This window comes from Canis lupus, chromosome 8, assembly GCF_003254725.2.
Source record: "Canis lupus dingo isolate Sandy chromosome 8, ASM325472v2, whole genome shotgun sequence".
Classification (NCBI taxonomy): domain Eukaryota; kingdom Metazoa; phylum Chordata; class Mammalia; order Carnivora; family Canidae; genus Canis; species Canis lupus.
The window spans coordinates 26,277,124-26,520,916 of record NC_064250.1 but is presented as its reverse complement, the minus strand read 5'-3'; the positions used below and the strand labels follow the sequence as shown (position 1 = coordinate 26,520,916).

The 243,793-nt window shown below is 38.5% G+C and overlaps 10 protein-coding genes and 1 non-coding gene across 32 annotated transcripts; 6 read left to right on the top strand and 5 right to left on the bottom strand.

Annotated features, from left to right (window-relative positions):
* Positions 1-2,378: 2,378 nt before the first annotated feature.
* On the bottom strand, positions 2,379-6,402 carry ARF6 (ADP ribosylation factor 6). Its single transcript, XM_025442868.3, has 2 exons — positions 6,261-6,402; positions 2,379-6,160 (listed from the first exon to the last, which is right to left on the bottom strand). Exon 2 carries the CDS (start codon positions 5,672-5,674, stop codon positions 5,147-5,149), a length of 528 nt encoding a protein of 175 aa, XP_025298653.1. The 5' UTR covers positions 5,675-6,160; positions 6,261-6,402; the 3' UTR covers positions 2,379-5,146.
* Positions 6,403-40,347: 33,945 nt separating this feature from the next.
* NEMF (nuclear export mediator factor) lies at positions 40,348-87,762 on the top strand. Of its 2 annotated transcripts, none has more exons than XM_025444061.3 (33): positions 40,348-40,506; positions 41,347-41,415; positions 41,555-41,657; positions 44,511-44,636; positions 50,703-50,851; positions 51,828-51,895; positions 53,076-53,162; positions 54,700-54,773; positions 56,111-56,181; positions 56,260-56,335; positions 56,694-56,756; positions 58,173-58,250; positions 58,394-58,602; positions 59,089-59,280; positions 59,589-59,652; positions 61,695-61,783; positions 67,484-67,587; positions 68,986-69,048; positions 74,215-74,327; positions 75,747-75,804; positions 76,240-76,298; positions 76,384-76,504; positions 77,881-78,160; positions 79,120-79,162; positions 79,309-79,358; positions 80,954-81,107; positions 82,021-82,098; positions 82,437-82,634; positions 83,893-83,925; positions 84,750-84,850; positions 84,937-84,980; positions 85,062-85,141; positions 85,419-87,762. In XM_025444061.3, the coding sequence occupies exons 1-33, from the start codon at positions 40,448-40,450 to the stop codon at positions 85,494-85,496; spliced, it is 3,234 nt and encodes a 1,077-aa protein (XP_025299846.1). In that variant the 5' UTR covers positions 40,348-40,447; the 3' UTR covers positions 85,497-87,762. The 2 variants fall into 2 exon arrangements, with proteins under 2 accessions (XP_025299846.1, XP_025299845.1); XM_025444060.3 differs by having other exon boundaries at positions 83,890-83,925.
* KLHDC2 (kelch domain containing 2) lies at positions 86,695-97,918 on the bottom strand. 3 transcript variants are annotated; one of them, XM_025444062.3, is made up of 13 exons: positions 97,462-97,918; positions 94,986-95,065; positions 93,116-93,233; positions 91,179-91,294; positions 90,781-90,862; positions 90,551-90,634; positions 89,980-90,060; positions 89,845-89,903; positions 89,165-89,274; positions 88,697-88,769; positions 87,378-87,465; positions 87,226-87,278; positions 86,695-87,004 (listed from the first exon to the last, which is right to left on the bottom strand). In XM_025444062.3, the coding sequence occupies exons 1-13, from the start codon at positions 97,612-97,614 to the stop codon at positions 86,881-86,883; spliced, it is 1,221 nt and encodes a 406-aa protein (XP_025299847.1). In that variant the 5' UTR covers positions 97,615-97,918; the 3' UTR covers positions 86,695-86,880. The 3 variants fall into 3 exon arrangements, with proteins under 3 accessions (XP_025299847.1, XP_025299848.1, XP_025299849.1); XM_025444063.3 differs by lacking the exon at positions 97,462-97,918 and adding an exon at positions 96,951-97,164; XM_025444064.2 differs by lacking the exon at positions 97,462-97,918 and adding an exon at positions 96,803-96,936.
* Positions 97,919-103,013: 5,095 nt separating this feature from the next.
* KLHDC1 (kelch domain containing 1) lies at positions 103,014-145,545 on the bottom strand. 4 transcript variants are annotated; one of them, XM_025443273.3, is made up of 13 exons: positions 145,411-145,545; positions 131,737-131,807; positions 131,155-131,272; positions 130,613-130,731; positions 126,879-126,957; positions 125,092-125,175; positions 122,322-122,405; positions 121,628-121,686; positions 119,137-119,249; positions 117,658-117,730; positions 112,794-112,878; positions 110,750-110,802; positions 103,014-104,614 (listed from the first exon to the last, which is right to left on the bottom strand). In XM_025443273.3, the coding sequence occupies exons 1-13, from the start codon at positions 145,504-145,506 to the stop codon at positions 104,428-104,430; spliced, it is 1,221 nt and encodes a 406-aa protein (XP_025299058.1). In that variant the 5' UTR covers positions 145,507-145,545; the 3' UTR covers positions 103,014-104,427. The 4 variants fall into 4 exon arrangements, with proteins under 4 accessions (XP_025299058.1, XP_025299059.1, XP_025299062.1 ...); XM_049113144.1 differs by lacking the exon at positions 103,014-104,614 and adding an exon at positions 108,985-109,332; XM_025443274.3 differs by lacking the exon at positions 122,322-122,405.
* Positions 145,546-145,555: 10 nt separating this feature from the next.
* On the top strand, positions 145,556-187,110 carry POLE2 (DNA polymerase epsilon 2, accessory subunit). Of its 10 annotated transcripts, none has more exons than XM_049113142.1 (20): positions 155,970-155,991; positions 160,775-160,875; positions 162,265-162,340; positions 164,524-164,628; positions 164,776-164,869; positions 167,832-167,906; positions 170,657-170,764; positions 171,351-171,434; positions 172,040-172,096; positions 172,523-172,571; positions 173,184-173,256; positions 175,937-176,109; positions 176,793-176,882; positions 177,057-177,111; positions 177,871-177,930; positions 178,019-178,096; positions 179,763-179,871; positions 180,913-181,089; positions 183,177-183,244; positions 186,987-187,110. In XM_049113142.1, exons 3-20 carry the CDS (start codon positions 162,276-162,278, stop codon positions 187,003-187,005), a joined length of 1,539 nt encoding a protein of 512 aa, XP_048969099.1. In that variant the 5' UTR covers positions 155,970-155,991; positions 160,775-160,875; positions 162,265-162,275; the 3' UTR covers positions 187,006-187,110. The 10 variants fall into 10 exon arrangements, with proteins under 10 accessions (XP_025299056.1, XP_048969099.1, XP_025299051.1 ...); XM_025443266.3 differs by lacking the exon at positions 155,970-155,991 and adding an exon at positions 156,233-156,333 and having other exon boundaries at positions 164,551-164,628; XM_035720114.2 differs by lacking the exon at positions 155,970-155,991 and adding an exon at positions 156,233-156,333 and having other exon boundaries at positions 177,874-177,930.
* Positions 183,769-183,934, top strand: LOC112658218 (U1 spliceosomal RNA). The gene has a single exon (XR_003135609.1). It is a non-coding gene; the product is annotated as a U1 spliceosomal RNA (small nuclear RNA).
* Positions 187,111-191,233: 4,123 nt separating the features above from the next.
* Positions 191,234-202,289, top strand: DNAAF2 (dynein axonemal assembly factor 2). The gene is made up of 3 exons (XM_025443264.3): positions 191,234-196,805; positions 200,058-200,201; positions 201,450-202,289. The coding sequence occupies exons 1-3, from the start codon at positions 194,964-194,966 to the stop codon at positions 201,948-201,950; spliced, it is 2,487 nt and encodes an 828-aa protein (XP_025299049.3). The 5' UTR covers positions 191,234-194,963; the 3' UTR covers positions 201,951-202,289.
* A 1,318-nt stretch (positions 202,290-203,607) lies between these two features.
* Positions 203,608-206,419, bottom strand: MGAT2 (alpha-1,6-mannosyl-glycoprotein 2-beta-N-acetylglucosaminyltransferase). Its single transcript, XM_025443272.3, has one exon. It carries the CDS (start codon positions 205,886-205,888, stop codon positions 204,548-204,550), a length of 1,341 nt encoding a protein of 446 aa, XP_025299057.1. The 5' UTR covers positions 205,889-206,419; the 3' UTR covers positions 203,608-204,547.
* A 29-nt stretch (positions 206,420-206,448) lies between these two features.
* Positions 206,449-207,681, top strand: RPL36AL (ribosomal protein L36a like). 2 transcript variants are annotated; one of them, XM_025443279.3, is made up of 2 exons: positions 206,449-206,583; positions 207,247-207,681. In XM_025443279.3, exon 2 carries the CDS (start codon positions 207,278-207,280, stop codon positions 207,596-207,598), a length of 321 nt encoding a protein of 106 aa, XP_025299064.1. In that variant the 5' UTR covers positions 206,449-206,583; positions 207,247-207,277; the 3' UTR covers positions 207,599-207,681. The 2 variants fall into 2 exon arrangements, with proteins under 2 accessions (XP_025299064.1, XP_025299063.1); XM_025443278.3 differs by lacking the exon at positions 206,449-206,583 and adding an exon at positions 206,858-207,147.
* Positions 207,682-209,673: 1,992 nt separating this feature from the next.
* LRR1 (leucine rich repeat protein 1) lies at positions 209,674-221,725 on the bottom strand. Of its 6 annotated transcripts, none has more exons than XM_025443076.3 (5): positions 221,324-221,699; positions 220,018-220,210; positions 217,524-217,622; positions 214,125-214,846; positions 209,674-211,296 (listed from the first exon to the last, which is right to left on the bottom strand). In XM_025443076.3, exons 2-5 carry the CDS (start codon positions 220,099-220,101, stop codon positions 211,056-211,058), a joined length of 1,146 nt encoding a protein of 381 aa, XP_025298861.1. In that variant the 5' UTR covers positions 220,102-220,210; positions 221,324-221,699; the 3' UTR covers positions 209,674-211,055. The 6 variants fall into 6 exon arrangements, with proteins under 6 accessions (XP_025298861.1, XP_025298860.1, XP_025298863.1 ...); XM_025443075.3 differs by lacking the exon at positions 221,324-221,699 and adding an exon at positions 221,184-221,320; XM_025443078.3 differs by lacking the exon at positions 221,324-221,699 and adding an exon at positions 221,184-221,320 and having other exon boundaries at positions 220,018-220,158.
* Positions 221,726-227,403: 5,678 nt separating this feature from the next.
* Positions 227,404-229,483, top strand: RPS29 (ribosomal protein S29). Its single transcript, XM_025443081.2, has 3 exons — positions 227,404-227,614; positions 227,848-227,947; positions 229,350-229,483. Exons 1-3 carry the CDS (start codon positions 227,553-227,555, stop codon positions 229,356-229,358), a joined length of 171 nt encoding a protein of 56 aa, XP_025298866.1. The 5' UTR covers positions 227,404-227,552; the 3' UTR covers positions 229,359-229,483.
* The last annotated feature ends 14,310 nt before the right edge of the window (positions 229,484-243,793 follow it).

Sequence of the window (243,793 nt, the reverse complement as noted above, 5' to 3'; positions counted from 1 at the left end):
TTGATTACAGTAATACTAACTGAATAAAAGTCAGTTCAATGAGGTTAGCTGAACCTATTCCAAACTAATCTAGGTTATCTGGAGGAAAAGGCACTTGTACAGAGAAACACATTTAACTTATATCCAAAAATCAGTAAAACTACCATAAAGATAAGGGAAATAATTTTAATGAAATGATTCACAAGATCTTAAAGAATGTTAACATTCAACCTGAAAAACTACTGACTTCACACATTTAAACATATTTAGGGGGGGAAAAATCCGTTAAACTACTCAATAACAAGTCTCAAGGATCACTAAATGTTCAAATGTGGTAAATTGTATGAGCCACTGTTACCTAAAGTTTTGATAAAACATTTATTAACCATGGTCTTTACTTTGGTTTGTTGGATTTCCTATATATTTTGGTAATATTTTAGCAACTGTGCCTTAGACTTGGGGTCAGCAAATGTTTCTCATAAAGGGCCAGATAGTAAATATTTTAGGTTTTCCAGGCTAAATACTGTGTCACATAATCACATTTGTATTTTCATAGTCTTTAAAAACGTAAGCACCATTCTTAGCTCATTCCTTATAAGAACAAGTCATAGCCAGATTTGCCCTAGGCCACCTGCCCCACCCCTGCTTTACACTAATATATATAGTTGTTGTTCCTATGTCACTTCCACTGATATTTTTCAAGTATTTGCTCAAATGTCACTTTCTCAGTAAGTCCTCTGAAGATATTCCTACCTGTCCATATATATATATATAACATAGTATGTAATATAGTACATCACCTAACATATCTTTATTCATCATCTGATCTTTGTCGTTCTCTTCCCCCCTCATCCCCACCAGCATAAATTCCATGAAGGCAGACCTTTTTTTCTTCACTGATGGATCACCTATACCTAGAATAGTGCAAGGTGTATCTTTAGGCTCTCAATAAATAAATCTATTCTTGCAGTTATAAAACAAACACTATGGAAGAGCTATATATCTAAATGAAATAATGTAACAAGTGGTAAAGTATTTAAGGACAAGGCTGACAAATACTTTCCTTTTAAAATTGTTTCAAGTAGTCATAAAACATTTTAAAGAGAAAAAAAATGTTCAAAATTAAAGCATTTTCTTACTGTCCCACAAAGTGGTTTTTCTTACAGACTAATTCCCAGGAAGGTTATTATTACTTTAGCTTATTTAATAACAAATTTCAATTGCCATTCCTAAACCTCTCTACAGACTTGTTCCACCTCTGTGATCTCACTTGTATGTATTCCTTGTCTATGAAACTCACTAATCTAGTTTGGCAACTTTAAAAGTTTAGCAAATCAGGGAAAAGTTACTTTACCTCTTCTGCAGCTCCATGTCCCACCATTACTTTTTATAAATTTCCTAATATTGTGATCTTTCCTACTTTGTCTACCATTCAGTATAAACAAGAAGCTATATTCTATCAAATGTTCTGCTCCAAATACTTTCTGCTCAGTGATTAGTCAGACTTAAAAGTTTTTTAACTGCTATGTATGTTTTACAATTTTTACCTATAAGAGACAGTATTTACCTTACCACACCCTGACATATACTGAGAATATAACTGGGAATTTAGGAAGGTACTGAGGATATAACTGGGAATTTAGGAAGCTCCACCATCATTTAAATTATAACTACTGTATTTATAAACATATGAAAAACATAAAAACCCACTAAAGAGTAAAATATCTTCTCCTATCACTGATAAATTGGTACTTGATTGCCATTAGCAAATCACGGTACTAAATATATATGAACATCAATATGGGGGTTAAATCCTATTAGAGAACACACTAAGACATTCTAAAATCAAGTTGCAAAAATTGCTGATTCAAGGGGGAATGCTTATAAAAAAGGGAACATGTTTTTAAAAACCCTTTTATCCAACAAAGTATTCTTCAACTATTTTGTTTTCTAAGTGGCTACAATTCTGTCATTCTTATGAGACAAGCAACTGGCTTTTAGAAGACAAACTTTAAAATTGCCAAGTCAATTGTCAAGGGTTAAGACAACTCTGTGGGCCAATTTTTTAGAGACAAAATTCTATTCCTAAAAACAGTAAGGTTTGTGATTTTGGAAAAATGGTACGATAGAAACTATTTAGAACCTTAGTTTTTAAAAATTATTTTCAACTGCTTTTGTGTCCTAAGTTATCATAAAATCAGATTAAGCTTGGTGGAACTAAATCAGTACAAAGACTTCTTATACACCCAGGACTGTAAGAACCAAATTCTTTTTTGTTCTTATAAAAGCTTGGTGACTCCCAAATCGAGTCACTTTATACCATACATCCCTGGAGAATAACGGCCCAACACACATGTCCCACTTAATCTAGTCCAAACGAGTAACATAACGTGAGAAACTGCACTGTGTAATTCCTTTATTTTCTGCATATTAGTGCTTTACCAACACTACAACCATAAAGAACACAATTCCAAGTACTGTACTTTTTTAGTTTGGGGAGATCACAAGTCTACAGACTCATTTACTTATATTAGACAAGATTAACCTCATTCAAAACTTACTGCAGTTTATAAATTCACATAAACACAGAAATTGATGCAATTAAACAAAAACTTCAGGATCTTATTTTTTAAATTCCTAGATTATAACTTTTTCTGCAGGCTACAATTACCTGCCCCATGACCACCAATGGTTATGGTTCAATTTAACTACATCAATTACCAACCTTGTATATCCTTAAAGAAAATGTAAATGAATATTACAAATTCTTACCAAAAGTTTAGGGTTTTCCAAATTTCAAATATTTGCTCCCCCCACCCCCCTTCAGTTAGACATTTCAAATAAACTAAAAATAACCACATCTCACCTGCAACATTCAATAGCAATCACTTGATGTATAAAATTTTAACTATGCTCCCAGTTATTTTAAAACACAAAAAAATGGCTGCCTATCAATCTGTCACAAGTTAGAAATACTACATTTAGGAATTAAGATGAGGGTTTCAAGTTTCCTCCAGTTTAGGCATTTATACCTTTGTGCTTGTCTTGTCTAAAGATGTTACTATAGCATTGATATTTGTATAACCCATGTTTATGTACCTTAAAATGCAATCATTTAAAACACTAAGAATTAGATTTATGGTGGAGCTTTGGGAAATTTAAAAGCAACTAAAATGTTCTCGGATGGGTCTGTCAGCTTCATTTCTAGAAATACTTCTAAAGCAAAACTGAGAACTCTATACCTTAGTTGCATTTTGTATTAAAAAATCCCTCTGCACCATCAGGAGCCTACAACATAGCACCTTTTCTCATCTGCTTTAAGTAAAATGTGTCAGAGTTTTACTTTCAATAGTTAACTTTTTATACCTTATGCTTCTCATACATCTTTGGTAAAAGCTCCATTATACAATATGGCCAAAGCACGAAGGACCAATACTGTCCAACTATGTACCATGATATCCCGCTCCATTTTAGTTTTCAGACACCCTCCTGAACAAAACCCACTCCACCTTTTCCTGTATACTGCCTTTGCAGTCTACATTTCTTAAATTCCCTACGTTTAATTCCTTGAGGATCTCTAAAATTAATCCTTAAGGCTATATGAGAACCAGATGCTGCTCACAATTCTGTATCAAGCATTAACATTTGGTTCAAGGTATCATCATAGTGGTCTCGATAAGCTAGTTACGGGTCCTAACAAGCTAAGCAAGTAATCTTGCTAGGATCTGGATATCACCAGTGAGCACACTGCTTACCCTTGAAGAAAAATAAGTTTACATTCATTGTCATCTGTAGGTTCTTTCTTCATCCTACTTCCCCTTTAATGGTCATTTCTCAAGTCTACACATCATTCATTCATCACATTTCCTTCCTTAAAGGAGATAGTGTATTAATGAACCAACAGGAGATCTATTTGTATGAGTTAATCCTACAATCAAACAGAATTAAATACCTTTTTTATAAAACATCTTTTCCAGTGTTCTAATTAATGGAGATGTGGATCACTCAATTATAAAAAAACTTCTATCTTCAGCTTAATCAGTTGCTCTAATGTGAAAACAGGAATGTGTATTCTTTCAACTAGGTAGAAAATGTGTATAATTTGAATTGTTAAACGCTTTTATTAATGAACAAAGTAAACATTCTAGTAACTTTTAAAGTATTGGTCTTAGACATTTGAAATGTGGTAAAAGTATATATTCCAGTTTTGCCCCAATGTCACTGAAAATATCTACAGATATCTCATCTGTGTGTGGCCTACACCATTATTGCTCCATTTTCTGGAAAGAGTCTACTTTTAAAGTTAAAAAAGAGGGAAACACAGCAAAGTTGCTAACTTTTGCAGTGAAAAAAAATCTGTTGACGGGTTACACTTTCATCTTTTTATGCAGTGTAAGTTAGCTATGTAATAAGGAACTTGCGTTTTAGCCCTACTCATGCATGATGTATGTTTCAGAACTTAATAGCTGACATTTCAAAGAACTTCTTACATTACCTGTTTAACATACTGATGTGCAACTGGAACATATTACAATGATATTACTCATTATTTGCCACTGTAGGCTAAGTTTACTATACTGGTCTTAGATATAAAAGGTCACATTTGAAATTACTAAGTTAAAGGTAAAACTCATAAGGGAGGAGTAAAGGCCTTAAATATAAAAGACAAACGGCAGTTTGATTAAGCAATAATTTTCAGTTTACTAGATGAAACAGACTTGCAACATAGTCTGCATGAATGCAAAATAAGCCATCTACAGCAAGTGATAAGGAAACTGGGCAAAAAGGAAAAAAGCATACATTGCAAAAAAGATTCTCTCGAAATAAAAAAATCAACCCATTATTATAAAGGACTTTACCAAAAACTGCTATATTTCCCCCATCCCATTTGCTGGAAGTCAGTAAGAGCATCTAGCACTTTGTGGTCATGTCAAATGTCAGATCGGAGCATCCTAATGCAAAGCAAAAAAAAAAAGGGGGGGGGGAGAAAGAGAAACAAAAAAGGAAACCCCTAAACCCCCCCCCCCCTCCCCAACCGTAGAACAGTAACTCCAGAGTTCAAATTCAAAAGAAGAGAAAGTGGCAATTGAAAGAGGTGATGGTGGCGATAATCCTATGAATGGGTTTCTGATTTCTCTCCTTCCGGGGGATAGGTGGAGAATGCTCATTAGGATTTGTAGTTAGAGGTTAACCATGTGAGCCCCTCATAGAGTCCATCCCCTGAGGTGGCACAGGAGGGCTGCACATACCAGTTCCTGTCCCGAATCCGGGTCAGGCCCAGTTTCTCCTGGATCTCGTGGGGTTTCATGGCATCAGGCAGGTCCTGTTTGTTGGCGAAGATGAGGATTATGGCGTCCCTCATCTCCCGGTCATTGATAATGCGGTGCAGCTCCTGGCGGGCCTCGTCGATGCGGTCGCGGTCGGCGCAGTCCACTACGAAGATCAGACCCTGGGTCCCGGTGTAGTAATGCCGCCAGAGCGGCCGGATCTTGTCCTGGCCGCCCACATCCCATACGTTGAACTTGACGTTTTTGTAAGTCACGGTCTCCACGTTGAAACCCACTGTGGGAATGGTGGTCACCGACTGGCCCAGCTTCAACTTGTACAGGATTGTTGTCTTGCCGGCCGCGTCCAGGCCCAACATGAGGATCCGCATTTCCTTGTTCCCGAAGATCTTGGATAGCACCTTCCCCATCGCGTCGGAGGAGCCGGGGCCGGGGGCATTCAGGTGTCCCGGGTCCCCTCAGCCAACTACGCCGCAGCCGCCGCGAAACCGAAACGAAGCCTCCCGGCCGCGAGGGCGCCCGTGCGGCCTGCGTGGGAGTTGCCTCCTCGGGGCAGAGGCCCAGGCTCGCCACTCACTCGGGCATCACCGACCGCACAACTTGATTCCTCCAGCCGCCGCCGCCGCCGGGGCCCTGAGTCTGCGCCGGGAGAGCCGCCGCCCTGCTGAGGCGCGGCCCGGCCCGGAACTGCCCTTCCCCCCGCAAGCGCCGCGCTAGCGCCGCCGCGGTTCCCGCTCCTCCGCCTTCTCTTCACTCGGCCGCGGGAGGTCGAAGCCCTCCGGCCCACCCGCCGGTCCACGAGCACCGGGCTCACCACCGACCCAGGCCACCCGAGAGTCAGCGCGGCTCCGGCGCCTCGTCAGGTCATTGATCCTCGCCGGAATCCGGTGCGCCGCCTGCAGAGACACAGAGAGGAAGAAGGGAGTTACTGCCGGCAGGCCAGAAGGGAGCGGAGGCCCAGGTGACTCGTCCTTCCAGCTCAGTTCGCGAGGTTACCTCAAGCCGCCGCCCTGAGCGCGGGCTCCCTCTGGCCTCCACCGCCTCCTCCCAGCTCTGCCGCTGCCGCCGCCGCCGCCGCCGGAAAAGGCGCCGAAGAAACCGCCTCACTTCCCCTCCCGATCACGCAGGCGCAGCAAGGCCGACCGTTCGGTGAGAGCGAGCTCTGTAAGGAGCGCGGCCCGCGCGCCCAGCGTCATGGGCGCCACGCGCGAGGGGGCGGGGCTACGGCGGCCTGGAGGCCTCGCGGCTGCGGTCAGGCCCCAGACCCGCGAAACTCGGACTCTGACCCGTGCCCGCCTGGCGCTGTACGCGGACTTTCTGCGTCCCTGTGGCGCGCTCTCGCCTCCCCCAGCCCTCTCGAACCAGAGCAGCAAATCCACTGGGGAGCTCCCGAGGGCGGGGCCCGCGGCCAGCCCTCTCCCGCGGTGAAAGCCTCCCCCAGGCTGCTTCCGGACGTCGGTGCCCGCCAGGTGCTCAGCGAGTTCCCTTGGGCCCGCCCCAGCCTCCGCGCGTCCTCAGTCACCCGGGAAAGCCCTATATGCTGTTTGTACCTCTCCCAGCCCCTCCTTGGCCTCCCTCATCCCGCGTGTTCTGTGCATTTCCTGAAAGACACGTGGGAGGCCCGCGTTTGGTGTGGAGTCGGCCAAGCAGTGCGGCGCTTCTACCAGGCTTGGGTTTGCCAGGAAACCCCGCTTTTCGGTGTTCGAGCCCTGTCTTTACACATCTCTTCGGGACCAGACCCTGTTACTTAAAAATGACAGTGTTAACCAGAGTTCCAGTCCCTTGCTGCGTTTTCAACTTTTTAAGGTGATAACTTTTCATACTTAAGTTAGTGTGTTGAGCAGTAACTTAACCACCTAGCTTTTCTTTAAGAATCCTAGACGAGGGGATCCCTGGGCGGCCCAGCGCTTTAGCGCCTGCCTTCAGCCCAGGGCGTGACCCTGGAGACCCGGGATCGAGTCCCGCATTGCGCTCCCTGCGTGGAGCCTGCTTCTCCCTCTGCCTGGGTCTCTGCCTCTCTCTCTCTCTCTCTCTCTCTCTCTCGAACGAACGAACGAACGAACGAACAAATAAATAAAATATTTTTTTTAAATCCCAGACAATAATAATCTTAGCATAGGGTTTAGAGTCAGAAAGCCTGACTACTTTTGTGACCTGGATCTAAGGCATTTAACCTTGCTAAGTTTGTTATCTCATGTGTAAACCGAGTGTAGTGCCGACCTTGCTCTGTGTACTCCGTTTCAGAGTAAATAACAAAATGTTTGTGGAAGACTTTCGGAAACTTTTTTGTAGCAAATAGTTAGAGATCGAGTTAGACTTAAAGTAAGGCGAAGCCTAAAATAAAGGAACCAAGGGGAGGAAAAACAGGAAATAGGGTTTGTTATTTTTTAAGGAAGATGCTATAGAAGCATATGATAACATACTTGTTTCATAATATAAGAATATTTGATAATGGTAGATGGGTCAGGTGATAACCTTATAAGCTTCAGCTGAAATAAACTTACTGGAGTTGTTAATATTCTGACTGATCCAAGTTTACTTTCCATCTGCCTTGATCCATCTTACTTTCCACTGTCATAAAACTGAAGGAAGGATTTTGGAGTGAGAAGATTAGGGTTCAAAGTGTTGCCTGTCCGTTTTATGGCTGTGAATCCTTAGGCCTCAACCTTCCTAATCTTCATTTTCTTTATCTGTAAAATCAGACGAAGGATAATATCACTCATAAAAAAAATAGTCACCATTTGTTGTTTGTAATGGCAAACACTGTACTAAATATTTTAAATCTATTTTTAATCCTCACAGCAATCATATGAAGTAATTTTGAGCATTAACATTTTACATATCAATAGAGAGGTTAAGGTGTTTTTTGAGGGTCACAGAGCTGAGATTAAATCATAAATGTGCAGCTCCTCCTCTTAGCCCCCTAATGATGGTATCTCCCTGACTACCTCACACAGTGGTTTGGAATCTCAAAGTGGTTTATAAAGTGCCATAGTACTTATTATTGTATTTGAGGTAGGAATTTTTTTTATATGTGGCATATAGAGGTATTATATTTTGTTGCATTCCAACATAACCAACATAACAGTTTTCTCAGAGCAGATTCCAGTTTTTCCAAGTAGATGGAGATTGATCTGCTGGGCTTGGATTTATTTTTCAGTGGAAGGAGTAATATAATGAAAAACAGAAGCAGCTGGAAGCACCTAACAGCGTCTACCTGGCACTGATACTGTGTTAGGTCTAAAAAGTTTATTTTTGAAAGCCATCCTCTGTTTATATTCCCCCAGAATGCAGGCTTCATAGAGGCAGAGACTTGTCAATGTAAGTTACATCATTATTTGAATGAATGAATGCCACTTATACTACAAATAAGATCAAACGGAAAAGGAAAGGGACATACTAATTTTGTCTGGGGTTAGAATATTGGATATCTAGAGTGTTTCATCATACAATAAATTATTTTAAGTAATAATCATAAAACAAAATAATTGCCAGAAACTTAAAATACAGATAGTGAAAAAATTTAACTTTGTATATAGTCATAGCAGTTGAGAAGTAAGTGAATTTCAATAAAACCAAAATGTCTGTAAAAAGTAACAGTTTAGGCAACTACTAAATCATACCACTGATCATTTTTTTGATTTCTTGAAAGTTCATTCAAAATTGATAAATTTAAAAATATTTCCATTCTGTGAAATACTTTACAGATAAACTAAATTTTGCATTTATGAAACAAAATACTATATTTCTCAGTGTACCCTGTTTCACTGTTTTATGCTTCAAACACAAATGAAAGCTCCAAAACTATATAAAAATTATATTAAAAATCTCTGCTTTTTAACTTAAAGCCCATAAATAAAAAGATTTCTCCAACATGAAACCAGGCTCCCTTTTAGAAAACACCATAATTTCCAATCTGCTGAACAGCCACATATATTATCTTCTGATATTCCTGACTGAAATTCTATGTTATAGGAAAAATATTTACTTTAAAAAATGGCTTAGGGCAGCCCCGGTGGCTCAGAGGTTTAGTGCTGCCTTTGGTCCAGGGTGGGATCGAGTCCCACATCAGGCTCCCTGCCTGAAGCCTGCTTCTCCTTCTGCCTCTCTCTCTCTCTCTCTCTCTTTCTCTCTCTCTGTCTCTCATGTATAAATAAATAAAAAATCTTAAAAAAAAAAAAAAAAGGCTTAGATGCAGCCCTGGTGGCTCAGCGGTTTAGCACCGCCTTCAGCCCAGGGCCTGATCCTGAAGTCCCAGAATCGAGTCCCACATCCAGTTCCCAGCATGGAGCCTGCTTCTCCCTCTGTGTCTCTGCCTCTCTCTGTGTGTGTCTCTCACGAATAAATAAATAAAATATTCTAAAAAAATGGCTTAGCTTTTTGCTCTTAAAATGAAATGAACAAGTCTTTAACAATAGCACCTCATTCTGTTTACCCCTATTTCTAAATTCCTAAAGCTCTTATTCATTTTGTATGACTATGTCATATATTTCTTTTTATCCCATGCTGTGCTAAGGACAATTTTTTTTTTTAAGACTATTTGAGAGAGAGTGAGCGAGAGAACACAGAGGGAGCAACAGAGGCAGAGAAGCAGGCTCCCCACTGACCAGAGAGCCTGGTGCGGGACTCATCCCAGGACTCGAAGATCATCTCCCAAAGCTGAAGGTAGATGCTTAACCAACTGAGCCACCCAGGCGCCCCACTAAGTACAGTTCTGACCATGTGGGAAGAAAGGTGGTCAATCTATATACCTGTTTAAGGAAGGTACCATCCCTTGTTTATGGCTTCATTTTGAGCCCTTAGTCTACTTAGCCAGCATGGAGCTCTATCTAGTTGAAAGAAGCCTAGAGCCCCAGGAAACCTATTAGCAGTAGAAATAAAAAGGAAATAAGAAACTATTATAAAGTATATCGTTAGAAAATTTTCTAATCTTTTCCAACTGAAACACTGAGGTGGGAGAATTAGCCCTCCCCTGGTATTATACCTATTTGTTTATAAGCTCTCTAAGAAAGTTTTCATGTTCTTTTCATTTTTGAATCCTTAGTTCCTAGCACACCTTAGGGCATGTAGTAAAGTAGCAAATATTTTTTGATGATAATACAGTGAAGATGGAGACTCAAAAATAAAACTAAAAAAATCAAATTAAGACAATGGAAACACAATTTTAATTTGTAAATATTCTTGGTAACTTTAATGAATTCCAATATTTAAAAATATTTAAAGGGACACCATGAACCAAATTAATCATTCACTCCCTTGTCCTCTTTCTGTGTCAGATAAGGAACCACTTTCTAGATCGTCTGTTTAACCATAAAAAAAAGAAAGTCATATCCCAATCAAGACCTTAATAATTACTTTAATTATGCCTGAGAATGAAGACTTCATTTTTAGCAATATTAAAAGTGGGAATGATAAAACTAAAAACAAATTGAATTATAGTTGACATTTTAGCAAATTGTTTAATAGGGCTTCGGACCATAAACATAAACAGAGGCAACATAGTCTAGTGGCACAAGTGAATATAAAAAGCTAAATGACATCCTTAAATTACTCCCAACATTTTGTGATTAGGTTTGGGTAAGTTATTCATCCTCAGTGATCATTTTTTTCTATTCCTGCAATGGAGAAATCTCTCTTTTTTAAATATTTTATTTATTCATTCATGAGAGACACAGAGAGAGGCAGAGACATAGGCAGAGGGAGAAGCAGGCTCCCCGTGGAGAGCCCAATGTGGGACTCAATCCCGGGACCTGGGATCAGGTCCTGAGCCAGAGGCAGACACAACCGCTGAGCCACCCAGGCATCCCTGGAGAAATCTCTTTTAATTGACTAGGGCAGTATATAGTATTCTTTACAATTCGAAAAGCTGAGACACTGAGAGGATAAGCTACTTTCTTAAGATCAATAAAATGGTACAAAAGAGATTCAAATTAAGATTTTTTAAAAAATCCAACCTGTTGTTTTTTTCTCCATCGTAACAAATGATTGTGTGAACTCAGTAAATGACTAGATAATGGTGTTCAGCCCTGGCTACACATTAAAATCACCTGGGGCATTTTAAAACCACATAAATGCTTGGGCCCCAACCCAGATCAATTAAGTTAAAATATCTAGGGTAGAAGTTCTACCCACCAGTATTTTTTTAAGGCCTCCCTGAATGATTCTAATGTAGCTAAAATTAAGAACCACTGAACTAATTGCTAACTTCCCTTCATGTTAAAAAGTCTATGAATTCTGAACTCTACTAATTTTATTATTCTCTTCCCCAAAATACATACCTCCACACACAATTTCTTGCATAGTTTAGTGCAATAATACCTTAATCACTGGGATAACTTACCAAGACAATAGACCTGTCAGACAAAGGCATAAATCTTTCTGAGATTCTTGTAAAAAAGTATTTTAAAAACATACTATAATTATAACTAAGTTTATTGAATTATTAATAGAACCACTATCCACTAGTCAATGCCATTCAATGAAAAGAATAAGATGGAATACTTGGCAACTATAGCATGATCAAACTTGTAAGCTTTAGATTAAAACTTGTCTGTGGATACTTGCCATATAGCTGCCCAGTATGCAAATACCTCTCCTATTTGATGTAATCCCAAAGTAGGTAGAAGGAAAGATGAAGGTGGGCAAATAGACATATTCCTTTTCCTATTTCCCCAGTAGCTAAGATTTAGGTAAATGAACTGGGCTCAGCCAATTAATTCATCAATGTCCTATACAGGCTTTGAATTTTGAGAGATTCAAAATTACAGAGTTACTAGGACAAGTACCCAATCACAAGATCTGATTAAGTTAGTAATTTTCCCATTAGGTGATCATTTGGAAATGGAGTCAGACAAGTAGAATTCTAGAATCATTTCCAACCTTCTAAAATTACGTTCCTTCTCATGAAATTACATGGATGTATCATTTTTATTTTTTTTTATATTTTATTTATTCATTCATTCATGAGAGACAGAGAGAGAGAAAGGCAGAGACACAGGCAGAGAAAGGAGAACGCGCGCTCCATGCAAGGAGTGCAATGCGAGACTCGATTCTGGGACTCTGGGATCACACCCTCGCCTAAAGGCAGACACTCAACTGCTGAGCCACCCAGTTGTCCCGGATGTATCTTTTTTTAAAAAGATTTTATTTATTTATTCATGAGAGACACAGAGAGAGAGAGAAGCAGGCTCCATGCAGGCAGCGCAATGCAGGACTCGATCCCGGGTCTCCAGGATCACACCCTGGGCCAAAGGCAGGCACTAAACCGCTGAGCCACCCAGGGATCCGCAGATGTATCATTTTTATATAAACCATTTGAATCACTATAATTGTTGGAATGGGAAACATTTCATATCCTGGTGATAACCGTAACATTTGCTGTTTAAAAAGAAGCATATAATGTCAGAAATTTGGTTTTTAACATTAGAAAAGTATTTTTAAGCTAAAACAAGATTATTCTCTCTAAACTGACAAGACTGCAATATTGATTTTCTGAAAAAGAATTTTGTTTTTTAAGAACAGAGAAGCTAAAGCATTAAGACTGCTTAATTAACTGAATCCTGCAAGCTTTGTAATTAAGTAATAAAACAATTTGTGTGTAATGTTTACAGTAAGAGTTGTCGGGCTCTGTACTATCAGTTGCTCAGATATGTTGTTATTACATAGCTGTGTGTTGGTGTGGATAGTGTGCTCTTCAGGAAGATATTCAAGGCACACCAAAAAATGGAGGGCTAAAATTAACCTTGTTCTGTCTATATAGTCATTCCAGCTTTAAATCTCTTAATTTATAGGTTCTGTTTTTTGCTTTATCTTGTTTTGTTTCTGTTTTGTTTCCTCCTGTGGTTAGAGATATATGAAGGAAATGGCATGTAAACACAATACTGACTTCTGATTGATGAATGAGTCATAATGGCACTAAACAAAAAGATTTACTAATTTAAAACATTATTCAGTCTTAGCTCTTTATATTACTTTTCTTTCCCCCTCTCGCATAGTATTCTGTATTTGAATACTACTTCCTGACTTACTGGTAGGGAATTCGCTTCCCAAGGAGATCCTTCTAATGGCCAAGTTGATGGTAAAAGCAAGGTAAAAGAACTTTCCATGTTACAGAACCCAGAGAAAAGAATGAATCTTCCAAATCTCAAGAAAAGGTAGTAAGCCAGTAAATTTAAAAATGATTATGGATTAGAAACTGAATAAATAAAATGATTATAAATGCCACACAGTGTTGCTTCAAAGACAGAGAATAAAAGAATAAATTTAAAAGTGAGTGAGAAAGAAGCAGCAGCAAGATGGGAAGAGAGAAAAAAAGGAAGGATTAAAGGAAAAAAGGAGATAATTGTATTGAAAAATAGAGTTTGGCAATCTTGTAAACTGATACCTTAACCTAATCCAAAACCTAGCTTGGGGTTGGAAAGGAAAGATTCCATAGAAGAGCATAACCAGGTAGATTTATGTGAGATTTCTTCCTCCATAACCTTTTTTTACTTTGCTTTATGCACATGTAACATGTGTACCAAGAACAAACAAGGGAGCAGCTTTTGCTGTTGAGTACCTTTGGACCGTCAGTATACAATTATATGTAGTAGGTCCTACTCCAAAATACAATTTTTGAGCATAGTGTCCAAGATTTGTAAGTGTGGAAATAGTTGTAAAACCCTAGGTAAATATTACACTATAACCAGTTTAACACTGGCTTAGTTGGGCAAAATTTATGGGCTTGTTTCCATTTCAAGTAGGAAAGATTAATGTTCCAATAACTTAGAAGATACCTACTGAATTATATGTCCACAGTAATAGAAAACATAAACCTACTGAGCCAAAATCTGGCTTCAGGGGTAACATTACAATTTCACACACTGGAGTCTGTGTTGCTAGGACGCTCTCTGGTGAACTAGGGCAACAGTTACTCTGCTCTCTTCATTGTGGTAGGAAGATCAGCTACCCTGTGTACTGACTTCCTAAGCTAATTATTGCTGAAAAAGAAATGTTCTAAAGTCTTTAAAGTAGTTTCTAGGGACGCCTGGGTGGCTCAGCGGTTGAGCCTCTGCCTTCAGCAGCTCAGGGTGTGATCCTGGGGTCTGGGGATAGAGTCCCACATCGGGCTCCCTGTGAGGAGCCTGCTTTCCCTCTGCCTGTGTCTCTGCCTCTTCTCTCTGTGTGTATCTCTCATAAATAAATAAATAAAATCTTGTAAAAAAATACTTATAAAAAAATAAAGTAGTTTCTAATGTTGGACTTCATTTTTAAATGTAAACATGGGTCTTTCTGCTGTTTATTCTATCTTTTTGACATTATAAGTTGTGAATTCAATGTGCTTACCCAGCAGTAACATTGATTATATAAGAAGGTTAAGCTGGGACATAATAACAATTTTGATCTGGACACATTCTTAACAGTATATCAAAGATTGTAGCAGTAGAACAAGTCACCCAATATATTTGACACTTTTAGGATGTCTCTGGAAACAACTACCTTCCATCCATAGGAATACAGGAGTAGATTCCTGGCATCATGTGACTGCTCAACACACACATGTCTGGTCATACCAATTGGACCACAGGTACACTCATTATTTTAATTGGCTAATCAGATTCTCATTCCTGAGAATTTAAAATCATATTTGAAGGAAGGCCATATTAGTGTGTCTTTTCCCAGTGGATCTGTATCCTACTAAGTAGGATACTAAATAGTATTTTATTTTGAGTACTGGGTGGCAGACAGAAGTTAGTCTTCAGGGAGAAAATAAAAAACAGAGGTACAGAAAGGAGAAGAGACAGATTATTTCCTAGGCTCTATCCACAGTTCCAGGCCCTTCTTGGGGTCTGTCTGCATACCAACCTTTGAGTTTCATGAGACATCTTGTGTCTTTATATAAAATTACTTTTCTTTTTGTTAAAGCAAGCTCCAATGGGCTACTGTTACTTACAAATAAAAATGCTAACTTTACAAAATATGACAATATAAAATAGTATGCAAGCAAAACAAAATTTTAACAAAGTAAATGTATCAAAGACACAGACTTTAATGCTTTATGGAGAATTATATATGATATATTAATACCTAATACATAATAATTAAATACATTACTGTTAAAAAATAAAACCACCATTAGAATTAGGCTGTGGGGGACACCTGGGTGGCTCAGTGGTTTAGCACCTGCCTTCGGCCCAGGGCATGATCCTAGAGTCCCTGGATTGAATCTCGTGTCGGGCTCCCTGCGTGGGGCCTGTTTCTCCCTCTGCTTGTGTCTCTGCCTCTCTCTCTCTCTGTCTCTCATGAATAAATAAATAAAATCTTTAAAAAAAAAGGGGGGGGGACACCTTGGTGGCTCAGTGGTTGAGCATTTGCCTTCGGCTCAGGGCATGATCCCAGGGTCCTGGGATGGAGTCCCACGTTGGGCTCCCCACAGGGAGCCTGCTTCTCCCTCTGCCTATGCCTCTGCCTCTCTCTAGTCTCTCATGAATGAATAAATAAAATCTTAAAAAAAAAAAAAAAAAAAGGTCCTAACAAAAGAATGCTCTCTTTAGCCAAAGGATTTTGAAAGGAACAACCTAGCAAGATGAAAACTTCAGGAAATAACCACCATACTCCAGCCAAAGAAAAAGCTGTGACCCCATATTCACCCATGGTGGCAAATGCTGGGTAGTAGCTTAGATTTCCACCCTTGCTGGACTCTTTTTTTTTTTTTTTAAGATTTATTTTTTGGGATGCCTGGATGGCTCTGTGGTTGAGCATCTGCCTTCCGCTCAAGGCATGATCCCAGGACCTAGGATCAAGTCCTGCATCAGGCACCCCATAGGGAGCCTGCTTTTTCCTCTGCCTATGTCTCTGCCTCTCTTGCTCTCTGTGTCCCTCACGAATAAATAAAATCTTAAAAAAAAAGATTTATGTATTTATTTGAGAGACCATGTGTGTGCAAGCAGGGAGAGAAGTAGAGGGAGAGGGAGAGAGAGAATCTTCAAGCAGACTCTCTGCTGAGCATGGAGCCTGACATGAGGTTTGATCCCAGAACTCCAAGATCATGACATGAGCCGAAATCAACTGACTGAGCCACCCAGGTGACCCTCCACCTTTGCTGAACTCTGAGTGAGTTTCTCCTCACTAGGTGGAATAGGAAATAGGGGCTTTCATCCCTACCAGGTGGAAACAAACCTTACCCAAACACTTGGTGTCAATGGACACTGCATGAAAGCCTAGACTTTCACCTCCATTGACAATTAGGAGGTATCCCTCCCCCTCTCTGCTGGGGTAATGTCAGAAAAGGCCTATTGGAGAGTCAGTTATTTTCAGTGTAAGAAGTCTCACCCCTTCTCCCACCATTACCCCACTTCTCCCCAACATTCCTCATCCCTTGTGGTATGGTATTAGTGAAAACCATGTGGAGAGCTGTAATGAGGTATTCCTACTCCTTCCAAATGAAGCCTAGTGGGGAGCCAGTTCCCCCCACCCACTGACCCAGCAGTAACAAGGAGCCTCCCCTTGTTGTCAACAAAGGCTCAGTAAAGAACCTGAGCTTCTGCTTCTACCTGGTAGTAATTAGTTGGTGCTCCACTGTTCCTGTTGGAGAAGTGTTAGAGGAAACCAGCTAAAACAGAAAGTTAAATAAGGTCCAGAGTTTTATAATGTCTAAAATATTCAGATCTCAACCAAAATTCACTAATCATACCAGATATGAGACTGAATGAGAAGAGACAGTTAATAAATGCCAACACCAGTATGACAAAGATGTTAGAATTATCTGACAAAGATTTTATAGCAGCCATCATAACATTGCTTCTATGAGCAATTGTGAACTTGAAACAACTGAAAAAATAGAGTCTCATCAAAGAAATAGGAAGTCTCAGCAAATATATAGAAGACATAAAGAAAAACAAAATGGAAATTTTAGAACCGAAAATAAAAAGCTCAATGGCTGGGCTCAACAGCAGAATAACAAGGATGGAGGAAGAAGTTAGTGGACTAGAAGATATAGCAGTTGAAATTACCCAATCTGAATAACAGAAAATAGAGAAAAGAAAGAAAGAAAGAAAGAAAGAAAGAAAGAAGAAAGAAAGAAAGAAAGAAAGAAAGAAAGAAAAAACCAGTAAGAAGAGCCTCAGAGACCTGTGGAACTGTAACAAAACTTCTAATGTTCATATCCCTGGAGTCTCAGGAGAGGAGAGAAAAGGTAGGGCTGAAAAAGTCCCCTAATATGTAATGGATAGCCACTTCCCAAATTTGGCAAAAAAACATAAACCTACATAGTTCAGAAGCTGAATGAACTTCCAAATAGGATAAATGTACTCTAAGGATACAAACATCAAAACACATTATAGTCAAACTTCTAAAAACTGAAGGCAAAAACATCTTGAAAACAACCAGAGAAAAACAGCCCTTTACTTACAAGGGAAAAAAAACAATTTAAACAATAGTGGATTTCTTAACAGAAAACAAAGAGTCCAAGAGTAAGTAACATAACATTTTTTAAGTGCTGAAAGAAAAAAACTGTCAACTCAGAATCCTATATCCAGTAAAATATTTTCTGGGAAATCAAGACATTCTCAGATGAAAGAAAACTAAGAGAATTTCACCATAAGACCTAGACTAAAAAATGCCCAACAGAAGTTGGAAGTTCTCTAAACAGAAAGGAAAGAATTTTTTTTAAAGATTTCATTTATTTATTCAGAGAGGCAGAGACATAGGCAGAGGGAGCAGCAGGCTTCCCACAGGGAGCCCGATGTAGGACCTGAGCCAAGGGCAGACGCTCAACTACTGAACCACCCAGGTGCCCCAGAAAGAATTTTTTTTAAAGGAACTTTGGAACATCAGGAGAGAAGAAAGAATGTAGTAAGCAAAAATATAGGTAAATGCAATAGAGTTTCCTTCTTCAATTTTCTGAATTACATTGATAATTGCATCAAAATTTTATAATATTATCTGATGTGGTTCTAAATGTATATAGAGGAAATATATTAAAGACCATTGTATAAGCAAGCAACAAAAATATATGAAGCAAAAACTGATAGAACTGGAAGGGTCAATAGATAAATATACAATTATAGATTGTAGATGTATAATTGGAAATTTCAATACCTCTCAACAGTTTATAGAACAAACTAGTTGGAAAGTCAGCAAGGATATAGAAAAATTCAACAGTGGCATCAACCAACAGGATATAATTGGCATTTATAGAATATTTTTTAAAAAAAGAATATTTCCCATAACAATACAGAATACACATTCTTACCAAGTACCCATGGAACATACACTAAAATAGATCATAAAATAGATCATGGACCATAAAACAAATCTCAGCAATTTTTTTTTAAGTTTTCAAATTTATTTCAGTAATCTCTACACCCCATGTGGGGCTCAACTCATGACCCTGAGATTAAAGGTCACATGTTTTTCCAACTCAACCAGCCAGGCATCCCAAATCTCAGCAGATGTTAAAGAATGAAATCATACTAAGTATGTTCTCCAACTACAATGGAATCAAACTAGGAATTTATAACAGAAAAGTAACAGGAAAATCTCTAAATGCTTGGAAACTAAGTAACACACTTCCAAATAATCCATGATCAAAGAGGAAGTCTCGAGGGAGAGAAAAATACATTGAAATGAATGAAAATGAAAATGTAACATTATCAAAATTTGGGGGACCAGCTAACACAGTGCTGAGAAGGAAATTTATCACACTAAAATGCATACCTTAGAATAAGAGGGAAAGTCACAAATCAATAATCCATGTTACCATCTCAAAAAGCTAGAAAAAGAACAAAATAAGTCCAAAGCAACAGAAGGAGGAAATACTAAAGAGCAGAAATCAACAAAATTGAGAACAGAAAAATAATAGAGAAGATCAGTGAAACAAAGAAGCTGGTTCCTTGGAAACATTGATTAAAATGATTAAAATGACAATCTTAGGGCACCTGGGTGGCTCAATCAGTTAAGCAAGCATCTGCATCTTGATCTCAACTCAGGTTTTGATCTCAGGGTCATGAGTTCAAGCCCAGCGTGGAGCCTGCTTTAAAAAAAAAGAAAAGTGACAACCTCTAGCAAGACTGACAAAAAAAAGAAGACACAAATTACCAATATCAGAAATGAACCATGAGATATCACTATAGACCCTGCAGGTAACAAAATGATAATAATACAATGCTACAAACAACTCTACACATATACATTTGACAACTTTTTTTTTTAAGATTTATTTATTTATTCATCATAGAAACACACACACAGAGAGAGAGAGAGAGAGAGAGGCAGAGACACAGGCAGAGGGAGAAGCAGGCTTCATGCAGGGAGCCTGACGCGGAACTCGATCCCGGGACTCCAGGATCATGCCCTGGGCCAAAGGCAGGTGCTAAACTGCTGAGCCACCCAGGGATCCCATACATTTGACAACTTAAGTGAAAGACAAATTCTTTTTTTTTTTTTTAAGGTTTATTTATTTATTTATTCATGAGAGACCTAGACATAGGCAGAGGGAGAAGCAGGCTCCCTACAGGAAGTCCAATGTGGACTCGATCCCAGGACCCCAGGGTCATGACCTGAGTCAAAGGCAGAAGCTCAACCGCTGAGCCACCCAGGCGTCCCAGGATGCAAAATCTTAAAACAATGTTAGATAAAATCCAACTATATATATGTATTTTTTTAAATCATACACCAAACATGTACCATACACCATGACCAGGTGGAGTTTATTCAGAGATGCAAGGCTGTCTCAGTATTTGAAAAGTCAATGTAATCCATCATATTAGCAGGCTAAAGAAGAAAGTGCACAATTATACTTATCAATGCAGAAGAGGTATTTGTCAAAATTCAGCACCTATTTGCGGTTAATGCCCTAAAAAACAAGGATCAATTTCCCCAAGTTGCTTTCTATCTCTATGCATTTGCTTTTTCTAGGTATTTCATATAGGTGGAGTCATACAATATTTGTCTTTTTGTGTCTGGCTCATTTTACTTAGCATAATGGTTTTTTTTTTTTTAATGGGGATTTTTCTGTGTGTTTTTTAAGATTTTATTTATTTCTTTGGGTGGGCAGCACAAGTTGAGGGGGAAAGCAGAGGGAGAGAGAGAAGCAGACTCCCCACTGAGCAGGGTGCCAGACATGGGACTCCATCTCTGGACTCTGAGATCATGACCTGAGCTGAAGGCAGACACTTAACCAACTGAGCCACCCAGGGGCCCTGGGCCTTACTATTTTAATAAAAATTGTCATTAGAGGGTAAATCACTCTTCTAGTTTATATTATAATTATGTCAATGCATAGGAGTATTAACATTAGTTTTGATAATGATAAATCATACCTCAGTATTTGTATGTTTGCCTTGATTATACCCTTTTAGTAATATACAATATAGTTTATCCATACATCATAGTGACTATAAATTATCTCCACTAAGAGAATGTTGCAACTCATGTGTAATGGTTTTGTCTTTTCCTTCTTTCCTGCCACATGCCAGGCCTAGCCCTTCTTGGGAAATGAGCTATGCCATAAAATGAATTATAGTTCTGTCATTGTACAGTGAGAGGGTTCATTTGAACAAGCACAGGCAGCCTGTGCCTTCAGTATTCTCTGTAAAAAGAGATACTTTCAGGGTACATTAGCCCTAAAAGCACTCCCTGAGGAAATCATGAATCACTTTGATTGTAAATCATCGTATACAGAAACCAGAGTGTAATCTGATATATTTTTAAGTATTAATGATGTGAATTGTGGTAACAATGTATTTATAAAGTATCCCCTAGCAAGCATGCCTGGTACTATATATTCAACCATTACATCATAAAATCTCAGTAAGTAATACTGAAAAGTTGTCTGAGCCACTCAGAGAAAAGCTTGAAATCTCCCCCTCCAAAATGAAAGTGAAAATAGGTTGAACCTTAGGAGGCCTCAATGTTACTCCACCGATTCATGATAAGGGGAGGAGATCTAGGGAAGATTTTACCCTCCTCACTACCTCCACGTAGGAAAAGCCATAGAATTTTTATATTCGTCATACTTGGAGCCAACAGTCATGTGAAATTAGACACTTTTCCAGTCATTCCTCTCAGAAATTATGCCCTTTCCTCAGGGTCCAAGGTGAATAAACATAAGCCTATGTATTAGACTATTTGTTTCATGTCAAGCAGATTCATTGTTTCCCTGTTTACACTTTTATTCTCAAAACTAACCTTTATCCCCAATATTAACTAATGGTTAACACTTCAGGACACCTAACACATAGCAGGTGCTCAATAAATATTTGTTGGATGAGAGTGATTTAAGCAAAGAATGTTATCTTGATCCTCTCTCACCTTAGTCAGTGAAAGCTGTATGCAATTTAAAGTATTTTGCTACCAAAAGCAAGGCTGTTCCCATATATTAACCTGGGCAAATAATTAATCTTGAGAATAGAAAGTCACAAAAAAGTAAGTCAATTTGTGTATTATTCTGGTCTGAGGTGACATTAGTTTAAGTCTAAGGAGTCCCCAAACAAAGGAAGCACTCTTTTAAACGTTATCTGATGAATGTGAAACATTCTAGTGGATTCTAACACTTTAAAAAGGAATAAATTAAATGCAGCAAAAAGCTTTTGCCACACTGGTGTAAAGAGATAGAATCAATATTTGCGGCTAAGTGTTAAATATCAGGATTTTAATGTGTGAAGTTTTGGTTTGGGGATGTGATTTATTCAACGTCAAATCAGAATCAATGTAATAAACAGCCATGCTCTGATGTTCTAAAGTTCTAAGTTCTAAAATGTTAACGTATTCCCTCAGAACTGTCAGATGAAAGTCAAAATGATTTCAAGTTACAGAAAATACCCCCCCCCCCCACACACACACACATTTAACTTCTATTTATAGGCCCAGCTGCATGACACTGGGTAATTCTGGTATTTTTAAACCTGCCACAAGAAATGAATTTCTGGATCAATGAGATACTGTGTATTAACCATATTAAAGGCTCTTCTTCCATGTAAGGCATGGCCAAGAAGTAAACGTTTACTCTGTCAAAATGCTAATTCTGGTTAATGCATTGTTCGCTTATTAAATACAGTAGAATCAGGGTTAGCCCACAGGGGCATGTCTGTGAAATGCAAATAACCTAGCGTGATGAAAATCCTGCTGGCAGCAACAAGTGATCCCCCTGCGGTGGGCGGCGGCGAACAGACTGTGTCAAAGGGCGGGAGGATGCAGCCCTGTTCTGCACCACGAGCTGGACGGAGGTCAGGGTGAGTACTTTGTCGGCCTCGCCCCCTGGCGGCCCCGCTCCCTTCCCCTTTCCGGCCGTGCCTCTCTTCCCCGGGGTGACCCCGCCTCTCGCCTCCCTTTCCTCCCCTGGGCGTTCCCACCCGCGTCAGGTGCCGCCCCCTGGTCGCCCCCTTCCCTCCCCTCCCCTGCCCTTCTCGCGTCTGGCTCGTTACTGGAGGCCCCGCCTTTCCGAGGGTGGCCCCGCCTCTCCCCACCCAAGTTCCTCGCCTGTTCTGCGCTCTCGGAGTGGAGTGGCGGTCCTGGCAGGCAACAGTCTCCAGCCCGCACTAGATTCTCGCTCTGTGACCTCTGAGTCGTTCTTTCTTCTGCCGCAGGGAGCCTCCTCTTCGGATGTCCTCTCCAGAGCCCCTGCAGTCCCGGCCAGCCTCAGCCTTGTCTGGTGCTCTTGCCTGATGGATGCCGAGGAAGCAAGCTCAGACCCAGCTTTTCTCCCAGACCTGGGCAGAAAGCCTCTTCGTCTGAGCCCATGCTCTTCGTCGTTTAGTGTTCCAGAAGGCTTAATGTATAAAGGTCATGTGCAACATGGAATGGATTTTTTCAGACAGAGTGAGACATACCATTTAGGATGAGTGTAGTAGTATCTATTCTAATGTTTAGGCCCCTCAATATTAACTGCCATTCAGGTTACGGTTTGAAGAAACAAAACCTTATATAGCCAAACATGACCTAATTTACTGAACTAATAAAAAGTAAACAACCTAAGGGCGCCTGGCTCTTCAGAAAAGCACGGACTCCTGTCTCAGAGTGGTGAACTGGAGACTCATTTTGGATGTATGGATTACTTAGATAAAAATAAACTTCTAAAAAATGCACACACACACACAGGTTTAAAAAACCTAGATATAAATAGTGGCCAGGACGTGGAGAAGAGGAAACCCATATTGCACTGTTAGTGGGAATATAACTGGTTTAGCCACTATGGAAAACAGAATGGAGGTTCCTAAAAAAAATTCAAAATAGAACTACTATGTCGGGGTGCCTGGTGGCTCAGCAGCTAAGCATCTGCCTTCCACTCAGGATGTGATCCTGGAGTCCTGGGATTGAGTCTCAGGATCGAGTCCCACATTGAGTCCCACATCAGGCTCCCTGTATGGAACCTGTTTCTCCCTCTGCCTATGTCTCTGCCTCTCTCTGTGTCTTTCATGAATTAATAAATAAAATCTAGAAAAAAAAAAAGAACTATTATGTGATCCAGCAATCCCACTTCTGGATGTATATCCAAAGGAAACAAAACCATTATCTGGAAAAGATATTTGTATTTCCATGTTCATTGCAGCATTATTTATAATAGTGAAGGTATGGAAACAACCTAAGGTATCCATCAATGAATGAATAAAGAAAAAAATATGTATTGTATATATGTATGTATGTATATAATTTGATGGGATATTACTCATCCTTTAAAAAGAAGGAAATCTTGTTTGTGACATGGATGAAACTGGAAGATATATGCTAAGTGGAATGAGCTAGATAGAAAAAAATACTGCATGGTATCACTTATATGTCAGACCTTTTTTTTTTTTTAATATGGAGTTGCTCTTTATTTATGATAGTCACAGAGAGAGGGGCAGAGACATAGGCAGAGGGAGAAGCAGGCTCCATGCACTGGGAGCCCGACGTGGGATTCAATCCTGAGTCTCCAGGATCACACCCTGGGCCAAAGACAGGCGCTAAACCGCTGCGCCACCCAGGGATCCTGTATGTCAGACCTTTTTAAAAAAAAGTCAAACTCATAAAAAATAAGTGGTTGGCAGGGGCTGGGAGGTGGAGGAAATAGAGGTTGGTAAAGGGTACAAACTTTTAGTTATAAGATGAGAAAAGTCTGTGATCTAATGTCTAATACGGTGACTATAGTTGACAACACTGTATTGTACAATTAAAATTTGCTAAGAGAACTTAAATGTTCTTACTGAAGAGAGAAAAAAGTAAATATGTGAGGTGATAGATGTGTTAACTCTATGGAAGGAATCCTTTCACAATATATATGTATATCAAATCATCATGTTGTACACATTAAATAGCTTATAATTTTATTTGTAAATTACACCTCAATAAAGCTAGAAGAAGAAGTCGCAGAGCCTAAACAAAAAAAAAAAGCAAACATTGATTTGAGCTTGTGAATAACTGACTTAGCATTGGATATTATGCATATCACTAATTCATAAAACAATGCAGGTAAAGTGTATAGAATGATGAGTTGCTTAGTGTAATCGACAGGAGCTCAGTTTAAATCATCATAAGGTATGCATCAAATTGAGAGGCTCATGCTGCTACTAAAAGTATAGTGACAAAGAAAAACAACATAGAAGTTTTTACAACATAATTATGATAAAAATGGATATGAATGTAGAGAGTGTAGAGAGTGTAGGAGGACACAGGACTCAAACTAGAAAACCAGACTCTTCTTATAGGAGGTTGAGTCTGATTTATCCAATTAGGGTGAGCTGTAGATTCCTGTAGCTCTTTTGGTTCCTGACCTTTCTGAGTTCTGGTTAGTCAGGGGTTTCCTCTGTGAGCTTGCCTATATAGTTTAGAGTACTGAGTATGCTACAATAAATAACTTGAGACCCTCCCCCCACAAATACAGCAGTTTAAATGAAACAGAACTTTATTTCTCCTGTAACAGTCCAGAGGTAGGAGTGGCCAGGGCTGGCAGGGTGGCTCAGCTCCATTAAGTAATTAAATGGACTCGGTTTTTTTCTTCTTGAAGCTCTGGTATAGCCTGGGATATCTTCATTTGCATAGTCAAAGCCGGGGCACTGCTGTGGGTTTGCCCTAGCGCCATCTAGCTCTAGGGAAGGGCAAAAGCAGAGGTAGAGGACAAAGGATTTATTTTTAAGCAAGTGATGCAGAAGCTGCACCTATCACTTTCACTCATATTCCATTGGTGAGAACTTGGACACACTTGATTGTAAGAGAAACTGGGAAATGTGGTCTCTGACTTGGACAGCAAGGGCAAAAGGAGATGTAGCTAAACTTAAATTTCCTTACAACTCGCAGCCCATTGACAAATGGGCTTGATACAGGCAGAGCATGACATTCCTCCAGGAACTCCCAACCATCTTAAATATTAACGCTTTGCTGGTGGCAAAAAAGCAACCTTAGCTTGACAATAGCTAGGCCTCTGGGATCCTGTAAGTGTTCTTTAACAAATGAAAATCCCTTTGGAAACTTCCTTTGCTTCTACCCTCCACTCCCACTTAAAAGTATATAACCAATCCCTCCTCACAATCCCAGGGCAGCTCTTTCTGCCTATGGATCCATGTCCCGTGCTTTAATAAAACTGCCATTTTTGCATCACAACCATTTCAAGAATTCTTTCTTGACCATTTGCTCTTGGACCCCACATCAAATCATGTCTGTCTCTGGGTGGGGCTTGATCTGCCCAACTAAAAATTTATTAGTGTAGTAAAAGGTGAGAACAGACTCAGACAACTACCATTCTGCCACATCTGCCCCACTTTCTTCCAATCAGTTTTCTTTTTTTTAATTTATTTTTAATTTTTAATTTAATTTATTTAAATATTTAATTTATTTTTAAATTAAATTTATTTTTAAATTTTATTTATTTATCAATGAGAGAGAGAGAGAGAGGCAGAGACACAGGCAGAGGGAAAAGCAGGCTCCATGCAGGGAGCCTGATGACTCCAGGATCACGCCCCAGGCCAAAGGCAGGCGCCAAACCATTGAGCCACCCAGGGATCCCCAGTTCTTTCTTAAGAGGAGTTCCTTTACTTCAGTTTACACATAGCCCTTATTTCTGGCAATTGAAGTATCCTAACTGATGTCTCATTCTTTAAGCCCTAGTTCAAATGATACTGTGGAGGCCGAGAAAAATTAAGGCCATTCCACCTCAAGTTTAGCATTAGCACAAGTACAGCCATCTTAGGCCCCTGGGAATAAGAGCTGAACTTTACAGCAAAAACTGCAGAATGCCCTCGGCAGAGAATCCCATATCAGATCTTAAGAAACTCCCCCACCCTTTCCCCCATATTGGAATGGAAAAAATTTTCCTCCACCCCTTCTGAAAATCCCCTAGACCAGCCCATAAAAAAAAACCAGCTGTAACCCACTTCAGGGTCCAAGCCCCTGCTCTGCTGTGTGGAGTATACTTGGACCGAAGCTCAAGCTTGTAAATAAACCCTCGTGTGTTTGCATCGGTGTCGGCTCCTTGGTGGTTTCTCAGATATGTAATCTTGAGCACAACAGATACCTTCTCAAGGAGTCTGACCTGTCTGCTTTTTGTAAAGTATGTCGCTCCCCCATTCCTGCCATCACTGTTTTTCTCTCAGCACTTTGTTTATTGAATGGCACTTATCACAGCATATACATATTGCTGTGTTTTTGTTTGTCCCCCCCAAATGTCTCTCTCATCTAGCACACAGCTTGTCATTGGATAGGTAAGAAAGAAATAGCTGGTGGTAAATGGATGAAACAGTGGTCAAGGATGACTGAGAGAGTTCTGAAATGTCCAACTAAATATATTGGTAAAGAATGGGAAATTGGGTGGGCAAGTTTATAGGTAGGGATCAGAAGATGGTTAGGTTTGCTTGTACAAGTTCAAAGTGATTTCAAGTTCAATTTTGAGTGATTTCAAGATGATATCCAGTAGACTCCTAAAAATATGGCTTTAGAGTTGTGGAAAGAGCACCAGATTAGAGCTATAGATTTGAGAGCCTTGAGAATTGATGAGATCACTTATGAAGAGCATGGCGAGAAAATAAGGTTTAGAAGAGACCTACAAGGAACAGCCACATTTGTAGAGTTGGCAGAGGAGAGACTGGCAAAGCTTGGGAGGACCTATCAGAGACTGTCGACAAGAACCAGGGAGAAGAAAATTTCAGGGAGGAGGTAGTGGTCACAAATGATCAGATGAGGGGGTGATAAATTATATCACATAGGTCTTAAAGAGTCCCTTAGATGTGCGAGTTAGGACCTTAGATATGAAAGTCTTAGTAGAATAGTTTTAGTGGGTCAGTGGACTGTGGACTGACGACAGAATGTTAGAAAGTGAATGTAGTATTTGTAGAACAAGCTTTCAAGAAAAGCAGCCATGCAAACAAAACACATTTCATTTGGAAAGAGAGGCAAGGTTAAAGGAGAGTTAAGATAAAAGAAAGCATCTCTTTAAACAAGTAAGAGAAAGAGATAGGATGGACGTGGAAATGATAAATTTTTACCCACTGGATTTGAGATAGGAAGCTACGAGAGTTGCCCTTCCTTGAATATGTAAGCACAAATTTAGAGGAGGGAGTAACAAGGACTTGCTAGAGTTTTTCTGATGGCCTTGATTTATCTATGAAGGAGGGAGCAAAGTTATGTGATGCAACAGAGGAGGTGGAGGGGGCAGTTTGGACTATGTTCTAGGAGAAAAGAGATGGGGACGGGACAGATAAAAGGTCTGGTGGTTGCAGATCCGCTATGGCTGGAAATCCTTGCTCCCTTCTTCCTCCTACCCCCTCCTAACCCAAACTTGTCCCAAAAAAAGACTCCAGGCTGCCAAATCCTAATCCTTGCGCCCACCTACCTACCTAGATAGATTTTCCTACAGTAACCAGCAACGAATATGCGGAGGCTACGAAAGTAGACCACTCCCTCAAGCTTCATTTCAATAGTGAAAACTGAGTGGGCCTGCGATGTTTTTGCAGACCCCCAACCCCCTGGCTACTAAAGGTTATATACCTGGTACGATAAAGGCACCTGCCTGCTGGACCAAGGAGACTTTTAGGGTCAGATGGCTCCCTCCTAAGTAACTTCCCCCCCAAAGTTGCAGCACGTTACTGAAGCGTGGTTTAATACAAGAACACCGCGTTCGGAGCAAAACTCGCAGAGCCGAGGCCGGAACAGCGAAAACGGCTTTCCCCGGCTCAGAGCCCAGGGGAGCCGGCCCGCAGCTCGCCCCCGAAGCCGTCCCCGGGCCTCGCCTCCGCAGCGCCTCGCATCGGGCGCCTCCCCCGGCGAGAGCCGCAGCCCCGCCCTCGCTCCGCCCCCAGGGCGCGTCATCGCGGCTCAGCCTCTAGTAGCTCCTCGCCGGCCCTCCGAGCGCCGGGCGCGGTGGCGCGCGCCTGTAGTCCCAGCTACTCGGGAGGCTGAGGCAGGAGGATCGCTTGAGCCCAGGAGTTCTGGGCTGCAGTGCGCTATGCCGATCGGGTGTCCGCACTAAGTTCGGCATCAATATGGTGACCTCCCGGGAGCGGGGGACCACCAGGTTGCCTAAGGAGGGGTGAACCGGCCCAGGTCGGAAACGGAGCAGGTCAAAACTCCCGTGCTGATCAGTAGTGGGATCGCGCCTGTGAATAGCCACTGCACTCCAGCCTGGGCAACATAGCGAGACCCCGTCTCTTTTGCCTCTCCCGGATGTAGAGATAGAGGAGCCTCCCTGCAGCCTTCACACAAAAACGCCACGTTTGCCCACATCTTTTATGTACTCACTCGGGAGCCTACTCATAGTGCACTAACAGTAGGTGAGATATAACTGATCTCTTCCTGGGTCTCCCCCCTGCTGTGTTTGCCTATTTTGCGCCTCCTTTGGGGTCAAAGCTGACCGGGAGCCAGGATATTCGGCGTTTAGAAGCCGCCTCACCACTGACCCCTACCGGGCCATCCTCGAAACTCCCCTGCGAAGGGCTGTTATCACCCTCGCAGCCAACAGGGGCTGCTCGTTTAGCGCCTGGTGGAGATGGCCGCGTTCTCCCCGCGGCACCCGGCGCGCTGCTCCGTGACCGCTGCTTCCCCCGACCTTTCCTCCCCACCTCCTGCCGGGAAATGTTACCTTCTTTCACTACTGTCAGGTCAAGGTTTTTGCTTTCAAATGTTGCCGAAGAAGGATCTGGCAAATGAGTCTTGCACCCCAGTGCTTGCGCTCCACTTGTTAACCCAACAGGGCTGAGCATCCGACGGGGTACCCTCTTTGAAGGGGCAAAACAATACTTATGAGGCGCCCACACGCCTTTGTGAGAGCAGAGGTGAGGGGCCAGGGTGACAGAAGGCCGTCACCTACCCTCCCCCTGGATTCTTGGATTGCCAACAGCCAACGTTAGGGATGGGATGGGATGGGATGGGATGGATGGGATGGGATGGGATGGGATGGGATGGGGCGCAGGAAATTCAGAGCACCCAGTGCACGGCTGAGTCTTGAACCCAATTTGGCAGAGAGCAAGACCTGAGCGCCCCCGACCGAGCCGCATCAAGTCTCGTGTCCTTATCTCATTTTTAAAAGGAAATAAATGAACACGGTATGAAAGAGTAGAATGTTTCAAATTGTCAGAAGTTCTTGGTTGTCTGTGACCGTGATCTCACCTTGATTTAAGAACTATTTTAGAGGATTCCCTTTTAAATTCAGACACTGGAGGGGCAACAGAGGTTGATCAAATATTCATATCGATCTTAACATTAATCTGATTATCTATTGAGAGTTTCAAGACCCTAAGCACTAAGCACAGATTTTACCACTTGTAAAATGACAAGGAAAGGGGGCAAAATAGTAAGCTTTTCATAAAGCTAACTGTATTCAGTTTCTTTGAGGTGATTCATTCCGTTTGAACACAGGTAACTCAAAAAAGGCCCTTCTCTGATGATTCTGGGTCCGCCTTCCACAGCTGCATGGAATAAGTCCTATTCTGATTCTTCAGGACAAAGTTTAAAGAATTTGAAAGTCACCTCCAAATCAATACATTTCCACTAAATGGAAATACACGAAGATAGTTTTTTACTTTTTTAATCTTTACCCCCCTCCACTCAGAAAATAGGAGGGAAATACTTTAGGCATCTCTCCCCCTGCCCCCTTCACTACATAGATTCCTGACTATGGCCCAGAATGACTTAGCTGTGACTCTAAGGACTGCATTTCAATTGCCACCTCCACTAGCTTTGGGGTTTCAGTTTCTATTATGCTTCAATCTTTTCCACCACTTCTAGGAGAACTTCTCAACTTCTTTCTGGAACTGAGGTGTGGTAGGCAGAATAATGACCCCTCGAAATATCAGAAAGGGAGACAGAACATAAGATACTCCTAACTCTGGGAAACGAACAAGGGGGTGATGGAAAGGGAGGTGGGCCGGGGGTGGGGGTGACTGGGTGATGGGCACTGAGGGGGGCACTTGATGGGATGAGCACTGGGTGTAATGCTATATGTTGGCAAATTGAACACCAATAAAATAAATAAATAAATAAATAAATAAATAAATAAATAAATAAATAAATAAAATAATGACCCCTCCCCAAAGATGTACACATCCTACTATGTGGAACCTATGATGTGTTACTTTACATGGTAAAAGAAATTTTACATATATGAGTAAACTAAGGATCTGGAGATGGGGAGATTATCCTGGAATATCCCAGTGGCTCCAATGTAACCAACCAAGGAGTGTAGGCAGCCTCTGGAAGCTGGAAAAAGCAAGGAAGCCAATTCTCCCCTAGAGCCTCCAGAAATAATGCAGCCCTGCTGACCCATGTGGGACTTCTGACCTTCAGAACTGTATGATAATAAACATGTGTTGCTTAAACCACTGAATCTGTGGTAATTTGTTTCAGTAGCAATAGAAAACACATGAAAATACATGAGACCTATCAAGGTTAGTCTGTATCTGAAAAACTCCCATGAGGTCAGAAAGGAATCATTCCAGTAACTGCCTTCTTTAGTTTACTTGTACTTTTTTCCAGAACTTTTTCATCTTAAACAAGTTTTTAGGGTTTATATTTTTCTTGTATGTGTTTCTTTAAACCATAACATTTTGAAAATTCATCCTTTCATTCATCTATCTACCCATTTAAGAAAATGTTTTAAGTGCCAAATATTTACCAAATCATGTATTGATGCTAGGTAAGCAGAAACAATATAGACAAGTCTTTGCCTTTATAGAGCTTCAGGTCTAGTTGAGAATGAGGAGACTATCTTTTTAAAATGAGCCATGTAAATTGTTTTAGTGTTCTCATGACGTTCTGCCAACCATATTTATTTCATTAGCTTCCTGCATGCCTAAAATCTCCAATTCCAAAAACTCTCTCCTGTGTTAAGGCAAGTTACAAATTCACTTTGGCATTTACTCAACACCATTAGACAATGTCAATTTCAACCAGCCACTGATAATGGGTTATACTTTTCAATTTCCTACACTATCCATGAAAGAAGTTCAGTATATCATGAAGTTGACCATACTTTTTTTCTTAAGACTTCGTGTTGGGCACCTGAGTGGTTCAGTCAGTTGGGATTCTGCCTTCAGGTTGAGTCATGATCCTGGGGTCCTGGTGTCCAGCCCTGCATTGGACATCCTGCTCAGCAAGGACTTGACTTCTCTCTCTACCTCTCTGCCTGCTGCTCTCCCTGCTTGTGCTCTCTCTCTCTCTGTCAAATAAATAAATAAATGATCTTTGAAAAAAAAGACTTTGTGTTAATGGTGTAATATTTTTGACATTCAGTAACTTTAAAATTTTATGTGTTCAAACCTAGTAGTCTTGTCCTTTATGGTTTTTGCTTTTAGTGTTTATTTTGAAGGGTCTCACCCATCTCAAGAACATGTAAATAGTCATATTAATGTTTATAACTCTTTTATTTTTAAAGTACACATGTTGCTGATTTTAAAATACTATAATCTCTCCAAAGCAATAATTTCCTGTTCCTAACGCTACTTTTTTTTTGGTTTATATTCCTGGTGCAAGGTGCTGACAGCAGAAGGAGCAGTACAGGAGTTCCTGGGTGGCTCAGTTGGTTAATATTTGCCTTCACCTCAGGTCATGATCCCAAGATCCTGGGATAAAGCCCTGCATCAGGATCCCTGCTCAGTGAGGGGTCTGCTTCTCACTCTGTCCCTTCTCCCTGCTTATATTCTCTCTAAGAAAGAAAGAAAGAAAAAAAGAAAGAAAGAAAGAAAGAGAAAGAAATTAAAGTACAGACATAATTCTCAAAAAATTGTAGTTTGCTGTGACCTGTCTGGTGACTCCCTAAAGGATCAGTTGAAGAATTTGTCTTTGTTTTGACTAACAAGGCTTTTCCAGGGTTGGGAAGCCTTCACAGGCAGTAATTGCTGAAAGCAGTTAAAGGCAAATGTATAGTTCCTGCCAGCTGGGACAAGAGATAATAGTCAGGTCAAGACATAGATCAAAAAGGCTAGGAAGAAAGAAGCTGAGAAAGGAGATAATAAGAGGAATATAGACTATGAAAGCTCTCCTACATTCCAGGAAATCTAGAAGGTCACACACATTTCCAGGTCAGAAATGTATGCTCAGAAGAGACCTGAGAAGACTAAGCTCTCACCTCTGGCTGACCTTCAGGCTCAGAACAAGAAGGAAATGAAGGCTAAGGCAGGGTCCTAAACTGCCATGCTAAATGTTGAAGTGCCTCAACATAGCCCACTCTGCAAAATCAGAGAGAATTATTTCAGTTGTTTGGTTGGTTGGTTGGTACAAGCATTTAAGGAAATCTCTATCAAACCATTAGCGGCAGATTGTTCTAGTGGAATAGAGACATCAGGGGACACTAACAACAAATAAAGATTTTACAAAATTAGTACACAGAGAAAGAATTCTGGAAAGATGGTAGAGTAGGTAGCACCAGGAATCTGTCTCTCTACCCAGCTCAGAGCCCAGTAAAGCAGGACAGCAACTCACCCCCAAAGACATCACTCTAGACAATAATTGCAGAATTGCAGATGACAGCTCGCAGAATCTGTCTGGGATACCTGTTTTGGAATTCTGAGTCCACTGAATGTCTGCAAATTCCAGAAAAAGTCTTGTATGGTAAATTGTGGTTAACTTTTGTCAATTTCAGCTCTGAGCCCCAAAGCAGGCAGATAGGTACATGTTCCTGAAGCAGCTTGTACATAGCTTTTGGCTGTCAGATTGGGCAAAAAAAAATCCTATTTTCCAAATATTGAGTGTCTATGCTCTAATTAATGACTACAACTTCTGGTCACAGAGGTGCAAAGAGGCAGGTGGCCATTGTGGCTGCAGCTCACACTAGTGTTGGAAGCCACTGCTAACTTCCAGGGGATTAAAAGGGTCAGTACCCTTTTATTCCTGTCTCATTTTTTTTTTCTTTTTCTTCTTTTGAGAGACAGATATCAAAGACTAGGACATTCAAAAGCATATATGAGGAAAATTAGAAATTTCTACTTCAAAGGACTTGAATAGACATTTATCCAAAAAAGATATTCAAATGGCCAATAAGCACATGAAAGGCTGCTCAACATCATTGATCATTAGAGAAATGGAAACTAATACCACAATAAGATATCACTTCATATCCATTATAATGGCATATATGTATTTGAAAAAAAACAACAGAAAATAAGAATGACAATCCTTAGTGACAATCTAGAGAAATTAGAATACTTGTGCACTCTTGGTGGGAATGTAAGACAGTATCGCCATTATGGACAACAGTACGGTGGTTCTTCAAAACATTAAAAATCGAACTACCATATAATCCAGCAATTCTACTGGCTATATATTCAAAAGAATTTACAACATGGTCTTGAAGAGATACTTGTACACCCACTTTCATAGCAACATTATGCACAACAGCTAAAATGTAGCAACTCAAGTGTCCATTGATAGATGAATGGATAAGCAAAATGTGGCATATATATACAATGGAATATTATTCAGTCTTAAAATGGAAGGAAATTCTAACATGCTACAGCATGGACGAATCGAAAGCACTATGCTAAGTATAATAAACCCATCACAAAAGACAAATATTGTATGATTTCAATTATATGAGGTACTTATAGTAGTCAGAAATGAAGTGACAGTAGATTGCAAGTTTCTAGGGGCTGGGGACAGTGGAAATTGGGAGTTAGTTATTGTTTAATGTGTATAGAGCTTCAGCTTTACAAGACAAAAAGAGCTATGGTGTTGAATGGTGGTGATGATTTATAACATTATATATTTAATATAAAATGTACTTAATGCAAAATGTATTTTAATACCACTGAATGGTACCCTTAAAATAATTAAGAGGGTAAATTTTCTATAGAGTATGTTTTACCATAATAAAAAAGTGCAAAAAAAAAAGTTCAGAAAAAAAACCTCAGGGGTGCCTGTGTGGCTCAGTCAGTTAGGTGTCTGCCTTTGATTCAGGTCATGATCTTAGGGTCCTAGTATCAAGCCCTAAGTCAGGCTCCTTGCCCGGCAGGGAATCTGCTTCTCCCACTCTCCACTCAGGCTCTCTCTGTCTCTCTCAAATAAATAAATAAAATCTTTAAAAAAACAACAACCCTGAAGTGTTTAGTTCACTATACAAACAACAACTACAATAATACAAACATTTGACCAAATATGTAGGCACAGTGGCCCAGGTAAGTTGACATATAAAATCAACTATCACAAGTCCATTGCTTGTCAACTAGATACTCACATACTTCTTCTTAAATCATACTTAATTTCTAAATAAAGGCAATAACAAGGTCATACTTCTGCCTAACATGATATAACTATCCTGTGTGCAACTAAAAATGCACTACATTTCCCCCAAAAAAGAATGCAAAGTTGTCGGGTGATGATTGCTCTTCTCCTTGATATCTCATAATTTGAATACTATGATATAAAATTAACAATCCTTAAACGCTATGATATAAAATCATTACATCTTATGTTATATAAAAAAGAAATAAGAAAGGGACATAAACAAATATATTTCCTTGATATATATATATAGCAAGACACACACAAATATACATACAAAATAAGGAAGAAATAATGACAATTACAGTTCTTGTTTCTGTAACTGATTATGTGGTTGTAAGTGGTATTTATAACTAGCTTCTCCTACCTCAGCTAATGGTCATGGTCCTTTAACTGATCCTTTAACATGGTCCATACCCAAACCTTCTTTCCTGAAGGGTTTAAGCCATTAGTAGTCTTGTCGGGATCATATTGTTGTAGTTCTCTATTGACTTATTAATCTCAGAGCGTGGTAATGCTAAGAGATTCTCTAAGGGATCTATTATGTTCCAGACACACTCTTCCTTACTTCCATTGTGGAGTAGCAAATTTCTGCCCAGTAGTCAGGACCAATCACCCCAGTAAGCATAAGAACTTCCTTCTTGCCTATTGATTTAGAGATATGAGGAGCCCAAAGTGACTAGGCACCTGTCTAAACTTTCAGTTTAATGGAATCATTATTGTATCTCAAAACTGCAGCTTTTTGGATCCCTCTATAAATGTACCTGAGGAGTACACACAAATGAGGAATATGCTGTCTCCTAAAAAAAAAAAAAAAAAAAAAAAAAAGTCCACTAGGCATTGTGGGCTCTTCTTTGTTGTAAGGGGGACCATATGCAACAACTTATCTTTCACATTAAAAGGGATATCTTGACATATCCCGTGTCACTGGATTTCCTAGAAATTTCACTGAGGTAGATCTCTCGAATTTTTTGTCAGATTTATTTCCTCCCTCTGACACAAATGTCTTACCAATAAGTCTACAGTAGTTTCTACTTCTTGTTTACTAGCTTCGGTCAGCATAATGTCATCAATGTGATGAAACAGTGTGATATCTTGTAGAAGGGAAAGGCAACCAAAATCCCTGTGAACTAAATTATTACATAGGGCTAGAGAGTTGATACCCCTGAAAAAGGATAGTAAAAGTGTATTGATACCCTTTTCAGCTGAAAGAAAACTGGTGTGGGTGGCTTTATTAACAAAGATGGAGATCAATAAACAACAAACATTGCTAGATCAATACCTGCATATCAGGTACGAGGGGGTATGTTGATTTGCTCAAGCAATGAAACTATGTCTGGTATAGCAACTCCAACTGAAGTCACCATTTGGTCTAATATACAGTAATCCACTGTCATTCTCTAAGATCTGTCTTCTGCAGAGACCAAATAGCCAAGTTCAATGGAACATGGGGGGAATTACCACCACTGCATCTTTCAAGTCCTTGATCGTGGCACTAATTTTTTTTAAAGATTTATTTATTTATTTTAGAGGGGGAGGTACAGGGAAGAGAATCCTCAAGGAGGCTCTGCCTTCAATGCAGAACCCAGTGGGGGGCTTGATCCCAGGACCCATGAGATCATGGCCTGAGTGGAAACCAAGAGTCCGTTACCCAACAGACTGAGTCACTTGGCTGTCCCCTGGTAACACTAATCTTTGCAACCCCTCCAGGAGTGTGGTATTGTGTTTGGTTTATTATTTCCCTAGATAGAATCCGTTTTAGTGGCTTGACCTCTCCCACCATAATAGCCTCACTCCATAGGCCAGAGAACCTGTGTGGGGATTCTGAAAGCTGCTGAGTATGTCTATTCCAATCATACATTCCAGCATTGGGAAAATAACTACAAGATGAGTTTGGAGGGGCGTCTGGGTGGCTTAGTTGTTTAAGCTTCCAACTTTTGGTATCAGCCCAGGTCTCTGGTCATGGGATTGAACCCTGTGTCCAGCTCTGTGCTCAGTGCAGAGTCTGTCCCTCTCCCTACCCCCTCCCTCCCTTCAAATAATAACAACAACAAAATAAAATGGGTTTGGAGATATCCTGGGACCACTGTGAGGCAGATCTGAGCTAAAACTCCATTTATCACCTAACTTCCATAAGCCCCTACTTTGACTGGCAGATCAACATGACATTTTGGGTCTTTTGTAATTAGTGTCAGGTCAGAGTCAGTGTCCAGCAACCTGCTAAAGGGATTTTTAAAAATTTTTATGATTTACCGATCATTTCCTTTTTCCCCAAAGCACAGTTACCCTGGTAAAAGGCCATTGGTCCCTTTGGGGAAGACTAAGAGAAAGATTAACAGTATAAATATTTGGAAGTGGATTAGGGTTCTTCCTCAAGGAGACATGGTCTCCCTTTCATTCAAGGGGCTCCTGGTCTGTAAACTGGCTCAAGTCTGGAAATTGATTGAAGGGCTACGACTCTGTTTTTATGATTTAAGTTAGATTTTTCTTCACTTGAGCTAGAACTCTTCTTGTACAAATTAAGTGAGAATTTAGTGGGCTTCCCATATATTTTTTCTTCTAGGAACACCATGATAAAGAGCCAGCATCACAGGTCTCCAGAAGTCAGACTATTTGATTGCTATTTTGACTCTGCTGCCCATTATGGTAACAATACCCAGTTTGCCTTTAGTGATGGATGGAGTACTGCCATTTGGACCCTGCCACTTCACCATCCAATTATTCTCATTGCATTTAGGTTTCTCAATTCAGTGGCAGCAGTTCCCATTGTAAGTTCTGGCCTACAGAGAGATGATTGCAGAGCCCTTCAAGGATGCTGAGGCTCCCTTCACAAATTTATTTCTCACTGTTTTGGTGAAAAGTGTGTCCACTGGAAACTTCCAGGGTGGGTGAGTAGGTCTTAAATGACAAATACACCCCAATTTTATGGAACTAGACAGTGGAGATGGTTGCACAACACTGTAAATATTTTAAGAGTTATGGAAGTGTATACTCTAAAATGGTTAAGATGGTGAATTTTATGTCATGTGAATTTACCTCAATATTTTAAAAAAATCTCAAAAACTACATATAGAATATTTCTATGAGTTGAAGAGAAAATAAGGTTAATTATATCTTATTTTGAATGAAACTACATTGGTTCCTAGTGATCACCACTTCATCTTCTAGCAATCAATCAACTTTCAATTATGGGCCATAGGTCACTTTCATCTTGGTAGTTAAAAATCCAGATATCTTGAGCCAAAGTTAATAAATTTACTCTGGGTGTGGTGCCCAGGAATTTGCTTTAATTATCTCTACAGTAATTACTGAGTGCACACTAAAGTTTGAGAATCATAATTCTAGGTGCCTGTAAGTCACTCCTTAATAATTTTCTCTAAATTTTTGGTTGTGGGATGCCTGGGTGGCTCAGCAGTTGAGCGTCTGCCTTTGGCTCAGGGCATGATCCTGGACTCCCGGGATTGATCCCATATTGGGCTCCCTGCATAGAGCCTGCTTCTCCCTCTGCCTGTGTCTCTGCCTCTCTCTGTGTGTCTCTCATGAATAAATAAATGAAATATTAAAAAATAAATTTTTGGTTGTGCCAAATGTTAATAGTACCTGTCTGTGGTTTCAAATAGTCACTTTTCTCTTCGAAAATCAGAAGATGATTTGCTCACCTCCTGTTGCTTCTTATTTTCCCAGAAGTCCTCAAGTAACCCTGTCTCAGAATTTTCTCAAAATAGAGAAATGATCGAATTCAGTAGTAAATCATCCAGTTCTCTGGTAATTTTCATACTTATCTTGATCTACCTTTCCCCTTAGGTATTTTCTTGCATTTTCTTTCTGATGCCCACTTTCCTTGACAAAGCAGAAGTAATGTATGAGTTAGTTGATAGGCAGCCGTACACTGTAGAACTTAAATCACTATTCCTGCTGCTATTCCTTTGGCCTAGTGCCCTAAGTTGGGAGTTTTACTATGAGTATTTCAGGTTTTGTTTTTAAGGAAACGCCTGAGTGTTGTCCTTTTCAATGTGGAGTTTTACTCGGATGCTTTTATGGAAGATATTTAGGCAATATTTTGGGAATGCCTTCAGGGCTAACATAATAACCTTAGTACTGTTTATGTCCGATGGAACCTCTTTTTTTTTTTTTTTTTTTTTTGCAGTTAGGACCACAGATAGCTGTCTCCCACTTTCCTAAACTCTCAAAATGGTTTATTTTACATTTTGAGCTATTCTGCATGGTTCACTGTGCCCTACGATGCAGCAATGAATGCTGTCTGCCCTGTGTCCTATAGCAGCCCCCACCTTAGCATCTACAAACAGTCGCCTTCTGCTGGTGGGAATTCTGACGACTCGCCGCCGGCAGCCTGGAGAATCCTCCCAAGCTCCGGATCCTCGCCGGACGCGGTGGCGCGCGCCTGTAGTCCCAGCTACTCGGGAGGCTGAGGCAGGAGGATCGCTTGAGCCCAGGAGTTCTGGGCTGCAGTGCGCTATGCCGATCGGGTGTCCGCACTAAGTTCGGCATCAATATGGTGACCTCCCGGGAGCGGGGGACCACCAGGTTGCCTAAGGAGGGGTGAACCGGCCCAGGTCGGAAACGGAGCAGGTCAAAACTCCCGTGCTGATCAGTAGTGGGATCGCGCCTGTGAATAGCCACTGCACTCCAGCCTGGGCAACATAGCGAGACCCCGTCTCTTTTGAGTTCTCACCTTGAAAGTATCCTTTCTTCCCATAGTATATATTGAACACAACGAAAAGGGGCATACTTCTATTCTTGCACGGCAGGTTTCCTATTTCCTATTACCCGCCCCCCCCCCCCCCCATGGTGGGGCAGTCTTCTCTTATTCTGTCCTACTTTTTGATTATCTAGCGAAACACCTGAATATTCAGGTTGCCAAGAGTTGATGGAGTTCCTATTGTATGCCAGGTACTACGCTGAGGCAAGGGATGCCATGATCAAGGTCAGATGAGAATCCTACTAAACATCGCAAAATACTCCTCTGAGAGCGGGGCCCATCAAAACAGGAACTCCTTTTTGAGCGTTGCTTCACCTTTATTGCTGAGGGTACTTGTAGGGCGAATGAAACAGTTCCGCTTCGTCACATTTCAAAATCTGCTCGTCCAAGTTAACCGAGTGGAGAGGGGTTCTTACTCTTGCACACCGAGCCCTACCGCCCATGCAGGGGAAATCCTCCCAGGACGCGCCTCATAAATTTTTACCACCAGCAGGGGTCGCTAGGGAGTCGGTCTTGAATCCCGGAACGCAAGAGGGAAAGGGTAGCCTGTCAGCTTTTCAGGAAGAAATGCAGTTTCAAGAGAATAGTTTGGATCTATTGCGAATTGTTTTGGTATAACGAAAAGTCTGATGACGGCGACTTGATAGTTCAAAGCTTTGGAAAAGTGACGCAAACACGTTCGCCTCGAGGAATATTGGGTCTTCTGCGCGGCCGTAGATGTCGGCCAAGTGCGCCTGCGCGTTAGAGTAGCGGCGTTGAGTCAGGCAGTCCGTGGAGAAAACTGCGGTAGCGACCCTCAGACCTCGCCATGAAGACTCGTTTTAGCACCATTGACCTCCGCGCGATACTCGCGGAGCTGAATGCCAGGTACTGAGCGGTAGGGGACCAGGCTCGTGCGGGGGATGCAGAAGCCAGAGGCCGGTGCCCCAAGGTTGAAGAAAGACCAGCCTGATGTTTCCCCTTCATCCCCCCAGCGCTCTTCTGCGGACCTGGCCATAGGCCTGGGTGGGCGAGTGCGGGACATCCTTCCCGTGGCCCTCAGGACACCTGGGGGAGCCCAGCGGCCGCGTGCCCCACACCCTGCTCTCGCGGGCTGCTTGTCTCACCAGGTCTCGTGTCAGGCTTTGGCGGGGCCCTCACCGAGCGCTTGCCTTGTTGGCCCGAGTTGCCCGGGTCTGGCAGCAAACGTTGAGTAGAACACGAGACACCGGGTGGACGCCGGGATGCTCCAGTAGTCTTTTGCCTCGGGGGGTTTCCAGGCCGGAGGCCTGATTTCTTTGACACTCTTCCTTACTTCTGGGAGAGGGAATACCTGCATTTTAGCTGCAAGTAACAGATTCTAGTCTGGTTTCTATTAAGCAGTGTGAATTTTGCCATTTTTGCCATTTTGCCTTTTTTTTTTTTTTTTCTTTTGTAATAAAGTGTATTGGACTTTTTCTATGTTTCCTTAAATATTGGGTCATTTCAAGGACGAAGGGCATTGCATGGTTTTCCTAGGGCTCGTATACAACGTTAGTTCTTAAAAAGTTAAAATTAAGTTTTGGGTGGAATGCCTGATGGCCTTCAGACTGATGATCCCAGGTTGACTCCATATCCTTAGAGTTGAAGATCCCCCCCCCCTTCGAAGGCTCTGCTTCCGCCTGCCGCTTTAAATTCTGTGAAGTTTTGTATTTCAAATGTTGTTACATGTTTCCTTTTTCTTCGCAGCTTAATAGGAATGAGAGTAAACAATGTTTATGATGTGGATAATAAGACCTATCTTATTCGTCTTCAAAAGTAAGAGCATTTTACAGGCTTGTTTTACCTTTGGTAATTAAATATGAGATTATTAATTTTTTTTTACTTGCACTTTTAGTCTGTTTTACTGAGCGTTGACAAATGCCCTAAAGAAAAATTTAACTTTTTTCTTCTACAGGCCAGACTTTAAAGCTACACTTTTACTTGAATCTGGCATACGAATTCACACAACAGAATTTGAGTGGCCTAAGAATATGATGCCCTCTAGTTTTGCCATGAAGGTAACTTTAAGTTATACTTGAAGCTAAATTTTAAGGCCCTGATATTGGTCACTAACGATTTAAGTTTTAAAATGTTTGGTTTTCCTTCACTGACTGTTATGAATAAAGTAGAGATAAAATAGAGTAGTTGATAGATAATGGGATGAATACAGTAGCTGTTTATTGACTTCTCCCTGTTACCCTTCACACCCCATTGTGCTCCAAATCTTTCTGTTCCCACAGTCACTACTCTAGTTTAAGCTTTTATAACATTCCCTTACAGTTCCTTAATTACAGTGTATTTCTTGTTATCAAAACAATTGTGTTAGGCCAAGGTGAATTTTTCTAAAGCCTTACTTTCATCATTTTCTCACCTTTTTATGATTCTCTAATTTCTGAATCCATATCCTATATCCTGTTATTCTTGGCTTTCCATGATATGCCCCACCCCCTCCTTCCTACTTTTCTGCAGCTCACCTTTGAGCTACTGATCTGTATTTTGTTGAAATACTCAGTGATGTTAGTTTGTTACCAGTCATATCTTTACTTTTCACTTCTCTCTTTGCTTTTGTTTTTTCTATTAAAACTGAGATTCTGCATTTGTGGACGTGTTACCTATCCATTTGTTGACATAACAGATACTCTAAAAGATTATGTGGTACAGAGGAAAGACATTAGAATCAAATATACCTAACTTTGAATTAATGATTTTGCCGCTAAATAATTTGATAACCCTGAAAAGTTACTTAACCTCTTGAAACTTAGTTTATTTAAATGTAAAATGTGGATAATACCTCCCTCATGGGGTTATTGGTGAGGATTAATTGAAGTAACATGTAAAGCACCTAACACAATGCCTGACACATATTAGGGCTCCATATGTATTAATTTCCTTCTTCCTCTCCTCCTCACTTTCCTTCAGAAATTTATTTGTTTTGGCATTGTGTTATTTCATTAGAGGCTTTACAGAGAAGAATCTTATCCCCAGCAACTTAGAATCTGTTTTGGATTACAAGTTAGGTAAGTGTTTCCCAAATCACAAGGCCTGTCACAAAATTATCAAACTCTTAAAAGTTTAATATACTTAATAATAACCCCAAATGGTTCTTTTGGGAATTATCCTTAATAATGGTGACACTTGGTGTTTGTATAGCACTTTTCAAAATAAGTGGATAATGTTTATTTTAAGTTGTTTAATATATCTGTGAATATGAAGAACAGTTATTTTAGTTTTACAGATCATGTAACAGATGATAAGTTTTATGATACTGGGGTAAAAATCCCCAAATCAGGCTACACCAATAGGAAGCTAAACACTCTAAAAAGAGAATTTTATGAGTTAGGTGTATATATTAATCTGAATGTATAGAGAGATGCTCTCCAATGGAGCAAAAAATGTTAAACAGATTATAAATAATTTAAAATAAAGAACTGCTACTGTTATATGGCACAGTCATGCTCAGTTTGTGGTAAGTCACAGAGATTGTTCCTCATTCTCATATTTGGGGATGCCAGTTAATGCTTTATGGCACTGACAGTTTTCATCAAATTGGTAATAGGGAAATAAAATAAGCACAACATATGTGCTGTATGCCCATCTGTGCTCATGATAAATACTCTTCCCTTTTCTCCATTCCATGGTGTGAATTTCTAGTTCCTTTCAAGTATGCCTTTTATCTCCATTTTGAACTTTTTCTTGAATAAAAATACTACTAGGGAACTCTGGAAGGATTGCGATTTTCCCCTGGGGAGTTAAAAAAAATAGCCCTATAGGTAGGTCACTGTTTAAATCAAAATCATTATAGACCACTCATAAGTCAGAACTATTGAATATAGGAAAGGGAGACTGTTAGTAGTTTGAAAATTGTTATTATATCTGCCTGAATATATAAGTACATAAAATGAGAATTTTAGTCAATTTAACCTATCAAATCTGGAGGAGTCTTGGTTGTGAAAGAGATGGCATTCTAAGAGTGATTGTGTATTTCTTTTTTTTAAAAGGTGACTTTATATTAACTTCTCTGTAAAATTTGTCTTGAATTTAAGTCTTGAAAGCATTCTGTCTTACTGGTTGTGACTAAGAGCTCTTTCAAACTCAAGAATTAGAAACAATTGGAAGATTTTTAGGCACTACAGAGTAGTCTTGTTTTTGACCCATGTTATACTTAAATATTTGTACTAAAGGGTGTACATAGACTGAAGTATCAAGTACCAAGTAATTTGTATTTGGATATAAAAATGTTAATTTTAGTTTGCTAATAAGAACATCATAACTAGGGATAAGAAGAATGAGATTTGATAAGGAATGAGAGTTAATACATTTGGATTTGAGCTAGGTTGATCAAAAGCTTTGGAGACAGTACCAGAAAAATTCTGTCTCGGTTGTATTACTAAATTTGTGGGAATAGAAGGTAATTGGGTGTTATAGGGAACTAACTTATAGAATACCAATAAGCTCATAGTTCAGAATTTGTATTTGAAATGGAAGATTAGTGGAAACCACCAATTAATTTTGAACACAAAGGAAATTGGAGATACTTAAAAGATGGGACTAGAAAGAGGCTTAAAAAAAAGGTTATAGTTTTGAGTGAGGTCATAGGGTAAGAAAAAGGGACTTACTGGTATAAATAACAAAGTAAATTTCTCTATAGGTATGTTATTGTCTTAAAAAAGTATAAAATACCATTTCAGAGTTAGCAGTCAGTCCTCTCAATAAAGTGTTTTTCCTTTGATTATCATCCACAAGCTTTTGTTTACTACTTTTTAAGTGTTATTCTTGATGGTAATAAAAAGAGGAAAATTATTTACAAACCACTATCAAATGATTAGGAATTCACTTTTACATAAATACCTTTTTCTTCTGTTTTTTACTAGTGCCGAAAACATTTGAAGAGTCGGCGATTGGTCAGTGCAAAACAGCTTGGTGTGGATAGAATTGTAGATTTTCAGTTTGGAAGTGATGAAGCTGCTTATCACTTAATCATTGAGCTCTATGATAGGGTAAGTAAATTTTGGAGATGAGATGACGGATAATTTATCTTTAAGTATTTGTGTAATAGTGTACTGTAAAACATGGACAGGGAACGTTCTATCCTTTCCCTGCAGGCAACAGCAGCTGCAGCCCATTTGAAATGGGTAGTCTCAGGTAGTGGTCAATTAAAATTTGTATGATAACCTCTTTTAAAAGTTTTTTAAAAAACTTTTTTGTTTTGAAATGATTATAGATTCATAGGAAGTTGCAAAGAGAGAGGTCAGTGTCCCTCAGTTGTTACATTTTACATAATTATAGTACAATATCAAAATCAGGAAATTGATTTTGGTACAATGTATGCATCTAGTTCTGTGCATTTTCCCACCTTTGTAGATTCATGTAACCACCACTGCAATTAAGTTGTAGGATTTTCCATTACCACAGAGATCTTCTTGGTGATACACCTTTATATTACCTATCCACCCCTCTTCCTCCCACCATCCCTACCTCTTGACACTGCCAACCTGTTCTGTCTCTATAATTTTGTCATTGTATTGAGTCTTCAACAAAGAGTCAGTTACAGAACCTTGGTGGAAAGGACATATCAGATACTTTTAAATAGGAGTTGATCGTCCCCTGTGATGCAGCTTGTGGTCCGTTTTTATAAAGCCTGTGAGCTTAAGAATGGTTTTTCTGTTTTAAAAGGGCTCTTTAAAAAAAATGCAGCTGAGACCATATGTGGCCACAAATGCTAAAATATTTATTGTCTTACCTTTTACAGAGTTAGCTTTGTAGAAAAGTTTGCTGACCCTGCTCTAATATAATAGACTCATATTATTTGAGCTAATACTGCTTAGGTAAATGCCAAAATGTATCAGGGGACTAATTTAGCATTTATAAGACTTACTTTAATCTAGGAGCAGATGCTTTCATGAAAATCAAGTGCCAACCTGTGATCTAGGATGATCAGAATTAATCACAAGGGATTTAATAAACTGGAGAGAATCTAAGTGTGGTTAATTTTTTTTTTCAGAATATTGTTGGTGTTTTTTTATGATGAATGTTTTATGGTAGTGTATGATAAAGCCATTTACCTTTCTCTTGATCTTTAGTAGTCTATACTACTGCAAATGGAAGTGATATATTCTTTAAATGGTAACTTGCTATCATTGATCCCTTAGAATTTAGGAACAAATATCTTTTACTGAGTTTTTTTTGTTTGTTTGATTTTTTTACTATTAATGGCAATGTGTATATTTACATAGGTTTGATAAGAATTTGTCCTTTCTTTTACCAAGATAAAATTAGACAAATTGATTGTGCAACTAAAGTCAAACTTTGGTTATCATATTTGAGAATAAGTCTCATTTAAGTAGGATGACAAGCTCATCATTAAGGAACAAAGGTTATGTTTTGTATGCAGAAGCAATGTCCACAAATTCCCCTTGAGAAACTGGTTTTCTACCTATTTTGTATCCTAGCCTGTTGGTAGTAAGGAAGGTTACATCTGTAGGTTTTAATAACTTTAAAGAGGAATTTAGGGATCCCTGGGTGGCGCAGCAGTTTAGCGCCTGCCTTTGGCCCAGGGCGCGATCCTGGAGACCCGGGATCGAATCCCGCGTCAGGCTCCCGGTGCATGGAGCCTGCTTCTCCCTCTGCCTATGTCTCTGCCTCCCTCTCTCTCTGTGTGACTATCATAAATAAATAAAAATTAAAAAAAAATAAAAAATAAAGAGGAATTTACCTGTTTTATAGGTATGCTACAGACACAATGAATAGTGATTTTTTTGTTTGTTTGTTTGTTTCATTTGGTTTCATAGCTTTGAATTAGAAGCAAAGACTAATTTTCTTTTGGGAAAACAGAAACTTTCAAAAATAAAATCCCAGATTTCTTGTGAATTCTCCAGGTAGCAGTACTTATGGCTTTAGTAATTGCTTCATACCTTGTGGCTCTAGATTTGCTGACTATAGTACAAGGAGATTTGTTTATGTTAATTAACATTTCTTGCTGTACCTATGTAAATAAATCAGGCCAAGATGCAGTAGCTTATGTGTGTATACATTTGTCATCAGTAATTTTAGATGTTACACTCATGAAAGGGAACTGTAAAAATATATATATATATATATCAAAATTTGGAAAGAGGCAAAAGGGACAAAATGTCATTTTAGTATCCTGCCAACTGCTATCTAACAGGTACTCCAGGGGATTATTTTTTATTTTAAGGATGTATATCTCTTTGATTTGCTATTTACTATTGATTAGGTTTTTTAACTCTAGAAAGGTAGATTTTTAACTTGTAGAAAACTGAGAGCAATACAAATAATTCTTGCCTCGTACAATGAAAATAGTTGCATTCAGTAGAGATTAAAATTGTATCTGTCCAGAGAAAAGATATCTCCAAAGGTTAGTCTTATCTTACTGCCCTGAATTGGCAATCTTATACAATCATTCTCTCAGTCACTCTAAATATTTCACTTATTTCATTTCTCTTACAACCAATTTTACCATCTAGTTGGTTTTCTTATGAAATTTTTTACAGTTACAAAAATAGTATATTGTCTTGTGTCAACCATTGTTTCTATTGAAATCAATGTCAGCTCTTTTGAAGGTAATCTGGCCTTTTTATCTAGATGCTTTAAATTTTTTTCTCTTCCTGTTTGGTTTTCAGTTTTGCTGTGGTGTGCCCAGTTGAGTTTTTATTTGTAATTATCTTTTGGGAGTTAATAGTGCTTCTAGAACTGAGTTGATGTTTTTCATCAGTTTTGGGAAATTCAGCCATATTTTCTTTGACCTATCTTCCTATTCACTAATTTTATTGCTATCAGACAAGAATCATTTGGAATTGCTTTCAGTGTCTGTTTTTATAGTCTATTGTTTCTTTTGATTTTAATTATATTGTCTCCTCACATGCCTAATTATTGTATTGTGTGCCAAGCATTGAGTAGGAAAAACAATAATTATATTGTAAGATCTGGAATGATGTTGTCTTCCTTTAAAGAAAATTGCTTTTGACAAGTGGTTAAGGGTACAAATAACCCCAGATCACTTCACTCTAATCAAGCATTGAATTGGTTAGAAGCTGGGCCTCGAAAAACTGGTATATTTCTGGTTTGCCTCATCCCCTGTGATGTAGCCTTTATTACTCACTATTCAGAGCTAGACTTCCCTCCCTTCCCAACTCACCTTTCACTTGGACTCTGAACTCTAGTTTTTATTCCCCTTAGTTGTCCTGTAAGTCTATCAAAATTTATGCTCAGCTTCTCAGCCCATCAGCTGCTTCTTAACTCTTAGACAAATGATCCTAGGGGAAAATTAGCCCCAAGTGTGGGACTCATCTTTCTGAGTTTTCTTCTCCTAGGTTTTGGTTCTGTTTACTGTTTTGCTTGCATTTTTTTTTCTTAAAAGATGAGTTTTGTATATTTTGTCCAGTTTTTCTATTTCTCAGTAGGACAGTGGTTGGAATTACCTAGACTACCATTTAAATTAAACATGTTTATATAAGTAGTACATTAATACATTTTCAGTATACACAGAAGTACATAGAATTAAAATGGAGGGTCTTACCACTCCTAGCCTAAATCATTTCCTCATCTCAAGGTAACCACTGTTATGATTGTTGTTCTCTTTATGATCTCTTTCCCTCTCCTCACCATCATCCAAAAAAACCCTTTTCTTTTCATTTGGAGGGGAAAATCTCTAGAATGTAACTAATTGCAGGCATGCTTAGGTTTTCTTCAGTACGCATGCATTCTAAGTTTAATCTTATACCAGATATGGGCCTTTGCGTTTTTTTTTTTTTTTAAGATTTATTTATTTGAGAGAGAAAATGCATGCGGGTGGAAGTTGGGTGGATGGGAGAGGGGCAGAGGGAGAGAGAGAATCCCAAGCAGACTCTACTACCTGAGCCAGAGCCAGATGCAGGAATGACCTGAGATCAAGACCTGAGCTGAAATGAAAAGTCACGCACTTAACCAACTAAGCCACCCAGGCACCCCTTTTCTTTTTCAATTTAATTTAGACCTAGATGATACTTAAAATTTTTTTCCATATGATGACTTTGTGTATCTTTAGTATGATTTTTTAAAAATCTAAACAGCCTTTTTATTTTGTAATAATTTTAGATTTATAATAGATTTAGATTTTGTGATTTTAGGTTTATAGAAAAGTTGCAAAGATAATACAGAAAGTTCTTGTATATCATTCATTTAGTTTATAGGAACATTAACATCTCACATCTTATATAATCACAGTCCATGTGTCAAAACCAAGAAATTAACATTGACACATTACTATTAAACTGTAGACTCTTCAGATTTCACCAGTTTTTCTAGTACTAATCCCTTTTCTGTTCTGGGATTCAATCCAGGATACCCCATTGCATTTAGGGCCTTTCTATTTTGAAGGGTTTGAGCAATTGGCATGCATACTGTGAGATTTCAGACATCCAGTTATTGATGAGTTGGAAATAGATATTAAGGATTTTGTACATGGGAATATGTGCTTGGGAATTTTCAGTAGTCACTGTGGCATCTAAGAGAGGTAGGCTTACAGTGGATCTTGAAGATTGCTCTCTTCTCTCTTTATACCAGGGTTTGATTTCCCAGCCTTCAGGTCTGGAATTTTGATGTATTGGTGTATCTAGAGCAGATCAGACCTTAGGTAAAGGGGTGATTGCTGCTCAAATTCATTTAAGAAAGTCAGTTTATTGAGATGCCCAGGTGGCTCAGTGGTTGAGCGTCTGTCTTTGGCTCAGGGCACGATCCCAGGGTCCTGGGATCAAGTCCCACATTGGGTTCCCCACAGGGAAACTGCTTCTCCCTCTGCCTGTGTCTTTGCCTATCTCTCTCTCTGTATCTCTAATGAATAAATAAATAAAATCTTGAAAGTTTATTAATTTGTAATAAAGTTCCAGTAAAGAGACTCTGGAGAAAGTAAGTTAAGATCAGAAAATAGTTTGTTAAGTATATCAGAGTTAAACACAGTATTTCCCAAAGTATGTTTCTTAGATACCACCTGCCATAGCTAATAGGTGTACCTAGAAATATGGGTCCCATAACCATTAAAGTTTGAGGACCTTTGAGAATAAAGTAAGATTTTTAAAAAATTCTTTAACTCTAGGACTTATCAGTACCTTTATTTATTTATATTTTAAGATTTTTAAACATCTCCTAGAGATGGAGATTTGTGATTTAAAATTTACAACTTACTTGATCACAGAATTCTTTTTTTATGGGGTTAGGGGAAACCATTTTACAGAATAGTTTTGGGAAACTTGATCTAAGGAAAAAAACACTTCAGGGAAGTAACTGCTTTACTGGAATTTTCCAGATGTTCTTGATATCTGCACATTTTAATTTAACAAACATTTACTGAGCACCTTCTTTGTGTCAGGCTCTGTGGCCAGGTCTGTTTTCCAAATCACATATTCCTGAACTAGATGCTATATGGACAGTTTTCCAAAGCTCCCGGCTTTCTTTCTCCAGTTAACTTTTGTGTTAAGTTAAATGCATGAATACTTTGAAGTCAGAACTTTTAGCAGTAGGTATTACTCTTTCAACACCTGATAACTTCTGGTTATCTGTATCTCTAATCAAGGTGAATGGTGACCCCATCTACTGAAGCCACTTATCTTGCAACTTATCATCCCCAACCTGAGTTTGGGGCTACTTTCACTGTCTTTTTTTTTTTTTTTTTTTTTCTTCATAAAAATGAAAATCCATTTCAAATTTCTTTCGGTTAGTGAAAACAGGTACTAGTGTAGGTCTTTTATGAAAAAGAAGATTTGAAAACTGGGGGATAATTGTATTGTGCTTCTATGAGTGACTTTTATAGAACCATTAGACAATGAGTTTAAAGTTGGTTTATATTCCTTCATTATGTTTCAAATCTGGGGTCCTTTATTTGCTCATCTTATTTCAGAGTCTGTGCTGGGCAAATGCGAAGAGCAGTGTTTAGATGTGACTCAAATGGGTTTTGTTCATAACTTCATTTTTGTAGCCTTAAGTTTTTAAGAGACTACATTTTCTCACTTTTTAAGAAGTTTCAAGAATGATTTGGGAAAAGCAATAAGTCATATTTTATTCTATTACAGGGAAACATTGTTCTTACAGATTATGAGTACCTAATTTTGAATATCCTAAGATTTCGAACTGATGAGTCAGATGATGTTAAATTTGCTGTTCGTGAACGCTATCCAGTTGATCATGCTAGAGCTGCTGAGCCTTTGCTTACCTTGGAAAGGTAACATATTTGTTTATAAGTTCACTTCATATTGTATTAGAAGATAAAATAGGTCATATGTCGATATGAAAGAACTGTAACAGAATATTTTATTTACTGGCATACAGTAACTAAATTTGGACTGCTTGAACTACATAAATGTGCATGTAATCAGTTAAGCTTCATTTGCAAGTAGCAAAAGTATATCTTTTTAATCTAAGTCTGGTGTTAATTCAGATGTTTATGATTTCTTGGTAAAGTGAGGGGACTTACTAGCTCTTCTGTGAGAAGACAGCTATCTTGGGCAGAGTGCAAATGGAAATGGTTTAGCTAGGAAAAGGGAATACTGTGGGATAAGGTGCTAATTGTAGTTGTACTCTTTTAGCTGGAAGGTTTTGCTGGCTAATAGCTATAGCAGAGGTTCTGAAAATGTAGCATGCATCACGTTCACCTGGAAGGCTTGATAAAACATAGATTGCTGCTCCTGGTTCCAGAATCTGATTCAGCAGATATGGTATAGGCCCAGGAATTTACATTTCTACCAAGTTCTCAGGTTATGTTGATGCTGCTGATCTGGGGACCAGAGTGGCCCACAGCATTGTTAAGAATTCTTATTAGATGCATAGTTAAGTAAAACCGTTCCAAGTATTAAGATATATCACCAGGCCCTATAGACGTTTACCTGTTACATAAAGACATCACTTTCCTGTCATAGATGAGCATGATGACAAGCAATATGACTTAGTTGAGAAAGTATTGATTTTTCTTAGAATACTTGGTTTTGGGTGCCACTCTGCTGCTAGGAACCTATTACCCTTGGATAAATTACTTTTACAACCCATTTTCTTACATACAAAGTGAAGTTATCCCTCTTGTATTTTAGAGTATAGTGATGATCAGGCAATTTGATGCATATGAAAGTATTGTGAATATGAATTTTGCTGTAAGATTTGTTAAATATAAGTTAGTAAGAGGTGTGTCAATTTTGTTTTCACAGATTGACTGAAATAATAGCCAGTGCACCTAAGGGCGAACTACTGAAGAGAGTTCTTAACCCATTACTTCGTGAGTAATCCTAAATAGAGCAGTGAAGTGTTTGCAAGAAAATGTAGTTTTCAGGAATATATTTAAATCTTTTATAACTCAGGAGAATATTAGAACAACTTGATAATATAGAAAAGAGTTGAAGATTATCTTTTGAGTAAGTAAGAGTTTATTTTTAAGGAAAGAGAAAGTTGTTATACCACATAAAGTTTGACCTTTATCCAATAACTTATTTAAGAGCAATACAGTTATGTAAACAAATAGTATGTTATCTATCACTTTAGTGCCACTGTAGTATTCTGAGAATTTTTTTTTTCACTTGAATCTTTGGTTTAATAACCATTTAGAATTTGTTTGTTTGTTTTTTAACTGGTGGGTTTTGGGGCATCCCAGAATCTGCCAGGTACTTTTGATCAGGATAAAGATAATCCAATAAACTTGAGAAATCATCATTCATCCCTGTAAAGAATCTTGAGAGGACATACGAGCAGGGAGATATCCTCAATTACTGAGCATTAGGGAGTTACTTATCCTCTCCTGAAATTCGAAGGCATTAAAAAATTATCTTTACAACTTTCCAACTATTAGTATAGCACAGATAAATTTGTAAGTTTGGACTTTTTTTTTTTTTTTTTAATTTTTTTATTTATTTATGATAGTCACAGAGAGAGAGAGAGAGAGGCAGAGACACAGGCAGAGGGAGAAGCAGGCTCCATGCACCGGGAGCCTGATGTGGGATTCGATCCCGGGTCTCCAGGATCGCGCCCTGGGCCAAAGGCAGGCGCCAAACCGCTACGCCACCCAGGGATCCCAAGTTTGGACTTTTTAATAATATACTCTATTAACATGGTGTGTTGCATTAACCAGTTTTTGAAGGTTAAAACAATCCTTCATTTCTGATTTATAGTCCATTATATGTGGCTCAATTCCATTAAATTTCTATAACTTATACACGGACTTCTACAATTGTATTGTAGCCTTTAAAAAACCTTAAATTTTTATAAGTACTTGAATTGTTATTTCTAATATCATTTCAAAATAAGTAAACTAAAAAAAAATAAAATCTTAAAAAGCAAAATAAGTAAATTGTTTTCACTGGCTTCTGTTAGTAGATATTCATACTGGGATATATATTTTGGATGTATTTTGAATGTTAAATTTTATAGTAAATACTAAAAAATGAAACCTTCTGCTTTTATAGCCTATGGACCAGCTCTCATTGAACACTGTCTTATAGAAAATGGATTCTCTGGCAATGTCAAAGTGGATGAAAAATTTGAAAGCAAAGGTATGCCTGCACGCTACAAGATTTGTCCACTTTCATTTATTTCCTTTATTAAGGACTATGAAAATTAATTCTGGGAAAATAATAAAAGTGAGCAGGTAGTTGTAAACTTAAAAACATTGACCTATGAATGTTCTATCCATATGGTATTCTTGGCTTCCTGCTCTAATGTGGCACTTTTTTCTTTTTTTTAATTTTTAAAAGATTTTATTTATTCAAGAGAGTGGACATGAGCTAGGGGTAGGGCAGAGGCAGAGGGAGAAGCAGACTCCCCGCTGAGCAGGGAGCCCATGTGAGACTTGACCCCAGGGTCTTGATCCCAGGGTTCTGGGATCATTACCTGTGCTAAAGGCAGATGCTTAACCAACTGAACCACCCAGGCACCCCTCCAATGTGGCATATGATCCCTAGTAATTCACAGTTCAGTCTCTACCTTATTACCTATCAATCTTAGAATATTCTCTCTTCCTCTCTCTAAATATTTGAGGTGGTTACCAAACTTGATAGTCTCTGGTATAGGCTTGAAGGAGTTGAATTATTCACCTTCTGACTAGGAAGTTGGAGTGCTTTTAGAAATAGCGATATTCATGCATTTTAATTCTGTAAGAACTGTAGGGTAGATTTATGATGCTTTTGTAATTACTTAAGAGAACCTAACTAAATTGCCAGATTAAGATAATAAAAAATTAGAGGAAATATAAGGGAAATGGAAGACTTAGTCTTTGACAAATTTATCTGCAGATTCTCATGTAAAATTCTAAAGAAATCATTCTTCATGTTTATATTTTAGGATTATATATAATTTACGGTTTAGGGAGAGTAATTTTTATGCTATAAATGTTTTTACGTTTAAAAATACAACTTAAAAAATAAAAATAAAAATGTAACTTAAATGTTGTAGTGAGTGATTTAGTATTTGAAATACTAATTTAGTGCAGTCCTGATCAAATGCCAACAGGTGGTATTGTCTTTGCGATTGTAGTGTTTTGTTTCAAATCTGATATTCTTATGGAATAAAAGCAAGTGAAAATATTCAGAAAAGTCTGGAAAAGAATGGTAATGATGGAGAATATAACCCTTTAATAGTTAAAATATATTAAGGGAATATAGTGTATGAACAAAGTACCTTTAAGATCATGAGAAGAAAAATAACATGAGAGTAAAATGTTACTGAGATCACAAGCTGGCCAAAAAAGATTCTTTTTTTTTTTTTTTTTTATTCATGAGAGACACAGAGAGAAAGGCAGAGACATAGGCAGAGGGAGAAGCAGGCTCCCCGTGGGGAACCTGATGTGGGACTCGATCCCAGGACCCTGGGATCAGGACCTGAGCCAAAGGCAGATGCTCAACCACCAAGCCACCCAGGCGCCCCCCAAAAATATTCTTACTTACGTGTACTGATTATAAACTTGAAATAACTATATCTAATTTTCTTGAACATTTTTTACCGTTTCATCAGCACTTTTCTGTTTTCTACATGGTTGTTTAATAGTAGTTGACACTTGATTGACACTCCTTTTTCCCATTTTTATTCTATTAGATATTGAAAAAGTGCTTGTCTGTCTGCAGAAAGCAGAAGACTATATGAAAACAACATCCAACTTCAGTGGAAAGGTAGCACCACATTTACTTATTGTATATTGCTATGGTTTTATTTATTTAAATTTTCAGAATTTGAAGTTCATTTAAGGATTACTACATGTAAGTTTTTTGTTGTAATTTGGAAATTCAACATCGGTGATATTGTAGGTAATTTAATTTTTTTAATTGGTGTGGGGTTTATAATTTTTCCTCTGTTTTTTTTTTTGAAAGTACCAGTCATATCATTATTGGTACACCAGGAGAGTTGAGGGATTTGAAAATCTATCCTCTTAGGGTGATTTTTAGATGGAGAAGCACATTTTAATTTACTAGCACTTTTTTAAAGGGTGATTTTCAGATAGAGAAGCGCGTTTTAATTTACTAGCACTTTTTTAAAAGTTGGTGATTTACATCACTCTATTTTTAAATTTTTTTTCAGTTTTTAAAAAAATTTAAATTAGCCAACATAGAACATCATTAGTTTCAGAGGTAGTTTAGTGATTCATCAGTTGCATATAACACCCAGTGCTCATTACATCACATGCCCTCCTTAAAGCCTGTCACCTAGGTACCCCATCCCCACACACACCTCCCCTCCAGCAACCTTCAGTTTCTTTCCCATAGTTAAGTTTAAGTCTCTCATGGTTTGCTCTCTCTCATTTCTTCCCATTCTTTTATATCACTCTAATAGGTAAACATCCTCTGTATCTCATATTTTCTTTTTCTTCCCTGTTTGAAGTATAACTTTATTTATAACAGAAGTTCAGAAAAAGTTATGATTACTTAAATTCAGTGCAAATATACCTGCCCCATTTGTTAAATGAGTGAAAATTTCCTACTTTCTCATACTTTCTTTTTCTTCCCTGTTCGAAGTATAACTTTATTTATAACAGAAGTTCAGAAAAAGTTATGATTACTTAAATTCAGTGCAAATATACCTGCCCCATTTTTTAAATGAGTGAAAGTTTCCTACCAAGTGAATCTAAGACTTTTTCTGCTGGAAGTAAAGTGCTTTTGTTTTTTTTAAGTTGAAGAACATCTAAAAATGGAAAGAAAAAAGCATAGTGCACCTGTATAGTCTCACCACTTTATTAAATCACTAGTTTTCATTTTCTTTATTCCTTATTTTTTCTTGTCCATATGAAAAAAACAGTATTCTTTAATAATACTTAGCCTAGAAGTGTCATTTGAGAATTGATACAATCAATAAACAAATGCAGTAGATTATTTAAACCTGGAATACTTTTATAAGTTAAATTAATAAGATTTGTATCGGTCATGGAGAGTAAATCTGTTAACTATGAAGCGAAAGAGTTTTATTTTATTGATTGATTGATTTAAGAAAGAGTTTTAATATTGGATTTTTGTAGGGATACATCATTCAGAAAAGAGAAGTAAAACCAAGCTTGGAAGTAGATAAACCAACTGAAGACATACTCACGTAAGCATGTAGGCATGAGTCAATTTGCTTTGGATGTTTTTTATTGTTCTTGAATGATATAATAAATATGTTTTGCAGGTATGAGGAATTTCATCCTTTCTTGTTTTCTCAACATTCACAATGTCCATATATAGAATTTGAATCATTTGACAAGGTGGGTTTTCCAGTTCTGCATTTTGACCAGTTAGCATGTATGAGGTATTAAATTAATACTAACTTGCTTTGATTGATAATTTGAAAATATTTTTGTTTTACAATCAGTGAATCTGAGCATTAAAGATTAATGCATTTTATTTTAAGATGAAGAGTCAAAGATTTGACTTAATTTGATTCTGGCTGTTTAGCTATATAATACATTTACTAAGAATCTGTTCAAGTTCTTTGAGTAGTATTATAAAACAAAATGGACTCTAAAATTCTGTGTGTGTAAGTTGAAGTAAAGACCACATTTTTGTTGTTGTTTTTTTAAACTAGTTACTATCTTTTTCTTTTTTTTCTTTTTTTAAAATAAGGCTGTGGATGAATTTTATTCCAAGATAGAAGGTCAGAAAATAGATTTAAAAGCTTTACAACAGGTATGGTATTGCTAAAAGCATTTATATTAAAACAACTAGCCTTAGTGTGGTTTGCTGTGTAGATGATGCTTTCATTATAGGGATGGGCAGCCTTTCAGAATTAGTATGGGAATGCCATTATCCCTTGGTTTATTGATAAAGGTCCAGGAGAGGTCTCATTGTTCAAAAGGATTCCCTCATTTGTTCCATCAGTATGTTAGATACTCTCTAAAATGGAAAATACAGTGGGAAGATAAGGCCTGGTACTTTTTCCCTAGTGTTTGTGCTATTACAGGAACCCAAAGTTTCTGAGACTTTGCTGTTAAGGGAATATTGTTCCAAGGAGATTTTTAAATAGGCCAACAGAGAGGGAAATGTTCTCTCTGTACAAATAATCATATTTGTTTATAATTAAACTGCTTCTTCTTTTCAAGTGGGCTTTCCACCTCCACAGGAGAGTTGAGTATGCACTGTTTCCCCAGCACATATGACCATGCTTTTGGAGCACTGCTGTAGAACACTTTCAGAAATTAGCCACAGTCACTATTAATTTGAAGGGGATTTGATTTTTCAAAAAATATTAATTAAGTTTTAAAATATGTGTGAAAGAATTTGAAATTATGTGAATCCCTGCCCCGTGTTGTAAAAAATTAACAGCACAATTTCAAAGCAGATGGGTTGGATGAATTAAATAGTGTGACTGCCACATGGTGGCAGCACATGAACTAGTAAACAGATATTTAGTGGGAACATTGAATTGCATGTTTTTATGTGCATCAGAATATCTATGAATTATTTTAGTGATCACTGTGCGTTCTTTTAATAGTCATCATTCTTATAATTCAGATCTTTTAAATATTACATCTAGCATTTAGTCATTAATTGATGATGCTATTACTAATGTTAGAAAATTTGCTCCAAATCAATAACCTTGAAGGTATAAATGATATATGATAAAATGCTATATAGAAGGTAAATTACCATGAGCCTTTGTGGGTTTAATTTAGAAAAAAGAGTATTCTGTAGAAATGATGCTGAGAAAATTAAAAGCAGCAATAAAATAAAAAGCTATTTTGGTAATTTATGTTAAGAATGCATTTCCCCAAAAGCACTTTTATGTGATAGGAAGACAAGGTCTTGAATTCTGCCTGCTTGAATAATGCAAGGACATTAGGGGCATATATTGCATAGGATGTAACCTGTAATCAAAATACCTTCCTGTATAGGGAATGAGAGGTAGGTAGTCGGGAGAGGTAATTTGAGAGCATGAAACACTTTGGGGTAGGACAGACCTGGGAGGCTGACTATGGGAACCTTAGCTAGTGAGGTGATAACATTGAGAGGGTTGAAGTGGAAGTGGGGTAGTGACATAAGAGAGAAAAGTTCCAAGAGGCAGGAGAAATCTAATTTTCAAAAAATCTGTTTTGCCTACAAAAGGAAAAACAAGCATTGAAGAAATTAGATAATGTCCGGAAGGATCATGAAAACCGATTAGAAGCTCTTCAACAGGCTCAGGTATTATGTTTAGCATTTTCAAATTTCAAAAATGGTAACTTTAAATATAACACTACGTGTTAACTAAGTGGAATTAAAATAAAGACTAAAAAAATGGTAACTTTAACTGGCATTATAGTAAACATTTTTGTTTATTTCTTAAGGAAATAGACAAACTTAAAGGAGAGCTCATAGAAATGAACCTACAGATAGTTGACAGAGCCATTCAGGTTGTTCGAAGTGCTTTAGCCAACCAGATAGATTGGACAGAAATCGGATTAATTGTGAAAGAAGCCCAGGCTCAAGGAGACCCTGTTGCAAATGCAATTAAAGAATTAAAACTGCAAACAAATCATGTTACAATGCTACTAAGGTAAGTTTGATTCTTAGTTAAGCAATTTATGTTTGTTTTTATTTTGTTATTTAATTGTCAACTGTATTCATTTAAAACTTTTTCTTTTTTATTTGGAAATTTATCCTCAAGATACAGGAAAAAATAATTTACATTAAATAATGCAACTGTTGATTTAATTTCTTTAAGATTTTATTTATTTAGAGAGAGAGTGCAAGCACTGGCATGAGTGCACATGGGGCAGGTGGGGGCAGAGTGGGAGAAAGAGAGAAGATCCCAAGCAGGCTCCATGCTGAGTGTGGACCCCAACATGGGCCTCGATCTCATGACCCTAAGATCATGACCTGAACCAGAAACAAGAGTTGGACACTTAACTGTGCCACCCAGGTGCCCCATAATAATGCACCTATTTAAATACAGTAAACAATCTATGATGTCACTGAGGAAAAAATTGAAAAAATGTGATGTCATTGACATTAGTGAAATACTATTGAATATTTTTAATAGAAATCCATACTTGTTATCAGAGGAGGAAGATGACGATGTTGATGGTGACATCAGTGTTGAGAAAAATGAAACCGAACTACCAAAAGGAAAAAAGAAAAAGCAAAAGAATAAACAGCTGCAGAAGCCTCAGAAAAATAGGCCATTACTTGTTGATGTTGATCTCAGCTTGTCAGCATATGCCAATGCCAAAAAGTAAGTGTTAAATTTAAGTATGAATTGTAGGTAAAATATTACCTGCAATAAACCAATTAAAATATTAAAGATAATATTTGTGTGTTTGGGTGTAATATATACATATTACGTATATATGTGCTTTTGGGTGAAAACACCTTTTAAATCTTTTTGTAGTACATTATACAACTTTGTTTTCATAGAGAACATAAAATTGCATCATGCACAAAATTTGTTCCATATGATTTGAGAATCTAAAATTAGAAATAACATAAGAAAGCTAAAGAATAAAGATTTTACTTAAAATTAAGAGAAACATATTTTTTTAGATACTATGATCACAAGAGGTATGCTGCTAAGAAAACACAAAAGACTGTTGAAGCTGCTGAAAAGGTACTTAATATTTCTTAGAGTGAATGTGAATTGTTTTTCTTTGCTTTCACTTAATGGCCTTAATTATTTCTTCTGTTTAAGTGAGGTTTTCTAATTCAGATATATCTTTCAAATTTAATTTTGCTTTAAATATATGTGTGCCAGTATTTATTTTCTTCCCCAAACCTCCTTCCCAATCTTGCCTGTCTCAGTAAATAGCACCTTCCTTTTTCCCTTTGCTTGGGTTAAAAATGTTGGGCTCATCCTAGACTCTACCCTCTTAAACCATTTCCAGTCCATCATCAGCATATCATAGCTTTCCTATAGAGTATAACCAGAATCTGGCCACTACTCATTAGTTGAGGCCCCCATCATCTCTGTTTACATGGATTGTAACAGTGGCTTCTTCCTGGGTCTCTCTCCTTCTACCCTTTTCCCCCTGCAGTCTGTTCTTCATGCAGCAGCCTTAATGATCCTTTTAAATAAAAAATGAGGTTATTTCTTTCTGTTCAAAATCCAGTTGCTTCCCATCTTACTCAAGCATCTGACTCTTGGTTTTGGCTCAGGTCATGATCTCAGGGTCATGAGATCGAGCCCTGTGTTGAGAGCTCCACGCTCAGCACAGAGTCTGCTTGGGTTTCTCTCCCTCTCCTTCTGCTCCCCACCCCCACCTGCCATCTCTCACAAATAAATCTTAAAAAAAGAGAGAGTGAGTTCAAAGCCCTTCTCTTGCCCTATAAGGTCCTACATGATCCACTCCCCTCCCATCTAATCACCTGCATTCCTCTTGCTATACTCTTTCCAGCTACACTGCGATCTTAGCTGTTCCAGCAACAGGGACCTGTGGTGCCTCCTCAGGGCATTTGTGCTTTTGCTGCTCTTTCTACTGAGATTGTTCTTCCCTCAAAATTTCCATGGTTTGATCCCTCCATTCATTGGCCTATCTACTAAAATAAGACTTTACAAGAGAAGCCTTTCTTGACCACTCTTACCGAAAATAGTACTACCCTCAGGCACTCTCTTTGCTTTATTTTTCTTCTTAAAAAATACCCTTTCCAACATGTTTTTCTGTCTTCTCTCTAGAATGTAGATTGTATGAAAGTAGGATCTTTGTTTTGTTTATTGCTTTGTCCCAGCCCCTAGAATTATTTCCTGGGACATAGTAACATATAATATCTGTTAAATAAGTGACCTTTATGACTTGGGCCTCTGTCTGCCTCTCCATCCTCGTTTCTTGACATTTTTCCTTGTTGTGATCACTACTTTATGATCAAGGTGTCCTTTTCTTTTTGCTTATAGGGCTCTTCTTCCTGTTTTTGTCTTGATAATTCCATTACCCTTCTGACTTCAGCCTAAATGTCATTTCCTCAGAAATACCTTCTTTGACCATAAAGTTATAAATTAGGTTATCTTTGTATACTCTCACAGCATCCATAGATACACTTAACATACATTTATTTGAATTAATATATTTTATATTTATATCTTCTCCTAGACCCCTTGGTGGAGTGGGGGTGAGAACTTTGTCTTGTTCACTTGTGTGTCCCAGCATCTAGTCCAGAACCTATTATGTGATAGATACTCAGTATCTGGTAAACAGATGATACTTTCTGTAATTTGTAGGTCTTAAGAAAATATTTTATGTGGTAAATCTTTGACTTAAATTATTTTAATATTTAAGGCAAAAATCTTTTCTTCATTAATTTCATGTGGGTATGGAGTATGTGTGTAATTGGTGCAATTTTGTGACATTTAAAAAATGATTTCTTGCCCTACCATTTACTTGTTACTTTATATTTTACTTTTTTAGAGAGAACGTGTACACTCCTGTGCCCACGGGGTTGGGGGGAGGTGGGGCAGAGAGAAAGGGAGAAAGAATATTAAGCAAGCTCCATGCTCAGCGTCGAGCCCAATGTGGGGCTTCATCTCACGACCCCTGAGATCATGACCTGAGCTGAAATTGAGAGTCAGATGCTTAACCAACTGAACCACCCATGTGGCCCTTCATGTTATTTAAATATGATCTTAACAAATTATTTAAAAACTTTTCTTCTTATGAATAGGCATTTAAATCAGCAGAAAAGAAAACAAAGCAAACCTTAAAAGAAGTCCAAACAGTTACCTCTATTCAGAAAGCAAGAAAAGTGTATTGGTAAGTGTTATACCTTTTAAAAATAGTTTTTAAAGATTTTATTTACTTATTTGAGAGAGAGAGCGTGAGAGACAGCATGAGCTGGGGGAGAGGCAGAGACTCCCTGATGAGCAGGGAGCTCCATGCAGTCAATGCCAGGACCCCAGGATCATGACCTGAGCTGAAGGCAGTTGCTTAACAGACTGAGCCACGCAGGAGCCCCTAGAAATAGTTTTTTGTTTTTATTAAAATTATACATGTACATTGTTTAGAAAATCCACACTTCTATAAAGCTTGTTACAAACACCAGTAGCCCTTAAATATTTTAGCCCTACTCTTATTGCCTTCTCTCCATAGAAACTATTTTTTAGCTCTTTTAGCTAATTACTTTTGGTATATACCTCCCTTTCTCTTACTAATATGTTTATATTGCTGCTGCTTAATTTTTTTATTTTATAATCTATTAATGACTTCCCACTGTGCAAGGTGAAGATTTTATTCTTTCCACTTGTGCTCCATTACACACATATATACCACTTAGCCTCTCAACAAAAGTATAGCATAATTTGTCACAGTTGATATTCAGCATTAATATTATATTAATATTTTAATTAGTTTCTTTTCCTTCCCTGCTTAACTTTTTGTCTTCCCTAAAGGTGATAATTGTCATTTCATTTACCCTCCTCTTCCAAGTGCGTTCAGACACATTGGAATTCAATCAGTTTCATCTTGCAGAAGTCTCTCCTGAGCTTTTTGACCTACTTTGTTCTAGATCAGTTACTCTTAACATCTTAAGATCTCCTTTTATTCTTATCCCAGAAGTTCTTTTTACCCTCTCTGTGTTGGATTCTCTGTCCCTGGATCTCATACTTCCTTTTCCTTTCTCTGCTCTAGAGGCTGCATGAGAAGGTGTATATAAGATGTAAAGTTTTTGAGGTCCTCAATATATAAAAAATTATTTTTATATGTATTTTTACATTTTTTCCCTTATGCCTAATTGGCTGGCTGGGTATAGAATTCTAGTTTAAAAGTCTTTTCTTCAGACTTTGAAAGTCATTGTTCATTGTATTAACTTTCAGATTTGATCTCCAAAAGTCTGATGTCATTTTGATAGTTTTTATTTTATTGAAAATTTGTTTCTGCCTTTCTCTAAACCTGTAGATCTGTGAGGATGTTTTAATCTATTATGCTGGATATTCTGTGAGTCTTTTTAATTTGGAAACCTGTAGTTCTGAGAAATTTTCTTATAAATATTTCTTAGCTCTCTGTGGATTGTGTTTTTCTTTTTGGTTTTCTTTTTTTCTTTTTCTTTTGGAAGTCTTATTTATTAAATATGAGACCCGTTGAATGGTCCTCCAGTTTTCTTGCATTTTCTGTTTTTCAGCTCTTTATGTTCTATATCCTGAGAGATTTCTTTATCTTGCAGTTCTTCCCCTGAATTTTTACATGTTTTATTCCTTGCTATCATGTTTTTAATTTTCATCTATTTTTGGTTTTTTATTAATTTCCTGTTCCACTTTCTTTATACTAAGAATAGTTTTGATGTATTAATTTTATTTAAAAGTATTCTTTTCTCGTAGGTCTTCTCTAAGGTTTTTGGGTTTTGATTCTGTTTTGTTTTATTTGTTGAGTTTGTCTTCAGTTTTTGTTTTTGTTTAATTTTTATTTATTTATGATAGTCACACAGGGAGAGAGAGAGAGGCAGAGACATAGGCGGAGGGAGAAGCAGGCTCCATGCACCGGGAGCCCGATGTGGGATTCGATCCCGGCTCTCCAGGATTGCACCCTGGGCCAAAGGCAGGCGCTAAACCGCTGCGCCACCTAGGGATCCCTGTCTTCAGTTTTTGTAAAAGACTTTTATTAATGTCTGATAATCCTGAATTGTCTGTTCTACGTTTTATTGTAGAGTATAAAATGATTATTGGAAGTTCTCTGTGGGTAGTTGGGCTTATAAAATGATGTACATGGGCCATTTTATATGGAACTATTAATGTCTTTAGCTTTTTGACTCTTCAGCTGGTCTCGTTCTTCAGGAAACATTTTTTTCCCCCTGCTTGGAAAGTGAAGACCTGGCTATAATTTTGGAAGCCCAGTGAGAATAATAGACTGGGGAGGCTTAGTATCCAGTAATTCATACATGTGTACTTTAATTGCCTTATTTTACATGTTACCTCTACTTATAACTGCTACTTTTCCCTTAACTTCTGGCCTTCTGTTAGGATGTGGAAGAGGGAGCAGCTTACTACTATGTTCAGAACTAAAAAGATCTAGGGAGGTAACTGCTTCTTGATCTGATTTTCGACCAGTTCTCCTGTTTTTAACCCCATCTTAAACTATTTCTAGCAGCATGTTGTGCTGCTATTTTAAGCTTTTTATGGGTTACACAGTGGAGATTGATTTGTTTCTTGGCTTTTTCCTTTGTCAGCCTAGATTTCAGCTTCTTGACTTCCTTCACTTGTCCATTGATTTTTCTATTTCTTAAAATGTTCTTGCATTTTTCTTCTTTCTTTTTCCTTTCTTTCTTTTCCTCACATTTCTGTTGAGGAGTAGGATTTTCATTCCTCATAATGTTCTTCATAGGTACTGGTCTCAATAAAACAGATTGGGAAGTGTTCCTTTATCAGTTGTTCGTGGGTATTTGACAAAATTCCACCTCTGAAGCTAACTAGTCTTGAAGTTTTCTTTATGGGCAACTTTTTCACTATACATTCAAATTCTTTAGTAGATACAAGGACAACTCAGATTGTCTAATTTTGGTTGATAGTATTTCCTAAGACTTTGTCTATTTCTAAAGTTTGGAATACTGGCATAAAGTTTTAATATTCCTCTTAACTTTTTAACACCCGTAACATCTTTAATATCCCCTCCCTTTTCATTTATGTATGTATGTATTTATTTATTTTAAAGATTTTATTTATTCATGAGAGACACAAGAGAGAGAGAGAGGCAGAAACATAGGCAGAGGGAGAAGCAGGCTCCCCACAGTGAGCCCCATGCGGGACTCAATCCCAGGACCCTGAGATCACAGCTTGAGCCAAAGGCTCAACCATTGAGCCACCCAGGCTCCCCTCCCCTTTCATTTATGATAGTTGTCATTGTGCCATCTCTTTTTCTTGATGAGTCTGACCAGAGGATTTTCACTTGTGTTAATCTTTCAAGAACCAGTTTTGACTGTTGATCTCCTATGTTATGTATGTGCTCTCTATTTTATTTTCCTTTTTCTACTTTTCACCGAAATTCATTTGCATTTCCCTTTCTGATTTCTTAAGGTGGAAACTTAGTGCATTGATTTTTTTTTCTCCCAGCCTCTTTTCTTTTCTAATATGTATTTCAGGGAGTAAATTTCCTTCTAAGCCTGGCTTTAACTATATCTAAAAAGTTTTGTGGGACACCTGGGTGGCTCAGTGGTTGAACATCTACCTTCAGCTCAGGGTGTAATTCCAGGGTCTGGGATGAAGACCCACATCAGGTTCCTTGCAGGGAGCCTGTTCTCCCTCTGCCTATGTCTCTGCCTCTTTTTCTGTGACTCTCCTGAATAAATAAATAAAAATCCTTAAAAAATAAAAATAAAAAGTTTTATTATGTTGTAATTTCATTATCTTTCATGTGATTTCTTCACCTGTGTGTTATTTAGAATTGTGTTTATTAATTTCCAAACCTACGGAGCTTTTCTGGTTCCATTTTTGTCATTGATTTCTAACTTAATTTACATAATGTTCAGAGATGACATTCTGAGTTAACCTTTTAACATTTGTTATTGAAACTTCCATTATGGTCCAGCATATTTGTGGTCCACTTTATTTACAAATATTTCATATGTTGAAGAGAGTGCTGTTCTATAGTCATTGAGTGCATTTCTCTAAATATCAATTAGGTCAGATCTGTTAATCATGTTCAAATCTTTGGCATCTTTAATTTTTTTATATGATTATTTTCTCAATTACTGAGAGTTGTGTTAAGAATCACATAGTTGTAAAAAAAAAAAAAGAATCACATAGTTGTGCATTTGTCTGTTTCTCATTTTACTTCCACTAATTTTTGTCTTATTTATGAGGTGATAAAAATATAGACCTGTTATCTTTCTGTTGAATTGAGCCTTTTTATTAACTGGAATCATATGTTCTTTTAGCTTGTAATTTCTTTTTCCCTTCTATGTGAAGTATTAAAAAGTAAATCAACTTTCTTTTGGTTAGTGTTTGCATAATGTATCTTTTCCATCATTGTATTTCAATCTTTTTATATTCTTATATTTTAAAGGAGTATGTATATCATTTTCCAGTCTGACACCCTGCATTTTACATGGAGAATCGACTACATTTACATTTAACACGATTTCTGATATATTTGGGTTTAAATCTATCCATTTTACTATTTGCTTTCTATTTGTCGTATTTGTTCTTTACTCTTTTTTGCCTTTTTGCCTTTTGATTTTTTTTTTCCTGTTATTTATATGCTCCTTTACTAGGATGATTACAAAAGACATCCGTATGTTTCTCATTTTCTGTCCTTGTGGCTTTGTGTCATTTTAGAAACCTCTTTACCATCAATAGGAAATTGTTAAATAAGTATAGTACATCCATTCAGTATTGAAGACTTTTTTTTAAGATTGTATTTTTAAGTAATCTCTACACCCAAAGTAAGGTTCGAACCCACAACCCTGAGATAAAGAGTCACATGCTCCACCAACTGAGCCAACCAGGTGCCCCAAGAAGACATTTTTAAGTAAAAACAAAGCAATTTTCAGAATAGTGTGTGTTGTGTCTAAAAGAAAAGGTTTAGGATAGGCATTTTATTTTAGCCTTTGTATATGTAAAGAAACTTCAGAGAGGAATACACAGAAAGCTGAGAACAATGGATTCCTGTTTAGTAGTGGTAATGGGAAGTGAAAGGGGATTCAGGATCTCTGACTATACCTTTACATAATTTTAAAAATTTCTGAACCATGTATATGTATTAATAAAAAATCAGATTAGGAAACAGGAATAATTTTGGGAGATATCAAAGAGTTTAGTTTAATGCCTATGCTTGATTTGTCATTTTTAACCAGAAGTTTTTAAATTGTATATTTCATAAATATTATCTTGATAGTCATGTGTAATATAGGAAATATTTCTGTTCATCTCTATTTTATGTCTTTTTCTAAATGTCATAGTAATATACACTCTTTAGTTTTTATCATGATGGTACATATTACTCATGAAAACCCAAATTACTTTGTCCTTGAGAAAAGTTGTAACTTTATACTTCCAAAGGTAATTTTTGCTCTATAAAAAAAAAGTGTAAAGAATATCATATATGTAAACATTCAATTGAAAACAAAATGGGGAAACTTCTTTCTTATCAATAGCCCCAAAACGTAGCCAGTACCCTGCTGAAAGAAAGCTAAACTTAGGGACCATATGACATTTTATGCTTTTGCTTTGTGTAATTCATTGTTGTATTATCCTTGAATTTAAGAAGGATCTGTATGAGCGTGAGATAAGGAGAGAACATACTTTTCTTAATCATTGAATTTAGTTACTTCTAAAGAATATCCTAGGGCAATTTGTATTACAAGAGTTCAGTAAAATTCAATTTGATGCTTTAAGAAATTAAACCATCAGTTTGTCTTAATACATGCAGGTAGAATAGCTTCACTGGGTTTATTTGTTTGCAAAAGGATGTGAATTCAGGTGACTATAAAGGAAAAGAATATTAACTTTTTTTCTTTGAATTTGGTAGGTTTGAGAAATTTCTGTGGTTCATTAGCTCAGAGAACTATCTAATAATAGGTGGACGAGATCAACAACAAAATGAAATAATTGTGAAAAGATACTTGACAACAGGTAAGTAAGATTAAAATTTTAAAGAATTTTCTTATAAGTAATTGGATCGGTTATCTCAATATGACATAGGGATTTTCATCTTATACTCCTTTGACAGTTTTAATTGGTAGAAAGAGTTTCATCTTGATGGTTTATGGTTTGTTGAATTTGTGCTTTGACGCTTAATTCTCATTTTAAGTGAACAGTCCTAAAGTAGTACTGTTGAACTAATCTGTGGTATTAGACTTTTGAGTCTCTGCTACATTAACAAAATAGCTTTCAATCTTCCAAAGTCATTGTACCTAAAATTTTAAAGGCTTAATTTTTTAGTGCTGCTGAAGTTTTAAACTTTTTTTTTTTTTTTTTTTTTTTTTCACATTTAGAAATAGGACCTAAGCCCTTTGGTGTAAGACTTCTCATTTATTTTTGTTTGCTGATACCTCATTGTGGTTGAACCCTCAGTGTGGGTATCTGAAATCAATAGTCAGAGCTAATTTGAATCCGCTGAACATCCCAAACCAGGAAGGAAGCAACAGGTATCCAGTTATTACATGGTGCTCAGAGCTTGGTCTCCTGTCTTCTATAGCACTGTTTATTGTGAGCTGAGCCTTTCTTGGAGTAGTATGAGTTTTTCTCTTTTTTGAGTTTCAAACCCCATACAAACTGTCATGGCAAGCAGTGGCTGCTCATTTTACCTGTTAGGAATCATGTACTTTACTTTTCCCTTAAAAAAAGAGGAAAGATCTCACTTCTGCATTTTTTTGTTCATTAGGTTATTCTTTGGTATTACACACTTAGAATATAACTCGAAGCTCTCATTGTGGCTTACAAGCCTCTTGGCTTCTTTTCTAGCCTAATTTCTTAACAGTCTTCCCTTCTGACTGCTTCTCTTCATACATGTCAAACATCCCTGGTCCTCAGGACCTTTACATTTTCTAGGATGACTCCTCTGTTCCATGTGTCTTTCACCCTCCAGCAGAAAGGCCTAGACTGGCTTACATGGTAACTCAGCAAGTTTGAGAGAAAGAGAAGAAGCACACAGGACTATTAAGACCTAGACTGAGGGGATCCCTGGGTGGCGCAACTGGCACTTGGTCACAGCTGCTACGTTGTGGCCAAGGCAGGTCATGGTGCAGGCTCAGATTCAGTGGATGGGAAAATGACTCCACCTCTTGAAGAGAAGCTTCAGGCTCATAGAACAAAGAAGTGTGGATAACAAGGAAGAGAGGAACTGACCATTTTTGTAATCTACCATATTAGCATGGCTTTCTTATACAGAAGCCTGTAAGAGCTCTCCTAGGGGTAGAAAATGGACTTTCACTTATGCCTTCTTATACTCTTTGGATTTTGAACCCATAAAATCCATTAAAAAAAAGAAAGAAACATGGCTTAAAGCATTATTTCTCATTTGTCTTTAAGGGGACATTTATGTACATGCTGATCTTCATGGAGCTACTAGCTGTGTAATTAAGAATCCAACAGGTAATATATTTCTCTTTATTATTCAGAACTTTAATTCCTTAATTTAAAATATTTTTAGTATAAGATAAAAATTGTTAATAAAGGACAATTTATAATGATAAAAGGGTCAATTCATCAATAAGATATAACTATTATAAACATATATGCAACCAACAATAGAGCCCTAGAAGTAGCCATGAAACAAAATCTGATCGAATTGAAGGGAGAAATAGTTCAACAGTAATAATTCAAGACTTTGATACTTAACTTTTAATCATGGATAGAATAACTAGATACAAGATCAACAAGGAAATAGAAGATTCAAACAACACTGTAGATTAACTAGACCTAACACATATCACCGGTATCCTTCCCTAACAAAAATAGACTTACTCATTCTTCTCAAGTGCATCTGGTGTGTTTTCTAGGCTAGACCAGGTAATAGTTTATAAGACAAGTCTTAATAAATTTAAAGCTACTGAAATCACACAAAGTAAGCTTTCTGACCATAATGGAGTGCATTTAGAAACCACTAATAAATTTCAAAAATTAAAAAAAAAAAATCACAGATATATGGAAATGTTAAATGTTAAAGTGGCTTCTTTAACTGAAGAAGGAACTTTTCCCTGTGATAAAAATTAGATCTGTAGTCTATATCTGGAGCATTTATTAAATATCTTTGGAAGTCGCATTTGCTAAAGAGAAAAAGGATTGTGAGGGCATGCTATACATATAGTTGTATTGCGACAAATTAAATGACCTAGATGAGACAGGTTCATTCCTAGAAAGAAACAAACTACCAAAACTGACTCAAGGATAAATAGAAAATCGAAACAAACCTATAACAAGTAAAGAGATTGAAAGAGTAATAATAAAAAAACAACAAATCCAAAACAAAAAACTTGCTCACAAAGAAAATTCTAGGCCCAGATAGCTTCACTGGTGAATTCTACCAAACTTTTAAAGAAGATTGAACACAAATCCTTCACAAACTCTTCCAAAAAATAGAAGAGATGGGAAAACTTCCTAATTCATTCTATAAGGCCAGTTTTACTCTAATAACAAAACCAGACAAAGACATCACAAGAATTGAAAACTATAGACCAATATTACTTATGAATAGACACAAAAATCCTCCACAAAATATTAGAAAGCCAAATCCAGCAGTATATTAAAAGGATTGTACACCATGACAAAGTGGGATTTATCCCAGGAATGCAAGGTTAGTTTAATATATGAAAATTAATCAATATAATAGAGCGCATTAATAGAGTAAAGGACAAAAATCACATGATCATCTCAACTGACGCAGAAAAGGCCTTTGGCAAAAATCCAGCATCCATTTGTGATATAGAAGGGATCTTTCTCAATTTGGTAAAGAGCATTTATGAAAAACCCACAGCTGTTATCAAACTTAATAGTGAAAGACTGAAAACTTTCCCCTTAAAGTCAGGAACAAGATAAACATGTCTGTTGTTGTCATTTCTTTTCAACCTTTTATGGAGGTTCTAAATAGGCCGTTAGGCAATAAAAAGAAATAAAATATATCTACATTGGTAAAGAACAAGTAAAACTATCTCCATTTGCAGGTGACTTGATCTTATATATTTAAAACCTCAAGAAACCCACCAAAAATTATTAGTTAATAAACAAGTTTAGAATGTTTGGGATACAAGGTCAACATATAAAAGTCAGTTGTATTTCTTTTTTTTTTTTTAATTTATTTGAGAGAGGGAGAGTGTGCACACACATGAGTGGGAGGAGGAGCAGAGTGAGAGAATCTTCAAGCAGAGTCCCTGCTGAGTACAGAGCTGAATGGAGGGCTTGATTTCACAACCCAGGAGATTATGATCTGAGCCAGAACCAAGAGTTAGATGCTTAACCAACTGAGACACATAGGTGCCTCAAGTCAACTGTATTTCTGTACACTCACAGTGAACAGTACTAATGTAAACTAATAAAACATTCATTTATAATAGCATTAAAAAGAATAAAATACTTAAATTTACCAAAAAGAAATGTAAGACCTATACTCCAAACAAAAAACATCACTGAAAGAAATTTTAAAAGACTTAAATAAATGGAAAGACTTTTAGTATTTATGGAAGTTTTAATGTTGTTCTAATGGCAGTACTTCCCATATTAATCTATAGGTTTGATGTAATTTCTCTCAAAATTCCAGATACTTTTTTTTTTTTTTTTTTTTTTGCAGAGATGGATAAGTTGATCCTAAAACTCACACAGAAATGCAAAGGACCTATGTTGACCAAATCATTTTTAAAAATGAAGAACTAAACAAAAATAAAAATTTTTAAAAATGAAGAACAAAATTATAGGACTTATACTTCCTGATTTCAAAACCTACAAAGCAATAGTGATAAAGACAATGAAGTATTGTTATGAGGAGGGACAAATAGATCACTGAAGAGAATTGAGTTTCCTCTTTTATAGTCTGTTGACTTTGAACAAGTATATGAAAACCATTCAATGGGGATAGAATAATGTTATCAACAAATGGTGCTTGGACTACTAATATCCATGTACTAAAGAATAAAGTTAGACCCCTGCTTCACATCATTTATGAAAATTAACTCAAATGCATCAAAAACCTAAACTTAAAAACTAAAATTATAAAACTGTTAGAAGAAAATAAGGCATACATTTCATAATGAATCATGAAATCATTTCTTAGACATCAAAAGCATAAACAACCAAAGAAAAACAAGTAAATTGGACTTAACATTAAAAGCTTTTCTTCAAAGGACACTATCAAGAAAATGAAAAGACTACCCACAGAATGAGAGAAAATATTGGCAAATCATTTATCTGTTAAAAAACCAGTATCCAAAGAACTCTTAAGTCTGAACAATAGAAGGAAAAAAGACAAAAACAATTTAAAAATGACAAAGGGTTCAAATAGATGTTTCTCCAAAGATATAAGAATGGCTAATAAGCGCATGGTAAGATCTTCAGCATCATTCGTTAGGGAAATGCAAATAAAAATCACAATGAGATACAACTTCATACCCAATAGAATAGTTATAATGAAAAAATATACAAAACAAGTGTTGCTAAGAATGTAGAGATGGAACCCTTGTATACTGCTGGTAGAAATGGAAAATGATGCAGCTGCTATAGAATAAATAGAGTTTGGTGTTTCCTCAAAAAGTTGAACATAGAATTTACCATGTGACCTAGCAATTCCACTCCTAGGTTGGTTTTTGTTTTGTTTTAAGATTTTCTTTATTTATTCATGAGAGACATAGAGAGGCAAAGACACTAGCAGAGGGAGAATGGAATATCATTCAGTCTTAAAAAAGAGATGAAGTACAGATAATTGCTCTAACAAGTAAGAAGCCAGACACACATGATTTTGTTGATATGAAATTCCAAAGTAGGCAAATCCATAGAGACTGAGTATATTTGTGGTTATCAGGGGCTGGAAAAGTGGGGAATGACTATTAAAAGATACAGGATTTCTTTGAGGGATAAAAATGTTCCGGAGTTAGTGGTAATGGTTATATAGCTTTATGAATATACTAAAAACCACTGGATTATATACTTTAAATAGGTGAATTTTATGGTGTGTAAATTATATATCCCAATTAAAAGATATTTGAAATCTAACTATAGAGGGTTCATCTGGGTAGCTCAGCGGTTGAGCATCATCTGCCTTCGGCTCAGGTTGTAATCCCGGGGTCTGGGATCAAGTCCTGCATCGGGCTCCTCATGGGAAGCCTGCTTCTCCCTGTGTCTTTCATGAATAAATAAATAAAATGTTTTTAAAAAAGGGAAATCTAACTGTAGGGATATATTATTAATGTGCTTTTCATTTTGACAATTTAGGTGATCTTTAGTAATTCTGGAAGTCTTCAAACTTTGAATAGATTTCTCTAAACTATTCTTTCTGGAATGAAGTTAGAGTTATTGATGTAATAAGTGAGAGGGTCTTTCTTCTCTGACTTATTCACTTAGACTATTTAGAAGCCTGCTTTGTAAATATATTATTGTTGTCGGTTTATTTTTTTTATCTAATTTTATTTTAATGCTAGTATGGCTAACATACAGTGTTATGTAGGTTTCAGGTGTACAATTAGTGATTCAACAGTTCTGTGTATTATTCAGTGCTCATTAACATAAGTGTACTCTTATCCTCTTCACCTATTTCACCCGTCCCTATACCCAACTCCCCTCTGGTAACCATGTTTGTTCTCTATAGTTAAGAGTCTGTTTTGGGTTTGTCTCCCTTTTTTCCTTTGTTCGTTTGTCTCTTAAATTCCATGTCTGAGTAAAATCATATGGTATTTGTATTTCTCTGGCTTATTTTGCTTAGCATTATATTTTCTAGATCCATCCATGTTCTTGCAAATGGCAAGATTTCACTTTTTCGTAACTGAATAATATTCCATTATGTATATACACATGACATCTTTGTCCATTCATCTGTTGATGGACACTTGGGCTGCTTCCATAATTTGACTATTATAAATAATGCTACAAGAAACCTGGGGGGCATATATCCTTCTGAATTAGTGTTTTCATTTTCTTTGGGTAAATACCTAGTGGTATGATTACTAGTTCATAGGTTAGTTTTATTTTTAGTTTTTTTGAGGGACCTCCCTACTGTTTCCCACAGTAGCTGTACTAGTTTGCATTCCCACCAACAATGCGGAGGAGTTCTTTTTCTCCACATCCTCACCAACACTTATTTCTTGTGGTTTTGATTTTAGCCATTCTAACAGGTGTGAGTGGTACTTCATTGTGGTTTGGTTTACATTTCCCTGATGGTGAATGATGTTGTAAACACATTGTTAATAAAAAAAAATAGTAACTGGGCAGCCCAGGTGGTTCAGTGGTTTAGCACCGCCTTCAGCCCAGGGCCTGATCCTGGAGACCCAGGATCGAGTCCCACGTCAGGCTCCCTGCATGGAGCCTGCTTCTCCCTATGCCTGTGTCTCTGCCTCTCTCTCTCTCTCTGTTTCTCATGAATAAATAAATAAAAAATCTTTTAAAAAATAAAATTAAAAATAATAAAATTAAAAAATAGTAACTATGTAATACTGAAATTAAAATGTATCAGTGTTCAAATTGTAAGAGGATCAGATCTGTCATGCTGCATGTGATTTTCATATCTTGCTCTGTAGGAAGTCTATACTTAGGTACTGAAGCATTGTAATGTTTTCACAGGCGAACCCATTCCCCCTCGGACCTTGACAGAAGCAGGCACAATGGCACTTTGCTACAGTGCTGCTTGGGATGCACGAGTCATCACCAGTGCTTGGTGGGTGTACCATCATCAGGTAATAAGGGCTGTCGTCCTTTTTCTTAATTTATTAAGAGCTGTTGTGTACTGGGTACCTGGGTGGCTTAGTAGGTTAAGCGTCTGACTCTTGATCTCTGCACAGATCTCAGAGTTGTGGGTTCAGGCCCCACATTGGGCTCCCAAAAAATAAGAAATAGAAGAGCTATTGTGTACAAAATTTTGAGGATATAGATGTGAACAAGGCAAAGTACCTACTTTGATTGAGCTAACATTTTGATGGTGGAGAAAAATACCTTCTGGTAACAAGCACTGTAAAATTTTTTCTTTAAAGCAGAGTAGGCAGTAGAGAGTGATAGGGGCTACTATTTTGAATGAAGTATCACAAGAGGCCTTTCTAGGAAGGTAAGATTTGAGCAGATACCTAAATGAAGAGAGCGAATAATTCATGCAGTTACACAAGATGACCTGACCAGTGTTCCAATTATGACTGGCATACTGAAAAGATCTTTCTCCTCTTCATCTTTGTTGGAATTTTCTGATCTCTCTTTAACCCTTCCTGGAAAATAGCTATATCCGGTGTTTTTTTTATTCACTTGGTTTTAGTAATTATCCTTCTTTGTGGTTAATGCTATTTTACTTGATGACAATTCACTCCACACTTCACTCCTTTTACAAGGCCCTAAAGCTATGCAGCAAGATAAAGAATTCAATACATTATCCTCCCTTAGGTTCATTTTACATCTATTTATATGCATTATTTTCTGCTGTGCTGTGATAATGTATTTTCAGGAAATTAATATCATTTCTGAGATTATATTTTTTGCCTCAGTACTATTATAAATGTGGTTTTAATTCTTTTATTGAATAGGTTTTTTAAGAGTGAAATTAGTGTGCTTTTACTCCATCCAGTAACTATAACAAAGGTACTCTCAGATTTGGGAGTTTCACAGATAACATAAAATATTAAATATTTCACAGATAACATTAAATATTAATATTTGGCAATTATCTTATTTTGCCAAATTAGAATATATTTTTAAAAATCTACTGTCTTCTTTATTTTCTAAAATGGAAGATTATTTACTGCCCCCAAAAATAGTATCTCAGGAAAGGATTTTATTTAATAGATATAGTTTTAGAAAATATAGCTTTATGATATAAGCTTATTAAACTACGCTTCTTTTTCTCATTACATCTCAAACCAGAGGAAACGTGTGGACAAATCCTGACTCTAATCCATTGCATTTGAAAACTTTTGGTGTAGTGTATCCATTATTTCTTTTGTTACTGCCAAAGGTATACCTGCCTTTGAAAAGATATTTCAGCATTGAGAATTTCTACTAAATTACAAACTTTTTAAGAGACAGTGCTGTTTATTTGAATATGATTTGACTTTCTTAAATGAAAATAACATATTTCTTAAGACAGTAGTATAATGTGGTGTTGTATTCTTCAGGTGTCTAAAACAGCACCAACTGGAGAATATTTGACAACAGGAAGCTTCATGATAAGAGGTAACGGCTTGTTGGTAGATTATGGAGACATTACTAATATTTTCAAGAATGGAAGCTATTCTGATTTCATATATGAAATAAGGAATCTTTTGCACTTCTGTGGCAAATTTATCATTTGTCATGTCTTCTCCATATGTATTTTTCTTGATGAGAATGTTCTTTCACATACAGTTATAAGGGTAAGAATGTATAGCATGACCTTTTTTCTAAAAATAGATTATATTCAGGGCTTGATTAACCTAAAGATGAGAGCAAATATTCATATTTTTGCTTGTTTAATTCCTGTTCCTATACATAGTGCCAAATTCTGTGAATGGGAAATGTTCCTTCATTACAGAGAAATGACAAAATAATATAACCACTGGTGTCAGATAATTTACAAGCATAAAATGGAAAAAATGAATTTTTAACATTTCTGTTTATTATCTTTTATAGGAAAAAAGAATTTCCTTCCTCCCTCATATCTAATGATGGGGTTTAGTTTCCTCTTTAAGGTATTCTTCAGCTTCTTGTTATTTTTTTCTGATTTTCATTAGTCTTCTCTAAAGTTCCATCAGTGAAAAAGAACTATTTCCATAGGTAGACGAGTCTTGCGTTTGGAGACATCGGGGTGAACGAAAAGTCAGAGTGCAGGATGAAGACATGGAAACACTGGCAAGTTGCACAAGTGAACTCATATCGGAAGAAATGGAACAACTAGGTAGTTTACAGATTTTAATAAAGTAGCTTATAGTGTTTCCTTTTGTCTAGTTTATCTTCTAAATTTTTTAAAGATTTTTTTTATTATTTATTCATGATAGTCATAGAGAGAGGAGAGAGAGGCAGAGACACACAGGCAGAGGGAGAAGCGGGCTCCATGCCGGGAGCCTGATGTGGGACTCGATCCCGGGACTCTGGGATCGCGCCCTGGGCCAAAGCAAAGGCAGGCGCTAAACCGCTGAGCCACCCAGGGATCCCCTATCTTCTAAATTTTTAAAAGATTGTATCTACTTTGGGGTAATTGAAATTTGAAAACAACACTTGCTGTCAGTTTTACTGAATATTGTTTTCGGAAGTGTCAAATGAATTATAAAGTACTTAATTGGATCTGTAACTAATGTACTATATAAGCATATATAGTAAAACCTTGGTATTTAATGGGTCAAATGTAAATGTGTTCAGCAGAAATAGACTCAGGTTTTTACAAATCAGCATTTAATTTTAGATTTAAGAATTAGAAGTGATACAAAGATGAGTTTATAACAAGTGTAATTTCTCATATGAGAATTTTCCTTGATTTAATAATATACTTGGTTTAAGTGGAAAGGAACTGTGGTTGCTGGAATAAATTTACCCACCTACCTAAAAGAACTAGGGAAAGTATGCCCTCTATATTATTTTTACAGTTATTTTCCTGGAGGTCATTGCTTTTTAGGACTAATACTGCATTATTTCATTTATGACTACTGTTGCATTACCAGACTTTTTTTATTATTATTATTTTTACCATGTTCCCAATACTGTACAAAGTTCTCTATTTACATTATTTTTAATGGAATTCTCACAACCATTTTTGTCAGATAGTGATGGCATCTACTTTTATAGGTGAGGCAGCTAGGTATATTATTACTACTAAAAAGGGTTTCTTTTGCAAAAATGTGAATACCTTCTGTGTGCCAGTTATATTACATGTATTGTCTCGTTTCACTATACATGTGCAAGTTACAATAACAGCAGAACTTATGGAATTAATTCTCTTGTCCTCCTTTTTGGAAATACCTAACCAAGACAAGTTAAAGTTTTCATTGTAGCAGTGGTTGCAATGTCCAAGAAATTTATTGTGGTAAAGTATCTTGGAGAGCATTTATTCCAAAAAGTTTATGATACAAAAGTATCCTTTTGTCTGAGTACTCTTTGAGGATGATCAGCTATGTGTGTGTGTGTATGTGTGTGTGTGTTTCTGTGAAAGAGAGAGAGAGAGAGAGTGATCTTTTGGAGAAACAGAGTCAACAGAATGTTTTTTGGAAGTTTTCAAGATAATCATCTAGCTTTGTTAACAGTGGTATTGTTCTGACTTTCTTTTCAATACTTCTACAGATGGAGGTGACAGTAGCAGTGAGGAAGATAAAGAGGAATCACATGAAACTCCTGTGGAAGTGGAACTCATGACTCAGGTTGACCAAGAGGATATTACTATTCAGAGTGGTGGAGATGAACTAAATGATGAACTAATTCAGGAAGAAAGCTCTGAAGATGAAGGAGAATCTGAAGATGTGGTAAAAGATCAGGAACCTCTTGGTGAAATGAAGGATGAAGGGGAAGAAACATTAAATTATCCTGATACTACCATTGACTTGTCCCACCTTCAATCCCAAAGGTAATTAAAAACTATCATTTTATAGCTGGTAGTGATGGAAGAATTAATCCTTCCAAAATAATACCAAAATTGACTTTAATACTTTCACTCTCTGTAGTTCTACAGTCTTATTATCTTTTCACCATTTTATGGGAGGGGCAGGTAGATCTCTCTAAAGAAATTTCCAGGACCCACGGTAGAAAAATATAGTAAACATAAAAGTGTTAAACATAAAACATAAAAGTAAACATAAAAGTGGGGGCACTTGGGTGGCTCAGTGGTTGAGCGTCTGCCTTTGGCTCAGGTTGTGATCCTGGGGTCCCAAGATCGAGTCCCACATCAGGCTCCCTGCAGGGAACCTGCTTTTCCCTCTGCCTATGTCTCTGCCTCTCTTTGTGTGTCTCTCATGAATAAATAAATAAAATCTTTAAAAACAAACAAAAACATAAAAGTGGCCAAAGTAGGTCAAAACAGAAATAAGTACATGACTCTAAATGCCAATAATGTAAGAGAGGCAATTCCACTAAAAAAATTTAAGTGTTTTAATCTTTAAAGTCTTACCAATCACCAAGTAAACAATATCATATTTTTAAAAGCTTTATCACTGGAATAGTTAAAAATAGCTTAGGAGTCAGACCAGAATTGAGTCTTAGGGTGTCCTTGGGCAAGTCACTCTGTGTCTGAGCTTCAGTTTCTTTCTCTGTGAAAATGGAATGTTAACCCCCTTCATAGGGTTTTGGTGAAGATTATACATATATAAAGCACCTGGCAGTGTCTGGCACATAGGTGTTTAGTACATGTCCACTATTTAAGGATCTGTTTAAAAGTATGAGGTGAGCAATATGATTTTTAAAGATTTTATCAGTATTTGAAAATTTGTAGATTGCCAATTAAGTAATTAAGGATATGTTATGGCAATGTGGACTTTGTAAATGAGTCCCTTTTACAGGCTAGTAGATGTCTCTTTCTGTTTTTCATAGGTCCCTCCAGAAATTGGCTTCAAAAGAGGAATCTTCTAATATGGTAAGCTATTTTCAAAGTTTTGTGAAGAACATCATGTCTTTCTCAATGAATCATTTTCTGCTTTTAATTTTACTTTCTGAAAAATTAATAGTAGTGATGTTATTGTTTGTATTTGCTTGTGTTTTTTTTTGTTTTAATTTTAATAGAGTGACAGTAAATTACAGAGCCGGAGACATTTGTCGGCCAAGGAAAGAAGGTAAACATATTTGTGTTATCTAACTGGAAAGCATGTAAATTTTTTTTTTGTTTTTTTTGGTTAGTGATGATTCAGTTATGACAGATGACTTGGCTGTTCTAAAGACCTCCCTTATTAAAATTACCAATATTTAGCATAAATCTTGTTTAGTTCTTAAAATTCAACTCTAATAGGTTTTTCTGTTTTAGGACCCTAGTCTGTCACTACAGTCAATGAGATAGGTCAAGTAACATGAGACAGACCATTTGTTAGATAAATAAGTGCATTAGGGATTGCAGTACATTAAGTAGGCTGGTTCTAGGATAATATTGGCAGGAATAAACAGAATACTTGAAAAAAAATAGGAGAATACTTTTTACTATAACATAGCAGGCCTCAGGAGGCAAGCATAAAGGCAGAAGCCGAAGGAAAGGGACAAGTGAGACAACCAGTAAAGGATAAAATAGGCTATAAAGCTAGTAAAGGAGTCTAGGAAGAAACTCTAGAGTGGAATGGACAATAAACCCTTTTATTTGAGAAAGATCGTCATTAAACATTTTCAGCAAACTCTCTAAGGACATGGCATTGTGCTAGATACTGAATATACAAAGATGTAAGATACAATAAAGTCTGTGCTTTTTAAAGGAGTTTTTGAGTCCTGGATTTAGGAAAGAGCCAAACAGAAGGAATACAGTAGTTCAGGAGTAAGAAATTGCTGTGATTTCAGGTGTTTTGAGAAATACCATCAGAAGTATACTTTATAGATCTATTAGGACTTAGGTCAATGAAGATAAGGTCAAAGGTTCCAAGGAGAATTAGCATGAACAAAGCAGGGCAGGGATTTGGAAGTAATATGCATAGTGTTTGGGGGAAATGAAAAGTAGAATGAGGTGAAAGGAACAAAAAGTTCATGTTCGTGAACTGGTAAATGTTAAGATTGGGAAAGTGAACTTGGACCAAAAGTGGAGAAGTGATTAGAATGATAATCTAAGTATTTTAGGACTTCATCCTGAAAGTGATGTGAGGAGCACTTTTAGAAGAATTTTAAATGGGAACCTAAGATAGGTAAACAATTAAGGAAGATAAATCTAGATGTTCATGTAGAACAGTTTCTGGGGAAATACAGGAGGAAGGTCTGGGTAATAAGTGATGAGGACCAGGGCTAGGGCAGTGGCACTGAGAATAGAAGAGACTGCACATAAAATATACCACCCACCATAATAGGGTTTCCCCCTCCTCCTTAATCTGTGTATCTTTATCCATTTATTTATTCAGCTAACCTCTCAACATTTTATTGAATACCTAAGATCTGCCAAGGCCATGCTGATACAAAGACTACAAATCCCAGTGCCTGGCCATCAAGGTGTCGAGGCTACTGAGTAAGGATAAGTCAGGTGTTGACAGAATGTTAAGCCTGGATGACAGAAAAAATGATAAATCCATGTGAGAAGAGTTTGCAGCTTTTACCTATATGCTGATTTGTGCTTTTACACTGTAGCCTGGTGATTATGAAGTTAAGCAGAAGCCATGATCTTTTACATATTGTACATGTTCCCCTTATCATGTAATATTTTAGGGCACTAAGAATTAGATGTTCCCATTTCATTTCTATTTAGGGAAATGAAGAAGAAAAAGCTTCCAAGTGACTCAGGGGATTTAGAAGTGATAGAGGGAAAGGACAAAGAAAAAGAAAATACTCTACACATTGATACTCATCAGAACACAAGCAAAAGTATCCCAGCTGTGCAGCCAATGAAACGAGGACAAAAGGTAATAAAACTTCAAGGTGAACTGTTAAGTTAGTACTCTTTAGTTCACAAATGAAGCTGTGAGGTTCTTAATTTTTTAAAGTGAAACAAAAGATGTAGACAAAAAAATAATCCTATGTGGAACATAGAGATCAGTGTTGTGTCCCTTTAAGATCATCTAGATAGAAGCTCTCATTTTACATAGAAGAGGAATTAGAAGTATAGATTTTTAGAAGTCTGAATTATCAGTCATTTATAGTTAGGAGTTCTTGTGTCCTGTTTAAAGAAATCTTCAAGTTTATAAATTCGTTACCTGGGCCCCAGCTAAGATTAATAAAGACAAAAATCTTTGGAGGTGAGGCCTAGAGGTCTATAGTTTTAAAAATTACTAGGTAATTTGGATGTGTAGCTCACCAGTTTAGTTGACAAAATGCAAAGTCTTAAAAGCCTTTGTCCAGCTTAGCTTTTGCTGTCTTGTTTCCTGTTTTTCCTCTATATATAGATCCTGACTTCAACCAAACACAGGGACTTGCTGTTACTATGCTGTCCTGTCTTTACCTTACAATCCTGTTTTTCCTATATTCCCTGATAGTATAAAATTTACTTATTTTAAGACTTTCAAGTTGTACTTTATTTCTTCCCCACAGTTCTTGCTTAAGCTGAATGAAATCTCTGCATTATCTTCGAAATGTTTGCATTTAGAGTATGTTACGTTAATTTATCCTTATTCTTACAGGTGTCTTCTTTTTCTAAATTGGTATTTAGAATTTGGTAAATTCTTTGAGGCTGAGGATTATGGTTTATTCATCATTTTAGTTTCCATATTGTTTATTATAATGGTACCATCTCAGTAAGCATAGAAGTACTTTTTCTTTACAAACGTTTGTTGCTTTTAACTGCTGATTTTTTCCAATGAAAATCTTTTGATTTTGTAGAGTAAGATGAAAAAAATGAAGGAAAAATATAAAGACCAAGATGAAGAAGAACGCGAACTCATCATGAAATTGCTAGGGGTAAGCAACATCTAAAAAAATCTTTTGCTTTTTTTTTTTTTTTTTTAAGATTTTTTTCATTTATTCACGAGAGAGACATAGAGAGAGGCAGAGACACAGGCAGAGGGAGAAGCAGGCTCCATGCAGGGAGCCTCATGTGGGACTGATCCCAGAACTCCAGGATCACACCCTGGGCTGAAGGCAGGTGCCAAACCACTGAACCACCCAGGGATCCCCTTCTTTTGCTTTTTGAGGGGCATCCAGACTATTGTCTATTATATGCTAGGATTTAATACATTTTTGTTAAAATATTGACAATATTGGACATGTTGACATCATTTTACCTTTATGAATTAAAGTCTGCAGGTTCAAACAAAGAAGAAAAAGGGAAGAAGGGGAAGAAAGGAAAAACAAAGGATGAACCTGTGAAGAAACAGCCCCAGAAACCTAGAGGTGGACCAAGGGCTTCAGACAGCATAAAGAAAGAAACTCCTTCCCTTGAGGTTGTAACTCATGAGTTACAAGACTTGGCTGTAGATGATCCACACGATGACAAGGTAGGGCTACCACACATATGTATGTAGGCTTTTGTTTCATTAATTAGGGTTCCCAAGACATGAGGCTTACAGTGCTAAAAGCAGGACAAGTGGTAACCTTATTGTTAATGGAAGGTCATCTTAGAAATACAACCTAAAAGACTAAATTTCCAGGATAGAAGTGTAAAAATGGCTGTGTTCATAGATGGTAAGTTTTTTACAAGCCTTTAGAAAATAATTTTATGGAGAGGTTTTATTTGATTCTAGTGGGAACTTAGTTATAAGACAATTCAGATTGTCTTAAAAATGAGTAGAAAGTAAATTTGCACTTCTCTAGAGTTTTCTATAGGAATATGTGCCTGTATTATGTTATATAAGGGCCTATTCAGTTCAAGTGCCCTTGTTGAAAAACCAGCGAGAAGTTAGCATTTATCCAGTTAAGATAGTTGCCTAATTATTGTATCAACTGAATACAACAAACACAGCTCTTAGTATATCATCTTGAAATCCAGAGGATTTATTCATAAAATTGGAAAAAAATTGGCCTTACCTGTATTTGTATTTATAGCAGTTAAAGCTTTGGTTAGAATCCGGTGCTGGCAGAGATACAGGCAGAGAGAAAAGCAGGCCCCATGCAGGGAGCCCAATGTGGGACTCGATCCAGGACTCCAGGATCACACCCTGAGCCAAAGGCAGATGCTCAACCCCTGAGCCATCCAGGCATCCCTGATCCTCAAATTTTTATACTATTCTCATATCTGTGATTTATTCTATAAATAGACTCAGATATTGAGGTGTTATGAATCATACATTAAAAATCTATTTAGAGATAATCTAAGAAGAGCAAACAAAAGTAAACTTACCTTAATATGTGAAAAATTTATCCTAGAACTATTGAACAGAGACTAAAAAATAAAAGTTCTATTTACCAGGATTCTCCACTTTCCTTTGGCAAACATATCAAATTTAGCTGTCATTTTAAATTATCATTTTACATTGAAAATCGCTGTTTTAATTTCCCTATTTTAGCATGTATACCATATGAAAGCTTTAGTTTTTAAACTTCAAATAAGTGCTTTTTCTCTTTGAATGGCATTATTCTCTCAAGTAGTAGATGCACAAATTAATTCAGAGTTTTGGGACACTGAAGAACACAGTTTTAGGGTCCATAACCTGTTGGTTAGATGTGATAGTCTTATTTTTTTTCTCCTCATAGTTTTTAATCATGTGGAATTTCAATTTATGTTATAGCTGACTTTTAAATTTTTGTTTCAAGCAGGAAGAGCAAGATCTGGATCAACAGGGTAATGAGGTATGATTTTGTGCTGGGGGTCCCTACTATGACACTGACTACAGTCTTAGGTCTCAGAATATTTGATATACAATTTCTAACTACCTAAGACTTCTAAAACAAGATTACAGGCTCTGGAGTCCAACATTCTCGGTTTGAATCCCAACTTTGCTACATCTAACTGCAACCGTGAAGCATTATTTTTTTGTGCTTCTGTTTCCTCATTGAGGAGTGAGGATGATTGGACCCTACCAGGAGAGTGTTGTTTTGAGAATGTACATAAAGCATTTAGAAAAGTCCATGGCACATAGTAAACACTACTTCAGCACCAAGCATCTTGTCTGAGTTGTATTCATGTTGCTAAGCTAATCTTGTAGGCAGCCCACCGAAGGGCAACTGTAAGAAGATACTTCCTTAAGAATAGGCAGATGTCTAGGGGAGGAGAGGCCTAGAAAATCCCCCTCATTGAGAACTGCTGGTCTAGCCAAAGTATCAGTCCCATTTCCAGGCAATGGAAATGTATTTGTGGTCATTATTGTACACCATTTTAATCCATAGTAGTTTTCTGCAATGAGAAATATCCATTTTTTTTCTCCCTTTTCTTAAATGTATTTACAAAGATCATTTTTGAAAATCATTTTTATTTCTCATTATGCTGTACAAAATTATAGCAGTAAGGAATATAAACACCATTGGTCTTAAACTCTTTAGAGCTATAAATATAAAGCAGAGCTGAAAACTATATAGGTCTATCAGAAAAAGATAAAAATATGTTGAGATATTAGATTTTTCCTTTTTTAGGACTGGTATGAATTTTCTGACTGTTTTTGTTTTCCCTTTTTTAGGAAAATCTCTTTGACTCTTTGACAGGGCAGCCACATCCTGAAGATGTATTACTGTTTGCCATTCCAATATGTGCCCCTTACACCACCATGACAAACTATAAGTAAGTCATCTATAGTTTACAAAACCATTCATAAGTCACTATTGTGTCAAGTTTTGTTCAGTAACACATGCAATTCCTCTTTAAAGATACAAAGTGAAACTTACTCCTGGAGTTCAGAAAAAGGGAAAAGGTATTTAAAATTCTTCTGAATTATGATTTTGAACATTTTTTTTACTGGACAGAAGTAGATTCTTCTATTTTCTATTTACAGCTGCAAAAACAGCTTTGAATAGTTTCATGCATTCCAAAGAAGCAACAGCAAGAGAAAAAGACTTATTTCGCAGTGTAAAGGTAAAGTATTTCTCTGGAAGTCTGTAGATCGGTGGTGTAGTTAAAAATGTTAGCAGTTGCAACTTTATACTTTCAGTTCTTTATTCAGTAGATGCATGCTGCAGCTATTATTTTGGTAGAAAATGTCTTACTAGAAGCAAGTGTAAAACAATTAAAATCATTTCAGTTGAAAATTTTGGAAATGCCTTTCTTTTGACAAGAGAGGACACAAACTGTCATAAAAGATACATGACCACTATATAGAATGTGAAAATATTCAGCAATTCTCTTTTTTTAGGACACGGATTTATCAAGAAACATTCCTGGCAAAGTCAAAGTGTCTGCACCCAATCTTCTGAATGTAAAAAGGAAATAGCCGAAATGAAATCCTAAAATATTTGAGAAGAGCCAATTTTATAGCCTTTTGGAAGTTCAGAGATGAAAACACCATGTAACAAGACTTCCGCATTTAAAAATGAACTAAACATTGCCTTGCTATATTCGCCAAAAGGACTTCTTCCCCCCAACCCCCCTCTGGTTTTTTAGAGAGGAAACACTATGATAGGATTTCCTAAAATATTTGTGGACAGTTAAATGCTAATTGTATACATCTGTAGTTATTCTCCTACATTTTCTTGAACTTTGGGAGGTTAATACTAAGTTTTCATTTCATGTTGTAAAGAAACTGAACAGTGAAGTGGCTCAATTGCTTAGACTGTTGACTTGGTAGTCTACCGTATATAACGTCTAATATATCTCTTATGGGCCAGTCACAAGGTTTTTTTTTCTTTTCCCCAGTGTGGTGGGGTTGGGGGGTAGACGTTTAGGATTAAGTCTTGGAAAGCTTCTGCCTTTACTTATACTTGTCAAAAATATATTAGACCAGATTTAAAATACACATAATTCAGCCTAAGAAAGAACACCTAGAAAAAATTGGTATTGATCATTTCCATGCATTTATACTTCACTTTCATACTGGTTTCTTCTGTGTAATCTCATTCAGTTCTGTATCATTTTATTTTCTACCTCTAGTAATTATCAGCATGTTACAGAGTATCTTAACCTAAGATATCATAAGTGCACTTTTTCAGGCTTATCACTAAAGACTCCTGACCCAGCTCCTCCTCTTCTATCTCCTAACAGAATGGAGAATAAGTCATACATCAAATTCCATTCTTTTAAAATTTTTACTTCTTAAATGATTAGACGGTAGCTACCTACAGTCAATATGACCACTTGCCCTGCCCCTGTACCAAAGCATTAAGGTCAAAGTACTGAAGCTGGTGGTCCTTCCAAACTTAGTCCTATTGAGAATATTTTTCCATTTAAATGTAAAAAAAAAAAGAAAACTTTGTAATACAGCCTAGTGTTGTAAATACAATAGATTACTCTTGCCACTTAAACTATTAACTTAAAAAGATAACGTCACCATTTTGATAGTGGTAGGAATAATTAGTATAATGTTTCTACAGCTATATATCTGAAGTTACTAAAAAGGAAATATAATAATAACCATTCTTTAGGGTAAAAAGCCCAAATATTAGTTTTCTTTTGCTTTAACAGAAGACAGTTACTGGTGTTAAATACATTTATTGTAAACTTTAGACACAAAAATAGGTTCTCTAGGCCATTCACATGCACATTAAAACCAAAAAGCTGCAAACTACAACAATGCATATGATTATACAAACAATGCCACTCTCTGATGTTTACAGAATTGCTGTCCATGCAAGGTGATCAGAGGCATTATCTACGAAGCCTTAAGATCCAGAAGTGTTGTTACTACCAAACCTCTGATTAACACTGTGAAGTAAGTGTTTTGGAAGGCAGTTCCACGAGTTGGCTAACATTTCTTTAAAGCAAATGACTGCTTCTAAGCTTAGCCTGAAAGTAGAGGAGAAAAATAATTTGTTTTACTGTTTAGAAGCACATTAACTTGAAGAATTATAACCCCCCCCAAAAAAAAAAACAAACCCACTTTCTTTAAAGGTTTTAATAGGAACTGGTTAGTTATATCAATGAAAGCTTGTTATTGCCCTTATCTATAAACCTGGTTTTTCAAAAGGATTAATTTAAAATGAAGTACCTAGTAAAAAGTTACTTACCTTACAAGAGATTTTGGTTGAACTGAAAATATAAGTATTTCGTTACTGTGTGCCTGAAAAATAGAGAAGAACACATTAAAAAGTAAGTACTCCACAAGTAAGTTTCAGAAATATTATAAAGTGTCCTTTAACATAAGGTGTAGTATACTTACAGCTCTGTGATGGACAAGAAGGTTGTTGGCGCACCCACCAAAAACAATTACTTCTCCTTCGTCACTGGCACAAGCTGTATGCCATAATCTATGTTTAAAATGAAAGCTTGAGTTTGAAGTTACCCAAACACCAAATTGATAATTTATACTAAAGAACCAGAATGATGAAATAAAGACTAGAGATCTTTAGTATAGACCAGAAACATGTTGAGAAGCAATTATCTTAAATAGCAAAAGCTAGGGGGGGGGCAAAAAAAAAAATCAATGTCTGTTTTATCTGGATGTTATCATTTTATCTCTCTGGTCCAGTCCTAATTTATGCAATGAGGGGTTTGAACTGGATCTGTTCTCTAGGTCTTTGTTAGCAATAAAAAAAAAAATCTTATGGGAGATGTGTGGTATATGCCCTCTCGATCTTCTTTTCATAGTAGGGCCAGTTGACCTTATACAAAACATCTGAAGAATGCTGAATCTGCCTGAGATACTCAAAGTATCAGGCCTGGTAATTCTATGGGAAAAACTTTTGTGCCAAATGAAGCCTTTGTGCATAAGTGTACTTAAATTAGAAGCTTGGGGGAAAAAATGCAGGCTGACCTACTTAAATGTGCTGAATACCAGTTGTGACTATATCATATCCTTTAGCAATTTTTGTAACAATTCTTTTTGAGATTAACAAAAAACTTTTTTGGGGTGGTGGTGGTGATTTGACTTAATATTTATTATACAGCACTACTGCAAATCTAATAGAAAGTTCTTGATTTAAGGTTTTGGAATTCTCTCCTTTCCAGTTACTTTTTTTTTTTTTTTTTAAGATTTATTTGAGAGAGAAAGAGCACATGAGTAGGGGGAGAAGATGATGAAGAGGGAGAGGCAGATTCCCCGTTGAGAGGGAGCCCAAGGAGGGGCTCCATCCCATGAACCCTGGCATCATGACTTGAGCTGAAGGTAGACACTTAAGACAGCCACCTAGGTGTCCCTCCAGTTATTTTAAATGACAAACCTAGAAGCAGTTCAATTCACTTGAGTAAAGACCTTGATTATAAATTTTAACTACATCAATTTTACGATAAAAGCTGCAGCAAAAGTCAAAGTCCAGCTCTGCTTTTTATGCACAGTGACAGGAAAGAAAGCATTCAATAATAGGATAACATTGGTTTTCTTTTCTTTCAAGAGGTATGATGTGAAACCTTAGTGAATGCTAGGATTTTTGTAAGAATGACAGATTTAATGCAGCCACAATTTCCTCTCATTACCAGTACTGTACATCTTTATGGCCCTCAATTATTCAGTACAGGAATTATTTTTTAAATAGTTCATACCTTGGTTTTTCAGTATAGGGATGATTAAACTGTATCCATTCATTTTTACTGATGCAGTAAGTCCAGGCATCACCTGATTGAAGCAAAAAAAGAAGAGCCATGAAATGAAGTATGTTATTTTGTCGATAGGACACTGATACTTAAAGGGCACAGCTTTAGCAAGAGAAGTAATAAATGAGACCGTGAGTACAAACAGGAAGTATATATCCTTTTTTTTTTTTTTCTCTGCAATTAACCAAGTAAGCCCTTTGCCTGTTACAGCCCTTCAGTAGGGCTTTTAAGGGTTATACTGAACAGAATGGATATCCTAGTATAAAAACAATTAGAGGTTATGGAATCAAAATTAATAGCAAACCTTCCAACCAACCCTACAGCGCTCTGATACATCTAAAAGAGACTGATTTTTTTCTAGCTATATATCACATATGAATGATATATAATGATTTCTTACATTTTTTTAAAACTTACTTAGTGGCTGTTTATCAGTGGTAAATCCTCCAAAGAGAAAGAGATGATCTGAAGAAACTGGTGTTAGTGAGTGCCACGATCGGCCAACTGGGCATATGCCTTGTGGAATTCTTTTAAAAAAAAAAAAAAAAAAAAAAAAAAAACAGCTAGGTTACAATATCTGTGTTTATTTATTTATTTATTTTAAGATTTATTTATTCATTTATTCATGAAAGACAGAGGGAGAAGCAGGCTCCATGCCGGGAGCCCGACGCGGGACCCCGATCCCAGAACCCCAGGACTGCACCCCGGGCCAAAAGCAGTCACAAAACTGCTGAGCCACCCAGGGATCCCCAATATCTGTGTTTAAAAGTAACTACTGTTGAATACAGAAAAATGCTGAAGAAGTTTTAAAGTTCATATAGAATTATGAAAAAGACTTTAAATTTAAAAAAACTTCTTGGTATTAATAGCTACAAGCTTTAGAACTATGTTCTTAGAAGACCTTTCAACAAACACTTGAGCACAAGCTGGGTGCCAGATACAGTTCTGGAAACAGGCAATTTAAAAAAAAAACAAAAAACCTTTAGGGATCTAGTCATCATATTTAAATTCTCAGTTATAGAAAATTTAAGCAAATACATTATATACTGATAACAGAATAAAAAAAAACTAACAAAAATTATCTAAGTGATACATACAATTCATTCCACTCCCATGTATCCAGATTAAGATAGTGAAGATCATTCATTCTGGCATCCTGAAAAAGGGTAATTTTAAGTAATTATCCTTTGAATGACTCAAAAGCAAGTCCTTGAAACTGTTCATACACTTACTCGGTATCTGCCTCCAAACACAAAGCCTTTGTTTCCAACAGTTGCACAGGCATGGGCAGCACGAGGTGAAGGTGCTTTACCCTACAGAAGTCATAAAAGCAATCTTTTAAAATAAATACCAGAGTCATCTCTGGGTATGGGATGAGGACATGCAAGACACCTGAGCTTTTAAGCTAAAGTGTGCAGATGTCTAGTCAACAGCAATACTAAAACTGGGAACTATAATTTTATGTTTTTTAGGTGTATTACTGAATGTACTAGTTAATACAATGCTTGTTTTATTTTTATCTTTTAAAATAAAAGGTAGCGCATTTTGTGACACCTGTGTCAAAGAATAATCCAGTGCTAGGTCATTTATTTAGTTACAAACAGTAACACTTAACATCTATTAGATAACAGATGCTGGGTTAGTCCATACATTGTTTCTGAGGTATGGACTCCTTAGAGAATAATGACAGCAATGGATCTTCTCTCACCAGAAAAATGAGTGATCTATCAGTTTTAACCACCTCCCAACTACCCTTCTCCAAGGAGCCTTGCTTTAATAATTCAGTATTCTTCAGTAACTCACAGTAGTGATAGGCTGACTCCAGATAAATGTTTCAGTGTCTAAAATATGTACATGATCATTCCATCCTCTTGGGTGACTGGAATTCTACAGAAAATTAAGAATCTGGGTTATTTTACAAATGTCTGTATAGCTTTGTCTGGTTTATGAATAAGCCAAAATGAACAAGACTAGCAAATATGTTATTTTCAATATACCAAGAAGGCCATATACAAATACAAAACCTAACTTACCCAAAAAGATGTTTCATCAAATTCAAAAGTTCCCAATACTTTATCTTCAGGTAAATAGCCATAACCTCCAAAAAATATTAACCTGTTTGACAAAAAAAAGACAAGACACTAAAAATTCAAACATCCACAGGTTAGGAAGATACAAGTTTTCCTTTTGTTATGCTACAAATTGAGAAGGCATACCTGAATATATGAAAGTATTTACTCACATAGTAATGGCTACTGTGGCTAATTATGTCTTAGGTGCAATGGTAAGTGCTTTGATGTATTAATTCACTTAACCCTCATATGGACCCTAGAAGGTATGTTCTAAGGTTACAGTGGTTATTATCTAAGGGTACTTGAATGGCAAACCACTTTGTACATAAAAACCCAAACGTGTGGGGCTGCTAACTTACTTGTTTTTATATACCCAGACACCAAGTTTGTCCTTTGATGATGGAGGAATTCCTTGGCAGTCAATCCTTTCCCACTGTAATACTCTGTCAGTAGACCTTGAATCCAGCATGTAGAACTGTCAGAAGCAGTGATTTCAGTTAGATTTGGTTATGTTAAAGAAATTCAACTTTGGCATTTAATTTTATTGTGATTTAATGATAATAGGAATGTCATTTAATTCAGTTCTCCTAAAAGTGTAATTATAGACTTAACTGGTCTGAGTCTACATAGGTAATTTACATTCTGGCATAAATTCCTTAAGTCACTAGGCACCCTGTTCAGCTCATTTTTTTCCAACAGCCACATTTTTTTGATGAAGGAATAGAAGTGTGTGGATTTTCATTCTGTACCTTACATGGGCACTTGGAGTTGTACTGATCTAATTTATGGGTATGGCATTACCAAAAAAAAAAAAAAAAATGAACTTCGCAATTTCACCTTCAAATTTAACAAACAGATCTTAAGTGCCTACTTAATCTTTTTAAGATTTATCCTTAGCTGCTACAGTTAAGTACTGGTCTTTCAAAGGGTTCTCATTCAGGTACTTGAATAAATCTGACCATTATATATACCGTTTTACTTCTCTTAAGACTCCTAGGCTTCCATTTGATCAAACTTAAAATAACCAAAGCTAGCTGTTTGATATAGCAACTACTCCCATTCTTCTGTCCAGCCCTAAAGCCACAGCTGCTTTCCCAAGCTGCTTCATGTCGCTTCGAAGTATCTTTCTCCTCCTTGGCTCTGAAAAACAACACATGGCTCCACTACAGCAAGACCTCAAAATCTTTTAGGCACAGAACCCTTCAAACAAAATCTTAAGCAAAAGCTTAACCAAAGTGGAGCTACACTTGTTAAAGTGGAGGCAGGACAGGTGGTCTGGACCCTGCCCAATTATGCTCCTCTCATAGGTGGCCCAAGGCATGCCAAAGAAATCCCTAGAGCTCCTAGAAGTACAGTTTGAAATTATGTCAGCCATATGCTCCATCCACACCAAACCACTTGGCATTTCCACGAATAAGACATATTTGCTTATACCTCTGCCTCTTGATACTTGTATCTTGGCTACCCCTTCCAATTATGATTCAATTCACCCTCTTTGGTGAAGACTTTCCTTATTCTGTTCCTCCATCCTGCCAAACACAATGTCAAGGATTCTTTTTCAGATTTAAAAATATTTACTGAGCTATTATACTATGAGCCAGCTCTATGTATCTAGTTATATGCTACTGAAATTGTCTACTTCTTATGTTGTGTCCCTTTTAGAATGTGAGTTCCCAGAGGCAGGGACTGTATCATTCATCTCTTTGTCTCCAATGTCTAACCAAGTGCTTAGCGTTTAAGGTGTTAAGTTGGTAAATAAATTTATGAGTATCCCTAAATCATATGCACCTTCCTGACTGACATTTGCGTCTTACTGGCTTGAGAGAACAACTTATCTTTTTTTCCTATTTGGAAAAAAAAAAACAATGTCTGAACAACAGTATCTTATGTGCCATATTATAGGAATATCAGTATATAAAATGTCAGTATTAATTCATCCTTATAGTTGAGTGGTGGTCTGTTAATTTTTACCCTGTCCCTCGTGATTACATCTTGTTTTCATTTGGTTTACTAATATTTCTCTAACACCCCTGGGTTCTAAGAGACCAAGCAGTTGCAGAGAGCACAAAGCAAAACCACTTAGAAAATTTCTGCACACAAGTTATCAACCAAAGTTGATTTTACCAAAGGCCTACATAAATATAGACTGGTAGACAAATACTAAAATGCACATACACACCATTATCACATACATATATTTTTTAACTGGGACAGGAGTACGGGGTAACCTTAGAAATCTGAAGTTGTCTGAAAAAGAGTAAAATTGCCTTAAACCATAATCCTTAGAAACACTAACCTTATTTGTATTGCCTCTTGAATGGTGTCCTCCAAACAAGTAAAGCACCCTGTCTACACACACAGCACAGCTTCCTGACATGGAAGGAGGAACATCTCCTTCTGTGTTAATTTTTTTCCTGGGGGCAAAAAAAAACTCTGAATGTAAATGTTTCCCAAAAGGGAAGAAATGTAAAGGTTATTCATTTTTCTTCTATTCCCACAATAAAGGGAAAAAATAAAATAGACTGGCCAGCTAGATAACCTCTGGGGTCTCATCTAGCTCTAAAATTAATCCACAGAATGTGGTTTCTCCTCTTCACCGGTTACCCAGGCAGGGCCAGCTGGTGCTGCACACAGGCAGGAAAGAAGTTCTGAAGCCTCAGTGTTGTGTGATCCTAGGAGCATACCATTTTGTGTTTCTCAAACTGCTCTTTATTGACCTAATCAGTGGCTATTTTGTTTTTGGTTTTATGGGGCCAGGAACCCAAAAGGAAAGGAGTCATACCACTACTGACAGCTTAATTCAGTAAGTGTTTTTATTCAGTCACCTTTTAGTCATTCAAATGAATTGGATTCACACCTTAGGTAAAACTACAAGATATCTGGTACTTAACGGTAGGCCACATTCTCTTTATATATGCTAAACTTTAAGTTTTAGTAGGCTTATTTTTACAAATCTTGGGACTGAATGTTCTAAAAATCTAGAATTCCCCTATTAAAGAAATACTGTAAGTTTCCAATTCTTTTTTAAAAAAGAGCAAACAGCTCAGATCAAAACTGATTTGCTATGTACAGAAATATCTTGACTTTTTAGTTGAACTTTCCTTTTTTTAAAGATTTTATTTATTTATTCATGAGAGACACAGAGAGAGGCAGAGACAGGCAGATGGAAAAGCAGGCTCCCCGCACAGAGCTCGATGTAGGACTCTTGATCCCAGACCTCAGGATCACACCCTGAGCCAAAGGCAGACGCTCAACCACTCAGCCACCCAGGCGTCCTTTAGTTGAACTCTTAAATCAGGTGGGACCACTACTCTCCTTGTTCTGTGATCTAGAATGTGCAAAATATGCAAAATGCAGAGTTTTTCAAAGCGAACCATGGAGACTACTTTATAAACCCCCAAGCATGCTAACCCAGCATTTTGAAAACCACATTAATTCTGCCAAGAACATACTCTTTTGAGTTCCACTGTTTAGGAGACTGGCAAAAGGTCTTTTCAGAACATCCCCAGGTGTATGGAAGGCAAATTTTGGTTAATTTGTTTTTAAAAAAAACCCTATTTTAAAGAGATATGCACTGTAATTTTTGTTAGAGCTCATTAGAATACCACCTTTATTTCTAGCAGATAAAATCTAGAAATTCTTTTCTCATTTACCATATAACAGAAAATATAAACATCTTGAAAAAAAATTATACAGAGAACTTTTACTGTATTTCCATTTCAGGATGAAGCCTCTACTTCTTTAATATTACAGCGATACTTTACAGAGCCCTGAATAGAAGTTTCTTCAAAGGTCATGAAAGTACTGAGTAATTACGGAACTACTGCAGACTTGTTAATGTATCTAAGCTTAGCAGCTAAACTGAACTAGAACATTGTTTTTAGCTTTGCATTTTCTGTTAAGATATTTTTATTATATTAGAAAGGGCTTTACAGAGTTTAAGATTTATTTTAGAGAGAGCATGGGTGGAGGAGAGAATCTTAAAACAGACTCCCTCCAGAGCATGGAGCCCGACTTGGGGCTCCATCTCACAACCCTGAGATCATGAGCTGAGCTGAAACCAATAGTTAGATGCTTAACTGACCGAGTCACCCACCAGGTACCCCCAGAGTTTATCTGCAATCTTATTTGAACTTTTTAGAATCCCTCATAATATCCACAGTTACCATCTTCCAGTCTCCATGTTGTAGATCCATAGTTCTTCTCTAGGCAGATAAAAGTCATATAATCCTCTGACTTGATTACTCTAAGAATAAAAAAAAAAAGCAAATATAAAAATAATTGGCATTCTAAAGAGGCACTATGTGTTTTTTCCCCATCTTGAGATACTAATGAGAGTTAATGAGAAGTAGGTCTTACAATTCAGGTCTATCAAATGGACAATCTTCCCTGTCCCATACTCAAGGTAATGCTTAGACAACCTGACATTTAACTCAAGTTTTTGATACAGCAGTTGTGATGATGCAGGAAGTTCAGAGATCTCCAGAAAAATCTCTAAGGCCACTTGATCCTGAACAGACCATGCACCAACTTTCAGTGGCATGACTTCAGGAGCGCTTCCCTGACACGTCTACTGTGTAAGTGCCTGGCCCACACTAACACGATGTCGTTTTCTAGCCATTTTCTCCTGTCATCCATCCATCCTCTACCAAGAAACAGCAGGGGCAATTAAGTCCATATGCAAAACTAAGTTCCCCGTTCTGCTCTATTTCCCTTCAGGTAATAATTCTTAACAGAGCGAGCCTACCACATGCCAGAACTAGCTGAGCACTTTCAGTGGATTATTTTATTTAATCCTCTCAACAACCCTAAAAAGCAGTTGCTATTACAAGAGAATAGGTTTTTTTTAGAGAGGTAATAATTTGGCCAGGGTTACTTTGCAAGTAACAGTGGAATCAGGATTCTACCCTCCTTTCCCTGAATTTGCAACTTCAGTCACAGCCCGACCTCTCCAGCCTTTGAACCTTGCTGGTCACTTTTTGAACAACGTCAACAACAGAAGTTCATGGAGAATGGATGTCAGAATGGAATAAGCCTGTGTAACAAGTGTTATACAGGAAGAGGGGAGGTGGCCACGTAAACATTTTCTAGTCCACCACTTATAAAGGCTGGAAGCAAGACAGCAGCTGACCCAGAGCAGACCAGCCTCACTTGAAGGGGAAAATGGACGACTGTGTAGGAAGCTCAGGTTTATTGCCATCAATACAATCTGCAAGGGCTTCTCGGGGTGCTAGCCAAAATACTGAGAACAGCCTGTTTTGCAACCACTAACTCACTTCACTGATCATACCTCCCTAAGTCCTAGACATCCAGGCCCTCAAAAAATCACCATCAAAAATATTCCTGACCACACTCCTTCTCCCCCTCCCCAACATAAAGTTCCATTCCCTCAATGCTGCTGATTTTTACAAACAGAATTATGAATAAGCAGTTTAGACCAAAATGTGATTGACTAACAGGTTAATGTCTCCAATGGAATTATTTATATTTTAATAAGCGTTTCTACACACCAGCCAGCCCTTTCTTCCTACCAAGTAAGTACCCTCCTCTAAACACCTGTTCATTGGAGCCTGAGGAAAATATTAGAGATTAATTAGAACTGGCCAAAAATGAACAAACAAAAAACCCCATGCTCTGTGGTTAAACTAAATGAGCTCGTCAGGACAGCCACAACAGTTTCTTCCATCTGCCCTTTTTGGACAGTCATCAGCTATGATCAGGTCAATTGCGCCAGAAGCAAAAATCTATGACCAGAGTCACAAAGTAAGTCCTCAAAGGCACAGATGTAGTGGACCAAATTTCAAGCACCTGGGGGTGGGGAGATAAACTTTAAAACCTAAAGGGACAAAAAAGTATTTTTGGAAGGAATGGATCAGAGCCACCTCAGCAAATGAAAGGTGCCAATTCTAGAATGTGGAGCGTTACTGGGACGCTCTAATAGCAAAAGGGCAGGAAAACTAGTAAACAAGGTTTAAATAGACACCTGGGTAGGATTCCCCAGCCCGGGAACAAGGAATGCAGCTGGCTCGAGGACGGGAACTAATCACACGGCTTATGATTGGAGGTCAAAGAGCTGACTTGGTAGTTACACTTGATACTGCTGGTTTTTTGGTTACTGGTGGAGGCTTTACCGTTAATTTTCTGCAAAACGTCAACCCTTTCTCAGCTGAAACCAAAAGGAAACCAGCCCTGAAGTGCTCCGATCAGGGCGCCGGCCCTCCGCACAGGTGCAGCTAGGACTCCTGATGAGGCGGGAAGGCTGCAGAAGGCGCTCCCGGGGCGCCGGGTCACCCCATAACCGGGCCACGGCGTCCGAGGGCCCTGGGCTCCCAAGGGGCCTGATGAACGGTTACGAGTGACATCACGCGACGTCACCTCTCTCTCTCGGACACACACGCACACCGCAACCTTTTAAAATAAAACCCGTCCCGGAGTCGAAGCCGCCCAGCGCGCCCTCCCCTCAGTAACGCTCCGGCTCCCCTCAGCGGCGGGTCCGCGGCGGGCGCGGGGCGGGGGGGCGGGGGGGCGGGGGCAGCCCGGAGCGTCGGGACCGGCTGGGGCTGCTGAGGAGACTCCCGCCCGCCAGCAAAGGCGCCGCGGGGGCAGCCGAGCGACGCCCGCCGCGGCCGGCCGCCCACTGACCTTGTAGCCGCCCCAGACGAACATGTGGCGCCCGTCGCCGACGGCTACGTGGCCGCTGCGCTCGGCGGGGCAGGCGAGCTCCATGGACTCATAGCTCTCGTAGGCTGGCCCCGGCAAGTCGTCCGCCCGCAGCTCCTCGTTGCCATCAGCCATCTTGAGGCTGCACTTCTGTTCACCAACAATCCTCACACCCGCGAGGGCAGGAGAGACAAAGGAAAAGGAGAGAAATGCACGGCGGCGAGAGGCGAGCAGAAGGCGGCGGCGAAGGGCCCGGCGGTAAGGCCGCCGCTGGCCGCCCGCGCCCTCCCAGCCCCTCCTCAGCGAGGACAGCGTCTCCGCCGCCTGGGCTGCGCCGCGGGGTCGGGCCGGGGGCGGCGGCGGGGCCCCGCCGGGAGCAGGGCGGAAGGGGGTCCACTTGCGGCCGGCCGGGACTGGCTTCCAGCGCGCGCGCCCCGCCTCCAGCTCGCCTCTCGCCGCCCGCCGCCGCCGGCCCTTGTTTACGCCACGGTCGGAACCGCCCGTTCCGCTGACGCCGCCTGCCGGGCTCCGGAAGCGCGGCCGGCGCTCAGCGCCCCCAGCGCCGGGTCCTCCCGCCGCCGCCGCCGCCGCCGCCCGCCCCCGCCCCCGCCCCCGCCCCCGCCCCCGCCGCCGCCGCCGCCGCCCACCCCCGCCCCCGCCGGCCGCGAGACAGAGTGCGGTCCGGCTGCCAGCACGCTCCGACCGCCTGGCCTGCGGGCGCCCAAGGAGGGGAGGATCGTGGCCACATTCTCGCGGAAAATTATAATTTTTTTTTTTTTTTAAACTGAGAATTCCTCCTCGGTGATTGAGGAATGTTCTCAGAGGGTTCACGGTCCGGAAAGGGGTAGGGACGTTGCTCAGTAGTCTCTGGTCTCAGAGGCAGAAAGACGTCTCTGCCCCGTCTTCCCGGGGCCTCGAGGCGCGGCGCCGGGCCTCCGCCGGCTGCCAGGCCGCCTGCTCGCGCGCGGGCGCTGCGGGCTCCCCGCCCGGTGCCGCCCGGTGCCGCCCGGTGCCGCCCGGCGCCTGCAGAGCGGTCCCTGGCGCCTCCGCTCGGTGAGCTCTTCCGCTTCAGCAGGGACCTGAGCGCGGCGAGCTTCCCCCGGTCTGGAAAACCGTACTCGAAAGTACTTCAGAAACCCTCACCGCCCGCCCGTAAGAGAGGCTGGCAAATAGTTTTTATATTTTATAGGATACATTTCAACTAGGTCAGAAAATTAGGAATTATTGTCATCTAAACTTGAATTCCTCACCTGTAAAATAGGGTTGGGCCAGAATACATCTTAAATCCCTAACGCAATGGTGTCTCTGTACTTGGACGTGTTTGCTGAGAGGAGTCCGCTTTGTTATCTGGCCTCTTCCCCATCTTCATGCTGGGGCCGCTGCTTGGGAGGAATACTTGGAACAGTAACAAAGGCTTTCCGGGCTCAAATTTTCATAGCCCGAAAATTTCCTCCCTTAGTTCCTTCCTTTCATTTTCTTCCCTAGTCACTGCCTGTATGTTTATGATTTTTCAAGATTTGTAGGATGGGTGAAAGCAGTGCTTAGGTGGAAATTTACAGCGCTGAATTGCATATATTAGAAAAGAAGAAAGAGGGCAGCCCGGGTGGCCCAGCGGTTTGGCGCCTGCCTTCGGCCCAGGGCATGATCCTGGAGTCGCGGGATCGAGTCCCACTTCGGGCTTCTAGCATGGAGCCTGCTTCTCCCTCTGCCTGTGTCTCTGCCTCTGTGTGTGTGTGTGTGTGTGTGTGTGTGTGTGTGTGTGTGTGTCTCATGAGTAAATAAAATCTTAAAAAAAAAAAAAATCTAAAATCAGTCATCTAAGTGTTCATCTTAGGAAACCAAAGAAGAGGGATCCCTGGGTGGCGCAGCGGTTTGGCGCCTGCCTTTGGCCCAGGGCGCGATCCTGGAGACCCGGGATCGAATCCCACGTCAGGCTCCCGGTGCATGGAGCCTGCTTCTCCCTCTGCCTATGTCTCTGCCTCTCTCTCTCTCTCTGTGACTATCATAAATAAATAAATAAATAAATAAAGGAAACCAAAGAAGAGCAAATTAAATCCAAGTGGAAGAAAAGAATAATAAAAATTTAGAGCTGGGACGCCCGGGTGGCTCAGAGGTTGAGTGCCTGCCTTCCGCCCAGGGTGTGATCCTGGAGGCCGGGGGTCAAGTCCCACATGGGATCCCTGAATGGAACCTGCCTCTGTGTGTGTGTCTCTCATGAATAAAGAAAATCTTTAAAAAAAAAATTACAGCCATATCAGTGAAATTGAAAACAAGAAATAAGGAGCACCTGGATGGCTCAGTGGTTGAGCGTCTGCCTTTGACTCTGGTAGTGATCCCAGAGTTCTGGGCTCGAGTCCTGGGATGGAGTCTCGCATGAAGTCCCACATCAGGCTCCCTGGGGGAGCCTGCTTCTCCCTCTGCCTATGTCTCTACCTCTCTGTGTCTCTCATGAATAAACCAAACAGACAAACAAACAAACAGAAAAAGAACAGAAAACAAGAAATTAGCAAAAAAAACTAAAAGCTGGTTCTTTGAAAAGATCAATAAAATCAATAAACCTCTAAGCCAGGCTAAGGAAAAAAGAGAAAGGACACAAATTACTAATGATGTCAGAAATGAAATAGGGGACAGCACTACAGATTCCATAACATTAAAAGGAATATTATGAACAACTCTGCCCCTATATTTGATAACCTAGATGAAATGGACCAATTCCTTGAAAGACACAATCTGCCAAAACTCACATAAGAATTAGACAACTTGAGGGGCACATGGGTGGTCCAGTGAGTTAAGCGCCTGCCTTCAGCTTACTCAGGTCATGATGATCCCAGGGTCCTAGCCCTGATTGGGGATCGCTGCTCAAGAGGGGGTCTGCTTCCCCTCAGCCCCTCACCCTGCTCATTCCGTGTCTCTCTCTCTCTCTCTCAAAATATTTTTAAAATTTTTTAAAAGAATTATACGCCATGACCAAGTAAAACTTATCCTTAGTATACAAGACTGTTCAACATTCAAAAAGCAGCTAATGGAATCTACCATATCAAAAGGCTAAAAAAAAAAAATCAAATGATCATATCAATAGAAGCAGAAAAATTATATAACACCTATTCAGGATAAAAACTCTCAGCAAGTGGAAAGGGGCACCAGGGTGGGTCATCTGGTTGGGCATCCAACTCCTGGTTTCAGCTCTGGTCATGGTCTCTGGGTCCTGAGATCGAACTCCATGTTGGGCTCTGTGCTCTGTGCAGAGTCTGCTTGCCCCTCTTCCTCTACTCCTCCCCTATTCATGCTCTTCCCTCTCAGATAAAAATAAATAAATAAGTAAATAAAATAAATAAGTAAATAAAATCTTTTAAAAAATTTCAAAAAAAAAAAAAATTTCAGCAAACTAGGGAGTACAGAGGAACTTCTTCAACTTGATAAAGAATATCCAGACAATGGAATTTTATTCCGTGCTGAAAAGAAGTGATTTATCTTTTTAAGCCATGAAAACATACCGAGGAAACTTAAATGCTTCTAACTACTGAAATATACCGGCCTGGAGAGGCTACATACTCCATCATTCCAAGTATATGACTTATGGAAAAGGCAAAACTATGGAGTAACAAGATCAATGGTTGCCAGGGGTTAGTGGGGTGGGGGAAATGAATGAACAGAGCACAGATGATTTTTAGGAGACTGAAACTATTTTTTTTTTTTTTTTTTTTTTTTTTTTTTTTTTTTTTTTTTAAGACTGAAACTATTTTATATGCTCCTATAATGGTAGATACATATTGTTACACATCTATCTAAACCCATAGGATAAATGCCATCAAGAGTGAATCTTAATGTAAACTCTGGACTTTAGGTGTGTCTTAGTGTGACTGCTATAACAAAATACCACAGACTGGATGGTTTGAATGACAGACATTTATTTCTCCCAGTTCTGGAGCCTGGAAAGTCCAAGATCAAGGTGCTGGCAGATTTAAGTGGGGACCCCCTTCCTGGCTTGCGGATGGCTGCCTTTTCATTGCACCCTGACGTGGCAGGTGAGAGAGCGAATGAGCTCTGGTCTCTGCCTCTTCTTATAAGGACAATAATCCCATCGTGGGGTTGTTACCCTCATGACCTCATCTAAACCTAATTACCTCCCAAATACTCCACCTCCAAATACTACTACATTGATTGAGGATCAGGGTTTCAATATATGAATTTGGGGGGAACAGAAACATTCAGTCTGTAACAGGATGATAAAAAATGTTCTTGCTGTTCCCACACTGGACTGTATGATAGCCTCAACAACTTGAAATGCCAATACAATCACATTAATAAAATGAAAAACAGGCATGTGTGTGTGACTGTGTGCGCATGTGCACGCACACACGCACAAAGCAGGGAGGGAGTATTACATGTTTCTCAAAGTTGCTTTTCTTTTGAAGTGTTCTAATGTCAAAAAATATTTGTCAGTGTGTACTATCCTGAAAATTATTCTCTTAGTTTCTATTATTTCTTTCTCACACACACATACAATATAAATAACTGTATTAGTGAAAGCATCACTTTAGTGCCTAGACAGAAGGTATAAAGTTCTTTGGATATGCTTCTAGCCAAAGGCTAATCACTTTTTACGTGTGCAAAGATGTGATTTGGAAAAAAATGTACCCTAACTGTGATGTGTTACTGACTATATCGTACTAAAAATGATAATACTCAAAAGAATTCTTCCTGGCAACGGGAAGAATATATTGAGAATAACCATAATAAAGATGGCCAGAAATCTTTTTCCTTGAGAACCAGACTGGAAACCTATTCTGTGAACCATCTGAAAAAGACTGTCAACCCTTGTAGAGTCATTTTTCAAACAGAGCACCTGTGAGGGGAGCTCGGAGAGAAAGTTATGGGGCTATTACTGTCTTGGGTTCCTCTGTACTGTGGAGGTCAGCAGGTCAGCAGCACAAAAATTGACAGCAAACCATCAGCTGATGGGAAGTGAGGAATTAATACTATTTGGCTTTGAGACTTCAACACAGGCTTTGCAGACTCCAAGAATTTCTAATAGCAGACAAGCCAAGCTCGGTTTAATCCAACTTTTGGAGCTTAAAGGTAAAGATCAGAATTTCCTGCCACTCCAACCATGGGGCTACTGCTCAGGACATACAGGTTCCTGAGGCAGCACGGTGTATTAAGTCAAAAGTTTTGTGTGCCACAGATCACAGATTTCTGTTGAAGCCTAAATGATAGTGTATTTTGAGGAGGCTACTCCCAACTTTTCACATTCTAAGTAAACCATTTAAAATCAGAAGCACTTTTCTAAGAGGCTAGGGAAAGTGTTCACATAATCTAGAATTTAAATTCACATAATTCACATTTTAAAAGATGTTCATTTCCTTCAATGTCATCTATCACTGTCCAATAGGTTTTGATATTTTTTCCCTTAAAAATGCTGATAACAGAAATTCATGTAATAATTACTTCTAAGATGTATATTACCTGTGAGATTCATTTTCTATATCTGTTAATCAGCCTAAACGTAGTAAAAAATAAAACTTACACTGAAATATTATTTGCACAATCAACTCTAATGACTGGTTCACACTAACAAAACTAGGAAAATAGTATATATGGTTCATATAATAAATAAAATGTAAGCACAAAGTATTTCAATACATAAATAGAAGCTTTACACATCCAAAATACAGTACATATATAAAATATACCTGTAAAATTTAATGACCTAGTATAAGCTACTATATTATAAATTACATATATTTTTCAATATAGAAATATATTCTCTCTAACATTTTAAATTTTAGAGATAACCTGAATGGTGGTATTATGGAGAATAATTTCATATACTGAACTTTTAAATAATTCATTGTTATTAATAATTCAGTGGAAGGGTATAACCGATAATATGAGTAATTTCTTAATTATGGCAAAAGTACTAGTTTAAGGAATATAAAGATAAATACAGTGTGCCATTTCCGTAGAGGCAGTTAATACTGACCATCAGTGGGAGGAGAACATATTTCCAGGTTCGTGGGTCTTGAGTACCAGCTCTGTAGAGTGGTGTGGGCCAAATAGCAGGGTTTCTATACAGGCAAATTACTAGGTTATCATCCCATTTCATTACTTACAAAAACTGCTTTAGAAGCACTCTTCCAAAGCAAAAGTATTTTTTAATGTGTCTGAAAAGTTAATACATCTACTGCTTCTCAATATTTCAAAGCCTGTATGATAAGCAAACCTCCACTTTAGACACTTTAAAACATGGTCTTTATATATATATATATATATATATATATATATATATATATATATATAAATTTGGACAAACTAATAACTTAGGAGTAATGGACAATTGAAGACATGTATTCCGCTCCTTAAATAAAGGTGAGGAAAAGTTACGACGATGCTTAACAAGATTTTGCTAGGTAAGTGCAGAAGGGTAGGAGGCCGGTACTAAACACACATCAGTGTTTGCCAATTTTATCATTTTGCCCAGCTGGATCAGTTATTTAAGGAGAAGTTTTATAAATAACTGGGTTATTTAATGAGAAGCTTTAATTTTAAAGTGGCTTGAGAACATCCATTCTTCCTGAAAGTTGATGTATAATGCTTTTATCTATTATTATGTTGGGGGATTTCTAAAGTCCTTGGGTTAATTTCTTATTCTCCTCAAATTCATGTAAACTTTCCAGTAAAGAGTACACAGTGAGTTAAAATCTCTTACAACTGTTCTTACTTTCAGAAAGTATATTTCTTCCCGCAGCTTATTAGGAAATTAGTTTACAAATATAAATATAATCTTCCATTAACATCTAATTCCCATATATTCATGACATATAATCACTTTAACATAGCATTTTTGTTTCAATTTTTATCTTCTAAATAAAGCCTCCAATTTGGGGGGTAAATATACAGTCTGATTAAAATGTTTACACATATTAAATATATAGAGTATATGACAATTTAATTGCTAATGATCCACTGATACTTATTTTCTGTTTCTTCTTTTTGGGCTCTTTGTTCTTCTCGGTGATTAGCTGCAGTCCAAAATGTTATTTTTTTGAGTACTTGTTGCAGAAGTTTAGGAGGTAATAAAGATATCTGACTTTCTAAAATTATAGCATTTTTGCCAATGCAGTCAAGGCATGACCTGTAAATAAAACATAATAGAATTATTGGTTTTTGAACCTGAATCATAAAATATTTACAGGTAAGTATTCTTAATAAAAATCATCATAAAATGTTTAAATGGTAATGTATTTCCTCTGTATTGTTTGGAACATGATAGGATACATGTTCTTCCCAGAGCACCACAATAATTATATATTTTTATAGCATGGAGCATATATAGCATAGCATATTGTGACCAAAATCCAGTGGAAACAAAAATTACAACTCACCATGCACCACACAAAATGTTATTTTTCTTTTTCTTTTTTTTAGATTCTTTTTTTAAAATTTTTATTTATTTATGATAGTCACAGAGAGGGGGGAGAGAGAGAGAGAGAGAGAGAGAGAGAGAGAGAGAGAGAGAGAGAGAGAGGCAGAGACACAGGCAGAGGAAGAAGCAGGCTCCATGCACCGGGAGCCAGACGTGGGATTTGATCCCGGGTCTCCAGGATCGCGCCCTGGGCCAAAGACAGGCGTCAAACCGCTGCGCCACCGAGGGATCCCCTATTTTTCTATTTTTAAAAAAAGATTGTATTTATTTATTCAGGAGAGACACAGAGAGACAGGCAGAGACAGAAGCAGGCTCTCTGCAGGGAGCCCAATGCGGGACTTGATCCCAAGGCAGATGCTCAACTACTGAGCCACCTGGGAAGGCTCGTGTTATTTAAGCAGAAAAAATTCAGACTTGATTTCAAAGCAGGTTAGTCTATCTTTTTTCGTTTATCCTTCCAGTCCAAAAACTACTTAATCTTCTTGAGAACTTTTTCTTCCATTGCCCCAAGATGAAGTATCTAACATCCATTTTTATGCCATATGGTCCGGTCCTCCCCATTCCCGTGCTGTAACTCAGTGCACTGGCACCCTTGACTTACACTGACCCAGAGACAGCAGGTCTGAAGAGAGGAATGGAGCAGCAATAAAGGAAGAGTCAATGAGAGACCACTTGAGGTTCTCCGCTTTCCCCTCTGTTCATTTTTCCCCTTTGAGTCTCCTGGAGACTAGTGTCCTTCCAAATACAATTCCCTTTTTTTCTTCAGCTACTTTGAAGAGGATTTTGGATTTTAAAACCAAAAGAAAATTGATTAAGAACTATCAAAAGAGGGGATCCCTGGGTGGCTCAGCGGTTTGGCGCCTGCCTTCCGCCCAGGGCGCGATCCTGGAGTCCCGGGATCAAGTCCCACGTCGGGCTCCCGGTGTATGGAGCCTGCTTCTCCCTCCTCCTGGGTCTCTGCCTCTCTCTCTCTCTGTCTCTCTGTCTCTCTCTCTCTGTCTCTCTCTCTCTCTATGTCTATCATAAATAAATAAATCTTAAAAAAAAAAAAAAAACTATCAAAAGAGGGGATTCCTGGGTGGCTCAGCGGTTTAGCGCCGCCTTCAGCCCAGGGCCTTATCCTAGAGACCCAGGATCAAGTCCCACGTCGGGCTCCCAGCATGGAGCCTGCTTCTCCCTCTGCCTCTCTCTCCTGTGTCTCTCATGAATAAGTAAATAAAATCTTAAAAAAAAAAAAAAAAACTATCAGAGCATCTGTTTGAACGGATAAACTTTAAACAATAAATCTTTTTAAAAAGGTTTAAAGATAGATTCACTTGATTCTGTCATTAACTTCCATTGTCATTTTTACAAATACACTCTAGATATTTGCATCTTCTTCCATACTTTCATGAAGCCTTTTCTCTGTACTCTGGGAAGTCTAAGGAAGGAGAATGAAAATGTTCTACATAGATAGGGGAGAAGTACAAGCAAATGACACGAATCTTACACTTGATGTCAACTTCACTCTGCTGCCCTGGTAGCACGATAGCTCCTGTGCCCCTTCCACATGGGGGAAGGAAGAGTCAGATGGGGAGATGGACTCTGTTGTTACTATTCATTCACTGATTCAACAAATACTTATTCGTGTGCACTATTTAGGAGGAAGCAGCCCAATATTGAGAAAACTTCCATTTCAACCCCTTTTTAAAAAGCTTTTATTTATTTGAGAGAGAGAAGGAAGGGCGGAAGACCGGACTCCTCGCTGAGCCGGGAGCCGAACGTGGGGCTCGATCCCAGAACACGGAGATCTTGACGAGCTGAAGACAGGGCTTAACCGACTGAACCAGCCAGGCGCCCTTTATATTCCCTTTGTTGCATCGAAATTCGCTCAGCCTTAAAACACTGTGTGCACCTTCCCAGAAGCGCCACACTAGGGGCAAAGGGCGCTGCCACGAAGCCGGCCGTCGGCCTCGGCCCCAACCTCAGACCCAAGCCCGTCCTGTGTGGCCTATCGGTGTCCGTCGTTTGTGTGGGGGGCAGCGCCCCATCCCATCCCGGTTCCCCTCCCTGACGGCGCGGCCGGGTGGGGAGCGCGGCCCTGAGGCTCCGGGGCTGCCGTCACTTCGCCGGCTCCCCCCCCCTCCCCTTCCCCCGTCCTTGATTCCGCGTCTGCCCTTGAGAGCCGCACTCTGCAGCTCCACCCCCGAAAGCTTCCCGTGCACACGCCCCTCCTGGACCGTGGCCTCGCGTCCGGGCCCACGCGCACTCGCTTCCCGGTTCTCCAGCCACAACGGCCCCTCCAGCCTCAGCTTCCTCTCCTGCCCAGCCCGGGCCGTCTGCGCTTCATTCTCTTCCAGCAACTCTACCCCCCTTGGCCGCCGTCCTTCTCCGACCCCCGGTGGACCGGGCCACCTGGCTGCTCGGAGCCGCCGCAGAAAGGCCTGCTGGGCAGACGGGCCGTCCCTGCCCCCTTCTCCTTGGTCTCAGCCCTCCACCCCCTCCCCAGTGCTCAGCTGTGCTACACAGCCCTCGTCTCTATCTTCTCGAAGCCACTGAGGCAGTGATTTCCGATCTTCAACCCTCGCAGTTCATATCCTCACATCTCCTCTTTCTCCCCCCCCATGACCTCACTACCAAGTAAGACTTGCTCAGCGCCCTCTCCCTGTACCCCTCCCAGCCAACAAATTCCTCTGCCTTTATATCCCTACTTCCGACTTTCCCATTATTTTAAAGTATTCTTCTCAACAACTAATTCAGTTACCTGTTCACTAAAATCCACCTCAAGATCCTGCTCTGACAATTTTTCCTTTGTTTTCTTGTTTCCAAAACCTGGTAGCAGCTTCTCAGCATATAAACCATTACCTTTCAACAGCTTGAGGATTAGGGGCACCACGGCTCCCCATGCAGTAGAAAATCCACACCTAACTTTTGACTCCCCCAAAACGTAATTACTAATGGTCTACTGTGGACTGGAAACTTTACCCATAACATAGTCCATAAACATACATTTTGTATGTTGTGTATTATATACCATATTATTACAGTAAAGTGCACTGGAAAAGAGAAATTCTATTAAGAAAATCCTAGTGAAGAGAAAATACATTTACAGTGCTGTGTGGATTTATCGGGGAAAACCTGCATATCAGTGAAACTGTGCAGTTCAAATCGGTGCTGTTAAAGGGTCAACTGTATCCTTACTTTTCCTGTGGTTTCAGTGCTGCTCCCCAGAAATTATCCATGGCACTTTGCAATCCAGATATTCTGTGACCTCTTTCCAGCAACTAGTCTCTCCATCTTCAGTTCTCTCCTCCCTCCATTTTGCATTCCCATTATCTCCTGATTCGTCTTTCATTATCTTGTGCTTCTTTAACTCCTCAGATGTTATGAGTTCCTAGCGCTCAGTTGTTGGCTTCATCCTTGCTCTCAAAACTCCAATCTATACTCCAGTGATCCTTTTTTTTTTTTTTTTTTTTTAAGTAGGCTCTATATCCCAGCTGGAGTGTTGATTCCAACATGGGGCTTGCACTCATGACCCTGAGCTCAAGATCTGAGCTGAGATCTAGAGTTGGATGCTTAACCAACTAAGCCACCCAGGAGCCCCTAACTATGATTCTTAAATCTTTATGTCTAGCCCAGACATCTCTCCATATATTTGACTAGTTAATGAATAGCTCCATTAAAGACACTGTAAGTACTTCAACTTCAAAAGGCCCCAAACCAAATTCATCTTTCTATGCCGTCCCACCTTCAAACTCACTTCCTTCTTTTTCTTTTTTTAATATAGGTTTTTGGTTTTTTTTTTTTTAAGATTATTTATTTATTTATTCATGAGAGACACAGAGAAAGAGAAAGGCAGAGACACAGGCAGTGGGAGAGGGCTCCATGAAGGGAGCCTGACGTGGGACTCGATCCCAGGTCTCCAGGATCACACCCTGGGCTGAACGCGGCACTAAACTGCTGAGCCACCCGGGCTGCCCTCACTTCCTTCTTCATAGACTATTATTCTTTACTCTCCTTCCCCTACCAAGCCCATTCTATCTCTAGCCCTTCTCCAACTCCACTTTTCAGCCCCACACTTTATGCTTGACCACTGTAAGTCTTTTTAAAAATTTTTTTAATTTTTATTTATTTATGATAGTCACAGAGAGAGAGAGAGAGAGGCATAGACATAGGCGGAGGGAGAAGCAGGCCCAATGCACCGGGAGCCGGACGTGGGATTCCATCTCCGGGATCGCGCCCTGGGCCAAAGGCAGGCGCCAAACCGCTGCGCCACCCAGGGATCCCTGCAAGTCTCTATTAACTTTCATTACCCAGTCACATATCCCTCCAATCTCTTAACCACATTCTTCTCAAAGGAGCTTTCTAATTTGTAATATGATCAGCTTATTCCTCTGCTCCAGATTTTTCAGTGGTTCTTGATCTCCCACAAGATAATGTAAACTCATCTGCATGAAACACAAAAGCTCTAATTGATACAAGGTTTCTGATTTCTTCTCCTACTCCATATCTCATGCTTATGTCTAGGAATGCTCAAGAATTCAGTTTCCAGAACATACCATACTCATATACCTTGTACAAACACCCTTGCAACGCATGTTCATAGCAAATTGTCTCTAACTCTTCCTCTTCTGCAAAGAGTCCCCTAACTCTCTCCATCTTAACCACATGAATAGAGGGTCTTCTTTGCCAGTCTCATTATCTTTGTATAGGTTTCTCTTAAACAATTTTATTTTTCTTTTAGAGTTGTTGAAAACCTGCCTTCTATTTTACTAGCAATTTAAGGAAAAGAACATGACTTTTCACTTCATAGCATAGTGCTTTCCCAAGGTAAGCACTCAAATACTGTATTATCCCTGAATATAAGGAACTTGCAATCTACTTAGGGAAAGTAGTTATGTTCACAGCAAAAGTTAAGAAACAATACAAGGCAATAATCATGACATCAGCAATTTCCAAACTGCCTGCATGTTAGAATTATGTTGGGGTCTTCCAAAAATTCCAAAGTTCAGGCTACATCCCAGACCAATTAAATCATAACATGTGGGCATGGAACACAGGCATCAGTACTTTTTGAAGTTCCCTGAGATTCTAACCTGCAGTAACCGAAGGAACCACTACAATAACAGAAGGAGCAGTTAAGAAAGCCATTAGGATGGTCCAATTTGAGCTGGTCCAGTGGTTTTCAAGTAGTTCAAGCTGTAGAATGTCTGGAAGTTAGACTACTCCTTGACATCTAGCATGTCAGCTTCTCTCTCACATGCCTTCACCCGTGTTATTCCCCCTGCATAAATAACTACAGTTGGTCACTTGGCAACTTCTACTTCACTCAAACCCTTCCTCCTGACCCTCACAGGCAGAAACAGGGGCTTCTTCCACAATCTTTCAACTGAACCTTGAATATATTCTTTTTAGAGCACAAGTGTATGAGCTAAGATACCATAAGTCATACCACCAATTTAGTAACATTTTTGGTGGTAAAAAAAAAAATTTTACTAAATTAAGTGCACATATATGTGTGTCTATTACTGGACACACATTGATTTCAGAAAAGTTAAAATATGAAAAAATTCAGGCTTAGAATCAAGGAAATACAGTATGTTTAATACTCCCCATGTGAACTAAATGCAATTTTATGCACCAAATAAAAATATGATTGTATTGTGTATTTTAATTTTTAAAAGTCCTGTTGGTATGTGGTTCACTACTATAAATTTGATTATACTTTTAGGAAGATGTAAACATTTTCTTAAATTCAAATCATAAACTATTTGAAAAATTATCACACTTCCCAAAAAGATGAAAGAAATTATATATTAATAGTGTATATATATATATATATACATATATAATGAATTCACTTACCTGAGTAGTGAATAAGGCTGTGTTTGAAAGATCAATAAATCATTACAGTGGCCCTAATCAACATAAAAAAAGAATTATCAAGGTGTTTAAAAGAATGAAAATGCATTAATAATTGAATTTTTTATTTTATAAATGTAAAAGAAATTATGTAAAGCAGCAAATAAAACTCTCTCCCTCTAGTTATTCACATACACACATACGCACACACAACATACATATGCATACACACACCTGCTAGCCACAAAAACTTTGGGTACATTGCTACCATTTCTCAGTGACTAAGTTTTTACCTAATCACAACCTATACAATTGCAAATTTAAACTCAGATGCATGTTCTTCTCTTAGAACAGTGAGTTCAAAATGAGAAAAGTGGTGGTTTTCAAGCTTTTTTGTTTTTTAAGCAGAACTTTCTCTTCCAAATGACTCTTATTTAAAATTTCTTTATCTTGTTTCTCTTTTCCAAATCCTGGGAATCTTCATTTGGAAATCTACTTCCAAAAGATCCAGAAGATTTTATGAATAATGATTCTCTCATCTAAAAGTTAGTGTCAAAGAATCAGCAGAAAATGTCCCTAATCCTTTCAGAGAAGTCTGTAGAATTTCATAATTTATGATCATGATTTTAATCAAAATTCCTGTTTTTTTTTAAGACTTTGTTTATTCCTGAGAGATACACACACAGAGAGGCAGAGACACAGGCAGAAGGAGAAGCAGGCTCCATGTAGGGAGCCCGACCCCAGGAACATGCCACCCTGCCAAAGGCAGACGCTCAACTGCTGAGCCACCCAGGCATCCCAGAATTCCTGTTTTAATGATAAACTCTGTATCCTACTGATTTCTAGTGCCAAGAAAAAGAAGACAAACCACAAAATTTGCTTTTTAATTAAATGCAAAGTCGTGGTTTTAATCTTTTGTTGAAAAACTGAATTCTCAGCCAAAGAAAAGTTCTAAAACTTTCAATGTATGTAGTGTTTAAATCAGAGGCTTCAAAACTAAAAGTAAACCAAATTCCCTGGAGATAAGCCAGCTCATTTCACGGTTTGCCACATGGCAGGCACAACTCTGGAGATCATGTGTCAGTGAGCTGGCGCCAAGGTGGCTGGATTCTGGCTGGTGCACCCTATCCCTGCCAGCTCAGAGGCTAGCTATTCCCAATGCCCTATACAAACCAGGGCAACCGATCCTGAGCTCCTGTCCCATCACAACACAGTATGGGCATGACTACCTTGCTCTGAATTGGCCGAGGTGCTAGAAGTGAAAGAATGATGCTCTCCAAAAGTTATTAATTTATTTCTTTGACCTTAGTTTTATCGAATTTTAAAACTGGAATGCTTTCATCTTAAATATAAAATGGGTAAAGCAATGGCAAAAGACACATAGAATAAAAAGAAAAATACACTTAAAAATTTCAAACTGCATTCCTCTTGATGGGAGAAGCTAGCATTGGTGTTCTAGTTATTAAGTGAGGCATCAAATTTCATGGGTATTTATTACTCTATTTAGTTTATATATACATTATATATATTCTTATGAAATATCTATAATTTGCAAATATTTTAATTTCAAAAAATTAAAAACACCCATACTATGATGAGGCTCAAAGAGGAAAGGAAGAGTCCTCCTTTAAAACCTCTTCGTGGGAGACCCGGGTGGCTCAGCGGTTGAGCATCTGCCTTTGGCTCAGGGCGTGATCCCGGGGTCCTGGGATCCAGTCCTGCATCGGGCTTCCTGCATGGAGCCTGCTTCTCCCCCTCTGCCTGTGTCTCTGCTTATCTCTCTCTGTATCCCTCATGAATAAATAAGTAAAATCTTCTTAATAATTTGACTAATGAGATTAATAGACCTATTTTGACTTGTAAACTCAAAATATCCTTAAATGCTTCACAAAAGCCACTCATTCTGAAGATTAATCACACTACAGAGTAACATTTAATATTCTTCCATATTTTGCAATGTGGGAATATCAACAATCTTACTGAACAGCCATTTAGTTTGATTAACAAAACTACTCAGAGGAAATATTTAGATATGAAAATTTCTTACTGTATCCAAGGAAAGTAAATCATCCTTGCTCCCACCAAATACCATTATTTCATTTTCTTTCCCCAAACAGGCCGTATGCCATAACCTATAATTGAAAATTATAAGCAGAGTAAAATATTATGAAGAAAGAAACTGTATGTGACATATAAATCCATATTAAACTGCACATTTTCACTTTTAATCTATTTCAAAATGGGCATGATTGAACTTGAACCTTTGGCATATCCTAAAAGAGATTAGATTTTGAAGATTCCTCTAGAATCACTAAAAGATTAGATTCTCATTAAATCATGTCAATTAAGGAGGTAACTCCCAATAACTCTTTTCTATTATATTCCCCAACCTTTTTCTAACCTCTTTATCTCATAGACTTTATCACTGAAATAAAATGAATTAAAAAGAAACTGATCAGCCTATTGGTGAAATGGTCCCCTTTCCCAAGTTTCTTATTATGATCTGCCATGTTACTGGTTTTTTTTTTTTAATCACTTTTGAATTTTCTTTCCTGTTTTCTGTTCCCCAACACCTAACAAACCCAACATGGCAATCCCTTCACATTTATACTGTCACACTACTTAGCACTCTGGGTACAGAATACCAGAATTATTATTGGTTTTTCTGTCTCTACTCTCTCTCAGCTATATTTAGCTGACAAATAATATTTTTCACATGTTTTTAACCATGAGCATGTCCTGATCAGGAAGCAACTGTGCCATTTTTCTTAGGCTCATAATCACGATCAACAATTATTTCTTTAAAAAGAAAACCATTATTTCTTTTTCCCATAATTCTTAATTCTTAGCTTCCTCCCCCTGCAATTAACCCTCTACTCCAATCAAGTTCATTTATTTGTGTCTCCTAAGAGAAAAGCTTATCTATCTGTAGGCTTTTGCTCACCCTGTGTCTTATGTTTAGGATGAGAAATCATTCTTTCAGAGCCTTTAACACAGGTTCAAAATCCCCAGGAAGTGTCAAAATACCCAAACAAACTGGCTCTACTTTCCTCTCTGGTTAGCACCTTTGAACATTTATGTGCTCATTTTATAATCTTCTGCCTTACATTTGAAGATAAACTGTTCTATATACTACTTTAATTATTTGATGTGTGGATCTTCTAAAGGTCCACATATGAGATCCTTGGATCAAAATTTGACAATGGTGTGCTGGAAGTAGCTTACCAGGTAGTTAAAATAAATTCTGCCAAATCCATGTTCAGTGCCATCACATAGGTAGCTTGAAATTGACCACAGTAACACTACAAATTAGGGCTTTTTTGTTTTGTTTTTCCTGGAAAGCAGTTGTTAACCCTTTACCAGCACACCACTGGAACTTGAGTAATCTAATTTTATGCTTCTCTTTAAAAATGCCTAAATATGGTGTTCTGCATCCAGTGGGTGCTCAAAAAGTCTAATTAACAAAAGGAAATACAAAACCACCATATTTAATTAAATTATTAAATAAATTATCTCATAAGAATAGAGCATGGTGTGGAAATGATCTAATAGCTCATATTCATCTCCAATTTCACATTATTTACAAAGAATAATCTTATGTTTCATAAAATTCAATATTTCTGGGAGCTCTCACTCTCAGGAAAAAAAGTACATGTAAATTTCTCAATTTTAAAAGATAAATCAAGAATTTTACAAAGTCATTGCTCTGACTCTGAGAGAATTTTGATGACTTTCCTTAACAGACCAAATTGCTGAAGCAAAAGACACCTCATTACACATTATTTTATTACCACGTAACTTATTTTTAGTACATTTAACCTTTTCACTTAACTCCCACAAGTGCAAACAGTAGGATTATGCACAATGTGTTAAATTAAATACTTTCCTCAAACAATCACTCACACACCCAACGACAGTTGCACTCAGGACCCAGGATAGAACTGAGTCTTAAGGGATTTTGTTTAGGAAATACTCTGCCCAATTCTCCAACTTATATGGTAGAACATGAATTGATATAAGTCTTCATGACATCCAGATTATGATGTGGGCTTGGGGAGGGGGATTGGATAAAAGGAAGAGAATACAAGGAATGCTAAATTTCCAGGGTGAGAAGGCCATGTATAACTTCAGCAATAGTAATGGGATCCAACAGGAAGTCCCTGAGGCTCCATAGGTCAACACTTTGTTGGACTTCTTTTACAGACACGTTAAAAAAAAAAAAAAGGGTCCTTGCTGACAGCCACTTTTACAGGCAATGAGATATAGCTATATAGATGGCCTTTCAACCAAGCATTGCTCCAACTATGGTGAGACCTGGAGAAAAGAGTGCCACGCTATAGAACAGTGGTTTTCAACCAGGGCAGATTTGGCCCCCAAAGAACATTTGACAATATCTGAAATATTTTTGGTTGTCATAATTCCAGGTATGGGGGGGGGGCAGTACTACTGGCATCTAGTGGATAAAGGCCAAAAATGCTGCTAAACATCCTACAGTGCACAAGACACTCCTAATAACAAAGAATAATTTGGTCCAAAATGCCAATAGTGCCAAGGTCAAGAAATCCTGCTGTGGAATTACAAGAGGAGAATTGGGCCATTTACATTTCAAAACTTGGAACAATTTGTACAAAATGTATTTAGATGTTAAGTAAATTCTCACTCATAAAAAATTAGTACACATACACATATATATGTTCTCCTTACACTAAACTGTATCCCACCTGTTCTTCTCCTCACCTCATACCTGAAGATAGATTTGCCTCTGTCTTATCTGCCTTAGGGAAACTCTGGCCTGGACTTCATCATCGAAGAACACTGGAAAGCCTTTCCTGCCTTGATTTTGGTGACATCTAGCTTGCAACCTGATGTTTTGTCTCTAGACTGATAGTTTATGTCCTCTCACAGCTGCTCTAAACTTATCACCTAAACATTCTAATAAAGCATATTATTTACATGACATATCAGCTGAATTCAAAGAAATCTCTTTACATAGCTCAGTTCTAACTAATATATTATTGATAATAGTTGTGTTGCTCTAATTACTTATTAAGGATTGAATTATAAAATAGGAGCAATTTAAAAATTAAACATATTCTTACTATCACTTTGGTCCAAAATTAATGCATTCGTTAATTGAAGAATTCATTGATTGTTCAAACAACTGCAAGAGAACTAAGAGCTTCTCTAGTCCAACTCCCTCATTTCATGGGATGAAGAAATTATTGCTCAGTTTCATTAAGTGACTTGGCTGAGCAAGGACTAGAACTCTGGGCTCCCATATCTTAATATAAAACTCTTTAAATTAAAAAATGCATTTCAAAAGATCCAAATTGCTAAAATAATACACTCCAATGAATTTTTACACATGAAAATATAAGAATCACATATGTAGATATGATAAACTCTAAACGTGCATATTAATATAGATATAGGCACTGAAATATATACAAAAATTTTCAGGCCTTTTTCTCAAGTAAGTTGCTTCATTGCTACTTATTAAACTTCTGAAATGCATACCATTAAGTTGACTTCATACTATACATAATCTATAGCAAAAAAATTCTGAAATACATAGCAAGGAAAAGAGTAAAATTACTAATGATTATAACGTGCTGACTCTGAATTTCTTATGAATGTATTTTTATTATACTACTCACTTAAATTAGAATAAAAAGAATTACAATACCAATGTGGTTTTCTTTGTACAGTTGACCCTTGAACAACGTAGGGGTTGGGATGCTGATACCTCCCAGAGTTGAAAATTGACATATAACTTTTGGCTCCTCAAAACTTAAGTATTACTAGCCTACTGTTGACCAGAAGTTTTACCAATAACATAAAGTCAATAAATACATATTTTGTATGTTACATGTATTATATATTGTATTCTTACAATAAAGTGAGTTAGAGAAAAGAAAATGTTATAAAAAAAACCAAATAAATAAAAAGCAAAATGAGATCTATGAACACACCCTGATGATTGAAAGGAAAAGGTAATGGAGTGATTAGCAAAATGGGTGAAGAGTATTGGGAGATACAGGCTTCCAGTTATGGATGAATAACTCAAGGAAATAAAAGGTAAAGCATGGGAATATACTTGCTGGCACAGTAGTAGCATTGTATGGTGACAGATGTTTCCTACAATTGTGGGGAGCATAGGACAATGTATGGAGTTGTAGAATCACCATGTTGTACATGTGAAGCTGACATTGTATGTCAACTAGACTCATATTTTAAAAAATAAAATTTTATTAAGAAAATCATATGGAAAATACATTTACAGTACTGTATTTATTTTAAAAATCCATATAATAAGTAGATCCATGCAGTTCAAACTCATGTTGTTCAAGGATCAATTGTGGTCTAAAAATATATTGTTTCTACAACTTTCACTCTATAATATACCACAAATAACATGTTTCTTTTTCAAAAAATTTATATTAATGAATACATCAGTTAATAAAATAACAATCTGCCATCTATTTGATCAACATGAAAGTAATTTTCTCATTACATTGAAATAAACCTCTTCCAAAAATAAATAACTACTAAAGCCAAACTCATTCTTGTCTACTTATCAAAAAAAATTAACATATGATACTTCCAATTTCTTAGCCTTTTCATATTTATCAGGAAAGATTATACATTTACCTAAAAGAGTAACATTTTCAAATATTTAAACATAGATGAAAACAGAATAAAAAAAAAAAGAAAAGAAAACAGAATAGATCATTTCTAACAATCAGATATAATTAAAATGATAATTAAATCATTTAGGTAACATCAAGCTTATTTGAAAGATCTTTCTTGATGATTTATGATTTTAATGGCAAACACTATAAAATCAGTGCTATATTTTAATACTTCAGAAATTCTTAACTATTTTACTATTCATTAATTTCTAGACTTACCTGGGTCTTGTTTTAGGTAAGTGAATAAGTTGTTTCCAACCATTTGTTATGACATTATAAATCCAACCATCACCTGCAATATTATGACAGTTCAGAAATTCAGATTAGGTCTTTGGGATAAAATTTAAAATTTCCCCAATTTATAATGCTACATTTATGCAACTATCTTTTGTATGTATGCATATTTACTCAAAAAAATTTTTAGAAATATACAAAGGTAGAGTGACCATGACAATGAGCCCTCACATATTGCAGATTCAACTACCAAGATTTTATCACATGTGCCTAGTTTATCTCTCTTTTTTTTTTTTTTTGTTATTCTTGTGGCTCAATTACTCTAAAGCAAATCCTAGATCTCCTGTCATTTTCCCCATATATACTTCAGTAAATATCGCTTTAAAAAATACATTTTTTTACAGAACCACAATGCCATTATCTCATTACCACAATGCTACTATCATAGTCAACAAAATTAAAAGAATTCACATACTAGCCAGAAGTTAGGCTGAGTCTGTACAGGAGGAAACCAACTAGACTAAGAGTTAGGACATGGAATTTCCCACATATCAATGACCCAAAACAGCAAATTGTAATTAAAAACATTAGAGCTCAAAAAGACATGATATTAAACAAGCCCTACTGAAAAAAAAATAGATGTTTTTTATTAGACTCCAAATCTCTTTTAATTAAAACCTTCAAATTGGAGAAGCATAACAATCCGCAGTAACTAACATCCACTACTAGAAACTCCTGTTTCTCTAACCAGCCTCTGGAGTTTGTTGCCCAGCAGACTGCCAGATGCACAGCTGATGCTCAATTTTTGTTGAAAAATAAGTCACTGTTTCCAGATCCTATATGGAATTATATAAATGAGTCCCTTATGAACACATCTCTAGTCATGGAAAATTTCTGGGTTAAGAAAACACAAAACATCTAACATACCAAACTAAGAAACGGATACTCTTGGTCATGTGTCTATACTGATGTCACAATTTTACTGCTGGGAAAAAAAAAAAAAACCCACATTACAAAACCTAGCCATTGGAATCAGCAATGACAGGAGTTTAAAGATTCTGGCTAAGCACTTTCCTTTATAGTTCTGGAACAAAAAGAGAAGCAACTGGCCTTCCCACCTTATATTTCCAGAGCCTTCTGGGGAAGACTGTTCTTCTAATCCCCATTCCAGCCTACAGTGTAAGAATCTGGATCAAAAATCAGGAAGGCACAGAATCACAGAATATTATAGTTGAAAGGGGCTTTAATTCATCTAGGTTCAACCACCCTTCCTTTTCTATATACCTAGGAAACAGGAGAACATGGAGAGCCAAAGGTACTAAATAAAGCAAAGGGGTCTTCTAATTCTTAATGCAAGCATACAGTTGAAAATAAAAAAATAAAAAGAAAGACATCTTAAGTATCAAATATGATTAAGAAAAAAGAATGAAATAATAATTGTAGGCTAAACTTTAATTGACTTACTTAATGGAATATTGTCTGCACTTAGTCCACCAAATAGAAAAAGTTTATCATCAGCTATTGGTGTTAAAGTATGCCATGACCGATGTTTGGGGTTTTCTCCATTAACAGGAATCCTGTGGCAAGGGGAAAAAATATATATATATAAATCTACTTACTATGTTAGTAAAAAGAAAAGGTTTTTGATCATCTCAGATAAAAAACTGCCCTCACAACTTTTTTAAAAAGCTGATTTTACTATCTTCACTTCCATTAAGATTTTAAAAACATTCTTAAATGCTTAGGTGAATTTAAACAATCTTTCCATTTAAAACAATCTTTCTATTTAGCGTCCATTCCACCTGGTCACAGAACACAGACTGAAAATTAGAAAGCGAATTCCCAGTTAATTCCCAGGGCATATTTCATAAGTTTCTTGTTGTTTAATCCATATAACTTCCTCAAATTTTCAACATAATTATTTTCATGTCTGTAACTTTTTACTGTTGGCCGATGTTCAATTTTGTATATTCAGTTGATTTCCTCAAGGACATTATGGGATTTGGGTGTTGTTGCTTTTACTTTGGTTTACTTGCTGTATAATTTCCCAAAGCTTCTTCACCTGAAAATGCTAGCTATTCTAGTTTCAAAATAAAGGTATAAGCCATTCCAGATCCAGGATAAATCTCTAAAGATTTCAAAAAATACTGCCTTATTCTTAAAAAAAAATAAAAACATGGGGCGCCTGGGTGGCTCAGTCGGTTAAGTGTCTGCCTTTGACTCAGGTCATGATCCCAAGGTTTTGGGACTGAGCCCCATGTCTAGCTCCTTGCTCAGCAGAGGATCCTGTTTCCCCTCTCCCTCAGCTATTCCTTCCTGCTTCTACTGTCTCTTTCTTTTTCTGTCAAATAATAAATAAAATCTTTAAAATAAAGTAAAAAAAACCAAACATAAGTACAAAAGTTTAATTTAGGAGGTGAGAAAATATCGTTCTCCAGCATTCTGAAATGTTCCAGAATAATCTGGGCCATTTGTGAAAGATAAAATTATTTTTTCCAAAATGGAATTATTTTTACTGTTTGTGTTGACTATAAGAATTATTTTGGTTACAAAATGTTCAACAACCACAAAAGTATTTTTAAAAAGGAGCATGCTCTTATAATCTTGTCCTCTAGCAATAGGAAATAGTAATAATTTTGTATATATCTCTTTAGGCTTTAATGTACATTTAGCCTATTAAAAATATATAAATGAGATCATATATTCTGCTTTGCAACTTTTTTCATTCAACTAATACTTTAGAATATTTCTATGAGTGTAACTTCCTTTGGTAATGGAAGTATGGTGGCCCACTGGGCAAATGAACCAGGGTTTAAAGAATCCCTGCTTGTGAACATGAGGGATGACCTCTAGCTTTTGCTTTTATAATAATGTTGTAATACACGCACTCATACACACACACAATTATTGTCTTTAGAGAAATTCTGGATGAAAGTAGAAATTTGATTTTACATTTTAAACATACTGTCAAACTATCTTCCAGAAAAACTGTACTAATTTATACTCCCACTAATTGTGTTATTACAACCTAGCACACTGGTCATTTGTAATCCTCTTTATCTGGTAAGTGAAAACTATTATTTTTAGCTCCATTTCTTTGATTGTCTTTAAGGTTGAACATCTTTTTAAAATAATTTTTGCCCATTTGTATTTCTTCTATGAGTTGCTCATTTATGTTCTTTGTCCACTTTTCTGTTGGATTGTCTTTTTCTTACTGATTTTCTGAGTTCCTGTGGGTTTGAGCTCTGTTAAAAATACTGCAAATATGACTTCCAGTTTGTTTTTTGTTTGAATTTTCCAATTTGCCTTTTAACTTTGATATAGTTTTCTATACAGAAAAACTTAATTCTTACGTGGTCTTAACAGTCTTTTCATTTATGAATTCTGGGTTTATACCATCTTTAGAAAAACTTTCTCTATGCCAAGATTTTAAACACAATCTGCTATCTTCATTTCTGGCACTTTCACAGTTTCATTTTTAATAGTATTTTTATTTTGGAATAATATATAGCTATGGTTCCATCTCATTACATGAACAGCTGAAATGATAGCTAAATGGATTTGTTCTATTGTTAAACATATATTTTGAACTACAAATAAAATCTGACTTTTACCAACTTCATTTTGTTTACTTGTGATGATCCCAATAAACTGTTCCTTTATTTCTTCTACTGACCAGTTCTCAAGAATATTTAATATAAAACCAGTACTTTTACATAGTCACTTTTCAACTGCTGGTATTCTCAAGTTTTATATGGTTTGGTTAAAGAACAAACTCTGAATTTAAATCTGTATATTCCTATATTAGATATATAATCTGAAGAAAATGATACTAGTTCAGTTTTATAGACTTAAATTTGGATTACAGTCCCAAACACACACACACACACACACACACACACACACACACACACACACTCCTTTCGATTAAAATATACTTAAATCTCAAACTTACCTTCCAGACCAAGTCCAGGTATCTAAGTTCAGATAGTGCAAATCATTCATCCTAGTTTGCTAAAACAAAAGTGTGTTATTAGTCTGTGTTTTACATCTTTTATGGGCTAAAATTTCAGTTTTAAAATTAGTTCAGATTAAAAATAGACCATCTCCATTTTACTTAACATCAGAAGTTTGCATGTTGGGAAACCATGTTAAGGGTTAATAAAATTAATATAGAGCTACCCAATTAATGTGTCAAAGGGAAAAGAAGAAAACTAACAGGATTTGGGATGCCTGGGTAGCTCAGTGATTGAGCATCTGCCTTTGGCTCAGGACGTGATCCTGGAGTCCCAGGATCCAGTACCACACTGGGCTTCCTGCAGGGAGACTGCTTCTCCCTCTGCCTATGTCTCTGCCTCTCTCTCTCATGAATGAATAAATAAAATCTTAAAAAAAAAAACTAACAGGATTTAAATATTAAGTTAAACTTTTCTGGTTATGCATTGAAGGATTCTCTCATTAAAATATGATTTATAAATCATCTGTGATTACTTGTTATAGTCTGTTTAGGAGATTAAAAATAAATAATAGTTATTAAATGGCAATTTAGTATCTAGATAATTTGAATATTCAGTTGTTCCCCCAAATCAGGAAATAATTTTTTAAGAAGAATCACATATAAAAATATCATATCCATTAAAAACACTAACCAAAACACGTCCTCCAAAGATATAGCCCTTATTCCCAAGAACTGCACACGTGTGCGCGGCGCGTGGCTGTGGTGGAACTCCACCCTGCAAGAAGACATGCGAAAACAGAGGGCAAAGCCTTGAAACATCTCTAAGGAAGTCTAAGGAAGTCACACTCCTATGCTGAGTATAAGAAATGCCTGACTACCAAACCACCATTGCCTCTGTAACTCAATAAAAGTCCTAACGCAGAAGTTCATTCTAAATAGTAATGATTATAGAGGCACCTGGGTGATTCAGTTGGCTAACCATCTGCCTTCCACTCAGGTAATGATCTCAGGGTCCTGAGATCTAGACCCACATCAAGCTCCCTGTTCAGCAGAAAGTCTGCTTCTCTGTCTCCCTCTGTTGCTCCTCCTACTTGTTCTACTCTCTCAAATAAATAGAATCTTTAAAATATATATTAAAAAAATAAATAGTAATGATTACAGACAAATACCATTCTTCAAGAATGAAATTTATGGGCAGTTGGTTGGGCACCTGACTCTTGATTTTGGTTCAGGTCATGGTCTCAAGATTGTAGATTAGTCCCACCATGGGTCTGAGCTCAGCGGGGAGTCTGCTTGAGCTTCTTTCTCTCCCTTTGCCTCTCCTTACCCCACTCATGCTCTCTCTCTCTCTCTCAAATAAATAAATAAATCCTTTAAAAAATAATGAAATTTACTCATCCTGATCTTTACTTTTTGTCTTTCTCTGACTCCTTTCTCTTCTTACCTCAGTCCATAGCCCCCTCCAACAGTCTCACATACACTTGACCCTATTTTAGTTTGCATTTACCAATATTTTCACTGTAATTTCTCTGGTGATTTCTTCAAATAAGTTCTTATATTATTTATATTTTATCCAAAAGTTTATCTGACTAGTTGTAGCTGGAATCCACTTTATTCATTTTTTAGAGACATTCTTAAAGTACTTTATTATTCTCAAATATCAGCATCAAAAGACAAGGCAGCATAGTAGAGTGTACCAGTTGATGTCAAAGTTGGAAAAAAAATGGATTTGCATTCTAATTCTGTCCTAAAAGAGCTGTGTACTTTAGAAAGACATTTAGTGTGTCATCTATAAAATGGAAGTGTTGAAAGTGTTTTTCCTACATGGGATTTTTACCCCTTAAGAGCAATGTATTAGTAATAGAGATCCTTGAGTTATTTTCAGTATTTCAAGCAACTTAATAAGCATTGTGCATTATTTAGGCAGTTAGACACATGGATTAACACAAATGCCATTTCTTTGTTTTTGTTTGGAGTTACATGAACTCAGCTTTATTATTTATTTATTTATTTATTTATTTATTTCATGAACTCAGCTTATTCAGAAGCTTTAGGTAGCTATTAAATGCATTTGATAGAAGGTCAATATTTATTTTATAATAAATGTGTATATAGTAGAATAATTTTTCCAAAATTTCAGATCAGGAATGGAGTAATAATAAAAATTGTGTTTTGCCAGATGGCTGGGAACCACATTTCAGAAAGTTCTCTCTCACTTATTTAAGTATTAAATTGGTAATATCTAAATTATTTCTTACTGTCTTGGCTTCAGGACAGTCATTCAAGTAATCCTGAAAAGTTGTGATATTGGATGTAGAGCTTAAATTTCCTATGCCCAGGGATCCCTGGGTGGCGCAGCGGTTTAGCGCCTGCCTTTGGCCCAGGGCGCGATCCTGGAGACCCGGGATCGAGTCCCACGTCGGGCTCCCGGTACATGGAGCCTGCTTCTCCCTCTGCCTGTGTCTCTGCCTCTCTCTCTGTCTCTGTGTGACTATCATAAACAAATAAAAATTTAAAAAAAAAAAAAAAAAAATTTCCTATGCCCACATTCAGTAGCCAATGCACTGAAAATGTTTAAAGAGTTCTTTCAGAACTTGGAATGAAATGCATATGCAAAGGCACCTACCATGAACATATGGAAATTATGCAGATGTTTCCTTCAGATCTCATTCATTCATCAACCCATTATATTCTCTTTTCCCACCAACCCAAAACTTCTCTAGAGAAAAGAACTGCTATATTTATTCAAAGTAAAGTATAGGAAAGTGCTATCAGTTAATGGAAGAGTTTTAATAAGTGATAAAGCACTGTTTGGCTTAAGGCACGAGTGAAGTTCTTACTGTGGAATTTGAGACACCAAGAGTTTGAGAGGGCAGATGTAATTTTTTAGAGTCTCTGAGATCATCACATTGTGCACTAGTTACAAAGACAGATGCAAGATGTTGTGATGATGTTCAGTAACTTGCTCTAGCTCCTTAGGCCCTAGTCCCTGCAGCTTTCCACTGTGTGAGCCACTCCAAAATATACCTTGCCTCTATGTAAAAATTCATTATTGCATAAGCTAATTTGAACTTGTGTTTGCTCACCAGCACATGAAAGAGTATAATAATGTATTTTTGTCATGCTTTAACTGCACGTAGATTTCAAGAGTTTATGAAATATGGGCTTTTCAAAATTGTGGACTGGATTATAAAAAGATATTTTAAAAGTGCCATCATTGAATCAGGATGTCACACTTGTGGGTAAAGAATGGTGACGGTACCATCTTCAAAAAATTTTTCTAGAAACCTTAGCTAACCTGGAGAAAAATAGGTGATTAAAAAAAAAGTATTAGTGACAGTACTTAAGGGATTATATGGTCATAAACTTGATTGCTAAAATCCAAATAACACAGCAAAAAAATATCCTTTTAAAGTATCAATGAATATATAAATATAAAGGTAACTTTTTACAATACTTACTTTGATTTCTGGTTGAAACCAGTTCTGTGTCTTTGTATCAAATACATGAACATCATTATGCCATCCCCAGAATATCTGTTCTTCCTAAAACAGGAATTTTTAGAATATTTTAAGCTTTTTTAATTTTTAGGTTATTGTAATAAATTTCATTGCATATTTACCAGTAGAATAATAGACATCATTAAAAAATAGTGTTAAGTGTTACCATAGTCATAAAGCTAATGCATACACTAGTGACTCACAAAGTGTGGCCTCTAACCAGTAGTAGCAGCCACCACCTGGCAACGTCTCTTCTCATAGCATTGTTTGCAGTGAGTCATAACTTGTTGATAATCTTCCAATTCCCTCAAGGAATTGTCTCTTTTAAAATTGTAGAGGACAAAATGACACTTCTATTTTGCAATCTGTTTTCCTAGAGTACATGCTCAGAATTCCTAATCGTTTCAATTAGGAACTTTAGGGGACCAAGGTTCCTTTTTCCAAAAAGTTCCAATTACTTCAACTTAACCAAGCAATTTGTTCTTAGAGGTCAAACTTGTGCTCACTCTTCTTTGTCTTCAAAGAGACAAAATTGTTAGCAAGGCAACCACTTAGCAATTATACTATATTTAGCCTCTCTGGATTGTTGAAATCCTCTATTACTACTTTACTTACACCTGTGTCAGTTTTATGTTCTATGCCACTAATACATCATTCATTTTTGTCAGAACTTGCCAAACAAGTCAAACAAACTAAACAATTCACTTAGCTTAAAATATAAATGAAAAAAATCTACTTGTATACCAGAAACTTCAGGACATGATCCTTAGCCTAACTGTACTAGGGGAGAAAAAGAATGAATAAAAATATGTAGATGTAAGTAATGGGAACTTATATTTCTGAAAATTATCAGTAATACTGTAAGTAGCAAAACTTTAAAGATATTTTGTTCTAAAAACTCAGAAACCATGTAAATACACAGCAATCTTTTCAAATACTCATATATAAAAAGATACACATGAAATGTACATATATATTTACATTATAATGTGCAATAATAATATATGCTAGTAGAAGGTAAAACCAGAGAACTACTATGTATCTTGGTGCTGGGATCAATGGTTTTTAAAGTTATCTTTTAAAAGATTTTTGTTTTTATGTCATGTCTTATTTCATTAGTTAACAATTTATTAGCTAACCAATAAGAATAAATAGGAAGGGTAATATCACTACCAACTTACTGTCATACAGAGGTCAGCCTGAGCTATGAACAGTTCTGGTGGACATACCTAAGCAACAGCCATTCTGGTTGTCTACGAATGAAGTTTTTCCAAATTGTCCTAAAACCTCTACTTATCTAACAGAAGCAGATGTAAGTGATTAATAAGGTAAGCAATTACTCTGCCAGTAGCCACGAAGGCTAATACTACTAGGTAAGAGAAACTCCTCCAACTGAATCTAAATCCAAAAATGAGAAAATACATTTTTTTCATAGTGTCAATTATGGCAGGTTAAACTGAGAAAGATTGGGCTCATTATTTCTAAAGACTTTCAGTTGATACTAAATTAGAGGAAAAGGGGGACGCCTGGGTGGCTCAGTGGTTGAGCATCTGCCTTTAGCTCTGGGCGTGACCCCGGGATCCCGGGATCGAGTCCCACATCGGGCTCCCTGCAAGGAGCCTGCTTCTCCCTCTGCCTGTCTCTGCCTCTCTCTCTGTGTCTCTCATACATAAATAAATAAAATCTTTAAAAATAAAAAATTAAATAAATAAATTAGAGGAAAATGTAAACAGTGATTACTCTCTTACCCAAGATGCATCATGAACATCAAAACAGTCTTGGAGTTCATTGTGTCTCCTACACCCATAGCCACCAAAATATATTAATCTGAAAAACAAGAACAAAAGAACACACTTTAGAAGTTCTATTTCCAGTCTGTTCATTGAAAGTTGAAAGAGATCATCTCTCTCACCCTAAAAACCTAAACAAGGCAAATAAACTAAAAACAACATAGTTAAAAAAAAAATCAAAGAGAGAAAGGAACAAACAAATCTAAATGAACTAATTCCAGAAAGTGATGAAATTTCAATAGAAGGGAAGAGACTAGGCATGGTTGCTTTCATTCCTGGTATTACAATAAGAGGAGGAGGAATCCAGGACAGATAGGGTTCATTAAAGAAATCACCCAAAATTTTAACAGCCATTTGTAGGCTGGCATAGCAAATTAGAATCTTAAGAAAATCAGCCACAGTGGGAGTTTTAATCCACTCAACAAGTCTTTCATGTGGTCTTTAGAGGGCTCAGGGTCAGTCTCCAACAGGTGGAAGCAGAAGAGAACTAAGCAAACATCCTTGAAGCAATATGAGCTTTTGACTACAAAAGTTTGAAACCAGGATAGGAGATCTGAAGGATGGTTGCCTTCAAAAGCCCAAGGGAGGAGGTACAAGGCTGAAAAAGATCTCCCAAGGTAGAGAAAGCAAAAGGTGGGACTGGAGAACAATAAGAATTCCCTAGTGACCCAAAGACCTACCAATTAAGCTATAAATATTTTTCTAATTATTTAATCAGCATCTACAATAACTATGATAAACTGCTAACAGACCTAGTTTGTAAAAGGTGGATAACATGCAGGAAGAACAGAGCAATTTCAGCAGAGATAGGGAACCATGAAAAAGAACTGCTAAATGCAAATGCTAAAAATGGAAAAAAATGTCAGAAATAAAAAACTGATTAAATAGGCTTCACTGTAGACTGGGCATAGCAATGGGAAGACCAGGGAACTTGAAGACAGGTCAGGAGGTTAATAAAAAGTATCCAAATTAAAACAAAGAGAAGAAAAGAGATGAGGGGGAAAACTCAGGTAGCCCAAGCTCTGTGGAGCAATATCAAATGGTCTAATGTATATATAACAGGAATCACAGGAGAAGAGACAAACATGTAAAGGAAATATCTGATAATTACTAAGAGCTTCCCAAAACTGATGAAAGATATAAACCCACCAACCTAAGAAGCTCAGCACACTCCAAGAGGTTAAATACAAAGAAGACTACAAGTAAGAACATTTTAATCAAATCAATGAGAAGCAAAAATTTTAAAAGTTTTTAAAAGCCAGGGGAAAAAGACATATACAGAGGAACAAAAACATGAATGAGAGTGAATTTCTCACCAGCAAAATGGAGGCCAAAAGCAAGGTAGTAAAATCTTTAAAGTGCTGAAAGACAAAAAAGAAAAACAAACAAAAAACAAACAAACAAAAAAAAAACTATCAGGCAACAGATGGAGAAAAAATTACAAGAGATAATAAAAATTACCTTGAAATGAATAAAAATGAAAATACAATAAAACAAAACTTATGATATGCAGTGAAGGAGGTGCTCAGAGTGAATTTTATAGCTATAAATGCCTACAATTTTTTAAAACATCTCAAATCAGTAACATAACTGTACACATTAAGAAATAATCAGAAAGAGAAGAATAAACCCAGAAGGAAGGAAATAATGAAAAATAAAGGGGAAATAAGCAAAACAATGAACAGAAAAATAAAGACAACAAACCAAAAGTTGGTTCTTTGAAAAGATCAACGAAATTGACAAATCTTAGGCTAGGTTGCAAAGAAAAAGGAAGAGAAGACTCAAAGCACCAACACTGGAAATGACAGAGGCGACACTACTATCAACAGTATAGGAATTAAAAGGATTATAAAAGAATACTATAAAAACTATACCAACAGATCGGGTGTTAGAAATAAAGTAGAAAATATAAAATAGAAAAATTTCTGGAAAGACATTATCAAAAATGGCTAATGAAAAAAAATGGCGGGACGCCTGGATGGCTCAGCGGTTGAGTGTCTGCCTTTGACTCAGGGCATGATCCCAGAGTCCCAGGATGGAGACCCACATCAAATTTCCTGCATGGAGCCTGCTTCTCCCTCTGCTTGTGTCTCTGCCTCTCTCTCCCTGTTTCTCATGAATAAATAAATAAAATCTTTTTTAAAAAATGGCTTATAAAGAAATAGAAAAACTGAATAAACCTATATAATTCAGTCAGTAATCAAAAAACTTCCTGACCAAAAACAAACAAACAAACAAACAAACAAAAACCAAACAAACAAACAAACAAAAAACTTCCTGACAAAGACAAGTCCAGGACCAGATGGCTTCAGTGGTAAATTATACCAAACACCTACAGAATAATTAATGCCAACCTTCTTGAAGTTGTCCCCCACCCCAATAAAAAGAATACTTCTAACTCATTCTATTAGGCCAGCCAACTCAAAACGTTAGAACAAAAAACTCTACATATGTCTGATAAGAGATTAAGATCCAGAATAAGTAAAGAACTCCTACAACTCAACAACAAAAAGACAACTCAATTTTTAAAAATGGGCAAAGGACTTGAACAGACATTTCTCCAAAGAAGATTTACAAATAGCCAAGTAAGTATATGAAAAAAATGATCAGGGATCCCTGGGTGGCGCAGCGGTTTAGCGCCTGCCTTTGGCCCAGGGCGCGATCCCGGAGACCCGGGATCGAATCCCACATCGGGTTCCGGTGCATGGAGCCTGCTTCTCCCTCTGCCTGTGTCTCTGCCTCTCTCTCTCTCTCTGTGTGTGACTATCATAAATAAATAAAAATTAAAAAAAAATGATCAACATCATTAGTGCCTGGGGAAATACAAATCAAAACCATAATGAACACCATTTCATACCCACTAGGATAGCTATTATTTTTAAAAAGAGAAAGAAGAAAGAAATTAAGAAACAGAAAAGAGAACGTATTGGTAAGGATGTGGAGAAATTAGAACCTGTGTACATTACCAGTGGAAATATGAAATGGCCCAGTGGAATCACCTGAGGAGTTTCAAAATATCATAACCTCAGAGATTATCATTTAATTAGTGTAAAGTATTACGTGGGCTTTGGAATTTTTAAAAAATCCACAGGTGATTCCTATAGGGGAATTCCAAGTTTGGGAACCACTACTGTAACAATACAAAAGAAAGTAGTAGAAGTAGTTATTTGTGCATGGTGGGAGGGAACAGAGTGGATGGGGACAGGAGTGGGTAGCAGACCTTTCACTATCGACTTTTTTTTTTTTTTTTAAGATTTTCTTTATTAATGAGAGAGAGAGAGAGCGCGTGGCAGAGAGAGAAGCAGGCTCCATGCAGTGAGCCTGACGTGGGACTCGATCCCGAGCCTCTGGGATCAGGCCCCAGGCTGAAGGCGGCGCTAAACCGCTGAGCCACCCGGGCTGCCCCACGATCAACTTTTTGATATGGTTTTGAATTTTGAACCATGTGAATGTGTTAACTATTCAGAAAGTTTAATTAAATAATAAATTTATTTTGAAAAACAAATAGTTGCTTCCACAATGTTTATTCTTATGACATGGCTCTTATCCAGGAGGCAGAACTGCCATTACTGACAGAGTCAAAAGTTTGTAATTATACCTTGAAAAATCCAGACTTTCAAGTTTTCTCCATTTAGGCCACAAGCTATGACCCTTACTTAAGTGTAGTTAATGAGATGACTTTGATACATTACCTGTCTTTATATACCCAGCAAGAAAGTTTATCACGTGGTGTGGGCGGTTGTCCTTCAAAACTGGTGATTTTTTCCCAAACATAGGTTCCATCTCTTGTTCGCAAATTAACAAAATAAAGCTTTTAAAAGAGGAGAACACCATTAGCAGATAGGCCATTTAAAAATTAAGTCTGTGTCTGAGGGATATATGATCCAAGAACTAATAATACTACTTTTTTCTCTTTAAAAGGTAAAATTTTTCATTGTAAAGTTAATAAAAATGAGACTGTGTTTTAGAAGAAAAATGACATATAAGACATACTGAAATGGATCTTGTCCCATCATGCTCTGCCCTACAGACACCAACTAAGCATGGAGCTAATTCAGAAGCAGAAAGACGTGGAAGAAGAGAAGAACACAATGGCTGCATTGTCACTCTATTTTTAAAAACCTTGTAAGCTCAAGATTTTCTACTTATTTCTTCTTTTTTAAATATTTGTAAACTTGTGAGATGCACTAAATAATACATTTTTCTGCATTCCTGAATTGAAAGAAAGTATTACTCGATTGCTGTATCCTTTGTCATCATATCCTCCAAAAACGTACAGCTTTCCATTAATGCAAGCACCACAACTTCCTGACATGGAGGTAGGGAGTTCTCCTTCCATGAGGTGCATGGTCCTGCAGCAAGAATAACATGGAATTCCGTGACTTTTCAGAAAGGCAAATTAAAATTCCCTTTGAACTCCATGAGTGCTCTTTCAATGAAAATTGTCACTGATAATTACAATTGAAATGCAATGGTAGCCAACACTGTAAAAACTCTAAGATCCATGGTAAAGATTTTTAACCTATTGGGAAAAAAATTGCAGAATCTTCATGTATCACTAGAATTGAGAATTAATTGGTAGAACAAAGCAAAGTCTTCTGGGACAGCCTTAGCTCGAGAGGAATGCCAAATGACAAAGAACAGAGGAAGGAAGTAGGGGAAAGAAAGAGCCAGAGAGAATAAAGCATTCAAAGAAAAGGAAAGGAAGACAATAAATGTTGCAGTATGTTCTAAGTTTGGTCTTAAATTCCCTGTAGTCTACGAAAATATTTAAAACATATTAAGATTGGACATTCTGCAATTTAAAATTACTTACCACAACCCACTATCAATATCATAGGTCCAAATTTCATCATTAGGCAAATATACTTCATTGTCTTCAATAGACTAAAAACAGAATACATAAAGTTATGTTTATCAATTACGCAGTAACAATTAAATAGTTCCTCAGGATGGGAAAACTGCGATTAAGATGCTGCAAAATACAAAATCAGAAACAGGCTCCAAGATGGGTTTTTAAATTTAAATTAAGATAGATTTAAAAAGAAGGGAAAAAAGACATTTTCTAAGAGAAAGTGGGCAAATAAGAAAAGTTTAGAATACAAAATAGCAAATATATGAGTCTCAAGAAAAAGACTCGGGGCAATTGAACCTTAAAAAAGGGATCCTGAATAAGGTAAAATAGCAAAAATAATGACATTCAGAGTAGAATACTGAAGACTACAAAGTCAAGAGAAAATGAATACAAAAAAAGGGCAATATGTTTTGGGTGAAAGGAAGCAATTAAGGGAGAAATTTTTACAAGGTATATTAAGAGCACTGTATCGGATATCTTGATTTACTGAGCATATTTTTTGAGTGCCTACTATGTGCAAGGCATAGTGTTAGGTGTTCATTAAACATAGACTCTAAGGATCAAGATAAATTTAGTCAAAATGACAACTCAGAATCTGAATAATCTCTAAAGAAGCTGATAACATAAAAAGAATAGCACATTCTGACATTTTTGATGAAAAGAGAAATAAGAAAAAAGAATCATTTCTTTTAAGTCTAAAACTTTAGGTATTAAAACAAATCCTTACACAAATTCATCATAATTTATTAGAGTCTGTAAAATAATTCAAAAACAGTTTTAAAAGAAAGCAGTTTAAGAATTTCTAAGACTGTAGGATGCATACATTATTAACACGCTAGAGTTGGTTAATTTTTTCTTTGGTTTGTTAAATTTAAAAAAATAGTATCTTGACTACCAAGTATCTGACCCCTACCATCTGTCTCTCTTCCTCTCTCCCACACCCATACCCACACACCCAGAGCAAAAAATCATTCCATTAATTCCAAGGAAACTTTCACTCATGTCCGACTGTGGAAGTCATATTAGATGGATAAGTAACATATAATTGTAATGAGTGTGATAACTGTATGATTCTAAGGTTTAATGGCATCAGGCTCCAGCAGCCTCATGTACACACCTTTGTAACAGAAATATTATGAAAATAGATTGTCACTATTCTCCTTAAGTCCTTCAAATGCTTCCCCACTGCTCCCAGAATAGTCTCAAATTCTTATGATTCTGTACTACATGGCACCTGCTATCCTTCCAAAGCTCATCTTCCCTTTCATTCGCTATTCTCTAGTCTTCTTTCAGTTCCTAATTTTCTGCAAATTCCTTGTTCCAACAGGGACTTCATCTGCCTCTTCTCTCTTCTTGGCATGCTCTCCCAAAATTTGCCTAACTACTCATTCTTTGGAAAGCAGCTTAAATGTTGCTTCTCTAATCTCCCAGAATAAGGATAAAGGATTAAAGTCCCTATTAAATGTTTTCCCACAGTAATGTGCTTCCCCTTCCAAGTCCTTTGTCTGTATCACATCCACCCACTACCACTAACCCATTGGCTTCATGAGTGCATGGGTCATGTTTCTCTTGTTATAATTCTGTTCCCAGAACCCAGCACAGTGCCCCACACATAAAAGCCAAATGTAATGCTTGTTGATTGATTGAGTGAATGGATAAGTTGAATAATACTTGTTAAATTGACTGCAGGCTCACCTCAGCCTGATTTAAAAAAAAATCCTTTTCACTAATCTTTAAATAGGGTGGTACAAAAACACAAACGAATCAAAGAATTGAAAAATTTGGACTTAGTTCCTACTTGTTTTCTGAGAGATTTCATTCCTAAATCATCCCCTCTTTCCTACAAGTTTTCCTTCTCTACTAGATCATTCCTATAGATATCCAAATGTGCCTTAATATCACTCACCTTTAAAACAAACAAACCCTCCCTTAATCCTTCTATATCTCAGTTCCCTTCACACAAAACTCCATACTAACTATAATGAATGTCCCCACTGGTTCCACTTCTCATTCTCTCATCAAGCCAGATTAATCTGGCTTTTGAGCCCATCATTCCACTAAAATTGCTCTGTTGAGATGACTCTTAAGGAGAGAATTAGTTAACTGATTTATCTGAAAATATGGCCCAGAAAAAAAAATGGCCCAGAAAGATGGAATATATAAACAAGAAGTTAAGATACATGGAGAAAGAGAAGAACTTAGTCTAATTACAGTTTCATGAGAATGTAATAGAATGAGGAAAAGGTAATATTTGAAGAGACAAAGGGTGGGAATTTTTTTTTTAATTTTTATTTATTTATGATAGTCTCACAGAGAGAGAGAGAGAGAGAGGCAGAGACACAGGCAGAGGGAGAAGCAGGCTCCATGCACCGGGAGCCCGACGTGGGATTCGATCCCGGGTCTCCAGGATCGCGCCCTGGGCCAAGGGCAGGCGCCAAACCGCTGCGCCACCCAGGGATCCCAAAGGGTGGGAATTTTGCAAAATTGTTGAACATTATCAAACCTTGAGATCTAGGAAGTCCTAACAAGTTCCAAGCAGGATAAATTAATAGAAATCCATAGCAAGCCACATCAATAAAACAACAGACCATCAAAGAAAAATATGTACTCTTAAAAATTGCAAAATAAATAAACAAATCACCTTCAAACAAATGGCAACTAATGACTGAATTCCTATTAGCAACAATCAAGACTAAGTATTAGCCAACGTGTTTAATGAAAGTAACTGTCAGCCTATAATCCTATACTCAGTTAAAAAAAAAAAAAGTATTTTAAGAACCAAAGTAAAATAAAGAATTTTCAGACAAACAAAAAGTTGCAACAGTTGGTAATCAACCTTCACTTATAGAAATCATAATAGCTGTGCCATTTCAGACAAAAGGAAAATGACCTGATTAAAGATCTGAAATGTGATAAGAAACAGCACGCAAAATATTAGTAAATGTGTGGGTAAATTTAAACACATAAAAAGGGCTAACCTTTTTTCTTTGATGCCTAATTTAAAGGGAGAGAAACAGAATAGAATCACCTAGGGAAAGGGGGTGATTGAATTTTAAACTTTCTGAAGTACTTGAACTCTCTGGGAAGAAGGAAAACTATTAAAACTCTGAACTTTGTGAAGTATTTGGGTTTCTTAAAAAAATTTTTAAGATTTTATTTATTTATTCATGAGAAACACAGAGGCAGGGACATAGGCAGAGGGAGGAGGGGGCTCCCGGGGGGAAGACTGATGCAGGACTCTATCCCAGGACCCCAGGATCACCACCTGAGCCAAAGGCAACGCTCAACCACTGAGCCACCCAGGCATCCCCAAAGTATTCGTTCTAAAATAGAATAGCTACTACGTGGTTAGAAATAAATCATATAATCAATAATTAAGAAATCTGTGAAATGAGAAAGTTAAGAAGGAAGAGGAAGAGAAACAGAGAGAGGCAAATATAAAACACAACCTGGGGTGCCTGGTGGCTCATTAAGCGACTGACTCTTGATTTTGGCTCAGGTCAGGATCTCAGGGTGGTGAGATAGAGCCTTAAATCAGGCTCTGTACTGGGCATGGGACCTGCTTAAGATGATCTCTCTATCTCTGCTCCACCCTCCAGCTCATGCTCTCCCTCTCTCTCTCTAAAAACTCCACATCTGATGAAAATAGTATATCAGAATCAAATTAAGTATAAATAGGCTAAACCCTTCAAATAAAATATACGGAGTATCAGACTAGATAGAAACAAGATCTAGGTATTTTCAGGTTATAATACATGCATCTAAAATATAAAGATATACAAAGTTTCCATCAGGAGATAGAAAAAGATACACCATGCAAATATCAACCAAAAGAACGCTGGTATAGAAATATTGAGAAAACAGATTTTAAGGCAAGTAATATACTATGGATTAAAAGGATCATTACAAAATAATAAAATATTCAATTACCCAGAAAGATATCATAATTCTAAATTCACATACACATAAAAAGGTAGCCTAAAATATATTAAAGTAAAAGCTGACAGGACCACAGGGAGAAACTAACAAATCTAAAGTCAGAGTAGTAGTAGTTTTTAATGCCTGTTACAGTAATTGATAGAACAGAAAATTAAAAAATAAAAAAGAATATAGGATAATTGAACAACACAATCAGCAAGATTGATTGATAAAATAGACATATATATTCACCTGATAATTTGTATATATACTCTCTATAAGAACTAAGGTACAGGGGCACCTGGGTGGCTCAGTCGCTTAAGCATCTGCCTTCTGCTCAGGTCATAATCCCAGGACCCTGGGGTAGAGCCCCATATGAGGCCTCCTGCTAAGCCTGCTTCCCCTTCTCCCTCTCCTTCTCCCTCTGCCCAGCCCTGCTTATGCTCGTGTGCTCTGTTTCGCTGTCAAATAAATTAATAAAATCTTTTTTAAAAAGTACTAAGGTATATTTTATGAAAATGATCACATGCTAGTCCGAAAAGCAAACCTCAACATATTCCAAAGGACTGGCAACAGATAGACATAAGCCACATTCAGAATACCACACAATTAAGTTAGAAATTAGTAACAGTAACCTAACTATAAAAATAACATAGAAATTTAAAATATTTTCCCAAACAACATATGGGTCAAGTAAGAAGTAATCGTGGAAAGTATAAAATATTGGGACTGTAAAATAACAAAATACTGCTTATTAAAACAAAGAAGACAGCTAAAGAGGTATTTAGAAGAAAAAGTACAGCCTTACACACAAGTATTTAAAAGTCTCAAAAAGAAGGAGTTAAGCATCCAACTTCAGAAATTCAAGAACTAACAACATAATAAACCTAAAGAAAGTAGAAGAAAATAAAAAGCAGACATTAATGAAATTTTAAAAAGTCAACAGAGAGAATCAAGTAAACCAAAAGTTTGTGTTTCAGAAGGCTGATAAGCCTCTGGCAAAATTATTCAAAAAAGGAAAGAACGGAAGATACCATTAAATCATTTTAGGAATGGAAAAAGGGACATTCCTAAAGCTACTAGAGAGATTAAATAGAGTGTATTATGGACAACTTAGATTTATGCCAAGAAATTTTAAAACCTACACGAGGGGATCCCTGGGTGGCTCAGCGGTTTAGCTCCTGCCTTTGGCCAGGGCATGATTCTGGAGTCCCGGAATCGGATCCCAAGTCGGGCTCCCTGTGTAGAGACTACTTCTCCCTCTGCCTGTGTCTCTCTCTCCCTCTCTCTGTCTCTCATGAATAAATAAATAAAACCTAAAATAATAATAATAATAAAATAAAACCTACATGAAATGGATAGACTCCTGAGGTTGGTGGTGGGGGTGAGGGAATCTTACCAAACTTGACTCAAGAAAAAAAAATGGGAAATCTCAACAATCTATGGCTTTAAATAGATTGAACCAGAAATTTTTTAAAAGATTTTATCTATTTATTCATGAGAGACACGGGGAGAGAGAGAGGCAAAGACAGGCAGAGGGAGAAGCAGGCTCCATGCAGGGAGCCTGACGTAGGTGGGGGCTGGATCCCTAGTCTTCCGGATCACCACCCGAGCTGAAGGGGCGCTAAACCACTGAGCCACCCACCCGGGCTGCCCTGAACCACTTATTACTTACTTACTTATTTACAGATTTTATTTATTTATTCGTGAGAGACACAGAAAGAGAGAGGCATAGGCAGAGGGAGAAGCAGACTCCACGCAAAGAGCCTTATGTGGGACTCGATCCTGGGACACCAGGATCACGATCTGAGCCGAAGGCAGGTGCTAAACCGCTGAGCCACCCAGGGATCCCCTGAGCCACATATTTAAAACCTCCCCTACAAAGTAAGGACCAGATGGTTTTACAGATGAGGTCTTCCAAACATTCTAAGAGTAACTAATTCAATCTTACAAAAACCATCTCCGAAAATAAAAGAACAATACTCAGTCTACTTACAAACGCAGATGTAAAAATTCTCCCTCCCAATAAATAATTAGTAAACAGGATCTAGTAATGTATAAGAAAAATAATATACTAACTTACATTGAATCCAGAAAATGAAATATCAATTTAGCATAATACTATCACTATAAATTATCCTTTTATGAGACTAAAGGAGAAAATATGATTATCTCAGTATAATGCAGAAAAATCACTCCCCAAAATTCCACACCCAATCATTGGAAATTAGATGGAAGAAAACTTCTTCAATTTTAAAAAGGTTATCTACAAATAAAACACAGACATCAAACTTAATGATTAATAGTTGAAAACTATCCTTTGAGATTAAGAACAAGAAAAAAACAGCTTCTATTTAACATTGTACTTCGGGTCCACCAGAGAAAAATAAAAGGAATAAGATTTGAATGGAAGAAACAAAACTGTTATCACTTGCAGATTATATGACTATCTACATAGAAAATAAAAAGAAAAGTAACAGATGAATTATGAGAATTAATGTAAATTAAGAAAGCTTGCCAGACTCAAAAGTATTCAAAGTCAATTATATTTCAAAACACCAGCAACAATCAGGAAATTTAGTTTTTAAAAACTTAACAATAGAAATAAAAAATACAAAGAAGCTAAGAAATACAAAAGATGTACAAGATCCCTATGAAAACACTGTAAAACTTTATCAAGACAAAAAATTCTGAATAGAGAGATATACTATATAATCGGAGAAGACTCAATTTTATAACATGTCTGTCACCCTCAAATGATCTAATGATTGAATACAGTAACATAAATTCCCAACAGAGTACTTTATTTGATAATCTCACTTTAAAGTTTATACAAATGAGGAAGCACTGTGGAAAACAATTACACAGTTCCTCTAAGAGTTAAATGTAGAATAACCATATGACCCAGCATTTCAAATCCTAGGTACTCAAAAGAATTGAAAATAGGGGCTCAAATATTTGTATGCCAATTTCATAGCAGCGTTATTCACAATACACAAAAGATGGCAACAACCCAAGTATTCTATCAACAGATGAATGGATAAGCAAAATGCAGTATATAATGCAATGTAATCTTATTCAGCCATAAAAAGGAATGAGGTTCTGATATACACTATAACACAGATGAATCTTGAAAACATTGTGGTAAGTAAAATAAACCAGACTCAAAAAGACAAACATTATATTATTCCAATTAATTGGAATATCTAGAAAAAAGCCAAATTCACAAAGATAGTAAGATTAGAATTTACCAGGGACTGAGGAAAGGAATATGAGATATTGCATAATGGGTATAGAGTTTCTGTCAGAGAAATGAACTAGATAGTGGTAATATTGTACAACACTGTGAATGTAATTAATGCCACTGAATTGTATGCTAAACTATAGTTAAAATGACAAATAATAAGTTTTACATATTTTACTACAAAATAAAAATAAAGAAAATTAGAAAACCCACAAAAGGCTCCAAAAAAAATCCCAAAATATTCCTGAAGAACCAGATAGAGTATTTAAACTTCTAATTTAACATTTAAACTTAAAATAAAGCTTTTGTAATTTACATAATGTGGTTTTGTCAAAAGAATAAACAGACCAGTTGGACATAATAAATGACCTAGAAACAGATTGCACATAAATGAAAACTTGATGTGTGATGGACTGTTTGCAGGTTAGCAGGGAAAGGAGTATTTAATATATGACACAAGGACAACTGGTTATCCATATAGAGATATAATGAAACTAGATCCCTATCTTAAACCAATTAAACAAAAAAATTCAGATTAAAGACAGTTTTAAACATGAAAGGCAAAACTGAAAATTGTTTAGAATATAGAAAATTTTATGGTCTCCATATTGGGAAAGTTTAAAGATGCAGAAAGCACAAAGCATTAAGAAAAATATTGAAATTATATTAAAATGAAGAACTTGTATTGCACAAAAGACAATCATCAAGCAAGCACAAAGATAAGCTACAAACTGAGAAGACATATTCAACTCATACAAGTATATGCTTTAAAGAATTCCTATAAATCAGTTAGAAAAAAATCAATCCAATAGACAAATGAGCAAAAGACATGAACCAGCATTTTTACAGAAGAGGAAACACAAATAGTTCATAATAGTTCATATGAAAAGTCACTTAACTTTATTAATAACCACGGAAAAGCAAACAAAACCACAATGAAATATCATGTCACACTTACTATATTAGCGAAGTATTTAAGGCCAGATGGTACCAAATGTTGTCAAGGATGTAGAGCAAGGAGGAGGCTGATGGGAGTGTAGATTGATACATATATTTTGGTAACAGTGACATTTCCAAGTAAATTTGGAGATATGTATACCAAGTGACCCAGCAGTCCATTCCTTGGTATGTGCCCTAAGAGCGTGCAAGCCTTTGTGCTTGTTAGAAGGAGACATTTTATAAGAATGCTCAGTGTAGCATTGTTTAACAATACCAAAAACCCCCAGAAATATTCAAATATTCAACAATAGCAGAATTGATAAATTGCAGTAAATTCACACAACAGAATATTATACAGGACATACATCAAATGAATAAATCCAGGGATGATTTTCAAAATATTTAATAACCAGGCAGTACAGAAGCTGACTAATCAGAATGGACATCCAAGTAAAAACAGGTACGGCCATGCAAGGGCACACCAGCTGAAAACAAGCAATGTGTGAGTCTAAAATACATACTTTTACTTAAAAATTAAGTCACAAAAGAAAACGTATGCTATGATTCCAAAACCAAATAACACACTGTTTAGAAATAGATGTGTGCGTGGCAAAACTATAAAGAAAATATTTACTGGAAATCAAGATAGTGGTACCCAAGATAGTGGAAATCAAGTAGGGACGGGAGGTGCATTATAATCAGGGAAAGACAAATAGAAAGCTTCTAAGGTATGGTTCTAATCAATTCATTAATCTGGAAGTTAAACATGTTTACTTTTAAATGATAGTTTATAATATTCTTCTTGTACATACATTTTGAATTATAAAATTAAGAAAATAAAATTTACAGAAATGAGTATTAAGTCACAAAATCATCAAGGAACCTGGAGAACCAGCCTCTGATCTTCGTAAGGAAGAGCAAGTTCTGAAATCATGCCATAGAACAGGTCTGGTGAGCTAACTGCTGTCACTAGGGAGCCATACGCTGCAGCTTGTAGTACTGCCAGGGACCTTGATCTTCCTACAGATTCTATTGCTGGATAAGAATCCTCTTCAGATCCTCATTTTGACATCTTTGCTCTGAGTCCAAATCTAGCACAGATTCCTCTAAACAAATCAAAGCCACTTGCCCACAGCCTATAGCTGCAAGGGAAGCTGGAAAAATGAATATGCAGAACTTAGGTTCTTTTTATAGGTCACCTCCTATAAGCTATTCACAATTCTAGATACTAGGAATATGATAGGGGACAAATTCTTTATCTTCACAGAATTTGCATTCTTTGGAGGTAAGTAGAAGTTAGTCAACTACAATAAATACAAGACTTGTCTGGTGGGCCATACTACATTAGAGAAAGGAGGTTCAAATTTTGGGCATCTAAAAAGAATAAATGACTATAACATGAATGACCCATATGACCATCTAAAAATATGTACAGCAGAACTATTAGGTGAAAGAGAATACACATTTAAGGCTTCTGATACACATCACTAAACTTCTCCTTAAGAAGTACATAAGGGATGCCTGGGTGGCTCAGTGGTTGAGTGTCTGTCTTTGACTCAGGGCATGATCCCGCAGTCCCAGGATGGAGTCTCACATCAGGCTCCCTGCATGGAGTCTGCTTCTCCCTCTATGTCTCTGCCTCTCTCTCTTTGTGCCTCTAATGCATAAATAAATAAAATCTTTTTTAAAAAGTTACACAGATTTAAGTTCCATTACCGGACTAATTCATTTCTCCATGCTCTTCTCAAAGATTCTTTTTAATATTTGCAGATTGAAGAAGGAAAATTTGATTTTCAGTTGGGAGTTTCTGATTTATATTTCTTCTTTTGTAAGTTGCTTGTACATATCCATTGCTCAGTTTTCAATGTAGATATTAACTTTTATTTATATAGATATTAATCTTTATTTTTGCCATATATAGTAAATATTTTCCCCAGTTTGTCATTTGCCTTCTCACTTTATGGTGTCTAAAAGCATTTTTTAGAAGTTTTATCTACTAATCTTTTCTTTCATAGTTTTACCCAATTCATTTTTTTTCTCAACTTAAGATTTTATTTTTTTTTATTTTTTATTTTTTTTCAACTTAAGATTTTAAAGTCACATATTTTCTTCTGTTATGATATAGCTTAATTTTCCTACATTTAACTCTTCAATCCTAAGGCTCCACTATCATTTTCCTCTAGTTATCTCCAGGCCATTTATTGGATAATTGTTTTTCCAGAATTAAAATGCTACATTTTAAATATAAAATAGTCTGGTACACTTAGCTGTTTGAAATTTCTTTTCCATTCCAATACGTTATCCTATCTCATCTTGCATCAGGAACACCAATTTAACTATTACAGTATTGTGATATGTTTTAATACCTGGCACTGTAAGCCTCTCATTTTGATTCTTTTCAAACACATTCTAAATTGATCCTTCTTCCCTTTAAGTCCATATCCAAAACAGAAATATGTAAGTAAACACATTTATGCAGATATTTTCTATAAGGAAAAGCTCAGGGCAATAAAGCGGTTCAAATTATTAAGCACTATGAGGAAAGCATTCCACCTACAAACATGTTAGCCCCCTGTGCTTTTCCTTCAAAATTTGGGAAAACTACTCTGAACCCTTCAACGTTCCTAGTAGCAGTGCTAAAGTTTTCATGAAGTTCCGAAATACTGAAAGGATATGGAAGAACCATAAGTAAAAGAATATTCTTACTTTTTCCAGCACTTCCACTTTTACCTCGAGACAGGTAGATTTGTTTTAAGAGCAACATCCTACAGAGTATGTCTGACAATAGAGTAATGAGTAATTTAGAGAGTTATCTGTGGGCCATTCAAGCTCTAGAATGGATGGATGGTTGTGAATTTTAATACACATTGGTTTTTGTTAATAAGGAAGGAAACTGTGATTAGAACATACAATCTGGAATTATTTGATCATTATTCTTAACTACAGACTACTGGATTACCTCCAGATTCCAAAGCCTTTTAGCTATCTTCTGTTCAGAAGGATCTGAATAAAACAATTGTCGAAAGGATTCTTTTTCTCATATGCTGTGTCTTCTTTTTTTGCCTCCCACTCTCTTTCCTTCCACTCATGCCTTAGACATATTTTAGCTGCTGATAATCCCTGGAGTTTAAAAAGTACAGGCATACCTTGTTTTATTGCACTTCACTTTACTGTGCTTCACAGATACTGCGATTTTACAAATGGATGATTCAAGACTTCAGTGGAGGAAGGAACTGCAGATGTGGTAGAAATAGCAAGAGAACTAGAAGTAGAGCCTAAAGAGGAGACTGAATTGTTGCAATCTGAGGAAAAAAACTTCAGTGGATAAATTGATTCTTACACATGAACAAAGTGGTTTCTTGAGATGGACTCTATTCCTATGGAAGAGACTGTGAAGATGGTGGAAATGATAACAAATGATTTACAATATGACATTTTCTATTCTTAATAAGGCAGCAGGAGGGTTTGAGTATTGACTCCAGTTTTGAAAGAAGTTCTATTGTGGGTAAAATGCTATCAAACAGCATCACACGCTACAGAAAAATCATTAATGAAAGCAAGAGTCAATCGATGACACAAACTTCAACACTGTCTTACTTTAAGAAATTGCCACAGCCATTTAGCCTTCAGCAACCACCACCCTGATGAGTCAGCAGCCATTAACATCAAAGCAAGACCCTCCACCAGCAAAAAGATTATGACCTGCTGAAAGCTCAAATGATGGTTAGCATTTTTTAGCAATAAAGTATTTTTAATTTAGGGTTTGTACATTTTTAAAACATAATGACATTGCACACTTAATAGACTACACTATAGTGTAAACATAATTTTTACATGCCCTGGGAAAACAAAAAATCATTTGACCAGTTTTATCCTGGTGGTCTAGAGCCAAACCTGCAACACCCAAGGTATGCCTACTAACCAACTATATCCAAAGCTGTGTGGCACTTTTAAGAGTGGTTCTTGTAACAGTCTACTCTCTGGATCAATGAACAGTAGAAAATTAAGTAATTCTATTCACTGACTGCCACCTGAACACCTGGAATCTTATCACTTACATGATTTTCAAGATTACAATGAGATAAAATATTCAGACATTTCATTTGTAGGCCCAAAATAAATGTACACTGTCATCAGATCCGAGATATTGCAGATTACTATTTTAAATGAGATTTTTTTCACTTAACTTTTACAGTATTAAGAATCAGTATAGCAAAGGGAGTTTGACACTTCTACATCTTCAAGTGGCAGAGCTCAAAAACAATCAAAATGTTTCTTCTGCATAAAACCATCATTATATCTAGTCTCCTTTTCCATAAAGAACAAACGGTGGAAATATTACACATTAAGAAAGCACAGTCGTCTACTTTTTGTTAGTCATAGAAAAAAGCCTTTGGAAATCCAATACTCGGGTTGGAATCTCCTGCCCTTTAGGTCAAAAGGCCATTATTCATTCTCATTGACTCATCATCCTTATTTTTAATGAGATATTACTTACCTTACCAGGTATGGTAAAGATTACGTAAGGTTAGGGATATGAAAGTTCCTAGCACATGCCAGGTATAGTAGGCACTCAAAGGTTAGTTCTAATTTTCCCGTCCTGATACTGCACCAAATTAAAAATAAACACACAAAACAACAACAAAAACCGACTTGGATCTGAGAATCATTTAACATAGATTGTATGTACTTTATTTCAGTGAGTGATTCAGTCATGTTACATCTGTCACATAATAGTATCGAGACAGTAAAAACAAAACAAAAAAAAAAAAAAAAAAGAAGGAAATGTAGGTTCTATTTCCAACAGAACTTCCAGATGGCTTGCTTTTTAAAACAAAAACAAAAAACCCCTGTAAACTGGAGTTGGTGGGCATATATTCCTGAACTGTTTCCCGGCTTTAGAATCCTTGGTTCTATAATCCCAGGATTATGGAAACAAAAATACACACATTCAAACCTCCGCTGTAATAAGCATTTAAGCAATTTTTAGTGTACCGCTAATAGGAGTCTACTTTGAGACTCGAAAAAACTTCGAGGTCACCCACTGATAAAGGAATGCCACTAAACATCTCTTAGAAATTCGAATTCTTCCGTGATCTCAATACTCCGAATCGCGCTGTGGCAATAAACAACTATTTACGAACTACAGCGCGGCGTCCTCGTTGCGCCTTTAAGTTGTGCGCAAGCATTTAGAGATCATTAACCGCGCAGAGACGGACTTAGTGTCGGTCAGACCGGGGGTTACTGGACAGCGGCGGGGGTCGGGGGAGCCGGGGAGTGGCCAGAGCCCCGAAGGCGGGTCTGAAGGCTTTCAGAGTGGAAGCAACGGCGGGGCGGCGTCAAGCCCGGGCGCGGCTGGGACAGCGGCCGACGGCGGAGGGGCGGGGGGCGGGGGGCGCCGGGCGCGCCTCGCCCGGGCCGCGGACCGGCCCCCGCCTCGGGCCGGGTGTGGGCGGGCGCTCGGCGTCCGCTCGGGCCGAGAGGCCGGGCGGGCTCCCGGCGCGAGCGCGCCCCGTCCCGCCTCTTCCCCTTACCACGTAGCCCCCCCACACGTAGAGGAAGTTTCCGTCCACCACGGCGCAGTGGCCGCTGCGCTCCTCCGCCACGCAGAACGGCTGCGAGTCCGCCATCCGCGCCGTCGCCGGGTCCAGCCGCTGGGCGCGCCGCAGCCCCTGCCCACGGAGCGGCCTCTCCTCCCGCCGGGCTCCTCCACGCACGAACGGAACGCGTCGAGGGTCGAGATTGGTGGGAAGGCGGAACGAGTGCGTCTGCGCCGTCCTGCAGCCCGCCCGGGAAGCCCGGCCCAGGCTGGCGTTGCCGGTGAGGGATGCTCGGGCCGGGCCGGAGCCGGGAGGGAGCCGGGAGGGAGGAGGTGCCTCGGCGTGCGAACCCTGCCACCTGCTGATTTCTTTCCACGGGATCGCGTGGTTTGAGCAGTAGTACAACCCACCTCTTTATCCGCTTTGTCTTACTCGCTGGACAAATAGACTTGTGGTCCACAGTGTTGATGCTGCTGTGACGTAATCAACCTATTAATTCATGCTTTGTGTGGGTTTCCTTTTCCATTCAACCTCCAGCAAAGATGGTTATCCACAAGAATGTTGGTGTGTATTTAATAGAAACTATATGTTATATATGAATAGGAATTTTCAAAGACGTCTTCCAACAAATGGCCAGGAGGCCAAAGTCAGTCGGCCGCCTGTTTTTGCACGGCCCGCAAGCTAAGAACGGTGTTAACATTTTTATTTTTATTTTTTTTAGAGAGGCAGGTATCCCAGAGCCTCGCACCCTGGTGATTCTTGTTTGCCTCTTTGTTTTATTTATTTATTTATTTATTTATTTATTTATTTATTTATTTATTTACTTATTTATTTATTTATTTAAAAGATTTTATATACTTATTCACCAGAGACACAGAGATAGAGGCAGAGACGCAGGCAGAGGGAGAAGCAGGCCTCATGCAGGGAGCCTGACGTGAGCCTGGATCCCCGGGTCTCCAGGATCACACCCCGGGGCTGAAGGCGGCGCAGTTAAAACTGCTGAGCCACCAGGGCTGCCCGGTGTTACATTTTTAAATGGTTGAAAAAAATCAAGAGAAGAATGCTGTTTTGTGACTCATGAAAATGAAAAGAATCCAAAGTTCATCGTAACATGAAGTTTTATTGGCACACAGCCACCCTAATTCGTTTAAGTGTTGACTAAGGCTGCTTATACACAACCATCGGGTTGAGTAATCCGACTTGAGCAGTTGCAACAAAGACCAGATAGCCCACACTGCTAGAAATATTTACCATCTGGCCCCTCTACAGACAAAGCTGGCGAACTCTTGTCATTATACGATGCTATGAAGTCAAACTATGATCAGGAAGGAAAATAATAATTCTACCAGTGTCTGTAAATGTGCTTGTCCGGAGTCATTCTTTGAAGATTGTGGCTGCCCATTACTCAGAATAAGTTCACTCATTCATGTACTCAGTACACATTAAGTACCTGGTTAATGCAGACAGTCTGTTCTCAGGTTCTGTTAGACTGGAAATTCTGAAGGAATCAGGTAGTATTGACTTCCCAGAACCTAGTACCAAATAGATGGCAAATAAATATTTGTTGACTAAATAACAAAGTGAATTTTAAGACAAATAAGACAGTTCTACCACAGAAGCTTCAAAATCCAGTTAGAGGGGAAGATATATATAAATACATGCAGTGTGGGATAAGAAGTGATATAGTAGAAATGTGGACAAAATACAGCAGAAAAATCGGAAGGAAAGATGTGCTCTATTGAGGAAGGGGATGCACAAAGAGAGACACCTGAGTCTACTTATAAGTCATATAGATAGTTCAGTATGACTAGAATGCTTATAGAGAACAACCAGGATAAACTTGGGACAGCAATCACACAGCCTTGTTCATTATGCCAGGGAGTCTACACTTTAAGGCCAAATGGTCTTAACTGGGGGGGAAATAATGTAACTTAATTATTAAAACATTTACTTTGGATTGTGGGGCTTAAGACAGAAAGATGGATAGCACCCAGCATAGGTTTGGTGTAAAGTAGGTGCTCAGTAAATGGTGGTAGCACTAGTAGTAGTTATTAATATATGTAACCTACATGTGCACTCTGGGTCTTTGACTCAGGAACCCCCTTTCCACCTGCAGTAGAATTCCAAAGCCCTCTCCAAGATTTCTGTGAGTTTTTAGGATTATAATCTCATAGTCACCCTGGCTTTAAAACTCCTACTGCTACTGGCAAAATTCCACTCACAGATTTATGGATCTTCTACCTATGGAGCATGCTAGATCCCTTCTCTGATGCATCACTCCAGGCATGAAACTCAGAGGCGTACCATATTTTCTTTTAAAACCCACTCTTAAAAGTAATTTGCATATCTACTAAGTTTTACTGCAATAAAAGATAAAAGTAAAAAGATGACAGAGAAAGGGTTTATATCATAGAAAATAATTTCAAATAGAACATTGTATACCCTTGTTCCTGAGACTCCATTAGCCACCCCATTGTTGCAGCTTTTGTCAAAAATATAAAGTCAGACACAAGTTGAAGAGGTGAGGGCAGTTTGTTTGTTTGTTTCTTTTTTTAGTAGTGAACTACTGCAATAAGGAAGAGGGTCCAGTATGACCTGAAATCAACTTCATGGAAACAGAAAGCTGGAGACTTTTGAAAGGCAGGGATGTGCTAAGAGAAGGCACCGAGGAGTGCTAAGGGCGGGGGTGATCCTTGTGACTAAGCCATCTGGGCTTGTTAATTGGAGCCTAACCAGAGAAGAAGCAAACTTCTATCTTTATGACCAGAGCTGGTGGTGCAATTAAAGCAAGGCATCTACCAAAGTTGAGCCTTTATCTTCCCACTCAGGAACGGGGATTGAGAGCATATCTCCCTGAATAAACATTCAAAAGACAGCTCTCCCATCTTCAGAGAAACGGCTTGGAGTGGTAGATTTACATCTCAAAGGCAGGGAAAGTATTTATAATTGCAAACTTTCTGAAGTAACTGCTGTAAGAGGGGGCTCGGGATCTATCTCCCTACCAGAGCTGGGACTGGAACAAACCAAATTCTCCTGGCAGCATTAAGCTTTCTCAGGAAGGCAACTCTAAGGGGTCCTGGGGTTGTTCTAGAGGTTGGGCCTTGAGCTGTTAGAAACTGTGCTAATGTTCATGTCTCTAAGTGTGTGTACATGGAAGGCATGGGGGATAAAATCATTTGTGATTGCGGCCCAGCTGAGAGGAGTGCTCAGGAGAGCATGACTTGAGTTTGGTCAAGAAGAGAGTCTTGGTCACCTTTGCATTGGTCTTCTCTCCTTAGTCCCCAGTCTCAGAACCTTTTGCTGACTCTTCTCTACTATTCTATCCCTCCAAGACTGTCCCCAAGGAATGCTAAATTCTTCTCTATCATTCAGAGGAACTCAGGCTACCCAACTTCTATCCCAAACTCCCCAACTCAGATCTAAGAGCATTTCTTCTTGTCTTAACGCCATCAATATTAGACAACAGAAAGGCATGAGCAAGCCTCAACTTTCCCTTCAGAGCTGTTGCAGTTTTTTTTTATTGATTTGTATTTCATAATAAGGAAGGACAAACAATATTTTAAAGCAAAAAGAATAAGGACAAAACAAGCACCTCTGTACTCACCACACTCCTTCAAAAAAAGAGGATAACCCCTTTGCCATTGCTTCTTCTCAGCCTTTTGCCCTCATCCCCCTCGCCCCCCAGCAGTAATCACTAGGCTCTTATTCCCCAGCTCTTCTCCATAGTTTTACCACATAGATCGTTTTTGAACTTTTTAAGATGGAATCATGTTGTAGATATTCTTCTAAGATTTGCTTTTGTTCACTCAACATATGCCTGAAATTAACTTGCTTGCGAAGGGGTGTAAATCTGTTTTTTCAATTGCTGTCACATTTTATTGTATGAACATTTCAGAATATATTTATCCTTTGTACTGTTGAAGGTCACCTAGGTTCTTCCTAGTTGTTACTATAACAGCAAGGTTATTAGTAAATATTTTAGGGTTTGCGGACAACAAAGTATCTGTTAGAACTATTCAGTGCTGCCTTTGTCACATGAAAATAGCTAAAGACAATGCACAAACTTGGCAATGTTCCAATAAAACTTTATTTATGGACACTGAAATTTGAACTTCATATAATTTATATGTGCCACAAAACATTCTTCTGATTTTTTTTAACTGCTTAAAAAAAAAAAAAACAACAACCATAATTCTTAGCTTTTGAGGGGTACAAAAACAGGTGGTGGGCCACATTTGGCTCAAAACTGTAATTAACTAGTCCTCAATCTACAAAATATTCCTAGAATTGAACTTGTCGGGTTATAAGGTATGAACATCTTCAACTTTACTGGATAATACCAAGTTGCTTTCCAAAGCAATTGTAACAATCTATATGCCCATCACCAATGGATAACAAGTTCAATTGCTTTTAATCCTTGATATTATCTTTTTAATTTTGCCAATCTGATGACTATAAAAAAGTATATCTTCCTGATTTTGAATTATATTATAAAGCTATAATAATCAAAACAATATAGTATTAGCATAAAAATGGTTATATAGATCAGTGGAACAGAATAGAGTTTAGAAATAAGCCCATGCATACATATATGGTTAATTAATTTATGACAGAGGAGCCAAGAATATACAATGGGAAAAGTGTCTCTCTTCAATAAACAGTATTGGGAAGACTGAACAGCACATGAAAAAGAGTGAAACTGGACCCTTACCTTACACCATGCACAAAAATCAACTCAGAATGGATTAAACTTAAACACAAAACCCCAAACTGTATAACTTAGGAAAAAAAGGTGTGGGAGGGCTCTTTGATGTTGGTCTTGGCAGTGATATTTTTTGGAGATGACACCAAAACACAGGCAACAAAGGCAAATATAAACAACTAAGACTACATCAAACAAAAAGGCTTTTGCCCAGTAAAGGAAACAATCAATAAAATGTAAAGGCAACCTACAGAATGGGAGAAAATATTTGCAAATATATAACCATTAATGGTTAATGTGTGAAATATCTAAGGAGTTCATACAAGTTAATTACAAAAACAAACAAAAAACAAATAACTTGATTATAAAATGTGCAGACAACCTGAATAGATATTTTTCCAAAGAAAACACACAAATGGAGAACAGGTATATGAAAGGTGCTCACCATCACTAATCATCAGGGAAATGCAGATCAAAACTGCAATGAGACATCACCTCATACCTAGTAGGGTGGCTGTTATCAAAACATCAGAAGATAAGTACTGGTGAGAGTGTGGAGAAAAGGGAACCTTTCTGCATGGTTGTTAGGAATGAACATTGGTATAGCCATTATGGAAAACAGTATGGAGGTGCTTCAGAAAATTAAAAATAGAACTATCTTACGATCCAACAATATCACTTCTAGGTATATATCAAGAGGAAATGAAATCACTATCTCAAAGAGCTATCTCTGCACTCCCATGCTCATTACAGCATTATTAGACAATAGCTGAGATATGTAAACAATGTAAGTGTCCATTGATGGAAGAATAGAGGGGCACCTGAGTGGATCACTCGTTTGAGTGTCCACCTTCAGCTTAGGTAATGATTGGGTCCTAGGATCGAGCCCCTCATCAGGCTCTCTGCTCAACAGGGGGACTGCTTCTCCCTCTCCCTCTTATACTCTCTCTTGCTCTTTCTCAAATAAATAAATAATTTTTAAAGGATGAATGGATAAAGAAAATGTGATATATAAATATATATACAATGGAATATTATTCAGTCTTAAGAAAAGAAGGGATTTACCTACTCGACACCTGAGTGGCTCAGTCAGTTAAGCATCCAACTTTTAATTTTGGTTAAGGGCCATGAGATCGAGCCCAGCATTGGGGTTCTGTGCTGGGTGTGGAGCCTGCTTAAGATTCTCTCTCCCTCTCCCTCTGCTTCTCCCCCTGCTTGTGCATGCACAGGCAGGCTCTCTCAAATAATGAATCTTAAAAAAAATCTCATTGAACTGCATTCTTCCAATATGTGCAAAGTAAATTATACCTCAATAAAAATATTTTTAAAACACCCTTACTGTATCATTTTCTTGTTGGTAGTAATATTGATATTATATTTTTGACATGGTCCACTTGTCCTCCTGGGCCTGAAAGTCTAGTGGTCACTATAGAGCACCAAATAGACAACTATCCTATTATGTAGAAAGTGTGATGACAGCAAAAGTCCAGGGCACCTTACTGCTGCACAGGAAAGCCCCTAACTCAGATTTGGGAGAGTCAGAGGGAAGGTTCCTGAGAGAATGTAATATTTGAGCTGGGAACTGAAGAATAAGTGGAAGTTGTTCAGGCAAATGGAGGGGGAAAGAGAGGGAAGTGTTCCTGGCAAACGGAACAAGAGGAGGAAAGAGACAACCTGCTCACTTTATCCTAACGTTAGGGAGCTTTTGAAGTGTTTCAAGTTGGAAAGTGACATAAGAATTATGTTTTAGAAAGTTTATTCTGAGAGAAGACTAGAGATAAAGAGACCAGTTGGCAGGTCAGGCACTGCTGGTTAGAGAGGCTGGTGTCCTGAGTGATGCCTCTAGTCATGAAGACAGAGAGAAGTGGACAGGTTTGAGAAACAGTTAAAAAGTAGAATCCAGAGCACCCGACTGACTCCGTCAGTGGAGTATGCAACTCTTGATCTCAGGGTTGTGAGTTCGAGCCCCATGTTACGTATAGAGATTACTTTAAAAAAAAAAAAAAAGAGTAGAACCTAAGGAAGGAGAGAGAGGAGTCAAGGATGCTGCCTAGCCTACTGGCCTGGTCAATGGGTAAAGAGGTGAGGAATTAGGGTAGTGAACATGAGAGAAGGAACAGATTTGGGAGGGATTATGGTGAGTTCATTTGGGGGCGTATTGACTTGGATTTGAAGCAGAGAGAAATAGGAGCTAGAAATACAGATGTTGGAGTCATCAGCACAGAGTTATACTAGGACTCAATGAGCTAGCCAGGTGAAGGAGATTTGGATGGCAAGTTGGTGCTGGCTGTTGCCAGGAACCTTGATATCATAACACCTAGACCTTTCCATAAAGCTACTTGAGGGCAGCTGGCTTCGCCAAGAGCTGGTGACCCAGGAGAGAGCAAGACAGAAATAGCAATGTCTTTTATGACCAGTTCTTTCTACAATATCCTATTGGTTATACAGGTCAGTAATATTCAAAGTAGGAGGGGAGTACACAAGTTATGAACACCAGGAATAAAAAATCATTGGTGGCTATTTCTCTTAGAGGCTGGCTACCACAATCGGGATGGTTGCTTCCATCTGTTGTCCTCCCATGCAACTAACTTTTTGAAGAGAACAGGCCAGTTTTTTTTTTTTAAAGAATATATTTATTTAATTGACAGAGAGAGAGAGAGAGAGAGAGAACAGCAGAGAGAGGGAGAAGCAGGCTATCCACTGAGCAAGGACCCTGATGTGGGGCTCAATCCCAGAACCCTAAGATCATGACCTGAGCTGAAGGCAGACACTTAACCGATTAAGTCATCCAGGCGCATTGACACTGGGCTTTTAGATTGTCCCACATTCTGGATTTGTCTGATTTTTTCCTCATGTTGTAATTTAAGTTAGTTTTCTCTCCTCCATGTTCCCTTAAGCCAGAAGTTAGATCTAGGTTTTTTTTTTTTAATTTTTTTATTTATTTATGATAGTCACAGAGAGAGAGAGAGAGACAGAGACACAGGCAGAGGGAGAAGCAGGCTCCATGCACCGGGAGCCTGATGTGGGATTCGATCCCGGGTCTCCAGGATCGCGCCCTGGGCCAAAGGCAGGCGCCAAACCGCTGCGCCACCCAGGGATCCCTAGATCTAGGTTTGATTAAATTGAGCTTAACATTTTTGGCAAGCATAATTCCTAGGTGACACTGTATATGTCATATTGCATTACAACAGTAACAAAACTTCAAATTAGCCTGCTTTAGTGATGCTAAATCTCATTTTTGGTTACCTCTGAATGACTCATTGTAAAAGTAAGTTCTCTCCTTTGTATTATCAGCTAGTAACCTGGAGGGTAATACTTTGGGACTGCACAAATATCTGTTTCCTAAAACTCTTACCTGATGGTTTTAACATTTTATAACCCTATTCCCTTCACTTAACTCCATACAGATTACCATTTGTTTCCTGTTTCTTCTAGTGGTTAAGTAGATACAGTCAATGATCATTATCTGTGCATTCCATGTTTGTAATTTTACCTACTTGATAAAAATTATCTGTAACTCTCAAATCATATTGGGGGCTGTCACAATTATTTGAAGACAGGCACAAAACAGTGAAACATCTTAGTTGCCCATCATACGTTTGTGGCTGAGGTTGAGCAAGGTGACACTGATTTCTTTCTTCATCTCTCTTACTATACATAAGTGTCTTCTTTAAGGTACATTTAATACCACATTTTCTGAATTTTTATGATTTTTGATAGTGATTTTGTTGTTTAAAACATAGAACTAAAGTTCTTTCTAGTGTTCCAAGGCATGAGAGGACTGATGTGCCTTAAGAAGAAAATACATGTGTAAGCTTCCTTCAGGCATAAATAATAGTGCTGTTGGTCTTGAGTTCAATGTTAATAAATCAATGACATATAGTAAGGGTGTCTTGGAATAGAAACTCCATAAAACAAAGGTATGTATTGGTTAGTTGATGAAAATGTTATGATCAGAGGCTCACAAGAACCTAACCCTACATTTCCTCTAGTAGCAATGACTAAGTAATTACTAATGCAGCGTTGGTGGTGACTTTATAGAACATAACTATTTCAAATAGTGAGAATCAGACTGTATGTCTATTTTTATTTACTCAGCTTTTTTTTGTGTGTGTTAAAGATTACATTTATTTATTCATGAGAGACACAGACTGAGAGACAGGCAGAGACACAGGCAGAGGGAGAACCAGGCTCCATGCAGGGAGCCCAATGTGGGACTCAATCTCAGGGCTCCAGGATCACGCTCCAGGCCGAAGGCAGGCGCTAAACCGCTGAGACACTCAGGGATCCATATTTCCTCACCTTTCTGACATATAAGTTCAAATTTTCCTTTCAAAATTTTTGTCTTCATATTATATTTCACTAGTAAGTCAATTGGAGAAAGACAATCATTATATAGTTTCACTCATACGGGGAATATAAAAAATAGTGAAAGAGATTATAGGGGAAAGAAGACAAAATGAGTGGGAAAAATCAGAGAGGGTGACAGAACATGAGAGACTGCTAACTCTGGGAAAGGAACAAAGGGTAGTGGAAGGGGAGGTGGGTGGGGGATGGGGTGACTGGGTAATGGGCACTGAGGGGGGCACTTGAGGGGATGAGCACTGGGTGTTATACTATATACTGGCAAATAGAATTCCAATAAAAAATATACCAAAAAAAAAAAAGAATATAGTTCACTGGAAATATATAGAGAACCGTGTTCAATAATCAGTTTTCTCTATGATGTTATATTTCCAATTTAATGCACAGGTAGGTGTGTTGATTTGAGTGTGCTTTCAATTTTACATTTGTGTTTTTCTTTTCTATTTGCTTGAGTATGTAAAACATATAAATAGGCCTACAGTTGAAAGTCTTACTACAGGGCAGCCCGGGTGGCTCAGTGGTTTAGCGCTGCCTTTGGCCCAGGGCTGATCCTGGAGACCTGGGGTCGAGTCCCGCATCGGGCTCCCTGCATGGACCCTGTGTCTCTGCCTCTCTCTCTCTCTCTCTCTCTGTGTCTCTCATGAATAAATAAATAAAATGTTAAAGAAAAGAAAGTTTTACTACAAAGAAAGCCTCAGTTTCATCCTTATCCTCTCCAGTCCTTTACAGTTAGCCATTTTTTGGGGCACCTGGTGGCTCTGCTGGTTAAACCTTTGACTCTTGATCTCAGGGTCCTGAGTACCTTCTGCAAGCCCTGCATTGGGCTCTATGCTGGGCATGGAGCCTACTTTAAAAAAAAAAAAAATGGATACAGTTAGCGGTTTTTTCAGTGTCTAGTATCACACTCAGGTTTTTAAAAATACAAACCCAAGTAAATACATATACATGTGTGTATTCTTAGGTCCTCTCCTTTACCATGCTTTTTAAAACTCAATCATGTAAGCTGAAAGTACTTAGAAATCGTCCTCATGTTTTATAAGGCTGCATGTTCACTTATAAACACTCCATGGTTTTGTTCAATTCACTGAAGCAAGCGTTTTTAAAGTGCGGCAGATTAACAGTGCACTTGCTGGAATCAGAGTAAATTCACATCATTTACTCAATGTTTCATCTTGATGGAAACATCTACTGTCTTTGCATCTGTTTTCTCATCTGTAAAATGAGGGTGTTGAAAAAATAGCACACAACTCATTCGGTTTTATAAGCAGCACAAGAGTTCATACATTTCAAGCACTTATGACATCACACGGAACAAAGGAAGCTTTAAATACAAAGCAGGGTGGGTGGGAATGGTAGGGATTTGTAGCAACTTCGAGGGAATGTCAGGGAAACCCTGTGGCGCCACAATATTTCCAGAGCCTGTGTGAAGTAGAGAACAGGAGTACATAGGGGCCCCGGGCTCGGGATGAGCCGGGACGGGAGTCCCTGAAGATGACAGCGATGTGACGGTAGGTCAGTGATGCGTTGGATAGGGAAGCACATTCCCAACCACAGGCCAGGAAAAGACGCTTTCGCCTTTCGGTCTTCGGGCAACAAGAGTGCGGTATCGTTTCCTCCTTTAGCCTACAGGATTGCAGGGTACAGACCGCCAGGCACCCGGCCTCAGGGTCACCAGCCCGGTCGGGGTTAGGGGGCGGGGCGATCCGGGACGGAGGGGCGGGGCAGGGGGCGGGGCAAGTCCCGGAAGGGGCGGGGCCGCGGCCGTGGCGCCAAAACGCGAACATGGCGCCGGAGCGGCTGCGAAGCCGGATGGTCTCTGCCTTCAAGCTGCGCGGCTTGCTTCTCCGCGGGTGAGTCTCCGCGGGGTAGTTTACGGAGCGGGAGAGCCGGGGCCAGGCGACCGCGCCAGGCAGCCGTGCGCGCCGCGCGCCCATGGGTGGCTCGGCCTTAAGTTAGAGACCCTTAAAAAGCTTTAAGAAACGAAACAGATCTGGTCGGGTCTGTAGGGTCTAAAGGCTGCGGTATCTTCTCAGGTTTCCGCGACCTTCGCGCGGAGTCGAAACGTTTCTCTCGGGTGCTGTATGGCTCTCCTCCTGCGTGTGCCACGTTGAGCCGGAGAAGCGGCGACCTGTGTCGCAGCAGCGGCTTACGGGCGCTGTGACTTGGGCAGCTCTCAGCTCCCCCTGCCCCCAAGCCTCTGCCTTAGCAGAATGGGAATAAGCGCAACTTCACGTGGTTAGTGAGTCATCAGGTGGGCGACCTGGGAAAGCCCAGAGGCGTGTCAGTAGTTGTCACCTTATTTTGTGAAAATTGTGAGCCCTCCCCTTTTTCAGTTTTGGATCAGGTGTTATTCCTGAGTGAGAATTCCTATAGAGTTAAAAAGTGGGTAAGTTTGAAGCACATTCCTAGACCTCCTAGGTCTCCCTCCACTTCCCTCCTTAAACATTCCTTTTAGAACTTCTCTAATAGGTTTCCTGGCCATAATCATGTTTTCTTGTACTTACAGAAAGCACTTTTCTAAGATTTTTCTCACTAAATCTGTTTTGTTTTTTAGAATACAATAGTGTTTTGGTACATATTTAAATATGGAATATACTTTTTTTTTTTTTTTGGTACTAGGTTGTGATTGCTCTTGCTCTGTGCGGAGAGTTTTTGTTTGTTTTTGAAATAATGATTTTTATGAGTGCTTTAACTTTGCTTTTGGCTTAGTGGTGAACAAGGGCAAGAGTGGATATGCCCTGGGAGAAAATAATGAATTTTGTTCCACTGATCCCTGACATTTTGAAAATACGAGCAGTTGATCAATTAACTTTTCTTTCTTTTCCCCTAGAATTTGACCTAGTATTCAACTGTCATTCATTAATTAATTTAGTCAGAAATACACTGAGATCCTGTCTTAACAGGATCTGGGCCATATCATGTATAGCTTTACAGGCTTTGATCTATTCTAAGATCACTGTGCAGGGGCAAGGAGTACAAGAGAAAGGAAGACACTGGAGATTGGGGAACAGATAGTGTATTAGTTATTTATTACTGTGTAACAGATTACTCCAAATCTTAGAGGTTTAAAACAGCACACGGTTTACTATCATGTTTTTTGTGGATCAGGAATTCAGGTAGGCTTACCTGGGTTCTCAGCTTCAGGGTCTCTTATAAAGCTGCAGTCAGGATGGGGTTATCTCACATGTCAGTTGGGCAGGATTTGCTTCCAACTTCATTCAGTGGTTGGCAGGATTCAGTTTTTCTGGGACACTTGGACTCGAGGCCTGAGGCCTTGCTGGCTGTTGGCTGGAGGCCACCCTCAGTTCCTTACCATGTGGTCCTCTCCAACATGGCAGCTTCCTTCATCAAAGCCAGCAAAAGAGAGAATTAGCAAGACCCAAGTCACAATCTTTTGTAACCTAATCAAGGAAATGACATCTCATTGTTTTAAAAATTTTACTTTTCAAATTACAGTACAGTAAAATGATCCATTACTTTTTTTTTTTTTTTTTAATTATAGTCCATTGTTAGAAGCAAGTTACTAGGTCCACCCCATAACCAAGGGGAAGGGCTACACATGGATGTAGCCAGGATGTGAATACCAGGAAGCATGGATTACTAGGGGTTTTTTTAGAAGTCTGTCTACCTTGGTATTAAGTAGTTCACAGTTATTTAGTTTCACTTGTGAAAAGGATCTCAGGATAGAGGCGCTCTGATAATGTATAACAAGGTGACTACTTTGGAGTTAAAGGAGGGTTTCATTAAAAAAAGTGGTTTGAGCTTACTGTTCAAGGATGAACAGGACTTTTGTAGGTGAAGAAAAGAATGGGGAGAAATGACCGTATAAAGGCCCTGAGGCAGGAGAGCCCTCAAGAAGCTTTATGAGATTTGGCAGGGGCAGATCCTATATAAGTCTATAGGCTTTGATCTGTCCTAAGAGCTGTCCCACCATTTACTCATTTAAAATGTGTGTGATTTTAGAGACTTAATCATCATATATCTATGGACCACCTTCAGAATGCTTGGCACTCTGCAGAGGATGGCATGATTCCAGTTTTCAAGGTGCATCATTCATAATAAATTGGAGAGATGTAATACCTACACATGGAACAATCAATAAGCAACCTAAGTTAAGAACAATTAGTGTGATGACTATAACAATAACATTGATGTGAAGTGTGAAGTTGTGTGCTACAAACAGAATGGCATGCAATTAGCTAATTATTTAGACAGTGTTCATTCTGAGCCCTATTGGTATCTAAATCAGCAATTCGTGTGGATTTTTTAAAATTTATTTTTTGTTTTTTAAATTTTATTTAAATTCAATTATTAACATATAATGTGTTACTGGTTTCAGAGGTGGAGGTCAGTGACTCATCAGTCTTTTATAACATCCAGTGTTCATGACATCACATGGCCTCCTTAATTTTCATCACTCGGTCCCCGTCCCCCCATCCCCTCCCCATCACCCAGTTACCCTATCCCCCCATCCCTTCCCCGTCACCCAGTTACCCTGTCCCACCATCCCCTCCCCTTATTTTTTGTCACTCAGTTACCCCACCCCCCATCCCCTCCCCTACCCCTACCCTCAGTTTGTTTCCTATGATTAAGAGTCTCTTCTGGTTTGTCTCCCTCTCTGATTTCGTCTTTTTTTTTTTTTTTTTTTTCCTCTCTTCCCCTATGGTCCTCTTTTGTTTCCTAAATTTCACATATGAGTGAGATTATGATAATTATCTTTCTCTGATTGGCTTCTTTCACTTAGCATAATATTCTCTAGTTCCATCCATGTCATTGTAAATGGCAAGATTTCTTTTTTCTTTTTTTTTGTTGGCTGAGTAGTAGCCCATTGTATGTACATACCACATCTTTATTCATTCATCTGTTGATGGTCATCTGGGCTCTTTTCCATAGTTGGCTATTGTGGACATTGCTGCTATAAACATTGGGGTGCTGATTTCCCTTCGGATCACTAGATTTGTATCTTTGGGGTAAATACCCAGTAGTGCAATTGCTGGGTCATAGGGTAGCTCTATTTTCAACTTTCTAAGGAAACTCCATACTGTTTTCCAGAGTGGATGCAACAGCTTGCATTCCCAGCAACAGTGTGAGAGAGTGTACCTTTCCCTGCATCCTCTCCATCATCTGTCATTTACTGACTTGTTAATTTTAGTCATTCTGACTGGTGTGAGGTGGTATCTCATTGTGATTTTGATTTGTATTTCCCTAATGCTGAATGATGTTGAGCATTTTTTCATGTGTCTGTTGGCCATTTGTATGTCTTCTTTGGAGAAATGTCTGTTCGTGTCTTCTGCCCATTTCTCGATTGGATTGTTTGTTCTTTAGGTGTTGAGTTTGATAAGTTCTGTATAGATTTTGAATATTACCCCTTTAGCTGATGTGTCATTTGCAAATATCTTGTCCTATTCTGTAGGTTGCCTTTTGGTTTTGTTGACTGTTTCCTTTGCTGTGCAAAAGCTTTTTATCTTGATGAAGTCTTAATAGTTCATTTTTGCCTTTGTTTCCCTTGCCTTTGGAGATGTGTCTAGCAAGAAATTGCTGCAACCAAGATCAAAGAGGTTGCAGCCTGTGCTCTCCTCTAGGATTTTGATGGATTCTTGTCTCACATTTAGGTCTTTCATCCATTTTGAGTCTATTTTTGTGTAAGGTGTGAGGAAATGGTCTGGTTTCATTCTTCTGCATGTGGCCAGATTTTTTTTTTTTTTTTTTTTTTTTAAGTTCAGCTTTATTGAGTTCTTTTGGAGCAGGGGGATTCTTGTGGTTTCAGTGAGTGTTGCTTCTGTGACTATATCCATATGTCATAATTTTTCCTAGTCTAATTTTCTGATTTTAAAATTGAAAACAATGAAATTACTAAAGTTTACTTTAAGCAAATGCATTGTCAAATCAATAAATATATACTTAAATATTCATTATCTTCAGCACATTGAAGCAGATGAAGTCATGACTTAAATGTAAGGTGATAAATGGTAAAAGGCTATTGTGATGTATCAGATCTGAGGTGTATAGGCATTTTAATAATCCAGAAGGAAGAGAAGGTTGCAGCAGGTAGGGCTGGTCAAGGAAGGCTTCCTAAAAGAAAGATGTGATTTGGGGGGCTTTAAGAATGGTTATGTTGGCAGAGAATAGAAAGAAGAATTTGTTCAGAAAGGGCAGGAGGGGTGAGCACTGCTTACAGTGAAGAGGGAATAGATCCTAATTTTAATGCCAAATTGATGAGTGCCAGTTTGGGGCATTAAACTTTGAGCCTCAGTTACCGATGACCTGCCTCACCTATTCTTTCCATCCCAGTGAAGCCATTAAGTACCTGACAGAAGCTCTTGAGTCTATCAGTGAAGTAGAGCTTGAGGATGCACTGGAAAAAATCATCGATGCAGTTGAAAAGCAACCCTGTAAGTAACATTTTCTGATAGCTCTTAAACTGTTCTACATCCTCAGAAAGAAAAACAAAAAAAACCTGTTCTACATCCTCAGTTAGATTTATAGATTTAAGTGGAAGTTCCATATTGAGATATTCCAGCGTTATGAGACATACTCATGGTTGCACTTCTTCCCAACGGGTAATCTCTGCTTCTGTTAGAACTTTGGGATGTTCTCCAGAGACTCTTAAAGTTTTTCCCCCTCATGGAGCTCTCATTGCCAGCTATCCTGCACTTGACTTCTGATTTTCATCTGTTCCTTATGGTCACTTTTGTCTCTCAGCATGCCTACTACTTTGTCTTACTTGGGTTCTGTACTCCTGAAAGTTTGGGGGGTGGGGGAAATGAGTAAATGAGCAGGGCCAATTCTCCCTTCTGGCTCCAGCCTTTCTTGAGGGGATCTTTTGGTTAAATATTTAAACTTTTACTGCAAACATGGGCCACAAAAGAGAAATGTTCTTCTTCTAGTTCTTCTAAGTACAGATGGCCAGTGTTTCTAGAACACTGAAAGATAGAAGCAGGTGTGGCTTGCTCTCAGGTGTTGTATCGATGCTAGTTTCTTCAATTATGTAGGAAACATGTTCTATGATACAGGAGAAATTACCATTACGTTTCATTTTTTATTCTAAAGGCAGAATTTTAAATATACCTTTGCTTTTAAAAATTGCTTTATAGTTGAAAATTTGGAAAATCATGAATTGTGGAAAAGTAGTATATATTCATTTAAGATGGCACATGGTGTTCTGCCTGAGAACATAAAGTATTCAAGGGTGCCCACTCTGGAATCAGGCTTGGGTTTGTGTTGCCATTTATACTTTGCAGCTGTTTTCTTGGGGGCAATTTATTCAGTCTCTCAAAGTAGCACCCTTAAGATATTATCATATGAATAACAATCTATCTGTAAGGACATCTAATCTAATGGAATAATGCTTGTGAAGTATTGAGCATAGTGTCACACATTTACTAAGGGCTTAAGAAGTGGTAGCTGTTATATCTGTTACTATCATGCCTATGGAAACATAGCATTTATGATAGAAAGTTATACTAATGTAAGCTTCTTAAACCTAGGAGTTTACAGAAGCGTTTATATAACTGAATTTATATTATTAAACAATATTTAGAAATGTAAGCCATTTGGCTGTGTATTAAGATATTACAAGAGTATTTGAGTGTAGAAGATTAAGGTTTTTGAGATATGGCTTTTGTTATTGTTCTGGCCCAACCCTTTTTTGGTCCTAAAAACTATATAATGAGAATCTCAGAGTTAGTATTTACAGATTATTTTTAGGAAAAAAGCTATCTGTGGAAATAAGTGATTTTTATGCCTGTTTCTAAAATTGAACTTTGAAATTCTCTTTTCAGTGTCATCAAACATGATCGAACGATCTGTAGTGGAAGCGGCAGTCCAGGAATGCAGTCAGTTGGTAGATGAAACTATGTATGTGGATAAAATGAATTTTTCTCCTCTGTTGGAGACATTAAGTTTTTTCCTTCCTTCTTTCTTTTCTTTTCTCTTTTCTTTTTTCTTCTCTTCTCTTCTCTTTTCTTCTCTTTCTTTTCTTTCCTTCCTTCCTTTCCTTCCTTCCTCCCTCCCTCCCTCCCTTCCTTCCTTCCTTGACACACAGAGAGAGGCAGAGACATAGGCAGAGGGAGAAGCAGGCTCCATGTGGGGAGTCTGATGTAGGACTCCATCCCAGGATCCCAGGATCACGACCTGAACCAAAGGCAGACACTCACCCACTGAGACACCTAGGCGTCCCTATTAAGTGCTTATTTTAAGTGATTTTCTTGGGGAAATATTTAATGGTCAGTATTTTTACAGTGGTTATTTTTTAGTGTTTCTTATTATATAATATTAATACATTATAAACCTCATTATTCAGTGGCTCATCTTTACTATTTTTTCCTGGGGATTTGAGATTACAGTGTTGTTTATACCATTACTACCTTCTGCCACTACCCACTGGATATGACTTTATATTTTGTATGCTGCCAATAAATTGAATTGAATATTCAGAAATATATTTTGCTTTTGCTCTTAGGAAAGTGTGGTGTCCATAGAAGTTCAGTACTTACTTTGAGTCACATGGTGAATGGCAAAGAGGGTAGAACCTTTATGATTCTTTCCACTAACTTAAACTATGGGAACTTAGAAATTTATATGGCAATAATTTTTCTGGGTTTTATTTCCAAGTGTCCCTCTTTCCTTTCCTCTTTTGAATATGATACTTCTTCCAAATTCACAAAGTTTATTTTATTTTTATTTTTATATTTTTTTAAAGATTTATTTATTTATTCATGAGAGACACAGAGTGAGAGAGAGGTAGAGACACAGGCAGAGGGAGAAGCAGGCTCCCTGCAGGGAACCTGATGTGGGACTTGATCTCAGATTCCAGGATCAGGCCCTGAGCTGAAGGCAGACGCTCAACCACTGAGCCACTCAGGCGTCCCAAAAGTCACAAAGTTTAACTGGGAGGAAGACAACAAGGAAAATGGACAGAAAGTATTAACTTTAGTAGTTTTTTTCCTCTTCGGGGGCAATGGGGATCACTGATAGGGGTCATTGCCATATGATAGCTGCTGAGTAAATAGGAAAATTGAAGAAAATTTTAATTTTAACTTTGCAAACACACTATTTAAGATACTAGGGTACAATGACATATCCCTAAAGCCATCAATAGAAATTCAAATGATTGTATGGAAGTGTAAGGATAATAATCATAAAGTAGGGATTAATGTTAACTATTTCTTTCTATGCCACAGTTAGCCAATGCAGAGGTCCAGGGAGACTGAATGGTAAACAGTCTTTGCAACTTCAATTGTCAGAAAATTATTATATTATGGCATAAGAGAGGCTTTCATTTTTATAGATGAAGAAGTGGCATGACAAGTCCAATAACCTGTCAAGATTGATCCACTAGAAAATGGTGGAACCGTACTTGGAATCCAGGTTTTCTTCAAATCTACTGGTTCTCTGCTACTCTATAATAGGTGCTACCACAAGGGTAGCAAGAACATTTTTACCATATTCAATTTGGGAGATAAACAGATAAAATTTTAGAGAAGATTTTCTAGCTTGCAATATTTATGCAGTAGTGCTGTAAATTTTTAAAAAACTTCATTCAAACATGAATATGTTATTAATAGTGTTTAAAAGTAAGTTATTTTGTTGAATTTCTTCCTCTAACACTGTAAGTATCAAGAATATGGCCAGTATTTTGGGAGTTCTTTTTCTATTTTATACCTGGTTCCTGGGACACTTTCGTATAATATTTTGGATTAAAAAATTGTTGGAAATGAATCATATTCTTTAATAATATTACAGCTCATAAAAGTAGTACCCATGGGGAGAGATTTCTTTCAGGATATAATTTTTTATACATATATGTTCTTTTTCAACAGATGACATCCTTAATTAGAAGTTAACTTGATGATGATGATGATGATTTTTGTTTGACAGTACTGGCAATGCTTTCTTGTCTCTGAGAGGAATATTTTACCCCCAGATTAAGACACTCTAAGAAATTATGTATACGACCCGTGGAAAGTACATTTATATACCATAAGATTATAATACAAATTTTTGTGCTCACCTAAAATTCTTATGTTTCAGTAAATCAGGTCTGTGTTTTGTGGGCTGTTTTTCAGAGAACATATTTTCAATATCATAGGAGCATTTGATATTCCACGCTTTGTGTACAGTTCAGAAAGAAAAAAATTTCTTCCGTAAGTATACCATCTATTGATTTTAAGCTAATTTCAGATGTACATTTCTTTCAGAAGGCATATAGCCATGATTCATTTTTGGCCTACCTTTATGTATTGAGATAGTTATAAATAGGCATTCCTTTTTTTTTTTTTTTTTTTTTTTAGTCTATTAATGACCAACCACCCTGCACCAAATTTATTTGGAACAGCAAGGGATAAAGCAGAGCTGTTTCTTGAACGATATACCATTTTACACCAGGTAAGCTGAGCAGGGAGAAGGGAAGGAGACTGTTTAAACTTAGATGAGACTCAGGGTTAATTAAAGAATGGGATTTTCTAGTCCAGTTTTTGTCATTCAGTAGACTCTCATTGGGCTGTCTATGTTTGAGACCATATGGAGGGAAACAGAAATGAAAACAATTGTAATGATTAAAAATAGCAGCTAACATTTATTGCCTGCTTTGAGTATACTGAGTACTCTGTTTAGCGTGTATGGACATTACCTCATTTAATCATTACAATATCAGTGTATGTATAAATGCTATTATCCTCACTTTTTCCATCATTTTTTTTTTTTAATTTATTTATTTGAGAGAGAGCAAGAGCAAGCACAAACTGGGGTTGGTGGATAGAGGGAGAGGAAGAAGCAGGGCTTGATTCCAGGACCCTGAGATCATAACCTTGAGCTGAAGGTAGATGCTTAACTGACTGAGCCACTCAGATGCTCCACTACTATCCTCATTTTACAGATGAGGAACTGAGACCTATATAAGTTTAGGAACTTGACCAAAGATCACATACTGTAAATGTACACAGGGTTTGAATCCAGTGTGTCTGACTTGAGCCCAGCCTTTGTCTACTATACTAAACTGGCTTCTGGCAGCTTACAATCTTTGAAGTTAAGGACATTTGCACAAACAAAATATAAAGTAGAATTTTATATGTGCTGTAAAAGAGATACAAACAGAATGTATTCATTGGGAAAATTGGGAAAGCCTTGAGATGGGCCTTGCTTGATTTGATCTTGTGGAAATGGGGAAAAGGTGGTGGTAACAGTGTTGAACAAAGACACAGCCAAGGGAAAGAATGAACTCTGGAGGAAAAGATGAGCAGTTGGTTCATTTTGTGTGTAGAGGAAGGCTCATGAGAAGGAATGGCAAGGGATGGGTTTGGAAAGGCAAGTGGGAGCCAGATCATGGGAGCCTTGGATGATATTCTTGGTAGTTGGGATTCTAGTTTCTTGGTATAAGGAGCCTTAGAATACCAGGGAGCTTCAATCACAGCTGGATTTTGTGAGCACTTCTCTACCAGCAGATTTGGGGAAGAGTTATGAATGTGAGAGAACACTTAGGGGATTCTAGTGTTAGTCCTGACAGAAGTGACAGCTGAGGGAGAAGGAAGTGGCAAGGGTTATAGATGGGACCACACTGGAGCAGTGGGAGCCATCATTCATGGTGACTGAGTGGATATGAAGGAGATGGGAGAGCATGAAGACTAATGGATGATTATGGTTTTGAGTCTGAGTGAGGAGGACAGTAGAATAATATGTTAACAAAAAGGAAATGTTTGGGCAGCCCTGGTGGCTCAGTGGTTTAGCGCCGCCTTCAGCCCAGGGTGTGATCACGGAGACCCAGGATCGAGTCCCACGTTGGGCTCCCTGTATGGAGCCTGCTTCTCTCTTTGCCTGTGTCTCTGCCTCTCTCTCTCTGTGTCTCTCATTAATAATTAAATAAAAATCTTTTAAAAAAATCTGTTTATTTGAGAGAGAGAGAGAGAACATGGAGGGAGGAGCAGGAGGAGGGAGACAAGTAGACTCTGTGCTGAAGGCAGAGCCTGACTTAGGGCTTGATCTCACAACTCTGAGCTGAAATCAAGAGTCACACGTGCTTGATGGACTGAGCCACCCAGGTGCCCCTTAAAAATAAATTACATTTTAAAGTCTATTATATTATTTTGGGTGTGTCACTTAACCCTTCTGAGCCTCATTTAAAATTTTTTTTTGCCTCATTTATTCTTCTCTATGAAATAAAAGGGTTGAATTTTAGTCCATTCACATTTTTATTACAGTTATCTCCCTGAAAGCAGATCTGATTTTATTATTATTCTACTTCAATATCTGCTTTCCATTGCCTGGAAGATAAATTTCCTGGCTTGGCATACAAAGTCTATATTGTCAGGGCTCTTTTACTGGAGATTACAGAAATTCAGACTGACTAAAACAGAGACATTTATTGGTTTGTGGAAAGGTCTAGGAGTCCACCAGTTTCAAGCATGGCTGGTTCCAGGATATCACAAGTCATGAGGCTTCTTCCTCTTTCCATCTCCTAGCAATTTTTAAAAATTGATTTTACTCTCAAACAAGTTCTCTTTATGAGATGACAGAGGCCCCTGTAGCCTCAACAGCACCTGGAAAGAGAATTCCACTCTTCCAGTGCTCCTAGCAACAGCCTCTTAGCAGCTCTTAGCTTGGGGCACTTGCTCAACCCTGAACCATTCACTGGTTAAGGTTGTAATACTTTGATTCACTTAGCCTTAGTGGTCTTCTATAGAAGGGGGAAAGGACAACAGCCCTGCCTAAACTATAGACCACAGTGAGACGAGGGAGATGGTTCCCCAAACAGAGGCTCCAGCTAATCTCTTACTTTGTATAACATTCTGCTTTGTACACCTCATGAGCCAACTATACTAAACTTCCCATCACTTCCCAAATACTCTTACTCTCATAACTCTCTTGTGACACATCTCTCCCTCTCCCTGAAAAGTCTTGTCTCAGTCTCTTTTGGTTTCTTACTAGCAAAGTCTTATTTATTGTGTTTAGGATCTCATTAAATACCCCCTTATCTCTGGGGTGCTTTGTTGTATGGTGGCCCTTGACTTTTGTCTCTCATAAACCCCTGTGCTCTGAGGATGATACTTGGTTTGTAGTCTTCATATCCTCAACCGAGACTGCACTGCTGTCAGCTACACAAGAGCTTTCTCTTTAAAAAAATTCTTTTAAATATTTTTTTTATTTTCAGAATTACATTTTTGCCTAGAATTTATATATTTGTATATTAAGATATGTCGGCTTTCAAATTTGTTGAGAATAGGCAATAGTAACATTAGTTTAAAGGTGTTTTGTCAGAGTACTTCAATGAATTTTTAAATTTTATTGTAATGAATTTTAGTTTAAGATGTCTGATTCAGTAATTCATGTGACTCTTTCTTTTTTTTTTTTATAGAGGACCCACAGACATGAATTATTTACTCCTCCAGTAATAGGTTCTCACCCTGATGAAACCGGAAGCAAATTCCAGGTTAGAACATAGGTTAATGTTAATGTTAATAACTAGGTTAAGTTATTTAGGGGGTGTAAGAATACAAGTTAAATATTTATTGCTTAATTCTAATTTATTGAAATTTAAGTGAAAATGAATCACTGAAAGCTGTTTAACTGGCTAATTGACCTGTTCATGCTCCCTGTTGATAAAGTTGATGCCCTGTGTCCTGGGTCCTGTAAATCTCTAAAAGAGATTCCATCTGAGATCCCTGGGTGGCTCAGTGGTTTGGTGCCTGCCTTGGGCCCAGGGTGTGATCCTGGAGACCCGGGATCAAGTCCCACATCAGGCTCCCTGCGTGGAGCCTGCTTCTCCCTTTGCCTGTGTCTTTGCCTCTCTCTCTCTGTCTCATGAATAAATAAATAAAATCTTTTTTTAAAAAAAGAGAGATTCCATCTTTGGGACAGGCCCTGAGACTATGGTAGCCCCCTGACAGTTTCTGGCCATCAACACAGATCTCTAGTCCTCTTGGTCTATTTGCTGGGTATGACATTGGCTTTCTGATCAGCTATCAGAAAGGCAGTGTCCTCCCCTCACTCACACTCCAAAATCCTAGTCCTTGTTCCAGGCCTCCTCTAGTGACCACCACACACTTACTCAGCTAAAGTGTGCTCTGTCCACTGAAGTAAAAAGTTTATTGAGGCACTAAGGAAAACATTTACAGGATAAATGAGACAGCACAGACAGGCCACAGGGTTGTTGGGGCCTGGGGAAGAGGTGAGAAGAATGTTTTCTGTCACCTGTACTCCTTCCACTTTTATATTCTTATACCCTTTGTTCACTTTTGTTCACACAATGCACCTAGTCACTATCAGCCTGTCTGTGGCTTTGTTCTTCTCAGCATACACAGCCCCGCTGGGGGACGTCTTCTGCTACTTCTAGACCCTGCCATTTCTCTGAGGTTCCATACAGGTTCAGAAGAGGCCTAGCCTCTTGTAAGGTTACATTCTCTGCCGCAGAAGATGAGAAGTCATGATGATGAGTAGTCTGGTAAATACTAAAACAGTAACACTGTTGGGTGGTAGCACCATAATGAGAAAACATTTATAGTTTCTGCTTTTAATTTTTATTAGAGAAGATTGGCATTCTATTTCCTGACCAAAGACCATCTATATGTTTTCTTATGTATATTAGGTTTCCTATGGCAACTCAGATGCGCACAGAAGCATTCTTTCTCCTCTCTTTTTTTGCCAGACTTTAGTAACTTTAAGACTTATCTATGTAATTTATGTTCTTTTCAATCTTTCCAAGCTGTTTTAATTCTGTATTCCTGTTGGTAACTTTACCTATTTAAACTGCTATGTATGGTACCTACATGGTAATTTCCCTTTATTGACTGCAAAAATTGTGTCCTCAGGAATACTTGTTACAGCTTTGTATTCCTGCTTTGCTTACTTATTTAATGTAAATTATTCATTTGTTTAATGTAAATTGCAATATTTTTCCCAGTCTATAAGTTGTCCTTTTATTCTCTCTTTTAAAAGATTTATTTTGGGATGCCTGGGTGGCTCAGCGGTTGAGCGTCTGCCTTTGGCTCAGGGCATGATCCTGGAGTCCCGGGATCAAGTCCCACATCGGCCTTCCTGCATGGAGCCTACTTCTTCCTCTGCCTGTGTCTCTGTCTCTCTCTGTGCGTCTCTCATGAATAAATAGGTAAAGTCTTAAAACTAAAAAAGGAAAGATTTATTTATTTATTTTAGAGTGAGAGTTGGTGGGGCAGAGGAAGAGAATCCCAAGCAGACTCCATGCTTAGTGTGGAGCCAGATATGGGGCTCGATCCCACAACCCCTGAGATGAGGACCTGAGCTGAAACCAAGAATTGAATGATTAACTGACTACACCATCCAGGCACCCCAGTTGTCCTTTTATTCTCTCAATAAGAAGAGAACCTAAGTCATAATTTTGTTAAAAGTCCAACTTAATTTTTTGCTTTTATGGATCATATTTTTGGTTTTGTTTCTAAGAAATCTGTTTAACCCAGTTTTTAGGATACAGGTGTTGCATATCTTTTGTTTTCTTCAGATTTATCCCTAATTATTTCATTTTTTAAAATTATTTTACATGTACATTGTACTACCCCTTTTGATGTTAGGTTCATGTTTTTTAAGAGGAAATCTAATATCAAATGTTAGTGATTACTATGGGTTGATGCAATTATATATGACTTTATTTTATATTAAAAATTTTTATAGTAAACAGGCATTATTTGTAATAAGAAACATAAGATGGTATAGATAAAAAAGTTTCACTTGGTAATTACTATAAAAATGAAGAATTATATGCCTTTTTATTTAGCAGTTCTGTTTCTGGAATTTGTAGAAATTTGTCCAACAGTTCTACCCATGCAGTGGGCCAAGAGAGGTGCAAGAAATATTAAGCACTGGTTTTACTATCAGAAAACTGGGAGCAACTTAAGTGTCCTTTAATAGGAATTTGGTAAAATAAATTATTGTATATATATATATATATATATACACATATATTTATATATATATATAAAAAAAATAGGTAATCTCCATTCATTGAAAAGAATGAAGTATATCTATTCATAGTTAAATGGAATGATTTCTAAGACATTAAATTTTAAAAATTAAGTTGTATAATAATACAATAATATGGCTTAATCTTTGCAAATACAACAAAAACTGTATGATTATAAATTATATATGTGTGTATTAACATATACTGACCAAATAAATAAAATTTATATTCTTTTTTGTATTTTAAAGGTAAATGCACTTATCATTATTCAGAACACAGCAGTCACTCTCTGTCCATGGGGAATATGTTCCAAGACCCCCAGTGGATGCCTCAAACCACAGATAGTACCAAAACCTGTATGTGTCATGTTTTTTCCTACACATACATACCTGCGATAAAGCTTAATTTATAAATTAGTCACAGTAAGAGAGTCACAACAGTAATTAGTAATAAAATAGAACAATTATTTACAATAAACTGTAATAAAAATTATGTGAATGTAGTCTCTGTCAAAATATCTTAATATATTGTGCTCACCCTTCTTATGATGAACTGAGATGATAAAATGCCTTCGTGATGCGATGAAGTGAGGTGAATGATGTAAACATTATGATATAACTTTAGACTACTGTTGACCTTCTGACGATTCCTCAGGAGGACTGTCTGTTTCTGGGCTGCGGTTGACAGGATTACTGAAATCATGAAACATGAACTGTGGATAAGGGGGAACCTGCTGTAATATGGTATGAGACTATAGTCATTGCTAAGAGCCTGAGTTAGTACTTTAGCTTCTTATAGGATAAATTACATTTCCTGAGTTCGATTTGATTTTCTACTATAAAGTAGAAAATTCACACTCAAAATTTACTTATTCATAAAAAGATTAGTTTCTTCAAAAAATGTGTTTTCAGTCTTTAAGAATTTATTTTATCTTATTTTAAGCTTAAAACAATAGAAACCCTCCTGGGCAGTACAGCCAAAATTGGAGATGTGATTGTTCTTGGAATGATAACCCAGTTAAAAGAGGTAAGTTAAACTTAATAAGCTTCAGACTGTTGTTTTCAGCCTTCAGACTGATGAAATGGCAGTTACTCTAGCAATCCTGCAGAGGATCCAGGGCCATGTTCTCCAGGGAAGGCTCCTGCCTCAATTGGCAAGTAACTTTTGCCTCTGCATTCAGTTTCCTGAGGAGATGTTGGGAAGGAGTGTTTCATACAGGCCACCAGTCTGCATGGCCTGAAATTAGCCCAGTGGTGTCTGGTTGAACTGAGAGTTCTGAGGTTCTGAACCAGCAAGTCTGCAGACCACATCCTGCTCTGTCAGAGACACTGAAGACTCTTGAGGCGGAGGCACCTGGTGAGGCCCTGTGGCAGTCCATGAGCATCTGTCTTGCCATCTTTTCATTTGCAGTAGTCATTCTCTGTGTACCGATAAAGAGTCTCAGTCTTAATCAAGTGATTCATCTGAGGCGACCAGACTAGCAAATGGAAAGGCCTGGACTAGGAATTCCTCGTTTAAAAAAAAACCCACTGTAATATACTATATTCTGTTGTCAGAGTTGTATTTTAATGATTTCGTTCTAGTATTCATTTTTACACAAATACAGACTGACTTCTTTTCACTTTTTTTAGGGAAAATTTTTTCTGGAAGATCCTACAGGCACAGTACAACTGGATCTTAGTAAAGCTATATCCTTCATTTTTATTTTTTTAAATCTATGTTGCATGAGTTGGGGATATTGATTATATATCATTCTCAAGTTAACCTATTTGGGTTCCCCTTGTAACTTACATATGATGATGATGATGTAGGAATCAAGACATAATCGTAGCCAGAGACAAAAAAAAAACTTAATTCTCCCTTCTTTAGAGAAGCCAAAGAAATCACTGAGGAAGTCTAGAGCATGCTAAGAATAATCTATACTGTCATTATTACTAAGCTACATCTTAGAATCAGACATGGGACATTAAACCTAAAATTTTTTAAGCCATGATCTCTTCAGTTTCAAGTGTGAAGTCTTTGAATGTATTATTTAGAAGGGCTTTGGGCTTAGAATGTCTGTTGACTTTATCACCACCTCAAGTATAGAAATATTTTCCTCAGCTGCTGTGTACCAGTTCCATAGTGGCTTATACACAGAGTCATGCTTTGTTTTAGCAGAAGGTAAGTTAGTATACTTTTTTCCTGTCCTCATCATTCTACAATAAAACTGTTTTTACATTGGTTAAAATATATGAGCTTGACATAATTTGAGAACATTGCTTATAAGAACATACTTTTGACAACATTAAATGGGCCTGGAGTTTCTTTTTGGGGTGAATAAAATATTCTGAAATAAGTGGTGATGGTTGTACAACTTGTGAATATACTAAAACCCACTGAATTACATACTTTATAAAGTGTAAAGCATAAGGATACGTGAATTATAGCTTAATAAAGTTGAAAAAAACCCTAGATTTTACATAGGATCATAAAATGAAACATTTTCTAATCTCTGTACCTTATCTCTCCCTGACTCTAACATGCATCATGAAATTGAGAAGTGAAAAGTTTTACTTTGGAATCTATTTCTATTTCATGACTTTTTGTAGATAAAACTGAGATTCTTTTTGGATCTAAAGCTTTTACGTTGGTCGGTGGGAGTGGCAGCTTCTGTGTTAGTTGACAGGGGATGAGACAATAATTTAGCTTTCTACTTTGTGTTCCACAGTTTCTTTTCTTTCAAACAAGAAGAATTGGACAAATGAAAGTGATTTGTTAACTTCTCTTTTTCAGGTTGGTTTGAAGATCGGGTGTTTCACGTCAATGCCTTCGGATTTCCGCCCACGGAACCCTCAAGCACTACTAGGTATAAAATGTTTGACTGCAGCTCTATGGGAATCTTGTAATACTGGCATTAATGAATGCAAGATAGGATGTCATATCTTGGTTATTATAAGGCCTCAGGCTTTGTGCACAATGCAAAGAGTAATAGTGAGTTAGAAGACTGGGCTGTGTATGCCACTGAAAGCACATTTACCTTGGCTTTTTATGGGAAAGATTGTAGTCTTCCTCTATCAGTTATCTATGATTGGAAGTTCACCTGAGGTAAGAGATAGGAAAACACTTAGAGGAATATAATTTTCATGTTAATTTAAAGCCTTTTTTTTGTTTTCTACTAATGATTAAAAGTTATAGGAGGCAGATTATAAAGCTCTTTAATATAAGCAAAAGCATCAACTATTAGAGTTATTCCAAAAGGACCTTTTCTGAGAGGAGAGAGGTTCCTGTCACTCAGTTATTCGAGCAGAGGCTAAATAATGGTGTAAAAGTTGTAGCTGCTGGCTTGTGGGTTAGATATAATTTATAGACCCTTCTTTTTTTCCCTTGGAAGTATTAAAACACAGTTTGTTCCCAATGTTTAAAAACTAGGAGATTTCTCATAATACAAGTCTAGATTTCTGAGTTCCCTTAAACAACCAGATCTGGCAACAGGGCACCTGAATTCTTACTCACCTGGCTACCACTCTGCCGCAGGGACTGGCTGCTTGGGGCAGGGCAGGGGCATGCACCCTCGCTCCTTATCTACGAGGCCTCTGCTGGTTGCTGCCTAAGGTGGTTGCTGTGTTTGCCATGTCTGGGGGAATGAAGGTTGCCTTCTAATCTTAAGCTTCTATTTATGATGACAGTGAAGATTTCAAGAATTTTAAGGATTAAGATTTGAGTTCGAGTGTACCTATATAAACGCAGGGTGGAAAGGCCATGTTTGCTGGCAGGGAGTGACTGGAAGGGCAGCTTCTCTTCCTGTTGGGAGCAGTCCACGGGAAAGTGCTGGTTATGCTCAGGAGAGCACAAGACCTCATCAAGCCAGCTCACTTTTAAGTGAGTGCATTTAGTGCCAGTTTGTGGCTTTTTACAACACAGGTTTTCTTTGGAATTTATTTAAAGAAAGATTGCTGTTGTTTGGGCATTTTATTTTCATATATGCTTCAAAATTACTACTCTAGAATGAGAGGTAAAATCAAGGAAGCTGGCCATGAGTATTACCATTCTGTGTCAGCCTCATGCAGAGCCACCAGATGAGGGGGTTGATAGAAGGCAGAGCAGGAGTAGTGCAAGAAGCTCAGGCACTGGCTCTCTGACACTTGCCCCTGCTAACTGGCCACAGGCAAATCACTTAACACTCCTGAACCTGGTTTTCTCTTTTGTAAAATAAAGAAAATAGAATCAACCAAGATGAAGTTTCTTTTAGGATTTAAGACTATAACCTGAGATGCGTTTATATATGTACATATGTTACTTAGGAACCACATGTATATCCATCCATCCATCCATCCATCCATCCATCCATCCAAGGAGAGAGTTTCTTTTAAGCATGAATGCACAGATCTGTATCTTTTTTTTTTTAATATTAAAAAGGGATGCATACTTTGCTTGTAACCTCCAAATTTTCACAATCCTGGGATGTAGATTAGTCTCTGTAGACCTCTTTAATCCCTTAGAATAAATTTCTAGAAGTGGAATCGTTCCATTAAATGGTTAGTACATTTTTTGGGCTGTTTTTCTTTTCTAATTTTAGCTTTTATTTATTTATTTTACAGAGAGAGCACACAAGCAGGCAGAGGGGAAGGGAGAAGAAGCAGACTTTCTGCTGAGTAGGGAGCCCAGTGTGGGGCTTGATCTCAGGACCCTGGGATTATGACTTGAGCCGAAGGCAGATGCTCAACTGCTGAGCCACCCAGGTGTCCCTTTTTTTAGTTTAAAAGTCTCTTTTATTAGATATTGTTTAAATCAAATACCCATTTCTCCAACTTTCAACTACATAGAAAATTGTGATTTTTTTTAAAAGATTTATTTATTTATTCATGAGAGAGAGATGCAGAGAGGCAGAAGGAACCTGTTGCAGGATTCGATCTAGTACCCTCCAGGATCACACCCTCAGCTGAAAGCATACGCTTAACCACTGAGCCACCCACATTCCTGATCCATTTGAATATTTGCTTTAGTCATTTTTAAAAGACACAGATATAGCCTGTTAAGTATGTACTATTTTTGTATTTCTTTTTTTTAGGACACTTAAATAAACTTGTTTGCTTTTTACGTGCTACAAATAGTGTATTTTCATGGTACTATGTATACCGAGGGGGAAAATAACCTCATTAGATAGAAAGAAGCTAAATTTGAAAAATTATTAGAAAAATATTTCCAACAAGGGGCACCTGGCTGGCTTGGTCAGTGGAGCATGTGATTCTTGATCTGTAGAGACTGCTTAAACATAAAATCTTTAAGAAAAGAAAAGAGAGGGACGCCTGGGTGGCTCAGTGGTTGAGCATCTGCCTTTGGCTCAGGGAGTGATCCTGGGTCTGGGGATCGAGTCCCACATCGGGCCTCCTTGCATGGGGCCTGCTTCTCCCTCTGCCTGTGTCTCTGCCTCTCTCTGTGTCTCTCATGAATAAATAAATAAAATCTTAAAAAAAAAAAGAAAAGAAAAGAGAAAGAAAAACATCTCCAATTAGGATAGAAACTAATATTATGTCATAATTATCTAGAGCATACTATGGAAATGTGAACTTTTTTGGAGGGCCTTCTAATACATCTGTGAAGACTTCTGCAAAACTAAAACAACTAGAAGAGGAGAATAAAGATGCCATGTTTGTGTTTATATCTGATGTTTGGTTAGACCAAGGAGAAGTGTTGAGAAAACTTCACACCATGTTTTCTGGTGGGTGCCATTCTTTTCTACTCTTTTGAACTCAGTACAAGGGATCAGGTCTTAAAACTAAATTGTTAAAAAATGTATCATTTTGAGTAGTCCCTTTTCTTTCTTTTTCTTTTTTTTTTTTTTTTGAGTAGTCTATTTTCTTGTAAATGTTTTTTTAGCAGTGAAATATTTTAAATGAGTCCATCTTAAAGACTTAATTAAATTTTTACATTTGAAAAATGACTGTGTGTATATCTGTGTGTGTATGTGTGTGTATTCATAAGAAATAAGAATTAGTCCTAAGTAGAGTATAAGAATAGATAAGATCTTGGGTTTTGGAGTCTGAAATTGCAGCCTGAGACCTTGGGCAGGTTACTTAATCTCTCAGTTTATTGGGATTTTATGAAAATCAAGCCATTGAAGGGCCTAGTTTATAATAAATGCTCAATGAATGGGGAGCATTGCTACTATTATTTAAAAATAATAGTTATTAAAATGAGTTGTTATTAAACTAGCAAGTTTTTATTATTAAAAATTCATGGTTAGGCTCAGTTGGTGGAGCATGCAACTCTTAATCTCAGGGTCCTGAGTTCAAGCTCCAATGTTGGACCTAGGACTTACTTAAAAAACCCTCATAGTTAAAGGGCTTTTAATCTGATATCTAGACTCAAAAGGTGGTATTCATTTTATTCTCTTATTTTTAGGTTATTCACCAGCACCTCCAACCTGCTTTATTATGTGTGGTAATTTTTCATCTGCACCATATGGAAAAAGTCAGATTCAAGCTTTGAAAGGTATTGAAGGTCTATTAAATAATTGTTTTTACATTTATATAAACTAAACTGATAAGAAATGATCTATAATATTTTAATTTCGTTCAAAAGATGTGGGTGGTATCTATTCAAATACAATTTGATTTTTGGTTGTATTATATGCAAATTAAATTGTGTATCTTTTTAAAATTTTAGATTCCTTAAAAACTTTGGCAGACATAATATGTGAATATCCAAATATCCACCAAAGGTAATGATTTCTATTGCTATATATATATTTTTTAAATATTTTATTTATTTATTTAACAGAGAGAAAGAGCATAAGAAGGGGGAATGGCAGGGAGAGGGAGAAGCAGGAGGGCTCCATCCCAGGACCCTGGGATCATGACCTGAGCCAAAGGCAGACGCTTAACTGACTGAGCCACTGAGGTGCCCCAACTACTGCTGTATTTTTAACAGTTTTTTTTAAATAAAAAATAAGTTGTAAGTTTATTATCCATGATTATTAATAAATAAATGGAAAAAATTTTGAGAAAATTAGTATGCTAAGAGATAAAATTATCCTCACATCATGATAATGTATGTTACACTGTACTAGAGATTCATGGTGAAAATATTAAAAGGAAGAGCAATACTTTCAACTATATTTTGAATTTTTGGTGACATTACTCTTAAGTATCTAGAGCTGCACTTTGCAACATGATACTCACTGGCCATATGTGTCTCTTTAAATTTAAAGTTAAATTGTTTAAAGTTAAATATAATTTAAAATTCACTCACACTAGTTCAAGCACCCAGTAATTGAACAGTGCAGATACAGACATTTCCATCACTGTAGAAAGGGCTGTTGGACTATATTAATCTGGAGATTTGTAGTAATTAATTTATTAAAATGCACAAAATTTAAAACAATATTTAAAATTCACTAAAGGCAGTAACTTGCTTTTAATCTATTGGATAGTGTTGCAATAATTTTTTTTTTAATGAATTATGTTAAATTTTGCTACAGTAGTCGTTTTGTATTTATACCTGGACCAGAGGATCCTGGATTTGGTTCCATCTTACCAAGGTAAATTTTGTTTAGATTTTTCTAACAGTAAAAAAAATTTTATATGATTATAAAATATATTCTGTACTACATAAATTGTTTTTTTTAGGCCACCAATTGCTGAAAGCATCACTAATGAATTCAGACAAAGAGTACCATTTTCAGTTTTTACTACTAATCCTTGCAGGTAATATTACCATTTTGTATTACACTTTTTTCCCTTTTATTTCAAAATTAACTTGATTCTGAAACTGTATCTGAACTTTGATGATTGTGAGATAAATATAAAGAGAAAATTTCTATTTTAGGTTTCTTAAAACTTTAGAAATATTTTAACACTATTTAATTCACTAATAATGAATTGAGAAGCTGAAAACCAGGTGGAGATTTAAAAATTGAGAATCATTACACATCCTTTAAGAAAAGTTGCAATGGAAAAGTGAAAAGATGATGCATTTACTGCATGTGCTGCTCACTGTCATCATAGGCTGTACACTAGTCCTTGGTTCTCCTCTCTTTTGTGCCCATATTCACTCCTTGGTGACCTATCCACTCCCAAGGCTTTCAGTACCATCTGTGTATTGCCTGTCAGCTCCCAACCTGTTCTGTACCTTTCCTTGTCAGAGTTCATGCCACCTTTATCCTTCCAGTCACTTAGATCAAAAACTTTTGGGTTTTTCTCACATGTTGTTTTTCAGGAAGTCCTTCAAAAATTTGAAGGAAGGCTTCAAAATTTATGCAGAATCTGGCTGCCTTTCACAATCTCTCCTCTGTGACCCTCTACCATCTTCTCTTGTCGGGATTACTGTAACAGCCTCCTAGATGGTCTCAAGCTTCTACCCCTGCCCTCCTTCTGTAGTCTGGTCTTTTTTTTTTTTTTTTTTAAGATTTTATTTATTTATTCATGAGAGACACAGAGAGAGAGAGAGAGAGAGAGAGGCAGGGACACAGGCAGAGGGAGAAGCAGGCTCCAGACAGGGAGCCCAACGTGGGACTCGATTCTAGGTCTCCAGGATCAGGCCTTGGGCTGAAGGCAGCGCTAAACCGCTGAGCCACCCGAGCTGCCCTGTAGTCTGGTCTTAATGATGTGTCAGAGCAATCCTTTGACACAAAGGCATATCACATCCTTCTTACTGATTCTGAAAGATGAGATCCCCTTTGTGCCATTCAGTAACAGCCCACAGCCTTACAGTGGTAGTCAGGGCCCTGGACGATCTAGCCTCCTATTCCCTGTCTGATCTTTCTTTCTCATTCATTCCAGTCACTGCAGTCTCTTTTCTGTTCCTCTAACATGCCAGACATGCTCCATCTTGGGGCCTCTGCAGTACCTGTGCTCTCTGCCTGCATGGTGTTCTTCCTCTGCATATCTGCTTGACTAACTCTCTTACCTCCTTCAAGTCTGTGCTCAAGGCAGACTCCATTATCAGCTCTACCTGTTTTGATTACTCTATTTAATATTCTAGCTTCTGGCCCTTCTCTTCTCACAAATGATTCCTAATAGCCTGTTTTTCTTTTCCCCATACACTTAATCATCTCTCAGTCTGCTTACATAGTTATTGTGTTTATTGTTTACTTTCTCTGACTGCCCTACCCTATCCTTAGAATATGAACTGCATGAGGAGTGGGGTGTTTTTGTTTAGTTCATTCATCCGTAGAACAGTGCCAGACACATATGGGGAACTCAATAAATTACTGTCAAATGAATGGATTAGTGGATAGACTCTAGCTGCATTTTTGTTGTGGTAAACAATGGGAAGTGGGAATGGCTTTGTATTGTAAAACATTTTAACCTTTTAAACTATCTCATATTTTTTTCCTGAGGAAGTCAAATTCAGCTACTGTTTTCATTTCAGAATTCAGTATTGCACACAAGAAATTATTGTCTTTCGTGAGGACTTAGTGAATAAAATGTGCAGAAACTGTGTCCGCTTTCCTAGTAGCAATTTGGATATTCCTAATCATGTAAGTTAAGAGTCTTCCTCATTAAACTATCTTAAGTGTTGCATTATATAAAAATGTTTTAAGCCACTTGATAATTTGCCCTTTTATATTTATGGTTCAAAATAACTTGAACATATTTTTGTCAGTAAGTTAATTTTTGTTACTGAGTGTTTCTCAACTTTCTCACTGAAGTATCCCCTATTGGGCAGGGGAAAACCTAGAATGAACAGGAAATTTCTTTGAAGCTTCCTATTTTGCTTTTAAAACTCATAAATCTTATATTATACTTCAAAATATATATTTATTTTAAAAAATATTTATGTTCCTAACATTCATTATTTTATATGATATGTCCACATTAGGAGGATGTGTAGTCTTTATCTTGTAGCTTCAAGGTTCCCTGATATAAACCTATCAATCCCTGGCTATATGTACATTCATGTACCACCTTGGGAAATGTGGAAGTAGATCATACAGAGCATTTTTAGTATTTTTAATATTTAAAGTTTATGTAGGCTACATATCTATTTTTGGCATTACTCAAGCTATGGAATTATTTTTAGGTGAACAGAATTAGTAACTGAGTTTATTATACAGCTGTAAGTACAATTGTTCCAATATGACCATTTAGGGGAGTAGCTTTATGATACATGATACTAAATGAAAACTTACAGATTTTCCTTAAAGTACAGGATGGTTCATTTTATTGCTTTTTTTTTTTTTTTTATAGATTGTATTTATTTATTTGAGAGAAAGAGAGTGAGCAGTGGGGAGGGTAGAGGGAGAAGCAGCAGCAGACAGGGAGCCTGACGAGGGGCTTGATCCCAAGACCCTGAGATCATGTCCTGAGCCGAAGGCAGACACTTGACCAACTGAGGCATCCAGGCGCCCCTTATTTCATTTCATATCAGTGTTTCCCAAAGCTCTGTGATTCAAAGTCCTCCTAATTGTTTCTTAAATTTTCTGAATCCTTTTGGCACTTGATATTTCATTTAAATGATTTGTTAGCAATTTTAATTTTTACAAATAAACTGAAGGTTGTTTTCTATCATTCTTTTGTAGTTTGTAAAGACTATCTTATCCCAAGGACACCTGACTCCTCTACCCCTTTATGTCAGCCCGGTATACTGGGCGTATGACTATGCTTTGAGAGTGTACCCGGTGCCTGATCTCCTTGTCATCGCAGACAAATACGATCCTTTCACTCTGACCAATACAGAATGCCTCTGCATAAACCCTGTAAGAATATAGTTTATATATTATATAGTCATAGTTTGTCAAGATTAGAGTGTTATTTCTTTAAATTTAATATATATATGTATTTAGTAAAATTACTGTTGTATAAAAATATACTATTTGATAAAACATTGAATCAATTTGGTACACACAGTTCTTCAACTTTCAAGATAGCATGTGACTGTAAAGTAATGTGACTTAAAAAAAAAAATACACCAAAGCTCATAAATCCAAATAAGTATTTTCCCCTTTAAAGTAACTGCCTTGGGATTCCTTTCTGGGAATTGCTTTCAGAATTTCTATTTCATTCTCTTTAAATATATTAATGTCCTTTGTGGAATGATTTTGAGTTTTGGAAATTCATACAAGTTCTAGAAATCTAAACCCAATGAATGTGGAAATTCTTACCAAGACACAATTTCTTAAACAGAAGTATGATTGCCTTTTCAAGTTTAGGAAATATTACTGCATAAGCACTGTTGATGTGAAACAAAATATCTTCATTAGTGATTTTTAATCTATGCTTCCTTGATTCTTGTGTATTTTAGACCTTAATACTGTTTTTGTTTCATCTAGGTCATTTCTAGAAACATCATGACTTACTACTGGTTACTGCTTTCCTCAGATACTCATTTATTTTGTTCAACTTCCTCTAAGACAGGGTTTTTAAACAGTGGAATTATTGACATTTTTAACCAAATAATTTTTTGTCATGGTGCACTATCCTGTGCATTGTAGGGTGTTTTGCAGCATCTTTGGCTACCCACTAGATTCCAGTAGCAGCCCCCAGTTGTAACAATCAAAAATGTCTTAGGATATTTGCTGAATGTCCCCTGGGGGACAAAATTTTCTGTGGTTGAGAACTGCTCAGAGAATGAGCACAGTCACTGGATTTGGTTTCACGGTTTGAAATGTGTGGCCTGATTTCTTTAGAATCTTTATTCACTTTCCAATATTCTTTCATAATAAGGCCATTTCTTTATTTAAAATTTTTTTAAAAAGATTTTATTTATTTACTCATGAGAGGCAGAGACATAGGCAGAGAGAGAAGCAGGGATGTGGGACTCCATCTGGGGACTCCAGGATCACGCCCTGAGCCAAAGGCAGGCGCTCAACTGCTGAGTCACCCAGGCATGAGTGCCCAGGCATGAGGCATGAGGCGCTCAACTGCCTGAGTCACCCAGGCACCCTCTTTATTTAAACTTAACTCTTTGGGCGTTTCACAGTTAATGCTTTTTTTGATAACATCTTATTTCTGAATTTTTCTACTTTTTTGTGGGCTAGTAAAGCACCACCTTTTGGGCAAGCCCAAAACTTGCTTTTCACATTGTTTCATCCCTTCATTTTTTTTTTTTTTTTAAGATTTATTTATTTGAAAGAGAGGAAGAGAGAGAACATGATGAGGGGAAGAGGCAGAGGGAGAGAATCTTCAAGCAGATTCCCCACTGAGCACGAAGCTTGATGTAGGGTCCAATCCCCCATGAGATCACTGCCCAGTCCAAAATCAAGAGTCTGATGCCCAACTGACTGAGCCACCCAGGCACCCCTCTTCATCTCATCTTGTTACTTACACTGATGAATGCCTGCAATGGGCCAGACATTGAATTAGTGCCAGGGATACAGAGACTGAAAGGAAAAGACCGTCTCTGCCCTAGAGTTTAGTAGTAGACCGACCACTGCATGGCTACTGCTCAGTTGCTTTGGGGGCACCTCAGAGGGCCATCAACATAGCTTTTCACTGGAGAGACAGGAAGGAAATCTTTCTTGAACATGATATTCAAGTGTCTTACGTGCATATGTAGCATTGCACAGTACTGTTTATTCGTACACTGAGTAGAGCTACTCTTAAGCATTTCCAGTTAGATCTGTTAGTGTGACTGTCTAGTCAACTTTGAAAGACTTTTGCTTCAAGTGGAGACACTTAATAGTAACACTTTCTCTCTATAAAGATGAGGAAAAAAAAATCCGTCTCATTATAGTCACACCTTATACATTTATTTTTAAGTCATGACCAAGGGATTTGATCTTAAAAATAGGAATTTTAAAAATAAAAGTTGAGTATTCACTTACAGGTATTTTTTTCCCCAAAGGGCTCTTTTCCAAGAAGTGGATTTTCATTCAAAGTTTTTTATCCATCCAACAAGACAGTAGAAGATAGGTAAGTGTACCCCCAGAAACAGCAAGGACCTGTCTTTTGGCGTTGTATGGCTGAAAATTAGGTGCCCTGTAGGTTTGTTGAGGTTTTTAAAAATATCAGTAGTGGTCCATTGGAAATGATCTAGGCTGAACTTCTGGTCATGCTGTGGGATATAGAATTGTATGTATTTGATGGCACATTTGTGATAAAAAAGATTAAGAAGTGTTTTCTGAGGGTTATCTCAGGCCAGCCATGGAAGTGGGCTAGTTCTTTTATAGGCTGACTCCTGATAACATTGTTATTCTGAGAGGTCAGCCCCACCTTCCATGTATTTAATTCTCAAAAGATAGGCAGTCTGCCTTAAATTGGTAGCAAAGAAGTGTGTGCAGGCAGGGCAGGGTGTTAGTGTACTGATGATGGGGGGGGTTGGGGTGTTATCTTGGGAAAAAAGAATAATTACCTGGGGATTAGCAGTTTTCAAAGGGTGATCTATAGACCACCCTCATCAGAATTCTCTAGGATACTAGTTAAAAATGTTAAGTTTCTCACTTACCCTGGCAGGGGAGATACCATGGTCATGAAAGTGGGTTTTCCCAGAGCAAGGCTTATCCATTGCACTCCATACATGCTGATCCCTGCGATTCCCCCAAATGTGGGAAATCTAGCTGCATAATTTATGGTAGTGAGGGTCTGTGTTTGTGCTCTCCCCTGGGGTGGGGGTAATATTAAATTCCAGGATCTCATTCCAGACATATCAGATGACTCTCTAGTTAGTTGTAGGGCCCAGGAATATGCATTATTGACACTCTTTCTCTTGGATTCAGGCATCCTAACATATGATTTCTTAATTATATTTTGAAAAAGCTCCCACCTTCAGATAAGAACAAGTGGCCAAATAAATGCCTTCCAGGTTCTTGTCAGAGAATTAATCTTGAACACACAGCCCAGTGGTCTTTATTTTTTGGTAATTAACATACTCCTTCAAATAAAAATGAATGCAAGTACATGACGAAAATTTCAAATAATGCTTAAAGTATAAAATTGAGAAGGAAAAATACATTTGCTTCCTAACCCTGAAACCATGAATAACAGTTTCTTTGAGATATATATATATATTTTTTTTTTTTTTTAAGATTCATTTAAAAGAGAAGAGAGAAAGCACACCTTTATGCAGTGGGAGGGGCAGAGGGAAGGAGAGGGAGAACCCTCAGGCAGATTGCTGGCTGAGCCTGGAGCGGGACTCGGAGCTCAATCCCAGAACCCTGAGATCATGAACACTTAACTGCCTGAGTCACCCAGGCGCCCATAGATAGTTCTTGAAGAAACAATTACGCATTGTTTTTGCTGCTCAATACTCATGGAGTATTTTAAGTCCATTTACTTTATGATATGGTAAATTTTCATCTTGGATTCACTCATTTGACATATATTTGATTCTTACTATACTCTATACTTACTGCTTAGTTTTTGGAATAAATATAACCAGACCAGAACCTCATTAAGGTTGCGGATATTCTAGTCCTTTCTATAAGCCCCAAAAGTGTTGGACTATACCTAGCCCGCACTGAATCCTATAAAACCAAAATTGATTTGGCCCTTAGGTAAGAGCAAGCACTCATCTCGTTTCACAGTTCCCTGTTGTCACCTGGATGCCCCTGAGGGTGTTTGATTTTGTGACCCCAGGATTACTGAGGGCTGTCTGCCTGGAACATATTTTAACCACCTTTAGAATGACTTACTGAACTGCAATTTGATATGAAACTTACTCTGCTAGGAAAACCAATACTGGGAACTTTTAGCAGGTCTCAGGACAAGAGGATTCTGTATCTATCCCAAGCAACTCTTTATCTTCAGGGAGACTGTGAATCCTCTAATAAACTCCCTTTGCTCTAGCTGCTAGGAAGCACAACTAAATGTGCCTCCCACTTCTATAGCTGCAGAGGAATTACCCTGGCTTCATCTTTATTTTCTGAACTATATTTTCCCATTACTTGAATTTCCTCACTTTTATCTTCATTACATCTGTCTCTGCAAATCATTTTATATTCTTTTAAAAAAATGAGCTGGGATACGGGGTGCCTGGGTGGCTCTGTAGGTTGAGTATCTGTCTTCAGCTCTGGTCGTGATCCCAGGGTCTTGGGATTGAGCTCTGCATTGGGCTCCCTGCTCAGCAGGGAGCCTGCTTCTACCACTCCCTCTGCAGCTTCCCCTGCTTGTGTTCTCTTACTCTGTCAAATGTAAAAACAAAATCTTTAAAAAATAAAAATAAAATAAAATGAGCTGGGATATAAATAAGTAAACCACAATAGGATATTAACTGATTTATTAATTATGATACACAAGACACTTCAGTTACATTTCGGGTAATATTGCCTGATTCCTATACACAATTGTTTGTGTTCTAAGCACTTTTTACAGAATTTTATGATCGTTCCCAACATTATTATATTAGAAGTCATGTGTGTACCCATCTTCCTTAAAAGCTTCTAGTATAGCCCTTGACCTGAGTTGATGCTCACCATTCATGGAGTTGAAATACCTGGAATTATAAGAATAGCTGAAATTAAAAGATAAATTCCTTTATCTTGTATAGACTCAGATGCTGAAAAGCCTTCACATGATTTCCAAACTATAATTTAGTAGTGATAATTGAAGGAATCTTTTAGTGCTTGATCAAACAGATTGATGTAAGTTTAAGTTTCTTTATGAGAGAATAGGAAACAATTTCAAGATTTATTAGAATTGTTTGGTCCTACTGCTGTGTAATTTCTCCAAAGAAGAAATCTTGTGGTAGACTATTTGTGAAATCACATTGTAGTGTTAATCACAAAAACATAGTGGATAAGCCTAGCCCTGTTTCAGCAGGGACTCTCATAGAGTTGTTTATTTTAAAACACAGTATTGGTGATGTAGTGGAGAAATACCCATTTTCACACATAGTTGGTCAGAATAAAATGTGGTAAAAACCTTTATGGTGGGCAACTTGACAGGATTTCTTAAGACCTAGACTGGATATGCCAGCAATTCCACTTATAGGAATTTATCCTACAAGTAACTTGGGCTTATGCATAAAAGCTACAGGTATTTTTATTGTAGTTTGTATAATAGCAAAACAAACAGTTTAAATGGGTACCTATTTAGGGGTGCCTGGGTTGCACAGTTGGCTGAGCATCTGACTCTTGGTTTGGGCTCAGGTCACGATCTCATGGTTATGAGATTGAGCCCTACGGCGGGGGGGGTGGGGGAGTGGGGGGGCGGCTCTGGGTGGCATCTCTTGGGACTTGCCCGCTCCCTCTGTCTTCCCATACTCTAAAATAAATAAATCTTTTTAAAAAAATAAGTGGGTACCCATTTAAATGTGTGTACTTACTCAGAACTTTTCGAGTATATTTAAATTTCAAAGCCATAAAGGAAAGGATTAGTTTTAAAAATTATAAATATATTTATTATTAATTGAAAAAAGATATAGAATAGTGTTCATTGTATTCTACCACTTACGTATGTGTTTTTAAATCATATACCGCCGCGCCCCCCCCCCAGTACGTGCTTATAGATGATTAGATTGTCTTTATAAGGAAAAATAATTGCTTCCAGGAACAGAAATAGAGTGTGAGACTGGTTTATTTTTCACACTGTCCCCTTTTGAATTTGGAACAATATGCATGCAATGACCTATTTTTAAAATTAACTAAAACTAAGTACTTAGAAATGTACAATAACTTAGGTTTCTAATAGATTTAATTTTATGAATTTTTATTTTCAGCAAACTTCAAGGTTTTTGAGATTCTTATTAGAGTATCTGAAGAAAGAAAATTCATCAGCTTCTAATTAATTTTATATTTATGTGATTTTGAGAAGTTCCAATAAAAGTATGATAAACTCTAGAATGCTCTTAAATCTGTATTTTATGAAATTTTGGTATTAAGTTATAATAAACATGGTACACTACAAAGTTTTACAGCAAAAATATTTTCTGCATTGTCTTAATAGAAAGTATGCATGAAGGTCTATTTCTGATTATACATTTATGTTTAAAAACTGAAGTTTCATTATTTCTAGATTAGCCATATGTTAATATTCATTTTAAGAAAAATACAAGTATTTAAGATTTTCTGAATCCTTATTTTAGTCTGACTTAGATTTTTATCACCATAAGAATCCTAATTCAGCAATTTTCAAACTGTTTAAATTTCAAGTCACAGAATTTATTCTAGTGATAGTGAAAACCTTTGTGTCAGGATATTACTAAGATAATCATTTCATAATTATCTTTTGGGACTGGAGATTTAAGAACACAGAGTCCCCATTGATTTTACATTTAGTAGACACAGTTTATTTTGAAGCACCATGTTTTGCTATTTGGATGTGATTACTTAATACCATCCCCTTGTCTTTTAGTTTACAGCATTGTAGTAATAGCCTAGAAATGAAACTGAATGACAGACAGAAGTTGTTAGGGGTACAAAGAATGTTTCAAATATAGGAGTAATCTTATTATTACAAAGAGCCTGGATTGGAAGACATATCTTTGAAAGGAAATTAGCTTTTTGGGGGAAGAGAGACTGATAAGAAATAAAAATGACATATTGAAGGGAAGATTTCTCAATGGAATTTAATCTGAATGTAGTGATAAGTGAATTAGTTAAGGGTGAAGTGGTAATTTGAGAAGCGGTTTGAAGATGGAAAATTTGGGGAGAACATTAGTTCTGATGTTGCAAGAGCAAGACTGAGCTTTAATTTCAAGAATAGCCTAGAAACAGTTAAAGATGAAATCAAGGCATAAGTTCAAAAGCTATGTTGCTTGGAAAATTTACAATCTGGGCCTAGAAAGTGGTAGTGAAATAAACATTTCAAGGTTGTTGGCCCAGTTATGAGAACCAGAGCTAAATATGAAAGATGATGGGTAGGAGTTATAAATGGAAATTGATACAAAGTGTTCCCCTCAATGATTTGTTTCTCAAGATGAGCTTTTTTTAGATCTTTTTGTATTTAGTGGCTAGAAAGACAGGGTGCATTTAAGACTTAGCAAGGTGAAGTGAAAATGAAGCGAGGCAGTCAACTACAAGCAGGTAAGTTCCCAGGACCAGGCAATAAGTGTTAGACTAAGACAGGAACTAGAACCGAGTGGGAATCTGCATCGTCCGGAAATGAAAAGCAGAAGTCTGAAAGATGGGGCAGCAGAGGAGCAGCACTGGGAGGGTATCCTGCACTTCTGTTTTGGGGAAAATCAGGGAGGTGGTATGTTCCTTGACTTGGTGCTTAATCAGCTGTAGCATGGCTGACCTCACTGCCAGAAATATGAGTATGAGGCACTGTCATGAAGGTGCACCTTACAACAGGGTCCAGGTGGATCACACAAGGAGACAGGCGTGGGTCAGATTTCTCTACTGTGAGAAAACCAATACTTGGTCTCATATGGGGAAACCACAGGAAGTGCAGACTGGAACACACAGGTGCACAAAAGGGCAGACTGGAACACAGGTGTACCCACGGGCCTGCTGTTCTGCTTCAGCCAGTTGCAGTCAGTCATGTGGGAAGCCCAGCCTAGGTGACCATTTTGGAGAAATCTGAATTTGAGGTAAAGCATCCTAACTTTTCATTTAGTGATGATTTAAATCACAATCTGTACTAATGAAGACATGATTACAGTCTGGACTGTGCCCACGAAAATTGCTTTCTCTGCCTTATAAGCACAGGAACTCAATCTTTCGTTCTATAAAATATACCTATTAAGTAAGAGGAGTTGAGTCCCAATCATTCACCAAAATCTGTTGTGTAATGTTCTATGTCCTCTTCTAATGGTAGGGAATGCTCAGAGCAGACAGGTAAGATTAAAATGGAATGTTTCGATTCTTTTTTTTTAAATTTAAATTTATTCATGAGAGAGACACAGAGAGAGAGGCAGAGACTTAGGCAGAGGGAGAAGCAGGCTCCCTGCAGGGAGCCCATGTGAGACTCAGTCTGGGGACCCCAGGATCATGACCTGAGCCAAAGGCAGACGTTCAACCACTTAGCCACCCCAGGAACCTCAGAATGTTTCTATACTGACCCTGTGCACAATCATGTGTTTTCTGTGTAGGCCACCCTTGATATGCAACCAGTAAGGCTCCACTTTTATTGTTCTTGATACTTGGGGCTTCATTTTTAGACCCGTCTTCTGAATAAAACAGAGGGTCAGGTTTGGACTGAGGTTGTAAACCACTGCTCTAATGCTTTATTCATTCATTCATAGAGACACACACAGAGAGAGAGGCAGAGACACAGGCAGAGGGAGAAGCAGGCACCATGCAGGAAGCCTGACGTGGGACTCGATCCTGGGTCTCCAGGATCACGCCCTGGGCTGCAGGTGGCGCTAAACCGCTGTGCCACCTGGGCTGCCCTGCTCTAATGCTTTAATGTACCGTTAACGTTTACCATGCTAGGCACTGTGCTAAGTGTTGATTATTCACTGTGCAATTTAATCCCCACTGGGTCACCATTACCTTTAATTTGTACATGAAGAAAACAGGTACAGGGAGGTTAAATAAGTTGCCAAGGTCACACAGCTGGTATAGGTCAGAGCCAAGCTGGCTCCATATCATATGGTCTCCTCTCCATTTCCTTACTGAACAGTAATTCTTGTACCACGTTACGGAAGCTATACAAGATCATCTAGAGCTCTGTTCTATCTATCTATCTATCTATCTATCTATCTATCTATCTATCTATCTATTATTTTTAAATATTTATTCATAGAGAAATAGAGAAGCAGAGGGAGAAGCAGGCTCCATGCAGGGAGCCTGACGCGGGACTCGATCCCGGGACTCCAGGACCACGCCCTGGGCCAAAGGCAGGTGCTAAACCACCTGGGGATCCCTAGACCTCTGTTTGAAACTGACGGTTGAACTCATCAGTGGGTTAAAATTAATAGGTCATAGCAGACAGAAAATTCCAGTGTTAAGTATCGCTTCAGGATACTGTTGTTTCTGTTCTGTGCCAGTCAGAGGTTGGCATGTTCTATCAGAGCTGTCTCACTTCAGTAGCTGTTAGGCCATCCACTTTGGACCTCTACTTCCCAAAGGGAAGTCTTCTTGCTGGCATTTAAAAAGATCCCAGTTGTGGGGCACCTGGCTGGCTCAGTTGAAGAGCATGAGAGTCTTGATCTAGGCGTCCTGAGTCGGAGTCCCCATGTTGGGGGTAGCGTTTACTTTTAAAAAGGTGGGGGGAGGGGATGCCTGGGTGGCTCAGCAGTTGAGTGTCTGCCTTCGCCTCGGTGTGATCCCAGGATTGGGATCGAGTCCCACATCGAGCTCCTTGTGTGGAGCCTGCTTCTCCCTCTGCCTGTGTCTCTGCCTCTCTATCTCTTATGAATAAATAAATAAAAGCTTTTAAAAAAAAATCCCAGTTGCAGTATTTGTTGAAAAATAAGATAAAGAACTATGGGCCTGAATATTCACATCCTTCTCACCCAAAAGGCATTCATATTTAATAAGGATAGCCTTTCCTATATTTTAGTCAAGAGATGTGTTTTGAGCACCAGGGCTTTTCCACAATGCCATACTGTCTTATCAAGTAGCTTCTTTTGGGAAAGGGACTGTCACAAAAGTAAAATTTGGCAGTGGGGTGGTGGGGAGTGGGTCATGGGGGATGAACCTTTCTTAGAAGATCTAATGAAAGCTTAAGGGAGGGACCTCTAATCAGAAAAATCCACATATAGGAGCACACGGACACACATAATTTCATGGGGTTCAGGAACTCTGAAGGTCATTCTCATTTCTAAACAGCCAGGTGTAGTCTGTTGTCATATGTGTACTATGATGTGTTTATATTTGGAAATGCCTTTAGGATGAAACTTTGTGGTTACAAAGGTAACTTATGCTGAAACCAATCACTGGTTATGTTCACTGACCATCAGGATTAATAGAGAAGGATGCAATTCTATGCATCTGTCACATGTTTTAAAGACCTAGAAGTCATCTTTATGCCTCAAAGCCACTTCAGATATAAATCTTTGAGACCTGACAGGTTATTTTTAAATTTTTTATTAATAAACAAGTTCATAGTTTAGAAAAATTAAGAGATACAAGTAATCATAAAAGTTTTAACGACCTGCAGTTCCACCACCAGAGATAATGTTACTATTTTGGTATGTATCCTTCCAGATTTTTCTCTACAAATACATTTTTTCCTAAAAAAGTATCTTGGGTTAAAAAAAAAAAGAATTTGGAATCATACTATACATACTGAACTTATTTTATTTACTGTATTATATTCATTCATTAAATATATGAGGACCTAACATGTTCCAGGTAGGGAGGAATCCAGTGGTAAATAAGAAAGGCAAGGTCATTTGTGTACCTTCAAACAGCAAATGTGAACCATGATGAAAATAAAAACAATGGGCAAATTTAGATGGGGATTTGGAAATGGGAGAGAGATGTCACAGAGAGCCACTAAAGTGACATTTAGGTTCTTGAGATTCAAGGGCTTGTGCACAGGCTCCCCAGGAGCAATGGAAGTTGTCATGGAGGCTAAGGTGTAATGATCCAGGGGGTGAGTATGGACAGGGCTAGGGATCAATGATGGCCTTATAGGCACAACTAAGAAATTGGGATGTGGGGCTACTGAAAGGCATTCAGCAGATCTGGTTTTCAAGATCACTAAGGTTACTGTGTGGAGAAGAGCTTGTAAGAAGGGAAGAGCTGAAGAGACGAATCCAGAAACTACTACAGAAGTCTGCGATGGAGACAATTCAGGGGCCCAGACCAGAAATGGAAGCTGGGGATGTATTTGGGGTGTGTAACAAGAGACCACAAGCCGTGGTAACTGAATAGTGGTGCAGGGTGGGGGAAAGAGGAATCAAGGATGACACACAGGTTTTAGGCTTAAGCAGCTGGGTGGACTGTAGTATTTACTGAGGCTGGGGAAATAACAGGTTTGAAAGGGGAAAAAAAAAATCAAGATTTCTATTTGGAGGGGTGCCTGGCTGGCTCAGTCAATAGAGCCTGCAACTCTTGATCTCTGGGTTTAGAGTCAGATCCACGCTGGATGTAGAGATTACTTAAAAATAAAATCTTAAAAAAAAATTTCTATTTGAAGTACTTTGCCTACTAGATACCTCACACATCCAGGTGGAGGTATCTAGTAGGCAATGGCATGAGCCTAGAGCTCAGAGGTTAGGTGTGACACCGGAGATAAAATTTTGGAGTCACTAGGCTCATCCCACATGAGATCCATGAAGGCAAGGATTTTTTTTTACAAGTACATTCAAAGACTTTTATACTGAATTATAAGATACATTCATACAAGTCCCCTATCATCAGTGTATACAGCTCAATGAAGTTTCACAAACTGCACATCCTATTAGCAATACCAAGATTAAGAATCAGAATATTACCCTCACCCCAGAAGCTTGCTCCTGCTGCCCTCCAATCACAATAGCACACTCCCCCTCAAAAGGATAATCACTAACCTGATTTCTAGCAGATTTACTTTGACAAGCTTTGCGTATTGTATAATGGAACCATACAGGTGTATTATTTTGCATCTGGTTTCTTTCATACAACCTTGTTAGTAACATTTGTCCACACTTCATTCATGTCCATTTTGTGGATGTATACATTTTATTTGTCCATCCTACTGTTGATGAAAATTTGGGTAGTTTCTACAGTTTATTACAAATAGTGCTACTGTAAATATGCAAATGCTAGCATATGCCTTTTGACAAGGATATGTGTTTTGGTTTTATTAAAAAAAGTATTTTGTTTATTTATTCATGAGAGACCTAGAGAGAGGCAGAGACACAGGCAGAGGCAGAAGCAGGCTCGCTGAAGGAAGCCTGATGTGGGACTCTATCCCAGGACCCCAGGATGACCTGAGCCAAAGGCAGGCACTCAACCACTGAGCCATTCAGATGCCTGGGGTATATGTTTCTACTGGCTATGTATCTAGGAGTAGAATTTCTTAGTTATGAGATACACACTAAAGTCAACAGAAGTTTTCTAAAGTGATCCATCCAATAGACACTTCCAGCATTCGAGAGCACCAGCTGCTTTACATCCTTGGAACACAATGATTTTGTTTTGTTCCAGTGCCTAAAATAGTGGCTTACCTATATAGGTAGTAGATGCAGCAAATGTGCAGTATCTGATGGAAGAATGAATCTGAACTTAGATGGCATTTCAAGCTGTGAGCCTGAATAGGATCATCTGGGAAGAAATACAATTAGGAGGGCTGATGAACAAACTTTTGGTGACTCCTACATTTAGAGAACTGGCAGGAGAGGAACAAGGAAAGGAGGAAAATGGGAGAGCATGGATGGAGTTCTTTAAACCAAGAGTACAGTATGTTTCAAAGAGGGGGCAGTCAACTGTTTTGAATTCAGCCAAGAGATCATAAGAGGAGGGCAGAGGTTGGGAAAGGAGTTAGAGTTTTGGTCACTTCAAACCTGAAGGACATAAACATTCAATCATTGAAATGGAGACCTCAAATGGGCAACTGGAGATACCAGCCTGGAATTTAGAACTTGATATATAGGTCTGGTATTTGTGAGTATAAATATATTTGTGAAGGAGAGACTGTACATGGAGAAGAGATAGGGTCCCAGCCTTGAGGCAGTTCCACTTAGAAGTGGAACAGAGGCAGACACCTGCAAAACAGACTATATAGTGTCTAGTGTCTGAAGAAGTAGGAGAGAAACCTGGAAAGTGTCTTGTCACTGAGGTAATGCCAACATCAACGGTGTGCAATGCTGATGAAAGTTTCAACAAAGAACAGAAAAACAATCACTGTATTTAACAACTACCAATTAATAACTACCTTAGTCAATAAATATTATTCTAGAACATCACTTCTGAATGCATAAAATCCCACTGTGTGGCTGTATCAAAATCTGCTCACCCAGTCCCATTACTGAATTCTTGGATTTTTCCCAAGCCTTTAGAATCATGGGAAATGTTGCCTTGAGCACAGTCTTAGACTTGGAATTGCTAGATGAAAGAAGCATGTAGCTTCTAAAGAATAGCAAACTATTCTCTAGGAAGGATATACTACCACCAAGGAAATACAGTAATTGTAAAAACAGCCTTTACCATTCAGATAGGTAATATGTCGGATCTTACATTTGCATTTTTATTATTAAAGTCTCAGGGTGCCTGGTTGGCTCAGTCAGAGACATGCAACTCTTGATCTCAGGGGTCCTGAGTTCCAGCCCCAGGTTTGATGTGGAGATTACTAAAAAGAATAAACTTTAAAAAATGCCTTGTATGTTTATTAATCATTGGTTACTTATGAATAGCCTGCCCATATCCCTTGCCCCAAATGTGAGTTGTTATAGGACAAATTGGTGAAATGGCCAGAAAACTGAAATGTTGGTCTGGTAAAGTAAAAAGCGTAGGCAAGCTTAAACTTGAGTTCCAGCTGGTGAATAACGTTCATAAATGCTGGAAATTACAGTTATTACGACAGTGATTCTGCAAAAGTAATTGCCCCGTGGCACAGGTGTCTAAGAACGCGGTGAGTAGAGTAGTTGGTTGACTTGAGGAAACTCGGCTGTTGTGGCCCTTCACCATCCCTCTCCAATTCCCGCCCCTCCTCCCTGCTGCTGGCGGTGTCACTATGGCAACGCCCACGCGTGCCCTAAGCTCGCTGCTCTCGCCGGCGGTTACGGAACTCGGCCGCCCCGCTCTCCGCAGAGCAGCGCCTCCACGACGCGTCCCATCCAGCTGGTCTCGGGTCGCTCTCCCCCCGGCCCGGGCGCGGCATGGCCAAGGCGGCAGCCTCGTCGCCGCTGGAGGACTTGGACCTGAGCGGAGAGGAGGTCCGGCGGCTCACCTCGGCCTTCCAGGACCCGGAGTTCCGGCGAATGTTCACCGAGTACGCCGAGGAGCTCACGGACCCGGAGAACCGGCGGCGCTACGAGGCGGAGATCACCGCGCTGGAGCGTGAACGCGGAGTGGACGTTCGGTTCGTGCACCCGCAGCCGGGTCACGTCCTGCGCACTAGCCTCGACGGCGCCAGGCGCTGCTTCGTGAACGTGTGTAGCAACGCGCTGGTGGGCGCGCCCAGCGGCCGCCCGGGCCCCGGCGGCGCGGCGGCCGGCAGCCAGTGGTCCCTGCCCTACAGCCTGGCTCCCGGCCGCGAGTACGCGGGGGGCCGAGGCACCCGCTACATGGTCTACGACGTCGTCTTCCACCCCAGTGCGCTCGCGCTGGCCCGGCGCCACGAGCGCTTCCGCCAGATGCTGGACGCCACGGCCCTGGACGCCGTCGAGAAGCAGTTCGGGGTGAAGCTGGACCGCAGGAATGCCAAGACCCTCAAGATCAAGTACAAGGGGACTCCGGAGGCCGCCGTGCTGCGCACGCCCCTCCCCGGGGGCGTCCCGGCCCGGCCCGAGGGGGAGCCGGAGAGCCCTCCCCCCGATTTCCCCTACCCCTACCGGAGCCCGGCGGTGGCCGGGAGCTCAGAGGTCCCCCGGCCCCGGGCGCCCTCCCCGCCGGAGGCGGTCCTGCCCCCCGCCCCCACGGAGCCTCGCTACAGCGTGGTGCAGCGCCACCACGTGGACCTCCAGGATTACCGCTGCTGCCGGGACTCGGCCCCCAGCCCGGTGCCCCGGGAGCTGGTGGTCACCATCGAGCTGCCGCTGCTGCGCTCGGCCGAGCAGGCGGCGCTCGAGGTGACGGGAAAGCGGCTGTGCCTCGACTCCAGGAAGCCGGACTACCGGCTGCGGCTGTCGCTCCCGTACCCGGTGGACGACAGCCGCGGCAGGGCGCAGTTCCACAAGGCCCGGCGACAGCTGGTGGTCACGCTCCCCGTGGCGCTCCCCGCCGCTCGCCCGGAGCCCGCCGCAGCGCCGGAAGAGGCCGTCTGCGCGGCCGGAACTGACGGCTCGGCGTGCGCTTCCGCTCGCGAGGGGGCGGTGGGCCCGGCGGGGGCGGGGGGCGGGGGGGCTGGTGCCGGCGGCTGCGGCGGCTGCGGCGGCGACTGCAGGCCTGCGGGGGCCGCGGGCGCCGCTGCGGAGGGGCCTGCCTCCGAGCCCGAGGAGCGGGACTTGGACGCGCGAGCGGGGCGGACCGCGGGCATCGAGGAGGAGCCGCCTTCCGTAGCAGGAGACGCCCCCGGGCACGGTGGAGGAGGCTCCCCTCGGGCTGCGCCCGGGAACCGTGACAGGGGGTCTTCCGCAGGAAGGGGCAGCGCGCCTGGAGCTCTCAGGGCCGAGACGCGCGCGATCGGGGAGGCCGCGGCCCGGGAGCCCTCGGATCGAGCCATGGGTGGGCCTGGGACCCGCGGCAGGGAACCTCTGTGTCCTCCTTTGCAGTGTAATCAGGATGAAGAATTCCTGACCCTGCTAATTCAAGTGCCTCGGATCCAGCCGCAAAGTCTTCAAGGGGATGTGAGCCCCTGCCGGTACAAATTATGCTTCTCCACCCAGGACTTAGTTTATTATTCCTTCTTTTTGCAATTCGCTCCGGAGAACAAATTGAGTACCAGAGAACCTGTGGCTAGTATTTCTCCAAACAATGCGGTGATAGAACTGGCCAAATCTCCAGAGTGCCGTGGACCTTGGAGAGAGTGGTATTACGGTTTAAACAAGGATTCTTTGGAGGTAACAGTTCTTTCTAGACTCTTTAAACTATGTTTAAAGATTCCACCCCCCTTTTAAAATTTGCTCTTACAATCGACCCTGGAACAACACAGGTTGGAACTGCCTGGATCCACTAAATAAGCAGAACTTTTTGATAAATACAGGACAATACTATAAGTGTATTTTCTCATGATTTTCTTAAAAACATTTTTTCTCTACACATAAGAATACAGTATATAATACAGCGTACAAAATATGCGTTAATGGACTGTTATAGGTAAGGCATCCAGTCAGCAGTAGGCTATTAGTCGTTAAGCTTTGGAGGAGTCAGAAGTTGTAGGTGGATTTTTCAACTGTGGGGGTCGGTTCCCCTAAACCCTCTGTTGTTGAAAGATCAACTGTATACATACTTGTTAACGTTAACATCAAGATCAGCCACATCTCTGTGGGCAGGTACTCCAGAACTTAGGGCTGAGCATTACCTAGTTTACTTAGGACATAATTTGCATGAATAGTGTGTTCTATTTTAGTTGCTACTATAATTTTTAGGTTATTGGAGTTCTTGAATTTCAGATTCAGTACTCCAGTACTGTTGACTTTTTCAAAAGAATTGATTGATTGATTGATTGATGCAAAGGGGGTGGTGGTGCAGGGGATCCCTGGGTGGCTTAGCGGTTTAACGCCAGCCTTTGGCGCAGGGCGTGATCCTGGAGTCCCGGGATCCAGTCCCGGGATCCAGTCCCACATCGGGCTCCCGGTGCATGGAGCCTGCTTCTCCCTCTGCCTGTGTCTCTGCCTCTCTCTCTCTCTCTCTCTGTTTCTCATGAATAAATAAATAAAATCTTAAAAAAAATTTTTTTTAAAGGGAGGGGGGCAGAGGGAGAGAGAGAGAAGCAGACGTCCCCTGCTGAGCAGGAGCCTAAGCTTGAGCTCACCCCAGGACTAGACACCTGGACATGAGCAGAAATCAAGAGTCAGTGCCTCAACCTGCTGAGCCACTCAGGCACCACTGTTGATAATTTTTTTTAGAACTTTGTGAATTTTAAGTTCTAAGAAACTTTTTAAAACTCATAAATTAACAATTGGTGGTTTTCATTGAGATATGTATCAGAGTTACATGTAATTTTTTTTTTTTTTTAGCTTTTAACAGATTCAAGGGTTAAGTTCCCAGAAATGAAACTAGTTGCACAGATTATATATATGTTGAGAATTAAGTTTTTAGCCTTGGGCTTTAACTTGCAAGAAATTTTCACTCCTTCCTGTGATTTTCTTAGATACTTGATAATAAGTTCCACTTTATGAGGGGTATATTCTGTGAGAAGTGATTAATTTGAAACTCTCCCAAATGGTAAAATAAATAGCCAGGGTGAATGAAGTAAGATACTTTGTGAGAATATGAAGTTGACTATCTGTTTATATTATCAGAAGCGGGAAATTTAGGAAAGGGCAGTCATTTTCTAGAATTGTTTTATTTATCTATTTATTTCTAAAGTTTGAGTAATCTCTACCCTTCTCCCCATCATGGGATTCAAACTCACTATGGGAGATCGAATTGCATGTTCCTTGGACTGAGCTAGCCAGGTGCCCCTGTAATTGTTTTAATAAATGTAAAAATAACTTTAAAACTGGGAAGAAAGTTTTATGGATAAGCAGTTGAAAGAATACCTAAAGGCTATTATTTTAATTTGATTTTCTAGAAGACTAACCTTATTTTACCAAAGAAACTAGACCAAAATGGGATTAGGGAAAATGTGTTTTCTATCTTTGATACCTGAAATAGGTTTATAATTACTTCATTAATCATCACATTTGGTAAGGCTGATGGGACCATAATAATCAGTTATTTGTCTTTATATTTCATGGTAGGATCTAAATATTAAAGTAAAATTTTAAAAAAATCACAAGAGTAATGGGTGGATAGACATATATAATGATTATATGCATTATATGAAAATAATTTTAAAGAGACTGATTTGTGACTGTCAAGGTCAGAATTGTTACTTTACACATAAACAAGTACAAAATAGATTTATAAAACAACAACAACAACAAAATAGATTTATAAAGTCCTAAATATTCACTGGAAATTTTCCTAGAGCTTTAGGACCACTAAATTCAGAATCTTTTAAGAGTAAAATCAGTCATCAGGATAGGCAACTTTATGCAAATACTTTGTTTTAATCATAACCATTTCCATTATAAACATCATTTTTCCTTGGGCTAACTAAAAACCAAAGTATTTGGTTATTTTTGTGCAATTAATGTGTCTTTTCCACAGGCAGGAACCTTAGAAATGATTTAATTGGGGGATATTTCTCTAATACAGTTATTCTGGACTTTAAAGTAATAGCGAGGAAATTACTCCAAATGTTAAGATTTTTCTGTACCCAGCGTTCACAGTAGGTGTTCTTAAGTTTAAATACTGTTTAATGTAAGAGAACCTTAAACTTGTCTCTTTCTGATTTTGCCCTCCTATTTGGACTAAATGATGAACTATTTGGTAATTTATTTTTATGGAAGTACTTTTATTTCGGGCAATATTAAACTGATTTTATGAATTTTAAATATGGTTATCCCTTCAACATCCTAACTATATACCTATATTCACTTGACATGAATATGCACAAGTTGGTTTGTGTTTGGGAATCTGGCGAAAGTGATTTATGCGTTTCCTAATTATAGTTTGGAAATCTTTCCATGTCATCCTCTTGAAATCTGCTTCATTCTTATAAATAGCTATATGCTAGTGTCACAATGGATTATCTCAATGTGTAAAAATAGAATATACATCTCTTAAATAGTATATTTGGCTCTTAACTGGCTAAGAACTAAAAGGCAATCTGGTCACAAGATTTGAATGAATTCTGTCGTATATATTTATTAGCTATCTCATTAGGAAGTATTCTAAAATTAAATTACATTTTATATCTGCAACTGTATTTATAGCTCTAGAGGTGATGTTATTCTTCTAATAAAATATTAAGAGAAAAAAAGGAGAGGAAAATACCATTTGTAAGTACGATTATCTCAGATTGTTAACAAAGACTTAACAGAAGGAACTAAGACTTTTTTCTTTTAGGCTCATATATATATATACTATTGCTATTCTTACTGCTCTGTACAATACAGTTTTCTTCTGCCAAGACAGCATCAGAATAACATTAAATATTTTCAAAGTATAATCCTGAAGTATGAACTTGTATGAGCTGTTTTTAGATCAACTGTGTCAAGAATGACCTATAAAGCAGAATATTTTGTCTCTTTTTATTTTAGGAAAGGCTATTTGTCAATGAAGAAAATGTCGATGAGGTTCTTGAAAAGGTCCCGAGCCCTCCACTTGATCAGCCAATGACTGTAACCCCACCATTAATTGAAGTTCTTGAGGTTACTGAGAGTAAGATTCATATTCATGCTAAGGTAAGGATTTGGTGGCCTTTGTAGTGATTTAGGACAAGGTTAAAGCCTGACAGAAAATTTTTGATTTCTTTATATCATAACTTTAAATTAAATGTTCAGAATGGGGACACCTGGGTGGCTCAGTGAAATTAAATGTTCAGAATGGGGACACCTGGGTGGCTCAGTGGTTGAGCATCTGTCTTTGCCTCAGGGCGTGATCCTAGGATCCCGGGATCAAGTCCCATATCAGACTCCCTGCGGGGAGACTGGTTCTCCCTCTGCCTATGTCTCTGACTCTCTCTGTGTCTCTCTCATGAATAAGTAAATAAAATCTTTTTAAAATATATTAAAAATGAAAAAAATGTACAGAATGGCTGGGAAGACAAGAGGAGTAAAGACCTTTTTTGCATGTATTTTATTATGTGCTAAAATTTTGTGGTTCATTTTCTCAAATATCTCATTAAATCTGGAAATAACTTTCCACTGAGGAACAGGGAAACTAACATTTGGGAAGTTGGAGTCCTACTTTAGGGACAAGGCTTTTTGACTCTCAAACCATGGGAAGGAGCTATGTGATTCAGTTTGCTCATTCTTTCTAGTTGAACCTTAAGTTTGGTTATTTTTAGTCTTCAGTATTGGACACAGAAATTATTTACTAACTAGCACAATTGACTTATATATATGAATTGGGGAGGAGAGTGGCTCTGGAGAATTACAGAAATTTAAGAAAATTTAAGAAATTCAAGAATGTCTTTATAAGAATGAATACTAAAGGGTTTATAGGCCAGGATTATTTTATTCTGAAAGAGATAAGAAGTCATTGAAAGGAATTAATCAAGAATTAGTGCCAGGTTTGCACTCTCTGTACTGTTAAAAAAGAACTGGCAGCATCTGGAAGAGGACTTTGAGGGGGAAGCCTGGAAGCCTATCTGCAGATCTGCAAGCATTGTTCCCTAACACCTTTTTTTTCTTATTTACTTATTTATTTATTTATGAGAGACAGAGAGCGAGAGCGAGCATATATGAGCAGGGGGTAGGGCAGAAGGAGAGGGAGACACAAGCTCCTCACTGTGGAAGGAGCCCAACATGGGGCTCAATCCCAGGACCCTGGGATCATGACCTGAGCCGAAGGCAGATGCTTAACCCACTGAGCCACTCAAGCACCTCACAACTTAAAAAAAAAAACAACAAACCTATTTCGAGGGAGTACTACAATTTAATTTCCTATTTTTTTCAAAGATTCTTAATTTGTTGTTTCTCTTGACATAGTTGCAAGAATGTAGTAACTCTGAGCAGCTTCATGAAAAGGATGAAAAAGTCAATGAAGGAAGTCATCTAACTGAAAATAGAGAACATCCTGCCACCTCAACAACTGATTCTGATTCATCTATAGCAGATAAAGTACTAGAAACAGACAGTTGTGGTTCGGTTGTATGCTTGCAACAAGGATCTCTTGATGTTTCTCACATGGTATTTGGAAAGTCTCAGCAACCTGAGTCAAAAATGGAACCTGAATTTATGAAAGAAAAAAGTCTTGTTTACCCAAATGAGGAAAAAGATGATTTAAAAGAACCAGTAATAACAGAAGAGAAGGAATTAAATGGAGATGACCGATCTTCATTACTAAACAAAACTACAGTGCACAATTTACCTGGTCTCAGTAACATAAGAGAAACCAATACACAGGACGGTAGTGTGCAGTTTATTAAAGATCATGTGACTCAATGTGCATTCAGTTTTCATAATTCTTTGCTATATGACTTGGATTAATTCTATATAATTTTAGAGCTTAAAAGTTACGAGTAAAAATTTTTTAGACTTAAAATAGATGATCTTTCTGTTAACTACTATCTTGAAGTATTCAAGAAAATATAAAATTAAAATTTGCAATTTTGACTCTAATGGGGAAACTGGAGATACTTATTTTTTTGCATGTAGAGTTTATACAAAGTTTCCTTAATTACAGGGATTTTTGTGATTCCTCTGATGTATATTTTTTCTAATGGACAGTTAAACATTTAGTTTTAATACAACTTGTATATATTTGCTTGTTTGTTTTTGGCTTCTTTTGTTTACCATTACTTTAATAAAGTTTCAAAGTAAATATTCGCTAAGTTGTGTGTGTTACAAAAAGTAATTCTCAAGAATGCAATTAATTAGAAATCAGTATGTGTGTGTAGGGGGTAGAATCTCAAAACTGTGCATTTATGTTTCACTAAATAGGATATATTTATGCTTGAAATAGGTTCTTAGAACTTTACTAACAAATACTAACCATCCAATCACAATACAAATACAATGAATAATATTTAGTATTTTTGCTTCAACTGTATTATGTGTGTCACGCTCACACAAATAAAATATAAGTTATATAGTGATGCCTTTGAAAATTCAACTTCTTGAAAGATGTTTTTGGAAGTTACAGTATTAAGACCTTTCTTGGTTTTACAGAATACATTTATGAATTTTTTAAAAGCTTTTAAGGAATCTCTACATCCAAACATGGGGCTCGAACTTACAACCCTGAGAGTAAGAGTTGCACATTCCACCGACTGAGCCACAACCCTGAGAGTAAGAGTTGCACATTCCACCGACTGAGCCAGCCAGACACCCCTACGTTTATGAATTTTAGAACATGAAAATGGACCAAAAAAGCCAGTGTTTTCATCAGTTTCTTTTGTAATATCTAAGAAAGGGCAGCAGATAATATATCTTAACAGTGGCTAAGTTAATATTTTTATTGGAGGCCAGGAGAAAATCCAAATAGACTTTTTCCTCACAAAAATTTTTAGTGCAGCATGAAAGGAAATGTAGAAAGGAAATTTTTTGTTGATCTAATCGCTGACCCCAAAGCCATGAGCTGACTCACCTATTTCTGATTCAAAAGAGCTACTAATTCAAACTTCTGGCCTAAGTTCGTCCTGGAAATTAACTAATTTCTCTAGTTCTTTGAACTAGCTCTTTCAGAGCACCAAAAGTTAGCACAAAGCCTGGCAATTCATCCTGATTTACATTTATAACCCCTATAAAATCTGGAACGAGATTGGGCTGTGAGGGGAATATAAAGGTAGCTCATAAAGCAAAAGAATTATTTGTTCCACCTACAACGACCATATGCATTTCTCAACCATAACAGGACTCTTATTTGATGAAATAATTTCAAAATTGTCCATTTAATACACAATATTCTTAGACTGAAATGATGTCATAGCTACACAGAAATTAGACTCTGAGTAATTTCTGATTGAATGCAAGCAATTAAACTTCCACATTAAATATGGAATAAATATTAAGCATGTTCCCTATTTACCATGTCCTTTTAAAAAGTATGATTTCAGTTAAAAATAAATTGGCACTAGAATAGGTTTCACTTTGGCATGACTGAACTTTCTATCATTTCTCGCTTTTGAAAACAATTTAGTCTGTATTCACTTACACAGCAGCTTTTTATTGTTCATTATCTGTGCCTGGCCAATTTGAAAGCCAGTTTCTTCCAAAGGGAATGCATTGTCAAGAGTGGGGTTTTCTTTATTTCAAACGCAGTTTATATGAATATGATATACAAATAGTTCATATGAAGATGTAAACTTTAAAACTTCTAGAATACCTTCACTGAATTTTGGTGTAAAGAGTCAACAAAATTTATTCTGCAAAATAACTGGGAACCTTTTTATGCAAAAATGAGTATTTTATTTTGGCAGCACTAAAGGAAAAAAAAAACCCACTGTATTTCTACATTGAGGTGAAAACAGTGTTTAAACTTTCTTATCAATCAAATACATTCCAAAAGAAAGTGTGTTTTATGAAGGTTCCAAAGCACAGGCAAATCTTAACACAATAATACAGGAATCTGTAATACTGAAAATGTCTTTTCTGTTAGGGTGTTTAACAAACATAACTTTTGAATTATAAAACCAGTGAAGTAATCCCTTCCTAGTAACCGTGTTGAGTGAAATTGGGCTTTGTTCCATTAATACTCTAATAATTCCATTGTAATACTTTTTACTGCTAAGACACTTTTAAAGTCTGTACTTAAAATAAGTTTTGAAAGTCGAAAAGTGTACAAAGTTCCAGATAAAAAGATTAATAGATGCAATTTAAATAAAATTTTTCTTTTACCAATTAACAATGATTACCTTTAGCAGATACAGATTGAACTTTAAAACCCAACTCTCGAAAACTTGTGTTTAAATTTTAATCAGACATCGAAGGAAAAGATTACCATATTTGGACACCTTTTACAATAATTTTTTTTTCCGTATTAAAGCAGAAACCAGTTTCTAAACCCTTTTATTCAATTGTATATTCTGTTTGGACAAATATCAAAAATAGAAGACTGTCACTTTTGCTTTTGTAATTGTGATTTTTCACTGCAGTCTTCTATAACTTTTACAGAGTTCATGGTCCCTAATATCTCCCCACCCTCCATTTTTCCTAGGTGGGGAAATGGCTGCCACAAACTTTTCACTGATAATTAGAGTTTCTGGAAACAAGTACTGTTTGTTACTATTTAAGAGTGACTCAATTTGGGCACTCTGGGTGGACGGTTTACAGGTTTTCTTGTGATGCATACCACAGTCTCCAGCATGAAATATCCTAGGAACCTGAGGAACCAGCACTTTCCAGAACTTTGGAAGACAAGATACAGTTAAATATTGAAGAGTCCAGTCCCAGTTATAATCATCATAAGTACAGAAAGTGTCTGTGCACTCAATCAGCTTCTGATAGGCATCCCGGGTCAAGGCTAGACCCATATTGTGCTCTGTGGATTTCCAAGTTTTCACATCTACCTTGTCGGCAATGCCATGGAAACTTCGAATGGCCGTATAGGTCCCCAGGGAGAGAACATCACACTCAGGACACTCTTCCTGCTTTAACTTCCACATCTTTTTGAAGACATGGTAAAAGTCTGGGGCTAAATAGTGATCCTCCTCTAGGAAAAGAATGAGGCCAGCATAGTCTCGAAGAACTTTGACCCTTTCCCATACAAAATGCAGCTTCCACCACCAGTGGTGTTTGGTTTGGGAGAACTTGGCCTCTCTATAATGGCCAAAGGAGTCGGGATACTCAGCATTGATGCATCCCATCTTCAAAGCTGCATTCTTCTCCAGGTCTCTGGGGCAATCTCTGGGGTCGCTGCCTGGAAACTCGTTGGGGTACAACTGAATGCTGAAAGGAAAGAACACCTGCAGAACCGGACAGAAATCCACCCCAGCGATCAGCTGGTTGATTTCTGTGGACCAGAAGTCATGGCTAAAGATGACGAGGACGTTGTCAATGCCCTGGGCTTTTCGGAGTGAGTCCAGCAGCAGTCTGAGGTAATCGGGCCGGTTATGCACCTGGACCACCAGCACCAGCTCCCGGGGTGCCCAGGAGCCGGCCTTATCTACATTCCTCAGCGTCTGGTCGAAGTTCAGCTGGTACACCAGGGACCTGTACCGCAGCGTCAGGTTGTCCGCCTCGGGCTGCGGGGCCGCCGGGACCAGAGGAGCCGCCGACTCGTTGGAGCCCCGGCGGATGCCCACGGACACCGCAGAATGGTCCCCGCCCCGGCCGCCCGCACCTCGCGCGGGCTCGGCGTCCAGCAGCGGCGGGGCGAGGGCCTCGTTCTTCCTTTGTCGCCCATTGCTGCTCCAGAGGACGAAGCCGCAGGCGGCCACCACGAGCGTCAGGATCAGCACCTTCCGCTTGTAGATGCGGAACCTCATGGTCTCCAGGGCCGGGAGCGCGGGCGGGCGGGCGGGCGGGCGCGAAAAGGAGCTAGCGGCTTCTGCACAGAAGGGGCGGGCGGGTGGTGGCCGTCGCCTTGGCCTGTAGCAGTCGGTACTGGCCCCCGCGGCTGCCCCAGCTAACTCATCTCGGGTCCCGGGGGTCCTGGGGCCCGAAGGGTCTCAGTTCCCCCGAGCCGCCCAGGCTCCCCACATCCTCGCCTGGCAGCGGCAGCTCGGGCAGCGGCCCCGCCGCTAGGAGCCGCGGCTCGGCGTCGCCTCGGTCCTCTCCATTCAGCACGGGTCCCGGAAGAAGCCCCGCCGCGGCCCCACCGCACCCCCGCGGGGTTACCTGCGCCTCCAGCGGCCCTGCGTCCTCCGCTCTCTCATCCTTACGCGGGCCCAGGCCGCCGGGAGCCAGCGACGCAGCCTCGCCCCACTCCGCCGGCGACCGTTCTGACAACCCGCGACTGGCCCGCCGAGCGCCGCGGCCCTCGGGCCCACACCCCTCCGGCCCGCCCCTGGGGCCGCTGGTTGGAGCTTCCCGGACGCGTCCGGAGACGCCAGGCCGCCGCTGCCTGCTGCCTATTGGGCCGTAGCGCTGTCGCTCACGCCCAGTTCCTACTTCCGCTTCGTCCTCCCTTTCCTGTGAGGCGCGAGCGAAGCGGTGAGGCGGGTGGACGCCGAGTTTCCCGGTAAGCTGGGGCGGGAGGGCCGGGGTCTCCGCGGGAGCCTCCGGTGCTCGGAGTCTGGGGTGGGCCCCACCCGCCGCCTTGGCCTGGTACTGAGGGGACTGGCGTCTCCCCTCGGAAGGGGCTCCTCACGCATGGCGGCCAGTGGGCCGGAGACACTAAGGACACGTCAGCCTTCAGGGCTGCTGACGGGTGACGGCGCTTCGGAGGGGAAAGTGAAACCAGACGAGGCAGCTGCCGAAGAAGGAACTGCGGCGGGCCGCAGCGCTCCCGCCCCCGAGCCGAGCCGGGCCGGGCCGGGCCGGGCCACGCAGGAGCTAGAACAGGGAGGAAGGGGCTGCGAGGAAGAGTCCACCACGGCGGCCGTCTCCGAGAGAGAAAATTGGGCAACCGCCACCACTCAAGCTCCGAAGGACCCGGGTTGTAGGGGGAGCTGTCTCCTGGGCGCCCCTGTGCTGCTGCTCGTGCGGATTTTTAGTGAATCTAATTCCATTAATGCCCCAAGCATTCCCAAAAGGCGTGCACTCTTATGTTTATGTATTGACTCCTATGTAAAAGGAGTACTTGGTGGGTTTATACATTACTGATTAATGTGTTCTTAAATTTTTAGAGCACTTTATTCAAAATGTTTAACGTTTGTTACTGTAATTTTAAATGTTTCACCAGTTTTCGTCGTGCAGACAACGTCACTGCAGAGATGGTCAATGTTCCCAAAACCCGAAGGACTTTCTGTAAGAAGTGTGGAAAGCATCAGCCTCACAAAGTGACCCAGTATAAGAAGGGCAAGGATTCCCTTTATGCCCAGGGAAAGAGGCGCTATGATCGGAAGCAGAGTGGCTATGGTGGGCAGACAAAGCCAATTTTCCGGAAGAAGGCTAAAACCACAAAGAAGATTGTGCTGCGGCTTGAATGCGTTGAACCTAACTGCAGGTCCAAGAGGATGCTGGCCATTAAGAGATGCAAGCATTTCGAACTGGGAGGAGATAAGAAGAGAAAAGGCCAAGTGATCCAGTTCTAAGCTTTGCGATTTTGAGAGGAAAATGTTGACGCTGTAGAAGAATTACGCATTTGAAAATAAATGCAGTGATACTTTTACTCAAATATTTTGTGTTTTCTTGAAATCCAAATAGAATCACATGCCTAACGTGATTCATAATTAGGGAAATGACAGCAAATTTGTCAATGAACTAAGATTTATCCTCTTCTCAAATTCTTATATTTAGTTCCACAAAATTGGAATTTTGCATTTATATATAAAGAATACAGGAATCCCACCTCCCAACTTTACAGCTAGGTTATGGAGATAAATCACATTAGCAGGGAAAAAAACTATTTTCTTTACTTTTTCTGGTCAATTTCATTTATGTGTTAGATGAATTCGTAATCAGGACTGATGAGCTGCTGGGAAAGGTCTCAAATCAGATTTTGAAAAGAGTAAATGAAGAGGATAAATTAGGCCTGCCTATAGCTGACTGGGGCAGAGTATCCAAGTTGAGGTATAAAAAGCTGACTTGCAAATTACGGGGGGCACTAGCCATATATAGGTATTTAAATTAAAAATGCACTTGCTCAGTTACATTAGCTACATTTAGTGCTCAACAGCCACACATGCTGAGTGGCTACCCCTACTGGACAACACAGATAACCTTTCCATCATAGTTTTTGGGACAGCACCATAGCACCCTTTTAGACTGGTCCTGAATGTAAGGCAGGAATTCAAAACAGTTCTAAAGCAAGAGATTCTGGGGATCCCTGGGTGGCGCAGTGGTTTAGCGCCTGCCTTTGGCCCAGGGCGCGATCCTGGAGACCCGGGATCGAACCCCACGTCGGGCTCCCGGTGCGTGGAGCCTGCTTCACCCTCTGCCTGTGTCTCTGCCTCTCTCTCTCTCACTGTGTGTCTATCATAAATAAATAAAAAAATTTTTTTTAAAAATAATAAAGCAAGAGATTCTGAAGCTATGAAAAAAATGTGAGTCCATGATGGCACAAACTAGTTTTTTAGAAATCATTTTGGGAGATACTCAAATGTTGCAACTTCTTGGTCACAGGTTTGAGAAAGTAAGCAGTAAACCACTGAAAATTGAATGGAAGGCTGAAAATCAAGTGAGCCTTGTAACCCATGGGAGGTAAAACATGAGTATCAAAAAAAGTGACAAAGCGTATGGGTTATGAAAAAAATTCTGCATTTTGTACAAGGATTTTAATTTGGCCAAGATATTTACATGGGATGGCTCATAGATGAATAAGAATGCAAAGGGCAAGGGGTAAGGGTAACAGCTGGTTGGCACTTTGTCCCAACATAGATATATTTGATTTGTTGATGATGAAAAATGACTTTCTGGGATGTCTGGGTACCTCGGCGGTTAAGCGTCTGCCTTTGGCTCAGGGCATGATCCCGGAGTCTGGGGATGGAGTCCCACAAAGGGCTTGCTTGCTGCATGGAACCTGCTTCTCCCTCTGCCTATATGCCTCTGCTTCTGTGTCTCTCTTGAATAAATAAATAAAATCTTAAAATTTAAAAACTCCACTTAAAATAACTTTCTACAAGAACATGTAAAAATTGGATACACGGGCAGCCTGGGTGGCCCAGCGGTTTAGCACCGCCTTCAGTGCAGGGCGTGATCCTGCAGACTCAGGATCTAGTCCCACATCAGGCTCCCAGCATGGAGCCTACTCCCTCTGCCTGTGTCTCTGCCTCTCCCTGTGTCTCTCATGAATAAATAAAATCTTTAAAAAAAAATTCGATACAAGTTAAATACGCAGCAAATCAGTTTTTTAAAAGAATTCCTGAAAGACACAACAGAGAGAGGCAGAGACATAGGCAAAGATCTAGAGAAGCAGGCTCTCTGTGGGAAGCCTGATGTGGGACTCAATCACAGGGCTGTGGGATCACAACCTGAGCCAAAGGCAGGTGCTCAACCACTGAGCCAGCCAGGCGCCCTAGAATTCTTAGTTTTAAAGAATAAAAATGAATTAACTTTAGAAGGCAATATAAAACCTGGGCTTAAAATCTCTGATCTGGGTTCACAGTACCTCCTAGGGTAATTTGTGAGGATTAAATCAAATAATGTATGTAAAACACCTGGAACAAGATGTAGTTAAATGGCAGCTCTTTTTATTTAAGCCATGTTTGCTTTATATATGTGATTTTTTAAATGAAAAACTAGAAGTTATATAGAAATCTTTTGCAGGAAGAATTTAATTGACAACAAGCAATGCAAATTTAGTCAGCCAAGAATTACTCCTCTGGATCAAAGAATCTGCTCTAAGAAGAAGAGATGTTTTGGAGATCATATACATAAAGTTTTAATAAAAAAATCTTAACATTTAAAACAGTATTTACTGAGGAATAGTTGTATTTTCAGAAAAAGAATAGGATGCTCCAAATAAATATTTTAGGAGGACAGAGGAAGTAGTAGTTACCTATGCCTTAAAAAATAGTCTTACACAGATTACCTCTAACTCCAAGCCCAAAACAGCAGTGGTTAATGCTAATACCTGAGAGGGGTTTTCTCCAGTAACTCTTAATCTTTCACCTCCTTTGTTCCCAGAAACCAGTTATGAAGCTATTTCAATGATGTAAAAGAGAGGCTGATTTGAAGAGGAGTGGGAATGAACCGAATAGAACAGTTCTACTGGTTCCATTTTCCACAATTTTTTCAAGCAGCTTCGTTTTCCATTCCCTTGCCTTATCTCAAATCCTTATCATAGTTTTGCCGGTGTATCACTACCACTTTTTAAATTAAAAATACAAAAATATTAAGTGACTAAAATAATAAACAGAAAAAAGAACAACCCTTGAATACAGAATGTAGTCAGTAAAATGTAGCAATTTTCTGCTCCTTCTAACCAACCCTAAAATCTTGTTCCCACTCTAAAAGTTAAAAAACTTAGAAATCACAACAAAGATTATGTGAATTACATTATAAAACTTATAAAAGCTGATGTCTGTTTATCCCAAAGCATCTCCAACTTTATGCTTGAATACTGACTTCCATATGTAGAATATACCTGAAAAACACAAAAAATGGTATACCATAGATTCATACCAGAGAAGTTCTCACTAAAATTTAGACTATCTTAGTCTTTCAAGGTATATTTTTTGCATACAGAAACTCAATTTCTTTAATTGAAATTCAAGAATATAACTGATAAGAAAATTCTATGACTGGAGTGGTAGGCATCAACTTCTGTTTAACATTAAAAGATAACCCCACAACCCATTCTGGAAATATTATGCTGAAATCAGCACAAGTGCAATAAACTAATAAAAGTTTATCTCACAATAAAATAATATAGGTCTTAATGAAATTAAGGTTTTACAGTCAAATGATTGAAAATGTTAGAGTAACACATTCTTCCCTTCAAGTAAGTATACAAAAGGCTTCCCTTTCTCTAATCTGACACAGTTAAACCATAAATGAATCCCAAACTGATCTGTAACTAGACGGAATTTCTTTTTGTGGTATCACCTATTACTTTAACATATCACAGCAATTTACATAACATGTTAGAGAACAGAAGTAAGAGATAACAGGCGCTTCAGTACCACCCATATTATCTACTAAGACCACAGTGTGAGCAACAGAGTGTAGATTCATGGTAGTAGTTCCCTGAATAAAAGAGTTTAGACAGAATCTTCCACAAACACAGGTTTTTGCAGTATCCAAATCTTGGCAAAGATGCAAAGGAATGATAGGAGAGCCATACGGAATCCTAATGGAAAAAAAAAGTTTAAAAAAATACTGTTTAAATATGTTACTAGATTCAGAAATTCATGTAAAAAATCATGAATTACTGGACACTGAATTATAACCATGGAAAGATAAGATTACTCCAGTAAGGGGCTCATATATTGTCCTCTCTTCCAAACAGTTAAGAGTGGGAAAAATATACTAAAAATACCATATGATGTTGTAAACCTAAAAGGATCTATACTACCACATAAAGTATCTTTTAGCACTGTCACTTAATAGCAAAACCCATGGAATAAAATGAAAAGTCATCTGTCCTTTACATCTATACTGTCTGACCAATATAAAATGATCATTTAAATACATAGTTGTTACACAATTCTCATATTGGTAATGGGAAAATTATGGAGTTCTCCCCGTGAAGAAATATTTATATAAATAAATCCAAATACTCTCTCAGGCATCCACTGTTAAAAGGGACTTTTAAACTGTGAAATAGATTCAAAACATATATTGTTTGGGGTATTTGTTTTACTTTCTGTCTGAGGCTGACCTCACCTCGCTTAATCACTTATCCTCCTACTTAAAACTTCAATGGTGCCCAATGCAATTAAAATCAAGTCAAACTCTTTACCCTCATCTATGAGTCACTATAAGCTGGTCTCTTGAGGTTGCTTGCTCACTGCCCAACTCCTTCCCCCAAACTCACCATGCCCCAAGTCACTTTGTCTGTCTTCCAGAGTCTATTCTTTGTTCTCTAGTCCTAGCCTAGGCTGGCATATAATAGGTGTTCAGATCTTTTTTAACAAATAAATAAAACCTACTAATTTAAATTCTCACATATTTTTCTAATAGACCATAACCTTATGTTTGTTACCCGTAGTTGGGACAATTTACCAAGAGCTTGGTAACAGAAATTATTCTCATAGCTTTGGATCTCTACTCTTTTTATAACAAGTTGGTCTAAAAACATACAAAGTAAAAGTTAAGGTCGCCTTACAAGAACCTAATATTAGTAGAGGTCAAGTTTAAAAAACAATGTCAATACTACAATGCTAAATCATTCAGCACAAAATATTTTTCTACCTTCCCTACATTTTGATTACCTATTTTTTCCTTCCACCATTGCACTTTTCTATGTTGAATGTCAGTCCTGAGCCAGCCAGGTACCCTGAATCATCACAATTTTTAGAAACTCCTCAGGTGACTCCAAATATGAAATAAAATTTGAGAATCACCGCTTTAAGCTAAGCACTTTTAGATACAAATGAGGAGGGAGGACTGAATTTCAATGACAGTCCATGAGCATTATAAAGTTGTATGCAAAATTCTGCATATTTTTCCAGGCCCATAATGCCTGTATTTTTTTTTAGACCTTCTCTCCCCACTAAAAAGCCAATCCTATCTTTGAAATATGGTGTTCCTACTATTTTATAGGTACTTGATAATAATTTCATCCACATCTTAGTCTCCTCTATGAAAGAAGCATGAACCAAATGAATAACTGGAGTTTGGTGTCTCATGAAACTAAGTGCAGTTCGTGTTCAAAGACAAGAGGAAGAGAACCAATAGATATTAAGTCCTACTATATGCCAAATGCTTTGGCATTACACTAGCTCCATTATCTTCACAACCATGTAAAGTGGGTATTATTGTTCCTGTTTCACAGATGAGAAAACTGAATCAAAGAGGTTATGTAACTTGCTAAAGCCACACTAAGGGGTGAAGCCAGGAATGACTCCAAAGACCACACCTGACCTCTATGCCAGATTTGAGTTCTCAAACTTTAAAGTGCATCAATACTATCTGGAAGGACTGATTAAAAAAGATGGCTGGATCTCACCCTCAGAATTTTGGATTCAATAAGTCTGTAGTGGAGTTCAAACCTCGAATCTCTCAAAAGTTCCTAGGTGATTCTGATGTTGTTGGTCAAGGAATTACATTTTGAGAAACAACTGCCATTCATTCGTTCAAATATTAAGTGCCAAGTATATGGCAGGAACAGGGGAATATCATGTTTTAGACCCTGGGGAAACGTACGGTGGAGAACAAGACAAAGCCTATGCACTCATGGATCTTACATTTTAATGGAGAAAGCTGACAGGAAAACAAATGTTAAAAAATATGTAATGCCAAAAAATATATATATATATGTAATGCCACATAACAAATCCTGTGACAAAAAAAGGCAAGCTATGTAAAGGGCTGCCCCAAACTGTAAATAGTCAGAAAAGGCCTTTCTGGGTGCCACTGGAAGATAACTGAAGTGAGAAAGTGAGCTATGGAACTTTCTGGAAGAAAAGCATTCCAAGGGCAGCCTGGGTGGCTCAGCGGTTTAGTGCCGCCTTGAGCCCAGGGCCTGATCCTGGAGACTCGGCATCGAGTCCCATATTGGGCTCCCTGCATGGAGCCTGCTTCTCCCTCTGCCTGTGTCTTTCATGAATAAATAAATAAAATCTTAAAAAAAAAAAAGAAAAGAAAAGAAAAGCACTCCAAGCAGAGGTAAGGAACACCAAGAAGGTCACTGGAGCAAGGGTCAGTTTGTGCACAGCACTGTAAACTATGTTAAAGACCGTGATTACAAGGATGATGAGGGGCGCCTAGGTGGCTTAGTAGGTTAAGTGTCTGACTTCGGCTCAGTCACGATCCTAAGGTTCTGGGATCCAGCCCCGCATCCAGCTCCTCGCTCAGCGGGGAGTCTGCTCTCCCTCTCCCTGACACTTCCCCTGCTCATGCTCTTTCTCTGTCAGATAAATAAATAAAATCTTAAAACAAACAAAAACAATAAGGATGATGAAAATACTAGAATGCTAACAAAGATATCACATTTTATGACTATTAAAGTCTTACCTATTATATAATATGGCTCGTGCAGAGGATTCCAGTAAACTTAATGGCGTTTGCAGCATTATAACTGGAAGGACTTTTGGTTGTTCGAAAGTATTTCCAAAAAGATCCAAGTACTCAAGGGATAAATTCTTAAATTCACTAGGCAAAAAAGGAAGCTTATTTCGAGCTGCCGACAAAAAACGCAGGTTTGTCAACTGTCCCATCTTGAAAGGAAATCGAATCAATTCATTATCGTCAAGTTTCAGATCTGTAAGTTCTCGGAGCTGGCAAAACTGCACAGGGAGTGCTTTAATTTTGTTCTTGCTGAGATCCAAACTCCGAAGTGATGTCTGGAGTGTAGATTGACACAAGGCTACACTAAATGACTCCAAGTGATTGTCATTCAGGTTAAGTTCTTGAAGATGGACGAGGTCTCCAATTGTAGCTGGAAGCTTTTTTATATGGTTGTGACTCAAGTCTAATTTCCTAAGGTTTCTTAAGGAAAGCATACGCGTATCAATTCGGATAAGCCCACAATAAGAAGTCTGAAGATGTTCCAGAGAAGGTGGGAAGTTCCTGCTTAGAGGATAGTCCTTTTTGGATGTGATAACCATTTTAGTTTTACATTTTTCAAATTCTGAAGTCTTCACTGGTGCGAAGGTTGAAAGCGGTGCTTCAATATCACAACCTCTGTGAGCCAGTCTCAGAGCTGAAAGGAAACTCTTTAAACTGCTGGAATTGGCCTAGATAAATAAAAATAAGTTGTACAATTATAAATTCCACTTTAGATAATATATGCATGCTAATTCATCCTGTAATGAATTCTATAAAGTTATACATGCAAAATGATGCAATAATTTCTTGGAAATGGCTGTAAAAATAAATTTTTTAGTATTTTACTTTCATTAAATTTCAATATAGATGCAAAAATGTTGAAAGTTTTTTTAAAAAGATTATATTGAAAGACACACTCTAAATAAAACCATTCGAAGGGAAACCAAAAGACTATAAAATAAGATGGAAAGTATGAAAAGATTCTACTTAAGACTTGGGTTTAAATGAACTGAGACAGGGCACCTGGGTGGCTCATTTGGTGATGTGTGTAGCTCTTGACCTCAGGGTTGTGAGTTCGAGCCCCACGTTGGGTGAGAAGATTGCTTAAAAACAAAACCTTTAGGGGTGTGTCAGTAGTGAAGTCAGTTAAGCATCTGACTCATGGTTTGGGTCAGGTCATGATCTCAGGGTCGTAAAATCAAGCCCCATGTTGGGCTGTGCACTCAGTGTGGAGTCTGAGATTCTCTTTCTTTCCCCCTGCCCCTCCTGCTCGTGCTCTCTTACTTTCTCTTTAAAATCAACAAATCTTAAAAAAAAAAAAAAAAAAAAAAAAAAAAAGTTGAACTAAGGCAAATCTCCAGTGCCTCTGAGATAGACTGATATGGTGCTATGCATTGCAAAATACCCAGGGCTGCCATTCACACAAAAACTTGGAATTATGAAAAGCAACAACGCTGTCAAAAGCAGGGCCAAATAGCACTGTAACAAGTGCTAGAAAACATGAAAAGCAAGAGATATGGCTTCCAGCTGGACAGAAAAACCACTAACAAAGTGATATGTGAACTAAGTTATCAATAGAAATAACTAATGTTTGCAGTATATTATAGAAGTTTCCTAGAGTTTAGATGTGAAGGACTAGTGAACTTGTAGCAAGTCTGAGAACAGTATGTGATCTCATTTGGTTGGAACGTAGGAGCTTTGTAGAAATGTAAAATACAGTATGGGGATGGTATAGATGAACCTGTTATCAAGTAAGGAGCATGGAACGATCAGGTTGTGGGAAATCTTTGAAGAACTTTAAGCATGAGAATTACATGACAAGGTTAAATATTATTTCAGCAGCAGTATACACAGTGAAGTAGTGTGAGGTAAGTTTGGAGACCTGGGTCAAGTAGGTCTAGTACAGGGTGATGGCTTAAAGATTTCAAAGTGACAAAGACTGAGCTATGAGAATGGAAGGCAGGTATGGTAGAGAAAAGGCAAAGGACTGGAATAAAGCCTTTAATTGGGGGATAGGAAAAAAGATGCCAGAGATAGGAGACAAAGGAGTGGCTAAGAAAAACCAAAGGTAAACCAAAATAGTGCCCTGTCACAGATGCTAGGAAAAGAAAGTTTTATTAAGAAGGGAGTAGTCATCAGTGTCAAATTCTACAGAGCTCAAAAAGGATGAAAAATAATGGCTACGTGTGATGCTTGGGTGGCTTGGTGGTTGAGTATCTGCCTTTGGCTCATGGCGTGATCCCCGAGTCTAGGGATCAAGTTCCACATTGGGCTCCTTGCAGAGAGCCTGCTTCTGTCTCTGCCTCCTCTCTCTCTCTCTGTGTCTCACATGAGTAAATTAAAAAAAAATAATAATAATGGTAATGTGATTGGCAAATAGGAAGGACATCAGTGATCTCTGAGACAGTGTTTTGAATAAACCACTGAAAACAAAAGTGAAAAGGAGATAGTAAGTGGAGGCAATGGATTTGGCCTTGTCTTTTTAGAAATTTGTCTATTCTATTTTCTTACTTGGTAAGACCTCAGCTTGTTTTTAGGTAGAAGGGAATAGAAGGAAGGCTGAGTATCAAGAGAAAATGAAAACCTGCAAGAAAGGAGGTAGAACAAAATGTTTCCATTCACTACAAATACCTTAAATTATCATCAAACTTTCTTATTTACAAAGCACTTTGGGTTGAGGATAATGCAAGGTTGAATGAGATCTTGCTTCTACCCTCTGGGAGTGGGTCGGGAGAAGGGGAGATAGGGCACAGCAAAGTTTTATTTCAGTGGTTTAAGTATTTTCTAAAAAGATAATAATAAATAAAGTACTCCTAAAATGATCCTAATTGTATTTGATCTTTTTTTTACACTAAATTTAGATTTGTAAACTGTGGTTATGCTCACAAAATGCAGACTTGTGCCCCTGGCCTTAGAGTTTCCCTCTAAGAATACCCTAAGACTCCACCTGGAACACAGAAACAAGTCATTTTCCTTCCTCCTCATCCTGCATAGCCTTACCAGGCTCTCTTCACTTTTAGAGCTATGCCAGCATGCCAAAGAAGCTGCTATTGCTTCTTCAAACATACCTGCCAAGTATCCAACTCTAGTCAGCTATGTGGGATATCAGGATGCTTAGACTCTTCTATAAAGAAAATACAGCCAACCAACCTAATCATTAATGTTTTTAATACTGTACCTGACTTAGGGGTGTCTAGGTGGTTCAGTCTGTTAAGCATCTGCCTTAGGTCATGAAGCCAGGGTCCTAGGATTGAGTCTTGTGTTGGGCTCCTCGCTTAGCAAGGAGTCTGCCATTGTCTCTCCCCCAGCTTGTGCTCTTTCAAATAAATAAATAAATAAAATCTTTAAAAAAGACAAAGACCATACCTTACTTAGACAGATATCCACAGGAGGCTCCTTTAACCGAACAGTAGCTTTCCCCTCATCCACAAATTTGGTGAAGAACTGCTCAATGTTTTCCTTTAGCTACTTAAAACCAATGAGAAAAAAAAAAAGGAAAAAAAAAAAGACAAAACCAGGTATTATTATTCAGTAATGTTTATTACTAGATAATATAATTAATAGTTAATAAATATTATTTACAACTAGAATGTGCCAGTTACGTTGCCAGACTTTTACTCCTTAAGTCTGGGTGTTCTGTGGTTTTTAGTTTTAATTTCATTGGGTTTTTTTCTTTTAGCATTTGGGTAGCTACATTTCTTATCTAGCTTATGGTAGATATTACTGTTTTATTAGCCCAGTAACTCTTACCTGTGAATCCTGTTTGGGAAAATGCTCCTTTAGTCCCATTCCAACTATGTGGCCATAATAGGAACTGCCAATAGTAGTTACTTGCTTTCTTAACTTGAGTTCATTACTCTCAAGTCGATACACCTCCCACAAGATTATAAACTCCTTGAAAGCAGAATCTTGTCTCCTTTGTTCACTACTGTATCCATGGAGCCACAATAGTGGCCAATATATAATAGGTGCTCAAAAAATTTTAATGACTGATGTTGCTTCTGCTTTAGACTTCAACTACTGATGAGCACTCACTCTGTACCAGTTACTATGACAGGGGGCTTAAAACAATTGTAGTAAAGAAAACCAACGTGGTATTTACAAAGCTGTCAGTCTGATGAGAGATTATTAAATAATTACAAGCCTAACAAATATTAAGATAAGGGAAGTACAGGTTGCTCTAAGACCTCATATCATAGAGCAAATGGATATCCCTTACCTGGTCAAGGGAAAAGGTGACCTTGAAGGTGAGAACTGAAGGATTAGGAGATATTGGGCAAGTGAAGGTACTGGGGAAAGAGGGAATAGTATACCAAAAAGAAAAAATGTGTGCAAAGCCTTGAAGGCAAGAGAGGTTGGCAGCTGAAAGAAGTTCAGTATGGCTGAAGGATTCGGTGAAAAGAGGCAGGTGAACCTGGACAGGCAAAGACTGAATGGCTAAAGACTTTGTAAACTATGTCAAGAATTTTGGATTTGGGGGTGCCTGCCTTGGTGGCTCAGTGGTCGAGTGTCTGCCTTTGGCTCAGGTCATGATTCCAGGATCCTGGGATCCAATCTCCAAGCCAGACTCCTCGCAGGGAGCCTGCTTCCCCCTCTGCCTAGGTCTCTGCTTCTCTCTGTCTCTCATGAATAAATAAACAAAATCTTAAAAAAATAAAAAAAGAATTTTGGATTTTATTCTACAAACAATATCCACTGAATGACTTGAAGCTGGGAACATAGTTAGATCGATATTTTGATAAATTCCTGTTAACTACAGTGTAAGAATGAACTTTGGGGCAAGGGAGAGGGGATGGAGGCAGGTAGAGATACGAATATCTTTTAAGAGACTAGCCAGGCAAGGGGTAATGGTAATTTAGACTGCAGTTGGGACAGAAGGAGGTATGAAAATCTGAAAGATAATGTAGGAGGTTGAATTAAAAGGATTCAACATTTTAGATGTGGGAATGCAAAAGCCTTAAGGTTTCCGGATAGAAGAGAACACTATTTTTTTTAAAAAAATATTTTATTTATTTATTTGAGAGAGAAAGTGAAAGCATGGGGCGGGGGGAGTGGGGAGCAGAGGGAGAAGGAGAAGCAGACCCTCTGCAGAGCCTGACTCCAAAATTGGATCCCAGGATCCTGGGATCAGGACCTGAGCTTAAGGCAGATGCTCAACTGACTGACTGTGTCACCCAGGTGCCCCAAGAGCAGAGCACTATTTAATGAATTACAGAAGAGGAAGTTTATAGGTGGTAAAGAAAATTAATTTTTAGATTTTCTTGAGTTTGAAATGCTACAACACATCCAAGTGAAGATTTCCAATTTATAAAAGATCCAAGTTGCAAACTAAGGGAGAGGACTAGCCAAAGATACAGACTTGGAAATCACAGTGAGATGGGCACTAGCTGAATCATGGGATGGAAAAGTTGGTTTACGAAAGATCCCTAAAGTACTTCCCATACTAGCACTAATACCTTGTCTTCAAGGCCCAGGGTCAACACCACTTTAATATATTCAACAAATGTTTATGGAGTACCTACTATGTCATCCCAAGCCCTATGGCACCACCTCTTCTATAACAACTTCCTCAAACTCATTTTGTTTTGAAACTATTCTTCTTCTACCTTTATTATAACATTTATCATAGTCCAACTTGTATTGTAAGCACCGGTTTCTACTTCTATTTCTTCCCAGTGTTGTAAGGATAGTGACTAAACCAAGTTTATTCTCCCACAGTACCTAGCATAGCATCTTGCACACAGTAAACCTTCAACTCACAGTTCACAATAAAATTTTGATTAGAATTACCACCTACAATTATTAATGCAGCTTAAGTTTTAAGGAAGAAATCATTACAGACTTTTAAAATAGACAGTACCTGAGCTGGGCATGAAAGAGGTTTTGGGGAAGACAACGGTGAAGAAAAGACAGACAAAACTCTTGTTGAGTTTGCTTCTGTCATCTTACAGACTTCTTATAAAATGTTGGGTGACTGCTGAAGTTCTTTCAAGTTGAAAGACTGTATGAGTTGATTCCACGAAGAGGGAGAAATTATGCATACTTTCAAATGCCTATATCAATTACAAAGTGTCTCTGAATGAGATGGTAATAGCCCCTTCCCTCAAGTTAAGAGTATTCACTGTGGAGTACACCACCATAAGGGAAATAATCCCAGAAATTGTACAAAATCCAGACAAAACTCAGATGCAAGGGTGGGAGATGAGCTGCCCCCTCAACTTTATTTATAGTAGACACAAGGGTATTCCAGTCATTTCTACAAAATAACAGTGCCTGATGAAATGAGGGGAAAAGGATTTTATAAAACCTGTGCTTTGAAAATTCTATTTCAACTTCCAACACCTTCTAGAGAGCTTACTACTGCTGTGCAGATGAGAAAGAGTCCTAGCCCTAGAAAATCAAGTCTTAGGAAATTAAACATTTAAGAAAAGAGAAAAGAGATGCAGTAACATGAATAAAAACATCAATATGCAACCTGAAGTATTATTGCTTTACTGCTGTACTAATCTGGTCTAGCGACCTTTTGTCTTAAAAACAAAACAAAAAGCTAGCGAAAAAACTGTAGGAGGAAAAAAAATTAAAAAGTCAGAAATAAATTCCTAAAAAATTAATCAACGAATAAAATAATTGATTTAAAAAATGATTTAAAAAAAATTATTGAACGAAAGTGCGATTACTTTACTGGCCCCCTAAACTGGATCGTCGTTTCATTTAAAGTTTCCTTTCACGCAGGCCGAGTTTCCAGACGCCTTAAAAGGGCAGGGTTACTATCTATCAGTAAAAAGAAAGGCTGTCGGTTTAAAGCCAAAGAAACGGGAGAGAAAAATAAACGAGAAGGTGCGCTCTCAAAAGCTTTCCTCTTTCGGGTCCACAGGGGGACGGACGGACGGACGCCCAGGGCTCGGGGCGGTGGTGGGGCTCAGGCACCCCGCAGGCCGGCTCCAGCCTCGGCAACGGGCGGGCGGGCGAGGCCCGGAGGGGAGGAGCCGAAGGCCGACTCCCGCGGGGCCAGTTGGGTCCACGCACCTCATAGCGGGTCCCGCGCTTGTCCTTCAGGGTGGAGATAAACAGGCAGGTGAGGTGCGGGCCGCTCCGCTCGCCCCGAGCCCGGGGCTGACCTCGGGCCGTCTGCTGACAGAGGCTCAACACCGCCCGGACGCCCTTACCCCGGTTCCTCATTCCCAGAGCCGGCAGCTGCCGACTCACTACCTCCACCTCACAGTGTAGCTTCATGTCGCGGGAGCGGCGGCCCGCAGCAGCTCCACCACTGCGCTTTGAAACTTCCCGGTTCCCGCCGCGCCGCGCCGCCGCCAGGGTCCTGGAGCATGCGGGCTGCCCCCGGAGCTGCCTGCCGGCCCGCACGCCAACAGCTCGGGGTTCCTCAGGGCCCCGGCTCTCCAGGGCCGCGCGGGCGACGGCCGCCCCTCTCACTCGCAGGGCCGGGTCCTCACTGTGGCTGCAAGTCGGCGGAGCGCGGAAACCGGCCGCCTGAGGACGCGGCTCGCGTCTCCCGAAACCGGCGACTGGCCGAGGCGCAACGTCCTTTCCCGCGAACGCTTGCGGCGGGGGCGCGGGTGGTTAGAGTTTGGGGGCGGAGTCCTAGTTTCCGCCGCTGACACTCCGCGCGTTCCCGGGCCGGGCCGGGTGGTTGAGTACGCGGAAGGGACGCGGGGTGTCCCTCGGGGGAGGGGAGGTCTCTGCCTACCTGGCTTCGGGACTTGGGGCTTGACGAGTTGCCCAACGCCGGCGCTGACGGGCCGGTGTTCGCTTAGGTTTCGGTGGCTCCCCTCCGGAGGCAACGCCGGTCACGTCAGGACGGAATTTGATAGGACAGTGTTTGCCTTGGCAGTTTCTGTTGAACAAATTCCTACTTTGTAACCGCTGCTAGGTTGGTTGGAGTGAGTGGCTTAACGGCGTCGGACCCTTGGGAAAACCGTCCAGACCCCTTAGGCCCGTCGCACTCCCTATTACATGTACCCACGGAGGACCGGGCCGCAGGTGGGCGAGGGAGGCGCTCTCAGGGTCGGAGTCCTGCCTCCCTAAATTTTGTGCCCTGGGCGCCTCCCTCGCCTCACCCTAGTCCCGGCCTTTTATTAAACATTCATGTCGTTTGAGCTGTCCTGTCGCAAATGTGAGATGGCCTACAGAAATAACCGATTCTCGATTATGAAAATATAATTTATCCGTTAAGTGAGCGTCCCTGTTTACAACACGTTGAACCTAAAAGTGGTATCTGTTGATTGTCATTCTGAACAACATAATTGTGTAAAAAAAAAAAATTAGTGATTAATAAAACATTACTTCTTTTTCTATTTACAATTCTTCCATGTAGAGAGCATGAAAATGACTCTGTGTGTAGCAACTGTTAATCTCACGGTTAGAAACAAAACTGAACTAAAACGACACCTTAGAGCTTTCAAAGATACCTTTACAGGAATTCACAATTTTTGTTCTTTGAATTCTTTTGAGTAGAAGAAAATAATAAAACAGCCTAAAGCATTACAGGTGCGTTAAATGTACTCTGAACTTCCAGGGACAGTTGGGAGCTGGGAAAAGCTTAAATGTATAAAGCGATATAATTTCAATTAGAATAGAAATGTACAAAACCTAAGACTACCACAACAATAACAAAGCCTCAACCCTCTATTTGGTGTTACCTGGGTTGTTGAAGCACAGATTCAGTGATTAAATGTTGAGTAGTCTAAATATATGAAACGTACCTAAAAGTTCTAAGGTGATTTTAGAGTAGAACAAGGACTTTGGATTCTGGAGGAATGTTATAATCTATCTATCTCAAGTATTTGTCATGGACTGTAGGTTAAAAGGATATTTAATTTTATCTACATTTCCTTCTGCCTGTTTCCCACATCAGTTGTGTACTGCCAAAAACTTACTTCCTAATTGCCAGTCTCAAAAAGATGTTTGTTTCCCAAAATTATTAAATAAGATTACATAAAATAACATTGGACTGAAAGTAAACATACATTGGTTTTTGAGATCTCTCACCCTCTCTGCCATCTTTCCCTTAGTTTCTCTACTTTTAATGGCTGAAATACTAAGAACTGGCATTTATTTTTGTCTTCCTGGACTGGTTAGGAAGCAAAAGATTCTTTAGGGGAGCCTGACTCAGTTGGTGGAGCATGAGACTCTTGATCTCAGTGTAGTGAGTTTGAGCTCCACACTGGGTGTAGAGTTTATTAAAAAAAAAAAAAAAAAAAAGATTCTTTGATTACCATCCATGTTTCTGTCTTCACTACCATACAAACAAAACCTGGCTGTTGACCTCTTCTACTTTTAATTACTTCAAGCTATTTTGCATTGCAGACTAACTGAACATAGAAATACAAGGCATTTTAAAGTGGGCTTCAGTTTTTAACAAAAGGAATCAAAGAAATGACAACTAGATTGGTTTTTCTTCTGTAAAATTGGTTCCTCTTCTTCCTGGCCTACATACTACACTTAATCCCTCCCCTCTGTCTTGTTCATACTAATTGATCCTATTCATCTTTCAAAACTCAGTTCAGTTTCCACTAGCTACCTTTAACATCTTGTTCTCCTTTTTTGGAGTTTGAGAATTCAATTGCACCTAAAATTACTTTTCATTTATTTCCTTGGGTTTCTGGCTCACATATACAGCATTCAACAGTTAATTAATTGAATCTCTGAGTTTCCCCCCTTCATTTGTACCCATAGTAAACTTTACTCACTTAGGTTGTGGCTCACTTGGGTTCAAACTAGTAAATCATAGTCACATCATATTATTAAACAGTGAGGTCATAATCTATGGACAGTGTAGACTTGTCTACCCTAGCACATTGTGACCAGATCTTAGAGTTAGTTTTTTTAATCATAAACTTCATTAAATTAAATAAAGCTAAATAGTTAACAAATACAGACTTAAACATTAGACCCGTGTAGTGCTACCTTGCCCCTGTTGATGCTCCTTAATTAGGTCTTATAAGTTGTGCTTCCACGATGATTTCCTAATTAATACCCACCTTTCCCTGGTTAGTGTTACCATGTCAGTTGAGAGCTACATTACTTCCCTCCAGAACTATTCCTAAACTTATCAGGTCTTCTTACTTCAATACTTATTCATTTATTTAATACTTAATAGTGTTCTTGCTGTATGCCAGCACCTATATTAGATGTTTAGAGGGCAGAGATGATTTTGCAGTGTTTAAGAGAGACAAGTAAACCAACAGTGTACTACAATGGAATAAATGTCAGACATTAGAGGAGTATAAAGTAGCCAGATGATGAAAAGAATTTGTTTGCTAAACCTAGGCCTTTGAACTTTAGCCTGAACGTTCTGGGAAACCACTGGAAAATTTCAACAGCAGATACAATTCAGACATGTTTAGGAAAGGTTACTGTGGTCAGTAAAGAGATTACTTGGGAGGTCTTAGAGCAGGACTAGAGGCAGGGATCAGTTAAAAGGCTAATGCAATGATCCACCATCTACACTGCTACCAAATTAAATCTTTTTAAAGGGTCTCCTATCATGGAATCTAAGCCTTTAGAGCTGAAACATAGTTTACAGATATTCTAATTCATTTCTTTCATTTTACACAAAGGGAATAGAGGCTGAAAAGAGTCCAGGGCTTTGTTCGCGACCTCCAGATAGTGTTACAACAAATAACCCTAGAACTCAAGGTTGAAATCAGCTTCTTGCAAACTCCTGATCGTGTTGCTATTTTGACCTCTCCCCATAACTCACAAATGTTCTTTTTTTTTTTTTTTTTTTTAAACTCACAAATGTTCTTAATGGCATCTAAAATAGTGAATCATTTCCAGGAGGTTTTCAATTTATTTCCCCAGATCTAATGGAGGAATTATTATGTATGACTGCCATTGCCTTACAAAACTGATTTCTTAAATAAAACTTGAAAGTTGAAGTGATTCCTTGATCTATGAGCTGCAGAATGAATGTTGTGTTAGTAGGCATGAAAACATCATTAATATCATTGTACATCTCCATCGAGCTCTTTGCTTTTGGTGACCAGGGGCATTGTCAATGAACGGTCATATTTTGAAAGGAATCCTTTTTTCTGAGCATATGTCTTAACAGTAGGCTTGAAATATTCAGTAAGCCGTGTTATAAATGAATGTGCTGTCATCTAGGCTTTGTTGTTCCATTTATAGAGCACAGGCAGAGTAGATTTAGCATTTTTTTTTTTTGATTTAGCATAATTCTTAAGGGCTCTGGGATTTTTGGAAAGACCAGTGAGCACTGGCTTTAACATTAGGAACTAGTTGACTGTTAAGATAGTTTAACAGATTGTTCAATTGTAACTAATTGTCCTTTTCCTTTTTGCTTTTAAATGAGTTCACACTTTTTTAGGTCCAAAGGATTCTTTTTTTTTAGGTCCAAAGGATTCTATATCAAAGTGTTGAAATATTTATGGAATTGATCTCAGAACCATTGTAATCTTCAAAAAAATTATGTAGACCAGCTAGGAAAGGTCTGAGAAGACTATAGGTGGGGAAATATTATTAACTTTTGAGGGCCACATGAATTTTGGAAACTATACACATCAATGATTGATATAAATTCCAGGAAAACTATAGAAGTTTGACATTGGATCCTCTACAATCAAGCTTTATGATAAAACATGTTTCTGTGTTACCTATCACTAAGCTTTTTGTACATCCTCAACTCTAGTTAAAAAAGATTGTTCAAAAAAAAAAAAGAAAGATTGTTCAGGTTCCCCAACTCCATACTTTGGCTCAAACGCTTCCTGTCACTAGGCATTCCCTTCCATCTAGTGCTGCCTGTAGAAATCCCACTCTTCAAGGCTTATTTCAAAGGCCTCTTAAAATATACTTCAAGCTGGAATTAATTTCTCCTTTGCTCCTCTTGTACACCATGAGTATATTCATCCTTGGACATAGAATGTTCTGCTTACCTAGTTATATTTAGGTCATTGAGTCACACAAATTGAAACTGGAAGGAAGGGCTCTTTGAGATAATTCAAATTTTCTTCCTCTAGAAGTCTCAAGATCAGGAATTAAGTCATATCTGGCTTTTTATCTTTTTTTTTTATCTTTTTCTTTTTCTTTTCTTTTTTTTCTTTTGGCTTTTTAAATTTCTGACTTGCCTCCTTCCTTCATCATGCACCAAACACCTAATTTAATGATTGGAGGGGCACTCCACCAGAATCCTGAGATAACATACCTTCAAAAAGTGTTGTATTTCAGGCTTAATATAAGAATTCATGTGTAAAAATTTATTGGATAATTTCACCCTGTGGTACATTTTATAAATCTATTTAAAGTTTTGATTTCGGAACCAGGTATTTTTAGGTTTATCTAGAGACATTATAAACGTCCTGTATGGAATTTAAAGCTCTTTCAGCGGACTATCAGATGGCATTTGTTTTTTAGTAGTTGTCTTTTAATCAAATTATCTGGTCATAGCAACATAACATTTTGTGCAAGTTGTTTTTCACTTTAAATTCAACACATTTAAATATCAAACCTTCTACGCCTCTCATTTTTCTGGACTGTTGTAGGTCTATCTCTAAGAATGTGTCAGGAAGGAGGGGGGAGAAAGAGGGAAGAGGGAGAGAAAAAAAAAAGAATGTGTCATTTAAAAACCAAGGAACAGCTTTGAGAACATATTCTGTTTAACATAAGAGAAACTCCTACCGTTGACTCTTAATTATTACAGCTGACTCTAAGTGATTTGTTAATTTGTCCCAGCAGGTGTCAGTGGTGAGTCGAAGCGAAATCCTTTTTTACAAGCGTTAAACTTAAATTTTAAAAACATGAATTGGTCAGGAAATGAAAAAATAGATCACAAGATTATGTGTTTCTCAAAGCTTCAAAATACATTTTTTTCTTTTTTTTTGGCCTCAACAAAAGAGACGGGGTCTCGCTATGTTGCCCAGGCTGGAGTGCAGTGGCTATTCACAGGCGCGATCCCACTACTGATCAGCACGGGAGTTTTGACCTGCTCCGTTTCCGACCTGGGCCGGTTCACCCCTCCTTAGGCAACCTGGTGGTCCCCCGCTCCCGGGAGGTCACCATATTGATGCCGAACTTAGTGCGGACACCCGATCGGCATAGCGCACTGCAGCCCAGAACTCCTGGGCTCAAGCGATCCTCCTGCCTCAGCCTCCCGAGTAGCTGGGACTACAGGCGCGCGCCACCGCGCCCGGCGCTCGGAAGCAGCGCAAATCGGCACTAGAGGCTGAGTTGCGATGACGTCATCAGCCGGGCCGGCCCGGAATGCTTCCAAGACCGCTCGATTCACTCCCTCCACACAGCGTCGCCGCACAGCGCTCGCGTCACTTGTCAGCATTGCATTCTGGGTAAACTGTCTCAAAAATTTGAAGAGCGCATGCGTTCTCAGATTTCTTCCTTTTGCCTCGTTGCATCCGAAAGAGCAAGATGGGTCACCAGCAGCTCTACTGGAGCCACCCGAGGAAGTTTGGCCAGGGCTCTCGTTCTTGGTGAGCAACAGAGTGTGGCTTTAAGGAAGGGTTGCACTGGGTTGTGACGCGGCCAGAACTCTAATGGAGAGGAGCCCGCGCGGCGTGTGGGGTTAGGCCGACCGTGGAGCTGTGACTGCCGCCATTACGGGCCTCTGACGCGTCGGGGAAGACGGGCGGTGCGGGCGGTTGCCCCAGAGCGTGGAATCCTTCCATTTCTGCGACCTGCAGTAACGCCGTCTCTTTTCTTACAGCCGCGTCTGTTCAAACCGGCACGGTCTGATCCGGAAATACGGCCTCAACATGTGCCGCCAGTGTTTCCGTCAGTACGCCAAGGATATAGGCTTCATTAAGGTGCGCGGCCGCGGATGCCGTACTCCCGGTCCTGTGAGCGCGGAACGTTCGGAGACTTCCTTTTTTGAGCCTTCGAACAACATCGTCTTCCTCTTTGTCTTAGTTGTTAGCAGGGCTTTGCGGGGGGGCGGGTATCGGACGGCACTGTTAAAATAGTTTTGGCGGTCAGGGTAATGGGATAGGAGGGTGTAGACTTTAAAATTCCTTTTTCACTAGTCTGTCAGTTTTAGGAACCAAAATTAAGTTTTGGATCTCTTTAATCGTATCCAAACATTGTCCAGCAAAAGAAACGTGTTGGCTACTGCCCTGAGTTGTGGAATAGCATCATATACTGGAATGGGCTTGGGGAATGGGGCCCAGATAGACCTTGTTAGGATTCAGATAGAAGTCTCCCTATTTAATAGCTCTCTTGAGACCAGTCACATGAAGTTACGTTTCTGCCTGAGAAAAATAAATTGCAAAGTTGTTGCAAAAAGTAGTTTGCGTATAGTTTGCATACATAGAGCTGTCTTGAGTCCTAAAAATCAGTTAAGTGGTAGTGTTTTTTTTTCCTCTGGCGAAAACTACCACTTTGTTGGGTCTTTGAGAGAGTCACTGACGTTAATGTATGATCTCTGGTAGATACAAAGTATCTTAAGTTTAGACTTTTTTTAGTTTTGGTCACTTAGTATATATACTAAAAGCTTGTTGCAGTATGGAGGTTCCTATATATCTCACTCAGTGGGAGGTGGTGAGTGTATCAGTGATGAGAGTGGACTCAGGCTCTTGATCTCACAACTATGTCCCCAGTTTTTCACAGGTTAAGATTAAATGGGTTAATTTACGAGTGGCTCCTATAGTAGCGTCTGTCACACATTGAGTACCAAAATACTAGCTGTGTAATTAGTTACCTACTTAGTAACCCCCTGAGGTTTTGGTAAAGATCATTTTATGTAGTATTTTTCTAGTGGAAAATTCTTTTGAGGGAAGAATAACAGTACTAAAGTCACTAAAGTGAGAATAACAGTACTAAAGTTAACAGTCTAAAAAAGAATTGTTGTCGGGACACCTGGGTGGCTCAGCGGTTGAGCCTCTGCTTTTGACTCGGGGTGATCTCGGGGTCCAGGGTCGAGTCCCACATTGGGCTTCCTGGGTGGGGCCTTGTTTCTCCATCTGCCTGTGTCTGCCTTTCTGTTTCTCATGAATAAATAAAATCTTTAAAATATATATATAATTGTTTGTGGAACAGCTTGTTGTGGGCATTCAGTAAATATTTAAGCTATTTTGAGATTGGTAGCTAGCTTGGGTGGGTCAAATTTCCAGTTTAAATCTCATTCTTCATAATAAGAACCAGTGTTGGTGAGAATAAAATGAGTATTTAAACGTTTTGAATTAATTTATTTCCTGTCTGCTTCTTTTTCAGTTGGATTAAGTGAACTTCCTTGAATGGGTCATCCAAGATACCTACCTTAACTGCAGATGTCCAAGATACCTACTTTGATGCCAACTCATTGTATATAAAATAAAAATACTCCAATTATGAGTGTTTTAATGTGACTGGAATGGTCATTTGATTTTAGAAATCTCATTTTTAAAAAGTACTTATTTTCTCAGTGGGTTCATCTTCAACATAATGTGGTTTAATTTCCCTCAGTTATATCAGTATTCATGCTGAACTCTGATGAAAATGCCAGTGTTTTTATATTCCAAAAACAACAAATCCTGTTGCGTCCATGGGAGCCAAATTTGGACTGCGTGTGCAATTTGGGTTGCCCCAGAATATTTTTTTTGGTTACATAAGGTGACTTGTATATTTAGGATCCAGTATGTAACCCGAGACAATTGTCGTAAGTAAGTAATTGATTTGCTCCATGATCTAGGCAGTAGAAGTAAAACTATTGAAATATGTTTGTTTTTTTGGGTTTTTTTGTTGTTTTACTGAAATCCCTGGGCAATACCCAGAGGTGAGGAGGTTGTAGTCCTAGTTTTTGGGGTAACTCACAGGTAGAAGCTTGTAAGTTTCTCAAATGTTTGTATGTAGAAGGGGAGGGCAGTGATTAAGGCTCAGTTTCACGGGTCTTGTGAGCAGAATAGACTTAAGTGAGGCAAGGGTGGAAAGGGGGAAATAAGTGTGTTGGAATAGTTTAGGTAAGTGATCTTGTTTAGGACTAGAATAAAAGGGAGTGGTAGTCTATAAACCTGGCTACTGAAGAGCAAGATGACAGGATTTGTTGAAGGGCTAGATGTGGGAGATACAAAATAAAGGGTGATTCTAATGGTTTTGGCCTGAGCACCTGGAAGACTATGGTTCTTACTGAGTTAGGACTGAAAAAATGGTTTGGGGAATAAGTTTGGGGTATAGTAAGCTGAAAGTGCTTATTAGACTAAATGGAGCCTCCCAAGTAGGCATTTGGGTATATTACTCTCGAGTCCATGGGAGCCAAATTTGGACTGTGTGTGCAATTTGGGCTGCCCCAGAATATGAATCCCCTATTTTGGGATCTCATATGACTAGAAGAGATCCGATTTTTAAAATCTAGGAGATAATGGAGGAAGAGGACTGTTCTGAGTTTCTCCAGGCACAGGTGTGAAGATGAAGACTGGAGGAGAATCAAGATAGTGGCATCCTAGAAACCAAGCAGGGAGTGATCAGCTAGCTTCTGGTATGGTGTCCTTTCACTGAAAGGGAAGTGTGGCCGAGAACAGTAGAAAAATGATCTTGATTGTGGTTAAACTTGCCAAGTTTTAAAAAACATGACAAATGTACTGCTATTGTAGGAGGTCATGGAAGTTAGAGACTTCTGAAGCTTAACTTCCATGAGCTTTGTAGTAAATCCACCTCTGCTCCTAGCCTTGAGGTCCAGGAGTATGGGATGATAAACCGCAGTTGCTGCTAGGGATTGGTTTAGGGAAGAGCCAGATTATAAAAAAGGGCAAGGAGGTGTAAATATTGGGAGAAGAGCTTGAAGCTTCTGGTAATAGAATAGAGCTGATGTTGCAGATAGGGTGGGTAAGACCTGTGTTAGTTGAACAAATGTGGAAGTTTCAGATAAAGGTGAGATAGGCTCACCTAGTGATTGAGGCAAATAAGGTGGTAAAATGTGTGATTTTGTTATGAGATCTTGGATGAGCTAACTTGTAGTGGGATGGCACTGTAAGTGCTCCCATAACGACTGCATTGGCTGAGGGGCATGCCCTAGCCAGTCCTAACCCTGTGTGTATGTGGTGGGAGTGATTGGGAAGGGTGGTATGAATAGGTGGTCTGGCTTCTCTACTAGAGGTTAATTAACTTATTGCTTAAGATTTAAATGTATGTGCCAGATGTGCTGAGTGCCTTAAGTGGATTATCTTTCAAGTCTCAGACTTTTTTTTTTTTTTTAAGATTTTATTCATGAGAGACAGGCAGAGACACAGGCAGAGGGAGAAGGCTCCATTGAAGGACCCTGATGTAGGACTTGGTCCCAGATCCTGGGACCAGAATCTGAGCTGAAGGCAGATGCCCAATCGCTGAGCCATCCAGGCGTCCCATGTCTCAGACTTTCATAGACCTCATTGCACCACTGAGGAAACAGGTTTAGAGATGCAGTAATTTGATTTCATTTAATTATCAAAGCCTACTAAAGTAAGAAAGGGATCAGAATTGGTCTAGACCTCCAATCTGTCTGATATCAAAGCTAATGTTCTTAGTGTCCACTAAATGCTCTTCCCCAGAAACAATTACATTGAGGCAGAGACTATTTCCATATTTTCTGCAGTACATAGCAGGTGCCTTGTATATTAATAGTAGGTCTTTTAATTGCTGAAGAATTAAATTACCTACTAAAAGGTCAGTGATGTCGATGGCAAAATACAGATGCTATGAGAAGTCCAAACAACCATTTGAGCAGAGAATACATTCTTAATTTTGGGTCCCTTGACTTTAAATTACATCTGGATGGGATCTGTCAAAGGACTTGTCAAGAATTTTACGTACAGGGATGTCCACTCTCACCACTGCTATTCAACATAGTACTGGAAGTCCTAGCCTCAGCAATCAGACAACAAAAAGACATTAAAGGCATTCAAATTGGCAAAGAAGAAGTCAAACTCTCTCTCTTCGCCGATGACATGATACTCTACATAGAAAACCCAAAAGTCTCCACCCCAAGATTGCTAGAACTCATACAGCAATTCGGTAGCGTGGCAGGATACAAAATCAATGCCCAGAAGTCAGTGGCATTTCTATACACTAACAATGAGACAGAAGAAAGAGAAATTAAGGAGTCAATCCCATTTACAATTGCACCCAAAAGCATAAGATACCTAGGAATAAACCTCACCAAAGATGTAAAGGATCTATACCCTCAAAACTATAGAACACTTCTGAAAGAAATTGAGGAAGACACAAAGAGATGGAAAAATATTCCATGCTCATGGATTGGCAGAATTAATATTGTGAAAATGTCAATGTTACCCAGGGCAATATACACGTTTAATGCAATCCCTATCAAAATACCATGGACTTTCTTCAGAGAGTTAGAACAAATTATTTTAAGATTTGTGTGGAATCAGAAAAGACCCCGAATAGCCAGGGGAATTTTAAAAAAGAAAACCATATCTGGGGGCATCACAATGCCAGATTTCAGGTTGTACTACAAAGCTGTGGTCATCAAGACAGTGTGGTACTGGCACAAAAACAGACACATAGATCAGTGGAACAGAATAGAGAATCCAGAAGTGGACCCTGAACTTTATGGGCAACTAATATTCGATAAAGGAGGAAAGACTATCCATTGGAAGAAAGACAGTCTCTTCAATAAATGGTGCTGGGAAAATTGGACATCCACATGCAGAAGAATGAAACTAGACCACTCCCTTTCACCATACACAAAGATAAACTCAAAATGGATGAAAGATCTAAATGTGAGACAAGATTCCATCAAAATCCTAGAGAAGAACACAGGCAACACCCTTTTTGAACTCGGCCATAGTAACTTCTTGCAAGATACATCCACAAAGGCAAAAGAAACAAAAGCAAAAATGAACTATTGGGACTTCATCAAGATAAGAAGCTTTTGCACAGCAAAGGATACAGTCAACAAAACTCAAAGACAACCTACAGAATGTGAGAAGATATTTGCAAATGACATATCAGATAAAGGGCTAGTTTCCAAGATCTATAAAGAACTTATTAAACTCAACACCAAAGAAACAAACAATCCAATCATGAAATGGGCAAAAGACATGAACAGAAATCTCACAGAGGAAGACATAGACATGGCCAACATGCATATGAGAAAATGCTCTGCATCACTTGCCATCAGGGAAATACAAATCAAAACTACAATGAGATACAACCTCACACCAGTGAGAATGGGGAAAATTAACAAGGCAGGAAACAACAAATGTTGGAGAGGATGCGGAGAAAAGGGAACCCTCCTACACTGTTGGTGGGAATGTGAACTGGTGCAGCCACTCTGGAAAACTGTGTGGAGGTTCCTCAAACAGTTAAAAATATACCTGCCCTACGACCCAGCAATTGCACTGTTGGGGATTTACCCCAAAGATACAAATGCAATGAAACGCCGGGACACCTGCACCCCGATGTTTCTAGCAGCAATGGCCACGATAGCCAAACTGTGGAAGGAGCCTCGGTGTCCAACGAAAGATGAATGGATAAAGAAGATGTGGTTTATGTATACAATGGAATATTACTCAGCTATTAGAAATGACAAATACCCACCATTTGCTTCAACGTGGATGGAACTGGAGGGTATTATGCTGAGTGAAGTAAGTCAGTCGGAGAAGGACAAACATTATATGTTCTCATTCATTTGGGGAATATAAATAATAGTGAAAGGGAAAACAAGGGAAGGGAGAAGAAATGTGTGGGAAATATCAGAAAGGGAGACAGAACGTAAAGACTGCTAACTCTGGGAAACGAACTAGGGGTGGTAGAAGGGGAGGAGGGCGGGGGGTGGGAGTGAATGGGTGACGGGCACTGGGTGCTATTCTGTATGTTAGTAAATTGAACACCAATAAAAAAAAAAAAAAAAAAAAAGAATTTTACGTAGCTCATTACTGAAACAGTAAACTATTTCAGCCCATTCAAAGAATTCAAAATGTCCCTAGTAGGTGAATCAGGATGTGATGAACTTACAAATGTAAAGCTGTTTTTTTCAACAGGAGAGGGAAGTAAATTATCCACTGAACAGAATTAGAAGCTATCTATGGGCAAATATCATTTATGTGCAACTTTAAGAATTGTAGAATAGCTTGAACACAAAGGCTCGGGGTCTCTTACCCCAAGATTGTGCTGGACAAAACCTTTAGTTTCCTTGAAAAACATCCAGCAAACTTGGTCCATTTCAAAATGTTTCACATTTTTCTTCAGACTTTTAGGCTTTTACCTATAATTGGTAAAAATTCTCAAGTGCATGTTTTGAGCCAGGCAAAGTTCTTAGTGCTAACTGGAACTAGCCTCTTTAAGACAACAAATCTGTGAGGTAAAATTCCCATTTTGCAAATGAGGCAATTGAAGCAGAATAAGCAACTTTACTGAGATAGTATAGTCAGTAAGTGAGGTGCAAACCACGTAGAGCATCTCCAGACCTGCTTTTGTCATTAAACTAAATATCTAGCAGTTAGGAAAAGTTTTGGTAAATTTTAGTAGTGTGCAAAATAACCTAGAGAGATAATTTTCAATACAAAGTAGGAAATTGCATATGGGGTACAATTTCACAATGGTAAAAAAAAAGAAAAGGGCAGAGAGGAAATGGAGACATACCAGTATGTTAGCAGTGATTGCCTTTGGCAATCTTAATCTGTTAATCTTAATTTGCTTAATCTGTTCTTTGGGTGATAGAATTTATAGGTAATTTGATTTGAAGCAGTCAGATTTCAGATTTATTTAGGGGCAGGGTATCCAGTGACTACTGGAGTATCTAGTGCTCCAGGTACCAATAATGCTAATGAGGCTTCTCCCTCCCAAACAGCTCATTCCATTTTTTGACTGCTCTGGTAGCAAGTTCTTTCTTAGCTCTACTACTATGATTCTTTCCATTGATTTCCACTGACTGATTAATTCTATGTGGTCCCATACAAAACAAGTCTAATCTCTTCTGCAAGAAAAAAGATTAAATATTTAAGCATGAGGGCTTTCCTGTTCCTCCGGAATCTTATTTCAGGTCAATCTGATTATTTCAACTGTCCCTCATAGGACATGATTTAAAGCTATCTCTGGTGTTTTCCGAATTAATTCTACTTCATCTAGGTCTTGACAATGCCTATCATGACACATTTCACAGGACAGGTGTGCAGTAAGAATTTGTTGAATGAATGAGCAGATTCGATCGACTTTAATTTGATTGGGTATCAGTGTGTCTTCACTTTTTATGGGCCCTCTTTTACCATTACAGAAAGACCAGAGACCATTGCCTTAGATATCTATCTCCATGGCTAATGCCCCCGACAGTTTTAAAGAAGTTTCTTTGTATAACCTTTGCCTAGGATGTAATTCCTGTTGAAAACTATCCTTAATAATTGGTGCCTTAGAGATCTGGGCTTTTAGGTAGGCAAAACAAAGCGCTTCCAGGGGTATAATTAAGAAGAATTTAACAAGGTATTTGAATTTCCTGAATATCCACAGAAGTTGAAAAAAGGAAAAAGGAAGAGAAGGCTGAGCTATTAGATGTTTCTCAAGGATTAATTTAGAAAATTAAAGGCTCAATTTTTTGATATCACTGAGTATATGTGTACACAGGAATCAAAGCTATATAGGAGCCAAAGATTAGATTATTACCTGTGCTAGTTCCAAGTGTCCTTTGTCTTTCAGAGCTGTAAAAGACTTGAGATTGGAAGTGACAAGCTTAATCTAGATGGGCTAATTATCATTTAATGTTTCAATTTAAAGTCATTTGGTTAATTAGAAAATAATGTAAGGAAACCAGGACTGACTTTTTTGTTTACTGAAAATCCTTTTGTTAAATTTAGCCCATTATATATGTCGATGGTGACCCACTTCTTGGGCTGATTCCAGACTGGACCTTCTGATTCCTGTAAACAAATGCTGGATTCCCTGACAGATGTGTTGGAGGCCTGTAGAACCATAGAGGCTTCCTTTTCCCTTCATCACTTCTGCCAGTCCCCCAACCCCCACAACTGCCCCCATTGTTCTTATTCCCTTAGCCTCTAGACACCTTTCCATCTGCTTAAAAAGAGATCCCTTCCTGCCTGTGTGTTTGAGAACCACTGATCTTGGAGCAACGACTAAAATGTCACTGGATCTGGAAGTGACTGGTGTGGATCTCAAATGAACCCATCCTTAGAGTTCAAGAACGTGTTTAAGGAAGCTGTACTCTATGCTAAAATGAGCAACATTGCCTTCACTTTGGGATGTCACTTTCCTGGACTCCTCTCCTCAGACCCTCACCCTTCCATCTCGTGGGTGACTCCTCCAGTGTCACCAATGGTTTTGATATCCTTGGTCAGCTCCCTTGGTCAGACTGCAGGTTGCCACTCAGCTGTTTTATTATAAGACTTTTTAAAATTCACATAATCTTAAAATATTTTCATAATTGCATTTGCCAATAGGAAAGGGAGGGGGTGAATGTCCATTGACAGAAATTGACAACAGTGGCTGAGGTCTGGAGGAAAGGGAGGAGTGGTGTCTGGAGAGGCAGGGAGAGAGTGGGGCTAGTGGTAAGAGAAAAATCATGCCTTCTGAGGTGCCTGAGTGGCTCAGTTGGTTAAACAGCCAATTCTTGATTTTGGCTCAGGTCATGATCTCAGGTTTCTGGGACCAAACCCCACATGGGTCTCTACACTAAGCAGGGAGTCTGCTTCAAGATTCTCTTTCCCTCTGCCCCTCCCCCTGCTCATGCACACTCTCTCTAAAGTAAGTAAAAAAAAAAAAAAAAAAAAAAAAAAAAACCAAACCCATGCCTTTTTACTGTTTGTATATTGCCATGATTCTGGGGCCAGTAATGCAAGATCTCATTGAATTCTCTGAACATAGTTTAGAACAGGTGCAAATTCAGGAGCTGACTCTGTAACCTCTTACTCTGTATAATCCAGGTTTCATAATAGGATCTCTGTGCCTGTGTTCATGGTTTTAGATGTTGCAGCAATGAAAAGAAGGAACAGTGTTGTTTAATAAAGTTGTAAGATTGTAAGTACCAGTAGCTTCATGCACATTATACAACCCAATAATAATTACACTGATCGTATAAACAGCTCCCCTGTGTAGACTAGCTGAGCTTCCATCACCAAACATCAAGCATTAACAGCAGGCACTGCAAAAATCAATAAGCCTTCACACAGGGAACCAAAGATATGTAGGTTACTAAAATTCCTAACGGTTACCCATAAAGAATAATATCTCATTATATTAATGCTTTGTTTTATTTTCTAAATAATAAAGAGATTACACATTAAAGGACTAGTTGACAAAGTGATAAACATTCACGGCAGCACAGACAAATCAATAAAAGCACAAAATAAGAAATGGAACCTGTTTCTTGGCAATCGCATTAGCTGAACTTCATAGACTGAGTCTGGTTTACCTTGTGTTCTCTTTTTACATACCCACAAATTCCATTTTATGATGACATTTGTGCATCTGTTCTTCCTTTGATGCTAATTAACTCCTATTACTATTCATGAAAATTAAGTGTGGACATCTAGCACTGATGATGTATTCAGCCAATCACCACAGGAAAGTTTTGTGCAAATGAGTTCAAATATGGTATGGAACTTTTTTTGTAGGTAATCTGCTTAAACACGATTTCCTTTAAAGTTTTCTTTTTATATATATATCTATATATTTTTATTGAAGTTCGATTTGCCAACATACAGTGTAACACCCAGTGCTCATTCCATCAAGTGCCCTCCTCAGTGCCTGTCACCCAGTCACCCCATCCCTCCGCCCACCACCCCTTCCACTACCCTTTGTTCGTTTCCCAGAGTTAGGAGTCTCTCATATTTTGTCATCCTCTCTTTTTTCCCATTCATTTTCCCTCCTTTCCCCTATAATCCTTTCACTATTTCTTATATTCCCTGTGTGAGTGAAACCATATAATGATTGTCCTTCTCCGATTTACTTCACTCAGCATGATACCCTCCAGTTCCATCCATGTCGAAGCAAATGGTAGGTATCCTTTAAAGTTTTCTACATAGTTAGGAGTCTTTGTTATCTGGTTCCTGAGTATTCTAGCTTCTTTATTACCAGGGAGCAAATCATGACAATGAGTGCTCCTCATTTGGGTCCTTCATCATAGGTTTTCTAAATAATCTTACCCCTTGTTAATGATTTTCATTTGTTTTTGAAAACCCTGCCACTAAGTTAAAAGCTGCTAAATTAAAAAAGCTATTCCATTAATTTCATTGGAAAAAATTATGATGTATTCCATTGCACCATGAGACTCAATTTTCACAAATAGAAAAATGTACCAATTACGTTATTTAAAAAAGCTTATAAAAATATAACAATTTAAAAGTGTGCTGACAGCAACTGGTGTACTGAAATCCAACTCTGGCACAGATTCCTCGAGTTAAAGAGTGCAACTCAAAGCACTGTGGAGTGAGTGTCTTGGGCATTGCAATGGGTCATGCTTTTTCTGGAGACCAGTGTCTTATTTTCACTGCTGCTTTCCCTGCTCCAGTGTCCTTGCAACACTCAGGCTCTTGATCCAAGAGTGTTAGGCCCACAGCAGAGTATGTAGCATTTCTTAGACTAAAACACTGAGATGATTGACCATTCAATCTCAGGACAGTACACTGAGGAAAAACAAAAGTGATTAAAAACAAACTGTCAAGGTTTTAGAGTTGAGAACGTTATTTATGGAGTGAACTGTCATAAGAATACCTTTTGTGTGTTTGTCACATGTTATCTTTTATTGACATTTATCCTTCCAGTTCATTGTCAATGTTTAAAAAATGGTATGTTTCTCTCTTTAAAATTTTTTTCAAAAATTTGAGTACAGTTAACACAATGTTGCATTAGTTTCAGGTGTACAGTATAGAGATTCAACTTCTCTAAACATTATGCTATGCATACCACAAGGGTAGCTACCTTCTGTTACCATATAACACTATTACACCATCACTGCTTATAATCCCTATGCTGTACCTTTTATTATTGTGACTTATTATTTTATAACTGGAAGCCTGTATCTCCCACTCCCCTTCATGATTTTGCCCACCCCTACTACCCTGCTCTTCTCTGACAATCATAGATTTATTCTCTGTATTTATGGGTTTGTTTATTCATTTCTTTTGTCTTTTGGATTCCATATATAAGTGATATCATATGATATTTACCTCAGTCTGACTTATTTCACTTAGCATAATACTCTCTAGGCCCATCCAGGTTGTTGTAAATGGCAAGATCTAATCCTTTTTAATGGCTGAGTAATATTCCATTGCATGCTCACTTGTGTGCATGTGCATGTCTGTGCATGTGTGTGTGTACACCGAATCTTCCCTATCCATTTGTCTATCAATGGACACTTGGATTGCTTCCATATCTTGGCTATTGTAAATAAAGCTGCAATAAACATACAGGTGCATATATCTTTTCGAATTTGTGTTTTCATTTTCTTTGTAAATACCCAGAAGTGCAATTACTGGATCCTATGGTAGTGCTATTTTAATACTTTTTAAATAAAAGATTTATTTATTCATGAGAGACACACAGGGAGACGCAGGCTTCCCGCAAGGAGCCTGATGTAGGACTCCATCCCGGAACCCTCAGATCATGCCCTGAGCCAAAGGCAGATGCTCAACCGCTGAGCCACCCAGGCATTTCCTATTTTTAACACTTTAAGGAACCTCTATACTGTTTCCCATAGAGGTTGCACCTGTTTACATTCACAGCGCTTCACGAGGATTCCTTTTTTCCACGTCCTTGCCAACACTTGTTATTTCTTGTCTTTTTGATTTTAGCCATTCTGACAGGTGTAAGGTGGTAACTCATTGCAGTTTTGGTTTTCATTTCCCTGATAATTGGTGATGTTGAACATCTTTTCATGTGCCTGTTGGCCTCCTGTATGTATGTCTTCTTTGGAAAAATGTCTTATTCAGGTCCTCTGCCCATTTTTAAAGCAGATTGTTTTTTTGTTTTTTGTGAGGTTGTTTTTTGTGTGTGTGTGTGTGTGTGTTGAGTTGTATAAATTCTTTATATATTTTGGATATTAATCCCTTATCAGATATATCACTTGCAGATTTCTTCTCCCATTCACTAGGTTACTTTTCTGTTTTATTGATGGTTTCCTTTGTGGTGCAAAAGCCTTTTATTTTGATGTAGTCCCTTTTATTTTGTTTCCCTTGCCTCAGGAGACATATCTAGAAAAATGTTGCTATAGCCAATGTCAGAGAAATTACTGCCTGTGTACTCTTCTCGAATTTTTATGGTTTCAGGTCTCACATTTAGGTCTTTAATCTATTTGGAGTTTATTTTTATGGATGGTGTTAGGAAGTGGTCCAGTTTCATTCTTTTACATGTAGCTGTCTAGTATTCCCCAGCACCATTTATTGAAAAGATTATATTTTCTACATTGTCTTGCCTCCTTTGTTATAGATTGATCATATAATTTTTTTGATCATATAATTATGGGCTTATTTCTAGGCTCTCTATTTTGTTTAATTGACCTGTGTGTTAAACTTCTTTTAAAAATTGAGATATAATTGATATATAATATTGTGTAAGTTTAAGGTGTACCACATGTTGACTGATACATTTATATATTGCATTATGATTACCGTAGCATTAGCTAACACCTCCAGCATTTCACATAATTATCATTTCACTGTGTGATGAGAATATTTAAGATCTAGTTTCTTAGCAACTTGTAATCGCAATGCTGTGCATTAGATCCTCAGAACTTATTCTGACTGCAAGTTTGTACCCTTTGACCAACTTCTCCCCAATTCCTCTCTCCCACAGGCCCTGGCAACCATTATTCTATTCTCTATTTCTGCCAGTTTGGTTTTTTCAGCTTGCACATATAAATGATATCAAATAGTATTTTGTCTTTCTCTGTCTGACTTGTTTACCTAGCATAAATTCTGTCAAGGTTCCATCCATGTCACAAATGGCATAATTTCCTTCTTTCTCATGGCTGAATAATACTCATTGTGTATATATACATATGTATTTTTTAAAGATATTTATTTATTTATGATAGACACAGAGAGAGAGAGAGAGAGAGAGAGAGAGAGAGGCAGAGAGAGAAGCAGGCTCCACGCAGGGAGCCCGACGTGGGACTTGATCCCAGGACTTCAGGATCACGCCCTGGGCCAAAGGCAGGCACCAAATCGCTGAACCACCCAGGGATCCCCTGTATTTTTAAAAGATTTATTTATTTATTCATGAGAGACACAGAGGGAGAGAGTCAGAGACATAGGCAGAGGGAGAAGCAGGCTCCCCACAGAGAGCCCGATATGGGACTCGATCATAGGACCTGAGATCATGCCCCGAGGTAAAGGCAGACGCCCAGCCACTGAGCCACCCAAGCGTCCCATACTCATTGTGTATGTATATATACCACATCTTCTTTATCCATTCATCCCTTGATAGATATTTACCTTTTTTTTCTTCATATTTTGGCTATTGTGAATAATGCTACAAAACACTGAGATGCAGATATCTTTTATATCTTTTTATCTTTTCTTTGGATATGTATCTAGAAGTGGGATATATGGATCATATGATAGTTCTATTTTTAAATTTTTTAAAAAGATTTTATTTACTTATGCATGAGAGACATAAAGAGAGGCAGGGACACAGGCGGGGAGCCCGACGTGGGACTCGATCCAGGTCTCCAGGGTCACGCCCTGGGCTGAAGGCGGCACTAAACCGCTGAGCCACCCAGGCTGCCCTATTTTTAATTTTTTGAGGAAACTCTATACTGTTTTCCATAGTGGCTGCACCAGTTTGCATTCCACCAAAAGTGTACGGTGTTCCTCTCAACACTTGACATCTCTTATCTTTGTTAATAGCCATTCTAACAGGTATGGGGTGATGTAGTCCCACTTGTAGATTTTTGCTTTTATTGATTGTGCTTTTTGTGTCATACCTGAAAAATCATTGCCAAGACCAATATCAAAAAGTTTTCTCCTGTGTTTTCTTCTAGATCTTATGGCTTCAAACATTTTTTTAAAAGATTTTTAAATTTATTTATTCAGGAGAGACACAGAGACAGAGGCAGAGACATAGGCAGTGGGAGAAGCAGGCTCCATATGGGAAGCATGATGTGGACTTGATCCCAGGACCCCGAGATTATGCCCTGAGCCAAAGGATGACTGACAACCACTGAGCCATCCAGGTGCCCCTATGGTTTCAAATCTTATGTTTTATTTATTTATTTATAAAAATATTTTTATTTATTTATTTATTCATGAGAGACAGAGAGAGAGACACAAGCAGAGGGAGAAGCAGGCTCCATGCAGGGAGCCTGACATGGGACTCGATCTGGAGCCTCCAGGATCACACCCTGGGCTGAAGGCAGTGCTAAGCCGCTGAGCCACCCGGCCTGCCCTTATGTTGTTTTAATTCCTACTTTGAGTTAATTTTTGTGAGTGTTGTCAGCTAGAGGTCCAATGTGATTTTTTGGAACATAGTTCTCCGGTTTTCCCAGCACTATTTATTTTAGAGTTTATCCTTTCCCCCTTGAATATTCTTGGCTCCCTTGTGAAATATTAGTTGATTGTGTATGCAGGAGCTTATTTCTGTGCCCTTGATTCTATTCTACTGGTCTATGTGTTTCTTTTTATGTCAGCACCGTACTGTTTTGATTACTATGGATTTTTAGCTTGAAATCCAGAAGTGTAATACCTCCAACTTTACTCTTTTGTAGGAATGCTTTGGCTATTTGGGGTCTTTTGTAGTTTCATACAAATTTTAAGATTGTTCTTCTTCTGTGAAAAATTCCATTGGAGTTTTGATAGGGATTATGTTGATCTATAGATGACTTTGGGTAGTATGGACATTTAAACATGATTAATTCTTCCAGTCCTGAATATGGGATATCATTCTATTTATTTGTGTCTTCTTTAATTTCTTTCATTAATGTTTTATAGTTTTCAGTGTACAATATTTTCTGTCCTTGCTTAGCTTTATACATAAGTGTTCTAATTTTATTGACACTATTGCAAATGGGATTATTTACTTAATTTTTTCTTTTTCTCTTTTTTAAAGATTATTTATTTATTCATGAGAGACAGAGAGAGAGAGGCGGAGACATAGGCAGAAGGAGAGGTAGGCTCCCTATGGGAAGCCCAATGCGGGACTTGATTCCAGGACCCTAGGATCGCACCCTTAGCCGAAGGTAGATGCTTAACCACTGAGCCACCCAGGCATCCCTTAATATTTTTTTCAATTAGCTTGTTGTTAGTGTGTAGAAACAGAACTGATTTTTTTTTATGTTGATCTTGTATCCTGCAACTTTACCGAATTCAGTTATCAGTTCTAGTTCTAACAGGTTTGTGTGTGTGTATGTGTGTGTGTGTGTGTGTGTAGTCTTAGGGTTTTCTAGAGATAATATCCTGTCATCTGAAAACAGATGACTTCTTCCTTTTTTTGAGAGAGAGGGGAAGAGCACAGGCATGTGAGCAAGGTGGGTGGAGGGGCAGAGAGAGAGAAAGAGAGAGAGAGAGAGAGAGAGAGAGAGAGAGAGAGAGAGAATCTTAAGCTGTTTCCATGCTCAGCATGGAGCCTGGCCTTGGGCTTGATCTCACAACCCTGAGATCATGACCTGAACCGAAATCAAGAGTTGGTTGCTCAACCAACAAAGCCACTCATGTGCCCTATTGAGCCATATTTTTCTTTGTGAGCTCCTGTATATATGTATGTCATGACACCTATTTTTTCCTCTTGTTAATACATCTTTT

Excerpts from the sequence above, each read along its gene's own strand:
- ARF6 (XM_025442868.3), bottom strand. The coding sequence starts at position 5,674 with ATGGGGAAGGTGCTATCCAAGATCTTCGGGAACAAGGAAATGCGGATC.
- NEMF (XM_025444060.3), top strand. The coding sequence starts at position 40,448 with ATGAAGACTCGTTTTAGCACCATTGACCTCCGCGCGATACTCGCGGAG. Across the intron at positions 44,637-50,702 it reads TCATTGAGCTCTATGATAGG|GGAAACATTGTTCTTACAGA; the intron begins GTAAGTAAATTT and ends ATTCTATTACAG. Across the intron at positions 84,851-84,936 it reads ACCACCATGACAAACTATAA|ATACAAAGTGAAACTTACTC; the intron begins GTAAGTCATCTA and ends TCCTCTTTAAAG.
- KLHDC2 (XM_025444062.3), bottom strand. The coding sequence starts at position 97,614 with ATGGCTGATGGCAACGAGGAGCTGCGGGCGGACGACTTGCCGGGGCCA. Across the intron at positions 95,066-97,461 it reads TCGTCTGGGGCGGCTACAAG|AGTAATCAAGTCAGAGGATT; the intron begins GTCAGTGGGCGG and ends TTTTATTCTTAG. Across the intron at positions 90,061-90,550 it reads GGAGTCAGCCTATCACTACT|GGTAAAGCACCTTCACCTCG; the intron begins GTGAGTTACTGA and ends TGACTTCTGTAG.
- KLHDC1 (XM_025443273.3), bottom strand. The coding sequence starts at position 145,506 with ATGGCGGACTCGCAGCCGTTCTGCGTGGCGGAGGAGCGCAGCGGCCAC. Across the intron at positions 125,176-126,878 it reads ATGTTCATGATGCATCTTGG|GAAGAACAGATATTCTGGGG; the intron begins GTAAGAGAGTAA and ends TTCCTGTTTTAG. Across the intron at positions 119,250-121,627 it reads ACCTGGACTTGGTCTGGAAG|GATTCCTGTTAATGGAGAAA; the intron begins GTAAGTTTGAGA and ends CCCTTGCCACAG.
- POLE2 (XM_035720113.2), top strand. The coding sequence starts at position 156,266 with ATGGCGCCGGAGCGGCTGCGAAGCCGGATGGTCTCTGCCTTCAAGCTG. Across the intron at positions 170,765-171,350 it reads CACAGATAGTACCAAAACCT|CTTAAAACAATAGAAACCCT; the intron begins GTATGTGTCATG and ends TCTTATTTTAAG. Across the intron at positions 172,572-173,183 it reads ATGCTTTGTTTTAGCAGAAG|GTTGGTTTGAAGATCGGGTG; the intron begins GTAAGTTAGTAT and ends TCTCTTTTTCAG.
- DNAAF2 (XM_025443264.3), top strand. The coding sequence starts at position 194,964 with ATGGCCAAGGCGGCAGCCTCGTCGCCGCTGGAGGACTTGGACCTGAGC. Across the intron at positions 196,806-200,057 it reads TAAACAAGGATTCTTTGGAG|GAAAGGCTATTTGTCAATGA; the intron begins GTAACAGTTCTT and ends TTTTTATTTTAG. Across the intron at positions 200,202-201,449 it reads AGATTCATATTCATGCTAAG|TTGCAAGAATGTAGTAACTC; the intron begins GTAAGGATTTGG and ends CTCTTGACATAG.
- MGAT2 (XM_025443272.3), bottom strand. The coding sequence starts at position 205,888 with ATGAGGTTCCGCATCTACAAGCGGAAGGTGCTGATCCTGACGCTCGTG.
- RPL36AL (XM_025443279.3), top strand. The coding sequence starts at position 207,278 with ATGGTCAATGTTCCCAAAACCCGAAGGACTTTCTGTAAGAAGTGTGGA.
- LRR1 (XM_025443073.3), bottom strand. The coding sequence starts at position 221,390 with ATGAAGCTACACTGTGAGGTGGAGGTAGTGAGTCGGCAGCTGCCGGCT. Across the intron at positions 217,623-221,183 it reads AGCGCGGGACCCGCTATGAG|CTAAAGGAAAACATTGAGCA; the intron begins GTGCGTGGACCC and ends GGTTTTAAGTAG. Across the intron at positions 211,297-214,124 it reads CGAGCCATATTATATAATAG|GATTCCGTATGGCTCTCCTA; the intron begins GTAAGACTTTAA and ends TTTTTCCATTAG.
- RPS29 (XM_025443081.2), top strand. The coding sequence starts at position 227,553 with ATGGGTCACCAGCAGCTCTACTGGAGCCACCCGAGGAAGTTTGGCCAG. Across the intron at positions 227,615-227,847 it reads GGCCAGGGCTCTCGTTCTTG|CCGCGTCTGTTCAAACCGGC; the intron begins GTGAGCAACAGA and ends CTTTTCTTACAG.